A 219,745-nucleotide genomic window follows, 5' to 3' on the forward strand; every position below is an offset into this window, starting at 1 on the left:
CAAATAAATAAAATCTTTTATAAAAAAAAATTGGCAAAGGAGGGGCACATGGCTGGCTTAGTCAGTGGGGCGTGCAATCCTCAATCTCAGAGTCAAGAGCTCGAGCCCCATGTTGAACACAGAGATGACTTAAAATAAATAAAAGATTCCTAAAAATGGCAAAGGAACCACAAAACTGCATGGTCCCCATTTTACTTTCTCTCTTATGGTGCTTCATCATTCTTGCTTAATCTCTCTTGCCCTGCTGACAAAGGCTAGGTTGCACATAAGCTGGAAGGGGAGGTGGGCTCTTGGGTCATGGGTCGCCCCCACAGCTGACACTGGGCCTTTCTGTCTAGCCAGTCCAGAGACTACTCACTGGTCTCACCCACAGGTTAGGAGAGGAAGTGATGGGGGAGAATGGAAACAGAAGCCCTCTCAGGTCTCTTGTCTCTGAAACAGACAGGAGCGCTGTGCCAAGTAGCCCGCCAGTGGCTGGGGCCAGCGTCTGGCACGCCGTTTACCCTAATAACCTAAAAGTAAGATCAGAGCCCGGCAGTCACATTGCCCGTGTCTACAAAAGCCTGGCCGTGTTTCCCAGCTGAGAGACGCTGTGTCCAGCCTGCTTTTCCCAGAACAGCCAGATCTACAGTCTCCCACAAGCCTAATACATTCCCTCAGTGCAAGGGGCTGAGTAATTCACAAAAGTCATTTTGTGTACTACCTTCTCTCTTGGGAACGGAAGGCAACTGAAAAACCAAGGAAGCTGTCCCCTCTCCTTTCTCTGGGGACTACATTTGGCTGGAAAATTCTTGCGAGGTGGCAGAGGCCAAGAACCCAGACTGTAAGTGGGCTGGGCTGTGGGCTGGACACTTCCCTCTCGGTTCCATCATCTCTAAGACCGGGCCATGCTCATCTCCTGGGACGGAGGAAAGTGACGACAGATATAAAACACTTACGATGTCACAACGAACATTTTAATATGTGCTTAGACATGTGGCAACCCGTGTTGGTCAACCAGCAAAGCCGAGCCAGGGCATCGGGGACAGGTATCTAGGGACGAGGGACCCTAAAAGCAAATTCTGGACACTCTCGTCGCCACGTATCTGAGCTGACTTTTATTTGTCCCCAGACTGGCAAGGCTAAAAATGAAAGAGAAACCTTAGGTGCTCATTCACTGCCTGCTTGCATCTTCCCAGCTTAGGTTGAATTAAGAATCATTTGACTATCATGTTTAGCAAGTCAAAAACGCACATGCTAAATATTCATGGCCGTTTTTATGTTTCTAGGAAAAATACAAGAGTGGGGAGGCTAGCAGCTCCATTTTTTTTTCTCACACGTTCTCAATTTCTTCACAGATCTGGGCCCCACTGGATGGAAACAGACCATTTGGTGCCCCTGGTTCTCTCCTAGCCATACCGTAACTGGCACATGTTCCCTTGAAAGGGGAAGGGAAAGAAAATCTGGGATGATTTTCCCATGTTTTGTTTGCAAGCCTGTCTCCCAACCAGAACCCCAGGATTCCTGAAATTCAGTGTGAAACTGTTATCTGCGTGAAAAACAAGCACTTTTACTAAAAGGATTTCCCCCTCCCTGAGCTCAACTTCTAATTGGAACTTTTAAACTCAGTCTCTCAGAAGAAGAGGTTTCTCTTCGTTGAGAAGTGAGATGGTGATAATTTAACAAACACCTGTTAAGTGTCAGTCCCCATCAGCCCTGCTAATTGCTTAACTCCAGCACAATGAAAACCTGGAACACAGGGCGGATGAAGAACAGATCTCTTCACTGGACACCCCTGGGGCTCACCAGCCTCCTGGGGGAAGCCTCGTTCTAGACAACGCCAGCCATGAGCACTCCCTAGGCTAAACTATAAACAAAAGGCAGCAAAAGATCCTGATGCCCTGAGCCCAGCTTCGGATCCTGTTCTCATAACCAGCACGGAGAGCTGAAGTTAGGACTTTTCTTACCTGCCGCTTCCTTTTAGTCAAAAGACACTGGCAGGCCCCTGAGCCCAGAGGTGGGTTTAAAAGCTCACAGCTGAAATGTGACACTAAAAAATCCTTTACATTTGCAGGGTGACTGGCAACTTATTAAGTACTTGTTCCAACATTTGACCCTCAGGGCACCCAGTGACAACCACGAAGGCTCCAGTGGAAAGGGCATGGATTCTCTCCCCCTCTCCAGTTCTTGACTCAGGGACCACAGTAATGTCCAGTTTCCTTCACACATCTGATCATTTGTATCTGTTTCATGTCTGTCCTCCTTAGGGACAGGGACCTGTCACAGGAGTTCTGCCCTTTAATAACTCCGATCGTAAAGGTCAGTCAGCCCTGGAGAATGCATGGCCAATTGGTCAGCAAGTCCAATGAAATATACCTTTTGATACAATGAACATCTGGGGGACAGACTCAGCTCTAACTTGGCTAATGGGGTTCACCTTACAATCCAAGAAGCTGCCCAGTGCTAAAGAGCTTTTGGTCATTCTCAGGGTGTGGCCAGGCTGCCCTAGAAGTACCCCCTAAGAGCAGGGCAAAGCAGGGGAAGGGGTGTGATGCAGGTCACCCTCCCCACCCAGGACCCTGGGAACTGTCTTGGGACCAGCCCTCCGGCGGTGGGCAACTGGAGACCTCTCCTCCTCACTTTCTGGGCCAGCTTTTTCAGCATCCGCCCACTCTGGAGAGTGGGGGAAAGGTGGGGGCAGCGGATGGGTTAACACAGATGGTGACCACCAGGAGGTCAGGGGAGGAGGGGGATGGGACCACGGAAAGGTGCATATTGACAGGAAAAGTGGGCAATCGGCTGAAGATTGAGGAAGGTGGCTTATAGTGATAGCTCATGGGACAGGGGAGGAGGGTCACCACGGGAAATATGGGAAGTGGGTGAAGCTTAGGGCTGGGGGGGAGGGGGAGAGAAGGGAAGGAAAGGGACCGGGGAGGAGGGTCCCGGGGCGCCGCGGTGGGCACCGCGATTGGGCAGGGGCTATGAGGAGGGTGCTGCCCTGCCCGCCGCCAACACAGCCCCGGCGGCGGCGCTCTGCACGTAGCGAGTGCCGGGCGGCGGGGCCCCTTGGCCCGGCCGGGATGCGGGGCGCGGGCGGGCGCCGGCGTTCCCAAGCATCCCCAGCGGCCGCGCCGCCGCCAGCCGTGGGGACCGCGGGCCTGCAGCCGTCCGGCCCCCGCCTTCTCCCCCTCTCCGGGGGGGTGGGGTGGTGGCTGCCCGGCCGCGCCGTCTTCCCCCCCACCCCCCGCGCCCGGCAGCCCCCCGGAGACGCCGCTTACCTGCGCCCGGGCGCGCGGGCGGCGGGGGCGGACGCTGGGGCCGGGGGGACGCCGCCGCCCGAGGGCGCGGACGCGCAGACGCCCCCTGCCCGCGCCGCGGGGCCACCGCCCGGCCCACGCCGCGGGAGCCCGAGCCGGAGCCGAGCCGGTGCCCCCACCGGTGCCGACGCCGCTCTGCGCTCCGCGGGGCCGCGCGGACCACAACTCCCACAATGCCGCGCGCGGCTGGCCGGCGGGAGGAGGGGGCGCGGGCGGCGGGCGGGGCGGGGCTGGCGTGGGGGCGGGGCGGGGCGGGGCTCGGACCCCCGGCGCGCAGTGCGCGGGGCCGCTGGGGAGGCTTTAAGGGAACGGCGGTGGCGGGGACCCCAGGACGCACTGCCCGGCTGGGCCGGGGGCGGGGCGCGCAGGCCGAGAGCGCGGGCGGGCGGGCGTTCATTCATTCGCTCTGCGTCCCTCCCTCTGTGCCCTTCTGCTCCGTCGCCCCCGGGCTCTGTCCCTGCTCTGGCTCTCCCTCCTACACTTCCTCCTTCCATTCTCTTTCACTTTCCTTCCCTCTTCTTTCCTCCCTCACTTCCTCTGGCCCTAACACCCCTCTTCCCTTTATTTATTGATTCACCGCGCACTTAAAAGGCCGCTCTGGCACTTGGAATGAAACTGTAAATCAGACAGGATCCGTAATGACATGAAAAACTCCTTGGTTCAGTAGGAGCGACTGTTGGGCAGCCTCCCTGTGTGGCCCAGTGCTCTTTGGGGAGCGGGTTAGGTTAGGGTTAGCCCTGCCCGAAGGGGGCCACAGTCTGGCCAGGAGTCGAAGGTGCCCAAGTAATCACGGAGGTAAAGGCACCCTCACCTGGACCCGCAGAAGAGTAGAAAGGGACAGGGCAGGGTGAGCCTGGTGGAGCAAGAGGGCATGTGATGGGGTGGAGGCCCTCCACGGAGGCCTCTGTAAGGAAGTGATGTTGGAGCTAAAGCCTGTGGGAAACAGATAAGCTAATAGTGGTCATAGGATGTACATGTTAAGGGCTCCGGGTCTCCATGCATGGGCGGGTTCTGGGAACTCAGGAGTAGGACAGCTAGCCCACGATCCATGTGTTCCGTCCCAGAATCGACTTGTTGCTGTCCCAGCAACTACTTCACCCCTGTCCCAGAACCTACTTCAATCACGTCTCAGAATCCACCTCTCACACCTGCCCTGGAACCCACCTGGTCCCTGACCTAAGAACTCACCTCCACCATGTCCCAGAATTGTCCCTGCGCTGGAACCCACGTCTAAGGTGGGTCAGAATCCCCATCGGCTGCGGCCTGGAGCCCACCTCCACCAGGACTTAGAATCCACTTGTCCTTACTCCAAAGGAGGAAGCTCCCCCCCGCTTATTCTGCTAAAATAACCAAAATGCATGCATTGGGAAACCAAAAATGCATCCAGATTTGTTCAAAGTGTGGGTAATCAACACAGTGATCCGATTTAGAAACATTAAACAAGATGTCTCTTTTCATCGACAGCCTCCCGGTGATTGAACCTGGGGAGGGCTAAGAAGGTGGGAGGGCACTTGGTCCTTCTCATGTTCAGGAAGTTGCTCAAACTCAGACTTTTCCGAAGGTGCTTATTCAGTCAGAGCATCACACTGACGGGGCTGAGAAGGAAAACATTCTGCATATAGTTGTAAATGTGTGTTCCATTCCTGGATCATGCCATCTGTAGTGCATTATGAATTAATATTGTCTATAAATCCTGTCATTATCTTTGACCAGCGCAATTATACTGCTCTGTATTTGTTAAGAGTATTTATTGGTTCCATGGCGATATTACCCCTTTACACATTTTGCTAACCCTTCTTGCCATTTCTGCCTGTGGGAGACACTGGGATAGGGGGTGAGTTCCCCCAGAAAAAGAGTATCCAGGCTTTCTTCCAGAGGGGGCTTCGGGATGAGAGCTCCAGATAAATTGTCACTGCGCTAATGGAGGAGCCAAGATAAGGGCCAAGTGAGTCTAAATTGCCTGCCTCCTGCTTGGCTGCCACTGGCGCCCTCCTCCTCCCGCTGTCTCCTCAGGGCAGCCCTCCCCGACCCACTCTGAAGCTGCACAACCTATCATTATGCTATCTCATCCACTGGTGGAGTCCACCCAACTCCCTCCGGCTGCAGATGGAGTCACTGGGGGTCCAGAGAGAAAACATGCCTTGCTCAATCAAGGTCACAGCAAGTCAGTAAAGGAATAAGAAAATGCTTGCTTGGTGCATTAGAGCAACGAGTATGGTCTCTTTAGAGAGAAATTTAGTCTTATTTGTCAAAACAACAACAAATGTATATATCTTAAAAACAAACAATGTCACTACTCTATATCCATCCTAGAGAAATTCTAGAATCGATAAAGGAATAGAGATGTTTTTATATTGTATAATCCTGTGCAACTGTTTAAAAGGAAGAGCTTGATATATATGTGATGATATAAAGCTCCTAGGGGTGCCTGTCTGGCTGGCTCAGTCAGGAGAGCGTGGGACTTTTGATCACAGGGTTGTGAGTTTGAGCCCCACGTTGGGTGTAGAGAGTGCCTAAAAAAATAGAACCTTAAAAATATATATATATTTACATATATACATATATAAACTTTATAAATATATGTAAAAGTAATAGAGCAAAAAATCAGAGTTATGCTTGTAGTCTGACTTCATCTGCATAGCACATACACACAACACAAAATGTTACTCTGTAGTTTCTGTGGATATATATGTATATTTATAGAAAAGCAGGAGAAAAGCATTAGAAGAATACACTAGTATGTTCTCCTTTTTAAAAGTTAAAATATCACAATGTTGGCAAATGCAAAGAATATCCCTCAGAGGAAGCACACCAAATTCATGAGTTGTAACTTCAGGGGCCTTTAGGAAGAAAAAAGAAATTAGGCACGATGGACAGAAGGAATCCAGCATTTTCTGGAATATTGTAATTTGACTCAGTAGTTTCAAAAAGATTTCTTTTTTTTTAAAGATTTTATTTATTTATTTGTCAGAGAGAGAGAGCATGCAAATACAAGCTGGGGGAGCAGCAGGCAGAGGGAGAAGCAGACTCTTGCCTAAGCAGGGAGCCCGATGCGGGGCTCTCGGGCTCTCGATCCAAAGACCCTGGGATTGTGACCTGAGCTGAAGGCAGAGGCTTCATCTACTGAGCCACCCAGGCTCCCCATTTTTAAAAGGATTTAAATACTCCTGGAATAAAATGCAAAAAGGACAAATCAGTTACTAGGAGTACTGCTCTCCTTTATCCCTCAACCACCCGGTTCCCTATCCTTGTGATAATCATCAAAACCAGTTTCTCATGCATCCTTCCAGGAAAATGCGTGTTTGCAAATACTGTGCAGAAATATTTTAACTTTTGAAAATGAAATATTTGTATGCTATTAAGGATATTAAAAATATTTTTTAAAGTAAAATTCAAAATTACATTAAAAAGTATTTTTTGAGAATTAAAAATTGCTCAACATGAGAAAAATCCTTCTTTTTTAAAAAGATTTTATTTGTTTATTTGACAGAGAGAGTGAGAGAACATAAGCATGGGCAGCAGCAGAGGGAGGGGGAAAAGCAGTCTCCCCGCTGAGTAGGGAGCCAGATGCGGAACTCTGTCCCAGGACCCTAAGATCATGATCTGAGCAGAAGGCAGACACCATCTGAGCCACCCAAGCACCCGAGAAATATCTTTTGATAGAATTCACCACATTAACAAATTAAAGTCAAAGCACTACAAAATGTTTCAGTAGATGCAGAAAAAGCATTTAACAAAATTCGACATCCTTTCATGATTAAAGACTCCTGGCAAAGTAGGAAGAGAAGGAAATTCCACCAATCCGATAAAAGAGCATTTATGAAAAATTTACAACCAACATTATAGTTGATGGCTAGAGACTGAATGCTTTCCCTCAAAGATCAGAGCCGAGACAAAGATGCTCATCTTTGCCACTCCTATCCAACATCGTGCTGGATTTTCTACCAATGGAATAAGGCAAGAAAAAGAAATAGGAAACATTTGAAAGAGTAATGGAAAAAATTCTCCATAGTACCAACAAAGCTGTAAAGACCTCAGGAAAGAATTGAACTAAAGTGGGAAAGATGAAAAAAGTTGAAATAAAAAGTATTGAGGGGCAGAGTATAAATTGTGAATGATGACAACGTATGCAAAATTCGTGGATATGAAGAGACAACATCACAAAGATGTCAGATTCCCCAAATAATCTATAAAATTTAAATAATTTTAATGAAAATCTCAGTATTTTTAGTGCAACCAGATAAATTGGTCATGAAATTTATATAGAAAGACAAAGAGCCAAGAAAGCTAAAGACAAAATGAAACTATCTAATAAAAACTTTTTAAAGGGTATAAGCCGGCAATGTACACAAGAGGAAACACAATGGCTGATAAACACAGGGAAAGGTGCCTTTCACCACACTGGTCATCAGGGGAATAAAGAATAAAACGACAGAGATGCCATTTTGCATTCATCTTGCTGGCAGAAATTAAAAAGTCAATTGATGCCAAGTGTCGGTGAGTCTGTGGAGTCCTAGGTACTCTTGCACACTACTGATGAATATGAATCTACACAACTCTAGCCATCTTTAATAAAGTAGAAGGTGTGCACACACACCCAATCCTGCCATCCCACTTCCTGGTCTTTGCTCTAGGGCCCTGGTTTTCAAACTGGGGGTCTCACTGATTGTTCCAAAAGTGTTAAAGTAAGTCATGACCATGAGTTAAGATAATGAAACAATAAATTACAATAAAAATTATGAGATAATTTAAGTTTATTTCTCCCCCCCACCACAGTGAGCTCTATGCCCAGGGTGGGGCTTGAACTCACGACCCTGAGATCAAGAGTCCCATGCTCCACCAACTAAGCCAGCCAGGTGCCCCGAGGAGAGTATTTCTGAGTGTATCTTACACTTTCTGTTTGTGTGCATGTGTGCACTGCCTGGGGTCCTGCTGTACAATGAGTTTCTGGTACTTGGTGGCAGTCAGTTAAGTTTGAGAGTCTTCGTCCTAGAGAAGTTCTCAGAGTGGGACAAGAATATATATTGCAACATGTGCAAAACTGGAATCAACAAACATTCAAAGAGGAAAATGCACACAAAATTCAAACAAAGCAATATGAGATGAAGTTATAGCATGAGCCAGAGCTAAATGTACCGAGATGGGTAAATCTCCAAAATATAATATTGAGCTGGAAAAGCAAACCATAGATTGATACATGAAGCATAATATTGATATAAAGTGTGAACTCATATAAACAACAGAGTATGCTGGTGAGGGACTATTGTATATGTATATAAGAGAGAACTCTATGCTATATTACATATGCATGCATATGTACATGTATACATTTGGGAAAATACGTACATTAATGTGTATTAATAAATGCATTAATACTAAAATCTTGCATGGTGATCATTAATACAACTTCAAGATAGTAATTATTTGGGGGAAGGGAGAGGAGAGGGGAAGGGAGTGGAATTAAGAAGGAGCACATTGTACTATCTTCTTCCTTTATAAAAACCAAAGGAATAAAGCAAAAATGTTAGGATTTGGTAAAGGTGAGTGGTCGGTATCTGAATGTGTGTCCTCTTATTCTCTATAAATGTTTGCAATATGACATAATTGTAAATTATAAAAGGCAATTAAAATTTATTTATTTATTTGAGAGAGAGCGAGCGAGCAGGGGGGTGAGCAGAGGGAGGGGGACAAGAAGACTCCACACTGAACACAGAGCTTGATGCAGGGCTTGATCTCACGACCTTGAGATCATGACCTGAGCCGAAATCAAGGCTCCGACACTTAACGAACTGAGCCACCCAGGTACCCCAAAAGACAGTATGAGGAGGTTAGACAAACTGGTTTTAAACGTTTGGGTTGTGTGTTTCCAACATGACTTGAGCTGTTTGAAGACATTCAAGAACAGCTAACTGTGCTCCAACTCCATGGCTCCCAGTAGTGCCTGTAGCGGGAAGAGAGGAAAGGGGGCAGAAGAGAGTGGGGTGATACACACGTTCTCAGATGTTCTCTGTTGCTGCCTTCTAAGCAGCTTGCCTTTTATTAGCTATATATATTGTCCTTCTGTATTAGGGTAATAGAAGATCCTAAGACGAGGTTTGTAAGCCCCTGCCTGGGCGACCCCCAATAAAAGTTGGGGGTCTTTGCTCTGGGAAAGATCAGTATAAGCCTGAGCCAGAAATTCTATGGAGTAAGTTTATAAATTTACATAGATTTGTCACACTGAGTGATGAGCTTTGGTTGGTTAGCATATACAATGAGTGATTCCATCTGTCCAGAAAGCCAAGCCACCCTTGCATGTTGTCAAATGCTGAATGTATTCCGGGAACAAATCTAAATCACCTTGAGCTGATCCAATAAAGGGCAGCTAACATCTATTTAGTCTTGGAACAGACAGTGAACTTCCTGCTTACCGTGCAAATAGGTAGAACCCGACATGAGCCTGCTGCTTGTGAGGCCTGGGAGAGCTAGCTTCATAGAGTGGAATAAACGAATTAATTAAAACGTCTTCCCCAAACCATCACCTGTTTCTGCCCCTGCTTTCTACTGGGTCACCTTGAACTTGATCTGGCTCTTGACCTTCCTCTGCAGTCCACGGTCTCTGGAAGCCTCAGAATAGCTTTGGCTGGCCATGGAAGGTCAGCATGAGAACCGAGAATTCTCGGCAATGGAAAAACAGGCATGAGAAGCAAGGCCAGGTTCCTAAGATCTATGAGAATCAGCCCTCTACAAATCCTGGAATAGATTTCAGCCATTAAATGAATTAGATTGTGTCATGACAACATGCTTCATGTTCCACCTCCAAGAGCCTTCCTTGGTGGTATGAGACTGTGATCATATAGGTTTTCATTTTCCCACCAGTTGAGGTTATTAAAATTATTGAGCAACAGGTACACCATGCCAACCACCATCAGAATGGATGCAGGCTAGGGGTGCCTGGGTGGCTCCGTCTGTTAAGCGTCCAGCTCTTGGTTTCGGCTCAGGTCACCTTCCCAGGGTCCTGGGATCCAGCTCTGTGTCGGGCTCCATGCCCAGTGCAGTCTTCGTCTCCCTCTCCCTCTGCTCCTCCTCCCGTGTTCTCTCTCTCTCTCTCTTTCTCAAAAGTACATAAATAAAATCTTTTAAAAAAAGAAAGAATGGATGTGAACTACAAAATAGACAGGACCCTATCAATGAATACTGATCCACATCATATCAAGTGGTCTAGAAATCTAATCTGCATGAAATTTCGTGGAGACTGTATCTTAGCCTCAGAGCGGATATACGTTGAAGCTCCCGGGTAGAATGCAGAAACTTCCTCTCATTTCAAACCCACTGTTTTTACATTCCCTAGGGCCAGAAGGTGTGCTGCTTGCAACTCCTTCTAAACTCTGAGAAGTCAGCTGGGAAGACTATTTATTTATTAAGCATGTATTGTTGAACATATCCTATGTGTTATGTTCACGGAGTATGCGTCCGTGAGGAAGTACGGACAACTTCTGCATTAAATCCAGCACAAGGAGGGGTTCAGTGTGGCTTTCATGAGCCTTTTAAAATTGTCAGTATCTAAAGCTTAGGAGACACCATGGAAAATTCTGGTTTCCCGGCTTCTCTTGAAAAGGGGAGATATCTGATCTGCAAACCAGCAAATTGGCTGGCAGGTGGTTTGCTATTGTCCGCACCCACTCCCTATTGTTTCCCAGCACCAAGGACGACTGTCATTTGCAACTGTGTCTAAAAAAGTAAGGAGATATTTCTCTGCTTCTGTGTCTCTGTCAAAAGTGGGAAAACAAAAGCCAGACCAGGACGCCTGAATGATTTATATTAGCCTTGGCCACGTGCCTCGTTAATGTTACCTGACATGTTCGGTAGGCACTCCCAGAGCACAGTGATGCCAAAAAATGAAAAAAATTAAAAAATGGAAATGAATGTCTGCCTTGGGGAACTTGCAGGAGGGAGATTAAACTTGACAACTATGAGAATCCTCCCCTCCCGCCCCTCCCCTGCGCCCAAGCCCTGAAAGCAGGTGGAGGGAAGGAAGGAACAGTGAGTACAAAGTTGGGTGAACAAGTTTGGCAGGCTTGGGAGAGGGTAAGAAGCCCACATGGCCGGGGCAGAGGAAGAGGCAGCATGGGGGCAGAGGCTGGGTTTGGAGAGCAGGTTCAGGTGTCTTCAGCCCTGGGAAGGAGCTTGAATTTTGTTCTAAGTGCTCGACACCGATACCGGGAAAGGCTCATGATCAAGGCTCAGCTGTCCGTGATCCCGGTGCTGGCAGATGGGGGTGGTAAGCTACAGCAGGGGAGGAGACAGGCAGGCAGGGCTGGCTTTCGCCTAAAGGGTTAATTCACTCAGGTGCCCACAAGGCAGCAAGGGGATCATTGGAGAGGGTTTTAATAAAGGGGTTGGGCCAAGTTTAAGGTGATCTCAAGGAGTGTGCAGCACTCAGGGCTAGTAACAGGAGAAGCTGTTACCTGCCTGGGCTTGAAGGGCTAAGGGAAAGAGGGGTTACCAGAATCTGGAGGTAGAGGTATTATTTAGAGAGGTCTGTTCCCTCTCCTAAAAGACACAGACTAGGCGACCCCACAAAGAGGAAGCTGGGACCTCCCCCTGCCTTTCTATCTCCCACTGGGGTTTCCCTTGGGACCTACCCAACTGGATGCCAAAGGAGAGGGAGCCCATTGATGGGGACCATGCAGGCCAGCTTCCCTGAGGCAGGAACAGGGAGGAGAAAGCCAGAGAACGGATGGGGAGAGGCAAAAGGAAGACACCTAGTTCACCCTTCAGGACGTAGAAAAAGAGAATCGTGACCCTGCTTGGACTAGGGACCACACACATGTAGTGTCTACTGACAGTGGCTGTCATCCGACTTCGCCACCTTTAGGGCAGAATAACCTCCTGGTTTCAAGGAAGCCTAGAGATTAAAGCAAGGAAAAATCTTCAGGATCTGGTTTTGCAGATAAGCCATTCAGATGCCGACTCAGAACTGCCAAGATGGAGCAAACGGCACCTTGGATTGGTCGGGAGTCCCTCGAGAGATGTCCCTGCTCTGTTATTACTGGAATTTGCAACTCCTGTAAAAAGCTGCCGGGGGCATGACTCACCGAGTTAATGTCCAAACTACTGCCTCCACAGCTCACCATCCTGTCCCCCGAGTCTCCTCCCTCTTTCTGCAGCTGCAACCCGAGAGGCATTTGCTCCCTCCAGGGAGGGGCCCCAGGTCCTGGCTGGGCCAGCTGCTTCGGCACACTGCAGGTAGCCAGAATTCCCTGGATTCCAGGGACACTTGGAAGTATGTCTGGAAGAGACCCGACAGTCTAAGCCTTCTTGCGGCAGGGCACGTTCCTAGAGGGAGAAGGTGAGTGCCACCGAGCAGCACCTGGAAATCACCTGGATCGCTGTTACAAGCTCTGGCATCGTAAAGGAATTTAGGATAGCTCCAGGACGAAAAAGTCTTTTTTGCATTTGTCATTAATTAATTTGGTTCTATGCATCTGGGAATTTGCAACAGCCTGAACCAGATGCATTAGGGTTTAGTTTACCCTTTTTTTCTTTTTCTTTTTGCAAGCTTCCTTTTTACTGTATTTTTATCTGCACTTTCCCATTGCTTTATACCTGTCTAAGGTGGTCATTTATCATCCCTGCCAGATTCTATCTAGCTGATACGGCAGTGGCATGGTAGGGTGGTCAGGTCGCAATGTGATTGTCACAAACTCAACTCGCTGGTTGACACATACCCCCTACCTAGAATTGGAAGGGTGTGTACTCACTCAGAGTTCCTCTGAGTCTTTAACTGGCAAAGCCTTCTTGATTTCTCTTAACCTGAGATGCACTGTTCAGATTTTTTTTTTTTTCCTTTACAAACTCTTATTTCACTTGGTGGAAGAAAACAAGGAGCCTTAGATTCAGATCTAGGTTTGAATCCCAGCTCCATCCATCACTGGCCGGGTGGTCCTAGACATGAGCTACTCTCTGAGCCTCAGTTGTCCGTCTGTGAAAATGGGCTTACTACCTACTTCAGAATATTGTTGTAAGGATTAAATGGGATCACATAGGCAAATCACTAATATGCTGTCTGGTTTAAAGGTGATCACAAATATTCATTTCCTCCAGTCTCCAGCTTCCTTCTGCACCAAAGCATACACATTTTAACCCTTTTCATCCAAGCTGCCAACTTGAGAATCTTTGCTTAACCATGAGAGGGGTTCATTGCTGTTCACGGAGTTTGACATTCCTGTGGCTCCCTTCCCCCAGCCATCCTGGAACCTTTGCCGGTTGTGTGATACGGAGTGGGATGTTAGAAGTGGTATGTCTATTTGGGAAGTTGAACATCCAGAGCAAAAAACTAGAAGTGCGGGGTGGGGGGGGTGTTGCCAGAGGGTCATAGAATATGAGGACACAGGACAGTCTTGGGGGGGCCAGGAAGGGGTGTGAAAATTGTGAAAAACTGCTGAGAACGGCCAAGAAGCAACGCTAATGAGGCTGGGCATGGGATGTTGGAGACATCTGCCTGGCATATGGCAATCCTGGGTGAGTATTGGGGAAGGAATGAATTTGAAGGATAAGGAAGGCGGTCTGGGGGATGGGCAAAGCAGCAGGGAATTTCAGGGACTTGGAAGGATTGGGTTTCTGCTCAGATGTCACTTATCAGAGAGGTCTCCCTTGACCTTGGATGTGCAACCGCATTCCACCAGTCCTCTCGAGAACCTCCGCTGCCTACCTTCCCAATGGTGCGTTTCACCAGATTGCACATTTATTGTTTATTTATCTGTTTATTGTTGGTGTCCCCCACTCGGATATAGAGTCCAGAAAGGCAGGGACTTTGTCTCCTTTGTAGTCCCCTGCATCCCTGGTGCCTAGAACAGAGCTTGGCACACAGCAAGATTCAGTAAATATATTTGAATAAATAATTGAACACAAGAGTGATTCCAGGGATTGGTGGGGATGGAAGGGCTCAGGAGAAAGACTTGCAGTGGTTCTCAGATTTCGGATGCCTCAACATCACCAGGGGTTGGGTCAAAGTGCAGACCGTCTGGCCTTTGTCCTGACCGGGTGAATCAGAGTCTCGGGGTGGAACCTAGGGGTCTGCCTTTACCAGGAGCTTGGGTGGTGTTGGTGTAGAGGTTTTGGGCTCCACACTGAGAAACACTGGCCTCACCTTATAGAATCTGATGGATTGCCTCAATCTTTCTCGCTTCTGGAATGGACCTCTCCTCTTCTCTTATGTCAGCATCACTTTGTAATATCCAAGCCCCCTATTTATCAGCTCTTCCCATCTTTATGTATCACCTTGGTGAAGCCCACTGAGAATAACTTGATGAAAGCTAGGAGAGGATGTTCTCCAAACTGTCCCAGCCCAAGATGGTACCCCTGGGCTCCCCAAATACTTTTTGCTTGTTTGCACACTATGCAAAGGCTAAATTTTTACCTGTAGCCTCTTACTGTATTTAATAATCTCTAGTCCCTTAATTCTTTTTTTTTTAATGGCAAATCTGATGTCTTATATGTGTCTTATTCTTTAAAAAAAAAAAAGATTTTATTTATTTGTTTGAGAGAGAGAGAGAGAGTATGCACAGCACAGGGGGGTAGCAGAGAGAGAGGGAGAAGCAGGCTCCAAGATGAGCAGGGAGACCCACGTGGGGCTTGATCCCAGGACCCTGAGATCAGCACCTGAGCTGAAGGCAGACCCTTAACTGCCTGAGCCCTTAGAGCTCTTAGTTCTAAGCGATGTGTTCAGAGTGCCCATTTTAGAGAGTGACCTTGGGAGATGGGGATTGCAACTTGGACCTCCCATCTTTCCTTACTGCCAGCTTATCCAAGAAATGTTCCACGAATGCTCTTAAACCACGGACCAATTCATAGCCACAGCTGGGCACTGAAACCATGTTTGGAATGTGAACATAACAATGATGGCAATAATAGTAATGGATTGTTCCATAGCTAGCCTCCAAGTTTCCTCCTTTCCGGAAGCACAGTGAGTTGGTGTAAGGAAAGAGGAATTTTCCTATTGTCACATAACTTCCCCCCTTTCTCTTCCCTCCTCTTTGGCTTGCTTTCCTGTCCCACAAATACATTCATTGAGTCTCAAGAAGTATCTGCCCTCAGTATGAATGTTTAGGTGGACTTTTCAGGGAAAGTTATGGGGTCGGGGGTCTGACATTTCCACTCACCTTACATTTAAATCATCAGTTGGCCAGACAGATGGCTCTTGTCCTCTGAATTTGTGGAAATGTTATGTAATGCCTGTGCTCATTCCTGATGAGAGAACAGTGGTGAAAAATGAAAATTAGAACCACCACACCTAGCTGTTGGGTATTACTGGTGGTGGTGGTGTGGGGGGGGGCAGGAAAGAGTCTTATCTTTTCAAAAAGGCTTTTGACACCCCAGCCCCAAACCAAAAACTCTTCCTGCCTTCCAGTTTCTGTTCCCAGCCTTCTCCCAGAGCTCCTGTTCTGATTACTAGAAGCCAACTTTGATCCCTTCCACTCCTGAGTGCTTTGCCCATCCAATAGACTCTGCATCGCCTGTCTGTCCCACAGCCTCTCTTTCCCACTGTCTTTGCTGCTAGCGATTCTGAGCCCCGCCATTCCCAACTGTATCTCCCGATCCCCCATTCAAACTATACATCAACCACAGTTTAAGCTTCTAAAGCAACCTCTTGGTTTTGAAAGCTCCCAAATCTCTCACAGAAAAGACATGTAGACTCATCAACTTGGTTGCCAAGACCTTCCAAAAGAGAGCCCCAAACTACCCGGCCAAGTGGATCCCCTATACACTGGCATTTCCCTGCCTCTCTGCATCCAGGAATGCCTTCTTTGGCATCTTATGTCTGTAGAAATCTTGTTCACTATTTTATATCTCATAAAGTAACCATAATGGGGCCTCGGATTTAGCAAATCCTTATTGAGTGCTCTAGGCATGGTGCTAGGTATTGAAGATTACAGAAATGGGTTCCTTGACTGGAGAGGAGAGTGATGGGGGTTGGGTCATTGAGTAAACCCGAGGGCTTCAATAATGCAGATTTCTGTAGAAGGACAGAGAAGGGGTGTCTGGCTCAGACCTGTTGGTGTGGCAGGAATAGTGGGGAACTAGGGAAGTTGATGCAGAAGAAATGGTATTTGGGGAGGGGTCAGGTAAAGATTAGAGGATGGGGATAAGCCCAAGAAGGAAGCAAAAGGAATGAATGTTAGGAGACCATGGAGAGGCACAGCCAGTTGCTCGGTCACATGGAATATCTCTGGACAGGCTGCAGAGAAACACTGAGCCTCAGCCCCATTCACTGAAGAGAAAGAGAGAGAGAGAGAGAGAGGCTCTTGATACTCGTTGGCCCAAGCTGACCCCATGGGGCAAGTCTGCACACTCACCCGGCCCTTTTGGGAAACTGCTGGGGAGTCCAGATCCCAGGCCCTGTGATGCAGGGCTTTATCCAAGTCTACATGTGATGGGAGGAGCAGAGTCTGCAGGAGTCTGGTACGGTTGTGGACCTGAGGGCTACAGCTGCCAGAAATCCTGCCATGCCAAGTTGGATGGAGATTGTGCCTGAACCCAACCTCACTCTGAAAGAGTCAAGGAAGCCAGCGCTGAGGCATTGGAGGCTTTGGCTGTGGTAGTGTTGGCTGGGCTTTCTAAGAGGTAGAGCATCGACTGTGACTGATACAATCCACCCCCTTGAACTTTTCAGCTATACTTATGCCTTATCATGATGTCTGGCTTCCATGCTATGCTATCTGGCCTCCATTTTTGGAAAACAAGGCTAATATTTATAGGGTGGATTTAAAGAGGGCAAGTTCAGGAGCAGAGAAGTTAGCTAGTAGCCTACTGCAACAGTTTTAGCAAGAGACGACAAGCATCTCAACTAGGACAGTGGTAGTGGAAATGGAGAGGAGAAAAAAGCTCAATAAGAATTTGGAAGATGAAATGAACAAGATTTTGGTGATTGATGATTCCTGGGATGCTAGCAACTGAATTATGTTCCCCCCAAATTCAGTGGAAACTTTAAGCTCCCACAAGATGGTATTTGGACACTGGGCCTTTGGGAGGCAATTAGATTTAAATGAGGTCACAAAGGTGGGACTCTCACGACAGGATTAGTGCCCTTCTATAAAGAGACACCAGAGAGCTTTCTTTCTTTTTCTCTCTGCTACGTGAGAACAGACCAAGAAAGCATCCATCTACAAGTCAGGAAGAGGGCTCTCACTGGGACCCAGCCACGCTGGTGCCCTGATCTCAGACTTCTAGACTCCAGAACCAGCAGAAAATGCATTCTTGCTGCTTAAGCCACCTGCCTATGGTATTTGGTTCTGGCAGCCTGAGCTGACTGATCTAGGGGACTTGGGGGAGAAAAAAGAGTCAAAGTGGCTTCTGGATTTCTACCTTGAGTGACTGGAAGGACAAATGGTAACTCCAACATGCGAAGTGGAGAAGTTAGAAGTTTCCCACTAATGATTTGAATCAGAAGTAAAAGCGGGAGGAGAGAGCGGCACCTGGCCGGCTCAGTCCGGAGACCGTGCGGATCCTAATTTCAACTTTGTGAGTTCAAGCCCCACGTTGGGTGTAGAGTTTACTTAAAAAACAAAATCTTTAAAACAAAACAAAACACCAAGAGGATAAGGCCACACGTCTAACGGCCCAGACAAAAGTCAAAGGTCGGAATAGGAAGATGTGGCTGACAAGTTTTTTTTTATATCATAATAGAGAGATTTTTAAAAATTCCAGTTTCTCAAATTATTTTTTGATTTTTTTTTTAATACATCGAGTATCTTCTCTGGGAGTTTAAAAGAAAATTTCGTCTTATGGCACGCCAATCTCACAGCTGTTAAAAGGAAGACATTATCTTTTGTTCCACATTACCGCCTCACAGAGTAGATTGAAAAAAATAGATATATAATCATCCGAGCTGAGAAGCTCTTTTTTAGCTCTGAGAGTAGGAGGCAGATCGGCATGCAAGAGATTCTGGGTTCATTTAGCAAGTGTCTTAAGAGTCCTATTGCTGTATTGTCCTGTCAAGATTGAAACTCTGTGAACCCCAAGTAGGCTCGTGGCCGCAACAAAATCGGGTCTGAAGTCAGGAGCCTGTGGGGCTATGCATACGCTTTCCCCCATATCTGCCTTGAGCTTATTTTTAAGTGGACAGATTCTAGACAGTCTGTGGGGATCCGCAAATGGTGTCAAGCCATTTTCACAGTCACGGCTCTTCCTTTGTCTTCTTCGCAAAGTTGTGCTATTGTTTCTCTTTCAAATCAGGTCTCAGAAAAATATACTGCAGGGAGAGTTTTGGACATCTTGACTTGAAATTTCCAGCGGCTCCCTCAGTAAGTGCTTTTGTGTTTCCATGGAAACCAGCAGTGTTTTGAAGAGGCGGTGACAGGCTCGGAGCATACCAGCTACCGTGGGGAGCACGTGTCAGTCTATGGGTAGAAGTCAAGGGCAAAATTACCCCACCTGCTGAGGTTCTCTCTGACCTGGTCAACTTCACCTTCTAGAGAAAGGGAAGTAGAACCGGGCAGATGAAGTTATTTTCAATATTCGCCGCCCTTCACCCCCCCACCCCCCGCATTCTGGGCCTGCCTAGGCGACTCGTTCCCACTTGTCTTCAGCGGTCCCACTTTTAAGCCACCAGATGCGGTGGCTGCTGTGTGTGAATGTGTGATCACAGGGCGAGGACGAGCCTGCTCTGGCAAGGGGAGTTTATGTGCCCACCGGCTGGCGTTTCCTTCCTTGTGGAATTCATTCCCGGGAGCCCTGGCTTGTCTTGCTAGGGAATCTCAGGTTGGGGTAGTTCTTTAAGAATTCATGAGGTTCACTTACTGGTGTGTGGGGGTGAGAGCCGGGCATACATTTTTCACAAACCCTGAGATTCTGCTAGATTTAGGGAGACATTCCCAGCAGGTGTGTGACCCACCTGCCAAAGTCTGATTACTGGTGGAATGGGGATGGGGGACTGTCAGAGGAAAGCGGTGTGGACCCTCCTCTCCAGCTTCCTAATGCGCTGGGGGTGGCGTAGTTTAAAAAAAAAAGAAAAGTAATCCTCTGTGAGATTCCACAAAAGACCTTGCTACTCCTACAGATGCAAATGGAGAAACCTGTGTTTAGGTCTGGATTTTACCAGCCATTTGGCCGCAAAAGAAAGACCTTTGTTTGTCTTGTCATATACTCTGGCCTCAGAATCTGCAATAGATGCCACGTGTCCTCATGGCCCTTACCACTTCTCCGCACCTGTGTCCCTTGCCCTGGGGGATTTCTCCGGACAGCCCCATCTGTTGGCACAGGTGACAGGCCAGCCATGGCCGGAAATTCATGCCCTCTGAGAGCAATCCTAGCCCGATGACTGATGGGAGCTGAGGAGCAATTCTGTCTCAGCTCTCTCCCTGCTTGGCATGCAGAGACTAAGGTGTGTGTCTACACTGGCTCCCGGGGTTCCCAGGTGGAAGAGAACGCCATTACACAAGCTATGCCCTTGTCTACTGTTCCTCTTATTGACTGCCTCCCTTTCCCTGCCTCATTTCCCTACTTACCTGTGGATATTTTCTGCATGGGGTTTTTATATGTTTATTTTTATTTTATTTTCCTACCATTTTTTAAAATCAGGGTAAAATTCACATACTAACATAAAATTAACCATTTTATTTCATTAAAAACATTTTTTTCTTAAGTAGGTTCCGTGCCCAGTGTGGAGCCCGACATGGGACTTGAACTTATGACCCTGAGCTCAAGACATGAGCTGAGAACATGAGTCAGATACTTAACTGACTGAGCCACGCAGGCGCCCCTGAAATTAACCATCTTGAGGTGAGCGATTCCACGTCACTTAATGCATTTGCTGTGTTGCACGACCCCATCTCTATCCCAATCCAAACCATTCTCATCAGTCCTAAAGAAAAGCCCATACCCACGAAGTAGCTACTCTTCTTCCCCCTCCCTTAGCCCCTGGAAACTGCCAGTCTGCTTCCTGTCTCCATGGATTTGCCTATTCTGGATATTTCCATAAACAGAATAATATAATATGGTACCTTTTGTGTCTGGCTTCTTTCACTTGGGATCATGTTTTCTAGGTTTATTCACTTTTTAGCCTATGTCAGGACTTCATTCCTTTTCATGGCTGAGTAATAGCCCACGGTATGGATATAACACAGTTTATTTAGCCATTTATCTATCGATAGACATTTGGCTTGTTTCCACCTTTTGGCTATTGTAAATAGTGCTGCTATGAACAGCCACATACAAGGATCTGTTTAAGCTCCTGATTCCAACTCATTTGGGTGTATACCTAAGGGGGAATTGCTACAGCCTATGAAGATCCACTATTTAGCTTTCTGAAGAATTGCCCAGTTGTTCCCACATCGGTTATATGAGGGTTCTGGTTTCCCCACATCCTCGCCAACACTTACAATTTTCTGGGCTTTTAAACCTCTGTCTATCCTAGTGGGAGTGAAGTAGTCGCTCTTTAAGTGTCTTTTTCATGTGCTTATTCCCACCATTTTTTTTAAATTGGGAAAAATTTCAAATACATTGAAAAGATGAAAAAAGGGAAAAAGAACACAGAATGCCTGTCTGTTGTTGGTTTAGAGTCAATGTCTTTGATTCGTCTGAATAGTTCCTGGTGATATCACTGAACTTGTTTTTCTATCTTGGGAATTTTCTGTGAACTGAAGTTCTATCTAGAGGCCTGAATAAAGTACGGTGAAACGTGTCTCCTTAGCATCTTTATTATTATTATTATTATTATTATTATTTTAGATTTTATTTATTTATTTGTCATAGAGAGAAAGCGCGCACACAAGCAAGGGCAGCGGCAGGCAGAGGGAGAGGGAGAAGCAGGCTCCCACAGAGCAAAGAGCCAGATGGGGGACTCGATCCCAGAATCCTGGGATCATGACCTGAGCTGAAGGCAGACGCTTAATGACTGAGCCACTCAGGTGCTCCAACTTAGCATCTTTAATAATAACAGGACACTAGAGTAAGGGCGCTTACAAGGGGCCCCTGGTTTCATGCACATACTCTCACCAAATCTCAGAATGACCCTGTGTGGAGGAGGCAGCAATGGTTTCTGCCCGCCCAGAACCCACAGACCTCTCTTCTGGTGGCAATACTCTGATTTTTCTCTCAGAAACCGCCCCTCACTCTATTGGTCCGCTTGGTTAGGTGATGTTGAGTGCAATCGGTCACACCCGAGAGACACCTGACCGAGGTCCTGCAACCAGGGTTGCAGTGATTGGCCAGGGAGAGGCACGTGATGCAGGTGGGGCCAATGAGAACCAGCCCCTAAGCTGCAGTAGTTCAGGGAATAGAAGGCTGCCTCTTTAATTGTAGGACTCCCTGTTCTTTTATGCACGCTAAAGACAGTGCTGCCAAGTAATTGCGAAAGGGCACCATTTGTAAGATACATCCTGATTTCAGACATGTTCAAGTGTGAAAAGAAAAAAATGCCTAGATTGTTGCCATCTTGCCCTCCCTGGAGAAGAGCCTGTCTAAGGGGTTGTCCGGGTTCCGGAGGAGAGTTCCCGACTCTCCACGCGTGGTTGCCTCTCCTCTAGTGGCAGAGAAACAGTCACTGGGAGGCCACTGGCTGGAGTTCTGGATGCTTCTGCAATAGACCAAGCCTCCCCAAAGCCTTGCTGAAAACGGTCTCTACTCGCACACGCATGCGAGTGTCTTTCCTGACAACCGGGGTCTTCTGCTTCCCTGACTTTGTGGGAACTGCACAGACTCCATTCCCCAGAAGAGGACAGCAGGAGAAGGACCTACTCAGTTCCCAGAGGCTGGTCTGTGATGGATGACACATTCCTTCGGGGACTAAGGTGGTGGTCAGGGTACCCTGAGGCAGGTCACGGGAACCACCATCCCATAAAGACCTCCAGGCTCAGGAATCTATTTGAAGGGTGACCTCATAGCTGTGTGACATTGGACCAGTTAGCCAGCCTTTCTGGGCTTCAGCTTCCTTATCAATAGTGGTTTGTTATTTTCAGGGTTGCTGGGAGAATTAAGTGAGACCATCCCTGCAGAGGTCATCACAATACCAGGCACAATGCAAGGGCTCCAGGCTTGTTAAGGGTCTCCTGCCCAAGGTCATCCAGCTCCTACTTAGGCGGCCAGCCTTGAATCAGGGGACAGTCTGGCTCCTCTGCTGTGTTCTTAACACCTCCCCAGGCTCTTTTCACAACCTTCCCCTGCTCTCCTACCCCTTGTCTTGTCACTCTCTTAAACTCTGGGCTTAATTGTGACAAAAGAGGGATTTGTGGCAAATGGCTCAGCAGGATTAGGAGGCAATTGCTGGGCACATCTGCTGCTCATGTTGACAGACTCTGGAAAACAAAATTGTCACCAGCACTAGCTCTCCCCCACCCCCTTACAGTGGGTGGGGGGAGCAGTTGGAGGGCCTCAGAGGCCTGCGCACACCCACAGGGCCATGGGTGTTTTAAAAACACAAAGCTTAGGAATGAGGCTTTCTTTGGAGATGCTGCTTTTCCCTGAGGTTGTACTTCTGCTCTTTTTGTTGGAATCTCAAAGGTCAAAAGATTTTTTAACAGAGGTGGACGCAGAAAAATCCAGCCACGAGAATGTGCATGGTAGGTTTCAAGGCAACCTACAACGTGAGCAGCCTGTCAACTGGGTGCCTGTGAGAGGAAACTGGTGCGGGGGTGCTCCGGTGGGGGTGGGAGGCAGAGACCGAGAGAGAGACAGAGAGATAGACAGAGACAGAGGGAAACAGAGACACAGAAACTGGGAGGAGAGGCAGTAAGAAAGGAGACCGAGAAACACATAGAAAAAGGTGCGGAGAGAAACATAAAGAGACAGAGACAGAAAGACAAAGAGAGACAGAACCAGAAGGATAGAGAGAGAGAGAAGACAGAGGAAAGGAAGACCAAGAAAGAATAAAAAACACAACAGAAACAAAGGTAAAGAAATTAAAGGTGATGAGGACAGAGCCCCCCAGGGGATTGTCCTTAGCTCCATGCCCAGCACAGAGTAGGGATTAAAATATATGTTGACTTTAAAGAGAAAAAAAAGATCTGAGAACACAGAGGGGAAGAAAGGTGAAGGATAACTTGAAAATAGGCGGACAGCAGGGAGAAAGAGGCAAAAGGAAGAAAGAAAGGAGGCAAGGAGGAAGAGAGAGGGGTCTTCCATGGAGTCTGGCACTAGCACTGGCACCGGAACTTGTCTCCTGCATCACCCTCCCTCCCCCTCTGCCCCCCACCGCCGCAGGCTGAAGGTCGAGTCAGCAGTAATAGAGGCAAGCCCAGGGCCCACACTGACTTAGAGGCTTATGAATCTGGTTCTGGGCAGCTTTCCTCCCACCAGTTTCTGCCCCAAAGTAGACCCCTCTTCTAGGCCCTCGATGCTTTTTCACAGGACATGACTTTGGATAGACTGTGAGAGATACCTACAGCCAGAAATGGGCACATCATTTGCAGGACAAAATGAAAACACAGGGGCCTTTGTTAAAAATTATTAAAACTGTCAGGACGGCAGCTGTAGAGTATTAAACCAAACATGGGCTCTTCCAAGCACAAGGCACCCACCATCCTCACTTAGATACTGCTCAGTGAGCCGGAGAGGTGGAACCCTCAGTCATCAGGGATGGTGAGAGACAATGACCCTATAATGGGCTTCTCTGTTAATTTCATTCATTCGTTCATTCATTCAACCAGACAGAGGAGTTATTACCAGCCCCATTTTACAGATAGGAAGCCGAGGCGACTGGCCAGAGTTCTAGGGCTGTTAAGTGGTAGAACCTGGTCTGCTTGCCTAGAACCCTCGCTCTTGACCATCAGGCCATTCCTATTCTGTCCCTCTTGTAAATGGAACAGGAGACAGAAAGTCTCCTCCAAGGAACAGGAGAAAGGAAAAGGCTCACTGGGTTGGGAAGGAGCATCTGCTTCAGGGCTCCTTCTAGTGAGCAGGAAGAGCCATTGAATTGAAAGTGTAGGAGGGCTGTTTCACATAAACATTGGAGTTTCTGCACATCGAGGGGATAGGCAGAATTAGCAGGAAACAAGAAATCGTGTCCCCCAAAGCAAGCCTGCTTGTGCCCTGGGAACACGGGCAAACATTTAGCATCTGATGAGTAATTAGAGCACCTACCTCTCAGTTTCAAGAAACAGAAACCCAGCTCAGATTGGCTTCATGATTTGGTATGTGACTGCAAAAGCAAAAGGTAGTAGTAGGTCTGAATTTTGACCCAGTTGGATGCCAGAACCCCAACACCACAGGAATCTGTGGTTTGCCATTACTGGGCTTTTGTTCCCTCCCCTCCCCTCCTCTCTTCAAGATTTTATTTTTAAGTAATCGCTACACCCAACATGGGGCTCAAACTTAACAACCCCAAGATCAGGAGTCCCATGCGCTATGGACTGAGCCACCAGGCATCCCTCGATCTTATTTTCGTTTACAGATTCATCCCCCGTGGCGACAAGGTGGCTTTGGCAGGTGGAGGCACACCTGCCTAGCAGCCTGGCAACTCCCGCAGAGCAGGCCAGTTTCCTGTTGGCCCAGCGTGGTTCACGTGACGATCTCTGGCACAGGATGGAATCTGATTGGCCAGACTATGGTCAGGGGCTCATAGCACCCGGAAGTGAGATCCTCCATTAGGGCACCTGGACTGATGGAGAGCCTTCTTTTGCGGGTTTCCCAAAAGAAAACTGGGGAGCCGTTACTAAGAGAAGGGAGCCTGGATTTTCATTACAACCAACATGTGGAGTGCCTGACATCTGAAAGGGTCCCTCCTTTTGGAAAATGTTGGGGGTCTAGGCCAAAACGTACCAGAGTCTTCCTAAAGAGACATGCAATTGCTTAGCTAGGCTATTGGAATAAAAGTCCAGCTCTTTCAACGTAATTTGGTGAAATCATTTCATTTTGATTTATTTATTTACGTAAGCTCCACGCCCACTGTGGGGCTTGAACTTGCAACCCTGAGGCCAAGAGTTGCATGCTCCACTGACTGAGCCAGCTGGGTGCCCCTGGTGAAATCATCTTAATTATATAAAGCTCTCAGAGAATTCTCCAGTAGAAAGTAGTTGAAAGTCAGGAAGGAGGGACCGTAGGAGGGAGAGGGGTGGAACTGGGGAGGCAGAGTGAGGCTTTAAATATCCATTGTAAAGATGTGCAGGTAGAAAAAGTCTCCCTCCGGGTGGGATCCTCGAGCACCCTTGGTTAGCACTTGACTGCTAAGAAAAGAAGGATTCCAGAGCCAGTGGTAAAGCCTTTCGAGATAAATAAGCACAATGGTTCCCTACAGATTGTCCTATATTCCTTTCAGCTTCTTGTCACAACAGACTGCTGGGGTAAACAACCTTGTACAAAAATCCTTACCTCGGTGCCTTGTATTTCTGTGGGATAAATGGAATAAATTTTGATGGGCTATTCAGCTTTAGAAAAAAAAAAAAAATGAGCCGGAGCTTTGTGTAATGACCTGGCGAGATGTCTGGAATAGATATGTCCTCTCTCCCTCTCCGCCTAGAAAGAGACACAGGTATAAATAGAGAGAGAGCTATATGGAGATAGATATACATAGATACAGAGATAGAGTTATAAATATAGGGTTGGAGATGGAAATGCAGATAAATACCTATCAAGTGGTGATGTTCGGGGCGGGGAGCAAGGTACTTAATGATTTCTTTTAAGGCAAACAAAATCCCTCTCGTGTGTTTTATGAGCAGAGGGGATGGTGTGGAAGGCTATCCTCCAAAGTGTAGACAGTGATGTTTCACGGGCATGGACCTCCCAGGGCTTGAGCAAGGTTATTAGTTTGCTTACTAGCCCGGGATGGTGTTTGAATTGTTTCCATCTGCACAGGACGTTTCATACATGCCTCTATTTCACATGCACTAAAGCAAAAACTGGCGCCTGGGTGGCTCAGTCAGTTAAGCATCTGCCTTTGGTTCAGTTCTGCCTTTGGCTCTGGTCGTGATCCCGGAGTCCTGGGATCGAGCTCTGCATTGGGCTCCCTGCTCCGCTTCTCCTTCTCCCTCTGCCTTTTCCCCAGCTCATGCACTCTCTCTCTCAAGTAAGTAAATAAAATCTTAAAAAAAAAAAGCAAAAATGTTACAAGGGAAATAAATAGGTCACATCTGAGAAAAACCTAGAGTACTCCACTCTACCCTTCCCACTACTCCAGTCTTCTAGAAAGGTTGAGAACCAAGGAAGCTGTGGCAGGTTGGGGGACTGGGAAATGAAAAGGTATACGTTGCTTTTATATAAGGAGGTAAGGTTGGTAGATAAAACGCTCAGTTAAATTTGAATTTCACATAAAGGAGGAATACATTTTAGCAGAAGGCATATGAAAGCCTTGGGACAGCAGTGGGTACAGAGGATTTGAAAGAAGTTTCCCTGGGTGCAGTGCCTTGTAATATGCCTCCCACTCAGCCCCTGTGAGAGAACATCAGTGCAATTAGGATTTTAAAAAATCTTTTGTGGCTTGGCTGGTACTGTGGTTGAGGGAGATGCTGTATGAGCCCCGGGTCCAAGGCAACCCATTTGCCGTCAGTCCCACTCTTGGCTTGGATTTTTGTCATGGCCTAGTGTGAGGTAACAATGATGCTGGTTTCTCTTTCTCTGGCCAGGATGAAGGGCAGCTTGCTCATTTTTGGTATCAAATTCTGTTGTATCAGTCGGTTGAGCATCTGCCTTCGACTCACGTCGTGATCCGGGAGTCCTGGGATCGAGTCCTGCATGGGGCTCCTTGCTCAGTGGGGAGCCGGCTTCTCCCTCTGCCCTTCCACCTGCTTGTGCTCCCTCTGTCTCTCATTATCTCTCTCTCAAATAAGCAAAATCTTAAAAATAAAAGAAAGGATGCCTTTCATCAGATGATTTTGTCCAAAGAAAATAAACCTTGTGAGCGGATGAAGGGTGACTGTTATCTTTAGGATGCCGGAGGGCTTCGAGTACGCCTTGCTGAGGCTGCCATCTGGTGGTTCAAAGTGATCCAGCAGGCCAGGCACACTGACCACTCCTTGGAGAAGCTTCTCTGTTGGTTGACCGTCCTTCCTTCAACAAATGCTTGAGTGCCTGTCCACACTGTGTCAGGCAACAATATTGCAAGCGGTAGAAATGGCAAGTTTTCAGAGTGGTTGTTTCTTAATTTGGTGCAAATACAGGCCTATACTACTGGAAATGTAAGGAAAAGTAAAATTAGGTCTCTGAAACGTTAAAGCCATGAAATTCATATTGAAACCAGTTTTTCTATCTTAGTCTGTCCTTTAGTGCAAAGGACTAGGAAATCTTGGACAGAGTCATAACAAGGGGAGAGAGAGAGGAGAAGGAGGAGGAGGAGAAGGGAAGGTGAGAAACTTGGAATGGGAGATAGGTAAGGCACAAGATCTGAGAAGTTGGTAGAACTTTCCAGAAAGTGGCATCCATACCTTATCTTTGGTCTTAGGCTCCACTTTTTTTTTTTTGAAAAAGATTTTATTTATTTATTTGAGAGAGAAAGAGTGAGAGAAAAAGAGAGAGAGAGAGAGATCACAAGCAGTGGGGAGGGGTAAAGGGAGAAACAGACTCCCCGCTGAGCAGGGAGCCCAGTGCGGGGCTCGATCCCAGGACCCTGGGATCATGACCTGAGCCGAAGGCAGACACTTAACTGACTGAGCCACCCAACTGCCCTTTCCATTCCACTTTGATGAGCTATTTTCTCTGTTTATACAGTTGCAGAACATCTAGACACCATCACTTGCATTTTGTGATTTATGGAGCTGGTTTCATTAACTAAGTTTTACACTTGTGTCAGGTAGTAGGATGTTGGCAGCATCCATTGGAGGCCAGGGGTTTCTGCCCCCTTCCCCTATTCTTACTGTGTTGCTTTTGTTCTCATGCTGGGTGGACATTTCTATTGCAAAATGACCATGGGAGTCATGGAGCATCACAACTGGGTTCAAGGTGTGAGGAAAGGGGGCTGGTGCTGCAGAAGCTGGGTCTGTCTTTTTTTTTTTTTTTTTTTTTTAATCAGGAAAGGATTTCCTTAGAGCATTTAAACACACACACACACACACACACACACCCCCCAAACCAACTTCTGCCAAGGCTCATTGATCAAAAGGGGCTAGAAGATCAACGCTAGCAGCAAGGGAGGATGGGAAGATGGGCAACAGATTGATCTCAATTGAAACTGTCCATGACCCATTGTTGGAGGATGGGTTCATTGTTGCTCTGAGCAAAACTGGGGTTCTGTTAGCAGAGGACAGGGAAACAGATGTTGTCTAGGTTCCTTTCAGTGCTTGCCCCAACATCCTATCACATGCCGGACAGTCAGCAACATCCTGGGGGCACTCCACAGCGAGGTAGCAAGTCTCCTCCACCTCCAACCCAATAAGCTGTTAATCAAGGATTGAGCCAAAATCCAAACCCAGAGTTCAGATCTTAGCCGCCACAGAACCCAGACAAACACCTCCTGGGATAAAAGGCAAACAAAGCAGAGTCCCTTTCCTCAGGGCATCCACAGGCTAAAAGAGCCCACTTTGGTTCTGGGTGCCCTGGGAGGGAGGCAACACTGTGGGGGTTGGGCTTCCATCCTTCCTGCCCTGGACCTCCATCGGAAGCCACACCTCTTAAGCCCCATTTCCTTGGTTCCAGCTGTGGGGACTTAGGCAAGGGACGACCTCCCTGAGCCTCAGATGCCACATCTATGAAAGCAGAATAATAATAGAATCCTCACTCGAGGGAATGAATGAGATACTACAGTGCATCAGGTAACTGGGAAATTCTGAAACTGTTCTAAAATGAGAAGTGTATTTAAAATGTAGAAAACAAAACAGAAAGAACTAGCAAGTGGCCAGCCAATGCCAGCTACTATTGTTATTATTACTATTACTAGTATTTGTATTATTTCTGTATTATCCCGGCAGGGATTCCCTTGGTCAATTCTTTCTGGTTCTGCCTCCTGGTCCAGGGCTGTCCATCCCACTGTGGGTCTGAAGCTTCTCTGCTAGTGAGGGTGGCTCCTGGTCTCTGGGGAGGCTCCGTGTCTCCATCATTGTCTTCAACCTATAGGGCAGTCAGCCCTGGGGAAAACGAATCTGAAGTCGCCCTGGATATGCTGTAACATTTCTGTCTTCCTTCTTCCTGCCTGTCCTTCCTTGGGATCTCCATTCCAGAACGGAATGAGTGACAGGTCCATGAGTGACAGCCCCCTCCCAGTCCTTCCTGTCACCCACACCCACTAAAGAAGCTTCTCCTGGGGCACCTTTCAAAAGCACACCCTTCTGTTTTATCATGGAAATGATGGGATACTTCAGGGAAGGGGCACTGGGACAACCATCAGGAAACTTCCCCATGACATGCCTTCTCCATTGCGGTGAGTTGTCCTGGAGAGAAATGGCCCCAATCCTTGACGGAAGCCCAGCCCCCACAGTGCTGCCTCCCTCCCAGGGCACCCAGAACCAAAATCTTGGATCGGACTCCCCAGGTGGCCACCAGAGGGAGCACTAAACACAGAAGTCCAGTTGAGTCTCCCTCCTGCTTGCCTTGGAGATCTGCCAGGACCTGGCTTCCCAGGTCCCCTCCTGCCTTCCAGCCACCTCCCTCCAGCCGCACAAGGCCATGCATCAAAGGGGCCAAGCTCCCATCGTCCTCCCTCCATGTGCTCCCTCTGCCCTGAAGCTTTTGCTAAACCTTCTTTTACCCCTCTGTTCATCCTTTTTTTTTTTTTTTTAAAATATTTTATATATTTTAGAGAGAGAGAGAGAGCTAGCATGTAGAGGGAGGGGCAGAGGGGGAAGGAGAGGAAGAGGGGAAGAACACCAAGCAGATTCCACGATAAACACGGAGCCTGCTGTGGGCTTCGATCCCATGACCCTGAGATCATGACCTGAGCCAAAACCAAGAGTTGATCCCTCAACCAACCGAGCCACCCAGGCTCGCCTCTATTTATCCTTTAGATCTCAATTTAAAATCACCCTCTTGCCCACTCGGCCCCAATCACAAGTCCACCGGGAATATCCCTGTCCTTTTCATTCTTGACATGTATCATTGCTCGTGTTCATATATTAATTTGTGCGGCTCGTTGATTCGGGTAGATCTTCCCTCTAGATTAGAAGGTCCAGGCGGGCAGGGACCATGTCCTAGTCTCCCCTGGCCGGGGACTGGCCACAGAAAAAATGAAGCGGGAGCTCGTCTGCAGTTACAAGCACGGCATCATAGCAAACACCTGCAGAGCCCTCGTTAGGCGCAGGCACTGGTCCGAGTCCTTCATGTATATTAACTCAATGCACTTTCAACAGCAGCCCCGTTGTCCTCATTTCATGGATGGGGGAGCGGGAGCACGAGGGGGCTCCACCACTTGCTCAAGGTCACACGGCTAACAAGCATCAGAGGCCGGCTATGAACCCAGCCTCTCTGACTCCAGAATTAGTGGACTCACCCATCAGACCACACTGGCTTTCCTAGGATGGGCGCTTGCTCTCCCTCTCTCATCCTCTATGGAATATATATGGTAAACTTCTAGCAATTCTCTCAACAATCCTATAATTGTTACTACAGCTCTCCCCACAAAGAGGACAGTCCTGCCGTGTTTCAGGTGTGTCTACAGCTCATGCAAAAAGGTCGACTGGCTAGTCAAATCAGAAGGTGGCTCTGATACAGTAAAGATACAATAGAATGGGAGCAATTGATTCATCAGATTCTAATGTATGAGTTTTCTCTATATTTTTTATTTGTTTTATTTTTTTAAAGATTTTATTTATTTATTTGACAGAGAGAGATCACAAGTAGGCAGAGAGGCAGGCAGAGAGAGAGAGGAGGAAGCAGGCTCCCTGCCAAGCAGAGAGCCTGATGTGGGACTCGATCCCACGACCCGGATATCATGACCCGAGCCAAAGGCAGAGGCTTAACCCACTGAGCCACCCAGGCGCCCCTTATCTATATTTTTTAAAAAAGATTTTATTTATGTATTTGACAGAGAGAGAGAGAGACACACAGCACAAGTAGGCAAAGTGGCAGGCAGAGGGAGAGGGAGGAGCAGGTTTCCCACTGAACAGGGAGCCCGATGCTGGACTAGATCCCAGGACCCTGGGATCATGACCTGAGCCAAAGGCAGATGTTTAACCACCTGAGCCACCCAGGTGCTCTGAGTTTTCTCTACTTGTTAAAATATGATCGTATAAATTATGATCCTTTTGAGCTTCAGTTTGAACAAACCCACTGCCAGGGAGGCATCAGCAGTTAAACTGAACAGAGGACGTGGTGTTTTGAGTTTTAGAAGGACGTTCTTTCGAAGAACACGTGGGATGGCAGGTGTTTCTATTTCCTACAGGGACTGCCTTCTTGGGGCTGGAGGGGTTGCCCCCAGCTCTCCTGTCCTGCTCCCAGACTCTGGCATAACCCACAAATTCCATGAAGATCCCATGGGATATAGTTGAGGGGTGGGCACCAAATGGCTTTGTGGCTGGAGTTTCTTGGGATTCTTATCACAGCCATGTGCAGCCATTATTATTATTAATATTATTATTATTTAAATCAGTTGTTTGTCTCCTCATTCCTGCTAAGGTGGCTTTGCTCACATTCTGCCCGCCTACTCTCAGATATTAAAACAGATGTGAACCTCTTCCGTCCTAGGAAGGGTCATCTCCTTCTGGAATTTCATTAATTTGGGTATTTTTGTAGCCCATATTTCTGATTTTTTAAAAAAACTATGTTTATTTTAGCTTAACCAGCTTGTTCTCACTGTTAGGGTAGAAGCAACGATCCTTTGTACCTTTACGGTGTTTTTTGTTTTTAACTTCCCTTCTTTTATTTATTTATTTATTTCAGAAAGGTTTGGGGAAGGAGGGGCCGAGGGAGAGGGAAGGAGAGAGAGAGGGAGAATCCCAAGCAGGCCTCACGCCCAGGGTGGAGCCTGATATCAGGCTCAATCTCAAAACCCGGAGACCACGACCGGAGCTGAACTCAAGAGTCTGATGCTTAACCGACTGAGCCACCCAGGTGCCTCACGCATCCTTACAGCGTCACTGGAAGGTAAACATAGCACTTGCTGATTTTTGAATGACTACATAGGATTCTGAGCCACTCTTGAGAGTTAGTCACCATCAGGCTCCAGATGGAGATTTGTACAGGTTGTTTTTTCCCTGATCTCTCACAACCAATACAGTTACAAAACATAGTTGACTTTTCCACTCTTTTTTGGGTGCTTGGTATTTTGTAGCATTTCGGGTCAGAGGCAAGACAGGTGATGGATAGAACTGTCTTCTTTCCCCTATTCCTCACCCTTTGACCCTCTGCTCTGTACCTAGTGAGCAGGTTGAACTCAAAGGCTTCAGGGACAGCAATGCTGGAGCCACATTTTGGTCAGATTGTCTTCTTTTGGCTCTGTTCATCTATGTCCCACCAGGATCTTTCTACTTTGGAAAAAAGGAACGTGGAAGCCATTTTGGAGCTGAGAAGTGGGTGGAAGCTGGAGGGGTTTTGAACTGCGTCCTAGGGAAAGCCTACATTGCCTCCAGGAAGATGTGATTTAAGATACGGATGGTCAAGGTCATTCTCATGAGGCCTCCGGAAGACACGAGGAACATGTTCTTGGAAACTGGAATGAAGGTGATCCTTGTGTTAAAGTGGCACAGAACCTGTCCGAACTGTGTTCTAGCATTTTCTAGGAAGGTACATCTCAGGAGCAACGAGAATGATCTTTAGCTGCGGAGATTTCAGAGCAAAGTGATGGAGGAGAGGTTTGGTTCCTCAAATGCATGAGGAGAAAGATGGATGGAAGCAGGATTGCTAAGCAAACAGGAGTGGTAATTTGAAGATTTGGCAAATTCTCAGTCTTATCCACATTGCAGAGTGAGAAAGCTTGATCTGAAGGGAAGAGTAAGGGAGTGGCTGAACATCGGGGCTGATGAAGAGATCGTGGGTGAGACTCATGAATGACCCAGCCATCTCTGTGGGAGCCAGGAATACAGATGGGATGACACCAAACGGGACAGAGGAAATGGGACAGAGTGAAGGCAGGGCTGTGGCATTTCTTGGATCCTACAGAATCTGACCACACAGCTACTCAGCTGTGGAGCTGCTGTTCTTCAAGGAGAGGGAAGAAGGATCTTGGAGGTGATTCAGAGGTCGTGACAGCTGTCACTCCCACCAGTGGTCCAGGGACAAGGCTGTTTCCCCCTTAGTTTCAAAGGCTGGGTCTGTGTCTCTGGTTTCTGCCAGAATGACCCCACCCAGTGTCTCAGGGGATGGCACTGAACCCACCACTCCCCTAAATCCTTGGGGCTCATGCTCTCATCCCTGTGGGCCTGCAAGGCCGGGCACTGAATGACAAAGGATTATTCTAGAGCTTTTAAATCTAATGGAATTTGCCTTGCTAGGTTTCGGATTTACTTGGGATCCATCATCCCGTTCTTCCCTCTGAAGTTTCTTTTTTGGAATGGGAATGTCTATCCTATGCTTGTCCCATCATCGTGCGGAAGGACATAATTTGTTTAGTTTCGTAGCTTCACAGCTGGAGGAGAATTTGCCTTGGGATGACCCATGCCTGATTTCAATGATACTTATTATTTTTTTCAAGATTTATTTATTTATGTTAGAGAGAGAGAGAGAGAGCACGTAAGCAGTGGAGGCGCAGAGGGAGAGAATTCCAAGCAGACTCCGCATTAAGCAGGGAACCTGAAGTGGAGCTTGATCCCACAACCCTGAGATCATGACCTGAGCCCAAACCAAGAGTTGGACACTTAACCGACTGAGCCACCCAGGAGTACCTCAAGGATATTTAGGGAGACTTTGGACTTTTGATTTTATACCTGATGCTGGAATGAGTTAAGACTTTGGGGGTGTTGGGATGGAATGAGTCCATTTTGCATAAAAGAAGGACATGAATTTTGGGCAGCCAGAGGTGGAATGCTATGGGCTGAATTATGTCCCACCCCTAATTCATAGTTGGAGTCCTAATCCCCAATGTGACTGTGTTTGGAGACAGGGCCTGTAGGTGCTAATTAAGGGGAAATGAAGTAATAAGAGCCTGAGTCCCATAGGAGTATGGCCTTAAAAGTAGAGGACAGAGGGAGAAGGCCATCCACAGGCTAGGAGGAGAGCTTTCACCAGGAACTGAATGGCCAGCACCCTGAACTTGGGCTTCCAGCCTCCCAAACTGCGAGAAATAACCCTCTGTTGTTTGAGCCTCCCGTCTTTGTCACGGCAGCCCGAGCTGGGCGGAGGACAGTGGTGTGTCTGATGATGGCAGCTTTCTTGTCTTGTGCTGAACATTCCCTTGCCCCCCTCCCCCACCAAGATGTTCCTGGAACCATTCCCAAGTTGGCAGCCTGTCTTGTCAATCAAAGTGTCAGCCGATGTTACCCCAACCCTATCCCCAGACACCAGAAACAGCCCTCCCGGCCTTGATGCCATCCTGGAGTGTCTTTGCAACAAAAACCCCACAGCTTCGCCTCTTTTTCATTTGTTTTATTAGCATCAATATATACAAAGTGGAAAATGACTTAACTTCATTATTCTAGCTTAGAAAGTTTGTTCTGCTTTTTATTCTGTTTGGGGATAAAATGAAAATGAAAACATCCCAGGAGAAAGCCTACCGTTGAGGGTGTTGAACAACTCCATGACCTCACATGACTGCCCCCTCCCCACCATGACTTCTCAAGGGCATAGGAAAGTCATACCCTTTGGATTTACCCCCCAAGAAAGGTCATTTGTGCCCGAGGCTCATGCTCAGCCTAAATCTACCCATCTATTTGCCAACTCACTCCTGCTTATACAACCCATCCTAATTATGTCTCCGCTTTACTTCCTGCTGGGCAGTTTGTCAGTTTCCAAAGCGATCAGCCTGAGTTACCAGAGGCTTTCCAAGGAGCTGGCTTCAAAAGATCATATTTAAAGCAGGTCTATGGAACTAAGGAAGGATGGCCCTCAAGTTGCGACCAGCATACTTATGTCGGCTTAATAATTCTACCCCCACCCCCTAAAAAAGCAAAAAGACGAGCTCCAAGCTGAAGAGGATCGAGTGTGTGCATTTTTAAAGCACAGGGCGGTAGCTGACAGATACAGCTTATATGACTTAGCATGTAATACACACCATCACATGCATTCTTTGAAGCTCGAGATCTCTGTAAACGTATTTCCCCACTGTTTTAAAAACAAAGAGTGGCTTGTAGGAAGGTTCGGTTGGCTCTCGAGTTGCTCAAGGTTGTATCCTGTTCAAAAATATTTAATCCCAAGGGGTTTTGACATTGATCTTATAAAAACAGACACGTATGAGCTGAAATGAGGTGCCCAGTACATTTTTGGCACGAATATTGTGTTTTTACCTTTACATATTACAAATACACATTCAGATATTCTAAAAAGAAAAACAGACGCCAACCTGTCTTTTCAATCACACTGTACATTATCAAGCTCACAGGATCCATTTTTAGGTGAAAATAAACTTTCAAAACATGGTCATAGGTGCTGTACTACGAAGACAAAACTAAGACATCAGTATCCCGAAACAAACAAACAAACAAACAAACAACAAACAACACCTTTTCTATTCCTCCAACATCCAATAAGGACTCTTGGCCTGTGGCCCGGCCACTTTTAGGAAACAGGGTTAGAATCAAGATTTCATATTCTGTCCGTCTCGACAAAAGGCGGGTGTTTAGTTTGCGCATAACCAGAGTAATGTTCTAAAATTAAATATCATTAATAGAGTTCTTCCTTCCAGATGACCCAGGGTTAGGGTTAGAATAAGCATCAAATGGAAGTAAAAGCAAAGACTGAATTCTGCCTTTTTAAAAAAAAGTTTACATTATTTGCATTGTTGGACCTTCTCCAAATATGACATTGCTTACTAATGGTCTGGAATGATTCTACTCTTTTTTTTTTTTTTTTTTTTTTTGCATAAAATGGGGTGGGTTTTGGGTGGCTGGAAAGCAGCCTTTAATTATCTCTTGCTGTGCATATGAATGCATGCCTTAAGGAGCGTATAAGCGGGATTCTTTTCTGGCAGAAGGAAAGAACTGGGCTTCAGCCCCCCCAAGACTGAAGCCCAAGCTTCTAGCCAAGAGGAGACGATGTGTTTGTCAAAACCAGCCGCCCTACCCTGCTCCCGAGCTGCCCAGACGAACTACCAAAATACGGACTCCCAGCCATTTTCTCAACAGCATGGCAGCCAGGAAGGGCTTCTCGTGTCGGGAAACCAGCCAATATAAAACAATTCTAGCGAGCGTGGGCGGGTGCCAAAGTGGGCACCCCAAGCGCCAAGCCTGTTCCTCCGTGAGCCACCGGCCATCAGCAGGGAGGTGATGGACCCCGGGGAGGCAAATCGACTTTACACGTGCTATCCCTTCCTTGCGTCCTCAACCCCTGCCTTTTCTTTGTACCTGTATTATAGAATCTTCCTCCCTGGTCACAGCCTGCGTACCCCCCTCCAACATCTGGCAGAGCTTCGGAGAAGAACAAAACAGTTTTTTGTTTTGTGTTTTTTTTTCCTCGTAGGATCCTCACTTCCGGAATATGGGATTGCAAGTATATTCCCGCCCCTTTTGGAGAAACAGTGCATCCGAGTTGCGCATATTTGGAGGCCTCAGGGGTTTCAGTATTCCCGGAAATCAAACCAAGCCCGTCCCTGGATTTCAGGACCTGGCATCGCCCCCCACAACTGTAACCCTTGTAATTATGTGGCTGAAGCTTCCCAAGGGGACCTAGGTCATAGCTTGGGGTGGGGGGTGGGGCTGCTGAATGAAAGAATTGGTTCTGGAACTCGTAGCATACATTCCCTTCCCTTTCATTACTGGTGGTCAGAGGAAAGGACATTTTACTGACTCGATGGCCCCTCCCCCACCCCTCACTCCATCCGAATTCTCAAATCTATCATCTACTCTGCAATGTTTTCTGATTCTGCCAGCATCCAGGGAGGCCAGGCTGGCGGATGAGAACACTCATGGTCACGCCTTGGGCGCCTTCGGGAGGATCATGGGAGGGAGAGGAGGTGGCGAGACCTTCTAGAAGCTGATAGAACATTTGGAAGAGCAGACTGGGATTTGTTTTGGAGCAGATCTGTTCAAGCTAAAGTCCGACCCAAGTTAATCCATCAAGAGATACCTTTCCCACCTAATCCTGGGCCTGGGATTTGTCCTAAAAGCACCATGGGCATAGATCCCCAAATGTGTGCCATCTGATGTAGCCAGAGCAGCATGGCCACCGCTGATGGAGAAACCCAGCTGCTTTTTTTTTTTTTTTTCTCCCACCTTTGCTGCCATGTCGGTCATTTCTCAGGTCACCCCCCCCCCCCGCCTTTGGAAAGGAGATTGTCACACGGATTTGGCCGCAGCTGCGACACCTCCAACCACACCAATTTCGACTTTAAATATAATAAATACAGTGAAGAAAACAGTGAATCTTCAAGAAAGAGTCTAAAGAAAAGACAGATAACATTCTGGGGTTTCAATCAAATGCCACGTGATCTCTGGATGAATTTCTCGAGGAGGTTGTAGTTGAGTTCTGGTCTGTGAGCTCTCTTCTCAGGCGCAGCTCTCCTTAAATGGAAACTTCATATTCCCTGGTTTCCTGCAAGAGAAGGAAGCACAGATCGGGGAAACTGCTAGGGGACAGGTCCATGGACAGAGCGTGCCCTGAGAGCCTTTCGTCCTAGCCAAGGAGGTGAGGAATGGGGAGAGCAGAGCCGACTCAGCTGCCCAACTACCCTCCTCTCCCAGCTGTGTGAGTGAGCACAGCTGAGCCAGGATGACTGCCCAGCGGCCGCTAACTGAAAACACTGCCCCACAGATTGATGAGCAAATTAATATCACTTGCCTTGAGCTACCGAGCTTTGGGATTATTTGTTACTCGGCTTTATCATAGTCCTGGGGAGTGGATACACTCTACTAGTAAGTATTGATATGATCTAGTTTCTGAAGTGCCCTTTCTTTGTTTTGTTATCAGCTTGACCTTCTTCTCGGATTTGGAAACAAGGTCTATAGAATGTAAAATAACCTACGACCTCTTCTTGGCAGAGCCATATGGAAAATGACCCCGGCATGTGGATGGCAACCACTCCGGTTTCTCCGATATTTGTCAAGTGCATCTAATATACTCCAGGCCTCCGAGGCAGAAGAGCTGGGAGGTTTAGGAAGTCAGAGCCTTGGCCCCAGAAGAGGTCATTGTCACATGCTTTCATGGACGTCTACTGTGTCTGCTGGGTCAACACAGATAAGCAAGTGCGTCTGTGGTAGATGGGAGTGTGGTGGGAAGACTCCAAGCTGCGCCCCCTCACCTCCTGGTGGTCACGTTCTTGCATGATCCCCCTTCCATAAGTGTGCGCAGGACTTGTGATTTGCTTCTAACCATTAGAACATAGCAAAGGTGCTAGGATGTCTTGGCCCTGACCAAATTTTTCATGGTCCCTAAAAATGATTTTTTTACAATCAAGATACCCATTGGTATCTATTTGATTGGTTGAGGTTCAAGGGAGGCGGGATAATAGAATGATTAATGGCATCAGTCTGAATTTGTATCTTAGCTCCAGGCCATCCTTTTGGCTGTGTGCAAGCTTGGCCCAATCATTTGTTCGTCTCTCTGACCCTGAGGATCATCTTCGGTTCAACAGAGATAACTGCAGAGTGTACAACAGAGCTGCAGGGATTCGGGCAGCTTACGCATTTAAGGGACCCAGCTCATGGTACATACTCTTCTTCTTCTTATTACCGAACTCTGTCTCTTTTGAAGGATTATAAGCTCATTAATGGCTGGACCAGGTCTGTCGGATTCACGACTGTGTCCCTAGTACCCAACACAAAGTCTGCCACCTAAAAGAGAAGAGAGACCAACTCACCCCCGTCTCGTAAATGGGGTTGTCAAACTCAGTTTCCACGGTGATCTGGCTGTAGGGGTGGGAGTACATCAGAGGCAGGCGGAGGTTGGAGTAATAGCGACATCTGGAGAAGGGACAGCAAAGGAGAGAGGAGTTACTCCCAGTAGCGGAGAAGAACAGCCGGCTGGGCCCCCATCCAGGGTCTCTCACAGTGAGAATCCAAGTGGGTGAACACTGAAATCATAACTGCTCTCAGCTTGTAAGCTGGTCACTGACAACTAAAGCCTCGGTACTTCCCCTTCCTGGGGAGGGCCAGAGCTCAGCTGGTCTTCCCTTGTAAGGTGATTTGAGCTCCTCTTTCACGCAGGGTGACAACAGCAATAATGAGCATTTACTGGGCACCGACTATATACCGTGTTGCCTCAGAGCAACCTTCTTTACCTATTTAAGAAGTGGTTCTTCTAGGGGTACCTGGGTGGATCAGTGGGTTAAGCATCTGCCTTCAGCTCAGGTCATGATCTCAGGGTCCTGGGATCAATTACTGATTATTATCAATAATAATAATAATCGATGGGCTCTCTGCTCAGTGGGGAGCCTGCCTCCCCCCACCCCGCTTCTCTCCCTACTTGTGCTCTCCCTCTCTGTCAAATAAATAAATAAAATCTTTTTAAAAAAAGCGATTCTTCTATTACTACATGCTATCTCTTTCCTTTCTTGTATTAATCACGGTGTGTTACAGCTTGTGTATTTCTTCTCTCCCCCTTCAACACTGTGGGCTCCACAGAAACAGAAAAAAATGATATTGGGCAGATGCCTGCCTCAGGGCCTTGACACATACCGTGTATGTGCCTGGAATCCTCCTCTTCCAGATATTTGCATAGGTTACTCATTATTGCTTTCAAGTCCTTACTCCAATGTCATGTCTCAGTTGGAATTCCTAAAGTGCAATCACCACCTCTGTCCTAGCTCCTTTTTGCTCCCTTTCCACCTTTCTTTTCTCCCTGCATTTATCACCTCCTAATGTACACAGTTAACCCTTGAACAACACAGGTTTGAACTGCATGGGTCGACTTAGATGTGGATTTTTTGATAAATATAGTATGGTCCTGCAAGTGTATCTTCTCTTCCTTAGGATTTTTCTTCCTCCTCCTCCTCCTCCTCTTCTTCTTCTTCTTTTAAGATTCTATTTATTTATTAGAAAGAGAGCACAAGTGGGGGGCAAGGGGTAGAGGGAGAGGGAGAAGCAGACTCCCTGAAGAGCCGAATGCAGATGCTTAACTGACTAAGCCACCCAGGGAACCCCCCCGCCCCATGACTTTCTTAGTAACATTTTCTTTTCTCTGGCTTACTTCATTGTAGGAATATGGTATTAGGGGTGCCTAGATGGCTCAGTCAGTTGAGTGTCCAACTCTTGATTTCAGCTTGGGTCATGATCTCAGGGTCAGGAGATCAAGCCCCACATCAGGTTCTGCACTGGGCCTGGGGTCTTCTGGGGATTCTCTCTCTTCCTCTCCCTCTACCCTGCCCTCATCCCCCATGTTCATGCTCTCCCTCTCTCTCAAAAAAAAAAAAAAACCCAAAACAAAACCCAACACAGTATATAGTACATATAACATAGAAAACACCTGTTAATTGATGGTTTATGTTATCAATAAAGCTTCTGGTCAACAGTAGGTTATTGGTAGTTAGGTTTTCAGGGAGTCACAAGGTATATATGCAGATTTTTGACTCATGGGGTGTCAGCACCCCTCACCCTCTTCACGTTGTTCAAGGGTCGACTGTATATACTTTCCTTGCTGTCTTCCTCCCATTAGAACCTGGGCCACACATACCAAAGATCTCCTTCTGTTTTGTCCACAGTGATGTTCCTAGGTCTGCCCCCTGCCCCCAAACTGCCTGGCACACAGTAGGTGCTCCATAGTTGTGAATTTGAAGGAATTCGTGAATATCCTAGCCATGGCTAAATATCTTCCTTCCTCATTGCAGGCAAGTTCTAGGATCCTCAACACACAGGACAATGTCTGGTACGTATTAGATTGTCAGCATATGTTTGTGGCCTAAGTGAATGAATGAATGAATGAGTGCATCATGGGATCAGCGTCTGTGTGTCTGTCTCTCCCGCTAAACCACAGCCCCTTGAGCTCAGGGTAGTGCCTGCTTATTTGCTGCTGCGTGGTCAGCTCTCTTGTCTCGGAGGGGTGGGAGGGACTCAGCAGGTGTATTTCTTCCAGAGCTGAGTTGAATGACATCATCTCCAAGTACCCAAATGCCACCGGCCACGAGCTACTGATGGAGACCCTGTCCCCCAGTGTGCTGGTCCTTCAGTGGATGGCAGTCCCCCACACCCTCTCCCGAAGCCCCCTACCTGGTGATGTAAATGTAGGCTCCTCCCAGCAGTAAGGAGATGATGAGCACTGGGATGAAGATAGCCAGCGCCATATTTCCCCCTTCCAGCGATGTCTCGGCTGCCGCTTCTGCTACTAAACACACAAACCAGTGAAGCCCTCGGGTCTCACCACTCTCAGCCCACACGGGCACCTGGGTCCCAGGTGCGAGCCTGCCTTCCCAGTTCTGCACTCATTCAAAGAGCTGGCATCACAGACCCTGAGCCGTTGGACCACCATCCCCGGGGGAGAAGAGGCAGAGAGTAGAGCAGATACGACTGGTTCTTTGCAACGGAGGCCAGACCCATCCTTGGGTGGGGTGCTCATGGGGCTACCCAGAAGAATGACACTCTTTTAACCCCTGGTCATATCATGTCCACTTTTGGGGGGGGGGAGGGGATGGGTGGTTGCATTTGAAATCTGGTTAAAATCCAATTCAAGGAGAAATCTGGAGAAAATCTCTTATGTGCTAACTGGGAAGGCAGATTTGCTCGACATTCCACGGGAAAGGGGGAGCTCCCTGCGCCCAGACTGACAGGCGCCTCCAATGGCTGCTCTATCAGACCGTCCAGGAGAGGGCGCTGGGCAGCTGGGCCTGTTCTCAGTCCTGCACCCCGCCCCCCATGACACCCCAACTGCCAAGACCCAGTTTTGATTCTCAGAGGTCACGGTTGCACCCTCTTGGCCTCACTTGCCCCCCACCCCCACTGGTTTGTGGCAATTGTAAGAACTAAGATGGCTCTGGTGGGAGCCAGGGGCGTGTTCTCCGCACAGCCTGAAGGGAGACCCCACATCTCCTCCGGACACCAGTCCTCAGGTTTTCGCTGCCACTTCTCCCCGGCCGCAACCCTCAGAGCTCGGCTGTACGCCAATCTATAATCCATTAACCGCCACTCTAGGGAGTCTGAAAAATCGATGCTAACACCCATGACAGATGCATGAGCACAAAACATTACACAGACGCTCATAATCTCCGAGCAACCCAGGCCTCTGAGACGCTGTCATGGTTCATTGGTTGCCGAAAGGCAGCAAAGGGGTGGCCTGAATGGAGGCTAACGACACGGAATGCCCTCTCTGTTCCCTGCAGAGTGACTCCCACACGGTCCACCTCTGCACTTAACACTTGAGCCGGGCTCTGCCTGTTGGGATTAAAATGTCATCTGCCGCAAGGGACAGCAACTAACGACCCGTAATTTGCATATCCCCATAGCCCCACATTCCGAGTGAATGATTTATTGTCAGAAAGCTAAGTGGTTCCAAAAACAGTGATAAAAATGGCTTAATTGGTTATAACTTTTTTAAAAATAAAAATAACACGATATATACATACATATATATAAACACACACCTTACGACACCACAGCCCCAGTGAGTGGTTTGGTACCCAAATGAATGGAGGTCCTACAGAATGTAGACTGTTTTATGTGTGGGAGGGATTGTAAGGGAAGGGAACCACAAAATAAAAACCCAAACAAAATCCTAGCTAGCATTTACTATCTGTTCCCCATTAATAAATCTCACTTGGGGGGCGCCTGGGTGGCTCAGTGGGTTAAGCCTCTGTCTTCAGCTTGGTTCGTGATCTCAGGGTCTTGGGATCGAGCCCCACATCTGGCTCTCTGCTCAGCAGGGAGCCTGCTTCCTCCTCTCTCTGCCTGCCTCTCTGCCTACTTCTGATCTCTCTCTCTCTGTCAAATAAATAAATAAAATCTTAAAAAAAAAAAAATCTCTCTTGGTAATTCCTAAGAGGAGGAGAATAGAAAACAAGGAGAATACAGGGACAGGTAATTTGGGGGAAATGGAGCCCAGAGCATGCCCCAGGCGAACAGGGGGGTGCTTGGCATGGAAGGTGAGGCATCATTGGATTTACTTTCCCCAAACAGCACTGTGTGGGTGAAAATTCAAATGGTTGGGTTGTGCCTCACTCAGGCATGTGGACCCTCAGATTTTCTTACCTCAAGAACAGAACTGGTGAGAAATCCCTTTCAGGTCATAGTTAGGACCCTAGGCTGCAAACAATGGTTTGTGTCTTTTACAATGTCCTATTTTTGAAATTACCTTCAGCAACGTGAAGATGGAATTTCTGCTTATTTTTTTAAGCACCTGGAGGAGGACATGCAAGGACCTGCCCTTGTTTTCTGTTATTAGCTTGATTTATTGGATTTTTTTTTTCATTATGGAACTCACCTTCTAATGCGTGTTCAAAGCTGTCTTGATTAACTGAAAGGGAAATTGGAAGCATTGGTTAATGTCGAGTGAACTCACTCTGCATAAAATGAAGCCAAAAAATTGGGAGCGAAAGCCTGTGCCAAGCTTTGCTGAAGTTAGTGCTCTGCTTTGATTTATCTTGGGCTCCTGGAATTAGCCAAAATGCCTGGACACATTTCTTTCCTAGGTTCCTGAGAGATCATGACATAGATATGAAAGAAACAAGGACAAGAGTGCTGCCTGTGATTAATTACGAAAACACTCACCATATGTCAGATACCGTGCCAAGAGCTTTCTGTATGTATTCGCTCATTTACTCCCACACCAGTCTGACTGCGTGGATACTATCATCATCCCCATTTTACGGATGAACAAACAGAGGTTCAGAGAAGTGAAGCAATTTCTCTGATCTCACACAGCTTCCGAGGGATGAAGGCAGTCTTTAAACCCAGACTGCTCGACTTTCTCCAGCCTCTGCTCTTACTTATGTCATAGTTCTGCTTGTTTTTCATTGTTCCCTATGTAGGACAAAGGCTGATGAACAGTGAGGCTCAAGATAAAGCCCTATATCCAAAATCCAGCCAGAGCTGAAACTGTTTTCCTGCTTTGAAATACATGTTTATATGAACCTCTCTGATTTCACTTCTATTCCATATTTATGTGAATATTATTCTTATTCCCTCCAAAACAATTTCCATTCATTACCACAGACTAGAACTCCCTAGAATTCACTCATTTCCCCATAGTCCCCATAAAACTTCTCCAGAAGTTCAAGATGATAGGGACTGGCATTCCCAGGTTTTGGCACCAAAGACCTCATAGTAGCTGAGCACCAAAATATACCCACATGGATGGGTTTAAAAGAAGCAAACCCCAGAGCGAAGGGCTTAGATAAACAGATTGCATTATCCAGGGATGACTGGGGATGGCCACCAAAGTCTTAGCTGTATTCACACCCTAATACTGAAACTTCCTAATTTGTGCCTCATCAAAGTCACTCTTGGATGTTGATTGTTACCATGTGATGCCAATAGAAGCAGTTGAAAAGCTAGCTTACTAACTAACTGACTGCAGGTGATTTCTGGAGCTACGGCATTAGGAAAATGGAAAGACTGAGACAGATACTTTCTGCCCCAGAGGTGAGCAGGACTTGGGTTGGGTGTGTCTGGGAGTGCAGGAACTCCTACTGTTTCTCAGAGCTGGAAGGAGACCTTGAACTCGTGTCCCTGGGAGTGTGGTCAATGGCCCTCTGGGGCACACATTAAAATGCAGCCTCCTGGGCCACGTCTTTTCCTTTTACTTCCCACAAAGGGAAACCAAGGTCAGGGAGGGAGGGTGGCTTGCCCAAGGTCACGCAGGTGGTCCACAGCCCAGCCAGGAGGAAGCCCAGGGACCCTGAGTCCCAGGCAGATGGCTTTACATTGGCGCTCAGTCACTTTACCAACTCTAGAACACAAAGCCACACATCCCACTTTTTCTTGGAACAGGATATGATTTGTCATATCCTTACAGAGTTGTGGGGTCTCAGGAGGGGAAACAGAGGGGAAAGAAAGATGGAAGCATCCCCCAAGATCATGCCAGAAACTCTGTCATGCCTGAGGAAGAAAGTGAGGGGCAGGGGGCCACTCACCTGCCGGGCCTTCAAAGGCTTGCCTATCTCAGGGATGCAAGACTGAGCACCTTTTATCTTTTCTTGCATTTTATCATGTATTTTCGGATGGTAGTTCTATCTTCCCATCAGATGGGCAATGTCAAAAAAAAAAAAAACCAAAACCTGATAATATCTAGTGCTGGCAAGGATATGGGGAAAAGGACATTATCACACATTACTAGAGGGGGAGGTGAATCACTACAGTTGCAGAAAAGAATCTGGCAAGATCCACAAAGTGTCAGCATCCACAGAACTTTGCCCACGCCATCAATCCCCCTTGAAGGAATCTGTCCTATTTGATGAGAAACGACAGTACCCAAAGATTCATGAGCAAGCCGATTTCTGGGCAAAAAGAGACAAAACAAACAAGAAACCAGAAAAGAACTGGGAGACCCACGCACAGAGGAAGGAGTGAATGCATCAGGAGACATCACAGTGTACAAAGCCACATGGCAATTAAAAAGATAAGACAGGGCTTTATTTTTTCTTTTTTCCCTCTTGACAGATGTGTGTGATAAATGCGGGAACGGAAAACACAAAGTACGTATGGTATGAGGCGTTTTTTACTTGGCAACACACGAACACTCCCTGTCCGCTCTTTGCAGTGTGTCTCCTTGTGTCCAGGGAACTGAGGAGACTGGACTTTCACTGGTGATCAGTACCAGCTTCCCCAGCGAACGAATGGAAGGGATGGAGAAAGGAAGGGAAAAACCGTTAATGCTTCATTGGCAACTTTGGTTTCTTCTATTTCTTGCATGAGATACTTTTGTAGCAAATCCAAAACGGAACATACACAGTCAGGGGGCAGATTACATGGAGAGTCAAAAACGGTCCTTCCACGGTGTCCTTACTTAGATTTTTTTAAAAGATTTTATTTATTTATTCGACAGAGACAGTGAGAGAGGGAACACAAGCAAGGAGAGTGGGAGAGGGAGAAGCAGGCTTCCCGCTGAGCAGGGAGCTGGATGTGGGCTCCATCCCCGGGCCCTGGGATTATGACCTGAGCCAAAGGCAGATGCTTATTGACTGAGTCACCCAGGCACCCTCGTTAATTGGATTTCTTAAAAACAAACCCTATTAATTTCCCTCTACACAGAACACTTACCAACAACACCAGATCAGCTCCTGTGAATGTCCCTGTAGCAGTTAGAAGGTTTATAGGCAATCTTTCCCCCAGGAAAATATCCCAATGTTTCACCTCGACAAAGTGGATTTCCTGTGCCATCAAAAAGAAGTCAAGCACAGGGCTAGACTTTGTCAAAAATTATGGCAGGGAAGAGGAGGGAGGCAGTTGTCTTAAATCTCAGTTGCCGACTTCTTACTTTTGCCCTCTTATTAAGAACTGCTTCTATAAGGTCTTGGCTCTCACAGGATAGGCTCTGGCTTGATTCCAGGTGAGAATATGCAGCATCTCTAGGCCAGTGTTTCCCACACTTGCCTGAGGATCAGACTCACCGCTGCTGCTAGTGACCCTGGGCCCTGGTTCCCGCCCTAGACCCAGTGACTTAGCATTTCCCCTTCAGGGGTCCAGAAATCTGTTTATATTTGTATCTTATGTTCAGAAACCACTGCCTTAAGTGTCTCAGACTCAAAGTGCATTGGAGCAACCCAGAGCTTGTTAAAATGCATATTACAGGGTCCTACCCTTCAGTGATTCAAATTTTGTAGAGCTGGAGTAGTAGATTCAAGAACGTGTTTCTCATAAGCAGGCTGGGTGATTCGAATGCTGAATGGGGTGTTGGAAGCCACCAGACTCACAGCCTTGAAGTCTACCCCGCAGGCGGCTCACTGGGGAAGAGTTGGGGACTTCACAATCAGGAGATGTGGGTTCAAATCCCGGATTTGTCTTGTAATAGCTGTGTGTCTTTGGGAAAGTCACTTAACTTCTCTGAGCTTCTCCTTTTGTAACTGTACCATGGGTAAGATGCCTCATCTATCTTAGAGTGTGGTCCCGAGGTTTAAATGAGACCATTCAGGAAAAAAAAGTAAAAACATTAAAAAAAATATAGGTAAGGGTGCCTGGGTAGCTCAGTTGGTTAGGCAACTGCCTTCAGCTTGGGACATGATCCCCGGGTCCCAGGATTGAGTCCCGCAATGGGCTTCCAGCTCGACGGGGAGTCTGCTTCTCCCTCTGACCCTCTCCCCATTCCTGCTCTCTTGCTGTCTCTCAAATAAACAGATAAAATCTTAAAAAAAAAAAACAGAGGTAAATTTCATATAACATAAAATTGATCATTTTAAAGTGTGTTATTTGGTGACATTTAGCACATTCACGATTTGGGGGAGCTACCACCTCTCTCTAGTTCGAGAACATTTTCATTAGCCCTAAGAGGTAACTTTGTACCAACTAAGTAGTTACTCTTCTCTCTCCACCCCAGCTATGAGAGCCACCAATCTGCTTCCCTTCTCTATGGGTTTACCACTTGGGATATTTCATATAAATGGAATCATAGCATATGTGATCTTTTGTGTCTGGCTCCTTTTCCTTAGCATCGTGTTTTCAAGGTCCATTCAGGCTGCGACAGGTGTCAGCCCTCCATTCCTCTTCACCGCTGAATAATATTCCACTATGGCTGGGCCACATTTTATTTGTTTGTTCCCCAGTCGATGGACATTAGGGTAGTTCCCATCTCTTGTGAGCAATGCTGCTAGGAATATTCATGTACAAGTGAGTACTTGTTTGCAATTGTTTTGCGCCTCTACCTAGGAGTAGAAATGCTGGTTGGAAAACATTTGTAAGGCTTAATAAAGGCTGAAGTTCATCATAAAGCATCTGGGGATCCATCGAAGTTATGGGCTCCCAAGTAGAAGTGTAAAACTCCATGATGCCTCCATCCCTGCTGGGGCAAGAATTCAGAACTTTCTACCTCATTCTCAAAGGGGCATTAATGCCATAAAAAGCTAAGATCAGATTTAGGATATTGTTATTAATTGTATACCTCAAAGACCTGGATAAACAAACCCAAATCTCAGTGGCTTTGTCAAAATTTAATTTCGGTGATAAGTGTTTACTGATTTTAAAACAAGTTTTCCCTCTTCACCATCTCTGGGATGGGGGCATGTCTTGCAACCAATGGCATATTAATTTGCTGCCACCAGGTGGCGCTCATGATGCCTGTGTGTGCGCCTTCGCCCATCACACCATCATCAGCGTTTGGGGAGGGTTAGAGCGGCCGGGGAGACCACCCCAGAGGCAACCGGGGAGCCCTCGTAACCCCTGGGAACCAAGTGGTTGTGAAAACGGGGTGCAGGAGGCGGGGAAAGTTTAAGCCGCGTAACCGAAGCAGGAGTTCAAAGCAGAATGGCTCTCCTTCATGACAAAATCTAAGCTCTAAACAGAGCTGTTAGTAAGTAGGGATAAAAACGCTAAGCCAGGAGAAGGCATTGTGCCACCGTTTCATTGGCAGCACTTTTTTCTTTCTTTCTCGGTGCAGAAAATAATGGCGGTATCTTAGATGTCAGGAAATACAGTAGCTGGACTTTTGAGAGCGAATTGAGATTCATAGCAAGAAGCCAGACTGGACATCTCCTGCTCCCGGTCCCTGCGTGGTGAACAGGTTTCTGTACCTTTACAAACGGGTAGGGGCCCGTTCCAGTGGGATGGCTGTCCCAGGATGCATCGAATGGTCACTTCGCCCATGAGCTCAAAGCCTTCGTAGCACATGAAGGTGAGGGACTCTCCCGGCAGGTAGAGCCGCTTGTACAGGATCTGGTAGCCGTTTTCGGGCAAACCAGGGTTGTCACATGCCAGGGACTCTTCGGCTGAAATGCAAGCCCGAAACAGCTCTGATGAGATCATGCAAATCCCGGGGGACTCCCGCTCACAGCCTGTCTGGTCTGGCTTTCACCACCCTCGCCAGTACCTTTCGCCAGCATGGTCTCTCTGCCTTTCCCTCACCTCCAGTGCTTTTCCATTCCCCAAACTCACCTCCCCATCTCCTGCCCCTGGCCACCTATTATGCATGGGCATCATCGAAGGTCCCAGGATGTGGAATCTGGCTTAAAATCTGGGTTCTACTACATACTCGCTGTGTGACCTCCAGCAAGGGCCGCAACCTCTCTGAGCCTCGATTTCTCTTATCAGTAAAATGGGAATATTCTCATAGGGGTTTGGAAGATTAAATAAGGTCATGAATATAAGGCGTTTAGCATGTTCTTGGCAGGTCATAGGTGCTCGGTCAATGATGGATGGCCATGTTGTCATATTATGAAATATTCTTCCTCCTCACCTTACACCGTACCTGCCCACCCAGCTTGGATAAGTCTGGTCTTTCAGTACTCAGTCCTCTTTTCTCCACCTCCAAGGAGCCTTTCCTGGTGGCCTCTATCCCTAATAGAGTCACTAATCTTCCTAGTTCTTCTTCTGCCCCAGCATTGAACACACTGCCTTGTATTTAATTATTTAATACTGCTTCTCCTCACCGGAGATGAACCTGTTAGGGTGAGCTTGAAGCTCTCAGGGCCTGCTCTATAAGGACTCTCATATATGATCCTACGTTATACAGTAGGAGCATCATAAATGATGCCTGGCAGTTTAAGACATACTAGAAAATTGAACCCATTCCTGATTTAACCTATTCCAGGCTCTGGACTCTAACTTTCCTGCTTATTACATAAATGGACTGGTCAAGACCCCATCTTCAGCTGAAATGTGGCTGGGTGATGACATTCCCACTCCAAGGATGTACCCACACTTTGAAATAAGACCATTGAAGGCAGATTTTCTCAACCTTAGATGCTGTTGACATTTTGGGCTGGGTAATTCCTTGTGATGGGGCCATCTCCACCTTATAGGACGTGGAGCCACTAGATCCTGACCTCTGTCCACTTGTTCCTTGTTGTGACAACCAAACATGTCTCTAGGAATTGCCACTGACACATGTCTCCCGGGAGCAGAGTCACCCCGGCTGAGAATCACTGATCTTGGCTCTTCAACAATTCCGTGTGAACTCATTCTGTTCTTTCTCAGGAATACAATTGAGCTGGGCTGGCAGTCTTGGAAACGGTCACAAACCCACCCTCATTTCTACATTCCTCCCATTTCTCCCCTCTCCTTAACTGTAGGGGAAAAATGTACATTTTTGGGGAACACATTGGAACAAAATGTGAAAATCAGGTTCCCCAGGTATTGCTATGAATGGTTTGTAAAGTACCCCACAAATAGCAAAGCGCCAAATCTGTGTGATCGTTAGCAACCAATGGTACCCAAGCCCTTACTGTGGGCCACACACATGGTTACCAGCATCTGTATTTACGGTTGGCACAATCATCCTTTCTGATGATGATGCTGGCTTGTGCAAAGTCGTCCAACCAGCAAGGTGGACCCGGCGGGTTTGAAATCTGGTGCATTTAATGGCTCTGGGGTAGCGGGGGTAGGAGGGGCCCTTCTTGTGCCAAGTCCCCTGGGCTGTCACGAATTCCTCTGAACCACTGCTGTCTCAGAGTCAGGAATTTCTAAGTGAAGATGGGGCACCCAGCTGGAAGCCTGCATGGGAGCCACGGTGAGGCTGCTGGGGATGATGCATCGGTGGAAACTTTTACTATGGCCTTGGTCTGGCCACGCGGGCTCTGCCCCGGTCAGGAGATCCCCGTGTCTCCTATTTGTGGTGTTCCGAGGGCAGGGTGTGAAGAGCCAGGGCCTCCTGGGAATCCCTAAGTGTCTCCCAGGGGAACCGCCCATAAAACCCTCACTGAATTTGTAGGCTCTGCATTACTTTTGGTGGTGTGGTTTTTATCTTCTGGATGGGAGCCTTGGGAGTCAGGTACCATCAACGAAGGGAAGTCGCAACAAAGACTGCATTTAGTACTGCCAACAACATCAATGGCAATAATAGTAGCAAGGGCTGTCACTTCTTGAGCCTGCAAAAACCCACCTGGGAAGTGAGTTACGTATTTGGGTCTATGAACAGATAAAGAGATATTTCAATAAGCTGCCGCAAGTGCTGTGGTCAACGCAAACTGTAGGAACCATGGGAGCTTACAGGAAGAGAAACACGATGTAGCCTCGGCAATCAGGAAGGCCTTCCTGGAGGAGGTGATGCCGAGGAGTCATTGTTATTTCTTTCACAGACCTGGCTCTCATCCTCCCATCTCCAACAGTCCCCAGGCTCCCCGAGAATGTGGATCATGTCTGTTTAGACACAGCTGTATTTTTAGGGCTTTTGCACCACAGTTCCCAAACTGTGCACTGCGGCACCCCAGGGTGCCACCACAAACAGCACCCCTGTGTGATTTTTGAAAACTTAGAGGAGACAAAGGAACACCTCCCAGACCCATGTGAATGGTGCCAACATTAGACAGAGCTACATTTCTTTTCATGATGCCCCGTCTTTGCAAAGCTGGGTTTTCTGCAGTGGGTGCACTAAAAAGCAAGAGCTCTGAGAAAATCAGTGTGGAACGGAATGAAGGTGGCAGAGTCCAGGTGCCAAAATCTGACAAGTTTGTCAGAGCCCAAGAGGCATCCACGCCCTTGTGGCTGTGATTCTAGTTATTTAAGAATGCAATAAAAATCATGGAGCACCTGGGGGGCTCAGTCAGTTAAGCATCTGACCCTTGATTTCAGCTCAGGTCATGATCTTGGGGTCGTGGGGTCATCGGGCTCCCTGCTCAGTGGGGAGTCTGCTTGAGATTCTTTCCCTCTGCTCTCTCTCTCTCTCTCTCTCTCAAATAAATAAATAAAATCTTTAAACAATGCAATCAAAATCAAATCCTGTAATACGTGCATTACTTTTTCAAACAGCTACTAAGTTGTCAGGATAGAGCTACTTATTAAGTTGTTTGGAGCTAATTACTTAGCAGATGGAACTGTTTGGTATTTCAGCCTAGGATATTTACCAAAAAAATTCCTGAGATGCCAAGGGTACTGTGAGTGGAGAAAGTCAGGACATGCCTGTGTCTGCATTCGGGGGCACTTTTTGAATTATTGCATGAGTCACTTCCAACTGCCCTGTCTGGTAGGGAGTAGCATTCCCTTTTCACAGCTGAGGGCTTTGAGGCCCAGAAAGGGCAAGCTACTTGCCCAAGGTTACCCAGCAAAGCAGGGGGGGTTGGTATTTGGCTGTGAATTCCAGACACTTCCTTCTACCCATGCTTGACCCGTCAGTTCTTGGAGGACTCAAAAGACATGGTTTGGAGTCCCGGCTGGACCAAACAATGGCCTTGAGCAGGCCACAGGGAACAAAAACTACACACATTCAGAGCTTTACAACTGGCTCTGTCCGCTTCATGCACTTGTTGGTGGAAGATCTTTGTCAAGGGTAAAGTACCAGAGCTTTGCTCAGAAGCTGGGATTGCAGAGTGCTAAGGTGGGAAAATGCTGCTTTGGGGCTTAGTCTTCAGTTGGAATCCTGGCTTCTCCCCTTCCCTGCTCTGTGACCTCAGGAAAGTGGCTCGGCCTCTTTGGGCCTCCTTTGCCTGCTTTTAAGTGAACACAGGTACCACCCATATAGTTTCATGAGTGTTCAGTGCACTAATGCTGGGGACGGGCTTGGCAAGGTGATGGGCAGAGGAGACATTTGAAAGCTGTAGATGTCTGACAAACTCATCCCTAGAAACACCCTCAGAACCCAGATACAGCCTGTCTCTCTTGCCTCCCCCCCACCGCCCCCACTGCCAGAACTGACCATCCTCTTGCCTCCCATCTCCTGCCAGTCTCGCTTGCCGGTAATGAGGCTCGAAGCACGTGCCGGGCTCCTGTTTGGGCTTCTGGGAGGATCGCGTGTCTCCTGACACCCAGCCTGGCTCGTGACTCATTAGCGCGGGTGTCAGGGAAGCCGTCACAACTGAGATTCCAGGGGAAGGCAGCCTCAGAGGGAGGGAGGCTTGTGTCTCCCAAATCCAGCAGCCAGCACAGCCTAGAGGGTCTTTGGAGGCTGTGCCTCGTTAGGGAAGTGACTTTCTTTCCTTCCTCCCTTTCTTCCTTCCTTCTTCCTTCTTCCTTCCTTCCTCCCTCCCTCCCTTTCTTCCTTCCTTCCCTCCTTCCTCTCTTTCTTTCTTAAATGATACCTCCACCTTTCAGTACTTTTAAATAAGCTTTTATTTTTAGCTTCTCATCTCTGGGTCTCTGCAGCTGGACCAGCTCAAGCGGCTGCTGATCCCCCTCACAGTCTCCTGGAGGGAATGGGAACTGCACGGGTGTTCTGGGCTGCCTTAGCGATATGCATCTGACGGGGCGGGGCGGGGGGGGGGCGGGGGAGCGCTTTGAATAACAGAAATGCACTGTCTCACAGCTCTGGAGGCTAGAAGTCCCAGGTCAAGGTGGCCTTCAAAGACCACATTCCCTCTGAAACCGAGGGGGAAGGATCGTTCCTTGCTTCCTCCTGGCTTCCAGGGGTAGATGGCAATCCTCGGTGTTCCTAGACTTGCAAGCACAGAATGGCTTCTCCCTGGGTCTCTGTGTTCAAACGTCCCTCTTCTTATGAGGACCCCGGTCACTGGGTCGGTGCCCAACCTAATCCTGTAGGGCCTCACGTTAACTTGGTTACATCTGCAAAGACCCTCGTTCCAAAAAACGTTCCCATTACAGTACCGGGGTTAGGATTTCAACATCTCCTTTTGGGAGATACAGTTCTCCCGGAAATGTCCTGGGAACTTGGCCCAAAGGTCTGGGGATTGGGAGGGGATGTGCTTGTGGGTGAGGAGTTTGGGCCATAGGTTGCAATTTTGCTGGGACATCCTTGCATGGCTTTGTCCCCAGTCACTCATGATGAAATATGTCGGGGCAAGGCTGGTGGAAAGGGCCGTGGGGTCCAAGACCAGAATCTCAGCTCTGCTCATGAAAAAGTGTTGTGACCTTAATCACATGTCCCTGTGAGTCTCAACCACCTTTAAACAAACCATGTATGCATGCATGCATACAGAGGGAGAAAGAGAAGCAGGCTCCCTGCTGAGCAGGGATCCCAGTGCAGGGTTCGAACCCAGGACCCTGGGATCATAACCTGAGCAGAAGCCAGACTCATAACCAACTGAGCCACCCAGGCATCCAAGCAATGTGTTTTACACATTCAACAAACAGTAACTACTGTTATCTCTTTTCCCTTCTGAGCTTTGGTTTTCTGAGTGTATTTGCGCGCACACACACACACACACACACACGCTACACACATACATGCACTTACATTCACAAATGCATATAATCTGCTTAGCATGATGTCTTACACAATCAATAAATAGCAACCGTTATCTATAAAAGGGAGCAGATGCGTCTAATGTCTGAATCATACTGTATTTTACCTACGAGATGTCCTTAGCTCTGAAATTCTAGGACCTGGACTAAAGAGGCAGATGGAGACCCATGGTGTGAAGTCCAAGGTTCCTCGTTGCACGGGAACCCAGAATAAGAAAGTCCCCCTTTGCTGTGCAGAAGCTTTAAATTTTGATAGCTCTACTAGTAGCTTCTGGAACTCGAGCTGACTGAACCCTTAATAGATAGAGCTGCTCGTAACACGCTCATATAAAATATTAGCGCAGCTGATGGTTTCTCAAGTCCATGCATTGTGTGAGCCTTTGCTCCTTCTACGTTGTCTCCTTATTCCTCTGAGCCATGGTTCTGATCCCTGGCTGCACATAGGAACCCTGGGGGTGGGGTGGGGGAGCTTTGAAAAACCTCACTGCTTGAGCTACGCCCCAGGCCAGGAGCCTCAGAAACTCCAGCGAGTTTTAAAACTTCCCGAGTGATCCCACACACAGTCAGGCTGAGCTCCCCTGGACCATTGCTCTCTACCCTCTCTCCCTGGCATGAATAGTAATTCCTCCCTTGTCAGAGTGACTGTGGAAGACTTTTATTTTTTGACTCTTTATGAGTAAGAAAGCCCCAAAGTCTTCTCTTAACCAAACATCTGCGTTAGTGGCTTCACATAGGTAAGACCAAAGGAGAGTTTAAATTCACCAGTTTCGTGTCCCATGGATGGGTTGATTGTTGGGTGGAGTCAGGCAGCTCTGGGTTTGACTTCGGCCTCCACTATTAATGGGCTGGGTGACCTGGGGTGATGATTTCACTACTTGAAACTTAATATCCTCTTTTTTTAAAAAAATTAACATATAATGTATTATTTGCTTCGGGGTACAGGTCTGTGAATCATCAGTCTTACACAATTCACAGCACTCACCATAGCACATACCTCCCCAATGTCCATCCCCCAGCCACCCCATCCCTCCCCCTCCTCCCAGTAATCCTCAGTTTGTTTCCTGAGATGAAGAGTCTCTTACAGTTTGTCTCCCTCCCGGTTCCCTTCTTGTCTCATTTCCCTCCCTTTCCTCCAGGATTCCCGGTCCTGTCTCTCAAATTCCTCATATCAGGGAGATCATATGATAATTGTCTTTCTCTGATTGACTTATTTTGCTTAGCATAACACCCCCTAGTACCCTCTTCTTGCAACAGAGACAACAGAGCCTTGCTCACAAGGCAGAAGGGAGGGGCATTTGGTAAAGGACTTAGCCTAGTGCCCAATACATTTACCGTAAATGTTCTAGTACGCATGCCTTTGATCTGCTGGCTATGGTTGGGGGACAGTAATAACAGTAAGCCCTCTCAAACGGTGGAATGCCTCCTCCTAGCAGCCCAGCCCTCCACCACAGATAAGAAGCAGCAAACCCCTGTCTGCATCAAGCCAACAGATAGGACTCACAGACGCAGTGGGGCAGGCGTGACGTCCAGATGGGCGTGCCAGTCTCGCGGCTGTAGCAGGTCAGAAGAGAGCTCCCTTCCAGCACAAAGCCTGGGTTGCATGTGTATTGGATGGTGGTGCCCACCAGCAGCACGGGATCTGAAATTAAGCGGGTCGAGTGGTCCACTTCCCCGGGGTCGGTGCAGTACATAACTATGGACGAAATCAGACCAAGAGGGTGTTAGGATGCTTGATGATCACAGGTTTGCTGAGAACTACAGAATGATCTGGGAAGTTTTCCAACTTAGTTCTTCTCCTGTTTGGAAGCTGCGTCTGAGCTCATCGAAGGTGGCTAGAGAAGAGGACGGGATGAAAGAGACCTGAATTTAATTCCACGTATGGGAAGTAGCCTGAAGAAATGTTTGCGTCTGGACCCAAAGACCTACGTACAAGGTTGTTCACTGCACAATTATTTGTAATGGTAAAAAACAAAACAACAGCAACAACAACAAAAACGGAAAAAAAAGAAACAATGCAAGGGAAGAGTTAAATGTGGAACAGCTATTCTATGAAATCCTGAGCACCCACCGAAGACAGCAAAGTGAGGGGGGCCTTCCCTGCTTTCTTTGTGGTGCCTGAATCTAGTAAAACAAGCATCCATTACTTTTCAATTAAAAAATCAATGCACATAAAGGGAAAACAGTAAGCCAATTAAAATTAAGCCAATTAAAAAAAGAATGAAGTATGCCGTGTGTGTGATATGAAAAAGTATCTGGATTTCTGAGTTGAGAAAACAGCAGTGGTAAAATATCCTTATCTATGGCTGTTTCTGTATGAGTATCTCCGTGTCTTTATATGTACGATTCACATTCACACATCGATGTGTGTATGTGTAACACACAATGCATTGCAACAACGCAGAACAAACTTTTAAGAGTGGTGTCATTTCCGGAGAGGAAGATCATGAGGGGTTTTCACTCTGTACTTTCTAATTTTACTGCTGCTTGAGTTCTGTAAGTAAACCGCTTCGACTTGTGTCATGGGAAGATATGTTTATGTGCATCTTTTGACGTCAAGAGTGTCATTGAATGAATCACTGGAATGAATGAATGAAAGGCATTGGTGACCCCCAGGGATTTCTGGGGGAGACCCCACTGGCCTCAGGATGTTCTGCTGTTCTTATTCCACTAGAAGAGAAGCCACTGAGGCAGGTTGGTGGGTCTCTGTCTTAGATGCACAACAACAGGCAACCGGCAAAGGAACATAAACGCTGATATCCAGAAGGGGCCCAGTGCAAATTCACTTGCTCTAATTTGGGTCTTTTCCTGGCAAAGAGTGAGGCAGCTGAAGAGTTTCCCAGAGGGAGCTAGTTTATGTCCCCTCCAAGCTTTTAGAACTCATTACCACAATATATATCATCATTTTTTTAAACACTTTAAAAAGCACCATTATCATTATTCTTTTATTTACTTATTTTTTTAAGTAGGCTCTATGCTCAGCCTGGAGCCCAACAAGGGGCTTGAACTCATGATCCTGAGATCACAACCTGAGCTCAGATCAAGAGTTGGATGCTTAACCGACTGAGCCATCCAGGGGTCCCTAAAAAGATCATGATTATTAAAAATTTTGAAAAATCATTATTATTCAAAAGGTTTAAAAATCTTCTTTCAAAAAATTTAAAAGCTGTTCTTACTCAAAAAATTTCAAAAGTCATTATTCAAAATATTTAAAAATCATTATTGTTCAAAAATTTAAAAGTCATTACGAAGACACGTTATGTTTAAAACATTTTATAAAGTAATGATGGGGCTCCGTTGGGTGAGCGCCTGACTTTTGGTTTCGACTCAGGTCGTGATCTCAGGGTCGTGAGATCGAGCCCCGCATTGGGCTCCGTGCTCCGTGTAGAGTCAGTGCTCAGTCTGCTTGTCCCTCTCCCTGTGTTCCTCCTGCTCGCGCTCTCTTTCTCTCTACCTCTCTAAAATAGATAAATACAATCTTGGGAGAAAAAAAAGCAATGATGGTGTAGATCATGTTAATGTGTCTGCGATGGGTCTCGCCACCCCATGGTGCTTCTCATTGTTGTTTTTTTTATTTTCCATCATTATAAACACACACACACACACACATACACCACATCCTGTTATGGAACAAGCAGATGTTTTTGTAGCCAATTTTGAGGATTTTTCTTTTTCATGTTTCCCCCCGTGATAATTAATTTTCTTTGCCATTGGAATATTTGTGACAGGGATTGAGTATAACCCCCCTCTTCCCCAATACCCTCTTTCTCTGCTGACACTTAGTATTTCTTATCCTGCAGCCTGTCACTCGAGGCAGGCCAAGCAGGTCTACCAAAATCCCCAAGGAGTCCCAGCAAGACAGATGCAGAATGGAGGCTTGTGTAGGAGGAGGTAGGAAGCAAATGGTTAGCGGGAAGAGGCCAGCCTCAAATTTAGCTCCTCTCCCACCTCTGCTAAAATTCAGTATAGAAACCAGAAGCACCTCCTTTTTCTGACACTGTTCAAGACACCAGATGGAGCTATAATGGGCGGTACCTGGCCTGCATGCCTGAGCGCAGCAGGCAGAAGGCGCCAGGAGGCTGGGATTGGTACTCTCTGGGTGAAGCCGGTTACCTGTGATAGGGGTTTCTAACTGGGGCCCCAAAGCCCAACTTAGATTGGTCTTGAGTGGTTACTACCGGTGTTTTAATGATGTATTTGAATGATCATTTCACACAGGCTTCACTGCAGTCTATGCCATTCCCTATTGTCTCTCCCTCAGCCTAGTTCCTTCATTTACATTAACCGCCAGGCTTCTGGAGGCCCCTGAGTCTGACATTCCTGACTTAGAACTCCAAAAGGACATTTGTGAGCAGCTCGGGCCAGCTGGTGGAATAGGAGGGAGGAAGATTCTACATGAAGGGATTCCATTGCATCTACATGAAAAATACTCCATGGGAGGGATTTACCACCCGCTGGCCCAGAGGAAGAAAACAAGATGACTCTTACTTTTCTCACAAAATGGGGGGTCGCTGCTCCAGCTGAGGTCCCACTGGCAGGTGAGGGTGTCGCTCCCCACTATGTCGTAGCCCGGGTCACACTGGTAGGTGATTCTGGCTCCTCTCACAAGCTCCGTATGAGAAGTGGTTTTCCAGCCGTTCTGGATCTCTGGTAAGTCTGAGCAGGAATCATTCCTTGACACCTCTTTAAAACAAAAACATTGTCCTTAGATGAGTGGGGGCCCTTTCTGTGTGGGGTTCCCTTTACAGATGTCAGAGGAAGGAGCAAACAGAAGAAAAAGTCTCCAGAAATAAGTGACACACTTTGAAATTCCTTAAAGCCCAAGAACTCTGCTGTATGAAATTTTATGATAAGCTCTTCCTGTGGGCCCCTGAACTTGCCAGGTTCAGTTTGACAACGTCAATGTAGGATTTGGGGAGACACGGAACCCTAGCCCTGCCACTTACTAGCATTGTGGCTTAGGGGACAACCCCTTCTCTCTGTCTCAGGTCCTCACCTTTCATGACGCCGACCCCACCCTGTTATTCTTACCTCCTGGAATTCACATTCTTGTGTACTCCCTGCAGTGCCCAGCAGGGCCAACGTATGCGTGTAGGCAATGAACAGGCTGTTGAAGAAGCCACGGTGTGTGGCTCTGGAGGCCAGGCCATAAGAGACACTGAGAGGCTCTCCTCTTGCTTTCTGGAGAGAGCAACTGGCACACTGTGAGGCTGTTCAGGCAGCCCTCTGGAGCAATCCACATAGAGAGAATCCAAGACCTCTTGCCAACAGCTGGCATTGACTTGTGAGCCACATGAGGAAGCCATTTTGGAAACAGAGGCTCCAGCCCCAGTCAAGCCCTCGAATGAACACAACCCAGGCTGACATCATGACTGCAGAGTCATCATGACAAATGCCAAGTCAGAACCATCTGGCATGAGATCCTGAATTCCGGACCCACCGAAAGTGTGTGATCGTAAATGTGCCTTGTAGGGCACCTGGATGACTCAGTCGGTTAGGTGTCTGTCTTCAGCTGAGGTCATGATCTCTAAGTCCTGGGATCAAGCCCCAAGTCGGGCTCCCTGCTCAGCGGGGAGTCTGCTTCCCCCTCTCCCCCTGCCCCTCCACCCCACCCCCTGCCTCTGCTCATGCTCTCTCTCTCTCCCAAATAAATAAATAAATAAAATCTTTAAAAAATGTGCATTGCTAATTTGGGGGGGGGATATTTTGTTAGGCAGCAATAGTAGCTAACACACTCAGCCTCATCCTAAGAATGTCTGAAAATTCAGGGGTTTGATGAATTTGTAATATATGGTTTTGTGATACAGATTTAGACAAACACTCAACTGTTGAAATAAAAATAATTATTGGTGCATTCTTTAAATCATGTTGCATAACATCTGTGAACATTAACCACACTCCAAAATAAGTTATACACAGCTCAGTATCACAGATTGGAACAATCCTGCCTTCCTTCTTGCAAATCCTCATTACTAAGGGAACAATGCAAAGCCCACTATTACTATTCTTGCATCCAAGTGCCCACTGCACAGATTTTGAGAAGAGAGCTAATTAGGCTGTATAATTAATCTGCAGTTCTTATGTACTTCTGGGGAAAGCCAAGCACCTTCCCTGTCTGCAGGAAAGTCATTCTGAGAAACAAGCAATGGCTTTTCCTGGGATTTCATCATGATTTTATTTGGGGAACGGTGATCTCAGGGGTGTCTACAAGAAGAAGGGGAGAGGGAAATGGCTTCTGGAATTGCTTCATGGGGAACAGGGACCTCTATTTTTAGGCCTTTGAAAAATCAGCCAAGCCCTGGATTTAGGACACGGCTGCAAATGCTCAAACTGTGTTTGAAAGGAGGAGAAACAGGGGTAGATACTGGGTATGGGGTCTGCCTTGTGCCAAATGCTTCGAGACTGAGAAAGGTTTGCTGGTCTGATTTTTCAGTTTGAGCCAGCATGGTGACATGCTCCCGTGGGACCTCCCATCTCCTCTATGACATTCATCACATTCCTGATGATCGAGTTGGGGACACTATGACTCAGATCTTGGCCCCACTGTTTACTAATTCAGTGGCCTTGCCCAAGTTAGACGGTCTTCCTGTTCTTCAGCTCCTAGACTCTACCCCCAGAGAGTCTGATTCAGGAGTCTGTATGTTTAGCTAGCACCCTGGATGGAGGTTCTGGCTCACTGCCCTCGTGGGCCCTTAACTTTGTGAAGAATGAGAGAGCTGGCCTAGGAGTTGGAGGACTTCCCTTCTGGTCGTTGTTTTAGAAGCTGTGTGACTCCAGTCATGTTGATAAGCATCTCTGAGCCTCATTGTCCTCAATTGTAGAACTGAGACAAGAATCATGACCCTGTCTATTGCTGAGGGCAATGTGAAAACTAATCAATGTGCACTATATGACGCTTAGGTGAGTTCTATATGGATTCATTCATTTGTTCGACTAACATTTTGTAAGAACTTACTATATGTCAGGCACTAGGAATATGGGGATCTGAAGTCATGTTCCCAGTCTCATGGTCAAGATTAGCATCAGGGTCCAACTTTTGGGTAAAAGACATACCTATATGCACTGAGTACATGCCGCCATTTGCCAGTCTCATGGTCAAGATCGGCAACCTGGTCTAACTCTTGGGCAAAAGAAATACTCAAATGCACTGAGTACATGCTGCCATTTACTGGTCTTATGCTCATGGCAGGCATCATCCTAGGCACCACGTCATTTGATTGGAGTTGACCTACAATATGGAGCTTACTTCTTATCCTAGGATTAGAGGAATAAGTACAGAAGTGACTAATATCTCTTTGAAAAACACTGCTTACTCAGCTCTGCTTTTTTATTCTCTTGCCTCCATGCCCTTGGCCACAGACACTGATGAGGAGAATGGTTCTTTGCTTCTGTCTAGGTAAAGCAGAATTATGGGAGGTCAGAATGAGGTAAGCCCAGAATGTTCCTGTGGAAGGTTTACCAGCAGTCCTAGCAGATTAGTCTTGGCCACGTTGCAGAGTAAGGTGCTGGCCCTGAGATCATTTTAGGAGCTTCTGAAATCTCTAGATGACCATAAAACCCCCTGACCCTTCCATGTGATCCCTCTTCTCAATGAAAATTGCATCTACATCTGGTTAAATCTAGACCTGGGATAGCAACTACCTCTCCCATGCCACAGCAGACATCACTAGTCAATCATGTCACTCTCCCTCCACGGACCTCGGGCATGGACGCTTCAGAATTATTTTCAACATGGATAATCACAAGGAATTGATTGGCATCAGAATGAAATACAGAAGCCTACCTGCCTTCCCTGTGAAATTGAGTGTGTGTTTCTTTGACAGAAATAAGAACAGGATTGTTCTCATTGTATGTCGCCTACATTTGCCCATATTAGCTAGGCTATGTATCCCTGGAACCCTGAAACCGCCTCCCCCACTTTCACCAGCCAGAGAAATAAAGGCAGGGAGAGCGGTCCATTCATGCCTGGCTCCTGGTGCCTAGTGCAGGGGCTGGCACATGTGCAGAGACTCTTGTGGACCAAACACTGTAGAAAGTGGAGATAATGCATTTGAGGATGAAAGAAAATAATATATGGAAGAGTTCCTGCCAATTTCATATTGTCACACATATCTTAACTGTCAGCTTCAGTGAAGAGGGACTCCTCCTCTTCATGACGGCGCCACACTGAACGTTGGCCAGACTTCTGGGTTAACCTTGGGTGGCCTTGGATAGGGTCAGATTTCCACCACTGAGCTGAATGGGGTTTCAGAAGACTGACTTAGACACCAGAGGAGACAAATTAAAAAACTATGACCTCATCTTCCAACTGGGAAGCGGGGGGTAGGGGAATGAGGAGAAGAGAAGTTTAAGGAGAGAGACTGAAGCCAAGTCACCAGAAACTCTCCCTCCAAAGGCAGCTGACTCTGGATGGTGCCTCGTCTGGGCAGCCAGCACAAGCCGTTCCCCAGTGTCCAGGGCCCTGCCCAGTAAAGAGTGGGCAACCCGCAGAAAGTAGCAGCAGTAACACTCTGAAAACACTTAGCAGCACAATCAAGGTGGAAAAGGCCTCCGAGAAACATGAAAAAGATCAACACTTGTGTCTGTCCCTCTGAGAGGTGTACGCAGAGCGGGCAGGGATGAGAAACATCTAACAACTGGAAACAAACACACAAAAAAGGCAGGGGACTTCTTTTCACATGCATCTGGCTCTTTGAGATAGCCAAAGGTCAGAGAGGGGGCTTGTGTTTTAGAGGCAAGAGGTGGGACACAGAGAATACTTCAAAATAGAGATGGATGCCAGGGGGGGAGAAGGAATCACAGACGGAGACTCTGACTCAAGCCAGATGGTTTTTGATGGTGGGCGTGATAGTGGGGAGACTTGGCAGAATGAAACCCTTTCTTTCCCCCACCTTTCCATCCTGGAAATCAAGATGTCTGCCTCATTCCGGGGTGACCCAAGCAAGTTCTCTGATTGCTGTGTGAATCCTGCCCATTGAAATGCTCAGCATGTAATCACCCACCATCCTGGATGCCAAGAGGTGAGATCTTAAGTACCCCCTTGTGTCTCCCAAGTTCTCTGCTGTTGCCAAGAATATCAGGGGTAGAGAAACACTAAGAACCAGGGGAGCCAGGAAGCCCAGGTATGAGCCTCATTGCCTGGCCCTGAGAAGCAAGTCCTTTATCCTCGGTGGCCCAGGGCTGCTTCTGCTGTGAAGTGACAGGGTTGGAGTAGGAGCTCTGTCAGTTCAAATCCTTCCTGGGGCTGAGATTAGTGGAACTTCACAGCCATCCCCGGACTGCTGGCGGCAGAAGTTGGGTGGTGGTGGGGTGTGGGGGTAGGGAGAGAAGGACTTCTGTTTGGGCCATGTTAAATCTGAGATGCTGGTTAGACATGCAAGAAGGTAGCTTCAGGGAGTTAGGTGGACAGTTCATGGAAAAGGTCAAGGTTGGAAGTACAAATTAGGGGCAATAGAACACAGAGAGGCATTGTATAGAACCTTGGGACTGGATGACAGTGTATGGGGGATGAGTCTAGATGGACAGAGGACAGGTCTCAGTGTGGTGCTTGAGACCCTCCAGTGTTCTGAGGAGGGTGACAGAGCCAGCAGTGAAGAAGAGGGGGTCACAGATGAGGAATGAGGAGGGAAGGCTGTGGATGGAAGAAACGGTAAGAAGAGGTGTTGGATGGCTAAGTGTGAACTTGGCTTGAACTTTATAGCAGTTTTTTTGGGTTTTGTTTCTGCTTTAATGTGAGAGTGAGAGAAATGGTTTGGAAGCCCCATTGAAGAGCAAGGAAGATACCTCTTGCCTCTCTGGGCCTTATTTACAGGGGGTGGGAGAGAATGCATGGTCTCCATTGGATGGGGCTGCAGCGGAAGAAGAGCCCTTAGGGAAAGCCCAACTTCTGGTCAGGCAAGATGGCGGAGATGCTGTTTTGAGAAGTTGCAAATGCAGGAGAGTGTGCTGATGGTTTAGGATCCCTGCTGACTACAAGGGAAACACCACGAATCTGAAAGTCATGAGGCATCGTCTACTAGGTCCTGATATCGAGCCTCTGGAGCAGCTATCAGTTTTTTCCATTTTACAGATGACCAAAAGGAGGCTCAGAGAAGTCGAGTGACTTGCCTAAGATCACACAGCCATTGACAGCAATACTAAAACTCAAACCCTATTGTTTCCAACCAGTGAGCCCAAATGCCTAAAAACTACACATATTTTCTGTGCCAATATATTAAAAGATCCATGTAACACAGAACCCCCCAAAAGACATATCTAGAAGAAACCATCTAACCACACACATACTCACGCACACACAAAATTACTGGAGGAGACACTTACCTATGTAGTTCATGATAAATCCCTGGCCCTTCCCAAAGATGAGGCCAGCAGGGTCTGAGTGGAACTGGATAGTTAAGTCTGGTGTGGACGAGTACAGCTTCTGGGGACCACTGTTTCCAAGATACTGCCCCAAGATGTGAGGCATGACCTCATCGCCGTCATAGATAGTCAGGATGTCACTGTTGCTCAGGTTCAGGCTAGAGCAGTGGGGCAGACAAAAGAAGAGGGGTCTTGTGAGACACAGTTATGGACATTCAACAAGCCTTTGATTTATTTTTTTCAGGCAACATACTCAGCAGCAAGCTCCAGGCTAGGTAGGAACTGGGGGTAAGGTAGGCAGAGACCACAGGTGTGAACAGGACACGCTGATCCTGTCCGAGAGCATGCATGGCGCCTGGGTTTGGGGAGGGACTCACATGGGAGATGGTTCCCTGCAAGAAGCTCATTGCACAGTGGAATGCTGAATTGTAAGAGACCTGCGTTCAGTGCCAGTGAAGCTGAGTGCTGGGCATTGGGCTATCTGCCAGGGGTGTGGCATGAGTTTTCCATTCTTCTCAGAAGCAGAACAAGTTGACTGCCTCCTAATTAGAACCTGCATCTCCATATCGGGTGAAATGAGCCTTCGAATCATTATGTGGCAAAGTCCTCAAAATCAGACCTGGTATCTGTGATGTTCAGGGAATGGGGCGGAGGGAGGGACGGAGGCACCTTATTCCTGAAAGAGGCCCAAGCCGGCTATCAGTATTCATAACATGAATGCAGGAATGCAGACAAGCACCTTGACACTAAATAACAGGACAGCAATACATAGTTAATAATCCAGAAAGCACTTTTGCGTGCAGCGGACACATGTGTTATGGGAGGTGTGCTGGATAAAACTGGATCTCTGATTGAAAGAATGCCAGGTACCTCAGCGTTGGTTGAGGACAGATGTTAACTCATGTCTCTTTTTCCTTCCATTCTCCTCCTTACCTTCTCTCTTACATCTTCCACTTTTTCTTGTGTCCCTCTCCCTAATATTTTTGAACACCTAGCTGCTAAGCTTGGGTCAGAGGACACAAGAGTCACAGAGCAGTGGTGGATTTAGACTATGAAACCAGGGATTGTGGTGGCAGTTATCACCCAGGTGAGTGCAGAGAGAGAGGAGACTGGGTGGCATCCTGGAGGCCTCCCTGGAGGAGGTGATGCTTGTTTCAGACCATCAGGAAAGATTAGAGGGCTATAAGGTTGATAAGCAGGGAGGGTGGTGAGAAGGCAAAGTACAGGTAGAAGGAGATAGGGAACAAGATCATGGCTCCTGAAAGAATTTGCCCAGTGGTCAAGTGTCCCCTAGCTGTGGGTATAGACACAGAAGCCTGGAGGGCTGTAGCAGACAGACAGTGCCTGAAGAGAGGGGCATTCCAGGAAATGGTCCCCAGCAAAGTTCCTAGAAAATGATGCAGAGTATAGACAGCCCTCCCTCCTGACAGCATCACCCAGCACCCCAGCATCACCCAGCAGTGTTCCCCTTCCACAGTCTGGGAGGCCAGAGGAGCGGTGGAAACTGCACAAGCCAGTGCTTCCTTCTGGTAGTAAGAACAAAGCAACAGAAAGACAAGGAACATTTGTGGAAGGGCACACAGGGCAGGGGATGAATTGTATTCACAGTGATGTCCTCCCCAGCACATCTCACATTCCTCCTGTAAGGTCGTCCCAAGGGCTGGCTTAGGGAGATTCCAACTGCCCCCAAGACCGCCATCAGCTTCCCTTGCACCACCCCCAAAACACCCTCTTCTAACAAAAGCTGTCCATGTGTGGCTTCCAGAAAAAGCCTGTAGAGTCATATCCTCTGCCAGTTTCCAGCGAGGGCTCCAGCCTATAAACCCTATTGCACTGAAATTCTGGAGTTGCCACCTTCCCTTGCATGCCATAGGTGCTCCTATGAGTCTCTTTGATAGCAAAAACGGTGTGGTTGATGTCAGCTCTTGACCTGTGTTAGGGAAGAGCCTCTTAACTCTAAGAACTGTGAAAACATCAGTGGTTCACAAAAGCGTTGGATTAGGCTAGTGTGAAACATGGTAGATCGCCAATATTTATTCCTTAAGCTGACTTCACAGCTGATATGCTGTTAACAGTGAGTTCCAGAGAGTCTGCAACTTGGCTTTCCTCTATCACTCATTTCAATGATCTAAATGTGGCAGAAGCATCTTCAAGGGGCAAATAGCTTTCATTTGAAAACGCTAGCATGGTTCTTTGTGCTTTGTAAAGTGGGAAGCAGCAGAGTGCACTGCCTTGGAAAGCAGTAAGCTTTGGTTGGTTTCTTGGCTCTGATACTTGCACGGAGGGCACCAGTTTCTTTGAAGTTCCTAGACTGTGAGTTTCCAGTCTATGTCACGGGCTGCCGGAGTGAGGTAAGGCATCCCAGAAATCTGGGATCGAACATCAAATGCACTGACAGCAACTGAGCAAATGCGGTCAAGTCATTTGAATGTGACGTCCTGTCACCGTGTCATTATGAATGTCACCATCACCACCAACATCACCACCCCACCACCATCATCATCCTCACCAGCATCACTGTCGTCATGGTCGCCAAGATCATGCTCCCTTTAGACAAATGTTTACCCCAAATGACATCCGATGACTTCCATTAGTGGTTTGCAACAGGGGTGGTTTTGTCCCCCGGGAGACAGTGAGCAATGTCTAGAGACACGGTTTTCCCAACTGTGGAGGGGAGTGCCACTGGGGAGGCGATGACAGGGGTACTGTTAAACATCCGACACGACACAAGGTAGCCTCCCACAACCAAGAATTATCTTGTCGAAAATGTCAATTGCGCTAAGGTTGAGAAACATTAACTTATGTGAATGCCTTTTGTAAACTGTGCGCAAGAGACCATTCACTGCAACATCTATTGTCCTGGGATTTCAGCAGAAGTCCCCTAAGCTAAGAATAAGCAAAGAGCATAAGAAGAAAGCATTCCTACTTTTTTAAAAAAGCTGTTGACTGAAATTGGGTCCTCCAGAAGCTGAGCTGAGCAAAGAGGAGTGTCTCTTGGCGTCTGGCGGATCTGGAAGGCCACCCCAGGCAGCACGGGGAGTAAGAGAGATAGGAGGAAACGAAAGAGCCAATGCGTGGTCATTGGTGGGAGACTTCCACTGCGGGCACTGGGCTCAATTGTGCAGGAATGGTGTAGAACGTGCCTTGGGGGAGAGGGAACTGGGAATTTATCCTCCACCCCCACTCCTCATTGGTTGAGGGCTGCTCTTAGGGGTACCAAGCCCCCAGCACTTCTGGGTTTCTCATGAGGTGCTTGCAGTAGGAAGGCATGGTGGGTACACAGTGGCAGGTGCGGCAGGGCTCAGATAGGGCCCCGGGGGCACCTGTTATCACATCAATGTATCTCTTTCAGTCTAAACCCATCCTCCCCTATCTCTAGCTTGCAGAAGGCAGAGAATTTATTGGGTCATGGAGGAAGCATGTAGGAAGGAGTGACTCAGAGAGAGCATCACTTGGGAAGAGGAATGGGGGGAGAGGAGAAAGTGTATTGCCCTCCCCTTAAGCCAGGTAAGGAGGGATTCGAGGTCACTCTTGGTGGTATAGCAGGTGTCTCTGGGGTTTGGGGAACAGTGACTGCTTTTGACGCTCCCCAAGAGAAGAGTAATGACAAAAGTCACGCCAGAGATGTCTGCCTGCCTTGGGGCAGAGCCAAGAGAGAAAGAGGCATTGGAAGTCAGTTGCCTGTTGTTGGTAAGAGTGGACAGAATATTCACATTTTCCGGGGCCAGATATGGACCTTGAAGATAGGAGTCTCTATGGGTCTCCTTAAAAGTGTTCCCCATCCTGGGGCACCTGGGTGGCTCAGTGGGTTAAAGCCTCTGCCTTCGGCTCAGGTCATGATCCCAGGGTCCTGGGATCAAGCCCCACATCGGGCTCTCTGCTCGGCAGGGAGCCTGCTTCCCCTCCTCTCTCTCTGCCTGCCTCTCTGCCTACTTGTGATCTCTCTCTCTCTGTCAAATAAATAAATAAATAAAATCTTTAAAAAAAAAAAAAGTGTTCCCCATCCTGGAAGGATGATAGGGTCCAGCAGGAGGGAAAGCCAAGAGCAGCCAGACTCAGGAGGCTTTGTCTTCATCAAGTTCCCCATAACAGAGGAAACCCCTGGCATTCTGTATCTTCCGTAGCAGGATGAGGCTGTCCGGTCAGGCTTTTTTACGAGAAGGAAGCAGCCCACCCAGCCCCTTCCCACCGCAGAATTCCCAGCCCCAGGAACCCTGTGGAGGGCACAGGAAGTTTGAAAATGAATGAGGTTCAGGGGTTCTATGATTAGTAGACTGACCCACACTTGTTATGACCAGAAGACCTAAAAGAATGAAGCTTCCACCCTGAGAAGTGCCAACAAACAAACAAAAAACCCCCCCAAACAAAACAAAACAAAACCAAAAAACCCCCAAACAAACCATGAATGAAGGAACAGCGTAAGAATAAGATTATCCTCTGCCGAATCCTTCTGGATCCACGTTTTTGATGGACGGGTTCCACCAATATATGTGAATGCTGGTAATTGATCTCCTGCCCACCCCAAAAGACAAGCGTGCATTTCACCCGCCGTCCAGGCTGTCTATACACCAGGGGCATCCAGGGTCCCTGTGCTGGACCGTCCTCAGCAGCCGAGGTGAAAATGCAGACTTAGCAGCCCAGAGACTGGCCTGGGGCAGAGCAGGAGCTTTCCACTGAGGACCTGAGTGATATGTCAGCCAGAGACCATCCAGGGAGGTGCTGAGAAATCAGGATGTCAGCGTGACTACAGGACAAATGAGAGGAGGAGAGGTGCCCGCAGGTAGGTGGGTTCGATGGGACTGGAATTGTTCTAGCAGGTGCCCCTCAGGGAGGATGCCACAGGGCCAGCCCCTGACTGCTCCAGCCCCTCTCTGCTGCCAGAGGGCGAGGCTTTCCTGGAGCTCCTACCAGGAGACCTCAGCTTCTGGGTCTCCTTCTTGCCCTGTTTCCTCAGCTGCCGCCTTTAGGTTCTCTCCATCCTTTTTCAGTTGAACTGTGGGACACCACCTCCTTGCCTGGCCCCAGTCCCTCTCCTCAGCAGCCAGATGAGTCTTTCCAAAACATTAATCTGGCCCCCTCATGGAGCAGATGAATGGAGAAACAAAATGCGGTGTATCCTTACAATGGGCTATCGTTCAGCTGTGAATAGGAACGAAGCACGGACCCATGATATATCGGGCGCGAACCTGACTTCCCGCCGAGTGAAAGAATCCTATCACAGAAGACCACAAGGTGCATGATTGCATTGTGAAGAAATATCCAAAATAAGTAAAGCCATAGAGACAGAAAGCAGCTTGGTGGTTTCCAAGGGCTGGGAGGAATGGAGACCGCTGGCTTAACAGGAGTGGGGTTTGTTTCGGGGAGGATGAGAGTGCTTTAAAACTGGACGGGGTGTTGATTGCACAACACTGTGAGGGTACTAAGTGCCACTGAGCTGTAGAAGTTAAATTGGTTAAGGGCACATTATGCAAATTTTCAATTACAAAAACACTGCCCCTCATATCGGGGTTAAGTGCAAACTTTTGGCCCTAGCTTCAGGGTTTCCCTGTACCTATTAGCTGCATCCCCTTACCTCCTCACAGTTTCATTCCTCACTATGCCTTTCAACCCCGGTATTTTACACTCCAGCCAGGATCAAAGACTCGTCAGTCTCTCCAAGGTATGCGGAAGCACCTGCAAGGCTTTCCACAGGCTATTGTCCCCTCTAGCCCGAATCCTAATTTAGCCTTGCCGCTGTAGACCTGGGTAACTCCTGCCCCCTCATCCCCATCACGGTCTTCTGTGATTTACTCCTGCACGGAGCCCCCACTTCCCCGTCTGAGTCTGGGCTAGGGCCCCTTCTGGGCTCACCCCTCCTACGGAGCTCAGCACTCCGCGCTCCAATGGTCTGGAGCATCCGCACCAGACCAGAAGCTCCCTGAGGCAGGGGCAGATCTGTCCGGCTCCCTGCTCTCTGCTCGGCACCATGCTGAGCATGTGTTGGATGAATCAGCACCAGCCCAGGGGCAGGTGTCTGGATCTGAGCCTCAGCTAGCACCCAGGGTGGGCTATAGCTCTGACCCCATCTCCACCTGGAACCTTGACCCCAAGTGGACTTACTTGCATCAACTGTGGGATCAACCCTCTCGTTCAGGCTGCTTTCAGTGCTTGCCTCCATGGGTTAACTGGGAAGTTCTGTAAGACTGAACTGATTGCTTACATCCTCCTTTCTTTCCTGATATGCTCATTTCCAGAATCAAGCTTGGCACCATGACACCCCTACATTGCCTGATAAGTCACTCCAATGCCAGCCCATGACTTGACTGGCTAGGGTGTAGCTCCTTCTCCCTCCCAACCTTGACCCTGCTCCAGACATGTCCTGCAGCCCCTTTCAGGGTCTGAGCAGCCATCTGTGGGCACACTATCCAATGCTCCCACTTCTGGTGTCCCCTGCCACCTCCTTCTTGTTTCTGGGCCAGATCTCTGAGAAAAGATCTCCCAAGATCCTCAGTTAGCTTTTGAATAACAACAGAGTCTTAAGCACTCAAACAACAACTTACACTCTAAGACTTAGGCTCACACCCATCTTCTAGATCAGGAAACTGAGGCTCAACTGGGAGAAACCACTTGCCCAAGATCACAAAAGAATCAGGCCCAGGACTCTAACCTGAGGTGTGTTGGATGCCAAAGCCTGAGATGGGAACCACTATTTTACATGATGTCCCGTGAAAGTCACATGTACATGTCTCCAAAAAGTGACGAGGGACTCCTGGGTGGCTCAGTCGGTTGAGCATGGGACTCTCGATTTTGGCTCAGGTCACAATCTCAGGGTTGGGGGTTCGAGCCCAGCATCTGGCTCTGCTCTCAGCGGGGAGCCTGCTTGAGATTTGCTCCCTCCCTCCGCCCTTCCCCACTAAGTAAAGAAATAAAATATTAAAAAAAAAAGTGTGACTAGCATCAGTCAGAAAGTGTGAAAAACATTACAAACAAAATCTGCAGCATGAGGAAGCCCCATCTCAAGGCCCCCAGCCTCCTGCTGTGCCTTATGTTCTCATGACAACATCACTAAAGTCCACTCGATTAGACCAGTCATTTCAACTTTGGTTTTCCTGCCAAGGTAATATTTCTTCTTTACATATTCCCTGTGTTGAAAGACTGTCTCCTAAACATTTTACATTTCCTGGTATCAAATCTGCCTCGTTTTCTTGTCATTATTGATGGTGTATAATCGAGTATGTAATAAAACCAGTGTTAAACTGATGACTTTAGTCATGGGGGGGCACTTTATTTTGGTAGATAGAAAGTTTCTGTTACATTTTTTAGTATACTTCAAAAGAATCTGGGCACCCCGCTGGCTCAGTTGATGGAACATGTTACTCTTGATCCCCGGTTTGTGGGTTCAAGCCTCACATTGGGTACAGAGATTACTTAAAAAGTAAAATCTTAAAAAAAAAAAGAAGAGTCTGGGAAGGGTGCATAAGAAACTCTAGTCACCGTGGTTGCCTCTAGGGAGGGGCACAGGAGAGGAGGTTGTTGGCTGTGGAAACAAGGGAAACGTAATTTTCACAGTAGATTCTTCTGTATGTTTTGGCTTTTGAATCGTGTGAATATATTACTTCTTCAAAAAGGATAAAAATCGCTCAAGGGATCCCCATTATTGTTTTCGGTAGGGTCTAGAGAGCCAAAGAGCTTAGGGTAGGATACAAATTTGATTCTGACACAGATTAGCAAACCCTTCTCTGGTGAAGTCATTCTTCTCATGGCCAGCAGAGGGCAGTGTATGCTTAAGCATGGTGTACACTGCCATTCGGGGGCCGCAGGTGCCCCCATGGGGGAAGGTGGTAGGTGAGTTTTGTAACTGCAGTTAATATTCTACAGAGGATGTAGAAAGAAATGATGAGCAAGCCACCTTGCTTTTCTTTATTCCTTTTTAAACAAATGGCTGACCCTTGCTTGGAAATCTTGCCTTTAAAAGGCTTTCCCCAGGGGCATTCACGAGATGATTTTAGCTAGACAAACGTATTTGAAAATGTCTAATGGTTATGTATTTATTTAAATGTGAATTAGAAAAAATATATAAATATACGGTCTGCACATCAAACTTCTAATTTCATGGACATTATTTTGCTTAGAGTAAGCCAAGTGAGAAAGCAAGCCAATTTATATGCAGTTTAAGGGGGAAAAAAAATCAGAAGTCACCGGTGATGGAACAGGGCTGTGGAAAAAGCAAAACGAAGCCCACAGAATCAAGTCCAGTTTCTTAGCCTTCCTGGACTTCCTGAGGGCCCGCCGTCGGGGCCCCAGACCGCTTCTGGCGTCTCAAACGTCTTCCTACCCCTTGCAACCCCTAGACCTGCTCAGCCTGTGCTGGTCCCTTCAACCAGAATAAAGGGATCTCACCTCTCTGCCTGACAACATTTTATGAATCCCACGAGTTCCCCAGGTGCTCCCCACCCCACCCTGCATTTACAGCCCTATGATAATGAGCCAAGTTTTCCATAAGGCTTTCGGCATTCCAGGAGCTCTACCAACCACTTCACACACCATTTCTATCCTCAGACAAAGCCTGTAAATACTACTATCTTCACCCATGTCACAGAGAAGCAAACTGAGGCACCCAGCGGTGAAGAAAATACTGCAGCTGGAGCAGCGGGTCGTACAGAACAGCCAGAGTCCAAACCTATGGCAGAACCTGCCAGCTCCCACACCAGATTGTCCAAACTCCCTGAAACCACATGCTCTTTTATTTTAGGGTTTTATTTATTTATTTGAGAGAGAAACAAGCAGATTCCCTGCTGAGCAGGGAACTGGACTCGAGGCTCCATTCCAGGACCCTGGGATCATGACCTGAGCCAAAGGTAGATGCTTAACCGACTGAGCCACCCAGACGCCCCCTCTCCATGCCTCTCCTGTATCCCTGGAGCCCAGCACAGGGCTTGGCGCAGGTGATATAAGTGTCATTTACATGGATGAATGATGGTGACTTTTTCCTCCATTTTCCAGATAGGCAAACTGAGGCTCAGAGGGCTTAAATGACTTTAAGAAGACACTGTGTTGCAATTAAGACAGGACCTCCATGGGACCATAGAGATGCTGGTTAAATAAACCATAGGATTTAAATAAGGTGGTAGAGAGAGACCCCAGAACCCATAAATGCAGGGTTAGGTGCATTAAAATTTCTAAAAAGACCTGTCCAGAGTTCCTTTGTGTCCATTTCTCATCAGATCCCCTTAACCACAAAGCGATGTCATGAATCCCATTTTACAGAGGAGTAAATGGAGTCTAGAAAGGCTCAGGTCCCAAGGCCTCTGTGCTCCTTCATGATGCCGCACGGCCAACACTGACAGCTCTCGGCACTGTGGAATTTCTGAGGATCCCTGTGGCCCAGTGCTCATTTGGTTTCAATTAAATTTGATAAAATGGCAGAAAGAACAAGAAACCATGCCAGCTCCAGGGAGGACATAAAAGACCAAACTTTCTGGCTCCCAGGAAGGACACCTGAATGCATTAAAAAATGCAGTTTTCCTACTGCCTTTTTTGTGCTTCCTCTCTCCCAAGACATTCACCAAGCATCCATCTAGGTCAGGTTCAGAACCCAGCCTTGGCCGGTGGGTCTCAGTTCGGGCTGCACATGACAGTCTCCGGGGAGATTTAAACCATCCACATGGTGCTTAGGCTGCACCCCAAATCACTCAGACCCTCGGCATCTCGGGAGGTAGGCCCCAGGGTCAATGTCTCTCAAGATTCTCCAAGAGGTTGCACCAGCAGCCAGGACCCAAGGGGACTGCTATGCTGTGGTTTCAGTGTGGAGGAGACTCAGACTCTGTTCTCCACCACCTTCCCTCTCTTCTCTGGTTTCTCCCCGTCTCCACCAATTCCCCCTTTCCTCCCCAAAGAGAAAGAGAAGAATGAGACTCCTGTGCTGGACATGCCTTTCCTCTGGGACCACTCCTGGACCGATCTGCTTCTCATTTCCACATCGCTGGCTGGGGCCATCTCTGAATGCAGCACGCAAGGCTTTGTCAAGGTCAATGACAAGACAATTCACACCCAGCCTCGTGGACCCGGAGAAAACCCACCAGCTCCTGGCTGGTTTGTCTACGAAAAAGGTCAGTCCTTAACAACCTTGGTGATCTTGCTCTGTCTTGAGAGACAGTGCCAAGAGAATGGGCTCTGGTTCAAACCCTCGAAGTGCTGATTTCTAGCTGCGTGACCCGAGATAGTGGCTTAACCTCCCGAGCCTCAGTGTCCTCCCATGTAAGATGGGGATAATATAGTGGAGAGCAGTAAAGGAGGCAATGAGGCCCAGGAATTTGATTGAAAGGCCATCTTTGGCCTTTAAATGAATATTTGTAATGAATGACACAGTCCTGCAAAGGGACGAGGGAGAGAGGTAGCCTGGTGTGGCAGCAAAGCCCCGGTATCAGGAGATCGCGCCCAGAGCCACCCCCTCTGCGACTTCTCTGCTCTGTGACTATGGATGAGTCTCCTACCCAACCTGGGCCTCAGTTCCCCCAGGTGACAATCTCAGAATCCATGAACTGTAAAAAAAATGTATTAACAATGGCCACAATCTCCTCATGCCTCAGGCTTTCATTCTATTCGGAAGGCTGGACCCAACACTTCCCCCTTCCCCTTTCAGCAGCAATGAAGGCATCACGATAGGGTTCAGGGACAGGTCTCAGACATAGGTTGGTGAAGCCTGGGCTTTTGGGGACCTAAGTGGGACCACAGACAGATCTGTGGCCCTGCCATGACTTTCCTGTGTGGAGATACCCACACCTCTTCCTCTTTCTGGAAAGGAGTTTCTCCAAATATATGAAATTAGTGGGTGGGCTCTGAGGTCTTCTCCATTAGGACCTCTAAATCAGGGCCCAATTGGTGACCCTGAGAGACCACCATTAAAGCATAATTAAAGCATAATTAGGGGCGGACTGGGATTTCTGGTGTGTGTGTTTGTGTGTGTGAATGTGTGTTTGTCGTCTGTGTGTTGCTGTGTGGTGTGTGTGTGTGGTGTGTGCATGGTACGTGTGTGGTGTGTACATGGCATGTCTGTATGGTGTGTGTGATATGTATGTGGTGTGTGTGTGTGGTGTGTGTATAGTGTGTGTGTGTATGTGGTGTGTGTGTGGTGTGTGTATGGTGTGTATATAGTGTGCAATGTGTATATGGTGTGTGTGGTGTGTAAGTGGCATGTGTGTGGCATCCGTATGGTGTGTGTGGTATGTATGTGGTATATATGTGTGGTGTGTGTATAGTGTGTGTGTATATGTGGTGTGTGTGGTGTGTGTGTGGTGTGTGTGATGTGTGTGTGTGCGTTTTGTGTGGTGGTGTATGGTATGCAGTGTGTATATGGTGTGTGTAGTGTGTGTTCAGTGTGTATATGGTGTGTGTGATGTGTGTGGTGGGTGTGTGTGCAGTGTGTATGTGGTGTGTGTGGTTTGTGTATGGTGTGTACAGTGTGTGCGCAGTGTATATATGGTATGAGTGGTGTGTGTGTGGTGTGCATTGTGTGTGTGAGTATGTATGGTGTGTGTGGTGTGTGGGATGCGTATGTGGTATCTGTGTGTGTATGGTGTATGTGGTGTGTGTATGTATGCTGTGTGTGTGTATGCTGTGCAGTGTGTGTGTGTTTATAGTGTATGTGTGTGTGGTGTGCATGTTATGACATGCACGTGAAGTGTGTGGTATATGCACTCAGGGCTGGTGGATGCCCGTGCACATGCGCACATACACACACACACACACACACACACAGACACAGGGTGGTAGGGGCCTGCGTTCTGCGTGGCCGGAGGAAGATGTTACCGAGCTGTCCCCAGCAGGAACTGACAGCTGCTAGACGTGTCCCTGTCATTCCAAATCCCCATCCCAGCACACACACAGAAGGCGTCACTCGCGGAGCCAGGGGTGGCCCGGCTGGGCTGTCACAGCGCCCTGAGGAAGCCAGTGCGGGCGGGGGGCGCGTGGGCTGTGCGCAGGAAGCCTCCTCCAGGACAAAACCCCGAGGGCTCACCCGAGCTCTCCTGGGAGGCACCAGGAGGGCATCCAGCGGCTTCCCCCCGGCCACGGCCATCGGGGGACCACAGTCAGGGCCACCGGCCGCACTCACTGTCCACACCGCAGCACTGACTGCGCCACTGGCCTGTTCAGAACCCTCAAGGGCTGCCGGCTGCTGTCAGGATCACGTTGTTTCCATGCCGAGAGGGGATGTGGCCCACGGGCTTAGTGTCAGACAGCCCAGTCTCAACTCTGGAAACCCACGTCCAGCTGGCCAGCTTCCGAGAGCCCCTCTGAGCATCTCTGTCTTCCTCAGTGACACGGGGGACCTCATTGCACGAACTCCTTGGTTGCTCTGAGATTTAAGTAAGCTGACCCAGGGACTGTGCCCACGGAGAGCCTGGCTTGGGGGAAGGGCTTGATCCGCGGGAGTTGTTATCGCCGGGCCTCAGGTCTTGGGTGATCTAGTGCCATAAGCAGCCCCACCATGCGCCCTCAATAAACTCCACTGAACAATAAGTGTGCGAGGCCACCGCATGTCAGGGCTTCATAAAACAAGTGGCTGCATCTCCCCAGGGTATCAGATTTAATTGCATGCAAACGCCCTGAGCTCCTAGGTGTGCACTGGCAAGGCCCTCGGCCCAGCTCAGAAGGGGTGTGGGTCCACTCCCACAGCTTCTCTCACCAAGACCAGGGCTGGGAAGAGCGTGGAGGGGCTGAGGGGAAGGACACAGGCAGGTGGTGGGGAATGCCACCACTGACCATGCCCATCCCCGGAGAGGGGGAGCAATCAGGTGGACGCCTGCCTGGGTAGCACTTTCCATGAACGCTCTTGATACCTCAATGTCACACCAAATACCAAGATCAGGGTCCATTAATCCTTGTGAGTGCATGGGGGTGTGTGTGTGTTTGCATAACGGAGCTCAGTGTGTGTACCTGCCAGGAGAAAGGATTCACCATGATTATCCCCATCAGAGCTGCCAATTACATCGTTCAGTGTGTGTAATGTACCAGCTTCTTGCCAAGGGTTTCAGCCTCTCAGACTCAAAGAAGTGGGTACTATTATGATCCTCATTTTAAAGATAGGAATCTAGAGATTCAGAGAAGTAGAGTGGCTTTTCCAAGGTCACACAGCTGGTAAGTGGAAGAACTGGGACATGAACCCAAGAGTTCCTACCACAAGCAAAGGCCTTTTCCTCTCTCCTACATGTTGGAGGTGTCGTGTAGAGAATGAAACATTCCCAGAGCCTTCTAAATTCCAGGTACCTTGGGGCGCCTGGGTGGCTCAGTCGGTTCAGCATCTGCCTTTGGCTCAGGTCATGATCCTGAGGTCCTGGGATCATTCTCTGTGTTGGGCTCCCAGCTTGTGGGGAGCCTGTTTCTCCCTCTCTTCCACACTCATGCCTCCCCCCTCTCTCCCTCCCTCCCTCAAATAAATAAATAAAATCTTAAAAAAAATAAATTCTAGGTACCAGGCGCTAAGTGCCAATCTTATCTCCTTCACTTCCTAGAGGTGGGATCGTAGGCCAGTTCCTCACCTCTCTGAGCTTTGGATTCCTTCCATAAAATGGGGATGGTGAGGGCCACCCCATAGGACTGCCGTGTACAGTGATGTCATTAGGAGCTTTGGACGGGGAACTGGGAGACCTGAGTTCTGACCCTCACTCTTCCCTGGCGGAGGTGGCTTGAGTGCAAACATCATTTCAAAGCTCTGTCCCTCCCTGTGTTCATGCTCTTTGCAGCAAGGCTTCAAGGCACCTGCCGTCAAGAGGTGGAGTGTTTCTCCACCCTTTGATGTGGGCTGGCCCTTGCTCTGTGACTTGCCATAGCCAATTTCTAGGCTCAAGAGGTCTTGCATGCTGCTTCTCATTGTCTTGGAACCTGGGCTGGCCACCAGGGGAAGAAGCCTGAGCTAGCTATTGGAAGACAGAGCAGGGAGCAGGGAAGCCATCTCTAGGCCTGCCCAGCCCTCTACTGGCCAACCCACCCCAAACATATAAGAAAGACAAGCCACAATTTACAGAACCTACCTACCCAACCCATCGCTGCCCAGAGATGCCCACATGAGCCAGCCAAGAACAGAACCGGCTTGCTGACCTGTAGACTCGTAAGAAATGATACAAGCTTGCTGTTTGATGCTGGTGAGTTCAGGGGTCATTTGTTAGGCAGCAATAGCTGACTGATAGAGTAACCTTGGGACAGTCTCTTCTGATTTCCAGGCCTCAGTTTCTTTATCTGCAACAGGATGGGATTTGGGCTCTGGGAACTTTGCTGTTCTTGGATTCCTTACAACTTTTGGCCCTGAGGAAATCCCATCTCCCTCCACTAACGGACTGAAGGTTTTTATTTCTACTGGGGCCATTGCTCCCATGCTTTCTGCTGGACATCTGTGCTCCTGGGGTCAATGCGGCCCTTGACTGCTGACCCTTCTTTCTTGCCTGGATCTCAAGCTGAATTCTTGCTGCCCAAAGCAGCAACATCCCTATTTTAAGGACTGTAGTATCTGGATAAGGCACTTAATTTTTAGGGCTTAGAATTAACTTAGCACAGATCAGGTTGGCAGTAGCTGAAGAGAAATATTCCATGGCTATCAATCATATGGTTACTGGGCTTTGTTATTAGGTCCTTTTATTTTCTGGTTAGAGAACCGTGTTGGGACCCATAAACAGGGAGAGATTTGGGGCTGGGCTCTGGAGCAGAGTCAGAGAAAGCAAGCTGGATGGAGCGGGGTGACACTTTTTTCTTCCAGAGATGTATGGTTGCAATAGGTCCCCAGAAATGGGTGTGGGATAGGGTGGGGGAGGCACCTCTCTGAGCCTTAGTTTCTCCTTCTGTAAGATGGGGCAAGGCATTTCTCCCTTGTGGAGCACCTCATTACTATTTATTGCAGGGTTATAACACTGGCTTTGGTCAAGGAGATCTGAGTTCAAGTCCCAATTCGATCCCTCCCCAGCTGTGTCCTCAAGCAATTTTGTCTCTCTCAGCCTTAGTTCCCTTATCAGTAAAAAGGGATGGCCACGGGGCACCTAGATGGCTCAGTCAGTTAAGCATCTCTGCCTTTGGCTCAGGTCGTGATCTCAGGGTCCTGGGATCGAGCCATGTGTTGGGCTCCTTGCTCAGCAGGAAGTCAGCTTGTCTATCTGCCCCTCCCCCGCTCATGCTCTCTCTTTCAAATAAATAAATAAAATCTTTAGAAAAAAATAAAAGGTGGGGAGTGCTTGGGTTACTCAGTCGGTTAAGCATCTGCCTTCAGCTCAGGTCATGATCCCAGAGCCCTGGGGTCGAGCCCCTCATCGGGCTCCCTGCTCCACGGGGAGCCTGCTTCTCCCTCTCCTTCTGCCACTCTCTCTATCTCTTCACTATCTCTTTCTCTCACAAATAAATGAAATCTTAAAAAAAAAAGAAAAAAGGGATGGAAAACTTCTGTGACATCACATAGCTGTCCTGGTAGGAGTGAAATGATTTAATATGGGGAAACAGGCAACTGGCTGGGTGAGTGTAAGACATTTTTCATATGGTGTCATCATCAATGAAATGACGCATGCCAAGTACTGAGCATAAAAGGTGGCAGTAAGGGGTGAAAGTGGGGTTGACTGTGGTTATTTGCTGACTTTGTGTCAGAAGCTCATCATCTCACACAACAGATGTCTGTTGAGCACCTGCTGTATGCCTGGCGGGGAATAGCCACCTGCCATCACCTGACCGAGGCCACGGAGCTAGTGGGGTAACAGAGCCCCGATTTAAATGTACCCCTTTCGGACTCTAGCAGCTGTTCTGTCTCCCTGTCATGTGGCACTTTCAGGACTATGACTGACTGCTGTGCTCATCATCTGCAGCCATGCTTAAGTAGTTTCTCGGGTCCCAGTTCTGACTTGCTGTGTGACACTAGGAGGTAACTTCCCCTCTCTGGGCCCCTCCCAGCTCTTCCATTCTACAATGGTTTCACCAATAAATACTCAGTTCTTTTATTTTCCTTTCTATGCTTTATCTTGAGAGAGAGAGGGAGAAGGAGGAAGAAAAAGAGAGAAAGAGAGAGAGAGATTTCAGAAACTCTTACGGGTAAGCCGATGGAGCTAAGAGGTACATAGTGGGTTGAGGAATAGGCATTTGGGGTATGAAGGAGGTTTAGCCTGGGGGGTCCTGGCTTGTTTTAAGATTACACTCCCCCTTCCCACCTCTAATTCCAATAATGCAAGGCAGACGGTTCTAATTAATGATGCAATTCTGGGCATCCACTTGGGTCTAATGGTCCCTGTTGTCACAGCTTGAGTGCCCTGCTCCCAGGGGACCCCTCCTGGAATGCCCTTCCTCCATTCCAGCCTGGGTACTGACACTCTTCAAGATTTGGCTTGGAGGTCACCTTCTCTGTGACAGTCCCATGGCCCACAGAGCTAATGGGGCGTCCTGCTCTCTCCCTCCCCCCTCCCCCCTCCAGCCACACCACCTAGCCTGCATCTCGCCAGGGTTCTCTTTTTATGGCACTACTTTCCTTCCTGAACTTTGAGTTTCTGGAGGCCCGGGAACCTCCCTGGTGCATCACGGAGACATAAGGCTGGTTCCCCAAAAGCCCTTTCAAGTTCCTAAAAATGGAGGCTATGGTGTGTATGTGAACACTGGCTCAGTCCTCTGTTAGCCATGTGACCCCAGAAAGCCACTTAACAAGTTCTCTATCATTTGCAAATCCAGGGTGTGGCAACCACACTATCTCATAAGGATTCCTGGCAATCAGAGTCTCTGTTGATGAATTTGCCAGCGACGAGTAGGACCCCACGCTCCCCGCTTTGCATATATTCTCTCTAATGCAGGTAACTTCCCTTCTGTAAGGATCTCTACTCCTGTAGCTCTAATTTATGCCGTTATGATCACTGCATAATAATGTGTCATAACGTGCATCGTGCTCTTTACGGCTCATTGGCTTAAAGCATGCAGCTGGGGGGTCTGGCACACAGTAGGCCCTTCACAGATGCTGGCCCACTGGAGTGGAGAGGCGAGTGCCCATGGCATCAACAGACCTGCCCCATAAATGGGGCAGAGAAAAGTCCCCTCCCGCCTGCCGCACATGGTTTACGTGGTTTACGTCCTCATGACTCAGCAGACAGTGCGCAACACCTACTACGGGCCACCTACCCCGCTCAGCCAACGGCGCAAATTCCTTCCCTCTCGCCAAGGCGATAAGTAACAATTGCAAGCGCTTAGGCGGTGTGAGGGGCCCTGAGGACAGAATTATTTTTACTATCAAACCCAAATTGGTTTACTAAAACTGTCAGCGGAAACCAAGCAAGATAAATTAAACCCAGCAGCTCTCGGGCCTCACGTAACCGGGGTTGGTGAGATGCTATTTTCACTCCCTCCGTGGGAGGAAGGGGGTGCCAGGTCCAGATGCCACGCTGCCAGGCGCGTGCCAGAGTTTGCCGGGGAGAGCCCGAGGCTGCTGACCGGAGGACTCGGCTCCCCTCTGCAAAGCTTTAATCCCCGTTAACGGCTTAAAGCCCTTCCCCTGCTGCCCAATTTGGGCGAGTGCAGACTTCCGACCGAGGCCTTCAAGGCCCCGCCTGATTCCATCACCAGCGGCAGGTCCCTCCTCATGGATGCCAGCCTCTCCCGCGTCCCTGAGTTCCAGATACACGGGGCTTCCTGCGGCTCCTTTCAAGGGCTGGTGGGGATTAGATGCCCGAGACACCCTGTTTCCCTCAAAGCCAACTGTACAACCAGGCCCGCGTCCAGACAGGACTGTTTGCTGAGAAAGATGCTGCTTTCCCTGGAAAGCTTTCCTTTGCATCGTCTACCAGGCTCCCCCTCCTCACTCCGGGCTTCGAGGGCCCCTGTGTTTGCTCCTGTGTGCGCCATGCCCCCTAGCCCAGGGCCACACCGTTCCTGCTCCCTGCCAGGGCCCAGTGGGAGCCTCCCCCGCAGCGGACACTCGAGAAATTCATGTAGAATCACATGGAACTTGCTCAGTGAGAAAAATGACAGCATGTCCACGGTGACTGAAACTGGACTGAATTGATTTTAATGTCGCTTCAAGGCCTAAGGTGTCAGGAGGATGCTGGCTGTGTGCCCACGTGGAAGGAACCTCTCTCATGGCCCCCGCTCAGAGCCCCACTGTCTGTGGTCCCACCATCACTTTCCCCTTGGCTTAGCATCTGATCACGCAGAAGGACGGTCCAGCCTCTCCACATCCCACCCCACTTGGTCCCCAAACTCTACTGGCGGATTTGGCCACCACGGAGTTGGGGCTCCTCAGAAGACCCACTCTAGATTTTGCTTCTAAGTCTATGATGGCAAATCCTTTGATACTATCATTCTATAAAACCTTCTCTTGGGGGTCTTCCCACTATGATTATTCTACTTGATAGCTTTTAACCAAAATCTTATTCCTTAACATTGCTGGCCATGTAATAAATGTAGACTTAGCAATAAAAGAAGGCCACATCTTGATGGTCTTTCCATATTTTTCTGAACTTTTCTCCCCTTCTTGTGCATTGGAGGCAGCTGGACATGAATTGGGGTTCACATTCTGGCTTTGAAACCTCATGGCTGTATGGTATCTTGATTTCATGGACACTTATTTTATTGAGCATGGCTGTAAGGTATTTTGATTTCACGGACACTTATTTTATTGAGCATCTACTACAGGCCAGGCCTTGGATCTACATACTGGCAGGGAATCAAATAGGAAAACAAATCCCTCTATTCTCATGGATGTGACATTGTTGGTGTAGGGGGTGACAGGTTCAACAAATTTAACAATATGTGGTACGGTGGGTGGTACAAGGTGCTACAGGGAAATGGGAAGCAAGGTAAGAATATCAAGAATGACAGAGATGCTGGGGCACACAGCTGGCTAAGTCGGTGGAGCATGTGACTCTTGATCTCGGGGCTGTGAGTTTGAGCCCTATGTTGTGCGTCAAGTTTGCTGAAAAATAAAATCTCAAAAAAAAAAAAAAGAATGAGAGAGAGGCTGATTTAGATCAGGGTATTGGGGGACATGTCAGAGGAGGTGATTTGGGGGCAGAGACCTATAAGAACTAGGGAGTGAGCTATGCAGGATATTCAGGGAAGAGCATCCTGGGGTCAGGGGAGGGGAGAAGATACAACCAGTGCAAAGGCCCTGGGGTATGTTTGTGGCACAGCAAGGAGGCCAGTGTGGCCAAATGGAGAGAATGAGGAGTGGAAAGCAGTGAAGGAGGAGACATGATGAGGGATAGGTCACATGGGATCTTTTGTAAGAACTTTGGCTTTTGCTGTAGGTAAAATGTAGAGCTACTGTAGGCTTTGAAGCAGAACGTGGTGTGACCTGTCTTAGATTTTAACAGGATGACTCAGGATGGTGGGTTACAAATAGTCCCAAAGGGGACAAAAGAAGGAGCAGGGAGACCAGGCAGGATGCTTCTGGAATAATCCTGGGATGAGACATGGGGCATGGTGTCAGTGGTGGGGAGGACCATATGCTTAGACTCTGGGCATCTTCTGGCTCTTGAAGGTTCTGGAATTCTAGAATCAGGAGGAGGTGCTGAGGACTCGGGAGACAGGGAGTGCGAGAAAGAGAAGAACCCAATTCACAGTGAGTGTTCTGGGGCCCACAGTTCGCTCTGGCTCAGGAATCAGTCATTAAATGTCCGAGCATCTAGTGATCCTGTTGGCACTGTGTTAGCTTGAAATGGGCCATGGTGGGATTATCCACGCCATGGAAATCAACAAATGCTGTGAATCAGGGTGTTTCTCCCCACCCTGCTGCCAAGAAAGCCAGTTGTTGGACATGCACCCATTCTACTAGCCTAGAACAATCCTGAGTCTTTTTGTCCTGAGCAGCTGGCAGAAGGGGACTCCTTCCTGAGATGGGCTGGTGGGGCGAAACGGGTTTGCAGAAGGGAAATCGGGGGTTTAACTTCAAGTACCCTCTGTTCGGGGGACCTTTTAGGCACCCAACTAAAGAGGTCAGAAGGCAGGGAATACGAGTTGAATAGAGTAGCTGTATTACTCCCACAGGACTACTCTGGGGAGGGAATAAATCAGTGTCTATAAAAGCACTTTGCAAACAGGAAACACTCAGTGATGAAAATTGCTCTCTATATCATGGCAATGAGAAAGAACCTTTATCCCCATCTAGACCAAGGCTTACAAATAGGTGGCCCCTTGAGTTTGGACCCAAACAGCAGATACAGTATTTTTTTGGTGGGGCGGGGGTGTGTGTGTGTCAAGACATTGTTCTAAAAAAAAAAAAAAAAAGCAAATTTAAATGATTTGGTGTGGGGATGCACTACCCACTCCATCCCAGATCCCTCCCCTCCACATCACCCCCACACTGGCCCCGGTTCCCATTCTCCCTTACTCCCCTGGCCCTCCCTGAGTCTGAGTCTGCATTCTCTTGGTTCAAGGCAGCCCGTTGCTTTGCAGAGGGGGAATGTGAAGCCCAAAGAGGCTTGGTGCCGGGTCTGGGGCTGCTCAGGGATCCTTGGCATGGCACAGAAGAGGGAAGCAGAGGCTCCTCTTTCCCCAGCAACCCTCATACTTGGGGTTGCCGGGATGATCAGAAGAGAGAATGTCTGCCCCCTCCACCCCCCCTACCCTGACAAGGGGTCCCGTCCTGATGCAGGTGCCAGTGGCTGCCCGGCTTTGAGGAACCTAACTGCTCAGGATTGACGGTTCCATCGCGTGTTCTGCAGTGCAAATAAAACCCCATCTAGTGTCAAGCGGAAGGTTAATTGAGTATTTGATGCCTAGAGAGAGTGAAAGCAAGGGCTCCCGTTTTCCTGTTTCCTCATCCAGCCCTGTGTCACCAAGGGGAGACGTGGGCCATTCTCGGTGAAGCAGAACCATGCTTCTGGGGGGCAAGCAGCAAGGAGAAGGTCACAGAGCCCAGCAGAAGTGGGGAGCATGGACAATTTCTGGGGGCATGGGCTGGGAGGAGCTTCTGCAAGAGAAGCCACGATACCAGGAGTTGGTTTCTCCTTCTCCTGGCTGAAGATTGAAGTGGCTTGCTGGAGCTTCTGGTGGAGAAGGGCTCATAAGCCAGGCCCACATGTTCATATTTACCACGAGGGCAGTAGGGAGCCACAGAAGGCTTCCCAGAGGAAACAGCTTTAGAAAGGAGTGTTCTATTTGAAGCTTCACCTAAGAAGATGTCAGGTCTTGGACCCTTTCCCTCCATAACCCCTACCTAATCTCCATGCCCCAGCCACCTTAAACTTCTTTGAAGTCACTAAGCAGGCCACCCTCTCTCTCTTTTCCAGGCTTTGCACATTCTGTTCTCACTGTCTGGGATACACTTCCCTTCCACTCATCATTGCCTATATTCTCTTTCATCCCAGCTCAGAAGTCCCTTCCTCCTGGAAGCCCTCCTTGATTTCACTCAGGCCTCCTCCCTATCACTGCTTTCACCACACTGCCTATAGTTTCATATCCGCCTCACCCATTACACAGTGAGGACATAGATGGTTCTTTTTTTCTCACAACTGGACCAGCAGAGACTAGCTTAGTGCTTGCACACAGTTGGCATATATGTATTTTTTTTTCCCTCAGAGCTAATAGAGATCATCCAACCAGCTCTGCTCCAATATAAACTTCACTGTCCAAGGGACAGCTGCCAAAGCCTACATCTGGACTTGGCTCATAGTAGACAACTTAGAAACTACATCTTGAGTAGTTGAATCTTGAATGAGCGCTTCATACCAGACTCTAGAAGTCAGAGGTGAGAACAGAATGAAGGCGTGAGCACCCACCGACGAGTGAGTGAGGGTAGGAACGAGCAAGGGATGCTTACAAGCTTCCCCCAGCAGCCACAAAACACTGATATTCCAAGAGCCTCATCACCGATGAACAAAACCCAAATCAGAAAGAAGCCCAAAGGAAACAGCTGGGGAGAGATGGGGATGCGATTCTGACCCAGGTTGGCCTGGCCCCAAGTCTGCAAGGGGCAACTGGAAAAGGTCTGTGAATCTTCGATTCATCTAGAGCAGAAGATCCTGGGGCAGCCTCTGAGGACACCTCCCCAGGCCCTAAGGGACAACTTCAAAATTCTAGCATAATTTTGCAGAAAACTTTCTTGCAAGGCTCCTCCGCGGAGCAAGGCAGCCTGGGTCTTGCTTCCCAGCCCACTGGGTTTCTACTCCAGGCTTGAGGGGAATAGCACCCTCCCCTGCTCCCCAGGCCCTGGCTGCCTCCAGAGAAGCCCTTCAGAACTTGGCATTCCCCCCCTGCCCTCCACCGTCCAATGCACAGTGTCTGGGTCTGCCCAGAAGCCCTTTCTTCTGCTTCTCTAGACATGACCATCTGTCTCTGTCTGCTTCTCCTCATCCCTGGGGAGTTCAGCAGAGGGACAGTTCTGGATAGAGCATCTCATAGACACCCCCACTGAGTAGAGCAAACAGCCACACGGCCAGGTAACACCATCCATTACAGCAGTTCATGTAGCATTGGTCTCCTGAGTACCTACTCTGTGGCAAGCTCTATGTTAGATCCCGGGGCAGAGATAAATCAGAGAAAGCTCTGACTACAAGGACCTTCGGGTCTAGTTGAGAGGACAGATAAGAAAACAACCTGCTACAGTACAGACAGCACATGTTATACCTCCCCCCTCTTCCCGACCACACTGGCTGTTCAGTCCTTCGCAAATACTGTACTTGCCACAGGGCCTTTGCATATTCTGTTCCTTTCAGATGTATTTACAGCAACACACTCGCTAGTTCCGAGCTTTAGCTTCGGATCCTCAGGGAAGGCTTTTCTGACCTTCCTCTTTATATCATCCCCACTATAGGATCTCATGGCACCATTCATGTGTTCTTACATTGCTCACCAAATTTATGGTATGCCATTGTGGGTGCATTTCTCCCTTTAATGCCTGCTTCCTCTGAAGACAGAATGTCTGGAGGCTAGGGACCCTGTCTCTGTGTGTGATGCTGTCGTTTCTCCCACTGCTGGGATTCCAGCTCTTTGCACACAGTCCCTGACACCTAGCTGATGCTTCATTAACACTGGCTCAAAGAACAAAGCAGGAGCTATCTCTTCCCCAATTGGGCTGGACTGGAGGGCCCCCCATCAGAAACACTCACAACTGGATATCTAAGAAGATCCGTTTCTCCTCCCCTACGTGAATCTTCCAGATACAATCTTCACCTTCCACATACGGCTCTGGCCAGTTTGGGGACAGCACCACCCCGGCCACGGCAGAGAGCTCCCCACCACACATGGCTGCAGAAGAGAGACACAGACAGAGACAGACGCATGTTATTCATAAGGAAGTCAGTAGGGCATAGCGGTTAAGAGCTCGAGCTATGAAGTCAGACAGTCACGGCTCACCATGTACCCAGAACAGGTGTCTGCCCCTCAGGCAGTCCGTGCATGTGTTTGGGATGACTAAGTTAGGGCTGGCTGCCTGCCTCCTTTAGCTGATGGTTGGTGAAGGTGGGGCTAAGGGCGCTGTGCTTCTTTCAGGATCAAGGACAGAGCTCAACATTCTGGATGATTCCGCAGCAGCCCTATTCTTGGGCAGGGTGAGTAGTGGCTAACAGATGCTACATTCCATTCAGGTGGACCTGGGTTCGAGTCTTGCCTCTGCCCCCACAGACTCAATGACAAGGCATGCGACTTTTTGGAGTTGCAGTTCCCTCCCTCCATAAAGCTGTAGTAACGCCACTGCTCACTGGCTCCGTTGGGTTATTCTGGAGCTTGATTGAGCTCATGGGGGTTAAGTACAGCCAAACACCTGACCCAAGGTAAAGGCTCAATACTTCTCACTTAACATTACTGCCAGAGAGCCCAGCTCTGAGCTGGAAGTAGAGATGTGGCCGTGCCTGGAGCCTGGCTCTTTAAATTCTACTCTGTTTACCGCTTTGGAAAGTTCTCAATGTGGCAGAGGCCAGAACACCAATAAATTCCGCTCTGTTAAACCAGCACATTTAATACAGGGATCAATCCCTCACCACGACGAAGCTGTGATTTCACGCCAACCGCCATCCAGGCAGCAGCGGCCAGGAGCCAGGGCTCTCTTCATTACACCACATGCTCCAAGTGCAGCCAGGCTCAAGGGGGCTCTGTGGCCTTGAATATGGGAAGAGAGACAAGGCAGGGCAAGGCAGTGGGATTCCATGGAGATGAGAGTTCTGCCCCCCAACATTGTCCAGAGGGGCTCAGAACACAGGTCTCTGAGAACAGAGAGACCTGAGTTTCATTTCCACCTGTACCAGTTACCCTCAGTCTGTTCTTAAGAATATCACTTCACAGCTTCAGGTTTCTCACCTGTACATGGGGTTAATACTATGTGCCTCACAGGGTCATAGTAAGGATTAAATCAGATAATGCAAATGCAGCCCTTGGTAACTGTTATTAATATCATTATCATTATTAATTAAACTCAGGGCTGCCATGTGTGGGTGGGTGGGTTGTGCACTGCACAAAAGTACATAGTAAGGGGGTATAGAGGAGCTGAAATCTATGCAGAGATCTTTTCACTAAGTTATGCACTATGGGGTCTGTGCTTGGAGAAAAGGGCACCTTTAAAAATTTACCAATTTTGTAATTTTTCTCAAGGACAAGCAGCAAATCTGACCCAAAAGATAGTGAGCCCTGGAAAGGGTTCTAATGCTAAAATTGGTATGTAAATTCATCATATACTTCTAGACTGCACCTTTGGTCTTTTCATCTGAGGAGGTGGAGGTCCCTGCGTCACCTCGGAAAGAAGGCAGTGGGGCCACTCACCTCTGCACAAGGGCTCTGTGTCATTCCAGTACGGGTCCCGCACATTGATGCACTCAATAATGGCCGGACCCTGCTCCAGAGAGTGGCCAGGGTCGCACGTGAACTCCACTATGGTCCCGATGTTGTAGGTCGGGTCAGATGTGGTGAAATTCCCATTTTGAATGTAGGGCTCATAACAGTGGCCTTTCTCAAAGGCTAGGGTGGGGATACAAAAGAGGGGGAGCAGTGCAGATGAGGCAAGGGTTCCTCACAGTGTTGGATCTCAGAAGATGGGACCCCTCCTGCTGTTTAGGGAAACTCCAAGGAAAATGAACACAAGCTCCCGTGTTTCAATTCCAGCTGACCTGCTTAGGGCTCCTGGACCATTCACTTTGCTTTTTGGGACCTCAATATTTTCATCTCTAAAATGGGAATATAAACCCCTGCCCTCCCAACCCTGCAGAGTCTAACTTTGGAAGTCAAAGAGTCAGTCTGATCACTGGGTCTCCCTTGCCTTTAGCAGGTCAGATTTCTAGCTCCCAGGACCCAGCCCAGCTCTGTCATGCTTCCTCCTCGCCCACGCCGTCACCCCGTATGGCAGAGGACCCCAGGGACCCTCACCCTCGAACCGGATGTTGAAGGCTGAGGCTGCTCGCGCCTGGTCGGATGTGAACTCAATGCGGATGCTGTTGCCCTCACTCAGCAGACCCTCAAAGGGCACGTTCTCAGTTTGGAGGGAGTCATAGAGAAGAGCAGACTTGTTGATCAGGCCACTGTAGACCATCATCCTGGTGGGAGGAGCAGGGTGGGAAGAGGTCAGGAGGATAACTACACACCATGGCAACAGGAGGAATGTGCAATGAACGCCACCTCTGGAGCCTCATTTCCAGACACAGATCCCGACTTTACCCCCTGACTTGTCTGGACAAGCTGCTCCACCTTATGCGACCTGTTTCCTCTTTTGTAGAAAGCTTGTCCTAGATTCACGGATGGATTCTGAAGTCACAGGAAAAATGATGTGTGTGATATAATGAACCAGACTAATTAATGTATACTAATTACTATTACTAATTGAGAAAAAGAGATCTATAGGCTGAAAGAATGGTAGCCAGACAACCAGAATCCCAAAGCTATAACCTTCTGAGCTGTGTGACTTTGGACAAGGACACTTCACATCACTGAGCCTCTGTTTCTTCATCTGTAAAATGGGTGCAATCACACCCATCTACATCAGTGTGTAGGAATTAGAGGCCATGTGCATAATGTGCCCAGGAAGGGGTAGGTATATGAGTCAAGTTTATTAAGCATTTGACTCCTAACAGGCTCTTTTTTAAATTCTAATATCCTAAAAGCCCTGTGTGTGGAATCAGGAGTCCTGATTTTTACTTCCCAATTCTCCACCAATTGGGTGTACTAGGTCTCAGCACATCATGGGCCTCAGTTTCCATAGCCATGAAAGGAAGGATTATAACATCTCTCCTATCTATCTTACAGGTTGAGAATATGACAGGATCAAGTGCCCTGAATAAGAAAATATGCTACACAAAACGTTGGTATTCATTTTTACTGTTATTAAAACCATTTGATACTTGACTCCTTGCTAGTCTTGGTATTTTTAAAGGAATTATGTAAAACTAGGGAGATAAATAGTATACAAATTAGACAAACTCCTTTTATGGAGTCATAAACAGGCATTTTTAATCCTGTGAGGGGTGCGTGTGTGTGTGTGTGTGTGTGTGTGTGTGTGTGTGTTTACTGGGACTCATAAAAAGGGTTTATCTTACACTGCCCAGATGAATTTCTAATGTTACTAAAATGCATAAATGTTGAAGCACCAGTTTGTCCATTTTGCCATGTGTCCACTGTGGTTGGGATGACAGGGGCCTGGCTTGCCAGTCAGCTCAACCAGCTCAAAGGGTGGTGGGCAGTGCTGGGGAGATAGTGTGTCCAGGAGCATCTCAAATCCAATGATGGCTGGGCGGGGGGTTTGTGGCAGGTAAATACACCAGCTCCCTCACGCCTCCAAAACGATCATGCTGAGGCATGCTTAATACAGTTTCCCAGAGGCCCCCAATAGATAGAGCACCAGCTGCCCCCACAGTCACCTGCTCATTAACACACACACTGTGTTGACTCCTTTCCCTTCCCTGCCCACTGTCCCATGCCTCTACTACTGCTTCCCAGGTTTAGCTGCCAAATGAATGACTTTCCCTAACATCCTTGTCCCCATGTTCATTTCCAAGGGAACACAAAGGCAGCAAGTCTAAACAGCTAAGGTCTTACTTTTCTAGAACATTCAAGAATATTCTAGTATAAAGTTATAGAACAAGAAAGCTTTAAGATTCTGGATTCTATACATATAACTTAGAGTTTACAGACATGCTTTTGGTTAAGTATTGCCTTGTAACTTGTCCCTAGTTCCTTCCTGTGTACAAGTCTAGTGTTTCCACATCAATTTCCTATCAAACTGGAAACCATGTCTTGCTACTTCTCTCCAGTTCTCCATGGAGCTTAGTATGTGACTGGGTGCAGAGCAGGTGCTCAGCGAGTATTCTCTCCTTGATAACTGCAAAAAAGGATGTGCAGGAGAAACAGGCCTCTTCCCCATCCTGATGTATGCCCTGCGACAAGTCACTTTCCCTCTGTAAGTCCAAGTTTCCTTACCTGTAAAAGGAGGAGGTCGAAGATGGTGTCTAATATCCTTGCCAGCCTCCCCAGCCTTTCCTTTCTTGACCTCCATGAGCCATTTCAAGACTCTAGATCCCTTACCACATTCCAACACTCTGGGAAGGAAGGAGGCTGCTGGGGTAAGCCCTCAGAGGCTTACCTGTCCTTCTCATGCAGTGACAGCCTCTCGAAGTGCAGGTGTAGCTTCTGGCCCTCTGGAGCTTCGATTGTCCACACACAGAACTGGCTCCCGTTGGTGTTGCCTGGGTAACTTGGGGAGAGGACCCGGCCAATGGTGGCGTTGTGTACAGCCCCTCCACAAGGGGCTGGGGGCAGAAAATAGGAGGGGATGACCATGAGAGGAGAGAAGAGCAGAGAGAGAGAGAGAGAGAGAGAGAGATCCTCACCCCTACCCCTTAGTGGGAGGCAACATGATGGGAAGAGGGAGACACGGTAAAAAGCTTCTTGTCTTGGACAAGATTCATCCTGTTTGGAAGGAGACCTCATCCCACACCTGGATCCACCCCCTTGTGTGTCCCATGTTAAGGAACAACTGTGATTTAAGGATTCTTCCATGGTGCTGGCTGTGCCTGGATTCTTCACTATAAGATGGTAATCAAAGACGTAAATAGGAAGTCCACAAAAGAAGACATATACTTTTAGTGTTTAGTAAGCACTAAAAATGCAGCCTCACTCATAACAAAAGAAAGGCAAATGTAGATTGCTTTCTATTTTCATCCACCTGACCGGTCAAGGTAAAAAGCAGCCATAACTTGCCAATGGGAAAGGTGGTGGGAAATGGGCAGTCTCACTCATAACTGGTTAGAATGCAAATTGCTATGACCTTTCAGGAGAGCAATTTGGAGAAAAATCTATAAAGTATGTTCCCAAACTCTGACCTAGTCATTAAAGTTCTGGGAATTAATGCTAAAAGGAAGATTTGGAGATTTTCACCAGGATTTATGAATGAGTGTGTTCACTGCTGATGTGCTTCTAAGCGAAAAACGAGAAGCCACACACATATCCACTCACAGCTCTTCAGTAAAATAAATGCACTCCATTCACATGCTATTAAAAATCATGTTCTTAAAGAATACTTGGGAATATAGAATAATACTTCATATATTTCAAGTGGGAAAAAAAAAACAAGTTACAAAATGGTCTGTCTACCTTACCTATTTCAATGAGCTATTTGTAAAAATCTATTGAGACCATAAATATGAAAGTAATTTGCTCCTATCTTTACAATTTTGAATTTCTTGGTTTTTTTTTACCAGAGTATATATTACTTTTATCATAAAAATCTAATAAAGAAATATTAAAAAATAATTTGTGAACTGGAGGGAGATAGATAAACATGAGGAAGTAGTCTGTTTCTTATTTTTAGGAGATACTTGGGTCTCATTAAATGTTTGTTGAATGACTGCATGACCAATAAGGACTTGCAGTGGGTGAAAAGGCAGATAGCTCTCTGCTCTGCTCTGGAGTGTGCTGATTTACAACAAAGACATTGCCTAGAAGCCCCTTCCCCACCCCCTTACCCCCACCACCTATATGTCTTCCAGCACCATGGACAGAGGTGTGTGGTTTTTTTGTTTCTTTGATTTGTTTGTTTGTTTGTTTTTGGTGTGTGGGCACGTGAACACGCCTATCTGTGTCTCTGTGCGTATGTCTGTCTCTCTCTCTCCCGACTGCCTTCCTGTCCTAAAGTGGAGGTTTAAACCCCGCCTGTGCCACTCAACCTTCTATGGATCTAGAACAAGTCACAGAAACTCTGTACCTCAAGTTCACTATCAAAGGGTGATACTGATTCCACCCTGCTTATAGGGCTATGGTGAGAAGTCAATGAAATGATGCACACAGGGGACCTGGCACTGTCCCTGGCACAGAGTAGGTGCTCAAAACATAGCCAGCATTGTTGTCCTATGGCTCAGGAGCTGAGGATACAGAGGACACAGACCCTGGTGGGGGGCACCGGCCATCTGTCCTCCCCAAGCTGCCACTCATCTGTTGCCTCTCTGCTCCCCTTCCTTGCCTTATTAAGCCAACTGATGGCTCTGTTTGGCTTCAATTTGCCAGCCGTGGCTCCCCATCCATCTTTCTTAGCACAAATTGAGGCTTAATTCCTCCCTGATTTCACACATAGATAAAAATTAACGTGGGAGAGGCACAGAGCCCAACTGCCCTATGGTTTGGGTATTTCCCTTTTGTTAAAAAGCAAAGAAGAAAAATTCTGAAGGGCTTTGGGGAAACAATACTGCAACAATCAAATCTCAGAATGTGTCATCAGGCCTCATTTGCTTTCAGATTCCCCTGACTCTGAATGCCTGGAAGGAAGGAATAATTTATTATTATTCCCAGTATTCTACTTGTTCGTGGCTCAGGCCCTGGCACATAGTAGGTGCTCAGTTATTACAGGCGATCTGTGCTTTCCTGACCACCACTGGAACTTTTGAGAATCTAATATGGTTTTTCTCTCTTGATAGCTAAGGATAGTCAAGGCTATGCCTAACAGTACAGGGTAACCCTGAGCCCCTTGATCTATAATGTGCATGCAAATCACACAAGGGCATGCTAAAATGGAGATTTTGATTCAGCTGGTCCTGTAGGGGGCCCAGAACTATGCGTCTGTAGTCATCTTGCTGGTCTGTAGATCATGCTTTGAGAAAAACAGCTCAGAAGAGAAGGGCTCTGAACTCATTTCAATTACTGTCTGTTGACTTTGGGCAAGTGACTTCACCTCCATGAGCCTCTGTTTCCTCATCTGTAATGTGGAGGTGATGGTTGTCATCATGCAGCATTGCTACATGAACATTTATGGCAGCCCTGGCAGTGTCTCAGTATCTACTGACTGGGTTCAAAGTGTGGCAGCAGGCATACCCAAAGTACAGCCACAGAAGAAGAAAATAGATAAATTACACTTTGTCAGCATGAAAAGCTTTTCTGCATTAGAGCACACTAGCAAGAAGTGAAAAAACATGGGGCACCTGGTGGTGCAGTCGGTTAAGCACCTGACTCTTGGTTCAGCTCAGGGCATGATCTCAGGGTCCTGGGATCAAGCCCTGAGTGGAGTCGGGCTCCACATTCAGTGGGGAGTCTGCTTCGGGATTCTCTTTCTCCCTCTCCTTCTGCCCCTCCCCCTGCTCTCTCTTTCTCTCAAATAAATAAGTAAATTTTAAAAAAGAAGTCAAAAAGCCACCCACAGGGAGGGACAAAATATTTGCCAATCATATCCCTGATACGGATCTAATATCCAGAATATGTAAAGGACAACAACAAAAAGACAAATAACAAAATTAGAAAAACAAACAAACAGGCAAAGGACTTGAACAGACACTTCTCTAAGAAGATCTACAAATGGCCAAGAGGCACAGGAAAGCCACTCAGCATTGTTAGCCATCAGGGAAATGCAAATCAAAGCTACAATGAGAAAGACTCCTGCCCACCAGGATGGCTAGAATCATAAAAAGAAAACGTGTAACATAAGAAGTGCTGGCGAGGATGTGGAGAAAGAGGAACTCTCACACACAGTCAGGTGGGAAAGACAAACAGTGCAGCCTCTGCAGAAAATAGCTTGACAATTCCTTAAAAAGTTAACCAGAGAATTAGCATAGGACCCAGGAGAAAAGAAAACATACGTCCACACAAAAACTGATACACAGATGTTCACAGCAGCGTTATTCATCATTGCCAAAGTGGGAAAAACTCCAGCGTCCACCAATGAATACACCAACAAAATAGGGCAGAGTCACACACAGACATATGGTTCGGCCATGGAAAGGAACAAGGTACTGACCCACGTGACGACATGGGTCAACCTCAAACACATGATCTTGGGTGAAAGAAGCCAGTTGGAAAAGACCATGTATTGTAGGATCCCCTTTATGTGAAATGTCCAGAAGAGGAACACCATCGACACAGAAAGCGTGTTGTTGGTTGTCAAGGGTTGTGGGGGAGGGGAAAATTGGGAGCGGGTGCCAATGGGTTCAAGGTTTCCTTTTGGGAGCGATGGAGATGTTCTAGAACTACAGGGTGGTGATGGTTGCATGAAGTTTCAGATCTGCTAAATGTGGCTAATGGTAAATTCTAGGTGATGTGTGCTTTTCCACAGGCTAAAGATTTCAGTGGCCATGGCTGTCCATCTTGGGGGCAGTCTCTTCCCCTGGGCTGGGCGCCTATCCCTAAGGTCAGTCTAATGCCCTGGGGTTGGTGTCTTGCCTCTGAGGGGACTATGTATGTCTGGTCTGGTGAGCGGGGAGCGTACCTGAACAGATGGGCTCCTGGCTGCTCCAGTGGGGCTTGGAGGCATTCATGCAAGTCAGCGTCTTGGCGCCCTGGAGCTCATAGCCCAGGTGGCAGTGGAAGTGGGCCGCCCCACCCGGGTGCAGGTCCATCACCGTGACATCCCCGAAGTCGGGCCGGCGAGGAAAATTGCAGCTCAGCATGAAGGCTGGGAGAAACGCAAAGGCAGATGATCGTCCCTTAGGAGCAGGGACAGGAAGGACGTGACCCATAACCCGGGAGCCAATTTGTGCTGAGGAGACAAGATAAGGCCCCTGGGGGCTCCAGAGCACTGGGTGGGGGCAGTATGTGTGTATTTTTGGAACTCTCATTGATCACAGGGTGAGGAGACCGCCAGATTGACACTTTATCTGGTGTCCAAGGTCCCCACCCTGTCTAACCAGAGATCACAGATTTGGGGTGAAAAATAAGTTTCCAGACCTCATGTGAGCCTCTCTCCGTGTGGATGCAGAGCTGCCTTCTCCTTGGGGGAAGAAGGGGCCATAGGACTCAGGTGGGTTTTGTCCTACCAGCACAGACAATTCCGGTGTTTGTTAAAAATTCGCACAAGCTTGGACCAGAACTCAAATAAGCAACTCTTCAGGAAATGCCAAAGGATAGGACAGCTTGAAAATAACCATCCTGGCCCACACACGCCTGGCCTGTGGAGGAGACCAATGTGAGTTTACATTCTTCCTCCATCCCTTAGAAACTGTGTGACCTTGAGAAAGGGACAGAGTGCCCTGAACTTGGTTCTCCTCATCTTTCCAGTGGAGTCGACAATTGTCCCTGCCTCACCAGTGGCAGTAAGGATTAAGCAGGAAACACCGAGGAAGAGCCTCCTTAGTCCAACATCTAGCTGGGGGCAGTAGAAGGCTCTAGGGGACCGTGCTGAGCTCCTTGATTCTCCTAAGAGGATGTGAAATCCTTCCTAACTGCCCCTTTCGGCTGTATGGTCTGAGCACTCCCGCTGCATGACGTGTTGATGATCCCAGAACTCACTGGGAGGATTACATCCAACCCAAGGGCTCTACAAGCTATTTCTTTGCCCCCATTCAGTAATGAACGGACAACAGGGGGAGTCTCGGTCTTGGAAAGTGGTGATTAGGCGGGTACTCCCATAGACACTCATTCCCCTGTTTCAGAAACGTCTGAGGGCAAAGTTTCAACAGAACTGTTTTTCCAGATGTTCACTCAGTTTGATGCCAATGTGGAGGGTGCCCAAATATCCAGATGTGTGAGGGCAGACTCCAATCTCCACGCAGGTATCTGGCAAGGACATAGAGGAGCTTCTCATTCCAGGAAGTAACCTGAGGTCACAAGAATGTCTCCAGAGGTAGAGAAAGGGGATGAGAGCGAGAGAGAGGGCACTGGCCAGAAGGAAGGGAGAATTGGAGAGAGAGGGAAGAGGAGAGGGAGAGAAGGAAAGGATGAAGAGGCAAGAAAAGAGGGAGGGGACCAAGAAGGAGGAAGGAAGGAAGGGAGAGAGAAGAACAAGATGAACAGAAAGCAAGAGAGGAGCCTCAGAGTCAGACAAAAAGGAAAGAAAAAAACACTGCAGAAGAGAGAGCTGGACCCCTGTGGGTTGGCCCCTGGGGGTTGAGGTTTTTTACCAGAAATTCATGGACTTCCCTGAGGATTCATTTAGGAAATCCAGGAGCTGTGGATCTGAATGGGAAAAAGTGGCTTGCTGGTTTCCTATTTCCCTTTAACTGAACGGTGGTATTTCCGTCAATCACGTAGATAAGCAACAGACTATGACCTATTTGTAGAACGTGTGACTTCGTCACCAAAAGAAATACAGATATTTTCATATCATAGTAGATATCTTGACATATTTCTTATGTTCCTCAGTACTTTGAAATTACAGTAATTATCAGAGTTGCCGGGGGAGATTACTATTTAATGTGTTAATAAAGAAGCACATGGATTATGACATTGCAGATTAAAACAATATTTTGACAACTGTGATTCAACCTGACTGGTTTCCTTCTTAATCGTGTAAGGTTTTATTTTATGCCTTCAAAAACATGGTTCTGAGAAGGGGTCCAGAGGTATTAACAAACTGATGGAGGGATCCCTGGCACAAAAAGTTGGAGAATCTTTGGCTCCAGAGGGAAACTGAGGCAAACAGCTACCCACCCCCCTCATTAGCCTAGATGCGAGCTTACCCTGATAGTGCAGCTGGAAGGTTCCAAGGACATCGTCCTGGAAGGTCCGGAAGTAGACAGAGATGGTGTTGGTGGGACTTCGGATAACCTGTCCCTCTACCAGGAGAGTCTGGTTGGCCAGGACAGTCAAGGTGGGACCGTCCACCCCGCGGATGGAGAGCAGCTCACCGTCAGACAGGTTCACGCTCTTCACCTGCAGACAGACACGGCCAGATGGAGAGGAACTCTGAGTTGTGCTTGAGGCAGGGCCCTTGCAGGCTGTGCGGCTGCCAGAGGACCCCAGACAATGCAAACACAGCAGCCCTCAGCCAGCCCCAAGTCAAGAGGACATACAGGCCCCCTTGGAAACACCTGGAGCCCTGGGAACATCTAGGTTCCCCTCATGAGGGACCAGACTGAAGCCAAGGTGTAGGGCAAAGGTACTGCAAAAATCTGGAAGCGTCCATGGATGAGTCCTGTGAGAGAGCCTCCTCCACGCCGGCAGCTGAGGTAAGTTCTCCTGAGGATGGAGGGGGAAGGGCAAGGGCTTGATCCGCTGGTTCCTGAAGCCCAAACTCCAGGAGGACAGAATAAGGCATTCCACCAGAATGTAAGCTCCATGAATGAAGGTGTTTTTGCCCCCCATTTGTTCCTTGTCCCCAGTGCCCAGAAGAGTGCTTGGCACATAACAGGTGCTCAATAAATATTTATGTAGATTGAATTCATTCTTCCCCTTTCTGCATGAACTGATAAGAGGGAGTGTGGGCTCATTTCTAGGGCATTCTCAGGGCCACTCTCATGTGTTGTAAAACAGCGGCTCTAACCTCATAACTTACGCAAAGAACTGCATACTTGATTTCCAAGTCCACTTTCCAGGTTTGGAGGAGAAAGAGGGGAGATACTTTAGTTGTATACAAAGAACTAAACAAATGGAGTGTGGCTGGGGGGGACCTTTAGTCAGATCCCAGTGCCCAATTTGGATTTTGATGCCTCTCCTAGTGGGGCCTGGGATCCTAGCCCCTTTGCCTCTCACCAAAGCACGGCTGGTCTCACCCACGAACCCTTCCTCTTGCAGATCATACATCTTACTCCTTTTTTCTTTTTGACAAACTCCTATTTATTCGCCAAAGCCCTACTAAAATTGCCCTTCTCTGTGAGACCTTCCCTGACTACCAAAGGGCTTTCCCATGCCTCCACTGGGATGTTACAACATCCCCTATAAGCACCCACTGGAGACCTTTTCAAGTGGCATTCTAATGTCTTCTAAGTATGTCTGTCCCAATCATAGGACAGTGAACTCCTTTAGGGGAGGTACTGCATTAGTTTGCACACTCCCATGTCCCCCAGTGTAAATAGCCATGATTAGTACCCAGTAGGTACTCAGTGAAGGAATTATGTGCCTGGTAAAGAGCTCCATGCAGTGTTAGACACCAAGTGGAAGTAAAAGGACCACGGAGTGCCACATTCAGACGGACTGCAACTTTCCTCCAGCTCATTTTAATTTCATGAATATTTAGGAAGTACCTACTATGTGCCATACACTGTGCTAAGCTCTGGGGACTGCAAAGACCACAGCTCCTGGTGCTGAGGGGCTTAATTTTTATTCTCTCCATGAAAGTCTGAAAAACTTTCCTAAAATAAAGTTCTGGTTAGGTCACAACCAACCCAGCTAAAAAACTTTTGATGGTTCGTTATTGTCCATTAGAAAAAGGTATACATCCAGACCTCCAAACTTAGCCTGGAAGGGTCTGCCAGCATGACTTGGTACCAGCTTTCTTTTCCTGTCCTCTCCTGTGGGGCAGTGAACTGGACATCTCCCCACTCCCAGACACCCCTCCTTGTTCCATTTTTTAAAATTTGGGGGGGTCAATTGGGGAAGGCCAGGAACTAGGGTGAGGATAATTGGTAACATACACTGAGCTAAGCTCTCTGGATGAATGATCTGTGCATTGTCATATTCATACCATCCTGAGTATCTGTAAAGTAGTAGTTTTATCATCTCTATTTTACTGATGGAGAGACCGAGGGTCAGAGAGGTAACATCCCTTGCCCACAGTCACTCAGCTTTCACTGGTAGAGCTGGGACTTAAACCCAGATGTTTGAGCACTATGCCACTCTGCTTTTCCATTCTTAGCTTACAGGCGAAAGTTTTGATACAGGATATAATGTGTTTGATACAGGGTATAAGAGGACTTTCCTTCTGAGTATAATACCTCACAATTTATCAACAGTTCCCCTCCTCCATGTATGCCTATTTCAGCTGTGCATTGAATCTGGAACTCCTACTCATTCAACAAAGCCCAGCTCAAATTGCCCCGCTTAAGGCAAAGAAGGAACCAAAGCAGTTAGGATGATAACAGTAAGCCTGAGTCAGACAACCCTCCAGAGACTTCCTGCTGGAAGAGGCAGGCACTCTCCAGGCGACTTTCTACAATTACCTGGAGCTCCACACCGTAGCCAGTGTAGACCGTCACGTTGTACGTACACTCCAGGAAGCCACTGAGGGGCAGTGGTGGGTAGTCACTGGAGTCAATGTATCCTTCGGGATCGGAGAAGCTCACACTGCAGGGAGCTGGAGGAAGGACTTTCATTAGGACACAGAGGACAGCTCAGATGTCATGTCTCAGATGGGCTGTGGGGTGGCTCTGGGCTTCTGGGACGCCTGCATTTTTCTTTCCCCCTCCCTCCCACTGCTGCTAATTCTTCTTCAGTCCCCAGAATCAACACGATAATCAAAACTGTGATAGCTGACACAGGCTGACTGCTTACTTCATTCCACTAGGCACTATCCTAACCACTGTACAGGGCCAACCCCATTCACCCTTGTAGGACCTGACATTTCATCCCCATTTTAGAGATATGTAAACCGAAGCTCAGAGAGGGGTGGTGTCTGGGCCAAGCTCTCACAGAGCAGGATTCAAACCCAGAACTTATACTTTTTAAAGAGAGGCCATAATGCATTTGTCCCAAATCTATCTATGATCGACAGTTGGTGTCGGTCTTCTCTGTTTGAAAACAGAAAAGAAGATAGAAGACTGGGACACAGACGTGCATTTTATCAAGTCTGGAGAAGTAAATGCAAGAGTCAAAGTAAAAGCACTCTGAGGGGCACCTGCTAGCACAGTGGTTGGGTGTCAGACTCTTGGTTTTGGCTTCGGTGGTGGTCTTGGAGTCCTGAGATCAAGACCCACATCAGTCTCCACTGTCAGTGAGGAATCAGCTTAAGATTCTGTCTCTCTCTCTGCCCCTCCCCTCATGTGTGCTCTCTCTCAATAAATAAATAAATCTTAAAAAAAAAAGACTGAAAAGTCAAGGGTCTTCAGCAGGTTAAAAGATTCTATTCCAAGCTGAAAAGGGTTTGAATCCCACTCTTTAGCTGCGTGGCCTTGGGCAAATTACTTGATGTCTCTGAGTCTCAGTTGTCTCATCTTTAAAATGGGGATAGTAATTCTGAGCCACAAGGTCAAGCTCAAGTCAGTGCTCAATAGGTGGTAAGTGATGGTGAGACGTGGGTCTCCCTGGCCCCCCTCCCGCCAAGGCCTGCACAGAGTGGGTGCCTCGTGGTTGCTGGAGGAGGGTTTGAGGGTCTGGGGGCTGCTTACCGGGGGCCTGCTCAGTCGTGATGACCGTGGTGGTGATGATGGTGGATGTCGTGGTTTCCTGGCTCTCCTCTGAGGCTGACCCGGTCAGTTCGTTCTCACCTTTGTCCATCAAGGTTATGGGACTGGCATCTTCGGGGGGAGCCTCGGGGGCGTCATCAGGTGCCACAGACTCCCCAGGGTCTGGCCTCTGGGGGAGTGTGTGGTCCACATAGGACTGCGAGGTGAAGGGGGAGATCTGCAGGGGTGCCGGAGTCGTGGGGACCGCACCTGCTTTCTGGTCCAGCCAGAGGGGCTCCTCGGAGGCAGCGGGCTCAGGGTCTCCCGGGGGGCGGGGCTTCTCAGTGGTGGAGGAGGAGAGGATGCCCAGGCCCAAGGAGGCAGGGGAGGACACTGTCCTCTGAACCGCTGCTGTGGAGGTGACTTTGGGCCGCAGCTGTTTCCTGGCCGAGTTCACCTGCTTGAGCAAAGGCAGCTTCTTCCCGGAGGGGAGGGTGCGCTTGGTGGCGGTCTCCTCCGGCAACGTGGAGAGGGCGGCCGAGGGGGCTTCCCCTTCCAGCCCTGGCTCTCGAAGATCTTCCCCCGACTGCACTGGATTCAGAGGGGCCGTAGTCACTCTCTCTTCAAGGTTCTCTTTGCTCAGACTGCTGCTCCCCAGAGCTCTGGAGGGTAGAAGGGAAGCACCCGAAGGACCAATGTCTGCTTCCTGGGATGCATCTGTGGAAGAAGAGGAAAGACATCTGTTAGCTTGGGGCCGAGGGTGGGGGTTAGGTCCTCCACCTCCTGACCCCGGGGGCCTAGGGTAGGGCAGAAAACTTTCCAAGATGCCAGAACAGATAGGGGAGCTCCCTCCTTCCCTCTCTCCCGGCCCTCCCTCCCTCCCTTTCTGTCTCGTGCTCCCTTCCTTTCTTCCTTTTGCTGACCATACAGACTTACTGTTGATCCTGCCAGGCTCCAGCTAAGCATTAGGGTTACAGAAACCAAGGGCGCAAGAGTCTCATGTGCCAGTTTTTTATGTACTGAAAGGGATAATAGGAAAGGAGAAATAATCATATTTGGTATGATAGATGCTTAGAAAGAGAGAAGCTCAGCATGCTAACAGAGCACAGAGAACAGTCCTCTAACTCAGTCTGTGGGGCAGGACCACCATGTACAGTTGGGCAGGTTGTTCACTACACGAGCCCATCACCCAAGGGATGAGTGGGAGTTGTAACAAGACCACACTCCTTTCCAAGCTGTGTGCCCTGGCTCAGGGCTATATTGTACTGGGGTTGATGGGGAGACACTTTTTCTTTTCTTTTCTTTTCTTTTTTCTTTTTTTCTCTTTCTTTTTTTATTTTTTCTAAATAATTAAACATTGACCTTGTGGGAGACCCAGAAAGATTTGAAAATTCAGAATCATGAGATAGTTTCAGAACAGAGGGTTGCAGGAAGAGTGTGGAGCAAGAAGGGGAGCAAGATAGAGGAATATGAGGGGAAGCAGTTGGAGGGTGATTGGAGAGAAAGCCGGTGAGTCAGGGTGGTTGCCAGGCCAGGCCTTGGTGGGCACTCTATATCCTAAGTGTGATTTATTTTTGCCTTGAATGTAAAACCACCTAGTAACTTTAAACAAGGGCTGGCCCTGGCAACTGTTTGGCAGACTCATGCCTGAGATCGCCTGCATTTACTTGAGACCCACTTCCGTCAGTTGCAAGCTGGCATGTGGCTTTGACCTTCCTGAGCCTCAGTTTCCCTAGTTGTAAAGCAGGGTTATTGCACCCTGTTTCCTGGGTGCAATGGGTTGATGTGGGTAAAGCATACCTGTACCTGTAGGTAGGTGCCTCACCCACCTAGCGCGCCAGCTGCTGTCACTGTCTTTACTATTGTCATTGTATTCGCACCCTTCCGTGGGAAGCCAGAGCGGTCAGAGCATCCCCGATGATGATCTTGAGATAGAGGAGAATTACATCCTGGGATAGAAGCCCTGGGACTGATAGCTGTCCTTGTCGATTTTCTGCAGACAGACACTCAGCCGCAGTCTCTGGGCCCTTCAGCACTGTCATTTAAATTTATTTCTGCCGCTGTCGGAAAGGCTCATTTACTTTCATGGAGTCGGCGGCAGTGGCTTAATCTATATAGACTGCAACAGTTTGCAACTGGCATCGACAAATGTTCCTGTTGTGTCCCATTGATCACCAGCCGGCGCGCATTCCGGGCTCCTGGTCGCGCCATGGCAGGAACCCGTCTGGGGGAGGACAGGGCATATGCATGACCCGAGGGCAGATCAAGGGCATTCAGGGGCCAAGCAGGTTTCCTTGTCCAAGGTGGGAAGCATCGAGGCTTTAGAATTGGATCCGGATTCGGATCCTGCCTTCCACACTCCCCCAGCTGCATGAGACTGGGCAAATCCATGAAGCCTCTTGTGCATAACAGAGCCACCCCATCTACCTCATAGAATTAGATCAGACACTGGTCTGCTCAAGAGCTGTGCTTTTTGTGGGCACTGTCACTTTTGTTAAATGATTGATGTTGACCATCTCTGTAGACTGTGCAGTGAGAAAAAAGGGAAGGGGCCAAAAGAGAGGAAAGAGGGTGAGGGGTCAGGACACGTGGCTCCCAAGCACTGGCTGTGATTCAGTGCACAAAGCTTGGATGCCCCTGGGGTTGGGGGACCCGGATGGTGCTCCAACCTTGACCACTGCTCCCTAGCATAACCGTGTGGGTTTCATGTTCTCTCTCTCCATCTTCTCTGTCTGTGTCAGGTGGGTAGCCAGACTAGGTCACACTAGTCAGGTCTTCCAGCTTGGACTGTGTTGATCTGGGGCGTGATCAGGTAATTGACAATTATTCTTCAAGCCTTTTGTTAATCTTGCTAGAGAGGGCAGAGTGAGTGGTTCAATCCTGACACTGGCTTGTGAGTTTTGTTGGGTCCGGTGGCTGTATTAGCTTCTGCCAGTCCTTTTACAAACATGTCCCCTTGATTACAAGTGAGGAAGGGGAAGGAGCAATGACAAAGGACATAAGGCACATCAGTGTGCCCTTGGCCATAATAATAGCGATATTTATGACGTTTTATTTTTGATAAAACATCATAAATATCGTTTACTGAGTGCTGGCTATGTATCAGGCATCTGCTAAACACTTTTTTCCCCCACCCATTACCTAATTTCATTGTTTCTCAAGGGAAAAATTATTTCTACTGTACAGATGAGCAAAGTGAGGCTGTGGGACACTAAGTTAACTTCCAAGGTCACACAAACCTGCAAAGCTGGGTTTCCAACCTCTATTTTCCTGATGCCAAAGACCATGCTAGCAGCTCTGTTAAGTATCATGAGGTACTGTTATCATTGACAGCCTCTCCTTCTCAGCAGAAAGCAGTGGCCCCTTCCAAAACCACCCCTCAGACCTCCATTGTTTCGTTTCCCTGCTGGGTGGGCTATAGTGTTTTTCAAATCTCCCAAATGATACCCTTCACCCCTCCCTGGATTCCTTGTTGAAATACACATTTGTTACTCTCCCCTGTCAGACCCCTGACATCTGAATCTCCAGGGGTAGAGCTTGAAAGTGGGGGGCTGTTAAAGCCCCTTGGGTGACTCTTATCACCAGACTGATCAGGAGAGCTCCTTCTGGAACCTGTGATCTTGCTTGACTTTCTACTCCTTGATAGTTTTGCCTTCAAGTTGTTGTAAGTTGCAGGCGGCAGGAACCGAGGTGTAGGTCTGGGCCACAGGTATTGACACTTTCAAGGCCTGTGACCTCCCCTGGCCACCCCAGCCTGTCTAGATCCAACGCAGCCCATAAGAGAAGGAGGGAATGCAAGAGAAAAGAGTCCATGATCAGCCTCCTCCCCACAGCCCCTGCACCCAGCTCTGCGTTCCTCATGGTACAAAGGGTGTTAACCATAGTGGCAAGTCAGCCTTTTAGGAAGTAAATCTGGCTGGACTGAGTCAGCTCTTTCCCACTGAAGACCTAACTATCAAGGGGAGTTGCAGATCCACCAGGTAAATTTCCCTCCCCGCCCCCATGTTGCCTCCTCCTCAGGGTTCACCTGTGGGATCTTAGTGGCTGGCTCCAAACTCAAGGCCATGTTCAAGACAGAAGAGAGTCTGTCTGTAGTCTGCAGTGTTCCCCGCTGGAAGCCTCATTCTCAGCCGGGATGCTGGCCAGGGGAGTGCCGCACAAAACCAGATCCCAGCCGGAGTTAGTCAGAGTGGGATTCCAGGGCCTTTGAGATCCAGAGATGTAATCACTTGCTGTACTAGGCTAGCTTTTCCCAGGGGCTCAAGGACCACTGGATTAAATGAACTCTTCTTTCTCAGAGCACTTACAATGTTCAGTCATCCTAGTCACATCTGGGTGATTCTGCCTTTATCATGTGCATTCAATGCCCCAGTGTTGCCCATCAATTAATGAGTGACATTTCTCTGCTGGTTGATACTCAGGACAAGAGAGTCAATGCTCTAGACACTTCCGGAAGACAGACATACACCGATAACCAAACACGGATATCCAACGGAAGAGATGGGGCTTTAATTAAATAGAGAGGCTGCTCTCCCTTCTCCAGACCACATGCTGAGGACAACTGAGCGTTTGTTCTCCCATCGAAGATGAGGAGGGAGCACCTTTCCCTTTTTCCCTCTCTCACTTTGATGGGAGAGATGGGGAGACTAAACTGGGAAGCATCCCGTGAGAGTCGAAGATGCACCACACGCTCTGAAGCTGAGGATTTGAATCGGAGCCGCTCGGCGGCAGCAGAGTGACTGACAACAGCCCTTCCCCACGCAGGCACACAGGGATGGAGTGGGAAGCCCAGGAAGCCACAGCTGGGGAGTGCTTCTGCTATAATGTGCAGTGAGAAGAGCAAGACGTAAAATTCTATGGTGTGTATGAAAATGACGGGACCAACCACCTAAAACAAATTGCGATGCAAAGCTGGTGTTTTGGTGGGCTTTGTTTTACTGTAAGCTATATCAGACTTCATTTCTTTTAATTTTTGAAGTTAATTTAAAAGTTTTTTAAACTAACATCCACTGTTCTCTTTGTCTCAGGTGTACCACATATTGATCCAACAAGTCTATACCTTCCTCGGTGCTCATCACGATACGGAGTCACTATCTATAATGTTGTTACCATATATATATTTAAGGGGGGGGCAGAAGGAGAGGGAGAGAGAATCTTTTCTTTTTTTAAACCTATTTGAGAAAGAGAGAGAGAAAGAGCACAAGGGGTAGGGAGGGACAGGGAGAGAGGGAGAAGCAGACTCCCTACCAAGCAGGGAGCCTGATGCGGGACTCAATCCCCGGACCCTGAGATCATGACCTGAGCAGAAGGCAGACGTTTAACCGACTGAGCCACCCAAGTGCCCCTAGAGAGAGAATCTTTAGCAGGCTCCATGCCTAGCTTGGGGCCCAGGATCTCATGACCCTGAGATTATGACCTGAGCTGAATGCTCAACCCCCCACCCAGGGGCTCCTACAACATTACTCTAGGAATGTCTCCAACAATGTGGCCCTGGCTTCCTCTGGATGGCATGGGTTTTCTTCCTTCTACTTTTTGGTGTTTTCCAAAATGTGTATAATAAATATTTAATACTGCCTTAAGTGAAAAAAAAATTATAGAATGAGCTGGGTTTAACCGTTGCCTTTAGTACTTAGTGATGGAAAGGCCAAGAGAACATACAGACACATTTGCTATCACAGAAGTACCTCATTCGCTGAGTCATGGAACCCCTCTGGGTCTTCCAGTAGGGATGATGATAATTTTTCCCTCATCGAACTGTTCACAGGGAGGACTTTTAGGAGGTGGGCCTGGCCAGCGCATCAGTGGGTGTATTTTTGGTAAAGGGGAAGACGAAACTGTTGTTTCCTAGTCTAATCCTCATTAATAATGATCCGTTCAGTTGGTGGTTTCTCCTGCCTTAGCACTCCTCAAGAAGAAATTGCCCAAGAGGGACAAAGTCAATAATGAAATATCACATCTTCAAGATTTGTGGTTACAAACTCCCCAGAAAGTGGACTTGAGGTTCAGAGAAGGAGAATGGCCTCCAGGGTCACATGGCATGTTGGTAGCAAGAGACCAAGCTATTTGAGGCTTGAAAAACCATACTGGAACACATCAATTACAGTCAGAAATAAAACTAGGATCATCTGGATTGCCCCGAAGAACATTGGTTAGTCCTGTGCCTTCTGCGTCTTTCTTTGTTGGGGGACAAGGGGCTATGCTGTGCACTGTAGGACATGCATAGAACAGCATCCTTGGCTTCCAGCCATTCAGTGCCAGGAGCAACACGCCTCCCCCCACCCCGCTACCACCCCTTGGGAGAATCATGAGTGATTTCAGACATTGACAAATGTCCCACTAGCAGAGACAAAATCCCCTATGATCGATAACCACTGGCACTGCCCTCAGCACCGAGAAGACCTTCCCTCCCATTCCTGGATCTGATCAGCTTTGTTTTACTTGTATTACTTGCATTGACTTTTAGGTTGGAGAAGATCTTAGCCTAATTCCCATTTCATAGATTAAGGAAATTGAATTAAGTGAGGGCTGAGTTTCCTTCTCCCACTCACATTTGATCATTCATTTATACATTCATTCATTCAGTCATTCATGCATTCAGTGAGCATCTAGTATGTTCCAACGCTGGACCAGCCAACAGGCGCTGGCACCCAGAGGTCCACCTTGGATAATAAACTGTTGGAACTTTTGGCTACAACCCATTCCTTGCAGCCAGGGAAGACCCAGTTTACTCTATCCTGCAGTAATGAGGACCCTCGGGTAGACTTACAGGGCCATTCCCAGCTGGGCTTGGCACAGACTTTCTGGGGCAGAAAGGGCAGAGGTGGGGAAGGTGGGCTTGGGGGCAGTGGAGTTTCATCTTCTGCCTCAGTGGCAGCCCTGTACCTGTGTGTCCATGTGGACAATATGGATAGCAAATGGTGAGTTACACTCCAGAAAGCATATTGCCTGCTGTCATTGCATTCCCTCTGTAAGCCATTCTGTCAGACTGGCATTTCCCATTTTATAGATTAAAAAAAAAATCAACACATGGAGAGAGGATGTGACTTGTCTCAGATCATGGAGCAAACTGGGGTAAATTTGGATACTTTCTAACATTGTTTCCTGTGCTCGTTCCTCTTTCCACACCCTCAAATATTTTTCCCTTTAAAATAATTTTAAGGGAACCTGGGTGGCTCAGTGGGTTAAAGCCTCTGCTTTCGGCTCGGGTCATGATCCCAGGGTCCTGGGATCGAGTCCCACATCGGGCTCTCTGCTCAGCTGGGAGCCTGCTTCCTCCTCTCTCTCTTGGCCTGCCTCTCTGCCTACTTGTGATCTCTGTCTATCAAATAAATAAATAAAATCTTAAAATAAAATAAAATAAAATAATTTTAAAAATTTAAGAATTCCTGAAAGTTATGGAATCAAAAGTGTTAAGTACTGCCCCTCCCCTGCCCTGTCCACCAATCCTGCTTTCTAAAGGGAATCGGTGTTGGTAGGGTTTTGTTTAATCTCCCAATAGAATGTACTGATGTAAAAATAATAAGGTTTTTTTTTTTTTCCTTAAAAGGTGTGTTAGCACATTGGGGTTTAGGGGTGAGGTCAGAATTGCTTGTGTTCCAGGGGGAGGGGCAAGATGGCAGAGGAAGAGCAGACCTAAATTTCCTTGGGTCCCAGGAGTTCATCTAGATAACTATCAAACCATTCTGATGGTACAAACTCAACAGGAGATCAACGAAAAGAGCAGCAATTCTAGGAACAGAAAAGCAACCACTTTCTGGAAGGTAGGACGTGCAGAGAAGTGAATCTGAGGCAACATATGGGAAGACAGACCACGGGGGGATGGGGCTGACTCCCGGTAAGTGGTGGAGCAGTGGAGCATGAATCGGAACTTTTAGAAGTCTGTTCTGTGGAGGGGTTTTGCTCCAGAGGCTAAGTGGGGGTGGAGCCCTCACAGGGACAGTGTGGTCTCAGGACTCGCAGCATTGCAGAAAAACCGGGGGTGCCTGAGGGCAGCAGAGCTCCCAGATATCAGAGCAGGAAATCTGGTTGCAGAGATGGAGCCAAGCAGTGGGCTCTCAGCTCGGGGTTACCTTAAACCATGATCTGAGGCACAGTCAGGCTGCTGCTCTTTGAGCAGGGACCCCACAAGTGGGAGATCTGGGGAGATTCACCTTCCTCCTCTGGGAGGAGCAGCGTGGGAGTGCGTGGCAGGAATCTGGGTTTGGAGACTCTAAACGGAGCTGTGTGCCAGAGATAGAAATGCTCAGTCACAGGCTGGGTGAGCTCAGAGCACAGCCAGAGGCCAGGGAGACGAGAGTGATTGAGTGCTTTTCTCCGAGGGCGCACTGAGGAGTGGGACCCCGAGTTCTTGGCTCCTATAGGGCCAGAGATTGGGAAGCCACCATTTTCATTCCCGTCCTCCAGAGCTCTATGGAAAGCGTTCAGGGAACAAAAGCTCCAGAGAGCGAACCTGAGCAGATTACTTAGCCAGACCCATGGCAAGGGCGGTGCAATTCCACCTCGGGCAAAGACATTTGAGAATCACTACAGCAAGCCCCTCTCCCAGAAAATCCAGCAAGAACATCCAGCCAAGACCAAGTTCACTGATCAATGAGAACTGCAGAACTCCAGAGCTAGGGGAATACAGCCCCTAGAATTCATAGAATTCATGGCTTTTTCCCCATGATTCTTTAGTCTTTTAAAGTTAAATTTTTTTTAATTTTATTTTTTCTTATTCTATTTTTAAAAAACTTTTCCTTTCCTATTTTAACTTTTTAAAACTATTTTCTCTTATCAATACCTTTTTAAAAATTATGTTTTAATTTTCATCATTATAGTCATATTCTATCCCTTAATTGTATTTAACCTTATTATTTCTATACATATAGGTTTTTAGTTCTTTAAAATTTTGGGAGACAGTTTCTTCTAACAGACCAAAATACACCCCAAATCAATCAAGTGTATGGCTCTGTTCTATTCACCATATACATATATATTTTCTTTTTCTTCTTCTTCTTCTTCTTCTTCTTCTTCTTCTTCTTCTTCTTCTCTCTTTCTCTTTCTCCTTTCTTCTCCCCCCAGTTTTGGATCTCTTCCAATTTGGTTAGTGTATATTTTTCTGGGGTCATTGATACCCTTTTAGTATTTTGTTCTCTCATTGATCTAGTCTCATCTGGATAAAATGACAAGGTGGAAAAACTCACCTCAAGAAAAAGGATAAGAGGAAATACCCATGGCTAGGGACCTAATCAATAAGACATTAGTAAGATGTCAGAACTAGAGTTCAGAATGACGATTATCAAGGAGCTAGCTGGGCTTGAAAAAAGCATGGAAGAAATAAGAGAATCCCTTTCTGGAGAAATAAAATCCCTTTCTGGAGAAATAAAAGAACTAAAATCTAAACAAATTGAAATTTAAAAAAGCTATTAATGAGGTGCTATAAAAACGGAGGTTCTTACTGGTAGGATAAATGAGGCAGAAGAGAGAATTAGTGATATAGAAGACCAAATGATGGAGAATAAAGAATCTGAGAAAAAAAGAGATAAACAACTACTGGACCATGAGGGGAGAATTTGAGAGGTAAGTGATACCATAAGATGAAACAATATTAGAATAATTGGGATCTGAAAAGAAGAAAAAAGAGATGGAGGGGCAGAAGGTATATTGAACAAATTATAGCAAAGAATTTCCCAAATTAGAGAAGGAAACAATCATCAAAATCTAGGAGACACAGAGAACTCCCCTCAAAATCAATAAAAATAGGTCAATACCCTACCATCTAATAGTAAAACTTACAAGTCTCAGTGATAAAGAGAAAATCCTGAAAGCAGCTTGGGACAAGAGGTCTATAACATACAATGGTAGAAATATTAGATTGGCAAAAGACCTATCCACAGAGACCTGGCAGTCCAGAAAGGACTGGCATGATATATTCAGACCACTAAATGAGAAAAATATGCAGCCAAGAATACTATATCTAGCTAGGCTGTCATTGAAAATGGAAGGAGAAATAAGCTTCCAGAACAAACAAAAACTAAAAGAATTTGCAAACATCAAACCAGCTCTGCTGGAAATATTGAAATGGGTCCTCTAAGCAAAGAGAGAGATTAAAGTAACAGGCCAAAAAAGAACAGAGACAATATATAGTAACAATCACTCTGCAGACAACACAATGGCACTAAATTCATATCTTTCAATAGTTACCCTAAATGTAAATGGGCTAAATGCCCCAATCAAAAGACATGGGGTATCAGAATGGATAAAAAACCAAGACCTATCAATATGCTGTCTGCAAGAAACTCATTTTAGACCCAAAGACACCTCCACATTTAAAGGGAGGAGGTGAAAAACAATTTACCATGCTAACGGACATCAAAAGAAAGCTGGGGTGGCAATCCTTATATCAGACAAATTAGATTTTAAGCCAAAGACTGTAATAAGAGATGAGGAAGGACACTATATCATAATTAAAGGGTCTGTCCAACAAGAAGATCTAACAATTTAAAATATCTATGCCCCTAACATGGGAGCAGCCAATTATATAAACCAATTAATAACAAAATCAAGGAAACATATTGGCAATATACAATAATAGTAGGGGACTTTAACACCCCCCCCCTCACTGAAATGGGCAGATCACCTAAGCAAAAGATCAACAAGGAAATAAAGGCTTGAAATGACACATTGGACCAGATGGACGTCACAGATAATTCAGAACATTCCATCCCAAAGCAACAGAATACACATTCTTCTCCAGTGCACATGCAACATTCTCCAGAATAGATCACATCCTGGGTTGCAAATCAGGTCTCAACTGGTATCAAAAGTTTGGGATCATTCCCTGCATACTGTCAGGCCATGATGCTTTGAAACCAGAACTCAAGCACAAGAGGAAAGTTGGAAAGAACTCAAATACATGGAGGCTAAAGAGCGTCCTACTAAAGAATGAATGTGTCAACCAGGAAATTAAAGAAGAATTTTAAAAAATTCATGGAAACAAATGAAAATGAAACCACAACTGTTCAAAATCTTTGGGACACAGGAAAGGCAGTCCTGCTAGGAAAGTATATAGCAATACAAGTCTTTTTCAAGAAACAAGAAAGGGTCTCAAGTACACAACCTAACCCCACACCTAAAGGAGCTGGAGAAAGAACAACAAAGAAAGCCTAAACCCAGTAGGAGAAGAGAAATAATTAAGATCAGAGCAGAAATCAATGAAATAGAAACCAAAAGAACAGTAGAACAAATCAACTAAACTAGGAGCTGGTTCATTGAAAGAACGAATAAAATTGATAAACCTTGGTCAGACTTATCAAAAAGAAAAGAGAAAGGACCTAAATTAATAAAATAATGAATGAAAGAAGAGAGATCACAACCAACACCAAGAAATACAAACAATTATAAGAACATTTTATAAGAAACTATACACCAGCAAATCTGACAATCTGGAAGAAATAGATGCATTCCTAGAGATATATAAACTACCAAAACTGAACCAGGAAGAAATAGAAAACCTGAACAGACCCATAACCAGTAAGGAGATTGAAGCAGTCATCAAAAATCTCCCAACAAACAAGAGCCCAGGGCCAGATGGCTTCCCAAGGGGAATTCTACAAACATTTAAGGAAGAATTAATACTATTCTCAAAAATGTTCCAAAAAATAGAAATGGAAGGAAAACTTCCAAACTCATTTTATAAGGCTAGCATTCCCTTGATCCCCAAACCAAACAAAGACCCCATCAAAAAGGAGAATTACAGACCAACATCCCTGATGAACATGGATGGAAAAATTCTCACCAAAATATTAGCCAATAGGATCCAACAGTACATTAAAAGGATTATTCACCACGACCAAGTGGGATTTATTCCTGGGCTGCAAGGTTGGTTCAACATCTGCAAATCAATCAATGTGGTACAATACATTAATAAAAGAAAGAACAAGAACCATATGATACTCTCAAAAGATGCTGAGAAAGCAATTGACAAAGTACAGCATCCTTTCTTGATCAAAACCCTTCACAGTATAGTGATACAGGGTACATATCAAAATAACATCAGTTTTTTCCAAAGAAATGGAACAAATAATCCTAAAATTTATATGGAACCAGAAAAGACCCCGAATAGCCAGAGGAATGCTGAAAAACAAACCGAAATTGGTGGATCACAATTCCAGACTTCAAGCTCTATTACAAAGCTATAATCATCAAGACAGTATGGTACTGGCACAAAAACAGACATATAGATCAATGGAACAGAATAGAGAGCCTAGAAATGGACCCTCAACTCTATGGTCAACTAATCTTTGACAAAGCAGGAAAGAATGTCCAATGGAAAAAAGACAGTCTCTTCAACAAATGGTGTTGGAAAATTGGACAGCCACTTGCAGAAGAATGAAAATGGACCATTTCCTTCAGCCACACACAAAAATTGACTCAAAATGGATAAAAGACCTCAATATGAGACAGGAATCCATCAAAATCCCTGTGGAGAACACAGGCAGCAACCTCTTCAATCTCAGCCGCAGCAACTCCTTCCTAGAAACATTGCCAAAGGCAAGGGAAGTAAAAGCAAAAATGAACTATTGGGACTTCATCAAGATCAAAAGCTTTTGCACAACAAAGGAAACAGTCAACAAAACCAAAAGACAACTGACAGAATGGGAGAAGTTATTTGCAAATGACATATCAGGTAAAGGGCTAGTATCTGAAATCTATAAAGAACTCATCAAACTCAACACCCAAAGGACAAATAATCCAATCAAGAAATGGACAGAAGACAGGAACAGACATTTCTGCAAAGAAGACATCTAAGTGGCCAACAGACACATGAAAAATTATTCAACCTCAGTCAGCATCAGAGAAATACAAATCAAAACCACAATGAGATACCACTTCACACCAGTCAGAATGGCTAAAATTAACAAGTCAGGGAATGACAGATGTTGGCGAGGATGTGGAGAAAGGGGAACCCTCCTACATTGTGGTAGGAATGCAAGCTGGTGCAGCCACTCTGGAAAACAGAATGGAGGTTCCTCAAAAAGTTGAAAATAGAGCTACTCTACGACCCAGCAATTGTACTACTGGGTATTTACCCCACAGATAACATATGTAATGATCTGAAGGGGCATGTGCACCCGAATATTTATAGCAGCAATGTCCACAATAGCCAAACTATGGAAAGAGCCTGGATGTCCATCAACAGAAGAATGGATAAAGAAGATGTGTGATACACACACACACACACACACACACACACACACACACACAGAGGAATATTTTGCAGCCATCAAAAATGGAAATCTTGCCATTTGCAGTGATGTGGTTGGAGCTAGAGGACATTATGCTAAGTGAATAAGTCAGTTTGAGAAAGACAATTATCATATGATCTCTCTGATATGAGGAATTTGAGAGGCAGGGTGGGGGATCATGGGAAGAAGGGCAGGAATAAAATGAAACAAGATGGGACTGGGGAGGGAGACAAATCATAAGAGACTCTTAATCTCAGGAAACAAACTGAGGGTTGCTGGGGGGTGGGAGGTGAGGCATAGTGTGGCTGGGTTATGGACATTGGGGAGGGTATGTGTTATGGTGTGTGCTGTGAATTGTATAAGACTGATGATTCACAGATCTGTACCCCTGAAGCAATTAATACATTATGTGTTAATAAAAAAAAGTTCTAGAAACCTTGGTAAAGTTGTCTTTGTCTTTTCTCAGGTAATAGTAAATATATATTTGCCAGTGTACAAATACACTCTGATCATTGCTTATCCTGGGTTATAACTTTACATCTTTTTATCATTTCAGTTTCTACTGACATTGTGTAAATGGATTTTTTTTATAAATAAAAGACCTAAATAAAAGACCTTTTATAAATAAAAGACCTATAACTTTACATATTTTTATCATTTCAGTTTCTACTGACATTGTGTAAATGGATTTTTTTTTTTTATAAATAAAAGACCTATGTAAGACACAAATGAAAAAAAAATTGCTTGTGTTCCAGGCTCAGCATGCTGCTCATTGCCCATGAGATCCTGGAGAATCACTTCCCTTCTCTGGACCTCACTGTTCTCATCTGTAAGGTGGGATTATACCAGTCTTATCCTTTAGTGGTGTTGGAGAGTGAAATGAAATCACAGGGATAAAGCACAGCTTGCAGAGCAGCCTGACAACCCTCATAAGCCCGGCTGTCACTTTCTATCTGAGCATTCTCAGAGTTATTACATTGTATATATTGCTCTGTCACTTACTAAGAAATGCGTTTTGAAATATTCCAGTCACTCAAAAAGAGTTAAAGACCAAGGCAACAAATATCCATCTGTATACACCTTTTGCTTAAGAAATAGAATTCAACCAGTACGTCAAAGCCTCTGCTTCCCTTCCTACCACATGCTCCTTCTTCTTCTCCACCCCTAACTACTGTCCTGAATGTTACCTTCAGCATAATTATTTATTAGGTGCATTATTATCACCTTACAATTATTTACTGTTGGTGTCTATTTATTCCATGTCAATTTCTCTGAATATGTGGCATGTTTTAAAACTTTATATAAATGCAGTCATCCCTAGTGAATCCTTCAACACCCTGCTCTTTTTTTCCTGCTAAACACTTTGTGAGGGGCATCTGTGTTGATAACTGTAGTTTTGATCAATTCATTTTCACTGCTGTATAATATTCCTTTGCATTATTGTTCCCCCCACCCCACCAGTCTTTCACTTAACATCCATCATGATTATCTTTTCATGTCAACACCTACATTATTATTTCATTTTTTAATGGCTACATTAAAATATAAACACATGTTATTATTATCTTTTTCGTAGGTTCTGTGCCCAACATGGGGCTTAAACTCATGACGCCGAGATCAAGCGTTGTGCTCTCCACTGACTAAGCCAACTAGGTGACCCTAAACACATATGTTATTGAACTAGGCTCTTATTGATTAATATTTAGGTTGTTGCCATTCTGCCAAATAGCACTGCAGTATCTTTGGTGACTGTATCCAGCTAATTCTTTAGGAGAATGTCTTAGAAGTGGTTTAAATATAAACAATGTATATATTTAAAATTTTGATTGACACTGAAAAAGTACCTTCTAGAATAACCTGAACCTATGTACCCTGCTGCTAACTCAACCTGAGAGTGCTCTTGCTCTCCAGCTTTAATAATATTTTGCTTTCGGTGACTTTCAACTCAACCATCTAGGTTAGAATGCGGGGCAGCTGGACCCATGCACAGTGTGCTTCTAACATGCCCCCGGGGTGGTTCAAGGTGCTCTCTGGCTTTCCCTAGTTGCTACTGAAGCCCGCTAAGCAAGGAGGCTGATGCGGGACTCAATCCCAGGACCCTGGGACTATGACCTGAGCTGAAGGCAGACGCTTAACCCACTGAGCCACCCAGGTGACCCCAGGAAGCCCACTTTAGGGTGCTTCACTGATCCACCTTGAAACGGCTAGAGATTAGGTAACAGATTAGGCCAGTGATCGGTGACCAATGAGGGCTAGGAAGAGCGTGTGGTTGCAAAGCGTTCAGAGCAAAAGAGGCTCATCTAAACTGCTACAGATTTGTAGGTTAATGGGCTGTGTGGTCATGTCCCAAAGCAGAGGGACAGCTACTGTCCTGACATCGATTGGGATGGTACAGAGCGTTCATGACACAAAGTCCTGTTGGAGAGAGCAAAAATCTGGAGATGATGCAATTGTCCATCTCCGGGCAGCGGGTTACATGATTGTAGAAACCTAAAATGAAATCCACGCAGGCTTTAAAGGAACGAGATGAAGTCACTGGAGAATAACACAGAGAATAACCTGGCAAGAATGTTCAAAATTATAAGTACATCTCTCCTTTGACTCAACAAGCTCACTTCGGGGAATTCATCCTGCAGAAAGATGTCTGCCCACGTGCAATATGATGTCCGTGCAAGGTTCAGCAAAGCCAGGCTGTTTGTGGTAGCAAAAGACACCCAGGTAAATCAAATATCCACCACGAAGGTTTAATCAATTATGGAACATCCGAACAGAGTGCTGTGCAACGGTAAGAGGAGAATGGGGAAGCTCCCTGCAGCCCGAAGAGGAGAGGTAGCCAGTTTCTGTTCTATTAAAAAGCAATGTGGATGGAGTTTGCTACCTTTTGTGTAAAAACGGAGAGAAAGAAGGCTTTTGTGTTTGCCTTTGCTACTGTGTGCATAAAGAAACTTGGAGAGGAGGCCCAAGGGACAAATTATGCTGGCGATAGGGGAGATGGGACATTGGAAATGGTATGGGGTATAAGGGCAAGAAAGAAAATTTTCACTCTATACCTTTTCACAGATACATATCTGTGTATATATGTGTGTGTATGCATGTGTGTCTACAGAAATAAAACATTACCTGTTCAAAAACCACGTAACTGAAAAAATAACAAAAAAGAATGGCAGAGCTGTGTGCCAACACAATTCAGCATCAAGTAAAAAGGAATCAAGGGAGAATAGTGGATATAATAGGTCTTGTGTGAGTGGGAGGGGTACATATGAACAAGGGGATGGGACTGCCCCTGCGGAGCAGGACGGGGGCTTGGGGCTGAAGAGGGAATCACATTTTATTGTGCATCATTTTATATAGTTTGATTAATTTGCAAAGTGCATGCTATTTTTGTAGCAGGAATAATTAGTAATAATAGTTAATAATTATGATGAACTCCTGAGCTTTGTCACCCCAGGTTCAGAGGAGGCAGAGAACAAGCCCCAGCCTTTCTTGGAGTTTCTAATGGCTCTTGGACTTCCACAGGGGTGGGGAGACTGGCTTGGCTGGAGCAGGGGGTCCCCAAGGGACAATAAGCAGTCTCTGGCTCTCCCTCCCTCCCTTGCTTCCCAGGGAAATGAGGGACCATCTGATTTGAGGTATTAGGGAAGGAGGTATTAGGGATGTCACTGATATCTGCTGTGTCCTATTTCCAGGGCAGAGCTGCTGGACTGAGAAGCCGGCAGTGGGGTCCTCTCCTTCTCTCCAGACTTCTCCACTTGTCAACTTGAGCCAAGTCAAAGTCACTTGGGGAGGACAGACTGTATGTGTCCAGCTGTGGTCTGCAGCTCAGCTTCACCGGGAATTAAGCTTGTCCCTTCTGGCTTTTTGTGTCTATTTGCCAGTTGGTTAAAATCAGAGGAGAAAATCAAGGAGGTAGGTGACCATCCCCCTCCCCCCCCGCCCCGCCTCCTGCTGACTAATTAGAGTCCAGAGTCTCAGGAGAACCTTCTACTGTGTCTCGCTGTCTTGTTTATTTTACTCAGGTTAAGCACAGGTAACCTGGACCTCACCTAGCCCATCGTGCCCCTTTAGGGAGTATTGCTTTCTTGGTTACATCAGACAGTCCCTGGTGGTCCTCTACCTTTGGCAAAAGGGCTGAGAATCTTCCGATATGGGTAGGCCATTAACTACAGATTTCCTGCCGTATCTCCAAGACTCAATCCCCAATCAAGATTTGTACGAGATGAGCCCTTGGAAGTGATCGCATGACCAGATTTTCAAAAAAAGATTTTATTTATCTATTTGAGAGAGAGAAAGCAAGCAGAGAGAGAGGCAGAGAATCTTAACCAGACTCTGTGTGGACTGAGGAGCCTGAAGTGGGGCTGGATCTCACGACCCTAGGATCATGACCTGAGCAGAAATCAAGAGTTGGACACTTAACTGACTGAGCCACCCAGGCACCTCTCAAATGATCAGATTTTGTGTTTTAAGTTGGCAGTAAATCATTTGTGGGGGGAAGGGTAGTACTTTAAAGATGTAAAAATCAAGTCATGAAATCACTGCCTAAAACACACCAATAGTTTCCCACCATGCTGAGAATAATATCAAGACTCCCTTCAATGAGCTACAAGGCCTTTTGGATTCTGACTTTGGACCTCCTTCTCCAAACCACCTGTTACCAACCCCCCCAACCATAGTATGACCACACACATTTTTTCTCCTGCTCTTAAAACTTCCAAATTCTTCCTGTGTCTCAGGGCCTTTGCACATGCTCTTCCCTCTGCCTCAAATTCTCTTGTGTGTTATCTTTGTTTGGCTGGCTGCCTCTGGTCATTTAGGTCTCAGCTTGTCTTCTCTAAGACACCCTGCCCCCCACCCCCATCACTTTCTATCTCAATTTCCTGAGTGCTTGCTGCAAAATGAACTACTCCTGATGATGTGTTTCCTCTTTCATTGTCTATCTCCAGGAGATGGTCCACACCCAGGGAGCAGGAACAAAGTTGAGATAAGAAATATATCCTTAATCTTGGGATTCTTACAATGCCCATTTGGTAGCCAATGAATATTAAAGGGAGGGGACAAGAGAAAGAATGTCTTGGGGCATTTAGCAAGTGCTTAGGAGCTGATGAAGTTTCCTTCAAATCCAGAAATTCTAGAACTCTGGATGTGGCTGTTTGTGGGTGGTGGGGAGAAGAGTGCAGACATGACTGGCAGAAGTTAAGTGCCCAGGGGTCATCCTGGTGAAGGATACTACGGTTGGGTCTTCAGTCTTCTCATGGATCAGCTGTCTTAAGCTCTTTCCTTTTCACCCAATTTTCTGCTCAAGACAAATATGGACAGATTTGTATTCCTGTCCTCCTTCCACCTGGACAAGGATTAACTGGAAGAGAAGTGGGTGGTGGGAAAGAGGGAGGGAGACTGGGATCATTGACTAACCATCTGTGATTCAACCCCTCCATCATGAGCGCCCAGGAAAAAACCCGACTCCCAGCAGACAGTGGCAGGATGGGAAACTGAGTCCCCGAAGCAAAGCCGTACTGCATTCTACCCTAAGCAGTTTACCCTCTGTGGGAGGGGAGGTAGGAGAATCCTCCCAACATGGGGTCAACCTAACCAGGATCTAGCAACCCTCTCCATCAGCCTCAGACCTCCATCACTCTGAAAAAAACTTATCAAAGGTGATTACTTACAGGGTGTTGCATTTTCACAGACAGCTCAGGAAATGTCTAAGGCTGGCCAGACCCCACAGGCAACCAGGCACCAGGGTTGAATGGGGAGTTTGATGAGTTCAGTTTTTCATTTTTACAATGCACCAAAGAACCATAGTCCCACCATGAGAGAAGTAAAGACGGCAAGTTGTAGCTTAAAAAGACATTTTTAGATATCCCTTTATTCCCAAAGCCATGGTTATGAAAACCTGCTTCTCTCCCAGACTTTGCTTTGTAACTGCAGCCCATTCTCTCCTCAGTAGCCAGAGGGATCTTTCCAAACCAACCCCCCTTCCCAGGTGGGGTGGGTGGTCCTCCCTGCATTTATTCTTCTTCCCTTGACTCCTAACACTGACGAAGAGATAAGTCATAGCGTTAATCACACTATCATACTGGTCTGGCTTCTTTTTTGTCTCCCCCATTGGAAGTAAGTTTCCAGAGGAGAGCGAACACCTCCGCCTTGCTCATTACTCCCTCCCTGGGACCTATCCCATGGCCATGGACCTGACACACAGTAGGTCCTCCACAAATATCTCTCCTGGTTGAGAACAGACTCGATGTGTTAGAGAAGTCCACGTCTTTAAGAGACACAGAGGACTAGAAGACTACATGACTGGCTAGCACAAAATTGAATCCATGGTGAACTTAATCCTTGATAAGCATGCTTTGGTTTGCAATATTTTGTCTGGAGAGAAGTTTTAGGTGAACGTACACGCCTAGTTCTAATTGCAAAATGTGATTCTGTCTCTGCAAGCAGAGAGCCTGAAGGTAGCCCGTCCCCATAAACCCCATAGTTGGCTCCAGCCAACGGGAGGGCAAATAGAAGCCCAACGGGTGAGTTTGCTTGCTGCTGTCTTCATTCTGGCCCTGCCCACTGGGGACCCCAGGGGACTTGCAGCAAATGTTGAAAGAGCCAGCTTATACAGTCAAGAAAAGACTCTCTTAGTGTCTTGGCTACTAGAGTAATTATCTGATAATTGTCCTCTGTGAGCTGGCTTCTTCCCCTCACGAATGAGCCTCCTTTGTAACCCGTGTCGGGTTCAGAAAGCCTTGAAAATTCTTTTATGTCCAGTTACCTCTCATCAGAGCAGTGGCTGGGCAGTGCAGTCCTTTCCCCTTGTGAATGAGCCCGGGGAGCTGTTGGCACAGGGGTGCCATCCTGCCTTTGTACCTTTAACAATCTGACTAACTGCGGCTGACACCAGTGCCAACTGATTAGCATCCAAACACTTCTCTCCCTTCCCACCTCCATCCCCCACCCACCAAACTCCATTCATGTCTCATGGTGCTGACTTTGTGATTTCTTGCCCGTGGTAGTCAGGAGGAGGAGAGATATAGGGTGCGATTTACTTGCGATTTCTTTTCTTTCTACAGGAAAATCAGTGAGTCACTGGGAGCAGGCAGGGCTGGGAGACAGAGGCACGAAACAGCTCAGAGAGGAGCCCCAGGGTGGGAAATCTATCTCGAGTCAATTACCTATCTACTCACAGAGACAAATATAATACTTGGGAATGAATCCACATGGCCCACAGGTGAGTTTAATAGACATCATGAGTAAGTTTGCAATGTCTCTTCACCTGTTTGCTCAGATTCCCAGACAAGAATAAAGAACAGAATGGCATCCCAGCACGCTTACGGGGATGGACTTGGAAGCGGGAAAAATGGAAAGATGGGCACATGTGGGCTCAGGCGTTGGTTTCACCACCGGTTGGTATGTGGCCTTGAACAAATTCCATCTCTCAAAGCCTTGGTTGCTGGCTTTGCGAAATGAGGGCAGTGATCTTTGCCTGGTCAACCTTAAAGAGAGAAAAATTGAGGAGATCGGCAGGGAAGAGCTAGGTGTACGACAGAGTTCTGAGGTGCTTAAAGCACTTTTTACAACTTGAAGACAAATCACTTTGCTTCTTTTTTTTTTTTTTTAATTTATTTATTTGACAGACAGATCACAAGTAGGCAGAGAGGCAGGCAGAGAGAGAAGGGAGGAAGCAGACTCCCTGTTGAGCAGAGAGCCCGATGCGAGGCTCGATCCCAGGACGCTAGGATCATGACCTGAGCCGAAGGCAGCGGCTTTAACCCACTGAGCCACCCAGGTGCCCCTCACTTTGCTTCTTTTAAGAGATAAGGCTGCTTCTCTCATCAGACAGAACCTGGACAACAGTGGCTTTATTTGCTGAGGCCAAATAAAACATGCTCATGGCTTGACCTGCGTCATTGAAATTTTTCTTTTCCTGAGAAGTGTCTATTTTTATCTTCATTTTAATGATGAGGAAATGCAGGTGAGTGACAAAGCCGGGATTTGAACCAGGGCTGTCTGACCCCCAAACCCACACCCCATTGAGGTGGGGAATGGGCTGCATGTCTATTCAACCTGGCTCCCGAATCCTGGCCTGGCTGCTTCCAGAGTGAATGCCAAGTGCTGCCAGCGAACAGACTAGCACAAGATCTGCTCAAGCTATGAGGTCCCCAAAGACAAAGGAGGATACCCACCATGTCCCACAGGTAGCAGAGGGCCAGGTGCTCCTCCTGAGGACTGGATAGTAGAGAAAAGTGAGAGAATAACCTTTTCAAAGGCAGAACACAAAGGTAAGGGAGCTGGCTTAGCATACCCATTTTAGAGACTGGCAAACCAAGGCCTGAGGTGCAAAGGGGAAAGTTCTGGATCAGGAGGGTGAGGATTCCTCGCTGACTCGCTCTAGGCACTTTGATCAAAGTGTGTTCTCATCTCTGGGACTCAGTTTTATCCGCTGTTAGAATAGAATAGTTTCTTCAAATAAAAGCTTAATGCAATGATACTCTCTAAACAGGCATTAAAGGATTAACTCAGTAGGTTGGGACTGTCCACACTCTGCACATTTTAAAGAAAGATTTGGCCCTTGCCCCCCTCCTGGGAGGGAAATTCAAAACCTTCGGAATTATCCTGCCTGATGGGAGGGTCTTCCTTTAGGTGGAGGTGTTGGACCCTGCCTGGTACTCTACACTAAACAGTGTGATTTATGGGTGGCAACCTTGGGCTTGGCATCCCTTTGACCTCTAGGGGAACTAGAGACTAACATCAGCCACGTGGGTGGTTGGTCACGTCTATGTGGTCAAACCCCAGTGGAGACCCTGGACACCAAAGCTCAGGAGAGCTTTCCTGGTTAACCATACTCTGTGGATGGTACACAGCACCTCATGCTGAAAGTTGGGGCTGTCCTCAGGACTCTGCCAGGAAATGACCACTGGGAATGTACACCCGACCTCTCCCAGACTCTGCTGTCTGTGCCTCTGCCCTTTGCTGATTTTAGTCTGGGTGTTGTCACTGTAATAGACCAGACCCCTGGGTTTGATGGCTTTTCTGAGTTCCATAAGTCCTTCCAGCAAATTACTGAACCTGGCAGTGTTAGTTTTAAGGAGCACTGAACCCCCAAATCAACCACAAATGGGACCATATGGATTGAATCAGGATGGAGATTGAATCAGGATGAGTCTGAGAGCTGCCTTCTGAGGCTTCCCCTTTCCTGAACAGCCTTTGATGAAGATCATGATGGTGATGGTGGTGATGATGATGGGGGTTAATGGTGGTTGAGTGCCCTGCCGCATGCCAGCTCCCATAGTAAATGCTTTTACACAGATTATTTCATTTACTCCTCTCAACACCCTTGGGAAGTGGGTCATATTATTACTTCCATTTTACAGATGAGGACACTCAGACCCAAAGAAGTTTGGTTACTTGCCCAAAGCAACACTAGTGGCTGGTGGGGAGTGTCAGGGGAACATAATTTTTAAAGCATCGGGCAAGATGGTCTCTCATATCCCTTTCAGATCTGATGTCTCATGGACATGTGATTCTAAAGGATAATTTATCTTTGGAGACCATGGCTGAGAATTCTGGGGCTTGGAGGAAGAAATGGTTTCTGCTTATCCTCATTTCTCTGCTCTCTCAGGTGATTTCTTTCATGCCAGGTGCACACCTGCTACCTTCCGGGCCAGCTTCAAGGGGAACTTGGGTGCCCAATAGGAGAAATCATTTTATTCTATTCCACCCATCCTCATCCAACTTATCCCATCCCATCCCCTCCTATCCTATCCCATGCCACCTATCCTATCCATCTCATCCATTCCCTCCTATCCCATCCACCCCATCCTATCCTATCCCATCCTGTCTTATCCTATCCCATCTCACCCATCTCACCCCATCACATCCTGTCTTATCTTATCCCATCCCACCCATGCCATACCATCTTATCCTATCCCATCTCACCCATCTCATCCCATCCCATCCAACCCTGTCCCATCCCATCCCATCCCATCCCATCATGTATTGAGCACATGCTGTGTTGGGAGGAATAAAAGATGCACAACATGTCATCTCAGCCCCCACAGGTCAAGGTTCTCACCAGGCAGATGAGCTCAGTGCATCCTGGGGAGCAGGCTGGCACCACGGAATGCCAAGCCTCAGGCTCCTCCATTCTTTAACTCCTGGTCCTTGATGTCTGCCTCTTGGAGTCCAGCCAGCCTCTGCCCAGAGCCTAACGAGCTCTTGCAGCCAACAAGAACAACGTCTCGGGTGTGTGTGGGCCTGTGGCCGAGGCGGCACACAGAGCATCCCTTCACTCCCAGGCCTGCCTGGTGGGCAGGTGGTGGGTGTGGGGCTTGGGGGAAGTGCCAGAGGGAGCAGATTTAACGGTCCTCAGAGTGGCCATTTTCAGCCCCCTCCCCACCCAGCCGAGATTACACAGAGCGCCTCAGTATCCCAGCGCCCACCTGGCCCCCTTTGCAGGCACTGTGCCTGCACACCCTGGCACTGGGCCATCTCCCTGGGGTGGAGAAAGGATGTCCTTTGATTTACTCAGCAGGCAACGCTGCCAAGGTCGGCTCAGCACACGTGGGGCTTAAGATGCAGAGAAAGACAGACGCAGAGAGATGAAGAAGAAAAGATAGTCATGTCCCTTATGAGCCAGAACCTCAGCTTCACTCACAATGCCACTGGAAAGTTTTACATAATGACAGCAACAGTTACCCATTTGAACCCTATAATGTGCTAAGTTATTCACATGTGCCATCTCATTGAAGCCTCAGAAACACTCTGTGATACAGGGACTGTTTTCCCACTTCGCAGATGGGAAAACTGAGGCTCAGGGAGGGAAATCCACTCACCCAAAAACAGAATGAAAGAGAGTGGTGGAACTGGCATTCAAACCCCAGCCTGTCTGACATAGAAGTCCCTGAACGTCTCACCCGACTGCGTTTCAGGTGTTATTCAACACATTCTAAATACAAGATTTTTAAAAACAAAACAAAACAAAATTTAAATAATGAATTAATTAGTTTTCTGGGTCAGGGAGGGACAGAGGGAGAAGGAGAGAGAGAAAATCTTCATGCAGACTCACTGTTGAGCACGGAGCCCAACGTGGGGCTCGATCTCACGACCCTGAGATCATTACCTGAGCCAAAACCAAGAGTTGGATGCTCAAATGACTGCACCACCCAGGTGCCCCAATACACGATCTTATTTAATTTTCTCAATAGCAATTCACTAATTCATTCACACCATACAGTCACTCAACAACCACTGACTGGGAACCCGTGGTGGGGCCAGTCACTGTGCAAGCAACGTGGAAGGAGATATAAAATACGAGGCATCAATCCCTGTTCTCACAGTGGGTGGCCAGGAAAGGGAGGAGAGTGAGCTCCAGAGCCCCTTTATTTATCTCCCAGGCACACACCCCTGTCTGAGGCTGTGGGATCAGGGGCAAGGGGTGCCCTAAGACTTGTCCTTTACCTCTGCCAGGAGAGTCTGAGGTTTCTACTTGGCATAAGATAACCATAAGCAGTCTGGCTAAGTGATAAGACCACAGGACAAGAACTCGGGTCTCTTGTGTGCAACCCCCAAAGTGTGGAATATCATGGAGACCATACTCAGAGTCTCTTGGTCCCAAACACACCTTTTAAAGCCTCCTAAGCGTTGACTGGAGTGTGATACACGGATAGACAAGTCCACTCAATTGTAAGTGTACAATTCGATGAATGTTCTCAAATTGGGCACAACCATAGAACCAGCAACCAGAACCAGTTAGCAAAACGTGGCAAGCTTATCCTCTCTGTCTTCTGGTCACACACCCCTCCAGGAGATCTTTATTTTGCTTTCTATTGTTTGAGGCTTCAGGCTGTTGATGAATTCACTGGATAATTACGCAGCATGTTCTCTCTTGTATCTGGTTTCTTTCACTCATTATATTTGTGAGATTTATCTGTGCTGTTCCATGTAGTGATGGTACATTCCCTTCTTTATTCCATGTCATGACCATACTGCAATTTCCCCATTCTATTGCTTAAGGGCATCTGACCGGCTTCCAGTGTGGGACTATTATGAACAGTACAACACACGTATACCTACTCCTGTTGGCTATATTCCCAGCCGAGTGCTGGCCGCCCAGCATGGCATGTTCATCTTTAAAAGACTCTGCCAGAGATTTAGCACGAATCTTCCAATTGTGATGATAAATCTATCCAGCTGCCTTCCTACAATGCAGTAACTATCAGACTGACAGAAACCTAATGTTGTTTATATAAATACTAATAATAATTACTATTTTTACTGCTGTTCTGTTGTTCTTATCCTCCAAGGACTTGGGAATGAAGGCACGTGCTAAGCACCAAATGAAGGGTTTGGATAAAAACCTGAACCAAGCGAACATCCAACAAGGCCAATCAGACAATATTCCAATACCAATTTCCGTTTTCCAAGGGTTGACCGGCCACGTTTCGTCCTCATTTTGGTATCTGGATCATTAGTGGACACTTCATTACATCCTTGAATGGGGATTGCCTCTTTAACTGAGTGTGAAATGAATCCAGGGGGCTGGTCTGGTCTATAATGAGGTTTCAAGGTGGCTTGCCCACGGATACCGGCAGGAAGGTGGATGGGGACAGGGAGTCCAGACATGGGGAGGAGCCATAAATATCTGGGAGACGCCAGCGAGGTCTTTTCCCATGACAGCCAGCCTCAAGCAATGAGTATGTCCTGTGCACCATCTTGACCCCCGCTTGGGGGAAGAAGAGCTGAAGGAGTGGTCCCAAGATGACATTGCATCCAGAATTTAAATCTCCAAGAGGTCTGACTCCACATCATCGCTCTGCAGGGCACTGGAAACATATACAGCTTCTATACTGCAAACTGGCCCTCTTACTTTTTTTGCTACCATGTCTTTGCTGTGTCTTCCGCCATGATTTCCAGTCCTTCCCTCCCTGACACACAGACAGACACACACATGGTACCAGGAACTGGGGTCAGCCCTCTACTGGGCATCGTCTGAATTAATTCCTTGGTGTCAAGTGCCATGTTTGTGTCCATCTGATGGATAGGTAAACTGACGATCAAAAAAATGAAATGATTATCCCAAAACTTCTGAAAGCAGGTGTAGCATATGCTGAGATCTGCCCGAGTCTGGGGCAAGTGTCTTTATTCACTTCTTGCATTCTTGGCCCTCTGGTACCTTCCCTGTTTTCTTCTTCCTGAGAACGTTCTTTTCCTTCTTGGATGGCTTCTCTTCCCTATTCTCCCATGCCTCTCCCTTCGTGCTCTAGGCGTCTAACACGACAATGACAACTCACTGGCCACAACTGGAACAACACTGGTGGGCGAGATAATACAATATTGATCTTCCCACAGCAGACTCTATTCCTTGTAGCGAGTGGAAGGGAGATTAATGCTGGGCCCTGGCAGATAGCAAACAGCATCTGTAAGGCAGCTTCTGTGACAGGAAGGATACCATGCTTTATTAGCCTTATGACAAGACAATGTTTTACCATAATTTTTGATCAGAGACTGGGTGATGTTAGCATCAAAATACATTTGGGAGGCAGTCACGCTGGGTAAGTAGCAGATGAAAAATACAGTCAGTCGTGGGGGCTGGTAGATCAGAGGGTGAGGTTAACCTCCACTTTCCAAAGGGATACAGAAAATCCAACGAATGCTCAGACCTCCAAGCTTTGAGGACAGAATTCCAATGCTGCCTCTGGGATGACATTGGCAACACCTTCTCATGCCCCAGGTTTTTGCACGCATTTAGGTTCCCGATCCAGAAAGGCTTGGCTATCACCTCCCCCCAGACCAGTGTTTCTCAAAAGACCACTCACAGCAGAATCTTCCAGACTGACTTTTTAAATGATCTCCCGGGCTTCATCCCAGATCCAGTAAATCAGAATGTGGGACAGGGTTGGGAGCAAGGAGTCTGCACTTTTACCACGTACCCCCAATGAATCCAGTGCCCACTGATGTTTGAGAACCACTCCATTTGGGAGCGCCAAGCATGGAGAAAATGACATCGCATAATGTCCCCGCCACCGTGTCATTACACTCATAAAGCCTCACTGAACTGCATTATAGTTAATCATGTAATGTTTTTATAACACTTCGGCAAGTACACTGCACAATCACATCCATTGCCCTAGAACAAACACCCTTGTGGAAGAGAAATGAAAGCTACCCTGCCCATTTGATAGAGGAGGATACTGAGGCTGGGTGAGGTCAGAGATCACACCAAAGACCTCGTCACCAGCAAACATGGCAGTCAGCATTGATTCCCGAGCCTTCCCCCAAACACATCCTGCTCTCTCGGATTCTTCCTAGGCTAGGGATTCTCAACTCAGGGGGGTGGGGGTGATTCTGTTACCTGGGGGACATTTAGCAAAGTCTGGAGACATTTTTGGCTGTCCCAACTGGGGTGGGGAGGGGGTGCTCCCGACATGTAGTGGTTGGAAGCCAGGGGTGCTGTTCAACACCCAAAATGCATAGGACCACCTCAGCCACAAAGACCCACCAGCCTAAATGTCAGTAGTACCAAGGTGGAGAAATTCTAACCTATGTACCTGGATCTATCTCACACCCAGGTTTTATTCTAAATTCACTGGGATGCTTCTGGAGGGTTCTTAGCACAAGGAGTTAATGATCAGATGAAGGCACTAGGTCCCTCTAGCTGGGAACTGTCAAGAAGACGAAGTAAATGTTGGAAGACCTATTTAGGAAGCTAATTTAGTCGTGGCATGACCTTGGCTAGGCCACCATTCCCCGCTGAGCCTCAGTTTCCTCTTAGGTAGGTTGGGGATGTAGGGATGCCACTAAATGGGATTCCTCCTGTCACTTTAAAACTGTTCTATGATCTAATTCTGTCTAATTTTCCATTAATGCTGGTGACCTCCTTTGGAAGGCGAGACAAGATCTGAGAGGCTGGCCCTCTGAAAGTCATTGTGCATTTTGGCCCATCCATCTTCCCGCCTCATCAGCCAGATTTGCTCCATGTTAAAAAGGAACTCCCAAGGCAGAGAATGCTTTGGAAGGAAATTGGATTGGAATTTAATTGATGATCTGGGCGATATGCCACAGCTATTAAATTACCCTGAAAAGCCAACCCATTGTTCTATACAGAAGCAACATGGCTTTGTTTGGATAATGCCATGTGTGTGAATTCACTTTCTTTCCCACTGGACCCACTGTGAGTAGAAGCATCTCTTTGATGCCAGTGGGCCAGATGCAAGCCAGCCCGCATGATAGCCTTCATGCACAACCTGGCTGGAATAGTCTCGAATTCACCAGTGCCTCCAAATCTAACTGTGCCTCTTGCTCTTTCCGACCACCCTCCTTGTGGTCCTGGTGATGCCCCCTTTAATCCGACCATTCCACCTCCTGCCTTAAAACCTCTCCATGGGTCTCCATCATCTCTACTGGCAATGACCAAATTCACTAATTTGGGGGCTACTGAGAGATGGGCCACAAAAAACAAGTCTGGATATACTTCCTCCTCTTGGACAATTACAATGCTCACCTTCAGGGTAAAGGCACTGATAAGTCCTACAGCAAAGAAAAATTGCACCCTGCTGGGTTGAAACCACATTTCCCTAATCATCTGTACATGAATTCCCTTTCTACTATTCTGTTCATCCACAGCTCACTTATTTATGTCTTGTAAAATAGGCTTCCACAGAATTCCAGTCTGAGAAACAGTGACCTGTACAAGGAAGTACAAAATCTTTGGCCTGACATTCAAGGCTCTCCATGGAAAGGTTCTTGACGCCACGGCCAGCTTCATGTCATTTGCCCTATGGCAATTTCAAACTCTTTTGTCATTTTCCAAATCCCATGTTTTGGAAGGGCAGGCAGTAAAACACAGCGGTTACAACCAAGCCTGGAGCTACTGAATCACTGAATCATAGTTGTGCCATTTCCTAGCAGTATGAACTTCAAGAGTGAACAACCATGACCTCAGTCTCTTTACTCATGAAAAGGGTATAAGAGTACCACCTTATAGGGTAGTTGTAAGAATTCAATGACCAGACATACATAAGGAACCTAGAACATAGTCGACACTCAGTACATGTTAGGTCTTGATTTAATTTTATGGTTATAATTTTGTACATATGATTCCCTCTTTTGGAGATACCTGCCCTCTTCTTGGCCATCTAATCAACCTCTAGTCATTCCCAAATGTCTCGGCCCTGACCTCAGTCCTCTATAGAGTCTTCTACACAACCTTTTAGAAGAGAAAGGCACCTTTCCATGTTCTCCTGAAGCACCTTGCCTTCCTTCCTTTATTCATTCCATTTAACTGAGCCCCTACTCTGTGCCTGCCACTCAAGGCATTGAGAACACAGTGGAAATGAGATTGACTTGGTCTCTGACCTCTTGAAGCTGAAAGTCTAGAAAGAAAGGCAGACAAGAAATAAAGAATGACACAGGGAATTAGCTGCATGCAGCTAGGAGGACAGCCACAGAAGCACTTGCTGGGGCGCTGGTTTCTTGCTCTTAGTATCTTACATTTTAGTGACTTGAATTTTTTAAAGGTTTATTAATTTATTAGGGGGGTAAGCAGAGGGAAAGGGAGAGAGAATCTCCAGCAGGCTTCCCACTGAGGGAGAAGCCCAACGTGGGACTTGATTCCATGACCCTGAGATAATGACCTGAGCCAAAATCAAGAATTGGAGACTTAACCTAGTCAGCTACCAGGCACCTCAGCAATTTGTTTTCAGGCACATCTTTCCCACTGGAGGAGCCAGAGTGAGTGCCTGGAACACAGAAGTCACATCTGAAATGTTTACTGAATGGGAGGGAGGGCCTGGGAGCAGCCAAGCTTGGGAACAACCCTCATCTCTCTGTCCCCCTTGACCAAACACACCTGCCAGCTACTGGGACATCTACCACCTGGAGCCAGCACTAAACCAAATCCCTTAAGGAAGGGAAGAGAGAATGGCCTGGTTTATTCTATTTGAAGAACTCAGAGTTCCCAGTGCCCTGGGTGCCTCTCAGAGCTCCATTTTTATTTCTTAAAGAAAAATAATAAAGCAGGTTAGTGCTAAAGAAGATGAATAGGAACGGAGGCAGGCTAACTGGCGGTATGCAGCTCTCGGAGGTGCTTTCCTTGTCAGTTCCAGTGAGAGGGAGAGAGAAAAGACACGATTCTTCAAATAGCTCTTCTCTTTTTGGGGAATATGTAATCGTCTCAATTAAAACACAGACCAGAATATTTAATGGCACGGAAATTGATTTTGATGCTATTTAAATAATTCCCCCCTAGAGAAAACGGGTATTACTTGGCCTAATTTTGATGGAAGCATTCATTTCCTTCCCAGCTCAGACCTTGCGTGCATGAGGTTCTGTTCACACAGAACAGATCCGAATTTGTGTCAGGCTCAGAGGACACTCCAGGGGACTAGAAGGGAAAGGAGCCTATGCCAAGGCCATTTGGGTCAACTGGAGAGGTGCACAGGGTGCAGGTTTAGAACTTGCTCCAAGGACACCATCCTCAGAAACTCCCAGAGTGTTTCCATAGGAATGCTGTCCATGATGTCATTAAGAGTGGGGGCTAAGAGTAGGAGGGCTCAGGGATATGTGACCCTGTATGATTCTCCCATCCCTGAAACATATCTATGCAATACAATTGCTCCACACCCTGTAGGAAATACACATGTTGGTTCTCTCTACATAGCCTTTCTTGGGAGAGGACACCAGAAAAGAAATGAGACTGCATTTGTTACTCACTAGATGCTCTGCTAAGCTACTCCATAACAATCCTACATCAAATCCCTTGACAAATGAAAATTCATGGGTTGAAAGCAAAGGTTGGCAAACTATGGTGCATGAGCCAAATCTGGCCCACCATCTGTTATTGTAAATAAAGTTTTATTGGTACAGAGTCATATTTTTTCCTTTACATGTAGTCTCTGCCTGCTTTTATGCTGCAATGGCAGAGTTAAATACTTGTCTCAGAGATTCAATGGCCAGCAAAGTCTAAAATATTTACCATCTAGCCTTTTACAGAAAAAGTTTGCCAACTTCTGGTTTGAAGAATGGATATATGAAATTATAATTTTAGAAATGAAAAGGAAAAAAAAGGTAAAACATTGACAATTTCACAGGGTTTAATCTAAAGCCCCATTTTGGTATTAAGTCCCCGAGGTTATACAGCTCATCTCACTAATCTTCTTCGTTTGTATTCATTTGGTAAACAGAACTAAAGCTCAGAGAGGTTAAGTGACCTGCCCAAGGTCATGCAGCTGGAGACTGACAAGATCAGGATACATATTCAGGAGCCCAATTCCAAGATACCTGCTTTTCTGACAACGCCTATGCCCTGTTGTCCACCTCTGTGCCCTCCAAGTCACCAAATATCAACACCTCCCCTGCAGTGCTTGCCCTAGCAAATGCAGCCTCAGAGTCTGCCAAGAATCCAGAGTTGGAATGACCTTGAGTTTGTGTTGCTGAGAGTGAATTTTGTGATTGGAATCCTTGATTTGAGAGGTGGCCAAAGGTCATCAGAGCTGACCCCTGTTGAAGGGGCTGGAGTTAGCTCAAGAGCAGTGGCTGGGGGGATGGCGGTTTAAACACAGGGAAGAAGTGACACAATTAGATTGGCCAAGAATCACTCTCCTTTGTGGTTGGAGCTTGAAGAGGGGCCAGAGGTGGAAGCAAAAAGACCAACGCAGATGAGATATGGTGAGGCTTGGTTAGCAATGGAGATGGAAAGATAAGATTTGGAAAAATCTGCTTGGAGTCCAAAGGTCTTGGCACTGGACTGAATATGGGGTGGGGAGAGGTTGAAAGAGAGCAAGGTGTAAGGATGATGCCCCGGTTTCTGCCTGAGCAACCAGGTGGATAGTGGAGGCTTTCCTGAGATGGAAAATGCTGAGCAAGGACTACTTTTGGGAGGAAGATCAGATTTATCATGCGGGTCACTGTAAAAAGGGGAAACTCTTTATCTTAGTTGGCTGTTGGGAAGAAGAAGTGAAATAACATTTGTTCAGAGCCAAGCATATATCTATATTCCTTAAAGGCATGGTTAAAGAAGGTGGAAGGATATCAACAAAGGCAAAGGAATGTGCCTTCTGGAGTCAGAGAGACATGGGTTCAAATCCAGGGTCTGCCACTTGGTCACCACTTGACTTTGAATTCCTTATTTGACTTATTTGAGTCTTGGTTCCTCATTGGATGGCATGGAGATGTGGAGGAGCAGGCACTGTGCTAAGTGGTTGACATGTACATCTCCATTAACCCTCATACATGGCGAGCAGGGGCAACTCCTACAAGCCCTGTGTTCCAGATAAGGACAATGGGGAAGAGAGGAGAATGCACCTGCCCCGGTTACACAGTAAGCACATGGAGTTGGACTTGGACTCCAAGCTGGTGAGCTCTGCAGCAATTCTGGTATCCTGGTAACGACAAGTTTCCTCAGTGGCTATGAGAATGAGACGAGGGGAGGGCTACTGTGGCATCTGGCGCCAGCAGACCATGGGGCAGCTGAATGGTATCAAGATTCCCTTCCAAAAGCATTTAAAGGGAACCAGGGCCGTGTACTCCAGGAGGCTTCCTGGAGGAGGTGGCATTAGATCTGAAACTGAAAAGCAATCAGTCAAGCAGTGGAAGACTATGGGAAGAAGGGTAGATGGGTGTGGGAGCTCTGAAATACGAGGTTAGTCATTTGGTAGACTTCAGGGGAACCAATGTTCTCGGTCTTGTGTTCAAGCCATTCCCTCTTCCTTTTGATTGCTTTGGGGTCCTAGTCACCCCTACTGGTCTCTCTTTAGGGACTGAGCTTTTTCATGATAATAATAATAAAATATAAAAATAAAATGTAAATACAATGTGGGTTTTATATCTTGGGCTTTCAGCTGCCCCCTATCAAACCATGCACATGGTGGCCTTCCTTGTCTCCACTGGCTACCCTTTCTCATTCAGATTTTGGGATCTTGGCTTAAACACCTCTGTAGTATCCTGGACTAGGTCAGTCTCCATGACATGCTCCCTGAGCTCCTCATGCTCTAATTATTTGCTCAACATCTGTCTTGTCCCCTAGGAAAGAAGCCCGAGGGTAAGAGATCCGATGTTACAAGTGTAGTACCAGCATCTCTGGGACGGGCACATACTCAAGGAGAAATAAGTACTTGAATAAAGGAATGAATGAATTTGGACACTGTACCTTGGATCCTTCGCCTCATCTGGGTTAACGCCTTTCCCTTCCTTCCCCGGGTATTCCTACACCTTGCCCCGAGCAGGTGCATGGCTGAGTGTCATCTCTGCTCTGCACGTACCTCCTCTTTCCCAGAAGGGTTGTGGATCCCTTTTTAAAAAAATTTAAATGTCCCCCATTTAACCCCTGATCACCAGGTTACTATGCCTGGACTTCCTCTTTCCTCCTTCCTCCTCCTATAACCCAGCTCCCCTACCCCCGGAGATAAGAGAAAATTCAAAGGGTTTCAGTAGGTTTTTAAGACCTTCCAGGGCTGAGCCAAACGGAGTCCTCCAATCTTATCTCCTCTGGACTCTGGGATCATTTAGGCTTGCTCTTAGGAGCCCACCCCAGTCCAAGTTGACCTCTCTAGGACACCCAGACCCCTTTTGTCTGAAGCACTTTTTTTTTTTAAAGATTTTATTTATTTATTTGACAGAGAGAGAGAGAGAGAGAGACAAGGATCACAAGTAGGCAGAGAGGCAGGCAGCGGTGAGGGGTAGGAGGAGGAGCAGACTCCAGAAAGCCTGATGCAGGGCTTGATCCCAGGACCCTGAGATCATGACCCGAGCCGAAGGCAGAGGCTTAACCCACTGAGCCACCCAGGCGCCCCGTCCGAACCACTTTCACGGGGGATATTTTATCCTTGTTTCATCTGTGTACACCCCACCATCTCTACTATAATTCTTTGAAAGTAGAGGCCTTATTTTGGCTAGCTTTGTATTCCGGTAGCACCTAGTACCCTATGCTTAGTAGGCACAGGCTACCCGTTTATAATCACTTGATCCAGGGCTGTCTTCCCCATTCGAGTGTAGATTTCGTGAGGTCGGGGCCCTGATGCATCTCCATAGCCCCTAAACTTCCCCGTCTCTTGCTTTGCCAGCCAAGAAGGAAAGCGAGTGAGAGCAGGGTAGCCTTGCAGCGGTGATCCTATGGGGTCCTCACCTTGACCTGCTCCCCAGATTGCCTTTCAAGGCAAAACTCTATTTTGAACATCATTACTGTAAGAATAGGATATTTGCCCCCAATTCTGTCCAAGATTGTCAAGGACGGAAGGAGTCACCAACAATCACTATCTTGCCTCTCTTGGCGCCGGCTCATTTCATCCTCATATTCTAAACCTGACCTTAACCCACAGCTCTTTTCTTCCTCGTGCTTGGGACAGAAATATCATTTGCTTCTCACTTCAGCTATCGTGGTCCCATCTCAAGCCAGAAATCTGGAAGTGTTCTGTTTCTGCCCCCTCCGTATGCAGTCAAGGACAAGTTCACATTCTTGACTTCACAGCTTCCTCCACCAGCTCATGCCCAACTGGCCCAAGCCACCCGCATCTCTTGCCCGGCTGATTCTGACAGCCTCCTCCTTGTCTGTCCTCATTCCAATCTCTCCCTCCTGAAAGATCTCCTTCCATGGCAGTTCCTCTAAAATTCAAATATGACTATATTACTCCTCTGCTTAAAATGTTTCAGAGTCTACCCTCAGAATCTGGTTTGACTCCTCCGAACATGGAGGATGAAGTCCTTTAGTCCAGGCTTGCATATATGGCCTGGACTCCCTCACTCCCCTCCCTACCCCGAACCTTCAGAATCCAATCGTCCAATTATACAGACTCACATACAATTTTCCAGATAGTTGCAGTAGAAGCATAGAATTTAGGAATATGGGTCCAACGGTCAGACTGCCTGGCTTTGCATCAGTTCTGCAATTTGCTAGCTGTATGTAATGTCCTTATGCCTGAATTTCCTCATTTTACAATAGGAAAAAACAATAGATCTTGTAGTGCCTGCTTCAGAAGGCTGTCGTAGCATAAACAAGATGCTTCACACACGGGTCTTAACACAGTGCCTCTTTCCTTGCCATGAAATGTGTTGCACCATCTGCCTTGGCTCACCCTCGTACTTTGCCCGCTTCTTCACCTGTTAATTGCTAATGCCTACTCTTCAGCTCCCAATTCAGGGGGCATCTCTTCTGGGAAGGCTTTTTGGGTTCTTTGGGGCTGGGTCAACGACTCCCTGATCCCTGCTCACTTTTCACACCATCCTGGGACCATCCGTGTCTCTGCCACATGTCATGTGAATTAAGAAATGCAGCTCTCTCTATCCTCGGCGCCTGGCATGGTGCCTGGCATAGAGGGTCACGGTTAGGCAGCATCTGTTGAATGAGTGGATATATAAGCATCTTTTCTCCTTTGAGCCTGTGTGTATTTCAAAGTAAAGGTGATGCCTTCTTTCCTGGTCCCCCCCTCTCTACAGCTCTCCATCCAGACCTGGGCAGAGTGGATGCTCACAAAAGACTTTTTAGCTTGACTGAATTGGAAATGACAGACTCATTCTGGGAGCCCTCGCGTGGCCATCCTGATGGGGGGAGAGGGCGGCAGGCTGGCAGGAGCATGCTGATAAAGGCAGCCAGAGTTGCTATAAGCCATTTATTCTCCTGAAAGAACTCAAGCTAATCTTTCATGAGCAGTCTGGTCGGATTCTCGTTTCTAATACAGATGCTATCAGGGTCTTAGATGTGATAAACTCCCTGGGGTTTCTATAAGACTCTGAGCGCTGCCTTCGAGTTAAACGCCTGTTCTCTTCCCAGTTCTAGCAGCTGCCCCCAGATCTGTGAGCTACAGACACCTGACTTCGGGGAAAAGCCAGTCTCCTTTTGGGCTGGAGTCAGCAAGCCGGGGGATGCTGGGCATCACCTGCTCCCTCTCTGCACAGCTGTCCCTCGTCAGGCTACAGATGGAGCATCAACATTGCATCCTCAGAAGGACCTTCCACAGCCACCTTAGGTTAAGGAAGTCTTTATCATTTCTCCGATGTCCCTGTTGATAGTGAGCTCCCTGAGGGCAGGACCCACCTGCATCCAATCTACCTTTCTATCTTTGGTGCTGACATCGTACCATATATAGGATCGCCTCAATAAATATTTACGGGACGAGCTGCTGGATGGCAAGTAGGAGCGCCATGAGACTCTGGGAAATCACTTCTGTTTTCTGGCTTGCTTCCTCTCCTGGAAAGTGCGAGAGTTGAATGCGATTTTGTCAAGTTCTTTCTGGGTCCACTGTCTATGTATTTATGGGGACTAGACCAGGAAGGAGGCATTTCATAGTGGGGGCTGCTCTTCTAAGACTTGCTAGGTACATTCACCCAGGTCTGGGCTTCTCAACCTGGAAGCTATTGCCATTTGGGCTGGATAATTCTTCCTGGTGGAGGCCGTCTCCTTCTTTGTAGGACACCGAGCTGCATCCCCTGGGCCTTGATCCACTAGATTCTGGTAGCTGCCCGATGACCCAGGTGGTGACAACCAAAATCATCTCTGGACATTGCATATGTCCCTTGGGGAGCAAACCCCATCCCCATTGGGAACCCCTGGCCTAGACCATGGGGGCCTGGAGAATCATGTTAAGGGAGTACTGGGTCCTTCTTTGCATTTAACCAGAACCTTCCCTGCCACGTTTCCCCTTGAAGGACTCTCAGCCAGTGACAAACTCCTTCCACCGCAGCAAGTCTCAGACTTAAGCCAGCATCAGAATCATCTGGGAGGATTTCTTGTGTCATAGACTGTTGGTCCTACCCTAGAGCTTCTGATTCAGCAGTCTGGGGAGGAGCCAAGATTGCATTTCTAGCAAGGCAGGAACCAGTGCTCTGTGGTCACGGCTCCCAGTCCTGGAAGTGCCTGAGAGCTCCTGTGCCCAGGCCACACTCCAGGACATTGGCATCTCTGGGGTTGAACCCAGCATTTGCATTTCTAAAGTACCCAGGGGATTCCACTGGGCAGACAAGCCCTCTGTCCCATGGCCCAGAGCCAGCCCTGAGCACTTCTTCCACATTTTCTACATCCTGTTCATTCAAACGAATCCTTCATACCATTTTGGCCCTGGGGAAATTCCGGAATGGAGGAAACCTGCTTTTCCCTAAATGGCCTTGCTTCATTCATTCTTTCATGCATCTCCTCCAGCCATCAATACCCTATCCCCTCATCTGCTTTCCACACTTCACTAGTGTCTCAAATGGTTCCCTTTTTCTATACCTGCATGCTCGTTCTCCTCCCCATTTTTATCTTAGCTCATTTATCTTCCTGTCTTGCTTCGTGAGCAGGGAGGGCAGGAGAAGAATGACGAAGACAATAGGCGTTTGCATGGGGAATTCTCTCACACGCTCTTACAACACCACAGATCTCACAGATGGAATTTTACAAGGGTTTTTAAGTTACACGGTTCCTTTTTGTCTGTGTTCCTGGATTATGGGCTTCATGGGGGACAGGGGTCCTGTCTCTTTTGCTCTTGTTGGATCCCAGGTCCACAAGGTCCTGCTCCTGAGTTGAACGAATACAGAAAGAGCGCTCCGACATCTGCCGCATTTCACCACCCCCTCCAGCTGCCTCTGGCCAGGTCCTTTGTACCAGTAACTGATGGACAAGGAAGCAGCAGCCAATCCCAGGCTCTTTTCTCAGCCAATGTGGACCCAGATGGGTTGTGTTGACCTAGAAAAGATAGGAACAGCCCTAATCCTTACTATCTTGGCAAAAGTTATTCTCAAGGGTTAAGAGTGATTTCTTAGGCTGGCCTCAAATGCTGCATCTCAACCCATGCTTACAAACCCCACAGAAAGTCCTTCTCTTCCTTCTACTGGGGGGCAGGAGGTTGGTTTTGGCCATCTTCTTCAGTTGGGGCACCCCTTGGACTTCCAAATCCCAGACCGTCTGACATTTACTCATCAGAGGGGATTCTCATCTCTCTCCCAGACACTGTGGCCCCTGCAGGTGGGAAAGCTGCAGGGGATGAACACAGATGTCCTCAAGCATGCATCAGGCTCAGAGGCGAGCAACGGGCAAGTGTGTAAATGGAGATGCCTGAGCCTTAAGAGCAGAACGCCTCACACGCCTTCACACCCCTCGGCCGGGGAAAACAGGCAGTGGGAGAGAATTCTTGAGTGTGTTTTAGAACTGGTCTGCACCGTGTACCCCAGGCGGGCTGCGTAGGAAAACTCTCAACCAACTCAGATTCGCAGCAGGAACCAGAAGCTCTCGATTTCTCACCGGCAATGAGCTGGGAGGGCCCTGTAATAGAATTCTGAGGACAGGAGCCAGCCCACGAACACATGGCTGGAGACACCCACCTGCTAACAAGGAGCCTTGTAGGATGTCCCCCTGAGCTGGTAGCTGCCCACTATCTTAGCTCACTGGGCTCCTATTCCAGACTTCCTGCAGTATGACCCCTACTCCTAACCCTCCCTTACAAAGCCCCACGGGACAGTTCAGAAGCTCAATTCTTCCTATCTACCTCCAGTTGGGAGGGGAGATTAATGGAGATGCCACTGTCTTTGGAGAGTTCACTGTGTGCTCAGCCCTATTAGGTGCTTCATCACATGTGTGGGTTTTATTGGATGGATCCCCTTCCCTCCCTTCCTCCTTCCCCCCTCCCTCCTTCCTTCTCCTCTTTTTTTAAAATTCCTAGCCACAGCCAATGAGCCTCCTTATGCATACAACTTTTGCTATGATCTAATCCATTCCCAAGCACAAATTCCCTAGAATGAAATTCTCTGGTCAAAGGGCATGAAGATTTTTACAGCTCTCGCTGAGCAGAATTGTCATATTGCTTTCCTAAGGGGTCCTACCAATTACAAGACATCCAAGCTTACCAATGTTACAGTAACCTTGCCAGCATCCAGTGTTATTGGTTTAAGTGTTTTAAGCTAATTTAGTCTGTGTAATGTGGGCCCTCCAGGACACTTTCAGGCGCATTTACTTGACCTCTGTGAAGGATGAACATTCCCCGTAAACTTTCCGCCTGGTGGTTCACGTTGCTGGATTTTTAAATTATGTACTGTGTCCATTTGTATTTTGTGGTCCAGATCTCTCAATGATAACTTTGAATAAATGTTTTAGAGTTTTCATTATTGCTTATCCTAGCAGCCTTTTAATATAATTTTCCTGTAAAAATTTAATCCCGCAGAGAGACTGTGTATCTCTCTCTAGGGACTGTACGTAGATCTGCCCTTTACGCATACGCAGCAATCCAAGAACCAATTTTTGTCCCCTTGGGGAAAACATTGTGCCTGTTGATAAGGTGTACAAAGAACGAAATTCAACTGCATGGTTCCACTAAGATGTAATGAACTAATGATCACAAACTAATAATTCAGCTAAATAAACAAATGAAATTCAACAAATATTTTCTGGGCACCTATCATGTATGAGCAATGAGCTAGTCACTAGCTTCAGAAACGGAGAAATCAAGGACTCTACTGTCATTTTATTTATTTATTTATTTATTTATTTACTTATGTGCTTGGGGGTGGGGGGAGGGGGGAGGAAGAGGGAGACACAGAATCTCTCTCTCTCTCTCTCTCTCTCTTTTTTTTCGGAGACACAGAATCTTAAACAGGCTCCATGCCCAGCACAGAGCCCCACGTGGGGCTTGATCTCACAACCCCCAGATCATGTCCTCCTGGTAGAGAAGGCTGGGCAGCCCGGTGGTCAAAGAGGGGCCAAGGTACAGAAGGAGCTGCTTGTAACCCCAATTAGTAATTTACTTGCCAGAAATTACAGCCAGCCATGTGATCTGGGCCAGCCATGTGAGCTCAGGTTCCAAATCTGGAAAATGGGGCAGATAGTAAGACCCATCCCTCCAGGTAGGTATAAGGATTAAATGAGAGAGTGCTCCCTAAATTCGCAGCAGGGTGCCTGGCCCAGAGTTCAGGCTCTAAGACCGTTGGCTATTATTATTATCACTCTGTTAATTTTGAGAATGTTGTCCGCAGACGATCAGATATTTGGGGTGAAGAATGGCTCTGCCACAAGATTTTTCAAGGGTCTAAGGGAGAATGTGACCCTCAGATGCGAAATCAAAAATAAGTACATACCTCACTAAAATGCTCAGTTATCCCCTTTCCAAGGCCCTTTTCTCATTTTTATTCTCAACCTAGTGCTCTTTAAACTTCAGTGTGTCCATGAGTCACTCGGGGATTTTGCTGAAATGCTGAATCTGATTCAGTAGGTCTGGGATGGGGTCCAAGAGTCTGTATTTCTAACTCATTCCCAAGGACTGCTGCTGGCCTGCAGACCATTCCCAGAGTGACACTGCTCCAGTGGGTTTTGCTGGGGGTGGGTGATCTCAGGACACTCAAGGCATCCCGAAGAAGAAGAGAGAGATGGACAGAAGATCCCAAATTGCCACCAGGGGCACAAGTGTCTGCACACAAGCATCCCCCTTTGCTAGAGCAGGCAAGATCTGAATGTATATTTCACACTCTGGCTGGAGGCTGCAAGTGTCCCTGGGCCTGGGGTGAAGCTTTCTGCTCCACAAACACCACTGAGCAGTCCCCCTAATGACAGCCCCTCTTCAGAGGATGCTGACTTTCTGCAGGCACTTTGCTGCCTTAGCCAGGATCGACCCAGTAGCCCTGAGATAAACCAGCAGGTGTCAGACCCCAATGTTACAGTGGAGGAAATGGAGTTTCAGGACTATGAAGGGTGTGGGTACAAGAGGCAAAGATGGGATTTGATTATAGAGCTGACTCCAAGCCTCTCCCCACCCCTACCCCAAACTTGCAAACCGGTGATCCCTGACTCTCAGTGACTGGGCCTGACTGCTGAGGACTGCCCTAGGATCTTTGTGAGCCCTGGGATATTCTCTGGGGACGTAGCACTAAGAAGTGCATGGCAGTGATGGGGGCTCGCAGACCACTTAGTGGGGGCAGCTCTGTGTAGCAAGCTTCTGCCTCCCGGTTCTTTGCAAACATGCAACAGGATCCATCCTGTGGGGTTCCTGGCCTTAAAACCAGATTCTTTTGCATGTGCTCACCAGCACCAAAGGAGCAAAACAGGGTTGGCATTTTATGCAACATGAACCAAAACTTTGGTTTCCAACTCCGAAAACCCCACCCCAGCTCCCACAATCCCATCTCCTTGGTAGAGCCAGGAGGCAAATTGCTTTTCCAAAGGGGCCTGAGATGCATGAGCCAGAGTCAGACCTGTCCCACATCCAGGTCCCAGATCAAGCGTCTGCTGGCTGTGCAACCTTGGATGAGTTACTTTACCTCTCTGTGCTTTGCCTTCTCCACTTTGAAAAAGAAAGAATGGCAGCAATCTAAACACCAAGAGTTGTTAACCCTTCAGTTGACCCTCACCTTGATTCTAGGAGGCGGGAACGTCACTATCCCCATTTTACAGATGAGGACGTGGTGGCTTAGGGAGGTAGCAGAGTCATGTCATCAGGGCCTCCACCTAGCTACTGCAGCATGGCCTTGTCCATTCACTGAGTCCCGCAAATGCATAGGGAACCCTCTGTCTGGGTTTGTGTGGTGGGACGGAAGCACAGATGGAGTTCTGGTTTTCTCGATCAGAGTCAGGTGCCTAGGTGTGCTGGTCTGGATGCCATTACATGCCTGGCCCCATTCTAGGAGCTCTGCTTAGATCATCTCTCTGAGGTCTCCTAGTCATAAGTGAGATCAGTACTGTATTTTCCCCATTTTATGGGAAACCAAAGCCTAGAGAATGCGCCTTGGTTTCCTGTGGCTTCTGTAATAATCTGCCACCAACTGAGTGGTTTAGAGGAACAGAAGTTTATTCTCCTGATGCTCTAGAGGCCGGAAGTCCAAACTCCAGGTGTCTGCAGGGCCATGCTCCTCCTGAAGCATGGGCTCCAGGCAAGGCCCTTCCTTGTCTCTGCAGCTTCTGATTGTGCCTGGCAAACCTTGGCATTCCTTGGCTTGCAGCTGCTTGGTTCTGGTCCCCGCTCTGCTGCCACGGGGACTTTCTTCCCTCGGAGCATCTCCTGGATCTTCACATCCTCCTCATGAGGACATCAGTCTTTAGGGCCCACCGTAATCCACTAGGACCTTGTCTTCACCAATCACCTCTCCAAAGACCTGATTTCCAAAACAAGGTCACATTCTGAGGTTCCAGGTGGACATGAATTTGTGAGGAGGGCAGACGATTGAGGACAGGAGAGGGACATGGGGACTTGTTTGAGGGAGTTGCAGAGCTCAGACTTGAACACAGATTTGGTGCTCTTCACTAGTCCACTAATAACATCGTTGGGACCTCTCTGTGTTCCCCTACAAATGCCCTCATACACGTGGGTCTCATACCCGCCAGGTCTAGGCAAAAAAGCACATGGCCAGGCAGTCACTGCACAGCGTGTCCTGAGCCTCTGGGCCCTCTAGCTGTGACAGAGAGACCTCCACCTCTCTGCCCTGACTACATAACCCAGCACACTCTCGATGCTTACAAAGCCCTCCGGAGTTTGGAAAGCATGTTCGCACAGGACACCGGGTGAGCTGCCTTCCAACGATTACACGTGCTTCCCATGATCACCCCCATTTGTCTGACGGGAAAATTGAGACCCAGATGGCATCCTGAGGAAAGGCATGGGAAAATGGGTTGCAAGTTCTGAAGTGCTGTGCTAATGGAGAGGGTTATTAATAATCCTAATTAACAGTAGCAACAATAAGGCTAACAGTCGCTACCCATTACGGATTCAATTCCGTGCAATCAACATTTGCAGGCACGGTGCTAAGTACTCAACAAATATTATCTCATTTAATTCAATTATCGGCAACAGCCCAGGAGAAATGTTGTGGGATTAATTGGCTCTGTTGTGAGGAGGAGCACTAGCAGGTTTGAAACTTTGTTGGATGCTCTTGTGTCCTAGAAATATTTTTGTCTCCCTTTAGTGAGTAAAAGGGAAGAGAAAGACTGGAGCCAGAGTGGGAAAACTGGCCTTTCCTCTAGAGAGATATAAGAGGGTCTGCTTCTACCTTGTACTTGTCCAGATTAATGACTGGCAGGTGTTGGGCTCAGAAGGCAACGTGACCCTCTCCCCTCCCTCTTTCTTATTTCCTGTAAAGGGGAGTGTTTGCTATGTGCCAAACACCCAGGCTGGGTTGTTGGGTTAGGGTTAGGAATATAGTGGGAGCTACCTGGACCGAGGGTGTGTGCTTTTCTATACAAGGAGGACACCTGGATTATAAAGGGCTGATTTGCAATAGAATTTTCAAGTCCTTTGGGAAGAAAAGGGTGCAGAACGCAGACCTGGTGTAGGAATTGAGATAGGAGACTTTTGGGTCAATTATTAAGACTAAGGGAAATGAGCACTTAAGGGATTACTGTGCTATAAGAGGTCTTACACCCTCGAGCAATTCCGTCTTGATGTATGTGTAATATAGTATGTAATTTCCATTAACAATTTTCATCTATGTCTCAAGCAAGGGAGATAGAAGGGTAGTGCATTGTCTGCCTCAGTAAAAGGGTTTCACGTTCTCAACTAAGTGGAGTATTTGCAGGACTCATTATCTTTGCCCTTTGCAGCAGGGATCAATGGTATAGGGGTTATAATAAGAATACTAATAACAGCAGGACTAGCAATAATAATGGTAGCAGCGGCAACAAAATAACAATAATCAGGGTGAAGAACTAGCAGGCATGGGAAAGTTGCCACGTCCCCATATGGCACATAAAGATAGACAGAGAAGGGAAGTGACTCTCTCAAGGTCACATGCCAGCCAGTGACCGGTCTGTGAGGAGGACCCGGTGTCCTGGCAACCAGGCCAGCATTCCTTACTAATGCCAAAGGAAAACAGTAACCACTGGCATTCACCTGTCTCCCCTGGGGCTGGTCCTTTTGTAGGGAGTTCAGCCAACAGTATTATAAATCCGACGAGGACCCTGACAGGAGGCAAAGGCAGCCCCTTTTCCAGGTGGCCTGAGTATCCCCCCCCTGGGGTAAGATGCCACCCAGAGGGGAAGGGTGGGCTCGGGAATGTCCAGGCCCCAGAAAAGGTGAGAGAATCCTGCAGGAAGCAAGGACTGGTGCATTTCAAGGCTGACTGGGAACCCACACTCCAGTTCCAGCAACAGCTTTGCCTCTAGCCTCTTACTCTCCCCCTTCCAACCCTACAGCAGCTCAGTTTTTCTAATGTCAGGCTTCAGGGTCCGTGGGAATGGTGCCTGGGGAATTTGCAGAGCTATGTCTTCTACGGGCAAGCAAAGGTTGCCATGGAAACCCTTCATCCCTTCCCAGACCTGCAGCCTGTTCTCCCTCCCCGGGCACTCCAGCCCCCACCTCCCATCTCCCGCCACGCTGGGGCACAGCTGACCAGGCAGGGTGCAACCACACACTCTCCTTTGGGGGGCGAACCCGTTTTTTCAAATCTATCCCATACATGTTGCCCAAATGATTACCTCCTGTCTGGTTCAATACTTTACTCCTTTGCTTAAAACCCACCATGGCTCCCCAGTGCTGGAAGGACTGAGCCCCAGCTGGGATGGTATTTAAGTTTTTTCTCTTTTCCACGATATGTAACTGCACCCAAGCATTAAAGTCCCACCCGTTCATGGGCTCCAAGAGGCGCCAGGACTGTCTTATTCATCGTTGCCTTTCCTGGTGCCTGGCACAGTTCCTGGCTCACACTAGACACGCAGGAAGGAAAAAAAAAAACAAAAGAGGGAAGAGTGGAAAGTGTCAACTTCTATACTCAGTGTACACTCTGCTTCTGCCACTGATAAGGCAAATTGAAGTTCAACATCTTTCAAGGTTCCTCCTCCAAGACCAGGCAGGTCCACACTGCAACTCCTTCTGCCCAAATCCCACCCATACTTGGGAGGCTCAGATCAGCCACCACCTCCCCTGATACTTCCCAGATGTCCCATTTTAGAATGACTGTGTCTTTATCCTAGAGCTTACCTTGATGAGCTGCGTGTGCCTAGAGAGAATTTCCCCTCTCCTCACTAAATGCTTTGAGTTTTGGGACCCTGCTTTCTTGGGACCCTCGGCCACCTGTGGCCAGAACTTAACACCACAAAGTCAAGCTCATCTGCACAAAGCCCACTGTGGTTCCTCATTCCTGCTCTTCACAAGGCAAGGCTAAGAGTTTCAACACTCATGAACTTGGGTAAGGGGATGTTCCCATGATTTTTCTTCTCTGGGGGGTTTGATGAGCTGAGCAGACCAAGTCCTTTGTTGAAGTTCAGTGCTCCCCCCTCTTCTTTTAGTTGCTCTGTTCCCATATAATCTGTTCACCATATACCAGCTCATGATCCTTATAAACCCTAAACCATGACAGGGTCAAGCCATTGTGCAAAACCCTCCAGTGGCTTCCTTCTCATTCCCTCCCTTGGTCTCTAAGACAATAGGCTGCCTTATCTGGCTGATTTGGGCAAGTGACTCCCCTTCTCTGAGCCCTGATGACATCTGTGAAGGCACCTGTATCCCTCATTTTCCCCCAACCAACCCCACAAAGAAGTCAGTTTTCCATGAGCCTCTTAGGTATGTATGATGTATGAATGTATAATGTATGTATGTATGATGGTTGGTATCAGCGTGCACTGAACCCAGCCCTTAACACACAATTAATCGCGGCCTCTCACTTTCAATAACCTCAAGGATGCCAGGCTCACTTCCTGTGCCTCCCCTGTGCCGGGACACGTGGCATTCGAGCGTGTGACGCCGACAGAGAGTAATGCCAGCCCGTGGCAGGAGGCAGAGGGGTTCCTCTTCAAATAAGATGGGAGTCTGAAAGCCCATAAAGCTATTTTAAGAGAGTTCTAGAAGTGTTTGTTTTTAAAATATCATGAAATGGTTATTACCAACCTTTTTTTTTTTTTCCTCCTGCCGTCTTTCCAAACAGGTGCAGTGAGATTAGTGGTAATTTAAAAAGCAGGATTGCCTCTGTGTCAATTTCTCGCTAATGAGCAAAACACGCCATGTAATTGCTATGTATTGAAGGAGGCAACAATGCATTTTCAGCGGCTGTTTAATATGCCAGGGCTCGGTTGAGCAGATGTTCTGAGACACGCTTTCCAAGACAGAGGATTCAAGCCCAGAACAAGAAGGTGACGCTTCCCTTTCCCTCTCCTCCATCCAGGGCAGGGCCGCTTGGAGAGCATAAGGCAAAGCCGGGTGCCCATGCTGTCGTCTGTGCTAGGTTCCTGGAGGCAGAGTGGGTGGTGGGGCTTGGAAACGGGCCGGGGCTGCAATGGGAGGGTGGAGAGTCCCCTTCTCTTTATCATACGAGGCACCAACCTCCGGACTGTAACAAGGTCTTATATTTTGCCTGGACTTGCAGTGAGCCAGGGATATCCCCCGCTGGCTCTCTGATCCTCACATGTGACCTCAGCCTCTCTGAAGGTCAGCATCATCATCTCTCAAATGCAGATCATAATCCCCACACATCCCATGGGGGATAAAATGAATGAATGAACAGGCCTGGATGTTTTCCTCTAAAGTGTCCACACAAGGGGCGCCTGGGGGGCTCAGTTGGTTGAACATCTGACTCCGACTCTTGATTTCGGCTCAGGTGATGATCTTCAGGTCCTGAGAACAAGCCCCATGTCAGGCTCCCCACTCAGGGGGCAGCCTGCCTGAGATTGGCACTTTCTCTCTCTTAAATAAATACATAAATAAAACCTTTACAAAAACATAAAATGTACACACAGCTGGCTCCCTTACAGGGGCACGTGGTCACCTGTCTCAGATCTCCCTCCCCTCTCTGGATCTAATAAGGTCATTTATGCCGAGGAATTGGTGACAAGTACGTCCAATACCACCATCTCCATGAAACCTTCCATGACCACCTCCAATTTCCATGACGGCAAGAATTCACAGTCTGTATTTTTCTTTCACTGCCTAGGGCAGTGCCGGACACATAGCAAGTGTTCAATTATTGTTGAATGAATGATGGATATGGGATACTTAACCTAGTGCCCATGACACAGCAGTCATGCAGTAAACGGTAGCATATAAATTATTATTTAAATTGCTCTAAGCAAAGTGTTTTCACATTGAATAAACTATCTTCCGTCTGCCCCCTGGCAGAAGACCAGATGCTTTTTTAAAGCATTATGTTTTCTCAGTTCTCCCAACAGCTAAGTAAGGCAGGTCCTACCGTCATTTCCACTAGATGGAGCTCCAGGAGGCTAGGTGAGGGGGTTTTAAAGTTGGGGAGGGGAGACCCTGACATCAAAAGGAATGGCTTCCCGCTTGGATCTGCATGTAACAACCCAAGGTCATGCCAGCAGGTTTGGGATGCATTTTCCCGGTGGGGGATGGGGAGTGATAGGAGAGAAGGTTTTACCAGCCCAGTAGCCTCACAGAGTCAGAACATCTCAGTGGTTCCATTTGGATAAGGCACCAGAGAGGGGAAATTGGACTTTTGGATTTGAAGAAGAGGCAGCTAGTGGGGCTGGAAGGATTTGGGGTCTGAAGTCTGGATATCATGTTGAATCGGTCCCCTGGGTTGGGGGAGGGGGAGCTCTGAAGCCCAGAGGAGGAAGTGGAGCTTCAGAGTCCTGGGGGCTTGGGTTTAAGTCTGGACCCCACTGCTCATGAGCCTGTTTCCTCCCTACAAAACAAGGATCACTGCAATCCCTCTGCAGGGACTTGACGGATAAAATGATGATTTGTGAACAACATGGAAGAAACAGGGCAGAAACCTGCCTGATCGTGCTCAGAAACGCTCTGAATGGACTTGTGGGCCACCCAGCCAGTGCACGCTGGTCAACCACCTACTGTGGGCAGTTGCTCCCGTGTGTGCTGGGGATGGGGGGCCTGGGGACTCCCACTTGAGAAATCCCACTGGACTTTCTGTAGTTCTCGCCCAACAGTTAGAACATCATGTGTATCACTTAGAACACAGGCAAACCATCCCCTGGTGGTTAGCAACCTTGCCCGGTTTAACTCTTGATTCCTTCTTGAATGCATGGGCTTCAGCCCAGCCACCAACCCCTCTTAGAGCTTCAGGCTGGCATTCTGAAAACCGAGGATAAAAATAGGACCTCTCTCTTTGAGCTACTGTTGAGAATTAGATGAAATGATTTGTGTGTCCACGTCAGTGCCCAATAAACAGCCGGTACTCCTATTTTTGTTATTATCATTATTCTCGTTGTTTATGCACTTTCTTGATCTTGCTTTTCACGCTGTTGCGTTGGGAAGCAGGTCCTGCCTTTTATTCCTCTCTGGCGTCTGCAAATAGGAGCAGGTCTGGCTCAGGGTAGGTGCTAATCCACAATTCAAAGTAAAGAGGGATGATTGAAAGAATGCCATCTTGTCATGGAGAGGTCTTTATAAACACAGTTCCCCAACTTTTCGATCTTTCCAGATGGAACTGGTATTGTTGTTGTTGTTGTTGTGCTTGAAGATTTATTTATTTATGTATTTGAGAGAGAGAGAGAGAGCATGCACAAGCAGGAGGAGGAGCAGAGGGAGAGGGAAAAGCAGACTCCCCCACTGAACACAGAACCTGATGCAGGGATCGATCCCAGGATCCTGAGATCATGACCAGAGCCAAAAGCAGACTCAGTTGGTTAACTGAGCCATCCAGGTGCCCCCAGAACTGGTGATTTTAGCATTTTCACTCCCTTCTGTGTTTCCTCTTTCGAGTGCTTTGCCTGATGGGAGCTCATAGTGCCTGCTGGTTACTTCGGGCTACGTTGTGTCAAAGATACAACCTGTACATCCACAACCAGAGCCACCACTGACTCTCTGACTGAGGCCCTTCCCTACAACTGATCAAGGGGACAGAATCTGCTTAAGCCCCCTTCTCTGTGCATCCCCTGCTGGGGAATATCAGAAGGACCCCAGCCTTTCCGCCTCCTCCCACTCACTTGGGCTCAGCAGCAACTCCATCAAGAATAATCCCAGGCTGTAGGCCTGATGGCAGAAAATGAATATTCTGGCCGCTTTTCAGTTTCCAGATTGATTGGGGACAAACGGGAACTCATCCCCCTCAACCAATCATCGAAGGCAGTCAGCTGTAACTAGGTGTATGCTTAAACAGCCGGCGTGTGAAATATCGTGGCCGCACTCTGCTGATTAAAAAAAAATTCCAAATCGTTATTTCCCGCAGTCACCAGCTTCGAGGCCCAGGAGAGGGTGCGGGTGGGGGGAGGGGGCAGATGGGTCCGCTTCAGCGGCCACAGCTGATTCATCATTAATAGCTCTCCCCTGCGACTGTACACTCTGGAATGTGTTTTGTCTTCCACACTGCTGTAGAGAATTAATAAATCATACAGTTCCCCGGTTTTATGAATCAAATAATAAGAGTATTGCTAAAGTAGTGTTTGCTTTGTGCCAAACACAAGTTAACTATTATCAGCTATTATTAACTAGCCTACAAAGTTGGTACCGTCACGATACCCATTTTACAAATGGGGACACAGAGGCACAGAAAAGTGAAAGGACTTGCCTCGGTTCCCCTGGCTGGTCAGTGGTTCCGGCTCCCGCTCTAATGTCTTTGGACCCCTCTGTGCAAATGTTATTGGAGGTCTCCTACTTGTAAGGTGTTGAACCAGACCCTGAGAATAAGGGACCAAAGATCTGGTCCCTGAACTCTCAGGGGAGACGGATATGGAGATGATGATGTGGTAGCTAATGTTACGTGGACTATCTCAGAGGCAGGTCAGTGCTGAGAGCCCATACAATGACCATTGCATTGGATCCTCACAATAATCCTGAGATAGGAACTTTGTTATCCTTGCTCGACATGTTGGGGAAACTGAGGCTCAGGGAAGTGAAGTCATATCTTCAGTGGCTGAGCAGAGATTTGAACTCAGGTCTGGTAACTTAAGATCCCACCACTTAGGGGGCCCTGGGGGTACAGATTAGGGGTAGCCTGAACCACTCATGGCAGCTTCTGGGGGGGGATGGTCAGCCGGGTACTGGGTGGGGCCCAAGAAGAGGGGAGGAAGAGAAGGGTCCTCATTGGGGCCTGGATGTGAGAGAGGCTGGCATGTATGGGGATAGATTTAATGGGGGACACATATGATGGGGGACTGGTGTGTATGGGGATAGGTGGGAGAGGGGACTGGTGTGCATGAGCTTTTGTGCAGTCAGAGGGGAACAAAGGGGGAATCAGGAAGGGGAAATGGTGACAGGGAAGTCTGGGAAGGTTGGCAGTGGCCATGGCAAGCTGGACCTGAGGGAAAAGTTAGAATGTCATCCTACAGGCAGTACTGATGAATTTTAAGCTGGAAAAACCTGACCTATTAACCAGAGGATTCAGCCTCTGTTTCACCAAGTATAGAATCCCCAGGAGAGTTTCAGAAGCCCTTAGCCTATCCCTCAGACCATCCCCGATCACTCCTTTCAGGGACCATTAGGGTCTGGGAACCCCAGAATGGGAACAGGTGGTTTAGTTTATAACTACCTGTTTGAAGGGCCCTTTTGAAATAAACGTCACAACAGGAATTAGTCAAGCCCATGGGCTCAAATGGTCTGACCACCTCCCACTCCCATTTCTATCCCCACTATTTAATAAATTCCCTTCCCAGACAGATCAACCAAATACATAGATACATCGTATTTAAAAAATAAAATCTTATCTGTTTTGGAGAGCCGTGGGAAATGCCTGAGCCGCACTGAGGAGATCATACATCCTTCAGGCATGGGGAAGTTTCAGTAACACCAAATTTCTCAAATAATTAGAGGTTCAGCCTCTCCGTTCAGTTCTGTAGACCTTATGGGTTGGCAGTTGCAAATCTTGGGAGATGAGCCGTATTATGCCCCTCTCCCCAATTTGTCTTCAAACTCCAAATGCAATCAGGGGTTCAGTGACAGGTAGATCACACGCTTTCCCTTGTGTCAACCTGAGAATCCAGTGGACAGGAATCCAGTGCGGGAGATGGCTGAGACGGGATGGAGACCAAGCCATGGGTGATGGTGGTCGGGGTTGGCATGAGGCCCAGAGTCTCCTCTGCAAAGAAAAACTGGAGGGTGAACCACAGAGGACCAGTGCCAGGAGGCAGGTCTGCAGGGATGAGAACATCACCCAAGCCAACAACTCATGCCGTGTTATGGAGCCTCTCTGTTACTTTGCAGCCAGAGAGCTTTCCTCTTGCTTTTTCTGATCGTATCCCTTCTTTCCCTGCTTCCTATCTGCCAGTGGCTCCTACACGGTCTTTCCAGATAAAGGCTTTCTATTCCACTCCTCTGGCAACCGTGGAGATCGATGCTCTGCATATGCAGGTTTAAAATGCCTTCTCCCCCTTTCCCCTGGCTAATTTCTATTTATGTGTAAGATTCAGTACAGGTGTTACCTCTTCCAGGAAGCCTTCCTGGATTCCATCCATCTGTCCACTTCCCCCTGCGCTTGTTGCCCCAGCCTCTGTGCTCCCCAGCCATATCTTGTTGGTTTGCCTCTTTTCCTCTCTGGCCTGGCATCCCCGAGGGCAATGTCCACGGCTGCATCTCACACATCCTTATGTACCTAATGCCTACCAAAATGCCTGGCCTGGGGTAAGTGTTCAGTAAATGCTTGTTGAACACGCAAATGAGAAATTTCATGAGTAAATGAATAAATGCATGGATATTCTATGATGGTGGTTCTCAACCAAGTGTGATTTCTGCCTCCAGGGGACATCTGGCAATATCTGGAGACTTTTTGTTTGTTTGCCACGACTTGCAGGGAGGAAGAGGAGAGACGCTCCTGGCCTCTAGTGGTGGAGGGACCAGGGATGCTTGTAAATATCCTATAACACACAGGATGCACCCTCACTCCCACCCTCTTGCCCCAAACAAAGAATCATCCAACCCCAAATGCCAACACTGCCAAGGTTGAGAAATTCTGCTCTGTGTGTCAAGGCCTGGGTCTGTTGCTACAGGCAACAAGAAGAAAACAAAGACATGATCCCCACCCCTAGTGAGTTCATAATCTGGCAAAGCACATATGAGCGACCCCTGAGAGACCACTGGGAATCTGAATAGGACTGGGACATTTACTGCACATCCCCAAGAATTAGTCGCTGGTGGTAGCTCTACCCAGCTGAATTCCTACTCTTCCTTTAAAACCACTTTAAATGTCACTTTCTTGGAGCGCTTGGGTGGCTCAGTCAGTTAAGCATCTGCCTTTGGCTTGGGTCATGATCTCAGGGTCCTGGGATCCAGCCCCGTGTCTGGGCTTCCTGCTCAGCGAGAGGTCTGCTTTTCCATCTGCCTCCTGCCCCTGCTCATGCTCTCTCTCTCTCAAATGAATAAATAAAAACATTTTAAAATAAATAAATGAATAAATATCACTTCCTCTACGCAGCCTACCCTGATGCCCCAACCCAGACTCAGTTTGCCCTTTCTCTCTGCCGCTGCAGACAACACACTGTCCCATAATTCTTTGTGTATGTGACTGTCGCCTCTCCAGCCTGAGGACAAGGGCTGTGTCCTAGTTGTGGTTTTCTCCTGTGCTTAGAGAATAGAGAGCGGTTTACTAAATGTTTGGGGGAAATGAACACCAGAAACAGGACTCTCGCAGACATCAAGCCAACAGTGGGGTTTCCCCACGTTCCGGAACCCAGGGGAACGTCTGTATGAGGGCCGCTATTGCTGAGAAGCCCAGAGATGCCGATGAGCTCCCAATCCCAGTCATGAGTTGACACGGGGGAAGAAGGCTGTTCTGGGCCGTCAGTATTTTGTCATTGACTTTGCCAAACCAGAGAGCAAGACGTCCTCCCAATGAGCATGTCAACTAACGAGCTATAAATTAAAAGGGAGGGGAAAAAAAAGGTCTGCTAATTCCAACCCACTCTATTTTTTGCTCACAGCTGCTTGGGAGGGAATGCACTGTGCCTTTCAGATGGAACATTTCTTTGGCTAAGCTCCCCGCTCTCTGCCTGCCCTGTCCTTTCCCTCCTCCAGGATCCCTCCTGGTTGGAGCCCGGGGAGCCTGGGCTTGGGGTCACACAGACCTGGGTGCAAATTCTGGCTCGCCCACTTCTTAGCCACGTCTCTCTGAGCTCCGGCTTCTTCACCTGCAGAATCTCAGCTTCTGAGCAGGCCTGGGAAACACCTAGACCTCTGGAGTGAGAGGTTCTCCAGGGCCCCTGGAGGATTGTAGACCACCCCCAGGATGCCCGGTTCAAGAGGGAGGCAGGGCTTCTGGTCCTTGGAAAGGAGCCTCCACATTCCCAGCTCTCACCTGTCCAGGATCCCCCAAACATCACTTAGCCATGCAAACCCCCCACTGCACACACAAGGAAACTGAGTCCCAGAGAGTGGAAGTCGGCTTAGCCGGGCTGCACAGAGATGGGTGCAGAGGCACTGGACCCTCATCCCTCATTCACTGCTATATATTTTCCTACATAGTAATAACAGTGGCATCTGCCATTTATTAAGTGCTTACTAACACACCAGGCGCGGAATGATCTTCACACCCTCCGAGGAGCAAAAATACCCATAAAAGGAAAATTTGCTTAAATTGAACCTCATTAAAACCAAGAACGTCTGCTCTTTGAAAGACAATGTTAAGAAAAGGAAGACAAGCTACAGATGGGGAGAAACTATTTGTAAATCTCCAATCCGATAAAGAACCGCACCCTGTAATATAGAAATAATTCTCTAAACTCAATAGTAACTGGGGGCCTGGGTGATGCAGTCGGTTAAGTGTCTGACTCTTGGTTTGCGCTCAGGTCATGATCTCAGGGCCCTGGGATAGAGCCCCACATTGGGCTCTGCATTCAGCGTGGAGTGTGCCCATCTCTCTTCCTCTACTCTTCCCCCCTCACTCCCTATCCCTGTCCACTCTCTCTCAAATAAATAAATAAAATCTTAAAAAAAAAAACAAAAACGAAGTTAAACCTACACCTGCCATATGATCCAGCAATTTCACTCTTAGGTGTTTACCTAAGAGAAGGGAGACCAGACGTCCATGTGAAGACATGTTCACATGTCCACAGCGGATCTATTCGCAAACTAGAAACAACCCAAATGTCCATCAATGGGTAAACAAACTGTGGTACGTTCAGATGATGGAATATTGACCACTTAGCAAAGAAAAGGGATGAACTATTGATACCCATAATAACAGAGATGAATCTCAAACAACATTACACCAAGGGAAAGAAGGCAGATTGAGAAAAAAAAAAAAGAAGAAGAAGAGTATGTAGGACATGATTCTGTTTGTAGATAATTCTAGAAAATACAAACTAATATATTGTGAGAGTGCTAGCCTGGGAGAGGTGGGGGGAGTGGGAAGGAGTGAGCCAAAGGAACTTTTATCAAAGGGCATGAAAGCATTTTAGGGGAAATGCATGTGTTCATTATCTCAATTGTGGGGAGGGTTTCACGGGTGTGTGTACATATCTCGAAACTTCTCAAATTGTACGTTCAAATGTGCGGTGTATTGAACACCAATTACACCTCAATGAGTCTAATAAAAAACAAAACCTCTAATGATAAGACCTGAGAAAACAAATAGTGTTTCACTCCTGTTTTACAGAAGGATAAACGGAGGCTCAGAGAGGTTAGGTCCACTTACAAAGGGTTACCCAGCTAATACGTGGTGGATCTGGGACTCAAGTTAGGAGAGCGTGATTTTTTTTTTTTAAGATTTTATTTTTTTTTTATTTTTTTTTTTTTAGATTTTTTTTATTTATTTATTTGACAGAGATCACAAGTAGGCAGAGAGGCAGGCAGAGAGAGAGAGAGAGAGAGAGAGGAGGAAGCAGGTTCCCTGCTGAGCAGAGAGCCCGATGTGGGGCTTGATCCCAGGACCCCGGGATCATGACCTGAGCCGAAGGCAGAGGCTTTAACCCACTGAGCCACCCAGGCGCCCCTAAGATTTTATTTTTAAGTCATCTTTTCACCCAGGGACTCAAACTCACAACTCTGAGACCAAGAGTCACGCTCTGCCGACTGAGCCAGCTAGGTGCCCCTAGGACGGGGTGAATCATAAGCCCCACTTCTCAGTTGCTGGGCACTCGGCACTCGCCCAATGAATACATACAGGTATCTGTATGAACAGGTGTCTGACTGGCACATTCACCCTGAAGTTGGAGAATCAGGGACTGTGGAAAAGCTGTGTGACACTGGCCCAAACGCTTAACTTCTCTGAGCCTCAGATCCCCCATCTGTAAAATGGGTATAGTCTGCTTCCCTTCCACATGGTGGTGTTGGAGGACAAGGGACCCTGCACACAGAGTGTCACTAGAACATGACAGTCCTATTATTTTTTTAAAAAGATTTTATTTATTTATTTGACAGACAGAGATCACAAGTAGGCAGAGAGGCGGGCAGAGAGAGAGGAGGAAGCAGGCTCCCTGCCCAGCAGAGAGCCCGATATGGGGCCTGATCCCAGGACCCTGAGATCATGACCAGAGCCGAAGTCAGAGGCTTTAACCCACTGAGCCACCCAGGTGCCCCTGACAGTCCTATTATTATTATTATTATTATTATTATTTCCTCCTCGAGTGTGAAGGATTCCATTTGGACTTGGGGAAGCCACTATAGGGCCCTTCTCCATCACCAGTTCTGGACTGGCATCCGTCTTCCACGGGCAAGGATGTTCCTGGGAGAAATCAGCCGACACATGACAGGACGAGGCAGCTCCCAGAAGAGGCCTCAGCGAAAGAAAGAGCAAAGCGCCCCTGACGAGACAAGGGGAGGTTTCAGACAATATCTAATTGGTATTCTCCGAGCGATGCAAAAGGACACTGCATCTCTAAAAAGGGAACAATCGGAGATTAGGGAAGATCGCTGTGAGAGAAAAGCTTGTTTAAATCTATTACTGAACAAAAATGGTCTGTGGGTTTTGAATGGAAAATTTGTGTTCTGCTCCCATCTCAGATTAACCCGTGGCAGGGCTCCGCTGAGCACGCGAGCGGATGTGCATAGGAGGAGGGGGAAAGGGTCTCCTGGCTGACATTTGCACAGGGTTTCCACACTCTGGTGCTGAGTGCCAACCCACAGGATCCCTCGGAGCTCAAGATCACTCTCGGACACAGTCCTCCCCATTTTACAGAGGAGGGGACTGAGGCTCAGTGAGTGGCTTGTATAAGGTACATAGCCAGGGTAGGTAAGGCTGAGATTTGAACTCATGTCTCCCTGTGTCCAGAGTCTGAGCTCTTAGGATATGCACAAGTGTGAGTGCATGTGTGACTCACTGACTTTTAGGGCAAGAGGGACCTCAGAACTCAGCTCCTCTGACCATTTCCTTTCACAGATGTGGAAACTGGGACTCGTTGTGAGGGAAGGAATATTCCTTGGGCCTTGCCCAACTGACAGTATGAGGATGTTGTGAATTCTGATGGAATGAACACTCACGGGGTGCCAGGCACAATGCTAAGCCTTCACATTTGTCTCCTCATCCACCCCACAAGGGGAGGAAGGCACTGTGAGCCCATTTTATAGCTATGGAAACTGAGGCTCAGAGAGCAAAACCATGGCTCAGGTGGACAAAGCTGAAGTTCCAAGCCAGTTCCGTCCTCCTGCCTTGTGGAGTGCTATTTGGGGACCTCCCTATACATACGTGTGTCCCCCCACATCACAGGACACCATGGTGGTTCTCCAGCATCTTCCAGCCCCCCAGCCTCTGCTCAGGTGCCAGCTAAGGCCCAAAGCTGGGTTTACAATGCATTTTGACCAACGGTCACTTGTGTAGCCTCAAGGGGGCTGGGTGGGGGTCCTGCATCATGGGTCAGGGGAACAGATGCAGAGTGGTTCCTGACACCACCCAGGTGCTGTGCGAGATGACGGCAGGATGGGTAATGGATGGCCTGGCTCTGGAGCCTAGAAGGAGCATCCAGGGGACAAGAGAGCCAATGGGAGCACCGCGTTCACTTCTCGGGCGTTCTTGGAGTAGAAACTGTGCCATCTGGTGCAACTCACTGTTGGACAATGGCTGGTGGTCAGACAGAGGACTCCCTTGTGGCAGAAGTCTTGGCCGCCCTCCCAGGGTGCTGAGGATAAAATAACCCCCAGGCTGGTCTGTGGGCCATTGGCCTCTACTTCCCCTCATCGCCCTTGGTGACAACCGTGCTCTCCATCGCCTCCTTTGCCTTCCCTGCCCTGGCCTTCTTTTGCTTCCTGGAACACCTCACACTGGTCCCCTCCTTAGGAATCTGTGTTTCCGGCTCCCATCCCCTGGAACATTCTCTCTAGTTCTTTCCAGGCTCCCTCCCTCCCCTCACTCAGGCCTTTGCTCTCTGAAGCCTCATCTGGACACTCTGGTCACCGGTCACTGGCGGTCAGACTCCACTTCATTTCCCCGAAGGACCTTTCTCCAAGTCCTTGTTCCAGCTGCGTTTTTTATTCCTCTTGTTGTGTGTTTCATCTTTATTATCTGGTTTATCCTATTAGAATATAAAGGGTTTAGGGGTGCCTGGGTGGGTCAGCTGGTTCAGCGTCTGACTCTTGGTTTCAGCTCAGGTCATGATCTCATGGATCATGGGATCGAGCCCCATGGCTGGCTCTGTGCTCAGTGGGGAGTCTGCTTGGAGTTTTCTCTCTCCCTCTCTCCCTGCCTCTCCCCCTGCTCACACACTCTCTCTCTCAAATAAATAAATAAATCTTTAAAAAAAAAAAAAGAATATAAGGGGTTTCTTGTATGATGTCAAGATATCTTGCCTGTCTTGCTCTCTGCATAATCCCAGCACTCAGCCCTGTGCCCCCACAAAGTTGGTGCTCATTAAATATTTGTTGAATGAATGAATGACCTGTCCAAGGTCCCAGAGCACATGAGAGATGGATGCAATCAGGGCAGACTGCATGGAGGAGACACCCTTTTCTGATTCTTATACTTTTACAATCAAGGAATAACCCTCAAGTGGTTACCTTTCTCCTCCCTCAGTTTTCTCACCTGTAAGCAGGGGGTTCGTAAAACTCTTCTCATGGCCCCACCAGCTCTGACCCTGGATTCTATGAAATGCCAGTTTCTTCCTGTCTCAGTCATCCGTGGCCCTGCCACTCATCTGCTGGAGCTGGAAGATGGCCTGTTCCAGGGATGCCAAGGCCAGGGCCACGTCTCAGCCTCTCTCTCTTAACACAGCAGATGTCTTTAGAGCAATCAGGGGCTTTGTGCAGGGTGTGTCATGGACTGTGCTCCATGATGCTGTGTGCGGTAAGAACAATTCCAAGGCAGAGAGAGGGGGCTTAATCCAGCAAGAGTGTTGGGGCCTTCATCTCCTGCCAGAACATCTGTGGGACCTGACCTGCCTTTCCTGGCATTTAGTATCACTTGTACCTAGCTTTGTGCACTGCAGTGTACCGTCCACAAAAGGGATTCTCAGCCCAGTGGTTCTTTGCACATTCAAATCACTAGTGGGATTTCCCCATTCTCTACTCCCAGAGACTCTGTGTCACCTGATCAGGGGTGAGACCCTGGCCCTGGTGTTCTCTAAAAGCTCCCCAGGTGATACAGAGGTACAGCTGGGGTGAAGGGACACAGGTCACATGAATTGGGGTGGCTGAATCAGGATCACCAGGAACATGTCTGTTGAATCACAGACCCATTGAGCCAAAAATCTCTGCGGCCAGTGGGTGGGGTCCAACCATCCCTGCCTTCTAAGGAACAACCTGGAGGATGGTTATGCACATTAACTATTCTGATCACTTTCTGGAAAAGAGTTTTCTTGAAGTGTAACTGGAAAACAACACCCTCCATATTTAGAGTTTGGTAAGTTTTGACATACATGTGCCCGTGAAATCGTCCATCACTGCGGTCAAGATAGAGGACCTCTCCATCACCCCCATGGGCTTCCTCATAAGCACCTCAAACTTGAACTTGACTGGCTCAGAATAAAAGCCCGAGCAGGTGAGCACAGTAATCCAGAGGCCAGACTTCGGCTTCAGACGAGAGTTGGGTGCCTGTGCCGGTGCTTCCCCGTGCCAGCTGTGGGACTCAAGACGGTGGCTTCACTGTGACAGTTCCAAACTCGCAGCGTTATTGGGTAGCAAAGGAGGTGTTTGGAGAGCGCCATGCTGAAAGGAGGACCCCCATTGGCAGCAATGATCATGAATGCCAGATCCACTATCATCTCCACAACGCTCACGGCAGCAGGACTGGGAAGGAGAGCGTTGCTTGGGGAGGGAGAGCATCTTGTCTTCCTGTCCGTTGGGTGCCCACTGCCCAGCACCGTGCTGGCTTCTACTCAGCTTCTGGTAAAAATGGGTGGAGTGACACACGGCAGACTGTCCAGCACATACAGGACACTGGGTAGGGGTGGGGTGTTGTAGAGCCTTTCCTCCCCCGCCCAACCCCACAGGTTCCAGCCCCACCTTCCTCTGCCTTCTCTTCCAACTGCATGTTCCCCGCTGTGATTGGGGTCACACGCCTGCAGCCTGGCCCTCCGTCTTCCTAGACTGTCATTCCTGAAAGCACAGCTATTTCCTGGGGGACACCTACATTATTTATTTCCTAGCTCATTCGTTTCTCTTCAGAAGTTTATTTGTTTGCACATTGGCTCGTTTCGTCCACTGTTCAGGCAGACAAGAAGTTTCGTGGAATCACTTGGGCACCTTGGTCGGACATTGCCTGTCTTACCTTGGCTCTTGGCCCTGGAGCAGGGTGTGGATATGTGCTTGGTAACTAGCCCAATGGAGAGGAAGCAAGGCTTTCTGTCCCTGCGCTGCTCCCATGGACAACTTCATCAGTGCATGTGATTTTTTCCCTGCTCTCCACGGCTGTTAAGTCTGGGGTCTGTGCTCCTCCTGTGGTCACAGGCACATTTTCCCTGAGAGGCACTGCAAGTTCGCCATGCACTTGTGCAAATCTTTTCTCACCAGCTGAGCTGCTAAATCCTGGAGGGCAGAGGCAGAACTTCAGCCACGACAACCTCTCATAGAGCTTAGTACATGGTGCTCAGAGTGGCAGTTGAAGGCGACAGAGACAGTCACTCACAATCGTAATGGCAACATCTACCTTTTACTAAGTTCCTAGACAAGATCTGGCAGTCTCTATGCCTCTCCTCATTAGACCCTCCGAATAACCTGCTGCTGTTGTTGTTATTGGCCTGATTTTACATTTGAGGAAATCAGGGCTCAGAGAGGTCAAGTGGACACACAGCCTTCACCGACAGAGCAGGAGTTAGAGCCTGGATCTGGTTAGGACTTCTACGACAGTGCTCTCTCCATCCACTCATTCGAAGGATATTCGCGGAGCATGTGCCCTGTGCCAGGCACCATGCTGGGGATGTGTGTTCACATTCTTCTGGAACTGCCTTGTTAGACTCTCATGGAATAAGATACAAGTCCTATAGAATCATACCCGTTAACTCAGGAGCTGCCAGTAACACAGAACCCCAACCCAGTGGCCGGAAGACGTCAGTGGTAAGTGAACCAGGAATGACCTGGCTCACGTAACCGTGGCAACAAAGGTGTCAGCTCCTCCTCCTTCTGCTCTGCCATCCCTGTGTGGCTTCACTTCATGGTGGAAAGACGTCGACCACACCATTCTTCATGGTCTTTGTATTCCAGAGAGGAACAAAGGGAAGAGAGAGTGACAAAGCCCATCCCAGCTCCACCTGCCCTCTTTCAACAGTCTTTCCCAGAAACGTCCATCAGCACCTTCTGCCTTCATCTTGCTGGCCAGACAACGTCACACGGGCATTCCCAGCTTCAAGGAGGGCCAGGCATTCAACCACAGTAGAAGAAGCCCAGGGAGGATGGGAAGAGTCTTGGGTGTTCAATAAATTCACCCACGGTTCAGCCAAAGAGCTCCCTGGGGAGACAGGTTTCAACCGAATCATCACAGACAGCTGAAGGCACAGTGACCAGCTGGGATAAGGAGTCTGAAGGAAAGAGATAGGATTCTCTGGGTATATTTATGTTTCTGGTTTCTGGTGTATTGGTAGCTGTGGGCGAAGGACAGCTGATGCTTGAGCTGGGATGGAAAGAATGGGTGATCTTGGTGGAAGTTGGAGGGAAGAAAGTTTCGGGCAGATTAACAGCTTGTGCAGTGGTGAGAGGTGGGCAGACACCCAACCATGCTGGGAACAGCAGATCATATTCATAATTTTGGTCCTTATTCCGAAAGCCATGGGGAGCCAGCAGAAGGGTCTTCAAACGGGGAGGTGGCGTTGGCAGATCCATGTGTTGAAAAGATGATCCGAGGGAGGCAGAGCTAGAAGCCAGGAGGCTGATGAGGGGACCATTGCAGTTGGCCACGTGAAGGCTGATGGTGGCAGAGACCAAGCTGATGGCCCCGGGGAAAGGGGAAAAGTGAGCTGCTCTGAGAAATATTTAGGAGGCAAAATTAACAGCACTTGGAGAGAATTGGATAAAGGGAGTGAGGGAGAGCAAGGAAGAATGGATGATTTCCAAGTGTTTGTCTTGCTCAAGCACACATATGGCAGCACGGTTCACCAAGCCAGCGAACGTGGCAGAGAGGGAGGACCAGGTCTGTCGCGTGGCGGGAGCCTTGAGCTGCGGCGTGCTAGCCAAGTGAGGGTTTGCCACAGTGTGGAATTAAAAGGCATTTTTTTTTTTTTTTGCAAAGTCCATCCTTCACCTTCAGACAGCTACCATCGGCTCTGCTTGTTCCTAAATGCACCTGCTTCGGGTTTCTGCTTGAGTCCCTTTTAGTTACTTCCCACCCACATTGCAAATGGCCATTTGGGATGGCAACAATTTACCTCGATCGTATCCCCAATCCTTTTTCCATACAAGACATGACGCATTACCCCCACAAGGCTCAAAACATCATCTTGTTCGTTCTTGGAGCCATCTAATTCCTCAGCCATGGATGCTGGGCCAGGGCCACTGTCTATTTTCCCTCCTATGTGTTCACTTGTCCTTGAAAAGACCCCCCACCGTCCTTCTCAAAATCAGCCAGCCCCAGAGTCTAATGGCTTCTGACAGGCTGACTGATTCTGATGCTCAAAACTAGTAATGGAGGAGCAGGCATGGCTTGGCAGTGGTTGTGATTCTTAGTGTTATGTGGATGGCATCGATTAGGCGGAGGCAAGCCAATCTCTCTGACTGAGTCAGCTTCCTGACCAGTGACAGGCTCGTCCTGTGTTTGGCATGACAAGTTATCTGCCTGACAAAGTTCCCGCTAGCTGCGCAAAGCTAATCAGAAAACTGAAATTGCTTGAGCCCAGGATAAATTGGAACGTACTCCTCTCTCTCAATGCTCTGAGTTGTGGGATGGCTGGGACAAATCTTTTCAAGTGGCACTAGGACCATCCTGCCACAGATTCCTCAAACCATGGATTTGTCCACTTGCTCAGAGTAGCTTAAATTTCTTTTTTTTTTTTTTTTTTTTTTAGATTCCACAGGAAAAGGTGTTTTTTAAAGAACTTTTGTAGTAATAGCTAATGGCTGGTCTAAAACTCATTTTTTCATTTGAGCCCAGCTGATTTGCAGATGAAGACAGACTCATGCTTTTGCAGTTCTAACTCCCTGGGAGGATTTGGGGTTATTTGTTATGCCGCGTCATCATGGCAGGAGCTGACTGGTACAGGTATTGACATCCATCTAGCTACTTAAGCTCTATGAGGGGAGACACCATTGGGTGCCTCCTATCCCCCTTACTCTCCACATCCAATCCCCAGGCACCTCTTGCCAACTTGACATTTTAAATCTACCTTGTGTCTACATGAGCTCTCTATCACCCTCTAGGTCAAGTGTCTATAAACTTTTTTTTTTTTTTTTAAGATTTTACTTATTTATTTGGGAGAGAGAGATCACAAGCAGGCAGAGAAAAGGGGAAGCACCCTCCTTGCTGAGCAGACAGCCCAATGTGGGGCTCGATCCCAGGACCCTGAGATCATGACCCGAGCTGAAGGCAGAGGCTTCACCCACTGAGCCACCCAGGCGCCCCTAGCCTCTATAAACTTTTATCCAAATGACTGCAGTTACTTCCTAGGTCTGTTCTCTAGCCAGTGGCCAGTGTGAGTTCTAGACCAACATATTAAATCCCTCCCTGCTCAAAACCCAACAGAGACCTCCCATTTCACTTAGAAATAACCCTATCTCTCTGTCATGGCTTTAAAATCACCAGATAATCTGTCCTTAATGGCCTCTCTGCTACCACACCTTATAGAGAACAGATGCTAGGCTGGGACCTGCCATCACGACCTGGATCTGGTCCAGCCCAATTCTCCTGCTACATAGAGTGAACCCCTTTGGGGTAACAAGCATCCTTAAGTCTCCCTGACTCTTCCCTGATTACAGAACCGCTGATTCAGAAACACCTGGCAGAGCTGGGATAAATTGAATTCTTCCTTGTTTCCATTCCCACCTTAGTTTCTGCCTCCAAAGCTCTCTCATAATTTACAGCCTCCTTAGATTAATTGTCAATGACAGCCAGTGTTATTAGGGATTTTCCAGTTGGATTCAGGATGGTGTATTAATTCAGGTCTTTTTTTTTTTTTTCCTTCCTTGAGACATTTTACTCAATGATAACCCACTGGGTCTGCCACCTATCTCTCGATGCTCAATGACAAGGCCACTTTAATAGTAATTAATTCCAATATTAAATATGTTTTCATTAAAAGCAGAATGACAGGTCAGATTTAGTAAGTTATGAATTATCAGAGCCAGACTCTACCAGCTTCACTTTAAAAATGCTAAGTATTCCCCAAACTCTCAATTTCCCATCTTTTTCCCTATCCTGGGGCCTTAATTATGATGACAATGATGACAATGCTAATAATTATTACTGTCAACATGTATTGAGTGTTTTCCGAGTACCAGACACCATACTGAGCACTTTACGTGCATTATTTGAGTTAAAACTCAATCTTTTCTAGTAAGATCTATTATTATCTCCATGTTACAGGCGAGGAAACAGAGTCCAGGAGAAAAGAAGGGATTTCTCCAAGGTCACACAGCTAATAATCAGCAGGGGCAGATTCAAACTCAGGCTGCCCGTAAAATCAGCATTCTTGATCCCTAAGCTATTAATTTCCTCCTGCTGAAGGGGAGGATGAGGAACAGAAACTCTACCCCATGGACTATACTCAAAAATAAACCCGGGAAACCCTACTTACTCTACAATGTAATTAAAAACAGATTGTGTCTGATGCCAACGGAAGTTAACGGCTTATGCCGCAAAATCTGGATTCCTGACCTTTCATCTCTAAGGCAAAACACTGGCACTGGAAATATCAGGAACTTGGGAAGCTGAGTGCTTGATCTCAGACAGGAGACATCATTCACATATAACCTGTTCTGTTTTTCCCCACCCACCTCATTCCACACCACCCTGAGGTACCCATTTTGTGGATGGGAGATGGAAGAGCTAAAGGAAGAGTCATGTGGTGGTCAAGCGCACCGGGGTTGGGGAGCTGGGAGAACCGTCCCTTATACTGCCTCCTAGTGGTGGAGATGGCCACAAACGCCATCCCGACAAAAGTCAGCCCTTCGCCTCTCACAAACCAGGATTTTTCAATCTCAGCACTATTGACATTCTTTGGGGCGAGGGCTGCCCTGCGCATTGTGGGCTGTTTGGCAGCATCCTTCTAGAGCACAGTATACTGTTTACACGAATGAAAAAAGATATACTTCTCATCTTAAGCCGTTTTAAAATAATTTTCTTCACATGTATGATGAATGGTCTACCCCCAGTTTTCCTCTTTAATACTGGGATTTGTCTTATATACCAGCGGGTTTTGTTTCCAGAAAATATGATGGTTTCTTTCTCTACTTCCACTTTCTTTCACTAAAATGATGGGCATGCTGATACCTAGCTCTTAGAATTGCTGGGGGTGGAGGGGGTTCCCTATGTCAGTGGCCTGGTATACATTAAGGGCTCCATAAATGCCAACTGCCTTGTAGAGCCAGCATGGACTCCTACAAAAAGAGGTCAGTGGTACAATGGAGAAAAGCCAGCAGGGCAATGAGACTGGAGCCCTTGGTTTGTGTCCTAGGCCTGTCACTGCCTTGCTGTGTGACCTTGTATATATTACTTACCCTCTCTGGTCCTATGTTAAGCGCTGGATACACAATAAGGACTCCATAAATGCTCATTTCCTTCTCACCCTTGTAGAGCCAGCAAAGGCAGTGAGAAAGTTGGGCTAGAAGCTCTCAAGGGCCCCCCAGCACTGCATAGTAGGTTTCTTGCAAGGCTACACACGGTAGTAGTTCCCTAAGCATGCACTAGAATCATCTAAGGAACTGGTTAACATGCAGAATCCCAGGCCCTAAGCCGAAGAGTTTCTGATTTAATAAGTCTCAGCTGGATCCTAGGAGTCTTCATTTTAACCAGGTCCCAACCCCACCTCCAGATGATCTCTATGGAAGGGGTTCTGGGCCCAGGCTCTGGGGAGCTGTACCCCCAGGAGGATCAGAGGCCCCACAAGCTTGTTGAGAACAGACACTGACATTGATATTTCATTCTTTTCTGGTTTCTGCAATAAACTCTGAAAATTGAACATTGAAAACAGATTTCTGAAAAGTTGGCCTGCGTAAGGTTGCTAGCAAATCAAATCTCACTGAACATACAGGTTTGGAAATGAGGCTCTGTGGACTGGGGTCCAAGTAGGCATCAACCAAGAAGCATTCTGGATACCTGGTCCTATGCTAGGCATGCACATGCTTGCGTGTGTGCATGTGTTCTGGGGAAGAGAGGTGGAAGCTGCCTCTGACAGCCTCACCATTTTGTTGGGTGGAACAGACATTTGCAGGTCAAACTACAATGATCATAATGGTAGCAACCACTCCATGCAAATGCTTGCTCTGCACTGGGCCCCCGCATGAAGCTCCTTACACACTTTCTCATAGGGAGTCTAACTAACACCTCCACGAGGCAATGAAAGTGTCTCTATTTCACACATGGGGTAGCAGAGCCTCCAGGAGTTGGAGTAACTTGTGCTTTGTTAGGAAGTGGCAGAGCCAAAATCCCCGCAGCCAGTCTTCCTACAGAGCTGTGATTTTACCACACTGCCCCATGCTGGTGAGTGTGATGGTTATTTTCAATCACGGGAAGTGAGAGTTTGTAACCAGGATGCTAATTGGCAGGTAGACAACGGGAACATTGCAAGGTTAGAAAGAAAGACCAGTCCCTGTGGGTTGGAACAGACAGCAGAAGCAAGATTTAATCAGGCCTTGAAGGCTGTGGGGAGAGTCAGATGGGCAAGGGCAGGGGCAAGCTGTGGGAGTGAAAAAAGGGATTTAAGTTGCATTTCATTCTTTATTTGTTCAACATCCGTTGACTCTTCCAAAGGACGTTCGCCTGTTCCTCCCTCTCTCCAGTCTATTCCTTTCATTTTCCCTCCCACTACTCTTTCTTTTTCTATCCATCCATCCACCTATCTGTCCATTCATTCATCCATTCATCCACCCACTCATCCATTTCTTCATCCATCCATCCATATATCCAACCACCCATGTATCCATGCATCCATGCATCCATTCAACCATCCATCCATCTATCCACACATCGTCCATCGATCTATCCATACACCTGTCTGTCCATCCATCTACCATCCGCCCATCCATTCATCCATCCAACCATCCATCTATCCATCCACCCACTTGTCCATCCATCTGTCCATCGAACCATTCATTCATTCATCCATCCATCCATCCACACATTGTCCATCCATCTATCCATCCACCTGTCTTTTCATCCATCTACCATCCATCCACCCATCCATTCATTCAGCCACCCATCCACCTGTCATCCATCTATCTATCTATCCACCTGTCTGTCCATCCATCTACCATCCATCCATCTACCCAGCCATTCATCCATCCATCCACTCACTCATTATGTATTTATTGTATAAGCCAGACATTCCCTCTCTCTACCCCTCTTCTTTCCTTCTCTCTCTCTCCTCCTCCTTTCCCTCCTTCCTCATTCATCCATTCTTCTATTCAACATGCATTCCATGAGAGCTTACCCAGTGCTAGACTCTATGCTAAACCCTGGGGATATATGGCCCCTGCCCTGGAAGAGCTCACAACCTAAGAAGAGAGAAGAAGGGAGAAGGGATAAGGGAGAAGTAGGCAGAGGATTATGGGACTACATGGCAACTGGCATGGCAGATCCTACAGGTACTATCAATGGTGGCTTCAGGGGGATGAATTCCAGACTGAGAATGATGCCTGTGCCATACCCATCCTGTGATCTCACCTGGCAATAAGATCTGGTTCATCTGAGGCAGGTGGTAGAGTGAGAAGAGCTAGCCTGTGACCTGATGCTGGGTGTCCTCATCTGTACAGTGGGAATACAATAGCTGCCCTGTCTGCCTCAAAGGGATGTGGGGAGATTAAGGAGGATAGGGTCAGTGGCGGGTTCATCATTATTACTGTGTCTGACTTACAACTCTGCAAATTTCAGCTTCACTGGTGGTTTATCAGTCTCATTCACTGCTACTGTCCCAGGGCCTAAAACAGTGCCTGCTACATAGCAGGTGACCAGTAACTGTTTGTTGAACAAATGAATAAACATATGATGATTTCCATTTTGTAGATATGGCACCAGTGGCCCAGAAAGGTAGAGCCACTTGCCCATGGTCCCACGCCAAGAAGATGACACACCCAGGGTTTTAAGCAGAGCTGTCACACTCCAGTCCATGAGCTTCCCACTTCCAGTGAGGCTTAACTCTGTCATCAAAGCTCACTGGTAATCACCACGCCCCCGCCCAGCCACCTCCTTACCCACCTGGTGCCCTGGTAGACAAACACTGTTCTTTTTATTGTTATAATTGCTGTCACCAGGTACTGCGTGTCCCTCTTTGTTGCTGAGGCCAAGTGTGCCCTATTCACATAGCCAGAAGCTTTAATGAGTTCTCCTTGGGCTTCCGCTTGGTTGTTTTTATTGGTTTTCCTCATGGCATGAGATTAAGAAAAATGTCTTTAGAAAGTAGCAAATTACTGGCTTACGTAGATTCCCTGGGCTCAGAGGAGATGGATTCACATACGGAAGGTTCTCAGCATCTGAGACAACCGTCCATATGGAAAATAAAGTAGCAAGTTGTTTGCTCAATGACAATTTCTAATTTTCTTAATTCTTCCATCCAAACAGTCCATATATAGAACAGATTTTATCAAAAAGGCACACAGGGCTCCATTGATCTTGTTTATGTTCCCATTGTGGGAGTACTCCCGTCCCACCTGCTTTCCTACTGATGTTTGCTAGGAGCAAGGAACACGTACATTTTTTTTTTCCTGCATCTTCTATGGAAAGGAACGAGGAATAATCACAAAATTCGTTTTACTTAAACGTGAAAACCACCCTGTGAGGGAGGTGATGCCATCCTTACTCTGCCAGCTCAGGGGACAGAGGCTGGGAGACATCATGTGTTAACTGGTGTCAGAGTGAGGACTTGACCCAGGACTTTCCAATATTATAGCATGCCGCCCTCCTCAAGGGCCAGGAGAATTCTGGCTGCAGCCAGGCGAAAGATTTTGCAAAGAAACCTCACTGCTCTTCATGGGGACACTTCACCTCTCTTGCCTAAATGTTGCATCTGTGAAATGGGGATATGACCAGCACTTTAGGGTGCTTTGGGTGGGATTGAAAAGGGATCATGAAATGTCATTTATAAAATGCCTTGCACCACCCTGAAACATAACACGCCCTTGGCAAATGGAAGACATGGTTTCCCTTTCTCTCTACCTGAGGCATCAGCTTCCCTACTCGGCTGTGCATTCCTAAGAGGCAGGGAGCCTGTCTAATTTGCCACTGCTCCCTAGCACCCAGGAGGCTGGCTGGACAGGGAACGGTTTCCAGGAAACATTTGAAGAAGGAGCGAAGGACTATGTTCATTTCTTGTCAGCACTGGCCTTAGAATGCCTTCCAAATTCAGATTCAATTCACCTCATATGAGTAAAGCCAGGCATGTGGCTTTCCATCACAGGAAGTGGCAAGGGGGTTTAAAAAGCTTTTCCATGGCAGGACTAAGTGCAAATCCCTTAGGGTGGAGAATTCCCATTGAGACACAAAGACTGCCTTGTATTTGCTAGGCCCCCTTAGGGCCCCAGAGCCTATTTGGGATGAGGCCTGGGGTCTTGTCATCCATTTTACAGGTTAGGAGAGTGAGGCCCAGACTGGGAAGGAGATTGGCTCATGGCCACACAGACAGGACATGGATGAATGGGGACATAACTATTTATATAGTTAAATAGTCACATCATGAATGTGGGGTCACAAAAGGATCCTTACCCCCAAAGGAAGAGAGAGAGCTCTCTGCAGAAGTGACACTCAAACTGAGATCTGGAGGAGAAGTAGAAGTTAGCGAGGCCAAAACATGTGTAAAGACCCTTTGGTTGGAGGAGTGGCAAGGAGGCCAGCGTGGCCCAAGCCATGAGGGACAAAAGGCCGTCAGCAATGCAAATGGGCTGGATCGTGCTTGCCTTGTAAGTCCTGAGGTCAAGTGTGGGTTTGGTTTTAAGGGTGGGTGGGCTGTGAGCAGTGGGCTGGCATAATCAGGTTGGTTTTGACATATTGCTGTGGTGGCTGGGAATGGAAGGAGCAGGAGTTTTTGAGTCCAAGCTATGCTATTTACTAGCAGTGTGACCCTGGGTGAGTGTGGGTCATCAGGCCAGTTCATTGGGCTGTTGGGGAGAGTAAGGAGATAATGATTATTGAGTTACTATCTCATTATTGAGTTACTAACATCATCATTAGTTAGAAGAGTAATGGGCTAAGAGTCAGGAGTACTGGATTCAAATCCTTGGTCTGCCCAGTTACTCCTTTAGGCAGGCAGGAAAGCCCAGTGGTTAAGAGCTCTGGCTCTGACACCAGTCATGGGGTGTTGGGGTGGGGGCAGGCCACACATGACCACGTACCTGCTGGTGGTGTGGCCTTGAGCAAGCGACTTTCCCTCTCTAAGCCAACTGCAATGGGGACTACCGCATGGAGTGGTTGTATGAATTTAATGAAAATTAATAGCATAGTGCCTGTAAGTCATGACTGTTATTATTACTGTGGTCAGGTTGGCTTTATTTGCATGAAGGACAATGCCACTGTCTTTTTTTTTTTTTTTTAAGATTTCATTTATTTGACAGATAGAGATCACAAGTAGGCAGAGAGGCAGGCAGAGTGAGAGGGGGGAAGCAGGCTGCCCGCTGAGCAGAGATCCCGATGCGGGGCTCGATCCCAAGGACCCTGGGATCATGACCTGAACTGAAGGCAGAGGTTTTAACCCACTGAGCTACCCAGGTGCCCCGACAATGCCACTGTCTTCTGTATCATGCTTGAGGACCAGAAACCAACATCTACCACCTTGGGGATGGTTCAGCTGTAGCCTCGGTGGTAGAGCAATTTCCCTGCAAAAATTCTAAGACAAAATTCTTCATGGAAAGACTGACATAGACAAAAGAACTGGGTCCATTTCCAGCCCCTCCACCAACCCACCGACCAACCGACCATGAGTCCTTGGCAAGGCCCCAGGTCTCCCCCGGGTTTTTGTCTCCTCCTCTCTGGGCATCGTTCCCGACCAGAGCTGTCCCTTTAACTTGGTGGATGATCAGAACACTTTAGGTTGGGGGTGGGGAGGAAGGAGGATAGGAATCACTCAAATCCAATTTCTGTGGCTTCACCAAGTGCTCTTGTCACTTGATAAGGAGTAGCCGGGACCTCAGCTTTGCCTCTGTCAGGGAGAAGTCGGGATGGTTCAGCGCCTCGCAAAGCTCCCTTATCGCATTAGACCGTTCACTCGGCTCCGCAGATAAGACCCAGCTAATCAGACAAGATGCCCTCCACCTCTCCTCAGATCCCTGCTCACCGAATGGCCCTGCTTCCCAGAGGTGAACACATTTAAAATGATCCCTGACAAGGCATTGGAATTGAAAATTTGATCCAAAGCCCAGTACAAGCTGCTGGTATGCAAGTTTCAGGCTGAGAAATAAAGGCCTGGGGGATTCTTCTTATTCATTCATTTACTGCTTTATGGGGTTTCTTTTTGGCTCTTTTTTCCCCCTCCTCCGAAACTGTCAAACGGTTGCTCTCCAACTTCCTTTTTGGATTTTTTTTTCTCCTCTTTTCTTCCATCTCTTCCAATAATGGGCCAGTTTTCTTTTGAAAACAGGAAGAACTGCCTCTGCCATTTTGGTTTGCCATTCCAAGATGGCGGGTGTAGTCCATGGGGAGATCTCCCCCAGCAAGGGAAAAGAAAACCAGGGCCTCACCAAGAGAACACAAAACTGTACTTCAGGCCAGAAGCGAACCGTACAACTACCTAATTTAACATTACACATTTAAAAAATAAATTTAGAAAATTATGACAGATATTTACAAGACCTATAATTCAGTTCTCCCTTCTAGCCAAGTACCTCCCATGTAAAAATTGGTGAAAGTTCAGTTTGGAGAAACACTTTTCTTGAACTGTATATCTCTCCTCCTTTAAAAAAGTACGTATCACCTGATAACCATGTCTTTAGTTCAATCAACTCTTGTTTAGTGCCTAACTAATACACTGAGCACTAGTTATATGCCAGGCATTTCGCTGATTCTCATGCACAGGTTGATTTATATTTAGATACATTCTATTAAATGTAAAATAAAAAAATAAAATATTTTATTATTTAAAAAGATAGAAGATTTTCTTTTTAAGTAATCTTCACACCCAATGTAGGGCTCAAACTCACAACCCTGAGATCAAGAGTCACACGCTCTACTGACTGAGCCTGCCAGGCACACCAGACACATTTTAAATCTCTGAATGAGATGCTTTTTCTGAAACCCAGATGCACAGTATGTCAGTTTTTTGACGGCATATTTTTCTGGCTTCATGGTCCATAAAATGTCAGGTATCTTATAGTTAATGCCATCTTAGAGTTGATCAACTCTTTTACAGCTGAGGAAACTGAGGCTCAGGTAGGAAAGCCACAGAGCCAGCAAGTGATGGGGCCAGGATTCAAGCCAATGTCTTTTTACTGCATAGTCCTGGGTCCTCAGCCACCATCTGCCTTATACCACAAGTCTGTGTCCATTCATCCTTGGGATGTTGAGGTCAACAGATCTGTCTAGGTCCTATCTAGATTGTTAGAACTAGTCTTGTCTAGATGGCTAGGCTAGCCAGCAAAATAATCTCATAGATGACCTAATTTAAAAAACCCTTCCTCTTCCAATGGAAGTCCAAAAAGAGAAACTACTAGCCAAAGGGCACACAGCAAGAGAGAAGAAGAGAATCGGATCCAGGACCCAGGCTCATGACCTCCAGGCATATGATGTTCATCAGTGTTAACGCCCCTCCCCGACATCCTGTCTGTCCCCCAAACCTGATGCTATGGTCTACATTTTCTCTCCTTTGGGTCACTTTCTAACCGCAGGCTTTCCCTCCAAGTCTGGGCCAACTGGTTCCAAGCGTCTTTGCAGAGGCTTGTTGAAAATAGGTCCTGCTGCCTGTTTCTTTGGGCAAGCTGCTTCCTTCCTGGAGTTCCACCTGAGCCACAGCCAGCGAATTCTCACATATAATAACCCATATAATGTCCCTTGCTTTGTACAGTTCTGGCTTCTCCAGGACTTTAAGTTCTGATTCCTCCCTTTTTCCACCGGGGAATTCATAACCTTGAATCCAAAGTTCTGCAGCCTATCTGGGGAAATCTGTGTAGACGGGAATAGCTAAGAATAGCAAACATTTATTGGTTCTTCCCCAAGTGCTGGGCCCCATACTAAGTGCTTCACACACATCATCAGCACATTTAATCCTCAGCACATCTCTGTGAGACAGGCGTTATTGCTGCTTCTGTTTTTCGGATGAAGAAACTGGGCTCAGAGAGGTGAAGTGGTCTGCCTAAGGATGCACAGCTCAGTTTTAAATAAAGTTTACCCCAAAGCCCCTCTCTTAATTTAAGTGAGCATTCCTTCAATGCTCTGCTTGATCACTGAAACCCCATGGTCATCACTGTCTCTTGCAGTGTCATTTTTGGTCCTTAATATTACGGTGAGCACAACTGGATCCAAGCAAAGTGTAGGTAGAGACCATTATCCCGGAGCCCCTGCACTGTCTCTGTGACTTGTACAGTGTCGGATTGACTCCACGGGACTATAACAGCTTTACATTTTTCTTAGGATAAAGGCTAGGTCCCATGCTATGATCTAAAGGGCCCCACATGGCTGGAAACCTCCCCATTCCCCATTTTACCTCAGCCCACTGACCTGCTTCTAATTCTGTGTGTGACTCACGAGCCCTCCTGTCCCAGGGCTCTTGAGTCTGCTGTCCTTTTACTCTGACACACGCTCCCCCTGCTGTCCTTCACCTCCTAAGTTTGGCTTCGTCCCTCAGATTTTATGATTTCACCGGGAAGTCCTTCCCAGCCACCAAGCCCAGGTTGGGATCCCTGGGACATAAGGGCATGGCCCCATGCCCTTCTCTCGCTTCTGGCTGACTTCCTTTGTGAGGGCACGGATACTGTGTCTGCTTTTGCTCACCATTTCCTGCCTGTCACAAAACAGCTTTTGATAAATATTTGATGAATGCAATGGGGAGCTCAAACGGCAGCCCCCTCTCCCCCCAGGCTCACCATCCACTTTTCCAATTTCCATCAGATCCTGATAGAAAAACCTCTGGACCAAATCACTTTCATGGCATTTTTTCTGAGCCTGAAGCTTTATAGAAGTATGATTGCTGCTCTAGCCTGTGTGGCCCATACCAGCAGTATTTGCCAGGTAAACAGGGCCGGTCTTCCTTCCTTCAGAATTTAGCCTCTGGGCTCTGGATCTAGGACAGGAAGAGGCTGGGTTACCTTCTTGCCCATAGCCTTGTCCAGATGGTATTATTCTTCAGGGAAATTGCAGAGTTTGGCCAGTGCCACTAAGCCCAATCTCATTCCAACAGACTCTATCAACTAGATGTCTTGGCAGGGTTCCAAGTTGACAGTGGCAAAAACTCTTGAATGAAAAAAAAATGTCTTGATCCTATCCTTCCACCTATGGGATGGAAATTTCCAATACAACAGGACAGATCTGGTTGGCTTCTGTGGTTTTCTTCTACAAGAAATGGAGAGACCCAGGCAAGTCTATGGGGGAGGACAGGGCTTGTGGGAATCTAAGACTTACAAGCATGATTGGTGAGATCAGATGCCCATGGAAATGGTTGGAAACTGGAAGTGAGTGAAGCGGACTAGGTAGGGCCATGGCATGCCAGGGAACCCAGATCAGACTAGGGGACACACTCTGCTACTGCACACCAGCCAACTGCTAAGACTGTGGGAATGTGAGTCCTGTGTTGTCAACCCTTCTGATCTTTCGAGAGATGCCTGAACTTGGGATTTTCATGCAAAAATCATCCATGTTGAGTGTTGGGATAATTAGCTTAAAATATTGTAAAATAATCCAGGCCAAGCTCCAAAATGCATGTGGGTTTATGGATACTCCCTTCTGATTAGGAGTTTAGAAAAATTTCCAGTGTCTTTTGTTTCCCCAGGAGTCCTTTGGAGTGGAATCAAAAAACCACTGTGGGAAAGGGGATGGGAAGAGAGGAACCATGTGTGAGGGTGCTGGGCTGGTGTCTGAGTGCATGCACACCCACTCTCCCAGGGAAGGCACAAAAGCAACCGCCTCCAGGCAAGCTGACTAGACCATCATGGCGCGTCGCTGACATTGGAATTACATTAAATTATCACCACAAGAGTGCCTTCCGCTGTTGTTTGTGTTCCAAAATGTCCCAATGAATTCTAAAAGCAGTGCCATGTTCCCTTAGAAGAAAAAAAAACCCTAATGTTCTGTCCTTTATCGGAGCCCACTCAGGAAAACGAGCTCTCTGAATGGAAGCCCTCCCTCCTTCTCTCCAGGGGACAGAAGGAAACAGGGAGAAGTGATTAAAGCTTTTGATTAGTTCACAGGAATGTTTCTTTTCTTTTATTGTTGCTTTATCTTTACTCAAACAGAAGTTGGCCTGATAGATCTCAGATGAGAACCAAGGTAGAAGATGTGGGGTATGCACCGGGGTGCAGGGCAGGGGAAGGATAATGGTTTATATTTCCTGAGTGGTTCTCCAGGTGGTAGGACTTATGTTACCCTCCACTTTGTCACCTTGGTTCACAGACAAGTGATATTTTTTGCTAACATAGGCTTGTGGTCCCTGTGGCTTCATAGGAGGTGTATTACCACTGACCTTCCTTCCTCCTCTTTTCGTTCCTTCCCCCCTCCTCCCTCCCTTCTTTCCTTTCTTTCCTCCTTCCTTGTCCTTCCCTTCTTGTCCTTCCTTTCTCCTCCTCCTTTGCTTCCTGCTCCTCCTTCCTCCATTCCTTTAGTCGGTAAATACCTACTTGAGCATCCTTTACCTCTCAGGCACTGTGTTAGGCAGAATGGATAAGATGCACCTAGTTGACTTCCATCAGATGCATATTTAAATTATATGGATTCACTACACAAGTTCAGATAAGGGAAAAAAGAAGGTTAAATAATTTGGGCGACTTGCCTTAACATTCTACCACATGAGTATCTACCAAGCAACCGGCCACAAGTAATTACTGCTTCCTTAGTCAGTCTGGGTCCTCTCGTATGTCTTGAAGTGTGCTCATCTTACTCCACTGAGGGAATTTATTTTTATTTATTTTTATTTTTTAAAGATTTTATTTGCTTATTTGACAGACAGAGACAGCCATAGAGGGAACACAAGCAGGGGGAGTGGGAGAGGGGGAAGCAGGCTTCCTGCTGATCAGGGAGTCCGATGTGTGGCTCAATCCTAGGACCCTGGGATCATGACCTGAGCCGAAGATGGAGGCTTTATCCCCTGAGCCACCCAGGAGCCCCTCCAGTGAGGAAATTAAGATTATGGTGTAAGACAACTGTGGTGAAGAATTTTGGGTATTCATTATTTCCTTTTCCTCCTGTGCACAGAATCAGACTACATATCCCAGCCTCCCTGACAGTGATGTACACACTGAATTCTGTCCATGACTGTGCCACTTTTAGGCCCAAACCATGAAAAGTCCTCATGTGATCCTCCATATTTTCTCTTTGCTTGTCTTCCACATGGGTGATGAGCACACATCAGAGAACTCCAGGGCCCAAAGCTCTTGGTAGAGTCTCCATGGTGAAAGGCTTTACATGTCTGAATGGCCATGAGGAAGGTTGCCTGTTGCATGGGAATGTCTGCAGTAGACATTTTATGAGCAAGATATAAATTTTACTGCTCTAAGTTATTGTGATTTGGGGTTTATTTGTTACAGCAGCTAGTGTTTCTAACCCTAACTAATATATCAGTTATTTTACCAAATGAAGAAAAGATCATCTGTTATAGGACTGGGCTAAAATCTGGCCCATATTAGACTGATAGAGAAGAGGTGTGTGGTTCTCCACAATGGTTCCACGCTATATGACTTTTACCTTATAAGCTGACTTCAGTGTCTCAACCATGGATCAAAGATCTGAGTTCTCTATATGGAGCATCCTCTGGGATAGTTCACAGACAAGGAAATTCAAAATGAGGCAATAATCTGGTCAAATGAGGAAGTGGACAGTTCAACTCCTATCCTCCCAAAACACAGGACCCATAACAATTTCCATTACCTGGGCCATTTCTGCACACATGGCATGTTTATTTGACCTTCATTGACAAAGTGATTATAGTAAAGAATGCCCAGGCATCTTTTCAGAAAACCCGTTCAGTCCTGCCCTGGATCAGGTTGGAACTCAGTTCACCCAAATTTCCAGCCTAGGTGGCTTTACTCATCTTTAAATAGAGACACAAGTACCAATCTCAAAGATTGTGAATTATAAATACCTCTCTCTCTCCCTCTCTCTCTCACACACACACACACACACACAACCTGTTTCCATGTCTAGTGTACAGTACTCTTCTTTGAATCTTATAAAACCAGACTCAGATACCAAGAATGTTTCTTCAGAGATAAAAAACTATAAACCCTTCAAGAAAGTAATAATATCTGGGCTCTCTACTCTGTTCCACTGGTCCATGTGTCTGTTTTTATGCCAGTACCATGGTGTCTTGGTGATCACAGCTTTGTAGTAAAGCTTGAAATCAGGTAACGTGATGCCGCCAGTTTTATTTTTGTTTTTCAACATTTCCTTAGCAATTCGGGGTCTCTTCTGATTCCATACAAATTTTAGGATTATTTGCTCCAGCTCTTTGAAAAATACTGGTGGAATTTTGATTGGAATGGCATTAAAAGTATAGATTGCTCTGGGCAGTACCAGTGGAACAGAGCAGAGAGCCCAGATATGGACCCTCAACTCTATGGTCAAATAATCTTCGACAAAACAGGAAAAAATATCCAGTGGAAAAAAGACAGTCTCTTCAATAAATGGTGCTGGGAAAACTGGACAGCTATATGTAGAAGAATGAAACTCGACCATTCTCTTACACCGTACACAAAGATAAACTCGAAATGGATAAAAGACCTCAACGTGAGACAGGAATCCATCAGAATCCTCGAGGAGAACATAGGCAGTAACCTCTTTGATATCAGCCACAGCAACTTCTTTCAAGATATGTCTCCAAAGGCGAAGGAAACAAAAGCGAAAATGAACTTTTGGGACTTCATCAAGATCAAAAGCTTCTGCACAGCAAAAGAAATAGTCAACAAAACAAAGAGGCAACCCACGGAATGGGAGAAGATATTTGCAAATGACAGTACAGACAAAAGGTTGATATCCAGGATCTATAAAGAACTCCTCAAACTCAACACACACAAAACAGACAATCATATTAAAAAATGGGCAGAAGATATGAACAGACACTTCTCCAATGAAGACATACAAATGGCTACCAGACACATGAAAAAGTGTTCATCATCACTAGCCACCAGGGAGATTCAAATCAAAACCACATTGAGATACCACCTTACACCAGTTAGAATGGCCAAAATTAGCAAGACAGGAAACAACGTGTGTTGGAGAGGATGTGGAGAAAGGGGAACCCTCTTACACTGTTGGTGGGAATGCAAACTGATGCAGCCACTTTGGAGAACAGTGTGGAGATTCCTCAGGAAATTAAAAATAGAGCTTCCCTATGACCCTGCAATTGCACTACTGGGTATTTACCCCAAAGATAAGATGTAGTGAAAAGAAGGGCCACCTGTACCCCAATGTTTATAGCAGCAATGGCCATGGTCGCCAAACTGTGGAAAGAACCAAGATGCCCTTCAACGGATGAATGGATAAGGAAGATGTGGTCCATATACACTATGGAGTATTATGCCTCCATCAGAAAGGATGAATACCCAACTTTTGTAGCAACATGGACAGGACTGGAAGAGATTATGCTGAGTGAAATAAGTCAAACAGAGAGAGTCAAGTATCATATGGTTTCACTTATTTGTGGAGCATAACAAATAATATAGAGCACAAGGGTAGACGGAGAGGAGAAGGGAGTTGAGGGAAATTGGAAGGGGAGGTGAACCATGAGAGACTATGGACTCTGAAAAACAACCTGAGGGTTTTGAAGGGGCGAGGGGTGGGAGGTTGGGGGAACCAGGTGGTGGGTATTAGGGAGGGCACAGATTGCATGGAGCACTGGGTGTGGTGAAAAAACAATGAATACTGTTATGCTGAAAATAAATAAAAAATTAAAACAAAACAAAACAAAACAACAACAAAAAAAGAAAGTAATAATAGGGGCTCCTGGGTGGCTCAGTTGGTGAAGCGTCTGCCTTTGGCTCAGATCATGATCCTAGGACCCTGGGATTGAGCCCCATATCTGGACTCCCAGCTCGGCAGAGAGCCTGCTTTTCCCTCTCCTACTCCCCCTGCTTGTGCTCCTTCTGTCAAATACATAAATAAAATATTAAAAAAATGTAATAATCTGATGATGATGGATGGTTCTGACTCTTCTATAGATAAGAGCTCTTAACTCCAAAGGTTTTGGAAGGGGAACAGAAATAGGCAGACTTTGTGAAACAGTAAAAACTTTTAAGAAGTGAATGGTGTGAGATGAAGTATTTGTTTTTGTGGTTTTTAGCTTTAGAGCAGGCTGAAGTCAATGCTTCCTGGGGTAGCCAAAATGCTAAGAGAAACTTATAGTCTCTCTGGCCAGAAGAATCAGGAGACAAAGTTTGGGGCTATGATGGCTCCTAAAAATAAGGGAAAATCCATGAAAGGAAATAGACAGGAGTCCCAAAGTATTAACTGCCCAAATCATTGTCTGATCTTTGAATTTCACACATATGGTATGAACTTCACATGTAGGACAATATACAGTTCAGCTAAAGACAGAACTGAACTGAGATTTGAATTTTCATACAAAATACAGAGTTTGGTTTGAGTCCAACCAAATTACCAACTAAAATAAAACCATGAATACTCTTCGGGGGAAGTTAACAAAATCCAAATTTTCCATAATGTAACAGCATCCAGGATATAGCCTCAAATACCTTGACATATAAGCAAAAAAATCTGACACAGGCTCAGGAAAAACAACAACAACAACAACAATCAACTTAGACTCCCTACAAGGTGACTTTGACATTGAAATTAAGAGACATGGATTTCAAGGCAGCTGTTGTGTGTCATAATCCCTATAATAATAAAAATAAACGCAATGATACACAGCGAGAACACCAATAAATAAATTAATTATAATTGTGAAAAATTAAAATAATTCAAAAGAATGCAGGAAAAGAGGAAGAGAAGAAGAAAGAACAGAGAGACAAACAACAAAACTAAGATGGAAGATTTAAATCCACCCATATCAACATATATATTAAATGTTAATATGATGATAACTACCATTTACCAAGAACCTAATACATGCTAGGTATCTTTCCTGCATTATTTCCTCTGATCCTAATAACAACTTTGACTGATAAATTTTCAATTTCATTGTGATGAAGAAATTGAGGGCTATGGAGATTAAGTGTATTGCCTATAGTGATGAAGTTAATAATTGATAGAAACAAGATTTTAGGTTGGACTGCAAAGCTTATAATAATTCTACAGGATTTTGCCTCTAGGGTAGTTACCAAGGTTTGTAGTATTATAGCAAGAGGAATAGAGTACTATGTTGCCCCCTTCTCCCCATTATCTCATGACAATTATAGGGTGTAAGTAACTTGAAAAAACAACAGGAAAAGGGCACCATAATAGAAAATACCACCCTACAATCTATCTTCAACAAGAATGACCCCATATGCCAACTCCTTACACAGATAATATTGAAGTTTGTTCTTTTTTATTTAAATGAAATTTTAGATCCATTAAGAAGGAAGTGAGGGTAGTCAGAGTTCAAAAAATGCTGGATTATTCCAGAGATCCCTCTTAAGAATTACTTGTCCCTGGAGCTTTCAAAATAAATTACTGTGGCTTCATAAGGCATAGAAGATTAGTTTTAAGTCCAATGCTTCAATGCCATTCTCAATTTTCCATTTGCAAAGAGATGGCTTGGTTTCTCTGGGTTCTTCCACCTTTTTCTGATAGCTTAGCTTAAAATGAATTTCTCTAGGTTATGTTACAGGACCTCAAATGGGTGTTGTTCTCTATATCCTAGAATACTCTGATTATCCTCATTTACCATATAGATAATACAATATTCAGTATGGATGGCTGGACCATCTCAATATCTTAACACCTACAATGGTCAGCCTGTCCTTTCTAGGTTTTTGAGTTTTTGCATGTTATTGGTGGCAGCTTAGTGTTAGTCAGATGGTTACAGTTCTGCATCTAGTCTACATCTTATCAGCTGTATAATCTTGGACTTTACCTTTTTGAGTTTTAGTTTCCTTATTTTTAAAATGAGAGATAACAGTGGTACCTTTTACATAAGATTTTTGGAAGGTTAGGTATGATAATGTATATAAAGTACACAAATTATCTGGCATATAGAGAGCAGTAAATTAAATGTTTTAAAAATGACATGCTATGCAGGACTCTATTGGAAAGAGCTACAATCTCTGCCTTAGGGTAAGAATTTAGGGAAAAGAAGATGATTCTGGAGATTTTCTCAGAGGAGGAACACTTTGGGTTGGTTTGTAAAAGGTGAATAATAGTTTTCTACACGGGCAGGGCTACCCCAGATAGTGGTAACAGCATTTGACAAGACTTACATGGGAACATTGGCTGGAGTGATGGTGGGAATAAAGCTGGAAATTCATCCAATGTCCAAGCTGCAAGGGGTCATATTTGTGTAGGGGAGGGTTAGAGAGCTCATCCTATAGGAGAGATCATAGCAGGGAGTGATGCATCACAGGCTCTTTTGTGGGATAACACTCAAGTAGAATGGCACAGGATGCACTCCAGAAGCAAAGACTGGAGGCCTGAGGAATTTGAAAGTTCTGTATGACAATCCCCATGAGCACAGACAGTAGCCTGGACAGGGTAGTGGCTGTGGGGTTGGAGAAGATAGGCTGGAGTCTCAAATCATCCCAGAGAGTACTAACCAGTCACTGAAAAATGCTTGAAAATAAAGAAGGCTTGATTCATTCTCTTGAGGAGGATGAAATTCTCCTAAATTGATTTCTGAAAGGACTCTCAGGAGAATTAAAATTAATTCAAGAAGAAAGCTATTTGGTTAGAGCAGTGGTTCTTAAACATCAGTGTGATTGGTTTAAAAGAGTGGTTGAAATGCCAATTCCAGCTCTCTCCCACCCCACCAGCCCTCACAGGTTGATGCAGAGAGATTAGGTGGGGAACCAGAAACCATATTTTTAGTGGAAGCCCCAGGTGATTCTGATGCAGATGATCCAGGACTCACACTTCGGGAAGCAGTGGTTTAGGGAAAGAAGGATTACAGGCAAGCTGTAGCCGGAAAGCAATGTAAGAGTGAATCGAAGCAACAGTTTTGTGGTGTAAGTGATCAGGGAGGACTTCAGGAAGAAAGTCAAGTGGGAGTTACATCGTTAAAGGGGGTAGAGGAGTAGGGGATACATCTCAGGTGAGAAATTCCACACAGGTAACAACGGGTGCCTATTTACCAGCAACAAGAAGATCATGCTGGTGGGTGGAAATCATTGAAGATGACCTTTAAGGACAAAGAGCAACCAGACTCCAAGGGGTTTTGAATGCCAGGTAAGCAGTGGTAGGTAGTCTTTGAGTGGATGGTATGTGTCAAAGAAATCCATGAAATAAATGGAGTCCCACCTCTCTTTGGACCTGACATTGAGAATGCTTTGTCAATTATATCAATGGAAAGGATCATGAGAAGGGGAACAAGGGTGAAAGGGAATCAATTCTCCTGGTCCACAGGTATCTCCTGGTTATAGGACATGGGTCTTTCCTCTTGGCAAGCCCAGAGGGTTGCTGGTTGTCATGTGTCATGGCAATTTGAAGTAGGGTCTTTCATCAGAAAGAGGGGGATGGAGCTGGGCAGGGACAGTGCACAGAACCACAGCACAGATTTCTCTGAAGCTTTCTTGAGAAAGTGATTGGAAGACCCAGAAAATGGGTCCAGATGGTAGGACCTTGGAAACCACAGCTCATTAGAACTTCTCTGTACCTGTCTCTGGCATAGTTGTGCCTCATTCTGCCTGGAGTCTTCTCATATACTGTTCCCTCTGGCAGAACACTCTTCTCCCTGCTCTCCACCTACTAAACTGCTTCACATCTTCCACTTTCCCCAAGGAAGCATTTCCCAACTCCCAGAGTGGATCAAATGCTGTTTTAGATGTCCTCAAAGCAATACACCCAGGTGGTTATGAACATAGGCTCTGGAGCCAGCCTGCCTGGATTTAGGTTATGTTACTTAGCAGCTGTGTGACCTTGGGTAAATTCCTTAATCACTGAGAGCCTCAGTTTCCCCATCTTCACAATGATGATGATATTAATATAAGCTATTTCATCACTTAATGTGACTATTAATTTTGTCAGTGCATGTAAAATGCTTAGAACAGATATTAGAGTCCTTTGTCTTGTTCTTTCCAAGCACTGTGTTCTTGTCACAGTGGTAGTTAATGATTATGTGCGTGATCATACACATCACAGCCGACTCCCCATGCAGATCAAAGGTGCCAAGAGGGACCATGTCTGTATTGTGTCCTGCTGTGAGTCCAGTATGTGCACACAACAGATATTCTACAAATATGTGTTGAATGAATTTATCTAATCAAATCTTCATGCTGCAGATGGAAAAGCAATGAGAAGTAAGGCTGCAAATATACTCCCAAGGTCACAGAGGGGGTGGGTATAAGGATTTGCAGAGAAGGTTCTAGAATGAAGGTGCCTTAACATTTGCAACATTTGGAAAGACACTTTGGAATTTTTTTTTCTCCATTCAAAGCCTGGCAGTAACACTCTTCTTGCCAAATAATCAGAAAGAGAAGTCGAAATATCATTTTATGCTTTCTCTCTCTACACTTCTACTCCTCTTCAGCTCTTGGAGTCTACATCATGCAGAGATCTTCAAGATAGCTTAGTTTCGTCTTCACTCGGGGTAGGGCAAGCAAGATGCCATGAGGGTTCGGGTCCTGAGCTCTTGAGTGAAACATACCCGGGTTCTAATCCTGGCTAGCTGCAGGGCACTGGTCAAGTTCCCATACCTCTATGGACTTCAGTTTTCCTATCAAAGCATGGGGATCATAAAGTTTCCATATCTCACTATTGCTGTAAAGTTTAAATGGTAAAGTGCTGCCTGGCATATAATATGTGTTTAGTAAGTGTTCCTGTGATTATTATATCCTTGTTTTACTTAGGGGCACTAGTCCCAGAGAGGGAAGAGATGTGACAGAGGACAAAAATAAGTGGTTTGACTCATCTGTGCAAGAGACTGTACCAACACCTTCTCCATGTCTACTGCTTGTCAAAGAGATGAATAGGAAACAGCCCTCACCTCAAGGGGCTCGGGGACTGGTGGGAAGGGTGGACATAAAAGCCAGCAAACATGACATTTATCATTGCTGCTATCTGTGAAGGGAAACATCTAAGGCTGAGGGGGCATAAAGGTCTCACCTAACTGGATCTGGAAGGTTCTGGAGAAGGCTTCCCAGAGATGTAAGGACAAGCCACCCTGGTGAAGATGCACGATTTGGAAAGGCATTCCAGGCAAAGGTGCATGATAGTGAGATGAGAGAGAGCAAATCGTGATGGCCAGCTTCATTTACGTCTTCAGCAAATGTCTGTGGGGGAATGCTTTTGTACCCTTACAGGGTTGTAGGTCCTTGGGGAGTTATCAGGACACTGACATCTTCACTATTCATAAACCAATCAACCACAAAGGGAGTGTGCCAAGAGCTGCAGACACAGTTTTTATGCCAAGCTACTTCTGACCGGGGCAACTCTAAGAAAATGATCTGCAAGGGGGAGCAGTAGTGATCATCTATTTGGGATAGAAACACAAAAGTGGTACATAAAGAAACTTTGCTACAAACTTGAGAATTACATAGTGCTGTACAAGTATTATAATCAAGGAAAATTATTGTAGCCCAGTGTTCATTTTTTAATTATTTCTATTAAATGTGAATTAATGATGATTAATGATGTGTCACATGCAGGCTCCATAACACAGTTAGTGAGGAATATTCTAAGTCATCCAGGGCCAGATCATTCGTCTAAAGGTCTGCTCTATTTTTGTGTGGCTGTGATTGAAAAGTAGATCTGCCCTTCCGCCCACACCATCATTAAACTCTCCCTCTCCTCCACCGCTAACCTCATCAGAAAAAAGTAAGACATAAAATTGATGAATTGTTTACTGGCAGAAGAATATCAGAGTTAACCTCTGTCACCTCCTTGTCCCTCTGGCTCAGGATTCTGTGTCTGACAGTGGCCTTGCGGGAGTATTGGGCAGGAGGCTGGGCGGCTTTCTCATCCATCAATCTCAAAGGTTAGGAACATTCCTGAGACAGCTCATGCCTCCTTCACTGTCTGTTAGAGAATGTGCCATCATGAATTTATGGAAACCTGCGAAGACCTCTGTGCCTGTTCAGCTGTACCACACTGGCTAAGGAAGTTGGGGGAGTGACTTTTCCATTCTCTTAGTGGGATCATCTAGCAGTAGGTTCTGTTCGTACGTGAATCAGAACTTTAACTGTTTGTTTCAAGGGATACATGTGGATATAGACACAGGTATGAGGGAAGACAGAAGATTGGACTTTTGAAGAAGAGGAGGAAGAAGGAGAAGAGGAAGAGGAAGAGGAAGAAGAAGGAGAAGGGGAAGGGGAAGAAGGAAAAGAAGAAGAAGGAAAAAAGAAAAAAGAGGAAGAAGGAGGGGAGGAGAAAAAGAAGGAGGAGAAGAAGGAGAGGAAGGAGGAGGAGGAGACAAAGAAGGAGAAGAAAGAGAAGAAGAAGAAGAAGAAGAAGAAGAAGAAGAAGAAGGAGGAGGAGGAGGAGGGGGAGGAGGGGGGGAGGAGGGGGAGGAGGAGGAGACAAAGAAGGAGAAGAAAGAGAAGAAGAAGAAGGAGGAGGAGGAGGAGGAGGAGGAGGAGGGAAGGGGGAGGGGGAGGAGGAGGGGGAAGGGGAGGGGGAGGAGGAGGAGGATACAAAGAAGGGGAAGAAAGAGAAGAAGAAGGAGGAGGAGGAGGAGGAGGAGGAGAAGGAGGAGGAGGAAGGAGAAGGGGGAGGAAAAAAAGAAGAAAAAGAAAGAGAGGAAGAAGAAGGGGAAGAAGAAGGAGAAGGAAAAGGAGCAAAAACAGTTGGAACCGTTTACTGAGCTCCTCCTCTGAACCAGGCTGGTGAAGATACCTTGGATGCATTAGCTCATTTAACCACTGTCAACAGTCCTATGGGGCAGACAGATACCGTTTTCCCCATTATTGAGATGAAGAAACTGAGACTCAGAGACATGTAGGTAGCTGCCACAAATGGTGGTGGAATGGGCTTTAAATACAGGCAATCAGGGCCAAAGCCTGTGCGTTTAAATATTAGGCTCCATTGCCACCTCCAGAGACATTGTGCTAACTTGTATGAAGTTCCTACTGTGTGTCAGGCACCTTGCCAGGGGCTTGGGTTCACGACTGAATCAAACACACTCTCATCTCTGGAAGAGCTTCCAGGTCAGCAGGGTTAAAAGACAAGCCTGCCAGGGAATGAAACCCAGGTGAGGTATAATAAATGGCTCAAGGAGCCATAGGCTTCATGGAGGGCTCAGCACATGCTGGGACCAGAGGAGGTCTGGCAGCACCTGGACTGGGCTCGGATTCTGGGTGGGGTCTTGACTGGAAGCTCTTGGGGCAGGTAAGCTGGGGTGAGGGTCCAGCTTGAACAAAGCCTGGGAGGTAGGGAGTGTGTTTGGGAGACAGTGAGCCATCCAGTTTGGTTCAAACACACAGAAGCTGTGAACATGGGCCAAGCTGGCTTTCAAAGTCATGTGAACGGAGCCCAAATGTGCTGTACCTGTGGCATCACACTGCCTTCCTCTTCTCCCTCCATCCCTTCTCAAACAGTACGCTCAAGTGGTCCATGCACAGTGAGATCCTGGCCAAGGAAGGTGGCCCTGGGAAGGCAGTGGCCAATGGGGACAGCACAAGCCCTGACCACTGACCTGTGATGGGGAAGAAGAAGAGGGAGGAACTTTCCTTCCATTAGGCAGGGAGCCCTAGGAAGGCAGAGGCTGTGTGTCCAGCACCAAGCACCAAACCTGGCTCATAGAGTTCAAAAAACATTATTGAAAGGATGGATCAGATCCACACACGCACACACACACACGCACGCACATGCACACATAGACACATACACACATACAAACACACACACATATCCAAATTTTTAACACTAGAAAAAAAGGAGTTTAAAGGAATTTATACATTAGGAGGAGGAGGTGGTTTGAGGCAGGGAGAAGAAGGAGAGGGAGTCAGCAAGTCTTAGGGACCTGCTGTGTTCCAGTCTCAGCTTACCACTTCCTGTAGGTGCTAGGGGTTTTTTTTGTTGAGTAATTTTGCTAAACAACTTAACCGTAGAGTTTCAGCTCCCCATCTATAAAATGGGAACAGTAATACCAGTCCCAATCTCACAGCACTGCTGAGGGATTTCAAGGAGTCCATCCATGTCAAGTGCTTGACCGGGACGTGACTTGGGTTAAGTACAGATGAAAGGTGGGAACATATGGAAAGAAGCAAGTTCAACAGGCCATAAGAGATGCTCTAGAGATGCCAAGCCCTCTTCCTTCTCTTCGTTGATTCAGTTAAGTCTAAAGACCCATGGGGCTGAAGGTACAATAGCTTCTGGTCTTGGCATGCTAAAAGACAGCTCTACGCATTTGCTGAGAGAACAAATTAGCAAAAGGGAATTCACCAAACTGCTAAAAAGCTGGACTGACAGTTTGGAATAAATCCTTGCCTCAGGCCCTTGGATGTACCTCTCTTTGCTTAAGTTTTGCCGCATAAATATGTTTTGGAAACAGCCGGAGGAAATGAGACTGCACATGTGAAAGCATCGATTAAATTAACCTCTCCCCAAAACCATCAGGTAGACGAATCAAACCAATGTAATAAAAGAGATTGCTTTTGTCTCTCCTTAAGTTATCATTTTGTATAAAGTGGCTTCCGACGTCATCCAACTGTGGGTTTCCTCTCGGACGAATAGACAAGAGTTAAATCCCCTCTCAGATGTCCCCCTCCTTCCCAGGGTGTCTGTTCTGGAGAGAGCTGGCTTGAGATTAGCCCAGAAGGGGAACATGAGCAGAATGTCTGGTGCTCTATGCCATCCCTGCTCAGCACCATACCCCGGGGAAATTGAGAACTGGGTGTGGTTCCATGTCTTCACCTAAAAGAAAATTATTTACTTGTTTGTTTCTTTGAGAGAGAGAGAGAGAGAGCGCATGAGCAGGAGAGGCAGAGGGAGGGGAAGAAATAATGTCAAGTGTACTCTTTGCTGAGCACAGAGCCCGATGTGGAGTTCCACCCCACAAGCCTGAGATCACAACCTGAGCCAAAACCAAGAGCTAGGTGCCCAACTGACTGTGCCACCCAGGCGCCCCTGTATCTTCATTTTTGTATCACAGTCATTGGTGCCAAAGGTTGGTTGATGCTTGGCAATGGGTTGATTTTCTCCATTGCTAGTGTGCCAGTGAGTTGCGCCAATACTTTCTATTCTTGAAGAGTCAATCTTCTCCTCTTCCCAATGGTCAGACAAGCTTTATTATAAGGTCTATCTTGAGCTGACAACCTCTAACTTGTGCTTGGTAGCTTAGACTTGCCATGGCATTCTTCCATGTCTTCTCTCCAATTTTCACCTTGTCCCCATGTACTTGTGAATAACTTCGCTAGGACCTGGGAAGCTGAGATTGCAAACTACCCCCAAGAGACTCTCCTCTTTCTTTCCTTTCATAATAAAATCTCCATGTTTTAGCCAGAGACATGGCCACCTGGGACATACTACAATTCTCAGCCTCTCTTGTAGCCAATTGTGGCCATGTGGGTATGTTCTGGCTGCTGGGAAGTCATGGACATGACTCCCTTGGAATGCCCTTAGAAAGAAGCACCTACCACTTCTCTTCACCCTTTCTCATTGGCTGCAAGGTGGGTAGGATGCCTGAAGCTGGACTATTCCACCTTGGATGATATGAAGGAAGCCACATATTGAGGATGTCAGAGCAATGAGTTAGAAGCAGCCAGGGGTCCCCGATGGTTTCAAATCTGGCTTGTTAGTTCTGGACTATCCACATTGGCAGAGAAATGGACTTCCATCTTGGTTAAGCCACAATTATGTTTTGATCTGCTTGTTGTGGCGACTAACCCAGTATTATGACTAACACACACTACCTGCAAAAGTGAGTCTTGCTTTGCCCCATAATAAGAATCTGGAAACATGTGAGCACATGGAATTATTGTGCTTTAAATCACATCTTCAATGTGCCTGGGGAAGCCATCTGTTAGGATAGTTAAGAGTGGGATTTTGGAACTAGGATTGAGGTCCCACTCTGCAACTACCTGTGTGGCCTTGGGCAAGTTACTTAGCTTCTCTGAGCCCATTTTCTCCTTTTATAAAGTGAAGGTGATTGTATTCATCTCACAAGATTCTTGTGAAGATGAATTGGGATACCAAATGCAAAGTCCTTAGTAGGGTGCCTGGCATGTAGTAAAGAACTCCATAAATATTCTATGGAGTCATCTGGAAAGTTAAAAAATAAATGTTTCATAATCCACCAGCACGGATTCTGGCTCCACTGGTCCAGAGTTGAAATCTTGGCATCTCCGCATTTTAAAGTTTTCCCAGTTCCTTGAGTAGTTGAGAAGAACTGCCTTCAAGGCATCTAGTGGGAGGGCTTTCCAGAAACCATTTCCTGATTTGCCCTCTTGTCATGCAAATTCAGTCACACCTTCGTGATCAGTTGCCCTCATCTTGTGATCCCTTTCTGATTTTATTTTGTTTTTTCCCCCCTGCCATCATCTCTGTATACATGTGTGCTCTGGCCATCAGGGTCCTCACCATGACCTTTCAGTGAGACATCCTGAAGCTAAGTTATAGGTTCAGCATAGTTCATGGGCTTTCTGGAGCACTTTCATATATGTGATCTCACTTGATCTTGTCCACAGCCCTGTAAAGCACTTAGGACTGGTTTTATCATCATCATCATCGTCATCATCATCATCGTCATCATCATTATCATCTCCATTTTACAGAGGAGAAAACTGAGGCTCAGAGTGGGTAAGTAATCTGAAACTCAGACTTCAACTAAGTTCTGTCTGGCTTCAAAGCTTGTGATTCATGCCTGAACTCCTTTGCTTCTCTGAAACTGCATGGTGATTCTTGAATGAGTCATTTATTCATTTATTTGACCCACATTTTTAGTTTCAGAGACCAAGGAGATGGATAGTTCCATGAGCTAATGAAACCCCAGACAGACCAGTAGCTTCTTCCTCTTAACCCAAATCCAGCTCTAAGTTTGGTCAAATCTTCAGGGAGGTCTGATGTCACCAACGCCCTCAGGAGAATCCACAGAGGAAGAGGGGCCTGTGCCAGAGCTCCCCAGGAATTCCATGTGAGTAAAGAATTACACAGATCATCCTTTGATCCCTCTGTCCAAATTCATCCCTTTTTGGATGAAGGCACTCTCTTTGGTCAGGGCAGCTTGAAAGCTATCTCAAGGCCATCCTCATGTTTCACTCACCCAAGTCAACTGGAGATCAGAAACATCAAGTGAAAAGCCCCTGTCCCTTGGAAAGCCTGTGTTCCATTTGCAAAAAAAAAAAAAAAAAAAAAAAAGTGTTTCTCTTACATATTATATAACTCTGGGGAGGCAGTTGCTTAGCAACTGAGCCCAGTTGGCTGGGCTGGGAGTAGTTATTAACTCTTCCTGCAGTCAATTGACATTGTCAAGTCTTCCTGGAAGGCCACCAACCACCCCATTTCCATAACAGAAAACTCATGACATTCATTTGTCCCTACATCAGGACCCTTCCTGGCTCTCTCCTCACCACAACTGCAGTGCTGTCCTCCTGGGAAGAAGGACAGCATATGCGGCTGTGTGCAGCTTGCCTAGTAAGACCAGCCTCAGGCCTTCCCTAACCCATTGAGAGAACCTATTGAGAATCTATTAGGCCACCTAAGTGATGTGAAGCGGGACCCCTTGGCAAATGATAGAAGTTAAATGTACACATCACAGGAGTGGGGTGTCTGGCTGGCTTAATCGGTAGAGCGTGCAACTCTTGATCTGGGGTCATGAGTTCGAGCCCTACGTTGGGTGTAGATCTTACTTAAAAAAGTGCACACATCGCCATGTCCACAGATATACTTACAGTTTCGACAGGAATAGTATGGAGCACCTACTATGTGCCAGAGCCAGCAGCAGGCACTGGGGATCAACAGTAAACAAGAGTCAAATGTCCCACCCTCACCAACCTTTCATTCTAGTTGGGGAGCTAGATGGTACCTACAAAAAGAAATAAACAAGATAATTCTGTTTGTCGTATGCACTTTGAAGGAAATAAAATAAGGGGATGTAATAGAGCCTTAGTCGATGTGTGGGAAGAGGTGTTTCTATACCTACAGCTATCTCAATGCACCCATCTAAATATATCAGTATAAAAATGCATCCATATGCTGGGGACACTGTGTTGCTGCTGATAGATACATTTCCATTCAATGTTGGTGTGGCAGGAGCCCTAGAGCTAATCTCAGTTCAGTCTTCAAAATCTTTCCCATCTCAGTAAACGGTACCACCAGATTGAACCAGTCACTCAAGCAGTAACCTGGGGGACATCCTTAATTCTCTTTTCTCTCTTTTATCCATCAACATATCTATTGACTTTAATTTCAAAATAGACCTTGAACCTGCCCCTGGATGACTATAACAGCTTCCCCCTCTTCTCTTCCCTGATGGTTCATTCTCCACCCCATAGCCAAAGTGAGATTTCAGAAAAGGAACTCACTCTCTCCTCTACTTAACACTTCTCAATGGCTTCCCTCTTGCTGATCTCAGATTGCCTCCAAACACTTACTGCAAGGCCCCGTGTGTTCCAGAGCCTGGCTACTTCTCTCCTTCCATTTCTGACCATGCCTTCCCTCATTTACCATGTTTCAGCCACCATGGCCTTGGTTCTGACTCAAACAGGACATGCTCTTTTTTTTTTTTTGCCTCAGGGCCTTTGCACATGCTATTTCCTTTGCTTCTAGCCTGACAACCCCCCACTCATAGATCTTAGCTGAAAGTCATTTTGTTAAAGAGGCTCTCCCTCACCACTCAATTCCCTGATCCCAGCAGGCTGGTTGATGCCTTCACAGAACTTTCATTCCTATTTGTAACCATATATATACATATGTATAATATATAGGATACATATATACACACATATGTAATATACAATACATATATGTATATATTATACAATAATGTATAAATATAATGTATAATATATATTAATGACATCCATATGTCTATATACATATATAAATACATTTTTAACTTGCTTGTCTTTCTCCATTGAAATGCTGAGTTTCATGAGGGTAGAGAATACCCCAACTATTTGTTCTCAACTGTATCTCCAGCATACATCCAGGGGCATGGTTTATATAGACGATATCAGATATTTTTTTCCTACATGAATGAATAAATAAACATCATAAAATAGCTAGAATTTACTGAGTGTTTTCTATCCCAAGTGCAGTACAGTACACTCAGCATATCACGATCCCGGTTTCATCTTCACGATGACCCAGTTAGGGAGGGTATGACTATTCCCATTTTAGAAATGAGTGAGCTGAGGTTCAGAGACGGGAGCTGTGAAGACCAAGGTCACACCACTAGGCAGGGACTGTGCTGAAACTGGAACTAAGCTCACTCCAATTCTCCAAGCTGGGCTTTTCAATCACTGTATAATTCCTAATACTTGTGGAGTTTGATAACACTTTTTCACCTCTCCTGGCTTTATCGTATGAGAGATAGTTCTCTCACAGGCAGAGGTGGATCGGCGATAGCTTGAGCGTTTGAGGTGGCACAGCAATGAGCTCCATCTGGCTGGTCCTGCAAAGTCAGGCAAAGTCCAGTTATCTGAACAACCAGAGCCTAGCAGACAAAGGGTGAACCAAAATAACTCCTCACACTGAGTCATTCCTGATCACGCCTGGGAGGCTTTGCAGGACATCTGAGGCGCTCTGCTGCAGCATAGAACATCTCCCTCTCACTTTATGCCCAGCACAAGCCTTTATTGAAAAGAATGTGTCAGGGGCTGGCCCTAAACAACTCTGGAACTTGGTTTGGATTAAAACAAGAGAGCACAAATAGCTACCAGTTCTTGGGCACTGAAGATGCACCAGGCACTCAGTCGAGACCTTTACATGCATTTGACCCCACACAAAATCACTCCAGGTGGGAACTATGTCTACTCCCATTTTATAGGTGAGGAGACAGAAATGTGGTCATTTGTTCACGTTACACAAACTGGAAGTGGTGGAGCTGGGATACAAATTGAAGGGGTGTAAAGATACTAGGTGCCGCCTCTTAACAATTGTGTTCTATTTCCTATACCACTAGGAGTACCCTATAACCCTCTAGCGCTTTTCTAAGAATCTATCGTGCTGCTTAATGGTCAGCTCACAGGCAGACTCCAAGTATCCTTAGCTTGGCCAAGGATGAAATTGTTCTTGTGGATCACAGACCACTGGTGTGTGGTCCAGTCTTGCCAACTAGGGAGTGCAAGGCAAGGTTTTCTGAATCCGGGGCTGTGGGCAGAGATTCACAGGCAGGGATGATCCACATCTCCATTTTTCAGGAGGTATTACTGATGACAAAGATCTGCAGGATCTTTGGATCATCATCTTGAGCAGTACTGTTGGCTTCTGTAACGGCCAAGAAGAACAGCAGAATGAGCTTGCCTGTGTAATACCACCATAGCCTCAAAGAGGCCTTGATTTCTGCCTCTGCGAAACAGGAATTCTGGGAGTATGAGCTAGTTATACCTGAGGTTGTTTTTAGCCCCCCGTTCTTGCCTCCAACTTCTTAACGTGCTCTTCTCAGAGCCTGCAGTGCCCTTCTGTCTCCCATCTTTTCTTTTCTTTTTAATTTTTTATTTCTTTTCAGCGTAACAATATTCATTGTTTTTTCACCACACCCAGTGGTCCATGCAATTTGTGCCCTCCCTAATACCCACCACCTGGTTCCCCCAACCTCCCATCCCCCGCCCCTTCAAAACCCTCAGGTTGTTTTTCAGAGTCCCATCTTTAATTGGCTAAGTTTTATTCATCATTTGGGACTCAGCTCAGGAAGCATCTCCTCCAGGAAGCCTTCCTTAAGCCCTGGTCTGGGTCAAATACATCCCTGGAATTCTGTAGCTTAGTCCTATGGCAAGACACTTCGCTATTTGTCAGAATTGTCTGCCTATACATCCAGCCTCCCCATCAGCCTCTGAGTCACTTGGGGGGCAGGGAGCCTGTCCTAGATAATTTCTTTTCTTCAACAACCAGCACAGCTCCTGATACTCAAGAGGCGCCCAACATGGGTGCACATAGCACCATGATCCCCAGCATGGTAATTATTCCTGGAAGAATTTGACCCAAACGGCTCCAGGGAATTGAACAAAATTGAATGCAGTGGAAAGTCTGAACATCACAGACTCAAGAAGCATATAAAACATAAAGAGAAAATTGCTTTTCAAAACTGTAACAAAGGGAAGAAAAGATTCGCATTGGCTATTAATACAGGCTCTGTGGATGCAATGGGGTGGGGATGGGATAATTAACTTCCTCGGCACACCTCCCAAATGTTCAGTAATGTCAAATAGAGAAAAAAATCAAATCGTAAAAAAAGTACCTTTTTTCTTCATGCACTTCCCACTCTTGCAGGACAACATGGCACAATATGATAGAAGAAAAGCATCGAGCTCTTGGCCTTGACATGAACTTGCTTTGTGATCTTGGATAAGATACCTCTCTTCCCTGATTTGTACATAGTTCATCTTTAAGTAAGGGAGACGGACTGGGATATTCACCAAGGGCTCTGGTTCATATGTATTCCTCAGGCATCGAGCCATGTTGTTCTCACATGGATTTTTTGGTGACAAATTGAGGGTTTTTTCCCCTGGGGAACTCTCTCATTTTTTTCCCGTGTTCAAAGACACACAAACTGTTCACAATTCCCCGCTGTTGTAAGAGCAATTTGCTTTCATTATCCTAAACCTTTCAGCATTTCTTGAAACCTCTTTTTGTAGGAAGAAAAAATGCTCCCAATGTGATCACAGGAGATAAATCTGCCATTTCACATTTCAAAAAGTAATCAAAATGCACCCTACTAGAGTAGGTACTCATTACAATTTATGACGAGTGCTTGAAATTGCCTTTATCGTTCTTCTCCTCTGTCCAGAATTATTGTTTCTATTTAGGACGGGAATGCCTAAAGGGGTGGTGGGTGGACATGAGGAATCTCTTTGGTGTGATGTTGTTATTTCATGTTGTTTCCTGAAAGCCTCACATTAGCATGGGTTGACCAGATAGCTTGTTTGCATGACTTCCCTCTTTTTATTTGACCTGGAGCCGAGACCTGTGGGCAGGGTGGTAAAGGACTTGGGGAGATGGACCTATTTTACTCATTAAAGCCTAAGGCCGACAAGCTTTTTAAGAGCCCATGAAAATGTCTGAGAGCAAAAAACAATATACTGGCTCCAAAATAGAAAAAGAAAACGGTGCAACCAGAATTAATAAAGGCTTAAATTAAATGGGCTTCATAACCTACCATCATGTCAACCTTAGTATTTCTGAAATTTAGTGTTCATAAAAGTTCCATTATATTTGAAAAGAATTGATGCGTTAGAATCTCATTTCACAAGAATTCCAGAGTATTCTTGATGATTTGTCAAGAAATCACAGATAAATGTAAATCGAGAACGTTACCGTGGTAACAAAATAATTGCAAAAGCTGACTTTCATATTTCCTTTAAACTGTGTCAATAAAAATGCATTTAATTTGTATGAAATGATGTGAGTTTGGGGCTCCAAAATAAGGTTGCTTAGGGCAAACCAAAGTCTTAAAGTGGCCTTATGTAGGATGAGCTGATGAATAAACAGGTTAATGGGTAGGTAAACGTATGGATATATGGACGGACAGACGTATGTCCAGATATATATAAGGATAGATGAACAGGTGGGCAGATGGATGGATGGATACATGTATGGACTGATGAACAGGGATGGATGGTGTGGATGGATAGATAGGTGAACAAGTGGATGGATGCATGGATGCATGGATGGATAAGTAGATAGACAAAGAGATGGAGAGATGAGATTACTGATTCAGTATCACTCAGTGAGGTAGCAAGCAGCCCTGACTCCTCACTTTCAAGCTGGTATTAAAACCATTTAAATGTAGTCACAAAACCTTGAGCCCAAGTACTGGAAAGTATCCCAAGAGACCATCGAGGACAACATTGTTCCTCTTACAGATGAAAACACTGAGGGTCAGAGAAGGAAGGGACACAGCTGATGGCACATTTTCTTTACTCTCATCAAACAGGAGGCTGCTGCTTAAATGTTTGCCTCTTGGAGAGACGTGGCACATGCCTATTTCTCAGGCGCTCTACATATTTATAGGATAGTGTTTCACAACTGATGACAGCTTTCTGCTAAACTGACAGGTCTCAGTCTTGCCAAGCCTCAGGATCTTTCCTGCACACTTTCCTTGCTGTCTCCCCAAGGAGGCAGACTAGTGAATGGCAGCGCTTGGTCTGGGGCGAAACTACTCTGCAGACCCAGTCGAGGAGAAACATATGTGGTTTAATTCACGCTCACTTTATTTTATTTTAGCACGTCCTCAGTCCCTTCCTGAGTCTTTCAGCCATCAGTTGAGACATGGTAGGAAAAAAAAAAAAGCCCTCTGTTCCCCCACATATTGGGCTTCCTTGTGGCTCTTCACTTGGTGACAGCATTTGGATTTTCCTTCAGGAAACCAGCATCCCTCACCTCAACCCTGGAAAGTCCAGGACTGGCCAGTTAGGTCCTACATCACTCCAGCTTCAATGATTGATTCAAAGATGAGCATAGGTACCAAGTCTGACTACCTGTTACATATATTAGCCCGCTTAATCCTCTCCACAATCCTGTGAGATAGGTACTATTATAAATCTCTTTTAAAGATGAGGGAACTGGGGGCACCTGGGTGGCTTAGTGGGTTAAAGCCTCTGCCTTCAGCTCAGGTCAGGATCCCAGGGTCCTGGGATCGAGCCCCACATCGGGCTCTCTGCTCAGCAGGGAGCCTGCTTCCTCCTCTTTCTCTCTGCCTGCCTCTCTGCCTACTTGTGATCTCTGCCTGTCAAATAAATAAATAAAATGAGGGACCTGAGGCACAGAGAGGTTAAATAACTTACCTAAGATTGTATCACTGATAAGTGACAGAGGTGAGGTTTGAACCCAGGTGGCATGATTTAAAGTTAACACACTTAACCCTGCAATATCCCACCTTTTAGTACCTGATGTATAGTGTGTCCTCCAAAAGTACCAGTGGATAAGTTTTATCAGAAACACTGAAAAAAAAAATATATTTGTTCCCATTAAGTACTTAATCAAAACTTCAATGTGACTTAATCCCTGGGAGAACTGGACTTAATGGCCTCACGTAACTTTAATTTTTTTTACTCATTTTTTTTATTGTTAGTCACCATAGAGTACATCATTAGTTTTTGATGTAGTGTTCAATGATTCATTATTTGCATATAACTTTTTAAAATGTTTTTAAAATTTTTTTATTTAAAATTAAAAATAAAATTTTTATTATGTTTTTATTTAATAAAAATAAAATAAAATAATAAAAAATTTTAATTAAAATTTTTAAATTAACATATAATGTATTATTAGCCCCAGGGGTACCTGTGAATCACCAGGTTTACACACTTCACAGCACTCACCATAGCACATACCCTCCCCAATGTCTATAACCCCACCACACTCTCCCTACTCCCCTCCCCCTGGTCACCCTCAGTTTGTTTTGTGAGATTAAGTCTCTTATGGTTTGTCTCCCTCCCGATCCCATCTTGTTTCTTTTATTCTTTTCCTACCCCCCAAACCCCCCACATTGCATCTCCACTTCCTCGTATCAGGGAGATCATATGACAGTTGTCTTTCTCTGATTGACGTATTTTGCTAAGCATAATACCCTCTAGTTCCATCCATGTTATCGCAAATGGCAAGATTTCATTTCTTTTGATGGCTGCATAGTATTCCATTGTGCATATAACTATTTTTAAAAAGATTTCTATTTATTTATTTGAGGGTGGAAGGACGGAGGGAGAGGGAGAGAGAGAATCCCAAGCAGACTCCATGCTGAGTGCAGAGCCTGACATGGGGCTTGATCCCACGACCCTGAGATCACGACCTGAGCAGAAACCAACAGTTGGACAGTCAACCGACTGAGCCACCCAGGCGCCCTGACCTCGTGTAACTTTATACATAGGATGACTCACTTTTCTGGAAATTTATTTCCTGGTCACTTTAGCTATGTGGAAGTTACCAAGAACTATGAGGAGGTGAAGAATGCAGTCATCCAAGGTCAAAAATGCTGTCTAGGGTCAGCTCTAAAGTGGGTGGGAGTTATTCATGGAAGAGTACCTCACTGTGATCTTGCACACTATTTTTGCACAATTATTATCTGTTTTCTCAGATCAAAGGAATTTAGAAATGGCAACCTGGAAGAAATTCTGTGTAGCATGGAGAAAAGAGTCATTAACTCAGGAGTTGGATTGATCTAGAAGTGAATCCCAATCATAAAACTGACAAGTGAAGGACTTTGCATCTCTCAGCCTCAGTTACGTTATCTGTAATATGCTGGCAATAATAGTACCTACCTCATGCTATTGCTTTGAGATGGAAATTAAAACTGTTGGTATAAAGTGCCCAGCACTTAGTAGGTCCTCACTAAATTATATCCATTAGGATTGACAAATGATGAGTTCTTCATCCCTTCTCAGGGTCCGTATCCTCGTTTATAAACTACGGTTTATAACAAGAGTCCTCTTGGGGAATTTTACAAGGTTGTTGGACAGAGTAGTAAGGTAATGGAAATAAAAATGCTTTTTAAATGGCTAAATCCCACTTAAGTGCAAGGCAGTATTACAGTTATTACTACTATAGCTGTAAGAATTATACTATTGTTAATACTTACTACTATTCGTCATCGTTATGACCACTGCTATAAACGAATATAATATTAGTCCTTAGGTTGCTGCAATATTTCATAATAATCTCCTGGGTGAAGAGTGACCACACTGGAAATGAACACCCAGAACCGTGCACCTCTATCAAACCTGAATCAATAGCGATAACACCTCCTTTGTACCTGAAATGAATTAGACAAGCATCGCTTTGTACAAGGAGACATAGACACAAACTGACTAGTGAGTACAAAGTGGCAAGTACCTCGCATAGCACCTGCCAAACACACAGTAAATTCTACATTAGGAATAGAGTAAATTCTCTACTAGGAATAACTACAAAAGATATAGATTAAGGATGACTGCTCACGTCTCTGCCACTCACACCCAGAGCTGGGCTATTTCCCTTCCCTTTGAATCTGAGCCGGCCTCCTGACTTGTTTTGACCAACAAAATGCAGTGCACAACTTCTGAGGCTGTCCCATAAGACATCTTCAGCTTTTCCCCTTGCTCCTGGAGCACTCCCTCTTAGAATTCCACTGCCATACTGGGAGAAGCCCCAGCCACACGTGGGAGCCACGTGAGAGGAACGGAGATGCTCTGGGGGTAAGCAGCTCAAGCCACCAGATGTGTGGCTGAGCCTCTTGGCATTTTCAGAGCAGTCAAGCCACATGATGACTGTGGCTCTGTCCAACACCATGTGGACCAGAACAATCACCAAGCTGAGCCCAGCTGAACTGCAAAATCAAAGGAGATAATAAGTCGATCGTTTTTATTCGAAGCTACCATGTTTTGGGGGTGGTTTGCCAGGCAGCAATAGCTAATTGAAATGAAATGGATATGAGTGCTCCAATGAGATGCTCCTGACCCCACAGAGAGGGGCAGGGAAGGCTCTCTAGAAGATAGAGCATGCGGAAGTCATATGAGGTTTGTGGGTGAAGCAGGAGTACAAGGATCCTAGCTCTCACTCACGAGTCAACCCTCTTCTCCACTTGATGGCTTTGGAGTCCAAGTCAGGTTAGTGATAAGAAAAAGAATTCTAAAATCTTCTCTCACCCGGATAATTGTTTCTCCTCTTTAGGGATCAGCCCCGCTTCCCCAGCTCTAAATCAAAATGACAGGGCCTCCAAATTGGTTCAGGTGCTCATGCATTTGTAAAAATGTCTTTCGCTGGAAAAGGCCTGGTATGTCTAATTTCTGCCCCGAGCACATTTTTATAGTTAAACTATATTATAAATGGCGTTTAATTTACCCAGCAATGTCAGGCCTACATTCAAACGAGAGCCAGCGATAATATATATAAGATCCTTTTGTACAGTCTGATCAGGGCTTGGGAGGAGGGGAGAGGTGGGTTTAGCCATCTTTGTCCGAATTTATATTCTTTTCTTCTCTCTGCTGCTTTTTCTATGTCCCAGCCACCAAGAAGAGGACAGTGAAAGCCTTTCAAAGCACCAGGCCAACTTCAAGGGGGCAAGTGTGTGGATGAGTCGAGGTTTTAAACACAGTTGAAGGGTCAAGGGCCGGGAGCCCTGTGGACTTCTGAGCAGGCTCAGTGCGTTGGCCTCCCTTCCACTGTGGCTGGAGAGAGATGGTGCCAGGAGCTGTGGGCGGAGAGAAACAAACTCAGATAATTCCAGATCTTAGCTGGGAGGCAGGGGACAGGTAAGCCGACCTCCTGGTGAGGAGCGAGGGGGTGGGATTCCTCCTTCAAATCCTGTCAGCGAGGGCCTCTTCCCTAACCCCCCTTCCCCTTTGTAGATGCTTTATCAAACCAGGACAGGCCACTCCCCTGCCTACAGTGAGCTTCTCAGAGCAAGAGAGTAAACTTCCAGCAGCCTCCCTGCCCTACCAGATGTGGCCCACCACCTCTTCTCTTCATTTTGCCCACTTCCTTCCCTGCCCTTGATCCCCCATCCCAACATCTTTTTTGTGAGTTCTTCAAATGCCCTGAACTCTGGTGACTCATCCAAGGTCAAGCCAAAGGTTGCATTCTGAGTGCTAAGGCGTCCCTGACTCAGCCTGTCCCCAAGTGGAGAAGCAGAGAAGAGGGCTGATGGTAGCAATAATTCATGTCAGGGAGGCCATCCCCACACCCGGAAAGCCTGGCCCTGGTTCTCAGGAAGTTGGGTGTGATTGATCATGCATGGGGCACATTTATTTGGCTCATTACTAGGTTTTCATGGAAGAGAGGAGACCAGGACTGTCTGGGGGAGAAAACACGGTGGGCTAAAAGTAGACTCCTACCCTCCTCTATACCACAGAAAGGAGTGAATTCTTTCCAAGTAGGATATATATCCCAGCTCTGGCTGAGCCTCCAAGGGCAGTATGAGGGATTCCCACTCAGCTCATGCTCTTGAGGGGGGGTGGGGGGTGGTTACAGATGCTCTCAGAGCCCAGGTGGTCTTTTTAACCACTTCAAGTTCACAGTGCCCATGAGAATGTCTGATGTTCTTTGGAAACTCTTTACCTTGTGTACTATCACAGATGAACACATCAAACCCCTTCTCTGTCATTGCAAGGTGGGCCATCATTTTACCCCATGATGCAAATACTGAACGATCAGCATACGTGGGATGCGGCACAGCAATGGACAATTAATCCATATGCACTGAATAAATGAATGAGTGATCATGCTGAATCAGTGAATAAATGAAAGATCACAGAGAGTGTAAGTTCCTTGAGGGCTGACATTGCACATACACACACTGAATATTTGCTGTTTGTGGCTGAGTCACTGAATCAGGCCCTGAAATGCCCAGAGCCTAGTGGGAGAAACAGGGGTATAAGAAAAGTATTTTGATGGGGCTGCCTGCCTCGGGCCATGGAAACATGGCCAAGGGAGAGGGAGGGTAGAGGGGAGGCTCTGGGAAGGGATCGCAGAAGGGAATACAAGCTTTGGGAGACTGAGGAGGGAGAAAGGGAGCCAGTGAAGACAGCATTACTTGGGGGAACTTGGGGCCTTAGTCCAATCACAGAAAAGAAACCCAAGAATGAGAAAGGCAAGTTACAGACCAATATGGATGACATGGTACCATTTTGTAAGAATTCAAAGTGTATGTACCCAAATTGAGGGCCATTCTACAAAATAAGGGGTTTGTATTCTTCAAAAACACCAATGTCAGGAAACACGAAGGCCAAGGAATCATTCCACCATGGAGTCTCTTTGGCCCTCAGTTTCTTCATCCAAAAAACAGAATTAATTTTCTCTATTGCCAGCCTCTCAAAATTGTTTGCAACCACCTAACCCAATAAGGGGTTTCCTCTGACACATGCAGAGAATAAATGACTATTTTTATTACTACTTAAAATAAAATTACCCCAGGACCTGAAGGAATTAATTTGTTTTTGGCCAAACCTCATTAACGTATTGTCCAAGTTGATGCATTAAGGAAATAATGGGCATATAATTTATGCACATACACATGTTTGGCTACCTCTTGGCAACTTTGCTCAGAATGCATTTTTCCCACATGTGCAAGAGAACAAAGAACCAACGTATTGTTACCATAAGTGAAGTCAATAACATTACCCTCAGTGGGGTTTCCTGGAGTTCTGGCCTCTGTTTCTACAAAGTCTGGAATGGTTATAGAAGGTTCTCTTCAAGTGTACATTGGCTTGGCCCATGAAAGAGCATCACCTAGAAATTTTTTTTTTTTTTTAAGAGAGGATTGGGTGAGACCACATCACCTCACTACAGGTAGATACCAAATAGGACTAGCGACCCTGTGAATGCACTGTTTCCAGCTCAGGTCCTTCAGAGATCACTGCTCTCTGCCTGGATGTCATCAGGCCAACATGAGAGAGAGAGGGGAGGAGAGACAGAACTTGCACATCTGAGTCATACCTGAGTTGGCAGAATAATTGCATGTTAGGTTCTCTGAGGGCAAGGTACACCTTACTTCTCCATCTCTAGCACCTACCAAGTGCTCGTTACAGAATGGAAGGTCTTGAAGGAACAGAAACTTGATCTTGAATGAATGAAGGAATCCTTATCCACCAGTGCTTAGTCATCTGAGCCCCGACTTCCTTATCTATAATCAAATGGCTATCAGAGTCTCCCTAGAAGGCTCTGCTAGTAATTAAGCAAGCGTCTATAAATGAAGCCATGGCAGGGATTCCGTGAATTATGGGAATATTTTTTCCTTCGCAGTCTTTCCAGGGATCTCCTGTTTTCTTTGGAAACAGGGAAAGTGGAGGCAGAGTAGAGAGACATGACGGATAAGACCCAAACATTGCCTTCTGGGACCTCCTGAATGCCAAGAGGACTCAGAGAGGACCAAGCTATGTTCACGTTCCTTGTCTGGAGTTTTGGGGCTGATCTAAGATGAACCTTGAACATTAAACAGCAGCCAGTGAGTGATGGGTTCACCTAATTGGACCCCTGCTTTTTGCTTAGAACCTCGATTTTATTAACCAAGGTAATAAAATACCTTGAAATGGGAAGCAGAGGCTAGATGTGTTGCTCTAACACCAGTGCTCCTGTCTGAACATCTTATCTGTAGGGTTCAGGCATTTGTAAATTCTGTTCCAGCTGGGAATGATATACCAAATCTCTCTTCTTCTCTCAAGACTCTTGGGAACGGTTGCTCACTCATTTACTCATGGTAGTATCTATACAAAGTATCCAATTTCTTTTTTTTTTTAAGGTTTTATTTATTTATTTGAGACACACAGAGAGAAAGCATGAACAGAGGGGCAGAAGAAGAGGGAGAAGCAGACTCTCCGCTGAGCAGGCCAAAGGCAGATACTTAAGGAACTGAGCCACCCAGGCACTCCCTGAGTATCCAATTTCTATCAGGCACCATCTTGAACTATTGATGGAAAATTCCCTTTTTGTCTTATACAACTAGATGAAAAAGGTACAGTTCTTTCCCCTCCTATACTGTTTCCATAAAGCGGAAACGTTATAAAGCTGAGGGTTATACGGCTTGTAAGTGACAAAGCTGGGATCCACACTCAGGCATCTGGGTTCCTAACTTCTGAGCCCTTCCACTGCCACATGCCCAGTGAGCACCTGCCAACTGCTCAATGCGCCATGCTCTGAGTTACATGTTGGGGACACAGACACGAGGTTTTCTTAGTCTGGGAGGAGGACAACCATGCGTTAGCTGCATGCTAATAATAAGCACTGCCCGAACGCTAATTAAGAATGATTACACTTCACCATTCATTCATTCCACAGCTCTGCATTTGCTGAGCTTCTGTTTTCTGGGAGATGGACTGCTCATTGAGAGGGAGATGCAACACATCCCCTGCCTTGGAGGACCTCATTGCTAGAAGTGGGGAGAAAGGCTTTCCAATTCTTGCATCTGTGGGGAAGTGGTTGAGAGTGATTGTAATCCGTTCATGGAGGCATCCTCTGGCTGGACACCTGCTCTGCTCCAGCAGGAGTCCAAGTTCTGGGCTTGTAATACCTCTAGGTGGGTACACAGCGAGATGGCATCCTTTTGTTTTTTCCGTGAAGTCAACTGGAGGACATGATACGTGTTGAATGAGTGTATGATGATGATATCATAAATATTATCTAATATTATATATTTTATCATAAGTATTGAACTGCTACTGGGTACAAACCACTATTCTATGCATTTTACAGGGTCAGCTCATGAGTTGTCACAGCATTCTGTGATGTGGGTCCACTGATCATTGTCATTTCACAGCTAAAGAAATGGAGTACCAGAAAGTTCAGGACCTGCTTGAGCTTACACATTCAGATTAATAAGAGTGGCCTCAGGCTCTCTTTAGAAACAACAATAAAGTGTTGCTTTTAACCCCAATTGAAGTAAATGTATGCAAATGAGACCCAGCACATCATTTTTTATTTATGCCATAAATTAGGCAAATTCCCTTCTTGAAGCCCTGGAAAACTAGGACTGATTCCACATATTCTGCATTAATTTCCAAGGTGGTTGGCCCCAAATTAGCTTTACAACTTGGTAAACCTGCCTTAGAGGGGGCATGGAGGTAGAGGTCTGATCAAAAGTCTATAGGGAATGAGGAGTCAGAGGAGCTTTGTCCATCTGTCTCCTTTTGCTCATTGCTTTACAATTTAGTGGTGCACTTCCACACCCAGGACTGCCATGTACAGCTGCAAAGGTTGTGCACTGCTTAACTTCAGTGGCGAGGGACCACCCACCTACACTGCTGGAGATAGGCAGGGAGGTGACATAAGCATTGCAATCTCACAATCCACCCTTTGGGAGAGGCATAGGAAGCATTACATTCTCTTTTTGCAGATGCAAACTGAGGCTGAGTTGATCACACCCCTTCCTCCAGCATCACACAACACAGAAACGCAGGGGTTGGGATCCACGTCCAGCCCTATCTCAGTCCCTAGCCAGTGCTGAGTCCACCACTCTCAGAAAGTGTACTCTGAGTACATTCTTTAAAACACCTCCTCCCTCTGTTTCCATGATATTAAATCTTTGAAGAAATCACAATATTATATAATAGCTGCATTACTAAAACCATGCAGAGAACAACATGTTTGAAAAAGCACATTCTGTTTTCCCACTAACCTCCACCATTGCTCCTAGGTGCATTGTTCTCATTCCAGGTGAACCTTCTCATGAGGAGGGGAAGGGCTCCTGGGCCCTGTCTTGAAGCTTCTCTTCATTTTCCACCCTAGCCAGATTTGCCGAGAATGGACCCCCTTGAAATGCTCAATTACACCAGTTTATAAGAACCAGCTCTCATAAACACCCACCTCAAATGATCTTTTCCTAAGCTTACCTAAATGATGGGAAGATCATGCATTTTCTGCAAATGGCTTTTTTAAAAAGATTATTTATTTAGAGAGCATGGGGGAGGGGCAGAGGGAGAGGGAGAGAGAGAGAATCCCAAGCAGACTCTCTACTGAGGGAGGAGCCCAATGTGGGGCTCAATCCCATGCCCCTGAGATCATGACCTTAGCCAAAATCAAGAGTCAGATGCTCAACTGACTGAGCCACCTAAGCACCCATCTGCAAATGCTTTTGTGCCCTATGCTGTGGTCATTTGTGGTCAAAGAATGCCTTTCTTTCTTTCTTTCTTTCTTTCTTTCTTTCTTTCTTTTCCTTCCTTCCTTCCTTCCTTCCTTCCTTCCTTCCTTCCTTCCTTCCTTCTTTCCTCCCTCCCTCCCTCTTTCTCTCTTCCTTCCTTCCTCCCTCCCTCTTTCTCCCTCTCTCTCTCTTTCTTTCTTTCCTTCCTTCCTTCCTTTCCTTTCTCCTTCCCTCCCTTCTTCCCTCCTTCCCTCCCTCTCTTCCTCCCTCTCTCCCTTCCTTCCTGCCTTTCTTTCTTTCACCCATTCAACAAATAGCTGTGAGTAAAGAGATAATAAGAGACAACCCCTGACTCCAAGCACCTCACTGTCCAGTGAGGAAGGGAGATGAGTCAGCAGACACATTTGTGATCTTTCCCAGTTCTTAGATATATTTACCAGTGAGGCCACAGCTTGATGACTGTGGATGAAGAGTTCCAGAGCTACATCGTGGCAACTGGAAGGGTTGAGAAAGCAACTACGGAGGTCAGAGCAAGAGTGTGAAATATTACTGGTGGTGATCGCTCTCCCCGAAGTATGGACGGAACTAGCCTTGTGTTACGACATGCTTACCACACCAGCCACAGATGTTTGGATTAAACATGAACAGTCAATCTCTTGTCCCAGTAGGACAAGCCATATTCCTCAGGAATCTGAGCAGGGAAACACGAGGAATTTGAGTGTTAGAGGCTATTATGTGAACTGTCAGGGACTAGAGCAGTACTGTCCAATAGATCTTTCTACCAAGAGGAAAATGTTCTCTCTCCAACATGGCAGCCACTAGCCACACATGACTACTGAGTACTTGAAATGTGCTAGTGGGACTGAGGAATTCTAATTCCAATGTAATTTCATTTTAATGAATTCACATTTAAAACTAAATAGCCACATGTGGCTAGTGCCCACCATATCAGGTGGTGCACATGTAGAGTTTGAGCCGGAGAAGCCATGACAGCCCACGTGTAAGGAGAGGTGGTGAGGGAGATCACTGATTAGTGAGTAGAATGAGGCTGGCGAGAGAGAGAAAGAAAAAGGGCGGGGGGAGAGCCAGAAGCAACCAATGCAGGGAGAAGCAGATGCCATGGAAGAGAGAAATGAAGGAAAGGAGCCCATCCCTGGAACATCCTTGGTTCAATATTCGAGGTAACTTCTTAGTCTTGATCTATCCTGAATGATGCTTCGCTCTGTAAAGCCAAAAGAAAGACTGGTTCCTCTCTTGGAAGCCAGCACCAATCTGAGAATCTGAGACTCCACGAAGATTCAACAAATCATTGCCATCATCTTCATCACTACCCCACCCCACCTCAATCATCTGAATTAAGTGACTTGTCTAAAATAACACTGTTAGGTTGGAACCAATATCTGTCACTCCAGAGTCTGGGCTCTTCATTGCACTATAATGCCTTTCCGGGCTCCTAGTTCTAAGTCAGTGCTCCTAGTTCTAAGTCAGTGCTCCTAGTTCTAAGTCAGTGCTCCATTTCGGAATCCCAACTCACTCATTTATGATGCAAAACCTTTACACATACCTACCCCCCAACTGGGATTGGGTGAAATCAAATAAGGAAACCATCACCCACTGGCTCATACCCACCCCTCTGCCCTGTAAGACTTGTCCCAAGCTCCAGACTCTACATTCCAGACTCTAACTTCCAGCCCTTGGATCATCCTTGCTCTCTAGCCAAGGCTGACCCTGACCACATCTTCTATGCCTTAAGCAACACTTCCCAGCTCTCTACACCCCACACTGCCACTGGGTTTCTCAATGAGCCACTCTCTATGGTCCACGGTGAGAGCAGAGAAGCACAGGCACCTGGCCTGGGACCTGCACCTCCCTGAGCCTCCATGCTTTATTCTTGCTTGCCTGACTTGAGCCATCTGCTGGGATGGCACCATTCCCAGGTGTGAGCTGGTCCGCCAGTGCCTCAAAGATTCAAGTGCCAAGTCAGCACGGGAGGGAGCTCTGGCTGGATTTCAGTTTCTGCTAACGCTTCTTTTATGCAGTCATTCTGCCGTGGCCTCCCAACGTAAATATCCGATTTGGGTAATGGATGCCATTGGTTTCATGGAGACAGATGTCTTAAGGCTCTCCGTGGGTCTCCGAACATACACTACAGGAGAGCAGGGATCCCACTGTTCATAAAAGATGGATAAAGTCCCTTAAAGAAAGTCAGAAAATAGGAGTCAGAGGTTCGAGTCTTGGGCTAGACCTTGAGTGAGTAAGTTCTTTCTTGCCTTTGGGTCTCTTTCCTCAATAAAATGAAACTACCAGGGAATGGACTGAGGCAGGTTGAGAGCCTGATGCTAAGACCTGCTGAATATGACAGACCCCAGGAAGGTACCTTGCTAGCTTTTTCTACAGAGCATGTCAATACCAGGCCCCCCTTCATTACATCATCACTGGGAAATTAGCCGAGCACAGACAACGTGAGGCCCACCGATGGCTCGGGGCGACCGAGCTGCTCATCTGGAGTCACGCACCTCACGGAAAGCAACTCTAAGCATGGATTTTTATTTCCTTTGCTATTTTTTGCAGCTGCCAGGGACCAGAGAGAAGGCAGAGTCTACAAGCCCCAGTGTCATGCCCAGAAAGTTTCTATTTTGAAATGAGCTAAGCCACAGGGTAAACAATTGCAGCCAATATGCCCTTTGGAAAAGAGACATGGCTCCGGCAGGGCCCCACTGAGTGGTGCCTGCCTTGTGGCTGTGTGTTTGCACAAAGGTTGCTTCTATTCTTCACCAAGTGTCTCTCCCTCCTCGTCCTATTCCTCTTTCTCGTCTTCCTTTCTGGAGAATTCTTTGGTCATTTCACATCTGTGAGCTCACTGATTTTCCTCAGAGCAATTCCTCGAGGTAGGACGCTCTTGTCATTTCCCAGTGTTCAGGTGAGAAGCCAAGCCTCGGAGAGGCTGCCCAAGACCACACAGGTGTAGAAGAAAGAGTCAGGAATGGGGCTCAGATCTTTGGATGGATGCTACCTCCCCACAACCGGTAGTAAGATGGAAGGTAATGTAGTGTAGTTCAACAATCGGGTAAAGCCTTACACTGGGTGAGACACATAAGAGACATATGGATGAGGAAGCTTCGGCTGAGGGTTTTGATGGAGATGTGCGAAGTGGTAACTCATGCATTGTGAGTACATGAGTTAACTATAACAGAGGGATAAAATGTGATGGGGGCGCAGAGTATGACTCATAACTGGCACAGAGAAGAGAGAGGCAAGGGAAGTTCTTACAGAAAAAGACAATTAGGATCTGGGTTTTGCAAGATGAATAGAAGTTCACCAGGTAACTATTGATAGCAAAAATGTTAACTTTATTGAGTGCTTACTCTGGGCTACACATATCTATCCACTTTGACTATCTGTAACCATCTTGCAAGGGAGACAGGACCCAGATCTTACATATCAGGCCCAAAGGGGTTCAGAGCACTGAAGGACATAGCTCAAGGTCATGCCGCTCAAATCAGCCAGCTGGGCATTTCATCTTCAGGAATATGACTCTTAGAATGACTGTCCAGTCATTCTGGTCCTGACTGAAGGGTCAGAAGGATGCTTCACCTAGGAACCATCAGAGACAGTATGGAGGGCTGGGAGGAACAGTTTCTCCTCTTGGCGAGCTGACTTGAGACACCTGGCTTTTGCCCCTGGGTGAGAAATCACCTCCTCTCCCGGAGTCCAGTCAAACTGTCCTAATTTCTGGGCTAGTGTCTGCTCTCCATTTGGCCATGGCTATGTGATACCTCATACCCTAGCCTCTAGAACAAACTGGGCTTTGGAATTAAATAGTCCTGGGTCTAAATCGCAACTGCATCATTCATTGCTTATAACACCTTAGCAACTGCCAATACCGTTAAAAGACTCAGTTTCCTCATTTGTATTATCTGCTTAGGGACATCACCTGATAGAGGTGGGTGAGGATCACAGGAGTGAATATATAGAGGAAGCACAAGGACAGCCCTCTGGCACAGAGTGGACCCATGCTAAATGGCTATATTTTGCCATTCTTTCATAACAAGCCCAGGAAGAAACGCACGGGAGTGCTTGGGGTCTTGAGCCTTCCACACCAGCACCCACCTCCCTGAAGCTTGACCTTCTGGTATGCATAAAGTATAAAGCCTCTTAACTTCCACGTCTCATCCCAGCCCTGTGAAGACAGCTTTGCATATGTGGTCGTAGTTACTGTGACCCAATTTACAGATGGGAAAACTGAGGCTCATGGCTAGGAGGTCATTGAATTTAGGTTCCTGAACTTAGGAGCTTACTGAAACCAATTTCCCACACTTTAAGTTCTCCATTAATGGTTGAGTGGCCTGGGAACAGGAGATATTACAAACAGTCAGAATTGTCAAAGTCAGCCAACAAACCACCCATTCTGCTCACTCTCTTTTGTGTAGTCTCCTTGGCTGGGAAGAATACTCTTTTCCTTTTGTCTTTTTCTCTTTCTCTTCTTCTTTCAGAGATATTAGGGCTTGGGAAAATCCTAGTTGACTTGTGTCTCTGTCCCGCCAGGTTTTGGAGTTTGGAGAGCCAGGGTTCAGACCCACCCAGCCTGACCACACACCGATGGTGAAGGTATCTCATACACACATTTCATTGAGAAATACGGCAGGACCCACCTTGGAAGGCTCTGTGCCCAGCACTCAAGCTGCCATGCTCAGTGTCAGACTATCTGGATTCAAATCTTACCTCTGCCACTTCCTAGCTGTCGACCTTGAGCTTCCTGAACTAAACGTCTCTCTAAGCCTTGGTTTCCTTATGTATGAAATGGAGAGGAATTGTGGAGATTAAATAAGATAACCTACACAAGTGTCTGACGTGTATTCAGTAACCATTAGATATGACAAAGACGAACGAACCGCCCACACATATATTGTAACCTGTTCGACTTTATGACTCACTTTGATTCAACCAGTTTTATTTGAGTGCTTACTATATGCCAGGAACAGTGGTGGGCAGAGGGTACATGTCCAACATGCCTCTGACAAGTATGTATGGGCCCCTGTCTATGTATCAGCAAAATCTGCCCACGAGCTTGGGGAATGCAGAATATAAGAGGCAACCGTGAGGTGCGGCATTAGAAAATTGATGCCAGATTGCAACACTTCTTGTGACTCCCGACACACTGCTGGACCTCTCTGTGCCTCCACTTTCCCATTCTATAAAATGGGGGTAATAATAATTGGATCTATTGGGGCCATTGTGAGTGCTTTCTGAACGAATCTATACAAACCACTTATCACGGGACTTGGAACAAAATCGACGCTCGACGAATGCTGTTCACCTTGTGGAAACACGGTCCCAGCCGTGTTGTAGGAAGTTACTTCAGGAGGGTCCATGAGAATCAGCCCATTCTCTCTGGAACACCCTCACTCCCACCCCTTCACCAACACCCAAAGGCTGCCCATGAAGAACTACAGTAACCAGAGGATTATGCAAATATGCAAATTCAATGAGGCAGCCTTTACCCTGCGCTGCGGCTGCTGTTGGTACTCAGCAGCTGGGACTGGCTGTCTTCAGAGAGGATTCCTTTGGTGTCATCACAACCTCTAGTGGACAACTGCGAGCACAGCGAACACGGCGCTTCATGGGCCTTTGTTTCAGCCTTCCTCTGCTGAGCCCAGGAATTCCAGGGGAGAGCAGGGAGGATGGGCAGGTCTGATGATTTTTTTTCACGTGTCAGGCTGTGTACCCACCAGCCTGTCCTTTCCACTAACTCCTATTTCCCTCTCTCTAATTCCACTGGTGCGTGATGTGCTCCGAAAGTGAAGCCTGTTTCAGAATTGTCACTATTCCACTGTAGAAATCCTGCCCCCCAATCCCACCCCCTGTAACCCACCCCTGGCAGCTGGTCTCTGCCACATCCCTGCAGGGCCAGCTCAAATGCTACCTCCTCAGGGAAGCCTTCCCTGACTAGCTCTGGTGAGAATGGACCACAGCCCCCTGGAAGATCCCCACAGCACTCTGATAATCCCCTCCTGAAGCACGGATCACAGGGCATGGATGCTAGTGGTTTTCTTCTGATCTCTCTTGCTAGGCTGTCATTGCTAGGGCAGGGACCTCATCATATGACCCTGTGTCTCCTGCACTCTACGTGGGGTTGCTGCCTGCATAGAAAGTACTCTGTAAATGTTAAATGAATGAGTGAGTTAATGCCTCTTCCAGAAGATTATCTCCTTCTGTCTTCTTTCCAACCATTACACTGCCATCCGCATCTCTGGTACCATGGACTCTACTTGCTGATGGTAATAGTGAGGTGCAAAGATTTACAGTATCGGAATTTGGGAAGAAAGGGCACCTGCAACAGGTGAAAAAAAATTCTCACCTGCCACAGGTAGCATATAGTTACCTGGGACTACTCATATCCCAACTCCAACTCCTCCTACATTGGCCTAAATTAGCCAGTTATTTATGCTAACATCTGCTTCACACCAGCTTCAAGGACTCACTCTCTTGGTGCCTACTAACAGGGGCAACTTGCATTTTTGGAACACAAAGAAGAAAACAGAGGAACATTACTTGAACATCTACTATGTGCCAGCTGTTTTACAAGGAAGTGTTACACAATCATTGCTACCATCCTTCCAGACGGAGAAAATTCTGTACCCCTGCCCCCATTCTGCAGATGGTAAAATGGAAGTTCAGAGAAGACAGTTCTGCTGAAGGTCACACATTCATAACCAGGGGAGCCGGACCTGAACCCAGGTTTTCAAAGCCACAGTATTTCTTTTCCGGAACGCTATAAATCTAATACCAGTGCCCAGCTCAAATTCCCCAGAACAACAGCCTTGTTCTGGCCTCTTTGGCATTTTGCAGTTCGGCTCCATGAAGGAAACCACAGCCTGGTAGGAAAAAGGGCAGCCGGACTCTGCATTCTGAAACTGCCTTTTGTGGAGCATTCTCCTTGCCTTCTTACCACCTTTCTTTACTCTTTTTCACAGCATGTCAAGTGTCATCAATAATTTCCCTCTGAGAAATAGGAATCAATTGTAGGAAGCAGAAAGGGGTGTGGGTAGAGATGGACGTGATGCCATCTTTAGACCTCTATTCTGATGACCTTTGGCATTGTCCGCACTTGCTTGTTGCAAAGGTCAGAATTGGTCCCTTCTGCCCTAAGCCACCAACTACAGCTTTGAGCGCCCCTAGTGGAGGTCTGCAGCACGCCCCGTGGACCAAACAGGAGGACTGGTAAATTGAGCCCTTTTGAATAGCTTTTTGAATATCTTTTTGAATAGCAGGAATATACTTGTGAGCAAAACCACAAAACAAGCCACTCTAATCAGGAAACATCCTCTTGCCTTGGAAGAGGGCGGAAGGAATATAACATTATTTTCCTAATGTCTAACTAAGCCTTGTGAACACAAGAAGAATCCTTCAAGCTTAGATAGGGTGGCCCCTGGCAGGAGCAGCCAGAACTCCATGGAAAAGAATAACAATCCATAATGAAAATAGTTGTTAAGTGAATTTAACAACAACGCGCATTAGAGACTAGAGGAGGCAGCAAATCTGAGTCTTATTGAGCAATATTGAAGTTCCTTTATTAATTCGAGAGAAAAAGAAAAGAAATGACACTCAGGCTCTGCAGTCTTAGCACGTAGCTACAATTATTCCCCATATGCATATCTTAGACAATAAGAACCCTCTTCAAAAACAAGTTATACTTTATACTTATTCATGCCTTACAGCAAAATGGCCCAGAGAATCATGTGACCTGCATAAGAATGTAGCAACAAGTCCCTTTCAAGTATTTACAAATAGTAGGCGAGCAGGACTAGCTTGCAACACTGTATTAGATGTACCTCTCTCCTGACATTAGTGGAAGTTGGGCTCCGGGTTAAAATAGAATTTACTGTGAAAGGTCAATTGTTTCCAAACGCACCATGAGAATTGGCAGTGCTCGTTGGCTATCCTCACTCCTTTCTTACCACTCAGAGTCTTGAAGTCAGAAGCACACGGTTAATAACGAGCTTTCTGAAGTAGTACATCAGTTGACTTTAATTTGGCAGTGACCTGAAGTTAATTAAAAATATATGCTGGCTAGTTGTAGTGTCGAACAGTTGGAAAAATAATATGAAATGTCTTAAAAATTAACACACACGTATTTTGTGTTTGAAGCCAGTGAAGGAAGCGGAATATGAAATCCTTGTCTTGGATGATGATTCAGTATGTGCCATTAAGACATTTTTCCTGGAGGGCAGTGTATTGGAGAGTGGGGTCCTCAAAGGTAGAATCACTTTAGAAAAGCCAGCAAGATGCTGAGTAACTTTGGGTTCTTTCTGTGTGTTTGTCACAACACAGATTCAAAGGATGAGGGAGGGAGATGTGGACTCTGTTCAAGGCCACCAAGCCATTGTTGGAAAGACAGCTAATTAAGAAAGGGCATGCTGTGGTGGAAAGGATTTATGTAAACCAGTTCTCTTCCCCCATCTTTCCCAGAGAAATTGTCCAGACCTGGTGTAAATTGTGAATATTATTGCTTCATAAAAGGGGGGTTCTTTAATGATATGCTTTGTTAAACAAAAGGTGATGAATTATTTCCTTTGCTTTGCACTCCGGGGCTCCACAGCTAAAGAGAAGGGGGTGGGGATAAAATGCCTGATTTATGCTGAGGAGGGCACTCCAGGCCATGGGGAAGAGTTGGAGGGAAAGGGACCCAGAGCTGGGGCCCACGGAGCTAAGAGCTGTCCGCGGCCTTTGGTGCTGAAGCAGGTGTGCGCGCCAGGCGTCCAGAACTCCCTAGGGAGAAAGAGCACCGACTGTGCTGCAGCTCCGGGTCAAGACGGTCCAAACAGACATCGAGGCTCCAGATGGGGAAGGTGTGCGCCCTCCGACTGTCTTCAGACTGGGCAGACCCTGCAGCTGCCTGCTTATTTACCACGTGAGGAGCGCGTTTCTGGTAGCGGGAGTTGGACCTTTCAGAGAAGGCTAGGTTGAGTGGTCTACCAATGCTCTCCTCCACTTTGGGGTCTCCTAGTGACTGATTAAATCCTCAAAGCTCTTGGGTTTAGCTCTGGATTAATGACGCGCCCAACCCCCAACACACAACTTTTCCTGGGGGACCTCAGCGGGGTGGAGAGGAGGGTGTGGCTCCGGGTCTGGGAAGGAGGAGCAACTACCCTTCGCGAAACTTGGACCCCCTTTCCAAACCGGCAAGCACGTGGTGGGTGAAACTAGCACCCCTACCTCCTCAATTCATAGTAGTGTTGAGACACTAGGCTGTCTGGGGCGCGTGGGAGGAAGAGTGTCCGCTCGGGTTCCCGACGGTGACCTGACATCTCCTCTCCCTCCCCCGCCAAGTTCCGAGAACCCTAAGCCCCCCCGACTGGCCTCCAAACGAAAGCCACACCCAAGTCCGGCATCCAGACACCTGGTTGGGATCAGTCCAGGGACCCAGTCCTACAGGACAGCCTGAACCAAAAGGAGACAAGGGGTCCTAGAGTGGGAGGGCGCGGCACTACGAAGCCCCCAGACGCACAGTTCAAGTCTAGTCCTCAGTTAAAGGGCGGGTCAGCTGCCCCCCTTCTCGTCCTCTCCCTTAAAGGGTGAGAATTATCTGGCACCCAGCCCCGGGTGCGGTTGCAGAGAGCTCCGGGTATCTGAGGTTTGGAGGCGACCCCACTGCAAGGAGATTCTCTGGGGCTGCAAAGGGGAGTCAGCCCCACAGCCGGGCACACTGAAAGGGAGCCCGCAGCCGAAGCAAGGAAGCGCCGGAGTCCTTCAGACACATCCCCGCCTCCACACTCCCATCAGCCCGGGCCGAGGGGACGCGGTTCCCAGCCCTGAATTTGGGCGACCGCCCCCGCTTTCCAACGCAGCGGGCGGTGCTCGAGACGCCCAGGTGGGCCGCGACCCCCTGCTGCCCCGCACTCGCCGCAACTTTGCCCCCTCCCCCGCCCCGCCCCTCCAGGCGCTTACCTCCTGCCAGAGCTGCGGCGGGGCTCCCCAGGAGCAGGGCGAGGAGCAACGAGGTCCCGCCGAGTCCCGCGGCGGGCGGCCGGGCCGCGGGCATCGTGGCTGCGGGGGGCTCGGGGCCGCGGGCTGCGGGCAGGCGGACGGCGCGGGAGCCGGGAAGCGGGGAGGCGGTGAGCGCGCAGGGCAGGCGGGGCGAGGGAGGGGGCCGGGGGCCGGGGCAGCCGCCGGAGCCCCCCGGGCGGACGCGCGCTCAGCCCCGCGATCGCTCTGGCCGAGCTGCGCCGGGCGCGGGCGGGCGAGTGAGGAGGAGCCGGCGAGCGAGCGAGAGAGCGAGCTAGCGGGGAGCGAGCGGGAGGAGGGAGGGGGCTGAGGCCGAGTCTGTGCCGAGCGAGTGCGACGAGGGAGGGAGGGGGCGGGCGGGCCGCAGGGAGAGGGGCCGCCGCGCCCCAGGGCCAACCTCCTTCTCCAGCCGCGGCCCGTGTGCCCCGCAAAGTTTAACGCCAATTCCCCCGGCGTCCTGTGGACCGAGCGTTTCCTCCCGGCGGATGCTCACGGCAGTCCGGTGCTGGCCAGGCGAGGCCGTAGAGCTTCCTGACCATTTTCCAGACGGGGAGGTGGAGGCCTCAAAACCCAGCGAAGCCTTCAGTCTGCGAGCAGTCTAGAGCTTTCCATCGCTCGGCCTCCAGGAGAGATCCCAGTCCCAGTTCTCTCAGTTGTATGACAGCCCTCCGGGGGCCCTTTGGGCCCCAACCAGCCGTCTGCCCTGACAGTATCCTGTGTTTCCAAAGTGAGTCCTGTAACCTAGAAAGTCTTCAACTCTGGGGATTCGATGAGAGCTGTCAATCTCCCTAGAACAATACAAATGGCCATGAAATTGTGCATCCAATACATGGTGGGGGCGGGGTGTTCCAGCCCTTTGAAGCCCAACTAGGGACTATAAATTAATATTTATCTATGTTCTAATCAGAGTTTCATCTTTCACATCCCCGTTGTCAACTGGGCGCCAGAGCTAGCCAAGGCTTCCTCTGAGCTCAGCCCCTTAGCTCTGCTGTATTTGCGCCCTTCCCCCATCTGAGTTCAAGACCCACCCTCCATGTTGTGCTCTTGCCCAGCCCTGATTTCCAGCATCTTGTCTTTTCTCCACAAATGGAGGTGGTGAGGGACAGTAGATGCGGGAGACAGGCAGATGCTTGGGAACAGCCATGGCCAAGGGCTACGTGAGGGACAGGCTTGTAAGCAATCCCAGAGACTCAGACGGACTGTGTGGGCTACCTTTGCAGAACTGCCAGCTTCCCAGGCCTGTCACCCCAATTTAGAAGCCCTCCCTCGCCCTCCCCCTATTCCACCTTGCCACACTATCTCCACATTGCAGCCTGAGCAGGCAGAGGGAGCAGATGGAGAGAAGGTTGCAGACAGCACGGGAGGAATATGTCTTTAGCTGAGTGGTGGAGCTGGGAGTCCCTACAAAGAATGGGTGGGGGAGGTGAGCGCAGGGTGGGAGAGGATTGGAGGGGAAAGGGAGCACTCTGGCCTAGGGGATCAAGAGACCCCTACACCCAAAGCTTTCCCATTCATTCACGCATTCAGTGTTTTTCATAGGGCACTCACTACAGATGCACAGACAGAGAGTCCCTAGGAAAACCCATTCCTTGCCTGCAAGAAGTTTCCATTCCTGCTATTTACCTAGTGGTTTGTTTTTTTTTTTTTAAGATTTTATTTATTTATTTGACAGACAGAGATCACAAGTAGGCAGAGAGGCAGGCAGAGAGAGAGAGAGAGGAGGAAGCAGGCTCCCTGCTGAGCAGAGAGCCCGATGTGGGGCTCGATCCCAGGACCCTGAGATCATGACCTGAGCCGAAGGCAGAGGCTTAACCCACTGAGCCACCCAGGCGCCCCTACCTAGTGGTTTTTATAAAGAGGGAGGCTGCGACAGGGGGTGCAGAACACCTGATTTCTCCATTGGGGAAGATGAAACCTCCCATTGTTTTGCTGTATTAGCCTGAAAGCTCTGTAGGGGGTGACCTTGCCCGGTCTCATCCATCACCATACACTTAGGGCCTGCACAGTACTGGTGTGCAGTAGGCACATGTACATTCTTGTTGAATGGAACATAGACAAGCAAAGAAACTGAGGAAAACAGAAAGGGAGAAGGTGAGTGAAAGAAAAACAAAGTGACAGACCAGTTCCTCACTTGGCGGCAAGGAAACAGGTGCTTGCAAGCATCTCCTGTTTGCCAGGGGCTCTTACCACATTGTAGCAACTCATGTCAATTTTATCATAATCCTTCACCGTGAGACATGATTGACTCCATTTGACAGATAAGCACCTGAGTCCTCGAGAAGGTCACAACCTAGCTGAGGTCACATGGCCAGGAAGCAACAGCACAAGGTAG

General features: G+C 47.2%; 1 protein-coding gene across 6 annotated transcripts; it reads right to left on the reverse strand.

The window, feature by feature from the left end:
- Positions 1–34,660: 34,660 nt before the first annotated feature.
- On the reverse strand, positions 34,661–217,450 carry SEZ6L (seizure related 6 homolog like; the record flags this gene model as incomplete). 6 transcript variants are annotated; one of them, XM_080820994.1, is made up of 17 exons in its annotated part: positions 34,661–37,748; positions 39,013–39,115; positions 41,357–41,468; positions 43,560–43,592; positions 48,799–48,993; positions 55,857–56,048; positions 58,841–59,035; positions 64,673–64,869; positions 87,742–87,880; positions 89,387–89,581; positions 89,987–90,153; positions 92,193–92,358; positions 96,297–96,482; positions 98,485–98,677; positions 100,903–101,036; positions 102,067–102,780; positions 217,357–217,450. In XM_080820994.1, 17 exons carry the CDS (start codon positions 217,448–217,450, stop codon positions 37,719–37,721), a joined length of 3,045 nt encoding a protein of 1,014 aa, XP_080677120.1. In that variant the 3' UTR covers positions 34,661–37,718. The 6 variants fall into 6 exon arrangements, with proteins under 6 accessions (XP_080677120.1, XP_080677119.1, XP_080677122.1 ...); XM_080820993.1 differs by having other exon boundaries at positions 41,357–41,471; XM_080820996.1 differs by lacking the exon at positions 43,560–43,592 and having other exon boundaries at positions 41,357–41,465.
- Positions 217,451–219,745: the final 2,295 nt, after the last annotated feature.

The sequence above is a fragment of the Martes martes genome (assembly GCF_963455335.1).
Source record: "Martes martes genome assembly, chromosome: 13".
NCBI lineage: Eukaryota > Metazoa > Chordata > Mammalia > Carnivora > Mustelidae > Martes > Martes martes.